The sequence below is a fragment of the Notolepis coatsorum genome, assembly GCF_963971535.1.
Source record: "Notolepis coatsorum genome assembly, chromosome: 2".
In the NCBI taxonomy this organism is placed as follows: Eukaryota; Metazoa; Chordata; class Actinopteri; order Aulopiformes; family Paralepididae; genus Notolepis; species Notolepis coatsorum.
In genome coordinates, this window is record NC_140166.1 from 213,380,593 (window position 1) to 213,660,821 (window position 280,229).

General features: G+C 44.3%; 5 protein-coding genes across 13 annotated transcripts in view; 2 read left to right on the top strand and 3 right to left on the bottom strand.

The window, feature by feature from the left end:
* Positions 1-4,413, bottom strand: part of pls1 (plastin 1 (I isoform)) — a gene marked incomplete at its 5' end in the record, with an annotated part of 36,240 nt that extends 31,827 nt beyond the window's left edge. The window contains 2 exons of the mRNA XM_084309292.1: positions 684-844; positions 4,344-4,413. Coding sequence (XP_084165418.1) covers positions 684-844; positions 4,344-4,413 — 231 coding nt within the window. The remainder of the gene's footprint in view (positions 1-683; positions 845-4,343) is intronic.
* A 63,830-nt stretch (positions 4,414-68,243) lies between these two features.
* Positions 68,244-104,706, top strand: LOC311223015 (glycogenin-1-like). Its single transcript, XM_084307705.1, has 7 exons — positions 68,244-68,339; positions 76,424-76,559; positions 83,376-83,550; positions 85,508-85,670; positions 94,253-94,379; positions 99,219-99,444; positions 104,536-104,706. Exons 1-7 carry the CDS (start codon positions 68,333-68,335, stop codon positions 104,701-104,703), a joined length of 1,002 nt encoding a protein of 333 aa, XP_084163831.1. The 5' UTR covers positions 68,244-68,332; the 3' UTR covers positions 104,704-104,706.
* A 5,552-nt stretch (positions 104,707-110,258) lies between these two features.
* LOC311223740 (U4/U6 small nuclear ribonucleoprotein Prp3-like) lies at positions 110,259-113,644 on the bottom strand (the record flags this gene model as incomplete). Its single annotated transcript, XM_084308512.1, has 2 exons — positions 110,259-112,349; positions 113,639-113,644. 2 exons carry the CDS (start codon positions 113,642-113,644, stop codon positions 110,259-110,261), a joined length of 2,097 nt encoding a protein of 698 aa, XP_084164638.1.
* Positions 113,645-114,307: 663 nt separating this feature from the next.
* hltf (helicase-like transcription factor) lies at positions 114,308-209,835 on the bottom strand. 3 transcript variants are annotated; one of them, XM_084307871.1, is made up of 25 exons: positions 209,708-209,835; positions 187,290-187,477; positions 181,349-181,515; positions 179,193-179,317; positions 178,767-178,855; positions 176,067-176,138; positions 175,116-175,307; positions 172,083-172,157; positions 171,594-171,648; positions 169,953-170,040; positions 164,726-164,808; positions 162,030-162,077; positions 159,924-160,034; positions 159,502-159,602; positions 143,449-143,607; positions 141,923-142,055; positions 140,154-140,289; positions 138,755-138,934; positions 138,436-138,551; positions 136,898-137,079; positions 129,777-129,896; positions 118,003-118,115; positions 116,839-117,019; positions 115,036-115,116; positions 114,308-114,755 (listed from the first exon to the last, which is right to left on the bottom strand). In XM_084307871.1, exons 2-25 carry the CDS (start codon positions 187,470-187,472, stop codon positions 114,609-114,611), a joined length of 2,937 nt encoding a protein of 978 aa, XP_084163997.1. In that variant the 5' UTR covers positions 187,473-187,477; positions 209,708-209,835; the 3' UTR covers positions 114,308-114,608. The 3 variants fall into 3 exon arrangements, with proteins under 3 accessions (XP_084163997.1, XP_084163996.1, XP_084163995.1); XM_084307870.1 differs by having other exon boundaries at positions 169,953-170,037; positions 179,154-179,317; XM_084307869.1 differs by having other exon boundaries at positions 179,154-179,317.
* A 9,187-nt stretch (positions 209,836-219,022) lies between these two features.
* Positions 219,023-271,611, top strand: LOC311223255 (serine/threonine-protein kinase PAK 2-like). Of its 7 annotated transcripts, none has more exons than XM_084308029.1 (15): positions 219,023-219,292; positions 247,087-247,280; positions 250,293-250,399; positions 251,463-251,610; positions 252,494-252,510; positions 254,504-254,611; positions 256,022-256,148; positions 257,637-257,700; positions 260,330-260,378; positions 262,444-262,556; positions 263,192-263,309; positions 264,064-264,163; positions 266,222-266,418; positions 267,729-267,866; positions 269,331-271,611. In XM_084308029.1, the coding sequence occupies exons 2-15, from the start codon at positions 247,103-247,105 to the stop codon at positions 269,415-269,417; spliced, it is 1,551 nt and encodes a 516-aa protein (XP_084164155.1). In that variant the 5' UTR covers positions 219,023-219,292; positions 247,087-247,102; the 3' UTR covers positions 269,418-271,611. The 7 variants fall into 7 exon arrangements, with proteins under 7 accessions (XP_084164155.1, XP_084164153.1, XP_084164158.1 ...); XM_084308027.1 differs by having other exon boundaries at positions 219,023-219,219; XM_084308032.1 differs by having other exon boundaries at positions 219,023-219,219; positions 254,513-254,611.
* The last annotated feature ends 8,618 nt before the right edge of the window (positions 271,612-280,229 follow it).

A 280,229-nucleotide genomic window follows, 5' to 3' on the forward strand; every position in this document is an offset into this window, starting at 1 on the left:
GGAACTCTGCGTCAGGTTTAAAGACGCATTAACTACGATTTCTGAGGATTTGAAACAGTACCATGTAGACTCAACCACACACACACACACACACATGGAACGGTTGAGTCTATGTGCGTTTTCTAAGAGGTTGTACGTGTACGTTTGTCTTTTTTATTTATAATTTTTTCTTTTTTAAATGCTACTGTATATGCATTTAAATGCTACTGCATATAATCCCTCTATATACTTACTTATACACCTGCAAATAGCTTAGCTTTGTATCATAGCATGTACAAATGCTGTATATACATTCTCACCACATATATATCTATCCACACCTGTATTTACCTGCACATAGTCTTTTGCATATCTGTAGATAGATACTATATCTATATCTGTACATATCCTACACTTACTAGTTACGCTGCTGGACAGTATGACTTACTACCATACTGTCTTTTACACCTGTACCACTGTACATATTATAATACAACTCAGTACATACATCTGATTAGCACTACACTCAGTAGTACTAATCTATATATTTTATACCCAGTTTAATCACCTGTACGTTGTATATTGCTATTGCACTTTACTGTTATATTTTCACTCTGGTCGGATGCCAAACTTATTTTCGTTTGGACTGTATGATGACAATACATTTGAATCTAATCTAATCTAATCTAAGTATGGAGTCTTACTGAGACAAATTCCTCGAAGCTGATCTTCTCGTCCTTGTTGGTGTCTCCAGCGATGAAGGTCTCCACGATCTCCCGCACGCGGTACCCTGGCATGCAGAAGCTGGCCTCTCGGAACAGCTCCTGGAGCTCGTAGTCGCTCACATAGCCACTGTTGTCGATGTCTAAGGACATATACGCATCCGCACAAGCATGAACGCACGCACACACACACACACACACACACACACACACACACACACACACACACACACACACACACACACACACACACACACACACACACACACACACACACACACACACACACACACACACACACACACACACACACACACACACACACACACAGAGAGAGATAGACACACACACACACATACACACACACACACACATGCATCACATTTACATCTAGTCATGGAGCTGAAACACTTTCATCCAAAGCGACTTACACGTTCTGTACAACAAGTCAGCAGGAAGGGTACAACTCTGGCAGCTAAGGGTCAGTAACATTGTTCATCAAACAGTGTTGAACTTGAGTGCTACAATCTTGAGTGCATATTAGTATAGACATACTAGCAAAGTAGGTAGTAATATAGGCAAGGTAGATCCCTTAGTAGCAGAGTGCATGCTAGTTAAAGACAGTACAAAGGTTAGCATGCATTCCTATCTAAACTTGTGAGGACTATTAACTAAATTCCAGCTGCAATATTCCTTACTTAGCCCCTTAAACCTAACCTTAACCCATCCGATTACACGGCTCACCTTAACACTTTCAATGCCAGCCACGCGTTTTGTCGTTAGTTCATGCCGACCGCTGAGTGCCCGCCAACGCTATATAGCGTTTGTTTGTCGTATTTATTTTTATTGGCGATTTGAATTCATATTTCATCAATCGAGCCTCAGGTTAGTGCTACAGAGTCTCTCTGAGCTCAATTTGGAAGATACCGCCCCCTATCGTATCTCCCTGTGTAACTGCACCCCATTACTTTAGACTGATGAAGGGGGGGGGGGGGGCAGTTTCCTCATTTTACTTTTCCGTCAAGCCAACTGAAGAATCCATTGTGATTGCCGGCCCGGAAAACGTGTGGATTATGTATTTACAGTACCCAACGCTGAATCAATAAACGCGATCGATATTTGGAATGGCGATCAGGAATTGGAATAATCTTTTTGGATAACATCTGATCTGAGGTAAGGAATTTATTTTACCAGTCTTAGGATAATCAGAGCTGTTTTCACAGATATATCAGCGTTTGCCCTATGCGTGTGTGTGTGTGTGTGCGAGATCAGGAAATGAGAGAATCGATATTTCAGCCCGCTTCTATAGCGTGCATAAGTACACATATACTATCGATAATCTAGCGTTTATTTGAAAACTATTCATAAATAGGCCGAAAAATTACAATGTTTTTGTGTATGCCAGAATATTTCAGTAAAGGGCGATTACATTACATATACATTACATTACAAGTTCTGTACGACAAGTCATCAGGAAGGGCACAACTCTATCAGCTGAGTAACAATGTTCATCAAAGTGTTGAGTGCTACACTGTAGGTTAGTTTATTAGGACAAGTAAGGTTAGTTAGGGTTAGATCTTTTTATTTATTTATTTATTTTATATATTTTTTTTTATTCAGATAATGGTTGAAGAAGTGCGTCTTTAGTCGACCGACGGCGAAAGATTTGACGGGTTTCGGCTGTCCTAACTGGGGTGGGTAGTTCATTCCACCATTGTGGGGCAAGGACTGAGAATAGGCGACTTCTCTTTGATGACCCTCCCGGAGCTTGGATAGGAGTAGGTCTGAGGCGGCCAGAAGATGCAGAGCGTAGGGGTCTTGAGGGTGTGTAGTTAGAGACCATTGACCGGAGGTAGGCGGGAGCGGTTCCCTTTGCCGCGCGGTATGCTAGGTCGAGGGCCTTGAAGCGGATTCGTGCAGCAATGGGGAGCCAGTGCAGGTCCCTAAGAAGTGGGGTGACATGGGCCGACTTCGGTAGGTTTGAGATCAGGCGGGCCGCTGCGTTCTGAATGAGTTGAAGAGGCTTAGTGGCAGTGGCCGGGAGGCCAGCGAGCAGTGCGTTGCAGTAGTCGAGGCGGGAGATGACGAGGAGTTGGGTGGCTTATTTTGTCAGGAAGGGGCGGATCCTTCTGACGTTGCTCAGGAGGAATCTGCAGGTTCTGGTTGTCGCTGCAATGTGAGCAGAGAAGTTCAACTGGTTCGAGGACAACACCAAGGTTCTTGGCGGTCGGGGATGCGGTCACAGCTGCATTCTCGACTGTGCTGGAAAGATCGGTCAGGGGGGAGGATTTGGCCGGCAGGTGGAGCAATTCTGTTTTGCTTAGGTTCAGTTTGAGGTGGTTGGTCGTCATCCAGGCGGAGATGTCGGACAGACAGGCCGAGATCCGCTCAGAGACGTGGATATCTGAGGGAGGGAAGGAGAGGAAGAGTTGAGTATCGTCGGCATAACAATGATAGGAGAAGCCATGAGACGTGATAATGTTACCCAGTGATTTAGTGTAGAGGGAGAAGAGAAGGGGTCCTAGAACCAAGCCCTGGGGGACACCCGTCCGCAGGGGGCGGGTGGCCGACAGGGTCCCTCTCCATGACACTTGGTAGGAGCGGTCATTGAGGTATGATGTCAGCCATGTCAGCGCAGAGCCAGCCACTCCCATTCCTGCGAGGGGCGCGAGGAGGATCTGGTGGTTGACTGTGTCGAAGGCTGCAGATAGATCTAGGAGAATCAGGACAGAGGAGAGGCCTTTCGCTGTTGCTAAGTGAAGTGCCTCTGTGACCGCAATGAGGTCGCATTATCACGGAATCTTTATATTTTCCTTGAAAACGAGGGCTTTTCAAAATGCTATAAAACGGAAATGAAGCGACGGGCAGATTAGACACATAGCCATAATTTAAGACAGAGATTATGCGTTCACAACTCTATCATTGAAGTGGGTGGTGGCATTTAACGGGGGCAAGGCACACCGCATGGCTGGTAATCAAAGTGTTAACCGTTACCATCATCTTAACTCTAGTTTTAACCTTAACAGATTTAGCTATTTTTTTTTATCTTTGTGGGGAGAAGTAGGAGGAAGACGCGCACACAGAACGTGTATCAGGTCAATTAAGGTGATGAAATTACGATTATTATTTTGTCTCCACTATCTGATTATTATCTGGTAACCTATCATGATCAGATTATGACAACCTGTGACACACATAGCAGGCTCCACCCCACAAGCCGACCAATAAAGAGCCTTGCATAAGAGGAGGGCTTTATGATTGGTAATAAAACTCTTAACTGAGGCACACAAAGTGTGCGTGTGTGTGTGTGCGTGTGTGTGTGTGTGTGTGTCTCTCTGTGTGTGTGTGTCTCTCTGTGTGTGTGTGTGTGTGTGTGTGTGTGTGTGTGTGTGTGTGTGTGTGTGTCTCTCTGTGTGTGTGTGTGTGTGTGTGTGTGTGTGTGTGTGTGTGTGTGTGTGTGTGTGTGTGTGTGTGTGTGTGTGTGTGTGTGTGTGTGTGTGTGTGTGTGTGTGTGTGTGTCTGTGTGTGTGTGTGTGTGTGTGTGTGTGTGTGTGTGTGTGTGTGTGTGTGTGTGTGTGTGTGTGTGTGTGTGTGTGTGTGTGTGTGTGTGTGTGTGTGTGTGTGTGTGTGTGTGTTTCATACAGACCGATCCTGCTGAATCTTTGAGCTCCTCCAGATCCTCCCGTGAAATCTGTGTGACATGGTTCTCCATATTGGCTCCTGTGACTGTCTACTGCACCTGAGACATAAACACAGACACACACACACAGACACACACAGACACACACACATGTTAACCTAGTCCACTTCTGGGGACATTGTTGTAAGGGATACAACTATTTTGTTATTCTATTTCTACATTTAGTGAAACTATTATGAACAGGTACATTGTCCTATCACAAGCGCTAGACTGTAGTTCGAGGACAAGCCTATCAGAATCCAGTATCAGTGTCACTGGGGGCGGATCTAATGTTTTGGACAAGAAAGAAAGAATGGTGAATGCAAGAAAGAAAGGTTTTGTCATGGAAACCAAAGAAGTCGAATTTTAGCTAGAGTAAACCTTGAAAGAGGAAACGGACATCAAAATGGCTAGCTTTGCCATGGTTTTGTGTTCTGTTTGTCATTTTAATGTGAGGCATTGACTTACATTAATTCCCTAGACCCTAACTCTAGCCATAACAACTACACGCCTGACCTTAACCGCTGACCTCAGCTTCTGCCCAGTGACACAGACTCATAAAGCTGCTGTGACGTCACAGGTTTCTCCTCAGAGTCCACAGTGCAACTCACACAGAGCTCATCCCTCCGTGGTCAGAGGCTCTAGACATCACCGCCCTGGCGATGTGGCTTACCTCAGCGCTTTCTACGTCTGATACCAGATGATCCATAGGTTTCCATATCTTTATTTTTTCTTTATTTTGACAAGGGATATTTGACCAGATGTAGAAACTATTGAAATATATGACGGTTGACGTTTAGTAATATATGTCATATGATTGCAATGAGTTAAGAAAGTTGAGAGAAGTTGTTTTGTTTATGTTTTTCAATGTAATTGTATAGGTGGTCAAATACACTGCATACACTGTATGGGGTGTGTGTGTGTGTGTGTGTGTATGACTCCTTTGTCCTGTTTACTTGTAATGTTATATGTTATGATGTAAGTATTATATCTGTGTGTGAACTAGTTCTTTGTCCTGTTTACTTGTAATGTTCTATGTTATGATGTAGTGTGTGTGTGTGTGTGTGTGTGTGTGTGTGTGTGTGTGTGTGTGTGTGTGTGTGTGTGTGTGTGTGTGTGTGTGTGTGTGTGTGTGTGTGTGTGTGTGTGTGTGTGTGTGTGTGTGTGACTCCGTAGCAGAGATACTCCTCCATCCACTCCTTCATCACCTCCTGTCTGGACTATGCAAAGGGCTACCCAGCAATGCCCTGAACAGGCTGCAATATGTTCAGAACTCAGCTGCTAGGGTTCTCACCCGCACCAAGCCCTGGCTGGCACCACATCACTCCCACCCTCATCCACCTCCACTGGCTTCCAGTCAAGTCCTGCATCAATTTTAAGATCCTCCTCATCGCCTACAAATCCCTTCACTCCCTTGCCCCCCGGTACCTAGCTGACCTCCTACATCCCTACATCCCGCCCCGGAGGCTGCGGTCCTCTGACTCCGGTCTCCTGTCCATCCCCACCACCAACCTGCGCATTGTCGGTCCCAGAGCCTTCTCTGTTGCCGCACCTACCCTTTGGAACTCCCTCCTTCCAAACTCCGCAATGCTACATCCCTGGACTCATTCAAATCTCAACTCAAATCTCACCTCTTCACCAATTTCTTTTAATTTTATTAAAAATGTTTAAGGTCAAGGTCAAGGTCAAGGTCAACTTTATTTCCATTGCACATTTTAAAACCAACCGAAGTTGCACCAACGTGTTTTACAATATAAAAACAGAAATACTAGTGGCTGGGTGGCGCAGCGGACATTGCGCTCGTCACCAACGCATGACCGGGTTCGACTCCGGCTGTCTGCGTTGCCTCCGGCTTGGGCCGAGTTAGCGGGTGGAAGTCGATGGGTGGTAATCTGGACGTTGTGGACACCGACTCCTACAGGTCGGTTGGGGGACGCCTGCACAGCAGAGACAGGAAAATGACGGGGGTAGTGTGAGCCTCCCACACGTTACACCTCGCCAAATGAGAGTCCACGCTGGCAGGTGAAAAGATGTGACAGGCTGCCTCCACATGTATCGGAGGGGACATGTGATGCAAGGCTTCTATCCTCCCTACAACCGGCCAGTGGGGGGCATATGCAAGTAATGTTCAAGACAGGGGAGGGGAGAATTGGCACGGCTAAATTGGGATGGGAGAAAAATAGAAAAAGAGGAGAAAAAGTGGATAAAAAAAATACAGAAATACAAAAAAATACAAAATACAGTATACACAAAGTCAAAAACTACAATACAGGGCTGGGACTTTATCGCATTAATTTAGATTAATTAACTACAGAAATAATTAAAAGTAAAAAAGATTGAGGCATTTAATCGCATGATGATTTTTCTTTATTATGTAAGAAGAAGGAGACCAGACTCATGCATGTGCTATAAGTATAAAGTATAATACATCGCAAATAACTTTTTTTCTTAGTCTGGTTTGTTCATACAGTACAGAATACTGAAAAAATAAGAGATATTGAGATCAATCAAGAGTTTTTCTTTCCAACTGTCCTGGAATGTATTTGAAAGTACTGCGTTTTACTTTTACCTCGAAACAGCTTGAGTTTACAAAAGGTCCTTTGAGCTATATATATTATTCCTAAAATTGTTGTTTTTTACACTTTGTTAAAAATTGCACTGATATGTTGGTCTGTGTAGTAGCTAATACAGGATTTTGCTGCTTAAACGTATGTATAATGTGTATTCATTGATTCACTCGTATACCAAAATCCATTTTAATTGAAAAATGTAGCTTTTCGCATCAAATATTGATATGCGATTAAAATGTGATTAATTTAGATTAATTAACTATAAAGTCTCTAATTAATTCGATTAACATTTTTTATCGAGTCCCACCACTAAAACAATCACGACACGACCAGGAATGTATAGCTTCAAGCCTCAAAAAGCCAATAAAAACAGGTGAGTCTTCAGCCACAGCAAAAGCTTGGTCGCCTTTTGTTTTTAGCCTAGACCTCGCACGCACGCACGCACACGCACACACACACACACACACACACACACACACACACACACACACACACACACACACACACACACACACACACACACACACACACGCACACGCACACGCAATAGTTTTACTATAGTCAATTTCCATATGGGGAGAAAAGACCAAAATCGAATCCAAATGCCTGACCTGACCCCATGCAAGACCTCACCTGACTCCAAACAACACCTGACCCCATGTGACACATGACCTGACCCCCATGCAACACCTGACCCCATGCAACACCTGACCTGACCCCCAAACAGCACCTGACCTCAAATGCCAATACAGCAGAGACCTCTTTCATATGCACCTGATTCTTTCACTAGAATTATACCACTAATTATATCACTAATACCACTGCTTATAGCATGAGCCAATCACTAGTACTGAAGCAGAGGTTGAGTCAGAACCAAAACTCTGAACCGAGGGGAGAGAGAGAGTGAAAGAGAAAGAGAGAGAGAGAGAGAGAGAGAGAGAGAGAGAGAGAGAGAGAGGCAGAGAGAGAGGGAGAGAGAGAGAGGCAGAGAGAGAGAGAGAGAGAGAGAGAGAGAGAGAGAAAGAGAGAGAGGCAGAGAGAAAGTCTTGGAATTTATCTATTCATTAATTAGTTTGTTTATTGATTCATTATCAATTGGTTTGTTTGTTGACTGACTGATTGATTGTCATTGCTCGTTGTTCAGTCATTTCCTATCATTACCATTGTCTGTGTTTATTGCTCACAGAGAGGAGAGTAACCTCAATGGATGATCAAACGGGATTAATGAGTACCTTCATATGAGCCTGTTTGAAGTCAGTTATTCCCGTCCTGTTCTGTCCCGCGTCCCGTCCTTGTCCCGTTCTGTCCCGCTTCCCGTCAGCGGGTTGGACTGTGAGTACAGGTGTCCCTCTGGGGCTGTGGGGGTCCTGCGTCTCACAAGGCTCTGACCGGCTCCAGGGTGGTGGTGTTGGGGAGGGCAGTGCTGGGCTGGAGAGCTGGTTATCTCTGCCGGGAGGAGTCTGTCCGGAAATGCACTGAAAGGGACCTTTGGCCCCGCTGCACCTTGGGATAGGCGTAGCTTGCAGAGTTAACATTCAACACATCTGCTGTGTCACCTGTTCTAGTGTCTAGTATCATGACGATCTCCGTCTTTGACACACATGGGTGGTTGATGTTTTAGGTTGAAAACTTTTTTTTAAATGTATTATATATATTTTTTACATCACATATGAGTAATGGAAATCATTCAGTTCTGTTTTACGGACTCTTATCTTTCCAGAAATACGTGTGGTATTGTCGTAATAAATGTTTTGTCAATATAAATAAATAAATAAATAAATAAATAAATAAATAACAAATGCATACATTTTCTCTTTTTAATTCAAAATGAAACTTTGTGAAATGTTCAGCAGTCACATCATATGCGCATTTACTAATTTGGCTGACATTTTAGAATAACTGGAACAATAATCGCATACATGCTCTGTGCATTCATATAAAACTAAATGTTCTGTGCAATATAACATAATTTTCTCGTATATTTTTTCATTATTTATTTATCTTTGACACTAAGGACTCCAAAAATTCCATGTCACGCCAACTGCCCACATACACATGTGTATTAATGTGCACGACACATGTTTGCATAATTTGTAATATATTGTAATATGTGTATATTGTTTCATGCGTATAGCCATTACGCATTCATGGTCACTGTGATGAAATATCTACCTGTCAATAGCCCTGCTAATTACTGATTATTTCCACCTGTCATGATGTCAACCTAGCCTGTTGCTAATTACTGATTGTTTCCACCTGCATGTTGTCGATCACAGCCGCTTGTTTGTTGCGACTATTCATTACACACTGACGCACGCACGCACGCACACACACACACACACACGTTTTCCAGTACAAATGACAATGTGATATGTGACATTTGTATCCTGGCATCATTATTTTGTAATACAATTGTCATGGCGCGATTTCATTCAAAATGTCTGCTGCAAGGACATTTATTTTTTATTATTATTTTATTAACAGTACCCGGAGGAAACCCACACAACCAGTGGGTTTGAACACCAACGAGATGAAGTTTAACCTTCTCTACACCCACAAGAAAGAAGCTCGACTTGAGTCTCACGCAAGGACATTGAGCGAATACTACCGGGCCGGTAAGATCCCCAGAGGCCTGAGGGTACATCTGGAATTGACCATCGGTAGAGAGAACCAAGAATTTTGCCAAAAATGGTGTGAGATACTCAACCACTGCTCAAAGGACTTGATGTTGCTCATCATCAGACACACCAAAGATGAGCTATCCGCAGTAAAATCCTCAATTGAACAGTAGCTTGAGGAGACCAAGGCCTTGCTAATCACAAAGCACTAGGGTGAAATACTGTGCTAACTGTCTTGCCATCCGTCTCTGTGCGCCGGTGCTATTTGCGGGTATATAAATTAGGTAATATGGTCGGGAAATGTGCCCCTTTCTATGCAAATGAGCCTCATTGCAAAAACACTCCAATTCACAAAGATCGCCGCTAATTGCCACGCGCAGTTAAAGTGACGCGATTTACATCTCCAAAGAATTGGTGGTAACTAAGCGCACACTGGCCAGCGTCTCTCCGGTGAGCCGTTGGGTTAGGTAATAATCACAATAAAGCGAATAGAAGCGCACACTCATATGCTCCAGAATAAACATTTAATTTAGAACGAGCTATATGGTAACTTTTGTGCACCTACCGCATAATACCTCCGCAACAATGAGTCATTCACCTTTAGGGGGTAGGTGTGCAAAAGTGACCAGTGTAGGAAGGTCCGATCGACTCTGGGTTTATCTCTACGTGTTCAGGAGTCTCAGGTGCATAAAAACGTGATCATGGTCATGTCTCTAGTACCTCCACAACCTGACGTACGAGCGAATCTATGAAGTGGAACAAGATATGGCAGGAGACTTATTTTGCGAAAACTCGTTAACCACTAATAAGCTACAAAACCAAACTGTCTATCATATCAAAACACAATCTAGGGATGTATAGGAATAAAACTAAATCACATCTAGAATTTGCCCACCCAATTGGTACCAAAAGAAGAGCTACAGTATTGATTGTCACGACTTCCAATTCGCGATCAGAGAATTGAAGCTTCTGTTTTCTGTCTTCCATTGTCCTAGGACATGCATACTGTTGCATGGGCAGTATTTATACAATTTGACCATATCAGGAGCAAATTGCACTCAGATGCTCACGAACCAAATGGAGCAATCCGGAGCAAATGGCACTCTGTGAGCCAACTGCGCTGACAGAAATCAGGAGCAAATGCACACTGTATGGGCGTGTTTGCGCTAGTATATCATTTGCGCAATATCTTCAATAAATAGGTCCTTAAGATGGAGAAAATAGCGGCGCAAATCACACGCAGTTAAGGGTGCTATTAGCAGGCGCAATCCATTCTTTGTGAATTCGATTAGATTTGGTCTCTGAGTGCATTCTGTTTATCCACACAGTATATTTAAAACATGAGGCCTGTGTTTCCTCGCATGGCCCCCCTCACTACCAGACAATGCCCTGTAACCTGAGGCACAGAGCCAACCGCATCACTTAGATTAACCTGCAACAACAACAACCACCCTGCTTCACAACAACCACCCTGTTTCACAATGACCGCTTCACAACAACCACCCTGCTTCACAACAACCACCCTGCTTCACAACAACCACCCGCTTCACAACAACCACCCTGCTTCCAATCCAATCCAATCCAATCCACTTTATTTATATAGCACATTTAAAACAACAAAGTTGACCAAAGTGCTGTACAAGTCCACAAACATAAAACATAAAACATAAAAATTTAATAAAAGCACACAATAAAACAGTACAATGTGTCACATAGAAAAGGCCAGTCTCTCAAAAACGGTTTAAAAAACAAAAGCCAGAGCAAATAAGTGTGTTTTGAGGCGTGATTTAAACACCTGCAGAGTGGGGGCCTGCCTAACATGCAGTGGCAGCTCATTCCAGAGCTTTGGGGCTGCCACTGCAAAAGCACGGTCCCCCCTAAGCTTCAGCCTGGAGTTTGGAACGGTCAAGAGGAGCTGGTCAGAGGACCTGAGGGACCTTGGAGGAACATAGGGTTCCAGCAGGTCTGAGAGGTAACCCGGTGCCAAGCCGTTCAAACATTTAAAAACAAACAGTAAAACCTTAAAATCAATCCTAAAACGCACCGGAAGCCAGTGGAGGGCAGCCAGCACAGGGGAAATGTGCTCCCGCTTTCGCGTTCCCGTCAGCAGACGGGCAGCGGCGTTTTGCACCAACTGCAAACGAGAGAGGGAAGCCTGACTGACGCCCACGTACAGGGCATTACAGTAATCAAGGCGAGAGGTCATAAAAGCATGGATAACCGTTTCAAAAACGGAACGGGATAAAAAAGGTTTGACCTTGGACAGCCTCCTAAGTTGGAAAAAGCTCCTTCCCACCACAGTATTGATCTGCTTGTCCAACTTGAGGTCACAATCCAATTTTACCCCTAGGTTGGTGACTGTTGGCTTCACAAAAAGCCCAAGAGGGCCCAAGTCACCAGGAGGAGGCACATGACCATTGCTGGGATCAAACACCATGACCTCTGTTTTACTGTCATTGAGACAAAGACAGTTTGATGCCTTAACATCGTCAACGCATGCTAATAGTGGTTTTACCGGGTTGCTAGTGTTTCTTTTTAATGGCATGTAAATCTGGCTGTCATCTGCGTAGCAGTGAAAGGAGACGCCATGCTTTCGAAGTATAGGCCCTAAGGGGAGCAAGTACAACACAAATAAAATTGGCCCGAGAATTGAGCCTTGGGGAACCCCGCAGGGGAGAGGTGCTGTGGAGGATACAGCGTCGCCCAGGCTAACACAAAAAATTCTCTCAGACAAATATGATCTAAAAAACTACAGGGCTTGGCCTTTAATGCCAACCCAGTGCTCCAAACGGGAGAGCAGAATATTGTGATCCACTGTGTCGAAGGCAGCAGTGAGATCTAAAAGTACGAGGATAAGGGAGTCACCAGAGTCAGTGGCGAGAAGGATATCATTAAAACTCTTAAAAGTGCAGTCTCTGTACTGTGCAGTGCTCTAAAACCAGATTGGAAGACCTCCAGAATGCCATGTGTGTCAAGGAAAGACATTAATTGGACAAGTACAATTTTTTCCAAAATTTTGGATAAAAACTGGAGCTTTGAGATAGGCCTGAAATTAGAGAGGACAGAGGCGTCCAGGCTAGGCTTTTTAATAAGCGGTTGCACCACAGCATGTTTAAAATGTACAGGTATATCACCTGCAAGGCTGTTGTTCATAATTGTTAGGACATTTGGTCCTATGACCCTGCTGACCTCTTTGATAAGGTGAGGGGGGAGGACGTCTAGGGGGGAGCCTGAGGGCTTCATATGGGTAATAATTTCCTCTAGCTGAGCAAGGGACACAGGCTCAAACTGGCTAAAGGTGGCAGGGCAGGTGACAGTAGTAGTAGAATGGTCACATGTAGGGGTGGACGTGCTAGCTCTAATGTTGGCAACTTTGTCAATAAAAAACTGAATAAAAAGCTCACATGTTTCACTGGAAGCTTCAAGACAAACAGGCTGGGGGACATCAAGAATATGATTAATCGTTTTAAAAAGAACACGAGGCTTGTGGCAATTGTTTAAAATGATATCAGAAAAATGCTTTGTTTTTTCAGCCTTAACAGTTTGCTGATATCTACACCAGCTGTCCCTCAGAATATCGAAAGACACCTGCAGCTTGTCCTTTTTCCACTGTTGTTCAGCCCTCCTGCACTCTCGTCTGGCTTCACGAGTGCTGTCGTTCAACCAGGGCTCAGGTTTAGGTTTGGAGCGCCTGGTTTTTAATGGAGCGACGGTATCAAGGATCTCCAGACAGGTGGAGTCAAACCTGGTTAATTCCTCTGTGTTAACACAAACGGGGCTAGCTGAGCTAGTTACAGCAGCGCTAGTAAAAGCGGACGAGAAAAGTACAGCAGTGGAAGGGTTAAACATACGGCATCGGCGGGCCGGTGCAGATGGTTTGTCAATACAGCATGGGAGAGCTACATCAAATAAAACAGGCATGTGGTCAGAGAAAAAAGCATCACAGACTTCAATATTAGAAACGGGTAGACCATATGATAGGACAAGATCAAGTGTGTGCCCGTGTTCTTGTGTGGGACCGCTGTACTGCAACACCCTGCTTCACAACAACCACCCGCTGTACTGCAACCACCCGCTTCACAACAACAACCACCCTGCTTCACAACAACCACCCTGCTTCACAACAACCACCCGCTTCACAACAACCACCCTGCTTCACAACAACCACCCTGCTTCACAACAACCACCCTGCTTCACAACAACCACCCTGCTTCACAACAACCACCCGCTTCACAACAACCACCCGCTTCACAACAACCGCTTCACAACAACCACCCTGCTTCACAACAACCACCCTGCTTCACAACAACCACCCTGCTTCACAACCACCCTGCTTCACAACAACCACCCTGCTTCACAACAACCCTGCTTCACAACAACAACCGCTTCACAACAACCACCCTGCTTCACAACAACAACCGCTTCACAACAACCACCCTGCTTCACAACAACCACCCGCTTCACAACAACCACCCGCTTCACAACAACCACCCGCTTCACAACAACCACCCTGCTTCACAACAACCACCCTGCTTCACAACAACCACCCTGCTTCACAACAACCACCCTGCTTCACAACAACCACCCTGCTTCACAACAACCACCCTGCTTCACAACAACCACCCGCTTCACAACAACCACCCGCTTCACAACAACCACCCTGCTTCACAACAACCACCCTGCTTCACAACAACCACCCTGCTTCACAACAACTGCTTCACAACAACCACCCTGCTTCACAACAACCACCCTGCTTCACAACAACCACCCTGCTTCACAACAACCACCCGCTTCACAACAACCACCCGCTTCACAACAACCACCCTGCTTCACAACAACCACCCTGCTTCACAACAACCACCCTGCTTCACAACAACCGCTTCACAACAACCACCCTGCTTCACAACGACCGCTTCACAACAACCACCAGCTTCACAACAACCACCCTGCTTCACAACAACCACCCGCTTCACAACAACCACCCTGCTTCACAACAACCACCCGCTTCACAACAACCACCCTGCTTCACAACAACCACCCTGCTTCACAACAACCACCCCGCTTCACAACAACCACCCGCTTCACAACAACCACCCGCTTCACAACAACCGCTTCACAACAACCACCCTGCTTCACAACAACCGCTTCACAACAACCACCCTGCTTCACAACAACCACCCTGCTTCACAACAACCACCCTGCTTCACAACAACCACCCTGCTTCACAACAACCACCCCGCTTCACAACAACCACCCGCTTCACAACAACCACCCGCTTCACAACAACCACCCTGCTTCACAACAACCACCCGCTTCACAACAACCACCCTGCTTCACAACAACCACCCTGCTTCACAACAACCACCCTGCTTCACAACAACCACCCTGCTTCACAACAACCACCCGCTTCACAACAACCACCCTGCTTCACAACAACCGCTTCACAACAACCACCCGCTTCACAACAACCACCCGCTTCACAACAACCACCCTGCTTCACAACAACCACCCGCTTCACAACAACCGCTTCACAACAACCGCTTCACAACAACCACCCTGTTGTACTGCAACACCCAGTCCTCACTGCTCACTCCGACAATAACCTCTAGAAGCAGCCGTTTTAACTCTGCCCTCCACTCTGTGTGGGGCGACAGTGGCTCGGGAGGTAGAGCAGTCGTCTGGCAATCCGGAGGTTTCCGGTTAGATTCCCGCTCCTCCCGGGCAGCGTGTCGATGTGTCCTTGAGCAAGACACTTAACCCCTAATTGCTCCCGATGAGCAGGTTGGCACCTTGCATGGTTTCCTCCGCCGTCGGTGTGTGAATGTGTGAGTGAATGGGTAAAAATGTGAGTAACAAATTGTAAAGCGCTTTGGATAAAAGTGCTACAGTATATAAAAAAGCAGCCATTTACCATTTACCATGTCCTCCTTATTCGCCAAACGACTGCCGCTATCAACGCCGGTCCGGATTAAATGGGAGGTTCGTGATTCTAAGAAGGCAGTCTTGTTTGATTCTGAAGCCAACTCTGAATTCTGCCGAGAATCCCTTTAACTGCACCCGTCCCAGTTATCTTGCCATGTTTTGAGTTTTTGCCATTTTGATAGCAATGCTAGTGCAAGTTAGTCACAAACAAACAAACAAACAAACAAACAAACAAACAAACAAACAAACAATATGAATGCCCTGTGAGAGGGCTTACTGTGGTTAGTTAGCTAAAGATCCTAATCCTGCATGTCCTCCCGCCACTATCTCTCTATAGGTTACATCGTATCATCGACCGTACAGTGAAGTTCCAAAGCAGTCATACAGCAAGATAGCAGAGCAGAAAGGTAAGGAGCTTACATTCACTGCCAGGCGGTCCAAAGCAGGCCAGAGGTGTTAGGAGGTCCGGTCTGATGTAGGAAGGCTTGTTGGGAGCCAGGCTTGGTCCGCTTCCTCCTGGACCCTCCTGCTTCCTGTCCTCCCCTACTTCCTGTCCACCTTCACTAACCCCTGCTCTCCTTCTCTCCTCCCCTCCTCTCTCCTTCTGCACGCTCCTTCTCTCTCTCTCTCCACACACACTCCACCCTTTTTCTCCCTCTCCTCTCGCCCCCCTTCAGAGGGTGAATTCAAAGTCTCATAATCTCCCTAAACCGACGACACAAGACCTTTTGTTTCTATAGCTCCCAAACATGTTACGGATTTCTATACAATCTGCTCTGTGAACGCACTCTCGCTTCTGTTCCCTACGGAGTGACCAGTGAACACGGCGGTCTCTGAGCGCACACAGGTCGAAGTCTCCATCTCTCCATCTCTTCTTCAGATCTATTCTTCGGTGTGACACCTGATCGGTCCAGTTTCACTCCCCGGGCATCAGGGGGGGGTTCTTCTCCGGTTACTCTCTCTCTCTCTCTCTCTCTCTCTCTCTCTCTCTCTCTCTCTCTCTCTCTCTCTTCATAATAGCTGCTCTGGGATCAGTGCTCCACTTCCGGCCCTTGCCACGGCGGCCTACTGTGTGGTTTTGCCTGAGGACCCTGAACACGGATCAGGCGTTAGGGTCACAGAGTAAAACTAGGCCAAAGACTTTCTCATAAGCCTCCTATATAATTCATTTGTGGATACGTACACATGCGCAGAAAGGTGCACACAGTGCATGCGCAAACACAGGCACGCACACACGCACGCACATGCACACGCACGCACACACATTTTGTATTTTCTTCAAAAATGTAAGAATCATTAAAGGGTTACCACCATCCAAATTAAGAATTCCAATATGTTATTTCCATGGCCTTGGAAAATGCAATCAATATTTGCAGACATGAGCTATTCTCTCCCAAAGCCAGAAACCAGAGAAGTAAGACTTGTGAAGTCATCGGGTATAAAGTGATTCAGAAGCTGAATGAGCTACTACTACTAAACTTTACTATCAGATGATTCCTTGCACTGATCCAATCTACTTAGGCCATTCGTTTTGGCATTGGACAAAAATGATTGATATAATGTTTTCTTCTTTTTGTAATTTGTATTAAAGGTGCTATAGATAATATTTGTATGTAGTACAGTAAAAGTAAAAGTAGAAATACCCAGGTAAAAGAGTACTCTGGTAAAAGTAAATGTCCTCCATCGAAAATTCTACTCACGTAAAAGTAGAGTAGTATTTGATATTAAATGTACTTAAATATCAAAAGTAAATGCATTCTACATGAAGTTTGCATTCCAGAGTGTTCAACCCTTGAACCATTGACCTCTAAAGGTTATGTTAAAGTGGTGTGTGGTCCAGTTATGTTGCTCTGATTAAACGTTATGTTAAAGTGGGGTGTGGTCCAGTTATGCTGCTCTGATTAAAGGTTATGTTAAAGTGGTGTGTGATCCAGTTATGTTTATCTGATTAAACGTTATGTTAAAGTGGTGTGTGGTCCAGTTATGATGCTCTGATTAAAGGTTATGTGAAAGTGGGGTGTGGTCCAGTTATGCTGCTCTGATTAAAGGTTATGTTAAAGTGGTGTGTGATCCAGTTATGCTGCTCTGATTAAAGATTATGTTTAAAGTGGTGTGTGGTCCAGTTATGCTGCTCTGATTAAAGATTATGTTTAAAGTGGTGTGTGGTCCAGTTATGCTGCTCTGATTATGTCCTCTTGAAGTTGGCAGGCTTCAAATTTGAAAGTGCATACAGTAATCTTCATACATGTTTGCCATGTTGTCTAAGCAACAAATAAAAAATAAAAAAGTAACTAGTAACTGATGGGTTCGGTTGGGGGACCCTTGTTTACCCATGTAAACAAGATGGAAGTTTTTCTCTGGTCTGCATCCCCTTAACAATTGTTTGTATTGAGCCATACTGTATTGTACTCATTCTGCAATCTGTTAATAAAGTTTTCAATCAATCAATCAATCAATCAATCAATTGGATACATGTAGTGGAGTAAAAAGTACAATATTTCTTGGGACACTTTTGTATGGACACAAAATAACCTTCTATTACTCTTGACCAGTAATGAAAATAATTTGAGCCATGAACAGATACAGGTGTCTGCTAACAATTTATTATTGTTTTTTTTATTTTTTTTAAGCACAACATGAAAGCCACAATTTTGTTAAATGTACAAGGAGTGCATTTCCCCCGAATCCCAGCTCCCTAGGACAGTTGGTAGGGTCGGTTGGGACACCTTGTTCTGGGCTAAAAAATATATATATAATTTAAATTGAAAGAATTGCAGTCAACATTTTAACACCATATATTTACAATGTCACTTGTGCACACATTTCTTTTGAAACATTTGTAAAATGATTTTCATGAATTATAGAATTTGGCTGTCTTCATTTCAGTGGCAACTATCAGCTCAATATGGTCACCAGAGGCTACATGTAGTCCACACGTAGGCTACTGAGTTTGTTTTATTTTGCAATATAGCCCATAACAACAACTTGAGAGTAAAATAAATGTTTAATAGTTGAACTCTGCACATTCAAAATATGTTCGAAGTGTAGGCCTATAGTCCATGCATTGTTTTTTACATGGGCTTTTAATTCAGCTTAGTGGTCCAAATCTCTTAATAGGCTAAACATAACTTAAAACAGAGATCATGGGCTGCCTATAACCTAAAGCAGGTTCATTAGAAACAGTATTAACCCTATTAAAACCCTAACCCTATGCAGCACAGGGGGTTTAGACTGGGCCTTTGTCTTGTTTTTGTCAGATCTTTTGTTGATTTGTAACTATAGACCAGGGGTCAGCAACCTTTTTGACATGGAGTGCCTGTTTGAAATATAGTTGTAACTAGTGTGCCTCAACAATATTCCATGCATCGTAATTTTTTTTCCTCATAATCAGGTCTTTTTAATGATAATTTTTACATTATTACATCATTATTGTTATTGTTATTATTAACAATATTATTATGATGGTTGTATCAACCCTAAATCTGAGTTGGGGGGGGGGGGGGGTGCAATGCAGACAAACAGCTGCATACAGTGCGACCATTTCACTCACATTTGCCCATTCATTTTTGGACACATCACACACCATTGGTGTGTGTACTGTACGACGTGCTGTCATAGCTCCACCTACAGGCCTAATGGAGAACACCAGGATGTGAATGGAGGGTGAATGTGAGGTATATCGTGTAAATAAGTTTTGATTGATCGCAAGACTACACTGTAAAAAAATATATAATAATAAGTTACCAGAACTTAAAAATATTGAGTTCAGTTACTGTGCATTAAGGTTTTCAGTTTTCAATCCATAATAAGTTAACAGAAAAATAAGTACACAACCATATTATTTCAACCTAATAAAACTATGTTTATTGTCATTGTTTTAAGAACACAAGTTGACTTGGTAATACTCACATTTTGAGTAAAAAAAATGGCTTTTAACATGTGCAATGTTCAATGAAATAGAAAGATAAATAATACAATTTGTTGATTAATCCCACTGGTCACAATGGAGACCGTAATAATGTTTTTTGTTACGTTCTGGACACCGACCTCGGTCGGTGACCACCCACATTCCTGGCATTTGTCACTGGGCTTGTCACCTGTCATTTCCCTGTCAATTAGTGCTGTCACTTAGGGGTGGTTCCTGATTGGCTGTCACAGGGGTGTGTGTGGAATGTTGGTATTTGGTCTCTATTTAACATACCTCTCTTCTGCTTGTCCATTGTCAGGTCTTCACTAATTGCGTTCGGGGATAACGCGGACGGTTCTATTGTGGACCTCCAATAAGCTCCCATTTACCTTATCTTACACTTGTGCTTTTAGCACTTGTTCTCTCTTAGAATTCACTCTGTGTTCTTACTATTAAAGTCGAACCTGTTCAAGAGTAAACACTCTCTGTCTCTGTGATTGCCTTCAACCATTGGAATTCACCTACCTGCATTCTGACAGAAGACCTGACCATCAGAATTCCATGGAGGCCATCATGGAGATGCTCCGGACGCAGGGAGCAGCCCAGACACGGATGGAGGAACATCAGCAGCTGGTCAGCGCCGAGTTAATCCGACTCAATGGGGTCGTCGGATCATCCCAAGCGGTGGCGCAGTCGGCGTTGGCCACAGCTCGACAAGCCCAAGAAGGAGTGGCTGGTGTGCAGTCGGCGGCGGGGGAAGCAACGCTCCACGCAGAGGAAAGTCGGGGGGGGTTCGGGGTCCAGGAGCGGTCCCGCGAACCACATCTGCAGGCGCCCGCTCGCTATGACGGATCACCGGATGGTTGTCGGGAATTCATCACCCAGTGTCTACTCGTTTTCCGGCTGCAACCACGATCATTTCCATCGGAGACAGCGCAGGTAGCGTATATTATCACACTGCTCACCGGCGAAGCTCTCTCCTGGGTTACGGCGGAATTAGAGGCAGGGGCGATAATCTGCGACAGTCTGGACGCCTTTACCCGGGAATTGAGAAGAGTATTCGATACTTCCCGGGTACTCTCAATCTTCGAGGCTGGTGGTCGTCTTCTCGACTGCCGGCAGGGCCTCCGCACTGTCGCAGCTTATGCTATCAAATTTCGGATCTTGGCTCGGGAGACAGCTTGGGCGGAGAACGTCTGCGTGGTTCTGTTCGTCAGGGGACTCTCAGCGCGGATGCGAGATGCTCTCTCCGCGCGTGAGATCCCCGAGCAGCTGGAAGTGCTGATCAACACCACCATCAAGATGGATAATCGGCACCGGGAGAGGGAGAAGGAGCATGTCCACAACACCCAGCCCCAGGTATGTTTTCCTTCTTCTCCTGGTGTTGATAATTCCATGCATTACACGAGTGGGCCACTGGGTGATGAATCCATGCAGCTTGGAGCGCTGTCGCTCTCGGACGACGAGAGGCAGCGCTTCATCAAAGAGCGACGCTGCTTCCGGTGCGGCCGCACCGGTCACCGCTTCGGCAGCTGTCGGGTCCAGGCTGTATCGGCTCGGCGCCAATCGGGGATGGAAGGTGCGCCGTCGGGCCTCGAGAGGGCGCCAGCAGGTGGGCTCATTCCTGCCAAAACCACGGATTCCACATTTTTTGAGGTGGCGATCAACTGTGGGGGTGACATTAGGGGAACTAAGGCTCTCATTGACTCAGGGGCGGCGGGCAATTTTATTCACGTGGGATTGGTGAAGGAGTGGGGAACCCCGGTGGAGGACTTAGGGGTTCCCTTACCAGTCTATGCCCTGGACGGTCGGCCCCTGGGCAGTGGGAACGTCACCCAGCGCACAGTTCCCTTACACATCCGGGTGGAGGGTGGGGAGTGGGAATGGGTTACTTTTTTTGTCATCTTTTCCCCCTATTCTGTCATGGTGTTGGGTCATCCCTGGTTGTCGTCATGTGTTCGTGTCATTAATTGGAGCACGGGCGAACTCTCAACGGCGGCCGACGTCAAGTCGATCGTCAGCGGGAGTTTGCCCAAACCCTTGTCTCCCCCCCCCTCTTCTCTTTTGTCTCCTCCCTCTTTCTCCAGGATGGTGGGGAGCGTGGCAGATTCTGATCTACCCTCTAATCCCGATTTAATAGGGGTGCCTGAGATCTATTGGGACCTGGCGGACGTTTTTAGCAAGACGCGTGCTAAAGCACTTCCGCCTCATAGATCATACGACTGTCCCATTAATCTTCTACCCGGTACCTCCCCGCCTCGCGGGCGAATGTTCTCTCTCTCACGCCCCGAAACCTTGGCCATGAACACCTACATAGAGGAGGCATTGCTTGCGGGGCACATACGCCCTTCCACTTCCCCTGCCGGCGCTGGCTTCTTTTTTGTTGATAAAAAGGATGGGGATCAGCGCCCATGCATTGATTATAGGGGATTGAATGACGTTTCCATCAAGAACCGATATCCTTTACCCCTCATGGACACGGCCTTTGAGTGCTTACAGGGGGCACAGGTCTTTTCTAAACTTGACTTACGTAATGCATACAACCTGGTCAGGATTAGAGAGGGAGACGAGTGGAAGACTGCATTTAACACACCCAATGGGCACTATGAGTATTTGGTCATGCCCTTTGGTTTGGCTAATGCTCCGGCAGTCTTCCAAGCCCTGGTTAACGACATGCTGCGAGACTTGATTGGGGTGTCGGTGTTTGTCTACTTAGATGATATCCTGATTTTTTCTCGCGATATGGTGCAACACCAAATGCACGTTCGGGAGGTGCTAGACCGTCTCCTCAAGCATCAACTATTCGTTAAGGCTGAGAAGTGTGTGTTTCACACGGACACTGTGTCCTTCCTGGGCTTTGTGTTGACGAAGGGCGATCTGCGCATGGATCCAGCCAAGGTGAGTGCAGTTTTGGACTGGCCACGGCCTTCGTCGCTCAAGGGGTTACAACGTTTTTTGGGCTTTGCAAATTTTTACAGGCGCTTTATTCGCAATTTTAGCGCCTTAGCCAATCCCTTAACAGCTCTCACTAAGGCCTCTCTCCCTGGCTTTGAATGGTCGCCTAGGGCTGAATCGGCCTTCTGCGATCTTAAACGTCGTTTTACATCCGCTCCTGTATTGATCCGCCATGACGCGGAGGTTCCGTTCATTGTGGAGGTGGATGCCTCTGACGTCGCGGTGGGGGGGGTGCTCTCTCAGAGATGCTTAAAGGATGGGAAAGTGCACCCGTGTGCTTTTTTTTCTCGCCGTCTGTCACCAGCCGAGCGTAATTACGACGTGGGTAATCGGGAGTTATTGGCGATCAAATTGGCACTGGAGGAGTGGAGACATTGGTTGGAGGGGGCGGCACATCCTTTCATTATTTGGACTGACCATAAGAACTTGGCTTACATCCAAGGGGCTAAACGCCTTAACGCTCGCCAGGCCAGGTGGACGTTGTTCTTCACACGATTTCGATATACCATCTCCTATAGACCCGGCTCCAAGAATATCAAACCTGACGCGTTGTCGCGCCAGTTTGATCTTCCTGGGCGGGAGGAGCAGCCCCATCCCATTATTCCACCGGCCTTGATTTTGGCACCCGTGTCTTGGGGCATAGAGAAGGTGGTAAGGTCGGCGCTAACGCGGGAGCCCGATCCTGGTGGGGGTCCTCCGGGACGGTCGTATGTTCCCAAGGTGGCGCGCTCACGCTTGCTACAGTGGGCACATGCGTCATCCCTCACCAGCCACCCAGGGGCAACCAGGACCCTGGAATTTATCCGTAGGAGGTTCTGGTGGCCGACAGTGGAGGGGGATACGCGTTCCTTTGTGGCGGCCTGTCCGGTGTGCGCACGTAGTAAGACCTCTCGACGGGCACCGGCGGGTCTCCTCCGACCACTTCCTATTCCTAAACGACCCTGGTCACACATATCTCTGGACTTTATTTCTGGTCTTCCCCTTTCGGACGGGTTCACCACCATTTTGGTGGTGGTGGATCGGTTCTCTAAGGCGGCTCACTTTGTCCCTCTCCCCAAGCTTCCTTCGGCCCGGGAGACTGCTGATTTAATTATACAGCATGTCTTTCGGGTCCACGGGCTGCCAGTAGATATCGTGTCGGACCGGGGTCCTCAGTTCGCCTCCAGGTTCTGGAAGGCGTTTGCCGCCGGCCTCGGCGCCTCTGTCAGTCTGTCGTCTGGGTTCCATCCACAGTCGAACGGGCAGACGGAGAGGGTCAACCAGGATTTGGAGGGGGTCTTGAGGTGTTACGTTGCCGGTAGTCCGGCAACGTGGAGTAGGAGGTTGGCTTGGGCTGAGTACGCGCATAATACCCTTCTCTCCTCTTCTACCGGTATGTCTCCCTTTCAGTGCCAGTATGGTTTTCAACCTCCTCTGTTTCCCGAGCAGGAGCAGGAGGCGGAGGTGCCCTCGGCCCAGGCACATGTGGCTCGCTGTCGCAGGACGTGGAAACAGGTTCGGAAGGCGCTACAGAAGGTTTCGGTTAGTACCCAACGGCAGGCTAACCGTAAGCGTCGTCCGGCTCCAGTTTACCGTCCAGGGCAGCGGGTTTGGCTTTCCACCCGGGATCTCCCTCTCCGGGTGGAATCCAAGAAGCTGGCTCCTCGCTTTATAGGACCATTTAAAGTGATTCATCGGGTTAATCCAGTGGCTTACAAGCTACGACTTCCGAGCTCTATGAGGGTTCATCCGACGTTTCATGTGTCCCTGTTGAAGCCATTCCTCTCATCGCCCTTGGCCCCGCCACTGCCTGTGGTTCCTCCGCCCCGGTTTATTGGCGGTCAACCCATTTACACGGTGCGGAGGATACTGGGTTGTAGGCGGAGGGGTAGGGGGTTTCAGTTCTTGGTGGATTGGGAGGGGTACGGGATAGAAGAGCGTTCTTGGGTGCCTCAAAGGGATATTTTAGATCCCAGCCTGATCGTTGATTTCCGGCGGCTGAATCCCGAGGCTCCTAGGTGAACGTCTGGTGCCGTTCGTCGGGGGAGGGTACTGTTACGTTCTGGACACCGACCTCGGTCGGTGACCACCCACATTCCTGGCATTTGTCACTGGGCTTGTCACCTGTCATTTCCCTGTCAATTAGTGCTGTCACTTAGGGGTGGTTCCTGATTGGCTGTCACAGGGGTGTGTGTGGAATGTTGGTATTTGGTCTCTATTTAACATACCTCTCTTCTGCTTGTCCATTGTCAGGTCTTCACTAATTGCGTTCGGGGATAACGCGGACGGTTCTATTGTGGACCTCCAATAAGCTCCCATTTACCTTATCTTACACTTGTGCTTTTAGCACTTGTTCTCTCTTAGAATTCACTCTGTGTTCTTACTATTAAAGTCGAACCTGTTCAAGAGTAAACACTTTCACTCTGTGTTCTTACTATTAAAGTCGAACCTGTTCAAGAGTAAACACTCTCTGTCTCTGTGATTGCCTTCAACCATTGGAATTCACCTACCTGCATTCTGACAGTTTTTGTTATAAGGCTCTGCAAATGTTACTGAATGATGTAGCAATGTATTTCCAGCTAAATTGAAATAATAAACAAATAAAGGGTCTCAATTAAATATGTGGTAGTAAAAAGAACCTGTGGGAGGATTTCAACAAGATAAATGCGACAACAGTGCAAAATATTTCACTATAATATTTCAAAGCAAAAAAATATATATATATATATATATATTTTTCATTTTTTTTTTTTTTTTTTTTTTTTTATGCTGCCCCCTGTGCCTATGCAAATGCCCCAGCGTGCCTATGCAGGCACGCATGCCTAGGGTTGCCTACCCCTGCTATAGACGGTTTCTTGTTTATAAACATACCGCGGTCGAGCCAATCGGCAATACTCCCTGAATCACGTGACTGAGTTGCCCCCTACCTGCGCGAGCTGCGGCGCTAAAAATAAGTAAAATGGGGCTCGATGGAGAAACCATGACAGTGACACTCCCCTGACTAAAAGTTGCTTCAAATGAAAATGGCTGGATGTCATTTAGCCAATTCAGCATGGCTGTGAATCTCTGCCATGCTACATACACCTGGGTGCTTGTCTCTGCCATGCTATATACACCTCAGTGCTTGTTTCTGCCATGCTACATACACCTGGGTGCTTGTCTCTGCCATGCTACATACACCTGGGTGCTTGTTTCTGCCATGCTACATACACCTGGGTGCTTGTCTCTGCCATGCTACATACACCTGGGTGCTTGTCTCTGCCATGCTACATACACCTGGGTGCTTGTTTCTGCCATGCTACATACACCTGGGTGCTTGTCTCTGCCATGCTACATACACCTGGGTGCTTGTCTCTGCCATGCTACATACACCTGGGTGCTTGTCTGTGCCATGCTACATACACCTGGGTGATTGTCTCTGCCATGCTGCCATGCTACATACACATGGGTGCTTGTCTCTGCCATGCTGCCATGCTACATACACCTGGGTGCTTGTCTCTGCCATGCTACATACACCTGGGTGCTTGTCTCTGCCATGCTACATACACCCGGGTGCTTGTCTCTGCCATGCTACATACACATGGGTGCTTGTCTCTGCCATGCTACATACACATGGGTGCTTGTCTCTGCCATGCTACATACACATGGGTGCTTGTCTCTGCCATGCTACATACACCTGGGTGCTTGTTTCTGCCATGCTACATACACCTGGGTGCTTGTCTCTGCCATGCTACATACACCTGGGTGCTTGTCTGTGCCATGCTACATACACCTGGGTGCTTGTCTCTGCCATGCTGCCATGCTACATACACATGGGTGCTTGTCTCTGCCATGCTGCCATGCTACATACACCTGGGTGCTTGTCTCTGCCATGCTGCCATGCTACATACACCTGGGTGCTTGTCTCTGCCATGCTACATACACCTGGGTGCTTGTCTCTGCCATGCTGCCATGCTACATACACATGGGTGCTTGTCTCTGCCATGCTACATACACCTGGGTGCTTGTCTCTGCCATGCTACATACACCTGGGTGCTTGTCTCTGCCATGCTATATACACCTGGGTGCTTGTCTCTGCCATGCTACATACACCTGGGTGCTTGTCTCTGCCATGCTACATACACCTGGGTGCTTGTCTCTGCCATGCTACATACACCCGGGTGCTTGTCTCTGCCATGCTGCCATGCTACATACACCTGGGTGCTTGTCTCTGCCATGCTACATACACCTGGGTGCTTGTCTCTGCCATGCTACATACACCTGGGTGCTTGTTTCTGCCATGCTACATACACCCAGGTGCTTGTCTCTGCCATGCTACATACACCTGGGTGCTTGTCTCTGCCATGCTACATACACCTGGGTGCTTGTCTCTGCCATGCTACATACACCCGGGTGCTTGTCTCTGCCATGCTGCCATGCTACATACACCTGGGTGCTTGTTTCTGCCATGCTATATACACCTGGGTGCTTGTCTCTGCCATGCTACATACACCTGGGTGCTTGTCTCTGCCATGCTGCCATGCTACATACACCTGGGTGCTTGTCTCTGCCATGCTGCCATGCTACATACACCTGCGGGTGCTTGTTTCTGCCATGCTATATACACCTGCGGGGCTTGTCTTTGCCATGCTACATACACCTGGGTGCTTGTCTCTGCCATGCTACATACACCTGCGGGTGCTTGTCTCTGCCATGCTACATACACCTCCTGGGTGCTTGTCTCTGCCATGATACACCTGGGTGCTTGTCTCTGCCATGCTGCCATGCTATATACACCTGGGTGCTCCTCTCTGCCATGCTACATACACCTGGGTGCTCCTCTCTGCCATGCTACATACACCCGGGTGCTTGTCTCTGCCATGCTTCATACACCTGGGTGCTTGTCTCTGCCATGCTACATACACCTGCGTGCTTGTTTCTGCCATGCTATACGAGTGGAGTGCGCCCTGACACCCCCAGGGGGGGGCCAGCCCAGCCAACGTGTAGCAAAGGGCAATGCCCTCGCACAACCAATGGGACAGGCGCTGTTTCGACAGTGCCCTACCAGTGCGAGAGCCACCGTAACAGACAAAAAGCTGATCAGTAGCCCTGAGGTCCTGAGTCCGGCTGAGGTAAAACCCCAAAGCCCGGACCGGACATGACAGGTGAAGGCTCGCCTCTAACTCACTAGCGTGAGGAGGCGGATGAAAACGCCTGAACCACAATATCCCTGGAGCGAAAAGAGCTCCGGATATTTTTTGGCACGAAGACTGGATCAGGCCTCAGAGTGGCACCGCTATCGACACGAATAGACAGGCACTCAGGCCGCACCGAGAGAGCACAGAGCTCACCCACGCGCTTAGCGGAGGTGATGGCCAGCAGGAACGCAGTCTTGAACGACAGCTGTTCCAAAGGCGCTTGCTCAAGAAGCTCAAACGGGGCCTCGGACAACCGACAGAGGACCAATTGAAGATCCCAACTCGGAGACAGAGAACATTTCACCGGCTTAAGGCGGCGAGCGCCAAGCAGGAAACGCTTCACAAGAGGGTGGGCAAACAACGTAACGCCCTCAAACCCCTCATGACAAGAGGATATAGCCGCAGCATATACCCTCACCGTCGAAGCCGACAGTCTATCAAAAATAGACTGAAGGAAGGTAAGGACAGCGTCCAGGGGGCAGGACACCGGGTCCCGGCCCCCCACCTTACACTACTCTTGGAAAATACGCCACCTACCCGCGTAAACCACAATAGTGGAGGGAGCATGCGCGTTCCGGATGGTGTCAACCACAGAAGGATCCATCCTCTCCAGACTCACCCTCTCACCAGCCAACCCATCAGCGGCTGGCCCAGCACAGGGAACTAACACAGAGACCCGTGCGCTTGAGAGAGGGCCCGCGATGACCAAGGAACAGGCCACGACGGGGCTACCAAGAGCTGGATCAGGACCGGGAACCACACAGCTGCGCCCCGGTCCGGCACAATCAGGATCAAGGTCCTGCGCTCCTCAACGTACCCGCCCCAACAACTGACCTAACAGATGTATGGGGGGAAAGAATCCCAGGCGGCCATGGCATCGGTCCCAGACCTGCCTGACTATGTCCGGACGTAATCCCCACTCGTCAGGGTGAGGACCGCCCCGCGTCATCACACCTGTACCCACATTCACCCTGCCGGGGATGTGGAGAGCCCTCAGGCTGCGCAGACGGAGAACGCCCATAGCCAGCTGCCCGCCGCCCGGTGCAGACGGGGGGAGCGTACTCCTCCCTGTCTGTCAATAAACGACGCTGACGACGTATTGTCCGTCCTGATCAAACACCGTTTGAGGACCAGAAGGACTGCCTTCAATACCAACACATTGAACGTAGCGCAGACCGGGCAGCATGGCTTGCCAGCTGCCCCCTACTGCGTTGGCCCGACGCGTCTCCAGCGAGGGAGGCGTCGGTGAAAACGTGACGTGTGACAGCCTATGGGAACCCCCCTGGTGAGGACCCCAGGCCCTCCCCAGGGGGCGAGGTCCCCCAGTACTGACACGGGAACCTTAGCCGCTTCCACTTGCCTCTCACCGGGTCTATTTCCATACTGGAAAAAAACCACCTCCGTAACCTCCTCCTGGGGTGAAGAGGAGGCCAAGAGGGACCACGGAATGAGCAGATGCCATCATACCGAGCAGGCGTATCACGGACAGCGTCGTAACCGTCCTAGGACGGAACCTCCCGAGCGTGTCGATAACACGCTCTGAGAGGGATGCCCATAGCACTCCACCCGTTGACTGGGAAGAGGAGTACTCTACTTCCAGTCTACAGCAAACCCCAGGCTGGTAGGAATTCCACCACCTGCCTGGTATGAGACCTGACGATCCACCTTGACCGCCAAGGACCAGAACGTCGTCAGGGCAGAATACACTTCGTAACCCCTGACGACGCAGAGGCTCCAGTGCGGCCTCCACGCACTTGGTGAAGATGCGGGGAGCCAGAGAAAAACCTGTAGGGTCTGTACCAAACCTGAAAACGGGTGGGGTTGTGTAAATACAAGTCCCCGCCTCAGCGTTCTCTCCATCCACTTCGACATATGGCACTGCTGAAGCCATATGTGATGATACTCCCAGAGCGCACCCGCCGCCATTCGGTGCTGGTCCGCAAGGAACTGTAGATAGGCGGCCCCGCTCCCTCCCGCTGTGCGTAGCCAACTCTGAACCCGCCAACCGTGCGGGCAGGGCGTTCCGTGGAATCGGGACAAAGGTCCCTGATACAACCCACGAGGCAATCGCACCCAAGGGGGGACCCCGACAGAAAGGGCCGGTTTGATACAGGGGAAGCTGACATCATACCAGGTGACAAAAGCTCCCCCACTGAACACCCCTCCAGAACATGCTGAGGAGTTGTTCTGCAGCTGGACATGCAAGGTGTGAGGCCCCCATGGGTTCCTACACACCGTAGCCCTGCAGTGATATTACTACCACCCAAATCACACCCACCTGCGAGACCACTGCCAATCTTTCAGGAGTGGGAGGCACCAACGTGATACCCGGCCTGGCGAAGGCGAGGTCGGGGAAGCCTCAAAAAAGGTCTCGAGTCCCCCTGCTGACAACACTTGTAGTTGACAGACGTAACACCAGGCTCAACCAAACACAGCTTATGGTGTGGGAGCCGCTTGACAGCACAACATTCCCACGGACAGACCCAGGCTCAGCCATCAACTGGGTGTCAGCCCCTGTCCCCATGAGAAGCGAAACGTGGGGCCGCATGCGCTTCAACGAAGGCTCGCAGCCCGCAGCCAAAGGAAACAAATCAGAGCCCCTTTTCCGCCGGTGTTGGGGGAGGGAGTGATCAGAGAGCGGGCTGCTCGCGGCAGGACGGCGACGGTTTCTCAGGCCGTGCTCATCCAATATGGCCGATCCCTCGGCCGCCAAGGCTGTCGGCCTTGTGATTTGATTGATTTGATTTTTATTTAGTACATACAATTTATACAATAGTATAAAAACAAGGGGTACAAGGATAACATGTGAAAGTCTGTCGACTTGTTTCCAACATGGTCCCAAGAAGAATACAATAAATCACAAAGAAAGAGTTAAGAAGATAAAATAGATACAACCAGTAGATAAAATAGACAACACAATTTTCTGAAAGAGCCTCATTACAGCATGTCATGTTCCTGTTCTTAAAGAGTGGTGGCCAAGCACCCTCTGCAACCTATTGTTGCAGATGTCGCTTCTGTCCAGACCGTAACTGTCGTCCGTGGACCTGGCCACGCAGGACAATACGAGAGCATAAATATCTGGGGGCAGATCCATTTAACATTTTATACATATGTCCCAGTTTCAGAAAGGAGACCCTCTGCTCCACAGGGAGCCATCCCACCTCATTGAAGTGACATGGCTCAATATGGGTTCGAGGTGGCAGATTTAGGACCAATCGTATGGTCTTATTTTGGCTGGTTTGTAGCCTGTGTTTACTTTCCACTGTAACACCACTATACCAGTACGTACATGCATAGTCATATTGGCTGAGGATCATGCAGTTGGCAAGCAATTTCATAGTTTCCAGTAAGAACCTCTTTTTTCTGTGCAAAAATTTCACCCTTGTGTTAACTTTTTTGATCACCTTCAGGGCCATTGTTTTCCCTGAGAGTGTTTGGTCGAGGTCTGCACCTAGGTATTTAACACAGTCTCTAGACTCGACACTGAAGCCATTACAGCTGATCTCAAGTCGGGAACATTCCTTTAATTTATGTTTTGAGCTGAATAGAATTGACTCAGTTTTTCCAAGGTGAATCGATAATCTGTTGTCAACTAACCATTTGTGGCCCTCTTGACCACATTATTGTCGCCCTATAGCCGGATTCTGTCAACAAATTACGTACTTCTATTCTTTTATATTCTATTTTATGCTGCCAATTTCTATTAAAAACACCAACTCTTCTACACCACTAGATAGAGCTGTAGGGAAGCTAAGGCCTGGAGCAAGTATTCTGTGTCTGTTCCATCCGTCCATGCAGATCAGAAACCATGGGGGTTGATACTGTAGTAGTCTAGCTAAAAATAATCTTAAATCTTTCATATTAACCCTTGTGTGGTGTTCGGGTTAATGGTTTTCTTTGTTTACTAAAAGAAAAAAAATGCATAATAATTATTCATTTATATTTGTTAAAAGATAAACATGATGTATCATGTATTCCATCCACGACCACGTCTTGATTATTACGGATTTATGTAAATCACATTTTTATCACAAAAACGGAGGGGTGGGTGGGTGGGGGACACTGTACAACTGTACAAGCAAAACTGTACATTGGAATATTGACAAAACCATACTTGGTCATTTACTGTACATTGGAGGGGGTTGGGTTAGGACATTTACAGGGGCCAGTTTCGAATTGCAGTCTCCCGTAGGTGTTCTTTGAGAGTGTTTTTTAAAGTGGGTAGTGATTCACATTCCTTTACAGCTTTGGGTAGGGCGTTCCACATTGATGTGGCATAATTGCGAAACGTGTTTAGTCCCTTGTTTGAGCCGAATCTGGGTTTAACATGATTTGTGGAGCTCCCTCTGGTGTTGTGATCGTGGTATTCACATACATTTTTTGTTTTGTGCATTTCATTTAGACATTATATTTATATAGCCTGTGTGGTCCGTGTGATTGATTGAAAACTTTATTAACAGATTGCAGAATGGGCACAATACAGTACAGCTCAATACACACAATTGTTAAGGGGATGCAGACCAGAGAAAGACTTTCGTCTTGTTTACATCAGGGTCCCCCATTTTCAATTCATCAGGACATATATGACATACATGACATACAGATAGACAGTACTGCTACATCTATACATTTATGACAACCTCGATTCTTGAATGGATCAATAAGCCGTGACATAGTCGACAAATCATATTGATTTGCAGTAGGCAGGCTTTTTATTTGATCAACAGAAAAAGAACACTTTGTTAACTGTGTAAATACATGTAGACACTACAGTAAAGTGTGGAAAAACATATCTAATCTAAAACTATACTTACAGAAACTGACCAGCAGGTGTCGCACTGAGTTTCCACTGTGCTGTATGCCTTTGGAAGATACTCTCCCAATTCTAGGGAGATGTCTCATGTCTTTATTCTCCCTAGTATACTCCAGTGTTTAGTAATGGTAAAAAACACTCCCATTATGTCATCCAAGTGAAGAGAATACATTCAAATTTGAACAATTTATTCAACATTGCACATACTTTCAATAGCAAAAACGCCATAACAATAACATGAATTTACATAAATTAACCAGATATAGCTGCAGAACATAATTGACTTTGAACTTTACGAGTTCCTCAATAGAAAGTAAAAGTAAAAAGTAAAAGTAAAAAAATGCAAATGCAAAGTAATGCAAAATAGTTGCCAGTAATTTCCTGTAGTTTAGTAATTTAGTAATTTACTGTAGTTTAGAGCAGGTAGAGAAGGCAAGGGAAATGAGGAGCATTGACAAAGTTAATATCTATAGTGTTATGGTTTGTAAACAACCCCAACAGCACGGCACAGACAGGTAGTTCAGAGTTAGCCAAAAACCAGGGCGTATTTATTTCCAAAACAGAGAAGAGCAAAAACAACAAAAAGCACAAGGGGAGAATGTCCTTGGGCAGAGTAGGCTCTGCGGCTCTGCAGCTCGGCTCAGAGCAGAGACGGTACTGTGACGTTGCGCCTCAGACTCTGCGGCTCTGCAGCTACTTGGAGATCCACTCGGGGAGGAACAGAGAGAGAGAGAATGTCAACAAACGAGCGTATGGAATACGAGGCAGTCCAGTATTATTTAGCTGAGTCCGACTCCAGTACTAACACAAACGACACATCTTTTCCATAATTCTGGAAAACAGAATTATTCATAATGGATTAACAGTTAATAAATACATAAATAATAGAATTCATAAATACATAAATGCAAAAATACTTAAATAAATACTTAAAGGGGAACTCCAACATTTTGGGAAATTAGCTTATTTAACATCTTCCCTGGAGTTAGACAAGAAGATACATACCTTTTTTGTCTCTGTGCATGCATTTTAGCTTTGGGAATAGACGCTCCGTTAGCATAGCTTAGCTTCATCACTGGAAGTGAGGCAGGACAGTAGCCTTACAGTGCCTTACAGTGTATTGCAAGGTCTGACCTTGACCAAATTTGATATGCATGACCTTGGTGGGCTCTAGGTCAACTCCTGAAAAGGGGGTCAATGTCAGACCTTGCAATCAAAAGTTAGGGGGCGCACTGAAATTATGGCAAGGGTTATTAGCCCCCTAACTTTTGATTGCAAAGTCTGACATTGACCCCCTTTTCAGGAGTTGACCTAGAGCCCACCAAGGTCATGCATATCAAGTTTGGTCAATGTCAGACCTTGCAATACACTGTAAGGCTACTGTCCTGCCTCACTTCCAGTGATGAAGCTAAGCTATGCTAACGGAGCGTCTATTCCCAAAGCTAAAATGCACGCACAGAGACAAAAAAGGTATGTATCTTCTTGTCTAACTCCAGGGAAGATGTTAAATAAGCTAATTTCCCAAAATGTTGGAGTTCCCCTTTAAACATAAATAAATAAATGGTGTTCAGACAACAATATAAAAGTCATACTGTTCAATTTTCATTTCATTTAAATTTTATCATTCCACTCCTCTCCTCTAGGTTACTGCAGCTGAGGTGACACAGGTATACCACACGGTTAAACACAACCTCAGCTACAACAGTGCTGACTGTTTGTTTTCTATGCATTTCAGGAGTTTGGGGGGCTGGCTCCCCTAAATAATTAAATAACCTAACCCTAACCCTAAAACCGAAATAAAGTAAAAAATCTTTTTTTTTACAAAATCCGCCCATTTCCGCCCAAAAACCGCCCAAACATTTTAATGTAAGGAGTAAAAAGTATGTTTTTTTTCCTCTGAAATGTAATTCAAGAGAAGAGAGGAGAGAGAGAGAGAGAGAGAGAGAGAGAGAGAGAGAGAGAGAGACAGAGAGATAAGTACAAATTCCCCCAAAACAGTACTTAAGTATTGTAACAAAGTACAATTACTCAAGTACTTTACACCCCTGTTGACCAGTTTATGAGCAGCTTACTTTCTGTCGTGAAACATTGCTGATGTACTTGCTGTGCCTGTGACGATGTAAACACCAGGGTTTTAAACAGGAAGTTTAGGGTCACCTGCCCAAATAGGTTTGAAACCCCTGGAATAAACACAATATACATCATTGACCAAAGACCTGATAAGACCCTGCATGAACATTCATAGACATCTGTGATATTCTACACCCAGATCCCCACGCTGTGGTTCACTTGCCCCATCTAGTGGTCTGGGCGCGTATCAGAAGTAAGGTTAGAAACTTAATGCCCACTTTGACAAGAATTTGTCATTAGTTGTTTTACTTTCTGTGCATTAGGGCTGAGCCCAAACGTTCGAACGTTCGAACCTTTGTTTGTTACGTTGGCATTTAAATTCTAAATCAACATTCGAATTTTTATTTTTAATAAAAATAAAAAATAAACGTTTCAATTTTCATTTAAATTTTATTCATTCTGTTTAAACCAATGGGGTTTTCTTCACAGTTGCAGATAAAGATTAGGCTACACTAATATTATAGTAAAATAACAGAATATCATGATGTCATAACAGAATGTTATAACGGAATGGCATGATGTCATAACGAAGGTTATCCTATAACCCTAGTTATATGAGTAATAGCGAGCGCTTTGCTCTATTGGAACTATCCCTTTAATCATATACTATCATGAAAACTTTCACCCACGTGTATGCCCCCATCTGCCTGACCACCCCCACATCCGCTCCTATATAAGCGGGGTTATGGCCATACTATTAGCTCCTTCCCCAGTGTGACGTACGTGGGTTGGTCATTATCATTATTACTGTATTTGGAAGACCATGTGAACATCAGATTAGTATCGTTTGTATGTGTGCGTGTGTGTGAACATGAGAGCTAATGATATCTCTTCTTCTCTTCCTGTCAGGTGCTGCCCGTCCCTATACTGAAGGGTGCTGATTGCCTAATGAGGGACAGCTGATGGCAATCACATCAAGAGGGGCGTGTGCACAAGTAGCTGACAGCACACACACGTCGGGGCGCGTCATGGTGTCATTTTTGCAGTAGTCTCATTGCTGGAAGTCACTTGCCTTATGGTGGAGTGAGGAGGCTGCCGTCTCGCCTGTCTATGGCCTAAAGCAACACTGTGTGGCACGGTGCCATTTTATCACATGGAGTGTGGGTTAAACTCCACAGCTGTGGTGTCCTAGGATGGGCCCAAGGTTGTATTGTAACTACTAAGTGTTTGTTTGTGTACCTGTATGTATTGTTTGTCCTCCCTTACCTTTTCCCCTTCTTGCCTTATGGTGGAGGTTTGAAGTCCTACCACCATAAATATATACTTTACTATTTGGAAAACGTCTTGTGTTGTGTCTTCTTTCACCTACACCTGGGACCTTGATTTTGAACATATTTACTGAGAGGGGCTGCTTTTGCTCATGTGCCGCCCTCCAGTTGTTATTATCAGACCTGCGTACATGACACCCAGTCTTTCACCGCCGAAACGGAAGACCGTGGGGTCCGTGGGGCCCCCCCTAGCGAGGGACGGGAGGGAGATCGGACCCGACTGTGCGAAGAGGGTTTAGCGCCTCAAACGCACAGGGTGAGCAGACTGTGGGACTTACCTTTGTTTAGATTGGCCCGCAACTACTCAGACGCGCATCCCACACGCCACCAGGGAACGGACGTGAGTACACTGGAATACACAAAACACGTTGTCATTTTTCGGCCTATTTATGAATCGTTTTCATTTTCAAATAAACGCTAGATTATCGATAGTATGTGTACTTATGCACGCTATAGAAGCGGGCTGAAAAATCGATTATCTTATTTCCTGATCGCACACACACAGACACACACATACACACATATGGCACACACTGATATATAGGTGAAAATAGCACTGATTATCCCAAGACTGGTAAAATAGATTCCTTACCTCAGATCAGATGTTATCCAAAAAGATTATTCCAATTCCTGATAGTCATTCCAAATATCGATCGCGTTTATTGATCCAACGCTGGGTACTGGAAACACACATTCTCCGCTGTTCTGGTGGTGGGCGATTACTTGGATCGTCTCCGGTTACTTGTCTGACAAGTAAAATGTGGAAGCAGGACTTTTTTTTTTCTCCATGCGTTTCATTCAATCCAATCCAAAGGGGTGCAGTACCATCCGGAGAGACAATAGGGGGCGGTATTTTCCCTGTTCGAGTTCAGACAGATCCCCACTGGTAACGTGAGGCTAGATTGATGAAAAATGAATGGAAATCGATAATAAAAAAAATAACGATTAAAAATGAGATCTCTCGTCGGTGGCACTCAACGGTTGACATGAACTAACGAGAAATCTCGTTTCTGGCACTCAAAGTGTTAATGCCCACTTTGACAAGAATTTGTCATTAGTTGTTTTACTTTCTGTGCATTAGGGCTGAGCCCAAACGTTCGAACGTTCGAACCTTTGTTCGTTACGTTGGCATTCAAATTCTAAATCAACATTTGAATTTTTTATTTTTAATACAAATAAAAAAATTATTAATTTTATTTTTATTTTTTATTCATTCTGTTTAAACCAATGGGGTTTTTCTTCACAGTTGCAGATAAAGATTAGGCTACACTAATATTATAGTAAAATAAACCGATGAGTTATATTCATTAGAAAGTTAATTTAATGAGGCGGTTAGGTGGTCGAGCGGAGATTGCGTTCGTCACCAGCCCCGGAGCTGTGAGCTTGGTTCGCCTGTTCGAATCCAGCTCACAGCTCCGGGGTTGTCACCAGCTTGGCTGGCCGTCTGCACTGATACAATTGGCTGTATCAGAGGGTGGGAGAAGCTGGCGGGGTGGGTCCGGGTCGTTGTAAACAGCGACTCCTACAGTTCGGTCGGGGCGCCTGCTAAGCGCGGATTGGACGTGAGGGGGATAGTGTGGTCCTCCCACACGCTACGCCCTCTCAATGAGAATCCACGCTGCCAGGTGAAAAGAAGCGGTGATTGGCTGGACGTGTGTCGGAGGAAGCACGTGGTAGCCTCCACTCTCCCAAATGATCTGACTGTGGGGGGTAAAGCGCAGCGACCAGGAAGGGACTGGGAATTGGCATACGACTAACATTGGGATGGGAGAAAATCGGAGGAAAAATGGAGGGGGAAAAAGACCAATAAAAAAATAAAAAAAAAAAATAAAGAAAGTTAATTTAATTGATTTAGTTGGGCTGGGGCTTCTCCCTGGGCTGGGTCTGGGGCTGGAAAGTTGATTTAATAAAAGAAAAAAGACAAATTTAATCAGATTAATCACTTTATTCAAATTGAGGATTTAGTTTGAGGATATAAAAAAATATATATATAAAAAATGTGAACGTCCGTTCGAAAAACCCTGGCGAAGTTTGAATCCCAAAAACAGGCTTCGGGGACAGCCTTACCATACATATTATTTATATTATTCAAATGGACCTCAAACATGTTCCGTTGTGATGTCACAGTATGATGTCATAATCAAACATTCTAGAACATTTGTGATGTCACAGTATGGTGTCATAATCAAACATTCTAGAACATTTGTGTATCTATTCAACAATTCTCTCAGATCTCATTACGCGTTTTGGAACAGGACTGAACAGAGCAACTGTTAAACAACATAGATTGAAGCCTGCATTTCTCAAACAAGATGCCTTGCCTACCGGGTAGCCGTGGAAAGGTGAGTGTCCACAACGACCTGTTCTACTTTGAATGTACTGCTATGTGGTAGGTAAGGCTGTCCCCGAAGCCTGGTTTTGGGATTCGAACTTCGTCAGGGTTTTTCGAACCGTTCGAACCTTCGTTTTTAATTAAAAAAAATAAAATAAAAAAAAATAAAAATTTAAATCTTTTTCTTTTTAAATTTTTTATTCTGTTTAAACCAATGGGGTTTTCTTCACAGTTGCAGATAAAGATTAGGCTACACTAGGGCGGCTACGTGGCGTAGTGGGCAAGACGCTCGCCACGAATGCGGAGACGCGAGCCCAGCGCTCCACATTGCTTTCAGTTTAGCTGGTTGTTCATACTAATACACATTGGCCGTATTAGGGGGTGGGAAACTGATGGGTGGGGATCGGGCGTTGTGGACAGCGACTCCTACAGGTCGGTTGGTTCGCATGCGCAGTAGAATCAGGAAGTGTCGGGGGCAGCGTGAGCCTCCCACGCGTTACTCCTCGCCACTGAGAGATCGAGCTGCGCAGGTGAAAAGATGCGACTGCTGTTACCTCAAGTACCGGAGGGGACTTGTGCTATGTATGACTTAGTCCACATTGCAGCCGGCTTGTGGGAGGCAAGAAACAGCATTCGTGACAGGGGAGGGTTGAATTGGATGATAAGAAATTGGGATGGGAGAAAATATAGAAAAATGGGAGAAAAAGTGGATAAAAAAAAAGATTAGGCTACACTAATATTATAGTAAAATAAACTGATGAGTTATATTCATTAGAAAGTTGATTTAATTGATTTAGTTGCGCTGGGGCTTCTCCCTGGGCTGGGTCTGGGGCTGGAAAGTTAATTTAATAAAAGAAAAAAGACTAATTTAATCAGATGAATCACTTTATTCAAATTGAGGATTTAGTTTGAGGATATAAAAAAATATATATATATATATATGAAAAAAATTGATTTATTTTATTTTATTTTATTAGAAACGAAGGTTCGAACGTCCGTATATATATATATATATTATATTTTGAGGTCGCACAGATACAATTTTGGTCGCATATGCGACTAATTCAGAATGTCATGATGTCATAACAGAATGTCATGATGTCATAACAGAATATCATGATGTCATAACAGAATGTTATAACGGAATGGCATGATGTCATAACGAAGGTTATCCTATAACCCTAGTTATATGAGTAACAGCGAGCGCTTTGCTCTATTGGAACTATCCCTTTAATCATATACTATCATGAAAACGTTCACCCACGTGTATGCCCCCATCTGCCTGACCACCCCCACATCCGCTCCTATATAAGCGGGGTCATGGCCATACTATCAGCTCCTTCCCCAGTCTTTCACCGCCGAAACGGAAGACCGTGGGGTCCGTGGGGCCCCCCCTAGCGAGGGACGGGAGGGAGATTGGACCCGACTGTGCGAAGAGGGTTTAGCGCCTCAAACGCACAGGGTGAGCAGACCGTGGGACTTACCTTTGTTTAGAAGGGCCCGCGACTACTCAGACGCGCATCCCACACGCCACCAGGGAACGGACGTGAGCAAAAAAAATACGTCACAGCCCCCAATATTGCGGGGTCAGGGTAAAAAAAACCAACCCTGTGGCAAGGCCGTAGCAGCGGGGCGCGGAGGAGGTCCCAGCCCCAGGCCACCCCGGGGCTAGGACACCCTGAAAAAAGGGGCCTGGTGAGGTCCATGAGGCCGTGGCATCGAGATCCCACCAGACGGTCACTGGTGACACCACCCCCCACATCGCCAGCGTATCGGACAGGGCCTAAACCAGGTGAAGGCCCTTCTCCCGTTGGCACGCCGCTCCGAAGCGCTCCCAAGGAGGCTTCCCCCCCACAATATCGTGGGGCCAGCCAGCGCGCCGGGGAGACAACCCTCCAGGCTCCAAGAAGGTTGATCCATCAATCCAGGCCGACAGGTCCCAAGAGTAGAATTCGACCTGCGCCCGGAGCACTGTGGACTAGACAGGAAGCCGGTCTACAAAAGACAGACACAGGTCCTCACACGACGAGCCTGGGAATAACAACCGCGTCAATTCTGCTCTTTATGTAAGAGGGGAAGACGGCGGTTTTCCCAGAGAGACCTCAACGTGAGTAAAAACAAGTGAAAAAGGTTCATGTAACAATTGGACTAAGACTCTGAGGAGGAGGCTCTGAAACTCTGAGGAGGCTCTCTCACTGAGAGGGAGGTTCTGAAACTCCCTGAGGAGGAGGCTCTGACCCAATATACACTACTGGTAGGGAGCAGAGTAGAAGACAAATTGCCCCTACTGCATTGCATCGCCTATCCTTTACAATGACAGCGGTCTGCAGCACAGGCCCTGTAACTCACAGACATGTCTCTTGGCCAATAAGAAAACGCGCTTGTGCTTCAATGGCCTCTCGAGCCTGGGAATAAAAACCTGCATCAATTTAGCTCTTATGTAAGAGGGGAAGACAGCGGTTTTCCCAGAGATACCACAACGTGAGTAAAACAATTGAAAAGGTTCATGTAATAATTGGACTAATACTCTCTGAGGAGGAGGCTCTGAAAACTCTGAGGAGGCTCCCTCACTGAGAGGGAGGTTCTGAAACTCAGAGGAGGCTCTGAAACTCCCTGAGGAGGAGGCTCTGACCCAATATACACTACTGGTAGGGAGCAGAGTAGAAGACAAATTGTCTCTACTGCATTGCATCACCTATCCTTTACAATGACAGCGGTCTGTAGTACAGGCCCTGTAACTCACAGACATGTCTCTTGGCCAGCAAGAAAAAGCGCCTGTGACGTTTTCAAATGGCCGGGGGAATCCTGTGTCCCACCTATCCTGATTTTGGTGTGGGAAAATCCCCCCCCCCCCCCGCCTGTGACGAGAGAGAGAACACCCTTGACAGGGAGACTGATAGGTAGAAAGGCACAACCTCTTGGCCAATCAGTTTCGTAAAGGATATAACTATATCCGGGGGGGGGGGGTTTATTTGATCCACCCCCTCACCACCTCACCCCTGATACGACGCCATAAAAAAGCAGAGCTGTGACACCAGTTGCATGGCGCGCCAGATGAAAGCACATACTTACCTGTAGGTTATCATGCACAGCCGATAACCTTGTTTGTGTAAAAAACTGGTTTTATTTCACGGCTCTGGCTTATGTCGGACCATGCACTACAGTGGTTCCAGTCCTACCTCTTAGGCAGGACTGAATATGTCTCACTGGGAGGACACAAGTCCAGGCTGCTCAATGTCACCTGTGCTGTTCCGCAGGGGTCGGTTCTTGGTCCCATCCTATTCATCACCTACATGCTCCCCCTCGGTCGTGTCATCGGCAGACATGGAATGTCCTTCCACTGTTATGCCGATGACACACAACTCTACAAAAGAACGGCCCCAAACCAAAACAAGAAGAAGGAGGAGGAGGAGGAGAAGAAGAAGGAGAAGGAGGAGGAGGAGAAGAAGAAGGAGTATGAGAAGGAAAAGGAGTACAAGAAGAAGAAGAAGAAGGAGGAGGAGGAGGAGAAGAAGAAGAAGGAGAAGAAGAAGAAGGAGAAGGAGGAGAAGGAGGAGGAGAAGGAGGAGAAGAAGAAGAAGGAGTACAAGGCGAAGAAGAAGGAGGAGGAGAAGAAGAAGAAGGAGTACGAGAAGAAGAAGAAGAAGAAGAAGGAGGAGGAGGAGGAGGAGGAGGAGGAGGAGGAGGAGGAGGAGGCCCTGCAGGAGGGCCTGTCGTTGATCCTGGAGGAGTACAAGAAGGAGTACAAGAAGAAGGAGTACGAGAAGAAGAGGAAGAAGGAGGAGGAGGAGGACCCAGAACCTCATCTTGGCATCCATCCATCCATCAGTGGTAAGATGCTACCATTAACATACATTCTAAATAACAACATCATACATTTGATTATTCTGATAGTATGATGCTACCATTATTGTTACAAAGGGTCAGATTAAACCGAATATATATATTTATTGCCTGAGATCCCATGTATAATATCTGCATATCGTTTGATATCCCTTGTATATTCTTTGTACAATATGCACGGAATATCCCTTTAGTCTAGCAGGACGGACCATGGTATTCGTCCCCCTATTGGAAGCGATCCCCTGGCGCCAGGTACCGAGTAAAGCCTTGCCCCCTCGAGCTGACTTGAAAGCTACCGCCGGGACTTGCCCAGGCATGCCCGCTTTCGCCCACGGCTACGAGACCGAGAGGCGACAGAAATGAGATAGGCACTATTTGTCCACCGTGGATATAAATATGGCGCAAGAATACAGAACCCCCCTTGCAGTTCCCTTTCAGTTCGCCTTCAGTTCAGTCTGGTTCAGTTACCAAGTAAAGCCTTACCCACTACGTAACGTGCGGTACAGCAGGGCTCGCATTGCCCCAATATAGTCTCGTGTTATCCTAAATACGTCTGTTTGTCGTATCGTTCTCTATTCATTAGTAAACCTTCATTACGAGTCAAAGACCACGTGAAGTGGGTAATTGTGTGTCTACATAGAGCACTTATTGCCCGTGCTAATAGGATAGACCAACGTCAAGTTCAACTCTGAACCACCGCGCACTACCGCGCAACACGGAGGATTTACCCCGCCAGCAGAGCCACTTTCCGGCAAGGATTATTCTTCAGTGCTTTGACTGTGGCGGCTGGAGCAGAACTGTCTGCCCCGCTGCTGCTGTGGGAACTACACATCTACCGTGAGGACCTCCACTCGAGTCCGTCTCTGCCGGAGCAGAGACCCCACGGCGTTACCTGCGTGGCGCGCACCCTGGGACCAGCAGCTGCTTTCCCCGCTGAGCCAGGGAGTAAAGACCGCTCCCCCTGCAGGTGCCTCGCTGAGGACCAGTGGACTAATTGACTTGCATAGAGCTTTGGCCCCCTCTGCTGGCTTACAACCGGTAGTACCCCTATCCCAGAAGATCCATAGATCTAATTACTTAATATCCATTATTGATTTACATGCACATTCTATTTGCCTTATAAGCGCAACTAAGTAATGTAATCTAATTCCTTTTATGTAATAAATATTCTAACCGAGTATTCTGTGTGGAAAACCGTGTTATTGTCGAGTGTTCTAATCTAATAATACTTATGTACAGTATTGGCCAGAAGTACATAGACGGTAGTGATTAATGATATCAGTACTTGATTAATACAGTCAGGGAATTGTACCCCTCAGTTACAATTGGTCCTTCGATAGCCGAGATAATAATTAGCGTAATATTAATATAATATTAATATTGGCATGGCCGATGACGAACACTCCACAAACGGTTCTCCTAAGCTAGATCGCCCGCAGCGCAGACGACAGCCACCTCCCTACCTAGAGGCATACTCTGTCAGTCCAATACCTAGCTTTAAAGGGAAGTTAAACGCGGAAAAAGTAGAAAGTAAAATTATGTCCGACCTTAACAACCAGGTTACCCCGCCAACCGAGGCCCTACTGGGTGCTAATGTAACTGACCAAGCTCACGGTGGGGACCAGGAGGGAACTGACACGACTTTACCCCCAGACAATACCGAAGAAATAGCCCCCGATCACCCCCGGGAGGAAGACAACCCTAGAGAGACGCGCACCCAGGAGACGGATCTCCTCGGTACGCAACCGGAGAATGGATCTCCAACAAGTACTGCCGGGAGCTGATCGCCCCGAACGGCGTCTTCCCCCAGCGAGGCGGACAAGATGCTGGCGCAAGCACTCATCGCCACCCTGGCAGCCTCCACCGAACGCGATCGACTTCAAGCGCAACAGACGTGCGAGCGCGAACATTATGCAGGCGAGCGAGAGCGCTTCCAGGCGCAACAAAGGAGCGAGGACGACCGAATAAGACTGGAGACCAGACGCCTCCAGACAGAAGAGAACATCGAGAGAAGCCGCGCCGACGCCGCCCATGCCAGCGCCAATGCCCAGCGCGACGTCGCCAACGCACAGCGCGACGCTGCCCAGGCCAGCGCCAATGCGCAGCGCGACGCCGCCAATTCCCAGCGCGAAGCAGCGCGCGACGCAGCCCATGCCCGGCGCGAGGCAGAGCGCGACCGGATGCAGGCGGAGCTGATGGACAAACTGGTGGCCATGGCGACACCCCCTCACTCCGCACGGAGCTCCCAGAGATCGTCCAGACACGGGTCTAGGACACATTCCCCTACCCGACGAAGCCCCCCTTCACCCCGCCTACAGGAGGATCCTGTCCACGTCTCCGAACCCCCTCCCCAGCCGGTCCATACGAGACCTAGCAACCGGGGTACAGAACCGAACCACGCCGAGAGACTGAACAGAAGACTCCAGGTCCTAGCAGAGGAAGAGGAGGAGGAAGAGGAGGGGTGTCAAGCTGACCAGCAGCAACGTGCTCTGGCCCAGGAGGCCCAGTACAGCCCCGACCCGCAGCAACGTACTCAGGACCAGGAGGTCCAGTACAGCCCAGAAGTCAGCCCCGAGGCCCTGCGCTACAAACCCCCGACTCAACTCACGGGTGAGTTTGACGCACCGTCAGCCCCGAGGAACAGCACCTGGGTACCCGACCTTCGGTACCCACCAAGTACCAGCCCAAGACGACACGCAAGAGGAGACTCGCCTAGGAGGCCTCTCCCCCAACGCTCACCGATGTATCAGTCACCCACAGCGTCATACATCGCCACGCCGTCAATTCCAGACTTCATCCATGAGAATCGAGCACAGTACACGGAGCTCCGGATGTGCTTAGAGACAATGATGGTGGATGTCGCTGATGAACGCCACAAGTATGCAATATTACTGAAGCACCTGAAAGTACCGCGAGCGCACAATATAGCGCTGGCCTACGCCTCCTCTTCGACACCATACACAGCGGCCCTTGCAGCGCTGGACCAGAGATATGGACGTATATGGGATTACGTGATAGAAGAGATAAGGCATATTGACCGCCTACCCCCAGCCACAGACAATCGAGCACTGGACGACCTGTCCATCAGAGTGCAGTCCCTGGTAGGGATGCTGGGAGCGCAGAGGGAAAAGGGTAGGCATGAACTATACGCCAACTCAAATGTAGAGAGGATCTTGGAGAAGCTACCGCCCGCCCGACAGGAGCGCTTTAGGCGGCAGAGAGACCACCGAGACCCTAATGGCCCCGAACCGAACCTCCTCGATCTAGCCGACTTCCTGGCGAGAGAAGTCAGCAGCTTACGGCTAGATACATTCGGACGGAGCACCCCTGGCTCCAGAGAAGGACCCAGGAGAATAAATGATGGAAGAAGATCGGTGACTGTCATGCACCAATCAGAGTCAGTACCGCAGCACTCCAACCACAACACCCCCTCGACGAAAGAGGACCAGTGGAAGATTGAGTGCCAGTACTGTGCGGGAGAAGATCGGCTCCATCAGTGCGAAGATTTCAAGAAGCTGACCACGGATGATGTGAGCCAGTGGGTCAAGGACCACCGCCGCTGCTTCCGCTGCGCGCGCAGCCACCTAGCAGCTGAGTGCCACCTGAAGAAAAAGTGCAGCAGGTGCGGTGGCACCCACCTGGAGGTCCTGCACGACATCAACAAGCATCACCCAGGACAACAGAGTGGGCCCGTCGCGGTCATGTACCACGCCGAGGCGGTGGCACCAGAACCAAAGTTCCACCAGACCGCTCCCTTCTGTCCCGACTGCTACGGCAGACACTGGCGGACAAGGTGTGACTCGTACCATATAGAGTCTACGTCACCACCCGAGACAGGAGTGCTCCACATTGACCAGCACAGCGAGACCCCCCGAGTGCTCCTCAAAGTGGTCAGAGTGCTCCTGAGCCACGGGGACAAAGTCATGGACACTTACGCCGTCCTTGATGACGGGTCAGAGAAGACCCTTCTGCTCGCATCCGCTGCGGCCCAGCTGGGACTGCGGGGGAGCGAGAACCAAATGACGATTCGGACAATAAGAAGAGATTTAAAGACGATAAAGGGCGAGAATGTCTCCTTCACTATCGCAGCAAGCGGGCAGCCAGAGCGACGGTACAAGATCACAAATGCTTTCACCAGCCAAGAAATAGGACTATCACAGTACACCTACCCCATCCCACAGCTGATGGATAAGTGTGCGCACCTGCGTCAACTGCCTATCCCGCTCATAGACGGCGCCACCCCGACCCTGTTGATAGGCTCCGACCATGCAGAACTCATAGTCCCGATAGACCGGGTCCATACCGGAACCCGAGGCTGTCCTGCAGCAGTCGAGACCCGCCTAGGATGGACATTACAAGGGCCCCTCGCTAAATCTCTCAACCGAACCGCAGCCACTAGCTGCTTCCACTCCAGAGCAACAGAAGAAGACACCGGCCTCTCCCCCATACAGCAGAGGCTATTGACATTAAGCGAGAGGCCCATGAGAGAACCGTGGGTACCAGAGGGAGTTCGGAACTCCACCCCCCTCAGCTGCGCTTCAGACGTAGCTGACCTCGAACCCAGCACCCCAAGCGACTCCTTGACGGGGCGGCCGGGACCGGCCCCTCCTCACACGGGGTACAGAGCGAACAAGAGAAACAGACGGAGGAGGAGAAAGCACAGCCAAGCCAAGATCAAAGCAGTCTCAGGCCCGCTTCCTCCTAAGCCCCCCTTCATCCCGTCCAGTCGTCATGACCATAGACCAGTCAACACCCCGAGTTGCGTGGCCGGCCGGCCGCGTGGGCAGGGTGACCGCTGGTACCGACGGAAAGGTCAGAGTGGCAGAAGTGCTCGGCCAAGGGCGGATCTACAACCGACCTGTGGCGAGGCTGATCGAGCCGCCAAGGCTCCCCGACTTGCCTAATGACGACCATGACCCCTGACTTTGTGAACTGACCGACCCCTCACAGACATTGAGTGGTGGACAGTGCGGTTAATCTGTCCCTGCTTAGCTAATTAGGTGGGACTAATTAGGGGGCGGCTGTTACAAAGGGTCAGATTAAACCGAATATATATATTTATTGCCTGAGATCCCATGTATAATATCTGCATATCGTTTGATATCCCTTGTATATTCTTTGTACAATATGCACGGAATATCCCTTTAGTCTAGCAGGACGGACCATGGTATTCGTCCCCCTATTGGAAGCGATCCCCTGGCGCCAGGTACCGAGTAAAGCCTTGCCCCCTCGAGCTGACTTGAAAGCTACCGCCGGGACTTGCCCAGGCATGCCCGCTTTCGCCCACGGCTACGAGACCGAGAGGCGACAGAAATGAGATAGGCACTATTTGTCCACCGTGGATATAAATATGGCGCAAGAATACAGAACCCCCCTTGCAGTTCCCTTTCAGTTCGCCTTCAGTTCAGTCTGGTTCAGTTACCAAGTAAAGCCTTACCCACTACGTAACGTGCGGTACAGCAGGGCTCGCATTGCCCCAATATAGTCTCGTGTTATCCTAAATACGTCTGTTTGTCGTATCGTTCTCTATTCATTAGTAAACCTTCATTACGAGTCAAAGACCACGTAGGGCGGCTAGGTGGTGTAGTGGGCAAGGCACTCGCCACCAGTGTGGAGACGCTAGGATTCGCGTGTTCGAATCCAGCTCTCCACATTGTTTTCAGTTTAGCTGGTCGTCCGCAGTAATACACATTGGCCGTATTACAGGGAGGGAAAACTGAAGGGTGGGGATCGAACGTTGTGAACAAGCGACTCCTACAAGTCGGTTGGTGCGCCTGCGCAGTAGAATCAGGAAGTGTCGGGGGCAGCGTGAGCCTCCCACGCGTTACTCCTCGACAGACTGAGAGATCGAGCTGCGCAGGTGAAAAGATGCGACTGCTGTTACCTCAAGTACCGGAGGGGACTTGTGCTATGTATGACTTAGTCCACATTGCAGCCGGCTTGTGGGAGGCAAGAAACAGCGTTCGTGACAGGGGAGGGTTGAAATTGGATGATACGAAATTGGGATGGGAGAAAAAATAGAAAAAATGGGAGAAAAAGTGGATCAAAAAAAAAAAACGAGTCAAAGACCACGTGAAGTGGGTAATTGTGTGTCTACATAGAGCACTTATTGCCCGTGCTAATAGGATAGACCAACGTCAAGTTCAACTCTGAACCACCGCGCACTACCGCGCAACACGGAGGATTTACCCCGCCAGCAGAGCCACTTTCCGGCAAGGATTATTCTTCAGTGCTTTGACTGTGGCGGCTGGAGCAGAACCGTCTGCCCCGCTGCTGCTGTGGGAACTACACATCTACCGTGAGGACCTCCACTCGAGTCCGTCTCTGCCGGAGCAGAGACCCCACGGCGTTACCTGCGTGGCGCGCACCCTGGGACCAGCAGCTGCTTTCCCCGCTGAGCCAGGGAGTAAAGACCGCTCCCCCTGCAGGTGCCTCGCTGAGGACCAGTGGACTAATTGACTTGCATAGAGCTTTGGCCCCCTCTGCTGGCTTACAACCGGTAGTACCCCTATCCCAGAAGATCCATAGATCTAATTACTTAATATCCATTATTGATTTACATGCACATTCTATTTGCCTTATAAGCGCAACTAAGTAATGTAATCTAATTCCTTTTATGTAATAAATATTCTAACCGAGTATTTTGTGTGGAAAACCGTGTTATTGTCGAGTGTTCTAATCTAATAATACTTATGTACAGTATTGGCCAGAAGTACATAGACGGTAGTGATTAATGATATCAGTACTTGATTAATACAGTCAGGGAATTGTACCCCTCAGTTACAATTATAATACAACCTAAATAACATCATACATGTTATGATTCTGATAGTATGATGCTACCATAATTTATAATACAACCTAAATAACATACATGTTATGATTCTGATAGTATGATGCTACCATTATAATGAGGGCTGTCAGTTTATCGCGTTAATTAGATTAATTAATTACACAGCAAATTATCGCGTTATGAAAATTAACTCAAAATTAATTTAGGTAGGTATGGGAGTTTTGAGTTATTTGCCAATGATTTCAAAGTCTCTTTGGGTGTTTGCAATTTGTGGGAAGCATGTCTCTGATGTCTTGGTATAGTGGGCAGGTTGTTAAGAAGTGTAGTCTCTATCTCTCTCCATATTGTTTCTCTCTCCATATTGTTTCTCTCTGTCTCTCTCTCTCTCTCTCTCTCTCTAAACAGAAGGTTTTGTAGATACAGTACTGAATTCTGCCATCCGGACACATGCCATTTGAAATATGATTATAGAATATAAAATATCAGGCCTAAAATGCTTATGCGATTAAAATGCGATTAATTAGATTAATTATTTACAAATCCTGTAATTAATTAGATAATTTTTTTTAATCGCCTGACAGCACTAATTATAATACAACCTAAATAACATTATACATGTTATTATTCTGATAGTATGATGCTACCATTATAATACAACCTAAATAACATCATACATTTTATTATTCTGATAATATGATTGCAGAATCCTTCCCTAAATTGATATTAATTCGTCCCCCGAAAATGTATCCCTATAAGTGGCATTTAAATGTATTTTGCATCCACAATGATGTAGATACAATATAGAAAACAATTCATTCAATAGTATTTGTCCATTATTGCATGACCTTTCTCATACATTTATTATCTTTGTCTCACTAAGAGAATGGTTTGTCATTATAGTTATAATTGAGTATGTTACTAAAATCCACTAACATCTCCTGATTCACAACGTAGCTGTAACTCCTGCCTGGAAACGATGTGTCACATGCATCTCATCGTGTTTATGATTTTCCTCTTTCTCTAGGCACCAATGACATACACACAACAGTGGTTGGACAGAAGAGAAGGAGGAGGAGGAGGAGGAATGGTCAAAGCAGGTCAAAGCAGGTCAAAGCTTTTGAGCTCCGGTATGAGGAACAGGAGTTTCTGGGGGACGGAGGCTTTGTGCAGCTCCTGGAGCAGGGGATATTTCTAGTCCTGGAGAGACCGTGCACCGACCTCTTCCATTACATCAGGAGAGAAGGGGTGCTGCCAGAGCTCCAAGCCAAGGTAGGTGGTTTGTGTTGTATGTGTATGTGTGTTTGTGTAAGTGTGTAAGTGTGTGTGTGTTTGTGTAAGTGTGTGCGTATGTGTGTTTGTGTAAGTGTGTGTGTGTGTGTGTGTGTGTGCAGGCCTGGACTGGCCATCTGGCATACCGGGCATTTGCACGGGTGAACTCTCAACGGGGAACGGCGTTGAGTCGGGCTTCGGTGAGAGTTTGCCCCCCCCCCCCCCCCTCTTCTCTTTTGTCTTCCTCTTCTCTCTCCAGGATGGTGGGGAGCGTTGCAGATGCTGTCAGCCCTACCAATCCCGATTTGATAGGTGTACCTGAGATCTATTGGGACCTGGCGGACGTTTTTAGCAAAACGCACGCTAAAGCACTACCGCCTCATAGATCATACGACTGCCCCATTAATCTTCTACCTGGTACCTCTCCGCCCCGTGGGCGTATGTTCTCCCTCTCGTGCCCTGAGACAGTGTCTATGAACACTTACATTGAGGAGGCATTGCTCGCGGGGCATATACGTCCTTCCACATCTCCTGCCGGCGCTGGGTTCTTCTTCGTTGCTAAAAAGGATGGTTCCCAGCGACTGTGCATTGATTATAGGGGGTTGAACGATGTATCCATCAAGAACCGTTACCCGTTGCCTCTCATGGACACCGCCTTTGAGTGCTTACAGGGGGCACAGGTCTTCTCTAAACTTGATTTACGTAATGCATACAATCTGGTCAGGATTAGAGAAGGAGACGAGTGGAAGACTGCATTTAACACGCCCAATGGGCATTATGAGTATTTAGTCATTCCCTTTGGCTTAGATAATGCTCCAGCAGTCTTCCAAGCCCTGGTTAACGACGTGCTGCGGGACTTAATTGGGGTGTCGGTGTTCGTTTACTTAGATGACATCCTGATTTTTTCTCGCGATATGGTGCAACACCAAGTGCACGTTTGTGAGGTACTAGACCGTCTCCTCAAGCATCAACTATTTGTTAAGGCAGAGAAGTGTGTGTTTCACACTGACACCGTTTCCTTCCTGGGCTTTGTGTTGACGAAGGGCGATCTTCGCATGGATCCAGCCAAGGTGAGTGCAGTCTTGGACTGGCCACGGCCTTCGTCGCTCAACGTTTTTTGGGCTTTGCAAATTTCTACAGGCGTTTTCTTCGCAATTTTAGCGCCTTAGCCAATCCGTTAACAGCTCTCACTAAGTCCTCTCTCCCTGGCTTTGAATGGTCGCCTAGGGCAGAGTCGGCCTTCTGCGACCTCAAACGTTGATTTACCTCCACCCCTGTACAGATCCGCCACAATGCAGAGGTTCCGTTCATTGTGGAGGTGGATGCCTCTGACATCGCGTTGGGGGGGGGGGGGGGGGGGGGGGGGTAATCTCTCAGAGGTGTTTAAAGGACGGTAAAGTGCATCCTTGCGCTTTTTTTTTCTCGCCGGCTGTCTTTGACTGAGCTTAACTACGACGTGGGTAATCGGGAGTTATTGGCAATCAAATTGGCACTAGAGGAATGGAGACATTGGTTGGAGGGGGCGGCACATCCCTTCATTGTTTGGACTGATCATAAGAACTTGGCTTACATCCAAGGGGCTAAACGCCTTAACGAGTAGGAGGTTGGCCTGGGCTGAGTATGCACATAATACCCTCCTTTCCTCTACCGGTATGTCTCCATTTCAGTGTCAATATGGTTTTCAACCTCCTCTGTTTCCCGAGCAGGAGCAGGAGGCGGAGGTGCCTTCGGCCCAGGCACATGTGGCTCGCTGTCGCCGGACGTGGAATCGGGTTCGAACGGCGCTGCAGAAGGCTTTGGTTAAAGCTCAGCAACAGGCTAACCGCAAGCGCCGTCCGGCTCCGGTTTTCCGTCCTGGGCAGCGGGTTTGGCTTTCCACCCGTGATCTCCCTCTCCGGGTGGAATCCAGGAAGCTGGCTCCTTGCTTCATAGGACCCTTTAGAGTGGTTCGTCGGGTGAACCCTGTGGCTTACAGGTTGCGGCTTCCGAGCTCGATGAGGGTTCATCCGACGTTTCATGTGTCCCTGTTGAAGCCATTCCTCTCATCGCCCTTGTCCCCGCCTCTACCCGCGGTTCCTCCACCTCGTTGATTGGTGGTCAGCCGGTCTACACGGTGCAGAGGATCCTGAGTTGTAGGCGGAGGGGTATGGGGTTTCAGTTCTTGGTGGATTGGGAGGGGTACAGGGTAGAAGAGCGTTCTTGGGTGCCTCAAAGGGATATCTTAGATCCCAGCCTGATCGATGATTTCCGGCGGCTGCATCCCGAGGCCCCTAGGTAAAGGTCTGGTGCTGTTCGTCGGGGGAGGGTACTGTAACGCTTTGGGTTCTCTGGCCCCGCCTGAGAACCACCCACCATTCTGACACCTGTCACTTGGCTTCCCTGTCACTTGTCTCCCTGTCACTTGTCACTTATTGTTTGGGTCTCCTGATTGGTTGTCACGGTGGTGCGCTTGGTATGTCTGGAATGTGGTCTTATTTAACCCCTGTCTTTCTGCTTCCAGTTGTCGGATCTTCTCATTCTCCTGCAAGGTACACGGCGGTACCGCAGACACTGGATGTTGCGGTCATTATTGTTATCATTATTATCTTCTCTCCTAGACGCCCTGCGTCAGTGTTACTACCTGTTTTTCTACAAATAAAGAGAACCACCGTTAATGAGTAAACACCCTCTATGCTTCTACTTATTGCTCCACAACTGGAACCTACCTGTCTCCGCCGTAACAGGCTGGTATACATGACTGAGAGGAGGCTGGTACATGACTGAGAGGGGGCTGGCTGGTACATGACTGAGAGGGGGCTGGTACATGACTGAGAGGGGGCTGGCTGGTACATGACTGAGAGGGGGCTGGCTGGTACATGACTGAGAGGGGGCTGGTACATGACTGAAAGGGGGCTGGTATACATGACTGAGATGGGGCTGGTACATGACTGAGAGGGGGCTGGTATACAGGACTGAGAGGGGGCTGGTACATGACTGAGAGGGGGCTGGCTGGTACATGACTGAGAGGGGGCTGGCTGGTACATGACTGAGAGGGGGCTGGTACATGACTGAGAGGGGGCTGGTATACATGACTGAGATGGGGCTGGTACATGACTGAGAGGGGGCTGGTATACAGGACTGAGAGGGGGCTGGTACATGACTGAGAGGGGGCTGGTATACAGGACTGAGAGGGGGCTGGTATACATGACAGAGGAGGCTGGTACATGACTGAGAGGGGGCTGGTATACAGGACTGAGAGGGGGCTGGTATACATGACTGAGAGGAGGCTGGTACATGACTGAGAGGGGGCTGGCTGGTACATGACTGAGAGGGGCCTGGTACATGACTGAGAGGGGGCTGGCTGGTGGTACATGACTGAGAGGGGGCTGGCTGGTACATGACTGAGAGGGGGCTGGATGGTACATGACTGAGAGGGGGCTGGTACATGACTGAGAGGGGGCTGGTACCATGTATTGTGCATCATTGTAGGTCAAACCATTAAAAAGTTAATTTCCACGGCAGCCATTTTGGATTTTGGTCTCTCACAAATTTCCCCAGCCTTTTTTAAAAATACACCCCGGCTAAATTTGTTTATTAACCCTCCTAGATGACAAATCCATTGAGAAACGAAGTGACATAGATGACCCAACTACTAGGTCCATATCGTATCATCATAATATTATTTAAAAAATCATTAGGATAAGGGTTCCCTTGATAAAGATGCATGAAAAGGCTGTATAATATACAACACCTGTAGCTCAACTGCAAAAACTGCTTTTTTGATTTGATTAGATTTGTATTTGGAAATTAAAAACATCATAAAAACAAATTATCTTGACCAATTTGTATTCCTGAGGATATCACCTAAAAGCATTCATTAAAACACTTATTTCCAAGGTGGTCCTCGATGGAAGACATAAAAACACAGCACATATACTGTAGCCTACTCAACTGCAAATGTTTGCTCAACTGCAAAAATTTGTGCCTACTTATGTATTAGCCTACAGGGAAAAACACATTCACAACAGGCAGAAAAGTTTATTTTCAGCCAAGTATGGTAATAAGGTAACTATTAGGATATATATGGTATGGATTACTTACTCTTATAACTTATTACTATCTGTGGTAGCTCTAGTCTCCACCTACACAAATTGTTTTTGTGCTGTCCATTGATCATGCACCTTCACGTGGTAGGCACATTAACTGTAGGTCAAACTCCCCAAACAAACAAGCACACCATTGATTTAATTGCCATATAAATCACATACAAAGATCTAACTATTACTCCTCTCTGAACATGAATATAAAACAAGAAGGTGATCTATTAACTGTGTAAACCTTATGCAATATTCATCATTGATATTTGAATACTTGAAATCTGTATGAACTGAGTAGTTAGTATCAAATCGCTGCTGGCGGGACAAAACCTTGTAACTCCAACTTTTCAGCAGATGAAAAAAACGAACACAGATTTGAGGGCGAATAGAGTTTACGAGGTTTAGACAGATGATTGGTTTAATGCTTTCCCATTGTGTAGACTTTGTAAAACCACACACACATGGAGGATGATCTACTGAGTTGATAAAAAAAAGTTACAAGGTTTTGTCCCGCCAGCAGCAAAATGAAATAAGATGGAACAGCTCCATGCATTCATTGAATAAACAACTATTTGCTCATTACCAGTATGGTATTGTTTAAATTGTACAGCTTTTTGCACAACTTTGTCAGGGAATTCCAACAATTCTGGAACTGAATGTACCAGTTAATTGTAATCATCTCTCTATCTTTATGTCTAGTCAAGCCAGGTTGTGGAGGAGAGAGACAGGGAGAAACAGGTTATAGACTACTTTGCCCATCCTGAGCCTGCTATGATGCAGGTGTTTTTACATCACCACCCAAAACAAGATTCAGCCAAGAGCGAGTGAGATGAGTACACTGGTCCACTTGCATGGTACACTTGTCCATGGCACTTAATACTACCCAGCATTGTAGTGGTTTGGGGGAATAGTACAGTAGGTACGCATATTTAAGGGGACCGCAAGGATGGTGTACTGTCGGGTGGTGTCCGACCGATTATGGTGGGCCGGTCTGGGCCAAAAATGCCAGGGCCGATTTTTGGTCCCAGTCCAGCCCTGGCTGTTACTCATGTGACCATGTTTCAAACACGCAAAACATAGACCTTTGCCTTTTAGAAAGTCTATCTTCTCTTTGTGTGGTTTGCTCTTGAGTTTTCTACAAACCGTAAGTGTAACTGAGGGGTACAATTCCCTGACTGTATTGATAAGTATGGTATCATTAAACCACTACCTCTTGTACTTTAACTTCTGGCCATCCAGTACATGATATAGATATGATGAACACTTTCCCACCTGATGAAACGAAGTCCACACAAATGTACAAATCGAATATTTTATATAGCAAAGGGTATATACAACGTTCACTTGATGACATTTATGATTTGAAATGCACTTGTATGGCAAATGAGTATTCGTAGGTAAATCAACATTGAATGTCCAATCTCTGGTTACGCAGGGAGCAAATATACAACCTGGTTCTTTAGGGAACTATAGCGATGGTACTTAAATGATTATAGCTGGATACACTAAGGGGGGGGGGGGGGGGGTCCCGCTGGTTGTAAGACAGTAGGAGGGGGGGTTAGAAGAGCCGCTGGCGGTATCCCATCTGGCCGACGATTTCTTGGGAGAATTCAGAGTCCTGAACACGATGCCCACAGAACCTCGGTCCGCAGATGAATACAGCTGGACCCTCTGGTGGACGGTAGCTGCCGGTCCACAGATGAAGAGACGTGAGGCGACCTCACTCGGGGTAGAGCGCCGTCTCACCTGGACTCCTCTCCGGGGGGTAGTTCCAACACTCAGCAGTGTTGGCCGTTATCCATGGAATAATCAAAGCACCCAAAGCATGTAGATAATCCAAGCCGTGGAAGGCTCGCCGTCGTCCGGGTAAAGTAATCCAATGTACAGGTCCACTCGTCCTGGCCCGGAGCTCCTCGGATGCAAGCACCACAAGTGGTCTGCCCAGCCTGGTTAAGACTCCAGATAACGTCAGGAACGATGGGGGTGCTGCTCACTTTATAACTCTAACCGAACGATGCACCATACATAATAGACTATTATTAGCTTAATAGAAATACGTCCAACTCGACGGTATAGTGCCAAACTATGACAATTCAACTATTAATCCACACGATATCTCAATGCCTATTCTGAGGCCAAGTAGGCCTTACTGCACCACACGTGCGTCGTGGGTGAGGCTTCGCGTCTGTTACTCGGTTGGAGGGTAAAGAACTAATGGACTAAAAGAAAGTTCTACTTTACTTGCGCCATATATATATGCGCTGTGAACAAATAGTACCATTCGTATTTCGCCAGACGTATTCCTACGCGGAACCGGGCTTGCCACGACATGTTGGTCGGCACGATTGAACTTGAACCTAGGGGTATGGCTGCTGGCGCCAGGTTCTCGTCCAATGGTAGAATGAAACTATTATGGGCTGTTTAGTAGACTAAAGGGATATTCAGTGCATATTGTACAAGGAATATACAGGGGATATCAAACGATATACAAATACTATTAAATATATATCCATAAATAAATATATATATTCGGTTTAATCTGATCCTTCACAACAGTAAGGGTGTGCTGCTCTCCGTTGCAATAGCCACAGGGCTTGCCGTTTGAGTCCACTGCAGCGGTTGGAGTCTTTGGTGTTGCACGTTCGTCGCTCTCCTTCATCATGCCTCTAGTCATTTCAGCCTTGGGGGAGTCAACTGCTGTAGCGTACACCTTTTGCGACTTGTGTGTCCTTGTCTTGTATACTTTTGTTCTCTGTTGACTTGGTTCTTTTGTGGCTGTAGTGTCGTCCTTTATGTTTCCGTAGAGCGGGTGTAGAGCGTATCTAACTTGCTTGTTGACGAAGTCTACGAAATCCTTGAACCTTGCCCTTTTGTTAGTTGTTTCTTGTAAGTCGCAGGCGTGTCTTCTCCAAGATTCTCTGAGTCTGTACGGTAGCTTATTAGCCAGCGCTCTTATGTTGGATGCGTTTTCCAGGTCCTCCATGTAGCTTATATCTGTCATTGTGTTGGAGCAGCCTGTGAGGTACAATGCAAATGACTGCAATGCTGCACCATCTTCAGGCTTGATTGTCTGCCACTCCAGAGCCTCTTTGATGTAGGCTTCCACTATCTTGAAGTCGTCACCGAAGAACTGTTTCAGCATTTGTTTTGCTTTGGTATAGCCTGCAGTAGGCTCCATGTGAATGCAGCTTTTGACCAGCTCATGTGGTTGTCCACTTGTGTACTGCAACAGAAACTGTAGACTCCATGTTCCATAGATCTGATGAATGTCTTGTATTCGAGAGGGTTACCAGTGAATGTTGGAATGGTGTACTCAGGAAGTAATGAAGCTTTGTGATTCTTCACGAGGTATTCTGTGACATTCGCCTGTTGAGAGAAAGTTTATTTTCAGCCAAGTATGGTAATAAGGTAACTATTAGGATATATATGGTATGGATTACTTACTCTTATAACTTATTACTATCTGTGGTAGCTCTAGTCTCCACCTACACAAATTGTTTTTGTGCTGTCCATTGATCATGCACCTTCACGTGGTAGGCACATTAACTGTAGGTCAAACTCCCCAAACAAACAAGCACACCATTGATTTAATTGCCATATAAATCACAAGTCAAGTCAAAAGTTTTATTTGTCACGGCATACAAGTATACAATGAAATGCGGGTTGTCTTGCCCGCAACGATGTGCATAATACACTACTAATATATAATAGAATCCAATAGAACGACATTGTGCAATAAAACAAGTAAACAGAGTAGGGCATATCGGTATATGTACATGATGTTAGCTACGGATGAGGCACTGGATCTTTATGTACATGCTATATTATACAATCTCAAGTTATACTATACTATTCTTTTTTTTTATTCACTTTTTTCTCCCATTTTCTATTTTTCTCCCATCCCAATTTCGTATCGGCCAATTCAACCCTCCCCTATCTCGAATGCTGTTTCATGCCTCCCACAAGCCGGCTGTAATGTGGACGTGTAAGCCATACATTGCACGAGTCCCCTCCGGTACTCGAGGTAGCAGCCGTTGCATCTTTTCACCTGCACAGTGCGATCTTTCAGCGTCAGGGGTCTGCGCTTTGGAGGGACTCCGCCCCTGTCGTTTCCTGATTCTACTGCGCAGGCGCACCAACCGACCTGTAGGAGTCGCTGTCCACAACGTCCGATCCCCACCCATCAGTTTCCCACCCCCTAATACTGCCAAATGTATTAGTACGAACGACCAGCCAAACTGAAAGCAATGTGGAGAGCTGGGCTCGAACCCAGCGTCTCCAGCATTGGAGGTGAGCGCCTTGCCCACTGCACCACCTAGCCACCCATACTATACTATTCTTAAAGTGACCTTTTCTTTTGTAAAGTGACCATAAGTGTGAGCGTGTGCAGCATGAGTGTGTGTTTGCTCATGTTAAAGTGGCTGCTAGTGTGTGAGCGTATACAGTGTGTGTGTCGTGTGTGTGCTCATGTGTGCTTGTGTGTGGAGAGTTCAGTGTTCAAGGCTCTGATGGCCTGGGGGAAGAAGCTGAGCCGAAGTCTCTCTGTCCTAGTAGTTGGTGTTCGCAGGCGTCTGCCTGACCTCAGCAGCATGAACAGGCTGTTGTTGGGGTGGTGAGGGTCTTTCATTATTCTGCAGGCTCTGGATTTGCACCTCTTGTTGTATAGAACCTGCAGGGGTGGTAGTGCAATACCCGTGGTACGCTCGGCTGAGCGCACCACTCTCTGTAGGGCTTTCTTGTCCTGTGCCATGCTGTTTCCATACCAGGCAGTGATGTTTCCAGTCAAGATGCTCTACAGCTCCGGAGTAGAAGGACTGGAGTATCTTCCCAGATACTCTGAACTTCCTTAACTGTCTCAGGTGGTAGAGGCTTTTCTCTTATCCCAATTTCGTATCATCCAATTCAACCCTCCCCTGTCTCGAACGCTGTTTCTTGCCTCCCACAAGCCGGCTGCAATGTGGACTAAGTCATACATAGCACGAGTCCCCTCCGATACTTGAGGTAACAGCAGTCGCATCTTTTCACCTGCGCGGCGCGATCTTTCAGCGTCAGGGGTCTGCGCTTTGGAGGGGCGCCGCCCCCATCGCTTCCTGATTCTACTGCGCAGGCGCACCAACCGACCTGTAGGAGTCGCTGTCCACAACGCCCGATCCCCACCCATCAGTTTCCCACCCCCTAATACTGCCAATGTGTATTAGTACGGACGACCAGCTAAACTGAAAGCAATGTGGAGCGCTGGGCTCAAACAGGCGAACCCAGCGTCTCCAGTATTCGTGGTCAGCGCCTTGCCCACTGCACCACGTAGCCGCCCGTAGGTACGCATATTTAAAAGACGGAAAGGATGGTGTACTGTCGGGTGGTGTCCGACCGATTATGGTGGGCTGGTCTGGGCCAAAAATGCCAGGGCCGATTTTTGGTCCCAGTCCAGCCCTGTGTGTGTGTCTCTCTGTTTCATCAACATTCTCTCTCTCTGTTTCATCAACATTCTCTCTCTCTCTCTCTCTCTCTCTCTCTCTCTCTCTCTCTCTCTCTCTCTCTCTCTCTCTCTCTCTCTCTCTCTCTCTCTCTCTCTCTCTCTGTTTCATCAACATTCTCTCTCTCTGTTTCATCAACATTCTCTCTCTGTTTCATCAACATTCTCTCTCTCTGTTTCATCAACATTCTCTCTCTCTGTTTCATCAACATTCTCTCTCTGTTTCATCAACATTCTCTCTCTGTTTCATCAACATTCTCTCTCTGTTTCATCAACATTCTCTCTCTGTTTCATCAACATTCTCTCTCTGTTTCATCAACATTCTCTCTGTTTCATCAACATTATCTCTCTGTTTTATCAACATTCTCTCTCTGTTTCATCAACATTCTCTCTCTCTGTTTCATCAACATTCTCTCTCTGTTTCATCAACATTCTCTCTCTGTTTCATCAACATTCTCTCTCTGTTTCATCAACATTCTCTCTCTCTGTTTCATCAACATTCTCTCTCTGTTTCATCAACATTCTCTCTCTGTTTCATCAACATTCTCTCTCTCTGTTTCATCAACATTCTCTCTCTGTTTCATCAACATTCTCTCTCTGTTTCATCAACATTCTCTCTCTGTTTCATCAACATTCTCTCTCTGTTTCATCAACATTCTCTCTCTCTGTTTCATCAACATTCTCTCTGTTTCATCAACATTCTCTCTCTCTGTTTCATCAACATTCTCTCTGTTTCATCAACATTCGCTCTCTCTCTGTTTCATCAACATTCTCTCTCTCTGTTTCATCAACATTCTCTCTCTCTGTTTCATCAACATTCTCTCTGTTTCATCAACATTCTCTCTCTCTCTCTGTTTCATCAACATTCTCTCTCTCTGTTTCATCAACATTCTCTCTGTTTCATCAACATTCTCTCTCTCTGTTTCATCAACATTCTCTCTCTGTTTCATCAACATTCTCTCTCTCTGTTTCATCAACATTCTCTCTCTGTTTCATCAACATTCTCTCTCTCTGTTTCATCAACATTCTCTCTCTGTTTCATCAACATTCGCTCTCTCTCTGTTTCATCAACATTCTCTCTCTGTTTCATCAACATTCTCTCTCTCTGTTTCATCAACATTCTCTATTTCATCAATATTCTCTCTCTCTGTTTCATCAACATTCTCTCTGTTTCATCAATATTCTCTCTCTCTCTGTTTCATCAACATTCTCTCTCTCTGTTTCATCAACATTCTCTCTGTTTCATCAATATTCTCTCTCTCTGTTTCATCAACATTCTCTCTGTTTCATCAATATTCTCTCTCTCTGTTTCATCAACATTCTCTCTCTCTGTTTCATCAACATTCTCTCTGTTTCATCAATATTCTCTCTCTCTGTTTCATCAGCATTCTCTCTCTCTCTCTCTCTCTCTCTCTCCGTTTCATCAACATTCTCTCTGTATGTTTCAGGTCTTCATGAGGCAGCTGGTTCAGGCTGTAACAGAGGTCCACTCTAGAGGAGTCCTGCACCGGGACATTACACCTGATAACATCCTGGTAGAAACCGGTTCTGACGTCCCGCGCCTCAGGCTCATAGACTTTGGCGTTGGCTGCGACCTGCATTATGGACTGTATACGGATTTAGCAGGTATTGTTCTGTTCTGTTCTGACCCTTCACTACCCAGCCCTCCATCTTGCTGCCCTGTTCTCTTCTGACCCTTCACTACCCAGCCCTTTGTCTCTCAATCTCTTTATTGCTTTATTGACATGGAAAACATACGTTTACATGTAGTACAGAAGGAATCTTTTGTGTGATTGACAGTCTTTATGGTGGTTGCATTCCATTGGATGTCCTTTTCTTGTCACAGCAGCTCACAAATCTTGCTGCTGTGTTTGCACATTGTTGTATTTCTCCCAGTAGGTATGGGAGTTTTGAGTTATTTGCCAATGATTTCAAAGTGTCTTTGGGTGTTTGCAATTTGTGGGAAGCATGTCTCTGATGTCTTGGTATAGTGGGCAGGTTGTTAAGAAGTGTAGTCTCTCTATCTCTCTCCATATTGTTTCTCTCTCCATATTGTTTCTCTCTCTGTCTCTGTCTCTCTCTCTCTTCTTCTTCTTCTTCTCTTCATATTGTTTTCTTTCTCTTTCTCTCTCCAGGACCCAGTGAGTTAATTCCTCCAGAGTGGTATCTCACTAAGGCCTACAAGGCAGTGGGGCGCACAGTGTGGCAGTTGGGGGTGGTGCTGTACTACATCCTATATGGTTGCTGCCCCTTCAAGAGCCGCAACGTCAAGAAACGCCTCTACCTTGATCCCTACATTGGTAAGGCACACACACACACACACACACACACACACACACACACACACACACACACACACACACACACACACACACACACACACACACACACACACACACACACACACACACACACACACACACACACACACACACACACACACACACACACACACGCACACACACGCACACACATTTAGAATATTTTATTTATGTCCACATAAAGACAAAGTTTAAAGGACACAAATATTAACAGTGCGCTTGTACATTGTGGGATTATTCCGATACAATCGTGCCACAGTGGCAATCAAAGTTACAGACTCACACGGATGATGAACCTGACAATCAACACACAGCTCATGGGTACAGATAGCAGCGTCTTCTCCAAATTGCCCGGCTGCCAATAATTGCTGACACTGAGCAATATTTTGCTAATTGTTTGGCTCTTCTCTTCGGAAGACCGGCCAACTGAAGGCCTCTAACACCCAACTTATGGACATGACCCAGGCTTCCAAATATGAAGACTAAAAGTTTACAGTTGTAGCCAAGCCACACACACACACACACACACACACACACACACACACACACACACACACACACACACACACACACACACACACACACACACACACACACACACACACACACACACGCACACCCACACACACACGTTCACACACACACACACACATGCGTGCTCACACCCCCACACACACACACACACGCTCACACACACACACACACACACACACACACACACACACACACACACACACACACACACACACACACACACACACACACTCACGCTCACACACACACACACACGCGCGCAAAAAGCATCCTTGTTGTTAGTAGCCTAGTCATTCATTGTGGAACATCTTTATTTTAGGCTTCCTGTTCTCAGGCTGTTGACTGGGCTGTTAACCTGCTCTTAGTGCTGCTTTCTCTGCCTACTTGCTATGTTGCCAATACTGGAATTTGTGCAAACTTTACTGGAGCACGTAAGCACTTATAGTTGCTCTAGATAAGAGCTTAACATGTAAATGCAGACATATTACAAATTTTCACCAAAATCTCTTTCTCTCTGTCTCTCTCTCTCTCGCCCTCCAGAATGCCAGCACATGTTGCAGAGATGTCTCTCTAAAGACCCTGCAGACCGACCAACCCTAGAGGAGATGTTGCTCCAGCTGTGATCCAGTGGTGATGACTCTCCCCCCCTGGCCTAGAAGACTCCCCCACCAGAGAGCCACCACCAGAGAGCCCACCACCAGAGAGCCCACCACCAGAGAGCCCACCACCAGAGAGCCCACCACCAGAGAGCCCACCACCAGAGAGCCACCACCAGAGAGCCCACCACCAGAGAGCCCACCACCAGAGAGCCCACCACCAGAGAGCCACCACCAGAGAGCCACCACCAGAGAGCCACCACCAGAGAGCCACCACCAGAGAGCCCACCACCAGAGAGCCCACCACCAGAGAGCCCACCACCAGAGAGCCCACCACCAGAGAGCCACCACCAGAGAGCCCACCACCAGAGAGCCACCACCAGAGAGCCACCACCAGAGAGCCCACCACCAGAGAGCCACCACCAGAGAGCCACCACCAGAGAGCCACCACCAGAGAGCCACCACCAGAGAGCCCACCACCAGAGAGCCCACCACCAGAGAGCCCATATTGTCTCCTTGAAAGAGGATTTCCTAATACTCTGGTTGTTTTCGTGGTTCTCAAAAAGCTGTAAAAATGAATTGGAATCCAAACAAAAGCGCTCAAGTTCTTACGTTACTATCCCACCCCGTGGCAGGACTGGTATTTCGCGTGTCTTTATTATATCAGGAGCTCTTCGTCCACACGTCCTCTTGCTTCAGTGGAAAACGACGAAGAGGTCGTCCCGCTGTAAGAGCTCCACCTTCAGCCAGCCTCTTCTTCACCTGTTGCCACCAGCCCAACGTTGCACCAGCTCCCCCTGGCGACAGTCCAGTTACACAACATTATCGTGAACACAGTAGACACATTGAATTACGGTTAGACATATTCAGGTGTCTACACATGTATTTATGTATTTTATTCATAACATTATACATATTCGTTAACGTTAGATCGTGCATGGCTTTTACATTGAAAAATGTACTTGTCACGTGGTTCCGTTCTCCATTCTTCACATCAAAAAGGAATAACGAAATAAGGAATGGCCAAAAACCAAAATCTGCCCATTATTTACTCCTTTTTTTGCATTTGATTCTGACACCAAAATACGAAAAACAGCTCTGTATTTCTGTTTTTCCCAGTTTTTTTGATTTTGGTTTCAAACGGAAATAGGAAAACACCTCGTATTTCCGTATTTTTTCGTTTTTTCGTATTTCCGTTTGAAATGAAAAACGTACACGGACCTTTCGTCTTGTTTACATCAGGGTCCCCCATTTTCAATTCATCATTATATGATGACATACAGATAGACAGTACTGCTACATCTAGATTGATTGATTGATTGAATGAAAACTTTATTAACAGATTGCAGAATGGGTACAGTACAGTACAGCTCAATACATACAATTGTTAAGGGGATGCAGACCAGAGAAAGACTTTCGTCTTGTTTACATCAGGGTCCCCCATTTTCAATTCATCATAACCCTTTAATCGCCAAAAACGCCGTAGGACGTCTTTCCCCGCCATGCTCATTCTGCCAAAGACGCTGTACCACGTCTTTGATATCAATATTTCAAAAATCTGTGATCGAAATCATATTTCTCCCCCGGAGACCTGAGATCTCCTGTTGATCCCCTCTCAACTCTCCAACGGTTCAAGAGCGCCATCTGGTGGCCGATCGGTGGATCGCCCAAACAGGAAGTGATGCGCCGGAAGTGGTGCTCGCCCATATTTCGTCCGGGCACTCGCTATCGTTAGCGGGACTCCATCTTGATACACTGGACATCGATCGGTTGCAAATAACTTGATAAACAACATGATTTGGACGTATATACTATTATACAACCTGGAAATGGATCGCATATTTCTACATCCCATAATAGAAAAATTTCTGTTCCACGCTCATCGCCCAACGCTATGAGGAAGCTACGGTAAGATTCAACGTTATTTTCTAACGTGTTCGATACTAACTGCTCTAATGATCATATCACCCACACTAGATTAATCATATAATGTTGGCCACGGAATTATAAACGACCCCCCCCCCCATCCGGTCAACATCAGATCATAAGTAGTAACTTCTAGAAGCACGTCCATTTGAAATTTTTTATCTCGCGCAGATTGCTATTAAACTGTATTTGATCATCAATATAATGCATTTGGGGCTATAAATCACGTTCTGGAGAAAGCTGCAGAAAACGATAAAAACATACTTGACTCCTATAAGACTGAACAGAATGGGTCTCAAACAAGACTCAAAATGCTCCCAATGTACAAATGGAGACGAAGGAACATTTATGCACATGTATTGGGACTGCCCACCAGTTAAAGTGGAGATGAAGCAGTGAGCAATGTGATCCTAGTTTGTTTGTTGTGTACCTTGTGTAAGACAGGGTTCTATAATCAAATGTGAAATCTATCTTATTTGTCTGAAAAATATAATATAATATCCCTGTTTTCAACATGGGCGCCGCCATTTTGTTGCTGACGTCATGGCTGACGTCATACCGTGGCTTGGGTGTATACACTCTGGTTAGCTGCCTATATTGAATGGGTCGGTCAGCAAATAAAATGTTGCCTACAAAACAACGGGACCGCGGTGGTTCTGTTTGTATTGCTCCTGGCTGTTCAAACTAATTTTACCATGTGAGAGAGAGGAAAGTTGGTTAATTTCCACAAACTACCAGTGAAAAAAACAGTGTTGTTGACATGTTGGCTCGGGCTGCCTGCACTCAGACGGCGCGACCAGCCTGTTGGACAGGGAAGGAGGATCTGCAGCGAACACTTCATTGCCTCGGATTATGTTGTTGGGGTGGGATGTTTGTCCAGAAGACCACTAATCAGCTGAAGCCGGACGCGGTTCCCTCGGTCTTCGACAGACAGACCGGCGTTAGCTCTCGGGAGCGATCGCTAGCTAGTTGGCACCAGCCGGGGCCAGGCGTTAGCTCTCGCTAGCTAGCGTTAGCAACCGGAGCGTCGCGGAGCATTCAGCCTGCTGGCTACCTAGACCCACTTCAACCAGCGTCGCGGAGCATTCAGCCTGCTGGCTACCTAGACCCACTTCAACCAGCGTCGCGGAGCATTCAGCCTGCTGGCTACCTAGACCCACTTCAACCAGCGTCGCGGAGCATTCAGCCTGCTGGCTACACAAGCTGTGTAGCCAGCAGGCTGAATGCTCCGCGACGCTCCGGTTGCTAACGCTAGCTAGCGAGAGCTAACGCCGGGCCCCGAGAGCTAACGCCGGTCTGTCTGTCGAAGACCGAGGGAACCGCGTCCGGCTTCAGCTGATTAGTGGTCTTCTGGACAAACATCCCACCCCAACAACATAATCCGAGGCAATGAAGTGTTCTCTGCAGATCCTCCTTCCCTGTCCAACAGGCTGGTCGCGCCGTCTGAGTGCAGGCAGCCCGAGCCAACATGTCAACAACACTGTTTTTTTCACTGGTAGTTTGTGGAAATTAACCAACTTTCCTCTCTCTCACATGGTAAAATTAGTTTGAACAGCCAGGAGCAATACAAACAGAACCACCGCGGTCCCGTTGTTTTGTAGGCAACATTTTATTTGCTGACTGACCCATTCAATATAGGCAGCTAACCAGAGTGTATACACCCAAGCCACGGTATGACGTCAGCAACAAAATGGCCGCGCCCATAATGCTAAATGCTTCAGAAATGTACACAACAAATCGTTTTTTCTTAGAAACTGCTTATTTTTATAACGTGACTTCTTCTGTGGCTTATCTAAATACTAATGTGATGCTATGAATATGTATTTATCGCACTGCTTCATTTCCACTTTAAGGCATTCTGGAAAGATGTGACCCAGCAATTATCAAAACTCGTATCTTGGAATATACCAGTACACCCCTCTGTATTACTATTGAATGATGTTTTTGAGTTTGCAGTAAATCCACAGCTAAAGAGATTGGTTTTATCGGGTATCACAGTAGCTAAAAAACGTATCGCATCACGCTGGTTTCAACCGGAAACAATGTGCCGGAAGGTTTGGTTTCTTACATATCTCGATGTGATTTATCAAGAAATATCTACAGCAAGAATTCTGGGACTCAACGAATCCAAAATGTCAATGTGGTTAGAAGTGGTGGAGAGAATAAAAGCTAGCTTATAATGGTGGTGTCTGGTTAGGAGTGAGGGATAATGGAGGTACTATCCAAGGAGGGGTCCGGGAGGGGGGGGTTCGAGCTGGAGCATATGTGTGTAGGGTTTTAGATAATAGGTATTAGGAGTATATCCTGTATAAGACATTGGTACAATTGGTAATTCCGTTGGATATACACTGTATACGGTAAAATATTATTATATACTTTTTTTTTGTTTTCTGTTACTGTACTTGCATGTCATTTTAGCCACCTTAATTGTTAGTTTCATTATGCATTGTGTGTTGAGTACTGACTTTTAACAATTTTGTTTTGCAATAATAAAAAAAAAAAAAAACGATAAAAACATACTTATACTTTAGACCGTATTTTAGTATGAATATGTGAATGAAAAAGTATAACGTTGCTACACCCTGAACAATAGATATAGGACGTTGAATGGGCCATAGTAATGTCAATTTAGCAATACAATTTAAAAGGTTATAGCCCTGAAAGAAGGGGAACTTCTCCATATTAAATAGGGCTGGCGGAGGATGGTAAATTATGAATTTAAGCATGGCGATAATATTATGACATACACGACATACAGATAGACAGTACTGCTACATCTATACATTTATGACATACCAGATTTGCAAATACAGTGTTTGTGATACAAAAAGAGTCCAGAAAAGAGAGTATATACATTTGATGTGGAAACTGTACATTGGAGGAGGTTGGGTATATGGGGTGGGGTTGGGTGGGACTGTACATTAGAGGTGATTGGGTGGGTGGGGTGGGGGGGGGACACTGTACAACTGTACAAGCAAAACTGTACATTGGAATATTGACAAAACCATACATCGTCATTTGCTGTACATTTATGACATACCAGATTTACAAATACAGTACTGTTTATGATACAAAAAGAGTCTAAAAAGAGAGTATATACATTTGAGGGGGAAGAAACTGTACACGAGCTCCATGGAAAGTGCAGTGACTGATTTGGAAATACGTGACAGAACTGGGGGGGGGGGGAGAGAGAGAGAGAGAGAGAGAGAGAGAGAGAGAGAGAGAGAGAGAGAGAGAGAGAGAGAGAGAGAGAGAGAGAGAGAGAGAGAGAGAGAGAGAGAGAGAACAAGGGGCGTGTCCTCTGTCATTAGTCACGTGACCCGGACTGTTCCCAGCTGCTGAGCTCCTGCCATCAGTCGCACAGCACGAGTCGAGCTCAGCCTTCCTGACCAGGCGCCCCGAACCCCGGACCCTGGACCCCGGGCGGACTCAGCTTTAATACACACCACCATGGCGGGTAAGGTGACACACCGCGCTGCCGCTTGGCCGGCGCTGACATTCAAAACATTGCATAATAATAATAATGCATTGGTGATGCTGAACAAGCCAAACCCTCTAACAGCATCATTTTTAGGACGTCATTATTATTCCCCTGCTGCGCGCTTCCTTCAATGGTCTTGTCGTCGGGAGGGACACGGGGGTGGCGCAGTGCGTGATAAGAAGTGAATGATGCGTGTGTGGCCTTGGCGACTTGTTGGAACATCGTGTGCTTGATGTTTGATGGCGAGTTGTATTGCCGTGCGGCTCTTGAGCGAGGCTATACGTGCGTGCGCCAGAGTGGCCTTTATTATGGGGACGCGCGCACTTCTAATTGCACACATGCGCGTCTCACGGCATTCCGTATTTTTCTATTTATTTTGGTCCAAATGATAGTATCTTTACGAGGGGCTGTTATTGTGAATGACCACAAAGTGGTCCTTATATAAATAATATGTAACCCCACAGACAGACGCAGTGTGCCGCTGTATATATGTAGCGCATCACAGCGTCTCTGGACCATCGCGGGAATGAACCTTACACTCGTTGGTAATAAACTTGTGATTAAATGAACACCGTAGAACACACGCCTATTTCTTGGTCAGGTTTCACGTAATAATAGCGACCGATATGACCCCTTCAGCTGTGTGAGGTGAATTGTCAAATCAGCGCGCATCTCACAGGCAGGTCTGTCTCATCATCCGAGCGGAAACGCGATCGTGTTGCAGCCATCTATCTACAGGGGCGTTAGCACAGAATTCTGGCCCCCAAACAAAGAGTCTCCGTGGGCCCCCCTTCAACCTCTTGAGCCTTGTGCATATTGTGAAAATGTTTACAAATAACGACTAGTTACTATAGATACATTGTGGTGGTTATTAGGGTAGTAGCTAATGAAGTGTAAGAAATGTGATTTTGAAATCTGGCCACATTTCAATCCTCCTTTCTGAACATACTGTAGCCTACATTTACTTAGCCCCTTTCGTGACTTTCGGTTTGCAAGCCTGGGGCTTTTGTGACCGGAGTCACTTGCTTTTACGCCCCGATTACCCAGTAAGGAAACGACCAAGCGTCATCAAGGGGCTCGCGGTGTGTCAAGAATACATCAGATCTGAATTTCAAAGATACCCAGCGTACAATATGGGTCTAACACAGCTTCACGATGGGGTCTGGAAGCTCGGAGTTGCTAATAAACAGTTTAAAACATTGTTACTCGACGAGTGGTATTTACAGACCGAACGTCCATCTCCGCCGTTGGTGTCACAGCGCATGCGCACCAGGCAGCTAATGCCGCATTCACTTTACGTGGGAAGAAGCGGAAGAACCAGAGGACATCTCGTTGCTACAACTAGGAAGCCTTCACGCTTTGACTCTATATATATCTATGGATGAAACGCCCACATCCATACTTCCGCAATTCGTGACGCGAAGTGGGAGATATCGGGTCTATAAAAGAATCCCATATGTCCTAGTAGGAATTACCACTAGGAGGCTGACGTGAATGGTTTTTCCCAGTCGGAAGCTGGTTCTTCCGCTTCTTCCCAGTAACGTGAACGCGGCATTAGCTGCCTGGTGCGCATGCGCTGTGACACCAACGGCGGAGATGGACGTTCGGTCTGTAAATACCACTCGTCGAGTAACAATGTTTTAAACTGTTTATTAGCAACTCCGAGCTTCCAGACCCCATCGTGAAGCTGTGTTAGACCCATATTGTACGCTGGGTATCTTTGAAATTCAGATCTGATGTATTCTTGACACACCGCGAGCCCCTTGATGACGCTTGGTCGTTTCCTTACTGGGTAATCGGGGCGTAAAAGCAAGTGACTCCGGTCACAAAAGCCCCAGGCTTGCAAACCGAAAGTCACGAAAGGGGCTAACATTTACTGTGATGCTTTTACTCTGGTTAAATTAGGTTTGCTCTTGGACTATGAAGTTCAAGAGAACATTATTTCTTTGCAGGTAGTGGCATAGCCTCTTAAACTGATTACAATATATATATTTCTTTTTTATAAATATTTCTTTTAAAGGTGACATGTACTATAAATGTCATTTTTCAGTCTCTAGCATTGTATTATAGTAATAGGAGTTCGTATCAATGTGTTTTAGTGTCTAAATCAGGGTTTCCGTTAGAATTTTTTTTTGCAGGTCTGAGTGTCCGGTAGATTTCAATCTACCGGACAAATGGGATAAATTCCGGTCAGTTTATTGAGCTTAAAAACAATTTTGAGTGGACTGAAGGAATGAGTCAGCGTTAATAGTTTTAAATGCAAATAATTTATTGAAACATAGAAGTGGGGTCGGTTGGGACACACACACACACACAATGGGGGACCCTGATGTAAACGAGACGAAAGTCTTTCTCTGGTCTGCATCCCCTTAACAATTGTGTGTATTGAGCCGTACTCGGGGAGCGAAATTAACTTTTTGACTCACCGGCCAGTGGCGGGTAGATGGGAAGAGTCTACCCGCCAAGCATATTTCTTACCTGCCAAAAAAATTGATTAAAAAAATATATATATATATTTTATATAAAAAAATTTTTTTAAAATAAAATATATATTATATAATCATACTTGTAGTTGTATTATCTGCGAGACATCGCCACCACGCAATAAGTCAAAATGCTTGCTATCTGCAAACAGCTCCACTGTCTGTGTGTATACTTGAGTAGCCTCCAGCTCCAGCAAGGATTCTCCGGCCCTGCAGCTAGACCCTATATTCAGCTAGACCCTACATTCAGCATGCAAGGATTCTCCGGCGATGCAGCTGGACCCTATTTTTTAACGTTACGGTTATTTTGTCAAATCACATTCAACATGCCCTCAGCTAGAATACGCATTCAATCAATGTTATAAGACATTGATATCAGGAGCTATCTGTAGCTACTGCTAGCCCGGTAGATAACGTTAAGACAATTTAGTTTACTGGGACAGATCGATCTAAGTGAGCTAGCTAACGCGAGCTAGCGAGGGAACGGAGGTGTTATGCAGCTCATGGAGGTCCGATCTAGACTAGAGCAGACTGCTACCATTCTGAGAGCTTAACGTTAGCACTAGAGCTCCGGGCGAGCTGCTACCATTCTGAGAGCTTAACGTTAGCACTAGATGCTGCAGGCGAGCTGCTACCATTCTGAGAGCTTAACGTTAGCAGTGGCACTAGAGCTGCGGGCCGCTCTGTGTTGATACGAGCAGAAGCCAATAGTATCCCGCTGCAGGGCTGGCCCGGCTGGGCGGATATGACTCGTTGCCACGTTTTTTTTCAAAATAAGAATATCATACGAACCGAATGCTGCTAACTGCCGGAGCCATCGATATTATGACTCTAGCTGCGCTTGGGCCGGAAATGAGACCCGCACAGATTTTCAAAATAAGAGTATAGTTATGAACTGCACGTCCACACGCCACACGGCGGGCAGGGCTCTCAGTGGCAAGCGCCAAAGGTAAAAACTGAGCGCCCCTGGCGGGCGGCAGGCTTTAATTTCGCCCCCTGGCCGTACTGTATTGTACCCATTCTGCAATCTGTTAAATAAAGTTTTCATTCATTCACACTGTTTCAACTCACCACCCCCGCATCATATTGTAGTCTAGTCTGTCTTCAAACTTCCACTCCTCTTGACACACACACACACCCTTTCCCCAGTCCACACTGTCTCTAATTCTCTATGGCTCTGCCTCTGATCAGGATTAGCTTGTTAGTTTATGCTAATGTAACGTTCATTTCGGGCGATGTGGGCATAAAGGAATGGCGACGATGCAAAGCGTGTTAGATGCATTTGACCCGTTGTGAGAAAAAAAAACACCACGGACTTATTTCGGATCGCAAAATAGCCGCAGTCTGCTGTGCAGCTCCGCTCCGCTCGGCTGAGAGCAGAAGGCAGAAGCACGGTCTGGGGCGGATATGACATCACTGAGTTGCTATGGGTTTTTTCAAAATAAGAGTATCATATGAACCTGACTGTTGCTAGCTGCCGGAGCCCAGATATATCATGACTGGAACTGCGCTTAGGCGGAAATGAGACCTGTGACAGGATTTTCAAAATAAGAGTATCAATATGAACCGAATGCCTATCGCACCAGTGCTACTGAATTAATCCATTCATCGCACAGACCGCTGTTGCTGTAGCACGTGCGATATATATGTCGCTCTGTACAGCCCTGCCCCCAAGGGTTAACTGTCTTTACCATGACATCAAATGATGACTTCTTCAAGTAGTCCCTTCATGATAGGAGCTCATGTCCTCAGTAACCGATGAGCGACATGACATTGCTTGACTCTTGGGCCACATTTCACAATGTTATGCTTTGCTAGGTAATGTTGATGATAACGTCACGTGACATTGTTGCTATCATGCTGATTAATTTACGATACTGATTAATTCATGTTTATACAATGCACATATAGCTATCTTCCAAGCTGTCCTGGTTGACTTGTCTGATTAGATAGCAGTTGTTTTCCCTCTGTTTGCTTTCTTCCTCTTTTAATTTAGTTTTTGGTGCCTCGGTTTCCATTTCTTGTGTTGGAGACCAAAGGGGCAGTGCCTATTAGGTGCTCCAGCATCAGCAGCTAGAGTTGTTCCGATACCGATACCAGTATCGGAAAAGCCGCCGATACTGGCTAAAATGCTGGTATCGGTATCGGCGAGTACCCTCTAATGCTGCGCTCCGATACCATATGACGTAATTTATCAACAACACTGTGGTCTGTTGAGTAAGCATTATAAAACAAACGTGTGCTTAATCGATTAAAGTGTCAATGCCATTTGTCATTTTAACAGCAGATACTTTCTTAAATGTCATCGTCCCGACAGAGCAGTGTGACGGGGAGCTCATGGGTTCGCTTGGTGGCTGGTGTTATTAGCATTGAACAGCTAACCGAAAGCTAGCTTTAACATTACCTTGGCTAAAGTTGGGGCTATTCATATAATCCAGCAATAATGGCTGCAGACCTGCAAGCAAAGTACAGCAAGTTGGCAAAGGAGTATTCCAAGTTAAATCACAATGTCACCAGTAACGTTACAGTCTTCTATGGTCTTCCCATATACCGGTAGCTCATGCTAGCTAACGGTAACGTCGTCATTGCACAATTGCACGTCGCGTACACAATTAATGACATGTTGCGGACAGCCATATCGGCGACAATGTTTAGCTTTTAGTGCCAAATGATAAGAGTCTGAGGCGGAGTCTCAAAAGAGAATGTTGAATATTTATTGTGCAAAAATCACAACAGATCCGACTGCTACTGAACGGAGCCTTGTAGACAGACTGAGTAGGGTATATCTGCAGAGCCAGTGGGTAGCGAGTGCAGCAACGTATAATGTCCGTGTGGATCATTGGAGTAGGGTATATCTGCAGTGCTGAAGCCCCATACTCATTGATTAATGATACTAATACAAATCTATACAATCACCTGTTGTTGAATAAATACCATTACTTTCTAGTTATGACTAAAAAACAGTATATATAAAACCGTATTTGTTAAAAAAAAAAAAAATTATATTTATAAAAAATTTATATAATATCGTTTTTTTTTTTTATGTATGCACTGGTATCGGATAAGTATCGGTATCGGCCGATACCCAAAGCTTAGGTATCGGAATCGGATCGGAAAGGAAAAATGGTATCGGAACATCTCTCGATTAACCGTGTTCAGAGACAAAAGTCTAGTAGGGGCAGACTAAACCATTTTGCCTCTTTTGAAAGGGGAGAAAGGGGCCTCTGGAGAGCCTCCAGAATTTCAATCTCTCAAACTCTCAATCTCTCTCTTTAGGTTAGTCATGACACTAATTACTTGGAAACTTAGAAGGCAAACAAAAACCTTCATTCCAGGATTTTCAAGGACCCAAATAAACCACCTTAGTCTGCCCCCACCACCACCACCACCTCTGCGACGCTCCTGGCCATTTATAGGCATTTGCACAGAAGTTGACGTAGTAGGTCTGGTCTACAGTTCCAGAGTACAGAGGCGTGCATCCTTGGCTATAAGTGGGGACAGCATTCAGACAGAATAAGTGAAGGGTTGTCATGGTGAATAAGTGAAGGGTTGTCATGGTGGCTGTGAAAGGAGGCTAGGAAAAGACTCCATGATGGGCCTCACTGTCCTTTGTCCTAGTAGGGGCTGGGTAGTAGGGGCTGGGTAGTAGGGGCTGGGTAGTAGGGGCTAGGTAGTAGGGGCTGGGTAGTCGGGCTGGATAGTAGGGGCTGGGTAGTAGGGCTGCATAGTAGGGGCTGGGTAGTAGGGGCTGGGTACTAGTAGGCGCTGGGTAGTAGGGCTGGATAGTAGGGGATATAGTAGTCAAAATATGATATCAGCCCCACAGGATTGAGGCAGCCGTCTGTTTTATTTAATTATATTTAATAAAAATTGTATTGTTCTATTCTGCTTTTTTTTTCTTCTTCTTTTCAATGTTTTGTTCAGTTGATGAAGAAAATAATATTTTTAATTAATAAAAATATTCCACCTGATATGGTAGAAGAATTATTTTTCCTGTGCATCTTTTAATGAGCCCTTCTGTTTTCTACTGTACAGCTTGTTTTTTTGCGTGTCATACTCAAATGTGGTGGCTAGGCTCATATATACAAGTATCAACAATACTCGCATCACAGCTGAAGCTACCGTGTAGGGGTGGAAGGTACACAGAATATTAGAAAGGTGTACCATCATGGATTGATGCAAAAGTTAAGGGTTTTGTCCGTCACAAATAATGAATACATTTCCTGTGCTTTTTGGAGCCAGGAACACTGCCTACTTAATGTACTGCCCGGTTTGTAAAGTTTAAGTTTGGGTGTGCAAGGCAGCAACTGGAATAATTTACTTTAAATGTGGTGTGCTTTTTTTTTTTTTTTTTTTTTATATATATATATAAAAGCAAGGGTTGAAAGAGGTGCTGGAAAATAAATTCCATCAGTTGAAACTTTCTACAACATTCTAAAGCCAGTGCAGTGGTATATTGATGGTGATTTAACCGTGAGTATATCATGTATACTTGCTGTTTAGAACGCTCTTGACCAATCACAATTCGTGGTCAGAACTTCCTGTTGTATACATACTACATAATATGCTTGATATATAAACTTGACTAATATGTTTCCTTTCAAATATAGACGACCCGTTTGAATCAAAGCACCATGACATTGATTATAAAAAAATACAACCTCTTAAGCTGCAAGGGCCACATGTGGGCCCCTTTGAGGACAATTTGCCCACCAGCACTTTGGCGACCTCTAGTGGCTCGGGTGTGCATATTTTGTAATACAATATATATATATCGAATTGAAGGCTTATTTGTTGCCTGTCGATAGCGACAAAATCTGTTCAGCGGTTCTCGAGTTACATGCCGGTATTTGAGGCTTGTGCAAAGTACACAGTATTGCGCAAAATACCACTCCCGACTCTTGGGGCTCTAGTTCCATCAATCATTTGGCGATCTCGAAAATCATTGTCGAGGGTTGTAGCCAATGAGTGTGGCTTTCCAATGATACCCCACGTGGGGATGTATGAATCTAAAAAAACTAAAAAACGAACGAACGAAAACAGGAAGAGAAAAACAGCCAAATGAATTGAAGTCTATGACTGAGTTTTTCTTTTGTACAGTTTACCAAAATCACTCATTTCTGAATGGATCTTTATGAAAGTTGGACATGTACTACATAAGGCTATGGGTCCGTATGGATTTGTAAGCCATACCACCTTCTGGGCACCACCTCTGGACTACTAACTACTACAGAAAAACTTGAGTAACACGTTTTTCTACAACTCAAGTTCAGACCTATGTTACTCTTATTTCATTAGCACTAAAAGTGAATTTTCTTTCTGGAATCAGAAACTTCAGAATGTCATCTTTCGAAAGAGACCATGCTCGTGCTATAAGTATAAAGTATGTTGTTTTGGTTTGCAAAAGAAGTATGCAGTCCTCAAAAACTAAAACTAAAATGGCCAATTTTGGGGGCGCAGGTTAAGAAACTTCCTCTAGGAGAGGAAGAGGAGACGAGAAGAATGAGGCGACTGCGTTCATGTGACTTAATTGTATGTCTGATGGTTGTTTATTGTTTGCGTGTCTCCTTCAAACAGACCAAGCATTCGTGACGTTGGCCACAAACGACAGCTATGCCAAAGGAGCAATGGTTCTGGGTAAATCGTTACGCAGCCACAACACAACCAAGAAGCTGGTCATCCTGATAGGACCGCTTGTTTCAGAGCAATGCAGGTAACACACACACACACACACACACAGACATATGACATGGACACGGACACGCATGGACACATGACATGGACACACATGACATGGACACACAGACACAAATGGACACATGCAGCATGTCCCAACACCTTCCTGCAACCCATGTGCAGAACACATTTTAAATACTTACTGTAATTTGAATCCGCTGTACGATGTAAAATATTACAGAAGTTAAATTATGCTTTTTAGTACATTTATGGATTTTTTTTTTAAAAGCACATTCTCACCTTCTGGCTACCTATTACAGCAGAGATGGACACTGTCTGGCTACCCATTACAGCAGAGATAGACGAGCTGTCTGGCTACCCATTACAGCAGAGATGGACACGGTCTGGCTACCCATTACAGCAGAGATGGACACTGTCTGGCTACCCATTACAGCAGAGATGGACACTGTCTGGCTACCCATTACAGCAGAGATAGACGAGCTGTCTGGCTACCCATTACAGCAGAGATAGACGAGCTGTCTGGCTACCTATTACAGCAGAGATGGACACTGTCTGGCTACCTATTACAGCAGAGATGGACGAGCTGTCTGGCTACCTATTACAGCAGAGATTGACTAGCTTAGGGCTGGGCGATATGGCAAAAATCATAACGCGATAACGATATGATAATGTTATATTTCTTGATATCGATAATTATTGAAATTGTTATAAGTATAAAAAAAGAAGAAAAAAAAACTTTATTTTAAACAACAGATGTATGTTTATTTTGCAGGTATTCTTTGTCGTTGCCGCCATCTTTAGTGTTACATCCCCTCACACTCCAGTTCTCAGGCTGCAGCTGGTTTAAAAGCGAAAGTAAACCAGCTTCTCTGCTGGCTGTGGCTCCAGGGGAGTTGAACAGTTCTGGCTCTGCTAGTTTATTTTCGATCTTTTTGCACTTTTTTGTGGACAAACCACCGCACATGTGCACCGTGACTCGTGACTGGAGTCTAGCTCTGCTAGCACACATAGCCTACTGTGTACAGACGGTTTCAAACTGTATTTTAAATTAGAAAGCAAACAAAATAAATGGACGAGAAAAATAAATCTCAATTTGGTCAGTATTGTCATTTGGACAAGCAAAGCCATTACTTTAAGTTGCAGGCAAGAAAGACAAGTCTGTCCACTGTCTCTGGTTTTAAAACTGCCCTGTTGCAGGTCACAAAAAAAAATAAAAAAAAATAAGATTTTTCGATATTTTTTTTTATTCAATATCGATTATTAAAATATATCGCGATATTTATCGTTATATCGCCCAGCCCTAGACGAGCTGTCTGGCTACCTATTACAGCAGAGATGGAGCAAAATCTTGCTAGCTATTTGGCCCTTCTCCTTGACAGGCCTACAATCCTTAGACCACTAATGAGCACCAAAGTTTATGAACATGCCTGAGGATACCAAATAGCAAAATCATTAGACTACAATTATAGTCTAGGCCAATTGTGCAGCTAAGGCTGACCCAGATAGTTTGTCCAGGAAAGCTTGTTTCAACATCCATGGTGTATGTTGTGTAGTGTGTTATGAGTCAGAGTGGCCTCCTGAGACACACAGGTCTATGACCACTGTATCAGAGACCGCTGGCTAATGATTTTAGATAAAGGATCAATAGGCAGCCACCAATTTTTGGAAACATTTAAAATGTCTTATATCAACAGTAATTGATAGTACTCCAAAAATGTAATAAAAAAATAAATATCTGCATGGGCAGGAGTTGAAACAAAATCAAACGAACGACCAAGTCAAATGATTGGAACGAGCGAGCCGTCTATCAAACCCTCTGACACATGTGCTTGTTATGCGCATACGCATAATCATCCTCTGCCAGCGCTATTTGTCTATGGAGATGTTTACCTTCTTTGCAGGGCTATAACTTTTTAAATTGTATTGCTAAATTGACATTACTATGGCCCATTCAACATCAATTATCTATCGTTCAGGATGTAGGAACGTTTTACTTTTTCATTCACACATTCATACTAAAATACCGTCTAGAGTATAAATATGTTTTTATCGTTTTCTGCAGTATTTCATAGAACGTGAGATATAGGCATAAATGCATATATTAGATGATCAAATGCAGTTTGATAGCGATCAACGTTATATTAAAAATTTCAACTGTACATGGTAGGGATGCCCCGATCGATCGGCCCCCGATCGATATCGGCCGATAATCAGTATAAATATGCGATCGGTGATCGGTGATAATGTTTTATTTTCACCGATCGTCAAACCCGATCTCATTCGCTGTCGCTGAGTTCTGTCTCAGACACCGGTGGTGCGGTGTCTGCTCTCGAGTCCAGCCCCTCCCGCACGCATGTAAACACGGGAGGACGGGGTGTCGGCGTCTCCCTGAGCTAACGTTAGCTTAGCTACAGTTACAAAATGACCCAGTCAACTATTCACTTTTAGTTTAATACATGATGAGGCATTGTCTAACCGAACGGTATCTAGCCGACCAGCTACCGATAGCTCCTGACATAAACAAACGCTCCACAAAGTCTAGTAGAGTGTATGTTAGCTGTTAGCTGTTAGCTGTTAGCTCACGTTACGTTAGCGCAAGCTAGGTCACTGTTCAAAAACGAAATGTCCCATTGAACTAAATAATTCACTGAGGCGTTGTATTAACGTTATATATCCGGCTAGCAGTAGCCACAGATAGCTCCTGATATCAATGTCTTATAACACTGATTCGATGTGTATTGGAGCTGAGGGCTTGTGAATGTGATTTAACGTTAAACCAATACTAGGGTCCAGCCTGGGTCCAGCTGCAGCGCCGGAGAATCCTTGCCGTAGCTCGAGGCTCCAGCTGCAGCTCCGGAGAATCCTGGCCGTAGCTGGAGGCTACTAGAGTACACACAGACCGTGGAGCTTGTTGCGTGGTGGCGATATCTCGCAGATAATACAAGTACAAGTCTAATTATATAATATATATATTTTATAAAAAAAAATTAAAAATTATATAAAATAAAATTTAATTTATTTTAATCAAAAACGATCGGTATCGGATCGGTATCGGCCGATATGGCTCACGACGATCGGTGATCGGTATCGGTGGCAAAAAACGTGATCGGGGCATCCCTAGTACATGGTCCTAAACGTCATGACTGGTCATCTGCGGGTGAACGGAGGAGGGGGGGGGGGGGTTGTTTATAATTCAATGACCGACGTTAAATGATTTATGTAGTATGGGTGATATATTGATCAGAGCAGTTTGTATAGAAAATGGTAAAGAAAAACGCTGAAACTCACCCCAGTCTCCTCGTAGCGATGAGAGTGGAGCAAACGGATCCCAATTATGGGATGTTGATCGATGCGATCCATTTCCGGTTTGTATATTACTAATACACGTCCAAATCATGTTGATTATTGAGTTATGGCAAAGATCCATATCGACGGTGTCTGTATTGAGCCCCGGGACGATAAGCGAGTGGCCGGACGAAAATAGGGGACGGACCGAGCTACAATGGGCACTTCCGGTTTGGCAACTCGCCGATCGGCCACCAGGTGGCAGTATTGAAGCGTTGCAGAGTTGTGATGGCTCAGACAGCATCACCCAAGACTCCGTGGGTGAAATATGACGAAAATATGAAATATTGATCTCAAAAACGCCATACGGAGTTATTGGCAGACAACGCATGGCGGAGAAACCCGCCTTAACACGTGATTGGCGGAGAATGGGTTAATGCATGAAGCACACGCAGACAGACCACACCCAGCGTAAAGCCCTCGCTTGTACTTTTTGCCACAGTATGAGACAATACTGTCGAACTATCTAACAATAATTAACTCGTTTACAAGTTGTATTTAAGTTTGCAAATAAGGGAACAGAGCAATGACATTTCAAAGCAGTCAAAAAAGCAAGATTTCGATTTTTTTCGATTTTTGTGCAAGACATTTTCGCATTTTCTGACACTTATCTCGCCGGACTAAGTCGGGTTTGATGATGCCGAGTCACATATACACTACCGTTCAAAAGTTTGGGGTCACCCAGACAATTTCGTGTTTTCCATGAACTCACACTTTTATTTATCAAATGAGTTGCAAAATTAATAGAAAATGTAGTCAAGACATTGACGAGGTTAGAAATAATGATTTTGTCCTTAAAACTTTGCTTTCGTTAAAGAATGCTCCCTTTGCAGCAATTACAGCAATGCAGACCTTTGGCATTCTAGCTGTTAATTTGTTGAAATGTCACCCCACGCTTCCTGAAGCACCTCCCACAAGTTGGATTAGCTTGAAGTGCCTTCTTGCGTACCATACGGTCAAGCTTCTCCCACAACAGTTCAATGAGATCTGGTGACTGCGCTGGTCACTCCATTACAGACAGAATACCAGCTGCCTGCTTCTTCCCTAAATAGTTCTTGCATATTTTGGAGGTGTGCTTTGGGTCAATTGGCTCCAACCAAGCACTGTCCACAGGGTATGGCATGGTGTTACAAAATTGAGAGATAGCCTTCCTTCAAAATCCCTTTTATCTTGTACTCTCACTTTACCAGCACCAAAGCAGCCCCAGACCATCACATTACCTCCACCATGCTTGACAGATGGTGTCAGGCACTCTTCCAGCATCTTTTCACTTGTTCTGCGTCTCACAAATGTTCTTCAGTGTGATCCAAACACCTCAAACTTTGATTAGTCTGTCCATAACACTTTTTTCCAATCTTCCTCTGTCCAATGTCTTGTGTTCTTTTGCCCACATTAATCTTTTCCTTTTATTGGCCAGTCTCAGATATGGCTTTTTCTTTGCCACTCTGCTTACAAGGCCAGCATCCCAGAGTTGCCTCTTCACTGTAGACGTTGACACTGGCGTTTTGCAGGTACCATTATGAAGCTGCCAGTTCAGGACCTGTGAGGCGTCTATTACTCGAATGTACTCGTCTTCTTGCTCAGTTGTGCACTGGGGCCTGCCACTTCTCTTTCTACTCTGATCAGAGCCTGTTTGTGCTGTTCTCTGAAGGGAGTAGTACACACTGTTGTAGGAAATGTTCAGTTTCTTGGCAATATCTCACATGGAATAGCCTTCATTTCTAAGAACAAGAATAGACTGTCGAGTTTCATATGAAAGTTCTCTTTTTCTGGCCATTTTGAGAGTATAATCGAACCCACAAATGGGATGCTCCAGATACTCAAGTCAAGTCAAGAGTTTTATTTGTCACGGCATACAAGTATACAATGAAATGCGTGTGGTCTTGCCCGCAACGATGTGCATTACAGTGGTACAAAATATATAGAATCCAATAAAAAAAAAAACATTGTGCAATTAACAGGTAACATGGTGTGACATCTCGGTATCTGTACATAGTTATTTACAGAGCATATAGGACATGCTAGGTAGCTTTAGTAGTGCAATACACTGTTCCTGTTGTTATACTAATTTAAAGTGGCCTTTCCTTTTGGCCATAAGTGTGCGTGTGTGCGGCATGAGTGTGTGCCCGCTCATGTTAAAGCTCATGTTAAAGTGGCTGCTAGTGTGTGAGCGTGCACAGCGTGCGTGTCGTGTGTGTGCTCATGTGTGCTTGTGTGTGGATAGTTCAGTGTTCTGTGGCACTCAATGTTCATTGTTCAAGGCTTTGATGGCCTGGGGGAAGAAGCTGAGCCTCTCTGTCCTAGTAGCTGGGGTTCGCAGGCGTCTGCCTGACCTCAGCAGTTGGAACAGGCTGTTATTGGGGTGGTGGGGGTCTTTCATTATCCTGCAGGCTCTGGATTTGCACCTCCTTGTTGTATAGAACCTGCAGGGGAGGTAGCGCAATACCCGTGGTACGCTCGGCTGAGCGCACCACTCTCTGTAGGGCCTTCTTGTGTGCCGTGCTGTTTCCATACCAGGCAGTGATGTTTCCAGTCAAGATGCTCTCTACAGCTCCTGAGTAGAAGGACTGGAGTATCTGGACTGGAGTATCTTCCCCGATACTCTGAACTTCCTTAACTGTCTCAGGTGGTAGAGGCGCTGTTTCGCCTTCTTTACTACTGTGTGTTGACCATGTCAGATCCTCTGAGATGTGGACCCCCAGGTACTTAAAGCTGCTCACCCTGTCCACTAGCCCCGTTAATCATCAGTGGTGTGTGTGTCTCCTGCTGTCCTCTCCTATAACTACTCCTATAACTAGCTCAAAGGAAGGCCAGTTTTATAGCTTCTCTAACCAGCAAACCTGTTTTCATCTGTGCTAACGTAATTGCACAAGGGTTTTCAAATCATCCATTCGCTTTCCAACGCGATTAGAAAACGCAATGTACCATTAGAACACTGGAGTGATGGTTGCTGGAAATGGGCCTCTATACACTATGTAGATATTCCATTAAAAACCAGACGTTTGCAGCTAGAATAGTAATTTACCACATTAACAATGTATAGTGTATTTCAGATTAATTTAATGTTATCGTCATTGAAAAAAAAAACAGTGCTTTTCTTTAAAAAATAAGGACATTTCGAAGTGACTCAACTTTTGAACGGTAGTGTATATATGCAACAAGATTGAAAAACAAGTTCTTCATTGTACTGTATCTTTAAAGTCTGACCAGCACCAAAAACCAGCATCTAACTTTTCCGTGACTTTTTTTCTAGGAAATAATCCTGATTACACACACACAGCATATTCAATACATTGTATATGATCTACAAACGAACTCATACACTGTTTCACTTAACAGCATGTAACTGAAAGGTCTCTGAATATCAGATTGTATGTGCAATGCGCATGTCCCCTTGCCCGTTGGTATTTTATTTATGTCGACATACTGCAAATCATTTGGTGTGTGTGTCTCTGTGTGTGTGTGTGTGTGTGTGTGCGTGTTACAGGACTGTGTTGCGTTCCATCTTCGACGAGGTATGTGTGGTGGATGTTCTGGACTCGGGTGACACAGCCCACCTGGCAATGATGAAGCGGCCAGATCTGGGAGTGACCTTCACCAAGCTGCACTGCTGGACACTCACTCACTACAGCAAGTGTGTGTTCATGGACGCAGATACAATGGTGAGAACCCCCCCCCCCCCAAAGAAACTATGATCCATACTATCTATAGTACTGGATCAATAAAGATTGCCAAAAAGAAAATAATTATAATTATAAAAATTTAAAAAAATCCCAAGAGTATAATCCACATACTGTGAGAAACCAACTACTCTGTCTGCAGTCGACATGCGCTTAAATGTGCAATCTGTAATCTACATCCGGTCACCCCCACCACTGAAAATCTTAACCATGGGATTGAGAGATTCTTTTTATTATTTTTATCAAATTAATTGTGTTGAGCTCTTGATAATAATAATACACTTTATTTGTATAGCACCTTTCATACAGAAACTGCAGCTCAAAGTGCTTCACAACAGAAAAAATGAGCACATAAAGTGCAGTCGTATAAAATCACAGTTTTTCACATTAGGATCTAACATCCCAACAGGCCACCTTGTTTATGGCAGCGCTTCTCTCCTCTCTCCCTCTCACAGACACACACACACACACACACACACACACACACACACTCATTTAGAATCTTTATTTATGTCCACATAAAGACAATGTTTAAAGGACACAAATATTATCAGTGCACTTGTACATTGTGGGTTATTCTGATACATTTGTGCCCAAATTGACAATGGCAACCAAAGGTACACACACACACATGGATGATGAACCTGACAATCAACACACAGCTCATGGATACAGATAGCAGCGTCTTCTCCAAATTGCGCGGCTGCCAATAATTGCTGACACTGAGCAATATCTTGCTAATTGTTTGGCTCTTCTCTTCGGAGGACCGGCCATCTGAAGGCCTCTAACACCCAACTTATGAACATGACCCAGGCTTCCAAATATGAAGACTAAAAGTTTATAGTTGTAGCCGAGTTGTGATATGGTATGCTCTAACAGTTGATACTTTAACATTTTGGTTGTAAATGCTTCCTCTAGACTGTAATCAAACGTGCAGCCAACTTCTAGGATGAGAACCTCTGTTATTCTCATTAACAACAACATCGGATTCGGGGGTGTTTGCTGAAATATCAGAGGACAGTGAATTGTCCCTACACAGATTGAACATATATGGCTTCACACTGGTGTGCTTATACAGCTTATATGTTGCAGGTGACCCAAGTGTGGAACTGACACTGTCTGCAATCAGATCCACGATCCTATCATGCCTACAAATGTAGAGCCCTTTGTATGCATGACATCCATTGAGTATGTGAGACATGGTTTCTGTTGTCTGTTCGTGACCATGGTGTATGCAGTGTGGACTATGACTGCCAGGGAACCAGATGGAAAGGTTGAGCTTCGATGGTAAAACCTGTAGCCTAGCTTTTAAAGTGAAAATGATGATGCTCATCAATAGCTAAAAAAATTTTAAACTGCGTGCAAGACAGTGGTCAGCGCCGTAGCAGGGAGACAGGCAAGCTTCCCTTGCAGTTTAAGCTCAGTCCAGTGTTGACGTTGGCGTTGTTGTTGTGCCGACATGAGATGGCCACGGGCATTGGTAAGTGGCCGTTCATGCCACGTTCCACAGATGTCAATGGTGGCCTTCACGGAGATGGTAGGGTCAGAGATGATCTCCTCAGAAACATTAACAGTCTGATTCCAGCCCCACCCAGTCCAGGGCCACTTTGGACCAGCCACATAGGTCATTCAGGTCTGGCCAGTCAGACCACACCCCGGATGGCGCGGTTGTCCAGCTTTCCACTTGGTTTCTTCTTGTAACCCAGCACACACACACCCACCCAGAGACGGAGCGGGTGTGTGTGCACTTTGAAAAGGTTCCTCCATCATAGCGTATCTGCCAGTGCAGGTGGGTGACTGTCAATTAAAGCGTGTTGTGAGTATAGGTGGAGCCCAGCCAAAATTGTCTTTTCGGAGCAAGGTGGTTTTTCATCTTCCTGTGACGACATATTTATTTTGCTTCTTTATTTTATTATAATATTTTCTTTTTTTTTTACAGGTCTTGGCAAACGTAGACGAACTGTTTGAGAGGGAGGAGCTATCGGCAGCGCCGGACCCCGGTTGGCCAGACTGCTTCAACTCCGGAGTGTTTGTGTTCAAACCATCCAATGAGACGCACAAGAAGCTGCTCACATTTTGCACCGAGAACGGAAGCTTTGATGGTGAGAACCTTCCTGTTCCTCCTTCTCTCCTAGTCTCTGTTAGATTACGGTCATTTTAGCTTGTTGTTGATCGTTATCCGCCTTCATCGCCGCTCCTGGCCATCTCTGCATTGTGTATTGTTTGTGGTTCATGGCGGCAATCGTTTGGTGGAATTCTCACTCCCACACGCTGACTAACACTATCTCTTCTCCCCTGTTGCATCCGGAAGTTGAGTCGTCATTTCATATCAGAAGGCTGGTTGGCCCTCTGTCTTAGCCAGGCATCTATCTCTAGTCACCGTCGTTGAATCGTAGATAAGCCTGAGCTGTCAACCATTGTTACACCTACCACGGTATAAATGCATGTGAAATGTGTGTCTAATTTAAAGGTCCCCTATTGTAAAAATGGCATTTTGCATTGTTTTCAAGCAATGTGGGGTTGTACCAACACTGACTAAATGTGAAATCTCTACCAAGTCCCGTTTCTGCAGTTCAGCTTAGACAAGAACGTCCCCCACTGAAACGAGCCATTCTGAATTTACTCTGATCTGTGACGTGTACGAATTCTGATCTGCCACCGCCCGCCCACAATCAACTGTGATTGGAGGAGTTGGCATAACCTTGAAAGTATGAGCAAAACCAAGCCGCAAGTGGAAATAATGTGGAAGCGGTTTCGACAGCAGAGTTGCCACCTTCAGCTTTTCCACTGTCGGCACTTCCTCAAAAGTGTTTGACAGTGTTCCTAATCGTCTGGACGTGGTCACTCGTCCGAACAGCTTATCAAATGACGCTTGTTGGATATTTTGTCTACTCGAGACTGGAAGCACAGAATAGGTTGAGTGTGGTGACGATCGCAAGGCAGCAAATTCAACTTTCCAACAATGTATTTGTTGCATGGCAAAAAATGCAGCCCGGAGCCGGCAGACGAGGGCAAAGTTCCCCGATCTGCACGGCACTTTGTATACAACACGCCGAACGTTAAGTGGTTAAAGTCTTACATTTTATAATCTTCTTAAAAAGGTCTTAAATGTGATGGGTCTTAAAAATGTATTTGATTTAGGAAGTTACTTCTACGTTGCGATCAGTGGCGGCTGGTAAATTATTCTAGGTGGGGCGGTGCCATATTCAATCAGTTTCAGTAACTACAGAACAGTATATATTGTTATAGAGACTAACTTTCTTTGCTGCGGTAGAACATCACGTACGAATTGGAAGAGCCGTCGCGTGTCGCGCTAACCCTTTAAGAAGCGTTGTGGTCCGGGCTTGAACTTTCCATAAATGTGTCCATATAAATCCATTTAGTTAGATCCAACACTGTCTGAATGTATCTTGTGATTATTATACATTTCCGACCACAACAACTGTAATTCTGTCGTCTTGAGTCCCTGCGACAATCATTGTTGTCGTCATCAGTCCGCACACCTCCTAACACACCAGTGACTCTGCTTGGGGCGCTAGAAAAGCGCCCTTCAGTCATCATATTTTAAGACGCTGATTGGCAAAAAAAATTTGCTAGGTCCATTTATGTTGCTCTGTGCATTTTTCAATTGGCTGCGTTGCACACTGACGCCCAGTCAGTGAGGCGGTATTTCTAGCGCCCCAGAAGAGAGAGTGAATGACAGGACGCACAAAAACGTTATTGTGCATTTTAAACACAAACATACTTAAAATGAGTTATTATTTATTTTAAAATTGTTTGTTATATTCGAAATCTACTATTATAGAAAAATCCAAAACCACTTCTTTCTTCTTCTTTCCACCAGGAGGGGGGGCGGCGCCCTAGCACCCTCTATGGACCAGCCGCCACTGGTTGCGATAGCTTCTGTGTTTGGGGGAAGCGTCCAGGCTGCAGTAAGCAGTATGATTATAGATCAGTTCCCCGCCAACAAGTCATATGGAATCACTTAGTAATTTTCTGTACATTTTTGCCAGTACGGCTGTGAAATAGCCATTACATTATATTCAAAATTGTTTTAAAAAGGTCTTAAATGTCACTTGTTGAAACCTGCCGGAACCCTGACAAGTTGACTGAGACTAGAGACGCTGCTCTCCTCTCCCCTTCCCCTCCCCTCTCCCCCTCCCCTGCCCTCGCCTACAACCCTTTAACCAGAATGAACTGCAGACCCTAAACCTAGCTGACCCTAATCTGGCCTTGACTCTTTTTCCGGCTCACCTCTGCTGTTGACACAGTGCGCTTGAGACTATCGCCTGTGTGTACTGAGTGAGTCAGTGAGTGTGTGTGTGTGTGTGTGTGTACTGAGTGAGTGACATGACTAGGAGCCTCTGTGCACATTATAGAATAGAAATCCTTTATTAATCCAGAGGGAAATTTGGCACTACAGATCGCTCACATTGAACAACAATAAACATTTAGGTAGTCAATAGGACTAAAATAAGAATATAAGAATAAAATGGAATAAAGAATAAAATACGGTCCGGGATACATTCTGGTATGTATATCCATTCTAAAATCTTAAATATAAACTATACAGCCAAAAATATACAGTAAAATGTACAGTAATAAGTGTAAAAATGTAAAGTGTCCAGGAAGATTTTGCCAGGCTGTACTGTCACCCTGTGCTCAGTGATGCAGTGAGGCACAGTGATGCGTTGTAGTCGAGTATAATGGCTGTCTGAATGAAGGACTTCCTGTGCCGTTCAGTGTTACGTTATGGTTTCGGTAGCGTGCCGTGTGTGTGAATCCGCACAATATCTTGCAAACTATAGGGCCAATCGACCTGTGCTTTGGTGCAGATGGTTACAGAGGCACACGGATGAGCGTGTGGGAATATGTTTCACATTAGGCAACGGGAAGTATTTTTGAGGAATTAATTTCCAGCATTCTCCATTGACTTCCATAGTCATTGGTGTAGTACACCTTTCTACCACCAGGGGGAAACAACAATGGCTTCAAATGCTGCCACTGAGACTACTGCAAGCATAGATATATATATATAAACACTAGATGGCTCAAGGCGGAGTCTCCAGTGTAGTTCACGGGTGGCCATCTTGCTTTGGTGGACTATTCTTTTAAGGTGAATGATCTGCACATCATCATCTTCGTTTTACGTCCTTTTTTCCCACTACAGTGAGGTTGGACGGGGCGATGACTGCACGCCACAAACACAAATACTCTTAACTCGCTGAAATCTTGACTGATTTACAAACTGTTTGGTTTATTACAAACGTTATTAACGTGGCTATGATACTTGAACTTTTATTCATATGAAAGTCCATTATAAGTATGCAGTATGATAACTACATCTCTGACGTTTTTAACAAACCAAACGGGCGATCTGCCCTGCAGCAAAATGGCCGCCTTGTGGCAACGTCTCCGTTGGCCAGCAGCGCGGGTGAGTCATCTAGTTCTAAACCTCAGTAAAGGTCAATTATTTTGCGACAATGACCTGACATGGCTAACTTACTAACAATATACCTAATTCATTTTACACCATCGACGAGACGAGATCAAATGCAGACGCAGTTCTGTTCTGTCGCTCCGCGCTGTCTTCGCCGGCAGTGTCTGATTGGCTGCACTGATGCAGTGTGCGTCAGTGGGCTTGATTGCTACAGCTGCAAACAGCGGTCATTATTGCTCGGCAGAGGTCCGTTATCGAGTAATAACGGACCTCTGACGAGCGCTATTGACCAATCACAATCGAGCATTTCGGCGAATGTTAAAACGCCATGTAATAAATATATATATCTATGACTGCAAGGGGTCAGCACAGAGACTGTGCAATACTGCAGACAGTTGGCCACTCCCTCCACCCCAGCATGCTTTGCGGTTGCAGCGAAATGTGTTCTAGTTGTTTCATAAGATGTCAAATAGCTGTTCAGTGTTGCAAATGTTATAATTGGGTGGTTTATTGTCTCTTTCTATGTTATAGTGCGTTTAAACCCAGTTAGTTATGTTTGTTTTAACCATGAGTGTTATTTGAAATAACCACCTGAGCCAGATTTGCTGACTTCTGGTTGGACAGTCGGAGTATAGTTTTGGAACACTTCCTGTTTGAAAATCTGCCTATATTTTCTCAGTAACCAAGCAGTAAACGGATTTCATCATTGAAATCTATGCAAATTGTTCATCATAACCAGCTAGTGTTTCAGTTACTAAGTTGCGTTTTGAGAAATCATAACGCGATTTGCAGACACGCTTGAGATTTTTTCTTTGAATTTGAACATTTAATTTCCACCTCTTTTTCAAGTGGGCCCCGGTCAAGAAGGCTGCATACAGAACACGTTGACATATAGAACAACCATTAAAACCAGATGGTGAGAGAGGGAGAGAAAATGTCTTCACACAAAACAGACTATATTAAAGGTCCCGTGCATTATAAATGGATTTTTTCAGTGTTTAGCATTATTTCCTAGCAATTGGGATTATATCAATGTGGTCTGTGTCGTTAATTATCATATTGACTCATCAGTCTAGTCTCGAGTTCACGAGATCTTCCCTCACTCAACTAAGCTGTTCTGATTTGACGGTATTGCTGACGTGAATATAGCACTGATTTGCAGTAACGCCCCCTCTATGGTTGTAACGCATAGTGTAACCCGACACTTCCTCAAACGGGTTTTGACTGCGAGGCAGGCAGAGAACGAGCGAGCGAGAGAGGGATAGAGAGAGAGAGAGGGACCAGTCTTCTCTCACACACACGGAGCATTTACACAGGTTGTGTGTAAATGCTCCGTGCCTCCGTGTGTCTCTCTCCCTCTCCCTCCCTCTCTCTCCCTCGCAGTCGGGAGCACTAGCATATCACTGTAATATCTTTGCACATGCTCCCACACGCACGCCCGTATTCCGATCCGTACAATAATAATCACAGAGGTATATATTGTCATTTGAAACAAGTTACCAATGCATTGTCCCGTGGGATTATGCCCCCCCGCGGCGAAATTCATTGGTATCCCCCTCAATCTCTCTATCTCTCTCTGTGCCAGTCGCAGACTGTGTGGATGACTGTCACTCAAAGTGCTTATGGGCGGAGCCAGGCCAACACAGCCTGAAATCCAAAGGGAGAAAAATTATGCTTTTGACTACTTTATTAGAAATATAAAACAATGAATTTTTTTGGTAAAAAACGTACATTCTCAGGAATAGTGTAAAGTTGCCCAAATAGTGCAAGGAATAGCAATGCACGTCCCCTTTTAAAGACATGATCACTTCATGGCAAGAAGGTATTACATTTAAATTCCAATGAGGGCATCAAAAGGCCACAAGAGATGACATAAAAACATATATGCCATACGTCCTTGGGGGGGAACTATTTATGACCCTCTATAGCATGCCTTTATGTGCTCCAATGAGCATCCGTTCTAGTTCTAGTTGACTAGTTTGGTTTCAGTTGACTAGTTTGGTTTCAGTTAAGTTTCCAGAGTGGGGTCTGTTACTTTCAGTTGAGTTTCTATTGTTTAAGAATGTTTAGTTTTATATTGGATTCAGTTTTAGTTTCCTTTTATTATAATTTGGGTGGTATTTGTCGAGACGAGATTGACGTTCAGAATAAGCTTTACAATACAAATGCATCACTTTGTGAAGGATGTCATCTGTCCAATACCTCACGCTTGCTGCGTTAACAGACTAAAACTAAAGACAATTTATGTATCTTTTATTTTTGTTTTTATAAGTACACATTAGTTTCGGTTACCTTTTTTTGTTGTTCTAATGTCTTGTTCTTTTTAAATGTTCATTCCAAAGGTTTTCCACACCTAGTTCTAGTTTTTAGCTATAATAACCTTGGACACGTCTCCATCCCATCAGGTCATTGTGTCATACAGCCTTTTGTCAACTAGCTTCCTCAGTCACACTGTGCTGTCAACACCCCTGTATACAGCTTCTATTAATACATGTCAGAAAGGCCACAGTACATGTGTGTGTGTAGTGCTGAGAGGAAGTGTATGTTTTAAACATGTGACGTCTGGGTCAGACAAAGTCAAACACATCTGAGTGAACTTACACCCGATAGGTGTACTTGGACCTATACCCGTTATAGGTGTACATACCTGTTATAGGTGTACATACCTGTTATAGGTCTACTTACACCTGTTATAGGTCTACTTATACCTGTTATAGGTGTACTTTGACATCTTATAGGTGTACTTTTACTCGTTATAGGTGTACTTTTACCCATTATCGCCTTAAGGTGTAAGGTCCCCCAATCGGGGGACCCTGCTGTTTTATCATGAATCGATCAATACAGACGTATTAATTAATGTTGTGTTTCTTTTTCAAATGTAGCCAAGAGTAAAGACCCTAACCCTATCAAAACAGCAGTCAAAGTGTATATTTTCAGCACTACGTTTGTTTACCGATGTTTTAAGAATTCTCAGAAAATAAGAATTTATCGGAATAATGTGACAGTCATTGGAAAGAGGAGCTTTTTCCCTATCCATAGATGTATGACTTGGTCATAATAAGGTTATTTATAATTCAATTAATTCAATTTTGAATGTAGAATTAAAATTGATTATAATTATTACTGTATCTACAAATCAAATTTATTTTGTAAGGCCCGACAACACACGTTAATGTCCCCATGGGCCGGACACGTCTTCTTTAAACAAGTCAAGAAGAAACATCACAATAAGTCAAGAACAAAACAAGAACACCATAAAGTCCAAATAAATGCAAAATAAATAAATGCAACACTCCCAGACATACCCCACACGAAGATGCACCGGCAAAGATGCACAAAGAAAATGCATTTATATTCTCCTTTGTTTCATCACAATTTACTCAAGCCTAGTAATGGACACAATATTTCTGACACTGGGAATACATTCCCAGAGGTCCTACAAAGAACATGCTAATTGACCTTGTAGAAGTGGAGCTAACTTTCCTTTTACTTGGGCATGTAATTTTATCTGAAAATAGGGCTACAGCTTAACGGGACCCGTTATAGGTGTAGTTGTACTTATACCCGTTATAGGTGTATTTGTACTTATACCTGTTATAGGTGTACTTATACTTGTTATAGGTGTACTTATACCGGTTATAGGTGCACTTACACCCGTTATAGGTGTAGTTTGATTAGATTTAAAATCTTTATTCCGAACATGTAAATGAATACAAACAAAATAAATAACTAAACAAAAGCAAAACATAACTCAATTTACATGTTCGAAAAGGAGTAGGAAGAAGTATACACTTATTTAATCCTACCCCTTTTCCACTACTCAAATGAGTGTACTAATTTAAAACATTTCAAAACAAATATATATATGCAAAACAAAAAAAACTAAAACTATATATGTAAAACATGAAAGAAATAAAATTAAAATGTAAACTCCTGTGAATATCAAGTCCCTTCCTCATCCCTGTACCTCGTGAACATAATTTCCTTATAAATCAGTTTGAATTGTCTCAGTTGTATAGTATAGTTGTACCTATATACCCATTATAGGTGTACTTATACCTCTTATAGGTGTAGTTGTACCTATACCCATTATAGGTGTACTTATACCTCTTATAGGTGTAGTTGTACATAACCATTATAGGTGTACTTATACCTCTTATAGGTGTAGTTGTACATAACCATTATAGGTGTACTTATACCTCTTATAGGTGTAGTTGTACCTATACCCATTATAGGTGTACTTATACCCGTTATAGGTGTACTTATACCCGTTATAGGTGTAGTTGTACCAGTTATAGGTGTAGTTGTACCTATACTCATTATAGGTGTACTTATACATGTTATAGGTGTACTTATACCCGTTATAGGTGTAGTTGTACCAGTTATAGGTGTAGTTGTACCTATACTCATTATAGGTGTACTTATACCTCTTATAGGTGTAGTTGTACATAACCATTATAGGTGTACTTATACATGTTATAGGTGTACTTATACCCGTTATAGGTGTACTTATAACTGTTATAGGTGTAGTTGTACATAACCATTATAGGTGTACTTATACATGTTATAGGTGTACTTATACCCGTTATAGGTGTACTTATAACCGTTATAGGTGTAGTTGTGCATATACTCATTGTAGGTGTACTTATACCCGTTATAGGTGTAGTTGTACTTATACCTGTACTTTTATGTTTCATGTTGCATCTGTTCAATTCTGCACTATGTATGATATGTTATTATAACTCCTCTGGGTTTGCTGTGTTAAGCCTCTCCTTGTGAAATGGCTTGATGTTGAAAGGCACGTTTCCTAATGCAGGACAATCGGAATCTTCACACATTTCGAGAATTGTCATGTGGCCTAAAATGTCTGCTGTATGCAACTTCTTAAAGAAACCAGTTGGGTTTGTGCTTACCGGATAAAGGGCCCAAATTCATGAAGCTTCCCAATCTCTAGGAGCACTGACCTGGGGTCGGTGCCCTGGAGCGCTTGTCCTTGTGACCTTAAGAATGAACAGACTGATGCTGAACTCTCTAGATAAGTGCTCCCACTTTGAGAAGCTTTGTGAATAAAGAACCCGGATTAATATTCCAGAGGCGGGTTATGTTCAACTCTCATCTTGGGCGTATCAAAAAAGGACATTACCACGATGCACCAAGGGAAGCCCTGTTCTGCACCGAGCGTGAGGTTGATTGAGGCTATTTGGAGGTTTAACCTGAAGCGTATGTGTGTTTTTATATCCACAGGTGGAGATCAGGGAGTCCTCAATAGTTTCTTTAACACCTGGGCGACGGCAGACATTTCCAAGCACCTCCCCTTCATCTACAACCTCAGCAGCATCGCCATCTATTCCTACCTACCAGCCTTTAAACAGTGCGTACACACACACACACACCACATGTTGTATCACCCTGTTTAGCCTGATTTCCTGCCGTGATGTGTTGTCGTAGCTTCCCCTGTGAGAAGGAAGTGTGTGTGTGTGTGTGTGTGATTTGTGTTTGTAGATGTTGTGATTGACGGCCAGGGTCTGTTGAAAGAGTGAGCGCGTGTCTTGGGTGTTGAATTACAAGGAGTTGCAGGGACTTTGGCTCTTTATGCAGATCACACACTGCACAGAACAAACACATGGCATAAACGCACACACACTACACACAATCCACAGAACATACACTGCACAGAACACACGCATAGCATAAACACACCCGCACTACACAGAACACACAATCCACAGAACAGACAGGCACTCACGCATACACTCCAAGGAACACACACTGCACCGAACAAACTCATAGCATGGAATACACACACAATCCACATAACGGACACGCACGCACACACACACCAAGGGACACACACTGCACAGAACATACAAACTTGATGGAACACGCACGCATACCACAGCAAATGACGCACACATTGCACAGAACAGACCATCCAAAAACAACAGATGAAAATAGAGCAACTGTTTACTGTCTAGTCTTGTTTACTCTCACTCTCCCCTCTCCCCTCCCTCTTTCAGTGTCTGTCTCTTTCTTTCCCTACCCGGTCATAGAAAACATGTCTTATCTGCACCCCTCTTACTATCTCTCTCTTAACCTCTGTTATCTTTGTTTACTAGTGGTCAACCTCTTGTTATGTTTGTTTACTAGTGGTCAACAGTTATGTTTGTTTACTAGTGGTCAACCTCTGTTTCTGTTTACTAGTGGTCAACCTCTGTTATGTTTCTGTTTACTAGTGGTCAACCTCTGTTTCTGTTTACTAGTGGTCAACCTCTATGTTTCTGTTTACTAGTAGTCGACCTCTTATGTTTGTTTACTAGTGGTCAACCTCTGTTATGTTTGTTTACTAGTGGTCAACCTCTGTTATGTTTGTTTACTAGTGGTCAACCTCTGTTATGTTTCTGTTTACTAGTGGTCAACCTCTGTTTCTGTTTACTAGTGGTCAACCTCTATGTTTCTGTTTACTAGTAGTCGACCTCTGTTATGTTTGTTTACTAGTGGTCAACCTCTGTTATGTTTGTTTACTAGTGGTCAACCTCTATGTTTCTGTTTACTAGTAGTCGACCTCTGTTATGTTTGTTTACTAGTGGTCAACCTCTGTTATGTTTGTTTACTAGTGGTCAACCTCTGTTATGTTTGTTTACTAGTGGTCAACCTCTGTTATGTTTGTTTACTAGTAGTCGACCTGTTATGTTTGTTTACTAGTGGTCAACCTCTGTTATGTTTGTTTACTAGTGGTCAACCTCTGTTATGTTTGTTTACTAGTAGTCAACCTCTGTTATGTTTGTTTACTAGTGGTCAACCTCTTATGTTTCTGTGTACTAGTGGTCAACCTCTGTTATGTTTGTTTACTAGTGGTCAACCTCTGTTATGTTTGTTTACTAGGGGTCAACCTCTTATGTTTCTGTGTACTAGTGGTCAACCTCTTATGTTTGTTTACTAGTGGTCAACCTCTGTTATGTTTGTTTACTAGTGGTCAACCTCTGTTATGTTTGTTTACTAGTGGTCAACCTCTGTTATGTTTGTTTACTAGTAGTCAACCTCTGTTATGTTTGTTTACTAGTGGTCAACCTCTTATGTTTGTTTACTAGTGGTCAACCTCTGTTATGTTTGTTTACTAGTGGTCAACCTCTTATGTTTCTGTGTACTAGTGGTCAACCTCTGTTATGTTTGTTTACTAGTGGTCAACCTCTGTTATGTTTGTTTACTAGTGGTCAACCTCTGTTATGTTTGTTTACTAGTGGTCAACCTCTGTTATGTTTGTTTACTAGTGGTCAACCTCTGTTATGTTTGTTTACTAGTGGTCAACCTCGTATGTTTCTGTGTACTAGTGGTCAACCTTGTATGTTTCTGTGTACTAGTGGTCAACCTCGTATGTTTCTGTTTACTAGTGGTCAACCTCTGTTATGTTTGTTTACTAGTGGTCAACCTCGTATGTTTCTGTGTACTAGTGGTCAACAGTTGACCTCTGTTATGTTTGTTTACTAGTGGTCAACCTCTGTTATGTTTGTTTACTAGTGGTCAACAGTTGACCTCTGTTATGTTTGTTTACTAGTGGTCAACCTCTGTTATGTTTGTTTACTAGTGGTCAACCTCTTATGTTTGTTTACTAGTGGTCAACCTCGTATGTTTCTGTTTACTAGTGGTCAACCTCTGTTATGTTTGTTTACTAGTGGTCAACCTCTGTTATGTTTGTTTACTAGTGGTCAACCTCTTATGTTTGTTTACTAGTGGTCAACCTCTGTTATGTTTGTTTACTAGTGGTCAACCTCTGTTATGTTTGTTTACTAGTGGTCAACAGTTGACCTCTGTTATGTTTGTTTACTAGTGGTCAACCTCTGTTATGTTTGTTTACTAGTGGTCAACCTCTGTTATGTTTGTTTACTAGTGGTCAACCTCTGTTATGTTTGTTTACTAGTGGTCAACCTCTGTTATGTTTGTTTACTAGTGGTCAACCTCTGTTATGTTTGTTTACTAGTGGTCAACCTCTGTTATGTTTGTTTACTAGTGGTCAACCTCTGTTATGTTTGTTTACTAGTGGTCAACCTCTGTTATGTTTGTTTACTAGTGGTCAACCTCTGTTATGTTTGTTTACTAGTGGTCAACCTCTGTTATGTTTGTTTACTAGTGGTCAACCTCTGTTATGTTTGTTTACTAGTGGTCAACCTCTGTTATGTTTGTTTACTAGTGGTCAACCTCTGTTATGTTTGTTTACTAGTGGTCAACCTCTGTTATGTTTGTTTACTAGTGGTCAACCTCTGTTATGTTTGTTTACTAGTGGTCAACCTCTGTTATGTTTGTTTACTAGTGGTCAACCTCTGTTATGTTTGTTTACTAGTGGTCAACCTCTGTTATGTTTGTTTACTAGTGGTCAACCTCTGTTATGTTTGTTTACTAGTGGTCAACCTCTGTTATGTTTGTTTACTAGTGGTCAACCTCTGTTATGTTTGTTTACTAGTGGTCAACCTCTGTTATGTTTGTTTACTAGTGGTCAACCTCTGTTATGTTTGTTTACTAGTGGTCAACCTCTGTTATGTTTGTTTACTAGTGGTCAACCTCTGTTATGTTTGTTTACTAGTGGTCAACCTCTGTTATGTTTGTTTACTAGTGGTCAACCTCTGTTATGTTTGTTTACTAGTGGTCAACCTCTGTTATGTTTGTTTACTAGTGGTCAACCTCTGTTATGTTTGTTTACTAGTGGTCAACCTCATATGTTTCTGTTTACTAGTGGTCAACCTCTGTTATGTTTGTTTACTAGTGGTCAACCTCTGTTATGTTTGTTTACTAGGGGTCAACCTCTGTTATGTTTGTTTACTAGTGGTCAACGGTTGACCTCAGTTATGTTTCTGTGTACTAGTGGTCAACCGCTGTTATGTTTGTTTACTAGTGGTCAACCTCGTATGTTTCTGTGTACTAGTGGTCAACCTCTGTTATGTTTGTTTACTAGTGGTCAACCTCTGTTATGTTTGTTTACTAGTGGTCAACGGTTGACCTCAGTTATGTTTCTGTGTACTAGTGGTCAACCTCTGTTATGTTTGTTTACTAGTGGTCAACCTCTGTTATGTTTGTTTACTAGTGGTCAACGGTTGACCTCAGTTATGTTTCTGTGTACTAGTGGTCAACCTCTGTTATGTTTGTTTACTAGTGGTCAACGGTTGACCTCAGTTATGTTTCTGTGTACTAGTGGTCAACCTCTGTTATGTTTGTTTACTAGTGGTCAACCTCTGTTATGTCTTAAGTTTTTTTTAGTTTGTGTGGTGTGTGACTAGATGTCTATTGACCTTTATCTACGTCTGTCTGCTACATACAATACATAGATCTCTCTTAACCTCTTTGTAGGTCTACTACTGTACATGCAATCTCTGTGTCAGGCATGATAACTCTCAAACTCGTTTCATACTATATTTATAGAGCAGCACGAGGCCAATAAAGTTCAGTCAGTGAGGATTCTATATTTGAGTTTCTACTGCGCAGTATCTCTCTCACACTACTCACTGCTCTGTTTGAAAAGTCACAGACAAAAGGTCAGCAGGGTTCAGCCAGGTTTCTATGTGTCATATGTATCTATGTCTGTTCTGTCACACATGAGCCCTTTGTGTGGCGTTTTTGCAGGTACTTTTCAGTGCAGGGCCACATGGCCCATTACCCCGTCATATTCTGTCTTTATGGTCTAGAAAACACTGTCCTTCTCTCTCTCACAGGAACTCATTCTATACTGTGTTTGAACAGTGAGGCCACAGTAGTTCTGCCAGGCCTCTATATTGACCTTTCTTCTGTATCTCAACATCTCACTCACTCACTCACACACGGATCTTATGCTATCTTTATGTAGATAACAAGGCATGGAGCCAGATCTCTTTTCTTTGCTTATACCACATAAACCCTTTTCATACTGTTTTACTAGTTATAGACTGATTAATCGGAATTTGATATATTTGTTTTCTTAAATAAGTTGGGAGTGCATATCTACTCTAAGAAAATGCAGACAATGCACACGTTTCTGTTTAAAACATTTATTGAAATTTTTTAAATGAGTAATATATTATTGTGCTAAATGAACATTTGTTAAAGATAAGCAATTTTGTGTTATTAGTTATTATTCAAACGCAAACAAGTGATTATCTGCATTATATCTAAATCGGGAACACTGCTTTGTACGGGAACACCGTGAGAGAGACATGTCCACAAACCCAGCTCCTGCTCTCTCCTGTAGGTACGGACACGAGGCCAAGGTGGTGCACTTCCTGGGGAAGGTGAAGCCGTGGAACTACTCGTACGACGCCCAGCGCGGGGAGGTCAAAGGTCACTCCGTGCCGGCCGACATGAATCAGCTGCACCCAGACTACCTGCTGATGTGGTGGGCGCTCTACTCCAAATGCGTCCTGCCCTCGCTACGAGAAGCCTACGGGCACACTCCCTTCGACACCGGCTGTACACAGGTGTGTGGGGAGGAGGAGGAGGAGGAGGAGGAGGAGGAGGAATTTAAATGGTGCATGTATATATTAGTTCCTCACATTTTACCTATTCACTCACACACCGATGGCGGAGGCAACCATGTAAGGTGCCAACCTGCTAATCGGGAGCAGTTAGGGGTTAAGTGTCTTTCTCAAGGACACTTCGACACGCTGCCCTGGGAGGAGCGGGAATCGAACCGGGAACCTCCCGATTACCAGATGACTGCTCTACCTCCCGAGCCACTGTCGCCCCTCATTTAAATAGGTCAGATCATTAAATTATCCATATGATGCGCACAGACTGAATGTTCCAGTCACTCGGAGGGGATGCTGGACAAACGGCCTGAGGACGTGTGAACCTGGCCTTTCTTTCCTATATTGGCGAGTGTGTGGGCTAGAGGGGCTACTCCCAAATGTGAAAAGCACTCGCGCACACACTACATAAGACGGCTACAGTTAACCAGCGGTCATAAGTCATGCTGAGTCGACCCGCATGGAATCCACGGACCACTGATTTCCGGCAAATCTGCAGAAATCGTATTTATGTTTCTAATTAGAAAGTGAAGCGGAGAATGAGGGGAAAAGTCTGCAGATTACATGGAGACCTGGTCATAAGGAGCTTCTGGTTGTGTTTGGAAGTGGATTGATATTATGACTACTAGTGTTGTCACGATACCAAAATCTTTACTTCGATACCGATACCAGCCTAAGTATCACGATACAGATTCTAAAACGATACGGCAAAAACCTAAAATATCAGGAAAAGTAATGGAACGTATTATTAGATGACGGGACATGGACAATTCTTTATACATTTCTTTTATTAATTATAATTCATATGTTGACGCTGTTGAAACGTAAATAATAAAATGATTCTGTTACAACTGCTGAGCTAGTGAAACGCTCGCACTGTCAAGTCTTTACTTTATGCACATAACGTAGCACATTTGCACATTGTGTAGCAAATGCGGTCACAAAATGGTTAGGAAAAGTTAGACGTACGTAGTACCTACTTACTGGTCACAGGAGTCTTCAATAACGTTTGGATGGTAATCCATTTTGTGAATCCATTTGTTGAAATAACATCTTTGGCTGACTGCTCCTGCTATCTAACGTTGGCAAGCTAAGCATGCATAGCACGTGTAATGTTAAGTAACTTGTGTTCCACTGGGAAAGACTATTCTAATTATGACTCTATAGACTCTTTGACAGACAACACTCGTCCCAATACATCACATCACATGGTGGCAGCCGGCTGGAACTAGCTCACTCAATACTGGATCAATTCAAGTTGGTTAGACTCCAAACGATGGAGGAATGGGGGTCCAGGTTACAAATAACCAGTTATCCTTTTAATGAAGTTGAGACTTGTTTGCTTGTCGGCATACAGGGTGGGAACGTGTGCGTGTGTAACCAGGGTGAGGGTAGGACAGGTGGTATGAGAGAGTGTGTAACCAGGGTGAGGGTAGGATAGGTGGTATGAGAGAGTGTGTAACCAGGGTGAGGGTAGGATAGGTGGTATGAGAGGGTGTGTAACCAGGGTGAGGGTAGGATAGGTGGTATGAGAGGGTGTGTAACCAGGGTGAGGGTAGGATAGGTGGTATGAGAGCGTGTGTAACCAGGGTGAGGGTAGGATAGGTGGTATGAGAGGGTGTGTAACCAGGGTGAGGGTAGGATAGGTCAGTGGTTCCCAAAGTCGGGGTCGCGACCCAAAGGTGGGCCGCGAGCAGCCACGGATGGGCCGCGAGATGATAAAAAAAAAAAAAAAAAAAATTATTTTTTTATTTTTTATTTTTTTTTGTCAGGCCACTGAACTTAGAAGCAGGCCAGGACAGTGTTTCTAGTTGTATTCTAAAATTCTATTCTATTGTATTCTAAAATGTGACTATATGGTTTTATATTAACTTAATAAATAAACAAAAACGAAAAATCTACTTATTTCAACGAACATTTCAAACTAAATAACAGATTATGCACATAAAACGCTGAAAACAACCGAAGCAACAATAGTATTTTAATGAGGCTATTATTATTATCATTATTATTTTGCAACAAGTTAGCCCTCTCATAAATAGCACATATAAATGAATAACTAACTTGAACTAACTTAATAGGATTGAAGTGATATTTGGCTTAAAAAATCGGTCGCCTGACAAAAAAAAAAAAAAAAAAACCAGACGATGTGCATTGGGCCGCGGCTCTCTGACGCCTTATTTTCTGGGCCCTGGCCTGAAAAGTTTGGGAACCCCTGGGATAGGTGGTATGAGAGTGTCGTCGGGGGCCAGTGGTTTACATGCTGACATGTTGGGAGTGACTGATCACAAGTTAACCGTTTTCATGTTGGAAAATGTTTGAATGTCCCTGATGTTGGTGCATTTCAAGTGAGCCAAGTGGGATACACTTTATATACAATGATGAATAGGATGCTTTGTAAGATATACTGTGAGCCCCCCCCCCCGTGATGTTTCTGGCTTTACCGTTGTCATGGTGACGAGAGAACCACATTCTTCCTGATCCGTGTGTTGTTTCCCAAAGCTCTTGCCAGTTGCTATAGACGCCCACACGCGCACGCCCGCCCACACACGCACGCCCGCACACACACACACACGTCGCGCGCAAACACCCTTGTCCCCCTCAGTCCCCCCCCCATAGTGTCTTGGCATTGTGAGCAGCTTGTGAGAGATGCAGAATGAAACTCTCCTAAGGGTGTAAAGTCTGTTAAGGCCCCACTAGAGGCTTAGTGACGGCTTTTACCTGGAGCGTAACCTAACCTAGTTAGTCCTCACCGAGACAAGCGGCCGAACGGAACGACAACGGTTCCATTGTCATGGTTACGGTGTGCGTGATTAGCTGGCTGGCGTGAGCCACTTGGGTATCGCAGGACATCGTTTGTAAGCGAGATCGATAATGAAATATCAATAACGTAAAATCTCTTCTGGATTACCGTGTTGCAAAATGGCGTGCGATTTAATTAACGGTCAAAGACAAAGATGCTGTGACGGAATATATTCTAGTATATGTGACGGAATATATTCTAGTATATGTGACGGAATATATTCTAGTATATGTGACGGAATATATTCTAGTAGGATATGTGACGGAATATATTCTAGTATATGTGACGAATTATATTCTAGTAGGATATGTGACGGAATATATTCTAGTATATGTGACGGATTATATTCTAGTAGGATATGTGACGGAATATATTCTAGTATATGTGACGGATTATATTCTAGTAGGATATGTGACGGAATATATTCTAGTATATGTGACGGATTATATTCTAGTAGGATATGTGACTGAATATATTCTAGTATATGTGACGGATTATATTCTAGTAGGATATGTGACTGAATATATTCCAGTATGATGCTGCGACTGTGAATAATATATTCTAGTTGTCCACCTACTGTATCCAGGTCACCTCGAACAATGTAGTTACCCTGTAACGCGTTTCTGTGGCGCACAATTTGGTAGGAATAACTAGGCTACGTTTTGAACCCGACACACGGCTGGTGCAACAGGTTGCAGAACTCAGAAAAGCACTCGTCTTCCTAACCGGTTGTTGCCACTTCATGTGCCTGCGGTCGGTGAAGCAACACGTCGTGACCATGAGGCAGTACGGCGTGTGGCGAAGTGTTCCATGTCGAGGTGATGATGATGATGATGAAAAGGGCTGGTTGTGGTTTTTAATCTGGGCCAGATTTCCACACGGAAGATGGCCAGGCTGATGATAATAGTAAAAAATTTAAATAAAATATATATATAATATTTTTTTTTTATGCAGTCAGGCCACTGAACTTAGAAGCAGGCCAGGCCAGTGTTTCTAGTTGCAGCAGCGCAATAGTTAGATAACCTAGGTGGGGAACAACCAGGAGATCACTGCAACTCACACAAGTTAGAGAACTATCTCTATCTCTCTCTCTCTCTCTCTCTCTCTCTCTCTCTCTCTCTTGCTCTCACACACACACACAGGGAGCCGCATGTGATTGGTGGAGGCGGGACCCTTACAAAAAACTGTTGTTGCTAATCATTGACACATGCTAGCCTGTAATAATCCCCCCCAGAAAAATCTACTTTGCATTTGATATATTGCAAATATATGCCATCACACACACTGGCATTTAAAGGGTTAGAATTATAAAATGAATATGTGGTGTTATGATCAGGGCTGAAGTTTAATAAAAGATTGTATTTTCAATCCGACATTACAAAAAAACAGAAAATCCATCAAAATCAGTGTTGTTTTAACAATAATTTGTGATGCCATCACAAACACTGGCATTTAAAGGGTACAAATAAAAAAATTCCTCCACCAGAATGCAGGAAATGAAGTCTTTGTAACAAAATGTCCTGGTGGGGGACCCCCAGACCCCCTGCTTAAAAAGTGGCCTGACTGGGGCTATATTTTGCACTATATTTCCTGGCCTGAATGATTTCCCCAGTCCGGCCCTGGTTAAAAGCCTCCAATGCTTATTAGTGTGTGTGCGTTTGAACGTTTGCATGTTTCAACCATACATTTCCATTTATATAAATAAAAAAAAGTATATATATATATATATATATTTTTTTTTTTACCTCTTATAATAGTGGGGGTTGCTGTTATTTGGGGGTCGCGGCCTGAAAAGTTTGGGAACCCCTGCTATATTGTACCCATTCTGCAATCTGTTAATAAAGTTGTCAATCAATCAATCAGCTTGTACAGACAGTAATATGAGGAGCAGCATGGACTGTGCCGAGGAAGCCAGGACTCCACTGATCCACGACATCATTGATGAGTAAGAAATAGGGCCAGGGTTTCAAAAATCACAACTCAAAGACACTGACCCCTGACCTCTGGTGAAATGTTTACATGTATACGTGTCACAAGGGAAGACTGCAAATAAAAACGAATTCCTACTTGCACTTTGTATCATTTTAAGGAACTTCCAAAGTTCTGAGCTCGACGAGAACCAGATAGAGAAATGGTTCCATGTAAGGCAGACCTTACTTCATTACTCTCTCTCTCTCTCTCTCTCTCTCTCTCTCTCTCTCTCTCTCTCTCTCTCTCTCGGTCTGTCTCTCTCTCTACAGGACATAGAGTGTGAAGGAGAGACGGTGGCCTCTGCCCCCCCTCCGCCCCTGGCCCTCCAGGCGTCTTCTGAGGAGAGGAAGCAGCGTTGGGAGGCCGGTCAGGCAGACTACATGGGAGTCGACTCCTTCGCACACATCGAACGCAAACTCGACTCCTTCCTGAAGTAGAGGCCCGGCGTCGGAGAGGGAGGGAGGGAGGGCGGTGGACGGAGGACGGAGAACACCAACCGTTGGCCAGAATCGACTCTGCGAGAGCAGGGTGGGGGGGGGGATTAATAACCAGCCACTCGACCAATCGGAAGAGCTCGATATGAAGGATGACTCGCCCGTTGAGTGTGAATCCCGGAACGGTCGCGGTCTTAACACCACTCTCAAAACCCTCTCTCACGTCTCTATAAAGGTGTTCTTGTACATCTGGTGCAAATCAGATCTGTCTGTGTACAATCATTGGTCCCAGCTAGTCTTCCGATGGTTCACAAACCTGATCATCAGAACCACAATGTGGGCCGAGAGCTGTTTCTGGATCATCACAGCCTCTTATCTCTCCAGTGCCCCCCCCCACACATCACAGCCTCTTATCCCTCCAGTGCCCCCCCCCCACATGACAGCCTCTTATCCCTCCAGTGTCCCCCCCCCCCCACATGACAGCCTCTTATCCCTCCAGTGTCCCCCCCCCCCACACATGACAGCCTCTTATCCCTCCAGTGTCCCCCCCCACATGACAGCCTCTTATCTCTCCAGTGCCCCCCCCCCACCTGACAGCCTCTTATCCCTCCAGTGTCCCCCCCCCCCCCCACATGACAGCCTCTTATCCCTCCAGTGTGTCCCCCCCACATGACAGCCTCTTATCCCTCCAGTGTCCCCCCCCCCACATGACAGCCTCTTATCCCTCCAGTGCCCCCCCCCCCCACATGACAGCCTCTTATCCCTCCAGTGACCCCCCCCCCCACATGACAGCCTCTTATCCCTCCAGTGTGTCCCCCCACATGACAGCCTCTTATCCCTCCAGTGTCCCCCCCCCCACATGACAGCCTCTTATCCCTCCAGTGTCGTCCCCCCCCCCCACACCTGTTTGAAGCAGCTATGCAGCTGATTGGCTCACACGCTAGTGCAGAACCTTGTGGTTATATTTTTTAAATGTTTTATCCAGTGATGATATAAATACCCTGCATCGCTGTGACCTTTTTGACCTCACTGGAGCAAATGGATAGATTACGACCTCCGCCTCTCACCAGCTCTCCATGTCCAACTGTAACCCTGCCCTGTGTGTTCTGATGTTGTTTTAAACTGGGTGCGTGGGGCCCGTCGGGGTGTTCCTGCATGGCACAGAGGATGTCGGGTCGGGACGGTGACGTATTTCACTCACATTTCAATAAATTTTTCTGTGGGATGATAACGTGTTGTGAATGTAAGTTTGTGTTAATAGTGCACCTTGAATTCTCTCCCCCCCCCCCCCCCAAACGCTGAGTTCATGGCCTGCATGTACATTTTGTTTTGTGGCTATCAAAGAAGCGCATTTGAGCCGACCCCCCCCCCCCCCCCCCCCCCCGTGAGCCACGCCGACTTGTTTCATCACTTCCTGTCTAGTGTAACCAGCTGCCTTACCGCCTTTCACTGTTTACAAAAGCTCACTTACTGTAACTGCTGCTGAGAGCACAACGGCATTAAATCAACCCTGAGAACCTCACATCTCTCTGCTGCATCTCCTTACGGCTCTAAACGCACTCCCAGGCGATGATAGGAGGGTCGGGCAGAGTGATGCTGCCTTCTTATGGTATCGGTAGACTACTAAATGCTGAGTGTGGATGAGTTGGAACGTAGTGCTGTTGGTAGATACTGCTCTGTCCCCCCTTACCTGCAGAACTGTTACCTGAACTTGTACCCCCATTAAAGCTCCAATAAAGAAAGCCGGTGTAAAACAGCTACTGACTCTGCCTGCTACCTATTTCCTGCTTCCTCAAGTTCAAGTTTCAAGTTTGTTTTTATTTGTCACATAAAAATTTACTTCAGTAAAATGCTTGGTTCTGTATGCCCCTGAGAATGTGCTTCATACAGTAAAGGAGGAATAACACTATACAAACTAAAGTACCGTACAACCAAGTACAGTGAAAGACAATGAGGTACAAGACTTTCAAGGCAAGGTGCAATGCAAATGAGGAATGAATGTATAGTGCAAATCTTTTTAATAATAGATTCATATAATGTAGTGTTAATGTGAGTGTTTGTTTAAACTGAGTGTGTGGATGTGTGTGCAATGAGTGTAGATGGATGGGTTGGTGATGTTACATAGTCATTGAGCGTCCTGATGGCCTGGGGATAGAAGCTCCTTCTGAGTCTCTCTGTACTGGCCATGAGACTCCGGTAGCGCTTGCCTGACCGCAGCAGTGCAAAGAGGCAGTTGTTTGGGTGACTTAGAGTCTTTGGTTATTCTTAGCCTTGGCCCTGCAATGCTTGGTATAGATGTCCTGGAGTGGGAAGCCCACCTCCAATTGTGTGTTCGGCTGATCGGGCCACTCTGCTGCGGTCGTGTGCGGGGCTATTCCCAAACCAGGAGGTGACGTTACCAGTCTGGATGCGCTCTATTGTGCACGAGTAGAAGTTCTTACTTCTAGGATCTTCTAACTCGTTTTGAACTTCCTTAGGCGCCTAAGGAAGTAGTCGCTGCCGTGCCTTCTTTATTACACTGGGCTAGATCCACAAAGAATGGATTGCACAGAGCAAGTTGCACCCTTACTTACAATCCATTATGAATTGAAAATGGGGGACCCTGATGTAAACGAGACGAGTCTCTCTGGTCTGCATCCCCTTAACAAGTGTGTATTGAGCCGTACTGTATTGTACCCATTCTGCAATCTGTTAATACAATTTTCAATCAATCAGCATGGTGATTGATTGAATGAAAATTGTATTAGCAGATTGCAGAATGGGTACAATACAGTACGGCTCAATACACACAATTGTTAAGGGGATGCAGACCAGAGACTTTCGTCTTGTTTACATCGGGGTCCCCCATTTTCAATTCATAATGAATTGTAAGTAAGGGTGCAACTTGCTCCGTGCAATCCATTCTTTGTGGATCTAGCCCTGTATGTGTGTGGTCCTCCATGTCAAGTCCCCGGATATGTGGACTTCCGAGTTCCTTAAAACTGTTCTCTCGACCGGTGCCCCGTCAATGCTGAGGGGGCTGTAGTCCCTATTTCCTTAAGTGCTGTGAAGGATTTGTCGACATGCATCTCCACCCCTCTTCAAACACAGGATGCATTAGTTTCTTCCTGCTGACTTATTGTACAGAACATTTAAGTTGCTTTGGATAAGAGTCGGCTAAATGTAAATTGGGGGGAAAATACATTCTAAAGTATCATGAAAATAGTATTAACATGATTAAGAATTTCCTTAATTTTTTTTAAACATCCAGAGCAAAAGCATCCCCCCCCCCCCCCCCAAAAAGACCAAAAAAGATTAATGAAGATATCAAGACTTCCCATTTCCCCACATGGCTTGCACCTGATTGGATAAACGACATACTAGTGCGACATCTAGTGGCTGAATGCTCTATAGCTACCAGTGAAGAGAATGACTGCAGTCTGTGTGGTCCAGATGGTTTATTGAGAAAAAGGACACGGAACAGAATAACAACATGGTGCCTTGTGTGTAAAGGCTGCATCGGGATTCGAATAAAGACGTTGCTGTCTGTCTTCACACAAGTCTAACCACACACAAAGGTTTAAGACTTAACAAAAACACATTCAAACTTGAAAGATCAAAACAGTTGTCTTACATCACATCTTAGTTACTAGAGCACAGATGACTGGAAGCATGTAATGAAGATATCAAGACTTCCCATTTCCCCACATGGCTTGCACCTGATTGGATAAACGACATACTAGTGCGACATCTAGTGGCTGAATGCTCTATAGCTACCAGTGAAGAGAATGACTGCAGTCTGTGTGGTCCAGATGGTTTATTGAGAAAAAGGACACGGAACAGAATAACAACATGGTGCCTTGTGTGTAAAGGCTGCATCGGGATTCGAATAAAGACGTTGCTGTCTGTCTTCACACAAGTCTAACCACACACAAAGGTTTAAGACTTAACAAAAACACATTCAAACTTGAAAGATCAAAACAGTTGTCTTACATCACATCTTAGTTACTAGAGCACAGATGACTGGAAGCATGTGATTAAATAAAATAATAAAAATATATTAACAAAATTAAATGCAGAACAAAGATCCAAACATAGGTTAGTAAATATCAGATCTTGGGACGGGCTTAATGAAATTAAGACAAATTGCATTTAAATTTCTAACCGTTGGAACAGCTCCGATACAAAGACTAGGAATGTCTGATCACTGAGTGTGTCTGACTCCCATCTAAACAGACTACAACTATAACGTATGGCGTATATCACGCCCTACTGTATACTGCACCCGTGTATACTGCATACTTTACTTACTCATAGTATATATTTAGATTAGAGTTGATTGTAACCGTATGTATTGTAATGCATAATATAACTGATAGGGCATACAGACCCTCATCTGCACCTTGATCACACTGCCTACTTGCTCATATGCTTATATTCAGAGTTAATTATATTGTTTCTACTGCCTATTTTTACTTTTCTACTGTACAATAATTGTATCGCCTGTATCATGTCTACCATTACCATGCAAGTGTGTGTTTACACGTGTTTACATGAGTACACCAGTCATCAGTTGGAAATTGTTAAAATTGGTTGAGAAATGCAGGTTTCAGTCTATGTGTTGTAGGATAGACAGTCTATCTATCCTGTCTCAAGATGCACAATGAGATCTTCTTCTTCTTCTTCTTCTTTAGAATTTCCGGCAGTGTAGACGCATCGTGGCGTATTACTGCCCTCCGCACTTCTTTTGATGATCTCTTCTTCTTCTTCTTCTTTCTTGGCGTATTTCTTCCCTCCTCAGTTCTTATACTACACTAGTGGTGTGCCATCTTTAGGCCTCTTCAACTCACACTTTCTCCTTCTTCTCTGCTCCTCTTGCCTGTCCAATACTAATACATACACTAACGCTATATCCTCTGGTACAACTCTGAAGCATGCAGAAATGTCAGCACTGCCTATAGTCAAAAATGGACACAAAGCAACTGAACTACCCTACCACCAAGATGGACGTGGGCAAACACACAAATAAACTCACTCACTCACTCACTCACTCACTCACTCACTCACTCACTCACTCACTCACTCACTCACTCACTCACTCACTCTCTCACTCACTCACACACACCCCTCACTCTCTCCCTCACACACCTCAATCGGTCACTCCTTACAAAAACATTCACACAGGTTAATATTCCCTCCATTGCTCACTACTCCCAAGTCTCTTTCTTTTTTATGACTTATACTTTATTGCATATTTTTTCTTTTTGCACACAGTACTTCAGGACAATACAATGAATGACATATTTTGCATCAGCATGGGTCAGTCCTGAAGGACAACATAGACACCTGGACCCCTAACGTCTAGGTTACACTGATACCCCCCATATGGGGGGGAAGACAGAAAAAAAAATAAAAAATAAAAATAAAGACATTAGAATAAGTAAACCTAAACAAACGAAAAATTCTACCATAACAAAAAATAAATAAAAAATAGAAAGATAAATTAGACTAAGCCGAGACTATAATGGGAAGTAGTACCAAAACAGAAAGGAAACACCAAACGAAAAAATTAATCTACATTAAAACAAGTCTCTTTCTTTAAGTCTTGCTTCCCCATATGACACCAGCCAGCTGGCACTGAGGGACAGTTGGCCGTTGGTTCTGGGGCTTCTATGAGGGGGTGGTGGGGGGCGGTCTGTGCTCTCCAGCACGCTCTGGCTCAGCGCCAGATCCCAGTAATGTTCTGTGCCGTGCCTCTTGAAGTGTTCTCGGGCCATGTTCTCTGTGGGACACTGCTTGAACTTCATCTCCCTAAAATTGCGTTCCTTAGCCGTGCCCTCCCAGACCAACCAGCACTTGTTGTTCCTCTTGGTATCGTCATCGGCATCTGGATCGTCTCTCTTAGAGTTGTGTTCCTGCCATTTGATTCTGTGCAACATCAACCTCTTGAACTTTTTCTGAGATTTGGGGCCTCCCTCCACCACCACGATGTTGACGTCTCTGTGCAGGACCACGGTGCCCGTCAGGTACAGCTGGTTGGCGTTGGCCTCCACTTTAAACTTCTTAGCAGGATTATGCAGGTTACGGATCCTGTAAACTGCAAGGTGAACACCGTGAGTCAGGTCCTCTTTTAGTTTCTTGACCTTCTTCTCCTTCCTCTGCTCAGACGTCAGCTTGCGGGCAGCGTTGGCATCCTCGTGAACTTTCTGTCTCTTGGCCATCTGTGCTCGGACGTGGCCCTCCACTTTAGTGGGGTCCTGAACAGCCTCCGTCCCCAGCACTCTCATCAAGTTGGAGATGCGCACTTTGGGTTCTGGCGGGGGCATGAGACCCAGACGGACCTTCTCCTGTAGTTCTTTCTGTCCCTCCCTGCGAGTCTGTCTCCTCAGCTTCTTCTGCTCCTTCTTGGTCAGATATACACCCAATGTCACCGGCTTATCCGTGTCCACTGGGGGGCTGATCTGGGCAGGATGCTCTACCAGGGTGGTTACTCCAAAAAACTCCATCTTTTCAAAATCTTGGGTTAGGTCTGCATTGGACGGTAGGATGTAGGAGTCCCACCACTCAATGTGGGGCACCTCCCCTTCTCCAAGCTCCTTCTTAGGGGCAATCAGGGCCAGCTTGGTGGATGCCTGGATGCCCGTCTTCTTTGCTGCCTGAGCGATCTCAGTCTGCAGCTTCTCCAGCTGGGCCTTTGTTCGAATTCTCAGAGCGATCTTCTCAAACCGCCCCTGTTCGTGGAACTTGAAGCCCTTGCGAGCACGCTGGGCAGGCGTGATGGTGACGCGTTGGTCGAAGTAGGAGGTGGACTCCAGATCCTCTCCGGGCTTCTCCTTCAGCTGTTGACGGAACTGTTCCCTCTTCACAGCGCGGATGTTCGCTTTTAGTGTGGGCATGCGATGTGTGAGTTCGATCTCATTGCCGCTAGCATCCACAGTCCTTCCCATATCATCCAGGATCAGAGGTGTTGGCTTATTCACCTCTTTGGCTTCCACCTTCGGAGGAGCAATGCCCATGGCATGTAGGTTGGCCAGTGTCACTGGATTGTGCAGCCCGGTGTTTCCCAGCGCTCCCAGTATACCGGGCTTCAGGGCCAACTGGGACTGGATACGAGCCTGCAGCTCGGCGGCCTTGCGGGCCTTCTCTATGGCGTCATTCATGAAGGTAGCAGCCTGGGAGGGGGGTATGGATGTGGCTCCACCTGCTGGCGAAGCAGAGAGGTTGGGCAGAAGCCTGGAGGCTGGAGGGGCTTCCGCCTGGGTCTGTGACATAAGGAGGGCCAATCGCGAAGCGATGGGGACGGTTGAGGCAAAGCTCAGCTGTTTCTTCCTCTCCTCTATCTGCTTGGTGGCTGCCTCCATCATCTGTTTGATCTGGATTTTGGTGAGGATGCTCTCTGTAGGTAGTGCTGGTACGACTTCAGGCTCCTCTACCTCCTCAAAGCGGGGGACACGTTTCCTCTTCACCTTCACCTCCCCTGTCGTGTCTTCTGCCTGCGGAGGCTCTCGCTTTCCACCTGCATCTGCTTCATCACCAAACACATCCTTCAGGTCTCTCTTGCGGCTCTTATCCTCCCTTCCTTTGTTGCCACGAGCACTGCGACTCTCCTCCAGGGCCTCAAAGAGGCGCTCCACAAAACCCCCAGCAGACTCATCAAGGAAGGGGCGCATCTGGTCTTAGGCGTCTTGTTTGAGGAATGCAGGCTTCAGTCTGTGTCAGTCGCGATTCTTCTTCAGAATGAGAATTGTTGAATATATATAGAACACAAATGTTCTAGAATGTTCTATTATGACATCATCTGTGACATCACAAATGTTCTAGAATGTTCTATTATGACATCATCTGTGACATCACAAATGTTCTAGAATGTTTGATTATGACATCATACTGTGACATCACAAATGTTCTAGAATGTTCTATTATGACATCATACTGTGACATCGACAGTGTCTCATGAGGTAGAGCAGTCGTCTGGCAATCCGGAGGTTCCCGGTTCGATTCCCGCTCCTCCCGGGCAGCGTGTCGATGTGTCCTTGAGCAAGCCACTTAACCCCTAATTGCTCCCGATGAGCAGGTTGGCACCTTGCATGGTTGCCTCCACCGTCGGTGTGTGAATGTGTGAGTGAATGGGTAAAATGTGAGTAACAAATTGTAAAGCGCTTTGGCGAGCTCCTTGCCCACTACGCCACGTAGCCGCCTTATATTTAGTATTTCTATAGTATAGTTTTACCTTGCCGGGTCAAGAATGACCCTAACACCACAGTCGTACCTTTTTTCTGCAGATACGTTCAAAATTTCAAAATGGTGAAACATAGTTTTGCTGTGCTTATGTGTTGTGGAGGATATCATAAAGCCTCGTTCTAATCAAATCAACTACATGGTAGTTATTACATATTATAACCATGAAACGGGTCGCTGGAGACCCTAATACCACATAAGGGTTAGGTGCTGTGAAGGATTTGTCGACATGCATCTCCACCCCTCTTCAAACACAGGATGCATTAGTTTCTTCCTGCTGACTTATTGTACAGAACATTTAAGTTGCTTTGGATAAGAGTCGGCTAAATGTAAATTGGGGGAAAAAATACATTCTAAAGTATCATGAAAATAGTATTAACATGATTTTAAGGTGTTAACATGTAATTTCCTTAATTTTTTAAACATCCAGAGCAAAAAAGATGAATGAAGATATCAAGACTTCCCATTTCCCCACATGGATTGGATAAACGACATACTAGTGTGACATCTAGTGGCTGAATGCTCTATAGCTACCAGTGAAGAGAATGACTGCAATCTGTTTGGTCCAGATGGTTTATTGAGAAAAACGACATGGAACAGAATAACAATAGAGGTTCTTCACATTTCTACTTTGTTTTTATGGCTCAAACTGCAAGCAGTGAACAGGGACGTCGAGAGAGAACTCCATACAATGTGGTAAAGCCTAATGGACTGTACTAACGGTCATGGTGCCTTGTGTGTAAAGGCTGCATCGGGATTCAAATAAAGACGTTGCTGTGTCTTCACACAAGTCTAACCACACACAAAGTTTTAAGACTTAACAAAAACACATTCAAACTTGAAAGATCAAAACAGTTGTCTTACATCACATCTTAGTTACTAGAGCACAGATGACTGGAAACATGTGATTAAATAAAATATATTAACCAAAAATGTAATGCAGAACAAAGATCCAAACAGGTTAGTAAATATCAGATCTTGGGACGGGCTTAATGAAATTAAGACAAATAACATTTAAATGTCTAACCGTTGGAACAGCTCCGATACAAACACTGGTTTATTCACATCCGACCTACAACATCTCAAATGACCTGTTTATCCACACACTTAAGTTTCTTTATTACAGTTCAGTAGCATCCCGGCCGCGTGTAGTCTTTTACCAACAAACTTGCATTTTTCCACGATCTGATTGGCCACTGACGTTTCTGGTCATGTAACATCTGCGCCAATCGTGTGACTCCTGTTTCTATCACTGGTTAAGCTTAGGCACTCTTTCGAAGTTGGTTAAGGTTAGAGTTTGTCTTAGAGCATGGCGATAGAACACCAGCCCTGATTCCAAACTCTAACCTTAACCAACTTCGAAAGAGTCGCCTAAGCTTAACCAGTGATAAACTAGGCGTTAGGTAGTTTGCAGGCTGTTAAGAGGCGGAAACAGGCGTCACGCGATTGGCGCAGATGTCACATGACCAGAAACGTCAGGTCGCGGGAAAAAATGTTGGTAAAAAAACTAGACGCATCCCGGCCTTGGAGCGGACAAATCCGTGGCCCACGAGTAAGATGCCCTAAAGCTCCATCAGGGCTGTGATGTCATCGACGCGAGACGCCCTAAAGCTCCATCAGGGCTGTGATGTCATCGACGCGAGACACCCTACAGCTCCATCAGGGCTCTGATGTCATCGACGCGAGACGCCCTACAGCTCCATCAGGGCTCTGATGTCATCTATGCGAGATGCCTTCCTGTCTCCAGGTTTCTTGGAGCCAAACGCCTTCTCCACCAGGTCCTGCTTCTCCCTCTGGATCTTCACCATGTTCTCCTCCACAGAGTCCTTCACGATGAACTGAAACACACACGGACCACATCACAGCTCATTAGGGGGTTCATCCAACTTAACTTAACCAACGCCAATATTTGGACGTCTAAATAATGACCAGTGTCATTGTTATCCCAAGTAAAATAAACCTTTGGGTTCTAGAATCACTTTATAGTCGCTGCACATGAAGCACAAACAAATACAAGAGCGAGGGAGAGAAAAAGAGGGATGTAGAGAGAGAGAGAGTCAGCTGAGGGGAAGCAACACGACAAACATTCCAGTGAAAAGGTCCTGATATGTTCCTGACCTTGGTGACGACCACGTCCCTGGTCTGCCCAAGGCGGTGGCAGCGGTCCACACACTGCTGCTCCGATGCAGGGTTCCACGCCTGGGAGGAGGGAGGACGGACCATGAACCAGTATATCAATTCACCACATTATCCATAATATTGTCTTTTTAATCTTTTACCATTTACATTTAACTGGTAGTTTGGTCATTTTTATGTTAATTGTTATTCTCACCGCATATATACCTATCTTCACCTGTCTGTACTTGCCTGCACATCGTACTTTACTATATCTATATCCGTGCATATCCTACTCTTACTAGTTACGCTGCTGGCCAGTAGTAGTCATACTGTCTCTATTTATATATTATACAACGGCATGCACATTTCTCGATTCTGATTGGCCATTCACACGTCTTTATTGGCAACAATCCACGGTCCTGGGCTCAGGACCCGCCCACAACCGAATCACATAACCCTCCCCGGCTCACTCTGGGAGAAAACAAGATCGCGGACAACAAATGGTTATGTTGAAAGCACCATAACGACTAAATATGAAGCGATTCTGTCAAGGGGAATGTGTTAGTCCTTTAAACAATGTTGGATGATGTAATTGATGGGTCTTGACTCAATCTAGAACAAAAGAAAAATCGCGGATTGATTGATAGATTAATTGATTGATTTAAATTTCTTCCTTCCTACTTTCTACTGACTGCAGCGTTCTCACCTATTGCCGACGCTGGCGTACCCACAAACACACACACACACACATACACACACACACGCACACACACACTGTGACACACACACACTCCTGTCTGCAACAGCGGGGGAGTCAGACTGAGAGAGAAGCAGCGCTGTTTTAAGTGAGCATGGTCTATTGAATTGATTGATTGGTTGATTGCTAATTTTATTACTGTACCCCTGGTTTCCAACTGGTTAAGTTTAGGCTAAAAGAAATAAATAAAAAAATAGGGCGAAGAAAACGTTTTTTTCCTATAGGGCAAAGAAAACATCTAAGAATGAAGTTCTATGGAAAGTAGGTCTGCATTCCCTTAACAATTGTGTGTATTGAGCCGTATTGTATTGTACCCATTCTGCATCTGGTAATAAAATTTTCAATCAATCATTCCAATAATACACAGTTGGATGTGTTAGTTGGTTGGATGCACTTCAAGCTGCTTCCACATGAGGCAACTTCTCTCAATCATTCCAATAATACACAGTTGGATGTGTTAGTTTGGTTGGATGCACTTCAAGCTGCTTCCACATGGAGTTGTGGGAACTACTTTTTCTGGCGGATGGTTTTTTCAATAAATCTTCGATTAATGTGTGTTTATTGTATAGAAATAAGGTTGGATGAATCTGGCAGTTGTATAAAAGCTTTACACCACGTGCAGTCGTGATTTGTGACCAATAAACCATGCCTAGGGGGGTCTAACGACCACCCCTAGGCATGGTTTATTGGTCACAAACCACTCCTGCGTGTGATGTAATGCTTAAATACAACTCTGTACACACATCTGATTAGCACCACACTCAGTAGTAAAACATTTTGTATATTTTGTACCCAGTTTAACCACCTGTATTACCGTTGCACTTTACTGCTACATTTGCACTCTGGTTGGATGCCAAACTTATTTTCGTTGTACTGTACTTGTGCTGTATGATGACAATACATTTGAATCTAATATTTAAACAGTCCTAACACACGCGGTAGCCGGGTTGCATGCAGACGTGGCTCATAGTACCTCATTTCCATTTGAAAAGACAGTCCGTGCAGCATGAACGTGAACGAGGCACACCGAGTGTCTGGTTACTTACCGGGTCCATGAGGTAGACGTGGGAGGCGGCGGTCAGGTTAAGCCCGACCCCTCCAGCCTTGAGTGACAGGAGCATGATGACGGGGCCGCCGGGGGCGGGGCTCTGGAACTCCCTGATGACCTGGGCCCGCCTCTTCTGAGTCAATCTGCCGTCCAGACGCACAAAACTGAAACCATGGTCCCTAGAGAGAGAAGTAGAAAGAGAGAGAGAGAGAGAGAGAGAGAGATAAGGAAAGGAAAGAGGAAAGAGAAGGAGAGAGATAATAGAGGAAAGGAAAGAGGAAAGAGAAGATATACCAAGAGTAATGATTACAGAGAAACGTTTTTTTTTCAAAGCTAATAATGCAAAATGCAGTAATCATAGAAACCGGTCCAATATCTTATTCAACTGGTATACATCTAGATATTATAGGGAGAGAAGAGAGGTGGTATAGGTGTTTGTGCTACCTGAGTGGGGTCTCTAGTTTGGTAGTATGTGCTACCTGAGTGGGGTCTCTAGTTTGGTGTTACCCGAGTGGGGTCTCTAGTATGGTGTGTTACCTGAGTGGGGTCTCTAGTATGGTGTGTTACCTGAGTGGGGTCTCTAGTTTGGTGTGTTACCTGAGTGGGGTCTCTAGTATGGTGTGTTACCTGAGTGGGGTCTCTAGTTTGGTGAGTTACCTGAGTGGGGTCTCTAGTTTGGTGTGTTACCTGAGTGGGGTCTCTAGTATGGTGTGTTACCTGAGTGGGGTCTCTAGTATGGTGTGTTACCTGAGTGGGGTCTCTAGTTTGGTGAGTTACCTGAGTGGGGTCTCTAGTTTGGTGAGTTACCTGAGTGGGGTCTCTAGTTTGGTGTGTTACCTGAGTGGGGTCTCTAGTTTGGTGAGTTACCTGAGTGGGGTCTCTAGTATGAGTTACCTGAGTGGGGTCTCTAGTATGGTGTGTTACCCGAGTGGGGTCTCTAGTATGGTGAGTTACCTGAGTGGGGTCTCTAGTATGGTGAGTTACCTGAGTGGGGTCTCTAGTATGGTGTGTTACCTGAGTGGGGTCTCTAGTTTGGTGAGTTACCTGAGTGGGGTCTCTAGTTTGGTGAGTTACCTGAGTGGGGTCTCTAGTATGGTGTTACCTGAGTGGGGTCTCTAGTATGGTGTGTTACCTGAGTGGGGTCTCTAGTTTGGTGTGTTACCTGAGTGGGGTCTCTAGTATGGTGAGGAAGCGTGTGAACTGAGAGACCACCAGACTCTTGATGCTGCCGTCCTCATCGCGCACCCTGAGCAGGTTGTCCATCAGAGCTTTGACCTGGACAGACACACAGATAGAAACACCAACGGACAGAAACTCAGACCTCAGCAGGGAGAATAGGGCTGGGAAAAAAAATATTGATATCAAATTAGTTTAATTTGAATCCAATCAATTTTGAACTCATTATATATATGAGTTTTATGTAAAAAAATAAAAAAGTATTATGATACTAGAGACTCTCCCACATCTGTATGGATTTGGTAACACTGTGATAACGATCGAATCCAGATAGGTGGCAGTGTCGCCTAGCTTAAGAGTACACCTGGGGCAGTTTCCAGTGGGGGATATGCACTCTGAAGAGCAAACTGACTCTGTAATCGTGATCGTGATCGTGTGTAGCGAACGATTGGATTTTATTATGAAGAGGAAAAACAAGGTGACGATCCACCCAGAATGTGCGTTTTTCACCAGACTACGTTGGAGTCACCATTTCTGGTAAATCAGAAAAATACTGAAGCCAAACCGGCCGAGGACGTAATGCTATCTGTTCACCGCACCGCAGTAGTTGCAAGAGCACTCCAGAGCCCGAGTATTTGACTGAAATGTTCAGCGATAACGACACAGACAGCGAGATTACCGAGTCAGACCCAGATGAGCCGGAATGGATGCCAAGTCGAGAAGCAGGTAAGAATACCCATCATGGTTTTGTGAATAGAACAATCACATGTATCAACATGAGGCATTAGCCCTTTGACCTGGAAATGTATAAGTGTCGAGCAACAAGCACGAACTGTGCATGCTTCACAAAAGACGCAATCTCTCTTTCTAGAAAATTAGCAGGGATTTTAGGGAAATGGCCACTCTTTAGCCTGGGATTGCACAGGAACAGATGTATGTAGAAATAACCGGTTTGTTCCCTGTTGGAGTATAAATATTCCCTCAAATGAGCCATAGCATGTCTCCATAACTAAATATAGAATATATGATGGGTCTACAAACATTGTTAAAACGATCTGAAATGCTTGCGCCAGGGAGTAGAGATGGGAAAACAGTGTTTATTGTTTTATTGTGGATCCCCATTAGTCTACACCAAGGTGAGATTACTCTTCCTGGGGTCCAAACATTTAAATTTCAAATAAAAATATAAAACCACAAACATTGAAGTACTCGCAAGAAAATATCACAACAAACAAAACAAGTGAATCAAAGCTCACTCAATATTCATAAGTCAAATATCACAATTCTCCAACCATAGAATACATATGCCAATATATGTAATAAGTCAATGACCAAAATGTATCTTGTTATTCATTCCTGAGCGCAATTTGTAACTTTTTTTTTAAAACATAAATGTGTTCCTTACCATAGTTACATTTCTCTGTATACTATTCCAATAAGCAACTGCTCTATACATTACCGTCTTAATGTATAGCGTGGCATTACAATCCCCAAATAAATCCAAAAAATAAAAGAATCAATTTATTTTTGGACTTTTTCTGTATTTTTCACCCATCCCAATTGAGTCGTTATGCCGTGTTGCACGCATTTGCCCCACTGTCGGCCTGGGGAGGGTGTAGAACTACCACTGTTACGACCCTGGCTCAGAGGGAAGCAAGGGCACACGGACACCAATGGTCTGTGTTTAAACCAAAAGACTATACGTATTATCCTATTCAGTGCAAACTAAAGATCAAAGTGGTGGAAGGGGGAGAGACACTGTTTCAACAATGTCTTCTAGCAACAGTGACCGTGCATGTGTGGGTGGGGAAGTGCCTTTGAGCCTGCCAGGCAGGTGTCCAATTAGCAGCAATCAGCCAATTAGCAGCAGTCAGCTGCAGCACAGGACACAGGATCAACATGGTACATAACATCTCCCCCACCAAAATGGTTGCCCAGGAGGCAACCACTACACATCAAACCACCAAACAGTGAGTCACTACCACAAAGCGGCAATGGGTCGGCCCCTGTCGAACACGACCATCAACCTTGTCGAATGCTCCCCATTGTGGAACATTCGACAATGCTGTTTAAAACAAAAAACAACACTGTCCCGACTCCCGGGCAAGCGAGACCTCACAAAAGGTTCCTCCACTGCGGTATATGGCTGGAGTGGGGCAGGCTCATCCTCCACTGAGGCGTAAGGCTTAGGACCCCATCGACAAACCAAGACCTTATCACATATGACATTTTATGTCACTCATTCCGTAAGGACGTAGAATAAACATTTACAATTTTTTTTAAATGGTCCATTTGCATGTTCTTGGTATCTGAATCTAGGGACATATATGGATCAGTGTCAGAAATAGTGTGTCTGTTACTAGGCTTGAGTAAATTGTAATGAACCAAAGGAGAATATCAATTATATTTAAAACAAAAACAAAAAAACTTTGACTGTGAATAACACCATGCTAACATTGACCAGACCTGAAAAATCTAAGCAAATGAATAAAGGGAAGATGATTAAACAGAAGGTTTTGTAGATACAGTACTGAATTCTGCCATATTTTTTATAATGTAAATTTCTCCACAATTTTTCATCGTATTGCAACACCGTTTTTTGCAAGACGTTCACAGAAAGGTAGAGAAATTAACTGCGTTCTGTTTTATGGCAATAACGTTCAGGTTTGTGGGAGATAATCCCCAAAAATAAGAGAAATAAAAAAGTAAATCCAGAAGTCAGATGATTGACAGGGGCTGGTGTGAGCTGGGTAGGGTAGTTTTTCGAAATTCGAAAGCCCCGAGTCTCTTCCTTCAAAAAACTACACTCACTTTTGGCTGTACCACTTCCTCCTGTCAATATGCGTCGGTTTCCGACTCAATGCCCTGAGATTTCTATAATCTTATATTTCACTAATAACAGTTAAAATAATTGGTAAACAAACGTAATGCTGAAAATATACGTTTACTGTATATCTCGGGCTACAGAGGTTAACCCTGTGAGGCCCAAATAAAAAATACATTAGCAACTTCAGAGGCCAGAGAGTGGGACATATAAAACACATTTACTATCAAATAGCATTGTGAGGCTGAACAACAGGACCAATACATGTGCTTAATTTTTTTTAAATAAACATTCTTTTTCTAAATGGCTAAAAGTGATTTTGCAACCGTGGGTCTCACAGGGTACTTTTAACCCTGTGAGGCCCAAATAAAAAAGACATTAGCAACTTCAGAGGCCAGAGGGTGAGACTTATAAACACATGAAGGGTGCCGTGACTGAAAAAAATAGTTGAGAAACGCTGGTATATGGTGTGGCTCTTTGTGGTACCACAGTAATTCTTGTGGCTCTTAGTCTCTGACTGGTTGGCCACCCCTGACATATGAGCTCCATTTCAACAGGCCTCTCCACCGACACCGACCTGTCAAAAAGAGACTGCAAACCAAAACCAATATGAGAGCTAAGCTCACTGCGCTCAACAGGACAGAACACAGAAAAACAAAAATCATAGGTCTCTGATACCACCACAGCGCCCATATCCATTCCTCCTGGCACTGGCAGTTCAGGATACTGAAAATCGTGAACATCCAGAGTAGGATGCACCACCTCAGGTACGGCCCCACCGTCCCTGGAACATGGCAATACATCAGTCACAAAAGCATCTGGAATACCATCCAAAATGGCGTCACACAAAATAACATTGTCATGATCAAAATGGTTGCCACTCATCAGACCAGGTCGTGAAGGCGGCTCCTGCTGTACAGGACACAGGTAACTAGGTTGACTAGCATACCTAGCATACCCAGTGCCTGGCAGAGAGTCAGTATGGACACGTGAATCAATATCAGAATCATCAACCGACATACTGGGATCATCCCTGCCCACAAGTGAAACATCATGAACAATAGAGCTACTGTGGGAAGGGTGGCAGCCTAAGCCAGGCCTTGTAGCCTCTTCAACTAGAACGGTGCCACATGAATCAACAACATTTCTTATAGCATCCTTCCCACATTCATGCTCCAATTCGCCACCGTACAGGCTGGGAAGACCTCGAGACACTGCGCTGCCAGATCATCTCCTGCCACATGCATATCCGGCACGCATGTCACCTTCGGTTCCACTACCGGGCCTGACACAAAGGCACAATCAAGAAAATTACTATGCAGAGGTACATCCACAGTGTGCATTCCAAAATTCTCAACAGGGTCACTGGTGAATGCTCTGTTCTGGTCCTGTTAGACCTGAACGCAGCGTTTGATATGGTCAACCACAACATCCTTTTGGACAGACTCAGGGAGTGGGTGGGCATCTCTGGGAGCGCTCTAAACTGGTTTGCCTCTTATCTAAGTGAGAGAACGTTCTCTGTGGCTGTGGGTCCTTTTAAATCTGACCCCACCCCCCTCTCATGTGGGGTACCACAGGGATCGGTGCTAGGACCACTCCTTTTTGCCATTTACATGCTTCCCCTAGGCCTCCTCATCAATAAATTCACCGGCATTAAATACCACTGCTACGCAGACGACATACAACTACTCTGCTCTTTTAAACCCGACAACCCTTAAAGACAACATACGTCCCCACCTGAGAAACCTGGGTGTTGTCTTCGACCAGGCCATGAACCTAGACAAACATGTCAAAACACTCACACGCACCTGCTTCCTTCACCTCAGAAACATTGCAAAACTACGCACCATCATATCTCACTCTGAACTAGAACTGTCCGTGCATGCTTTTATTTCCTCTAGGCTTGACTACTGCAACTCACCTTTCACCTGTCTCACCAAATCATCCACAGATAAACTACAAATGGTCCAAAATGCTGCAGCCAGGCTACTCACAAGGTCAAAAAAATCATGTCACATCACTCCCATTCTGGTATCCCTGCACTGGCTCCCGGTACACTATAGAATTCACTTCAAAGTCCTCACTTTCACTTTCAGAGCACTTCACGGTCAGGCCCCTATCTACATCACTGAACTCATCCATCCCTACACCAACACCCGCTCACTCAGATCTGCCGATCAGCACCTCCTGGTGGTCCCCAGGTCCAGGCTAAAAACAAGGGGTGATCGAGCCTTCGAGGTGACAGCACCAAGGCTCTGGAACGCTCTCCCCCTGGAACTGCGAACTGCCCCCTCTGAAAACTCTTTTAAAAAACAATTAAAAACACATTTGTTCAGACAGGCTTTTGGTCATGCATAGGCACTTTTTCTTGTCCTCACTGTTCTATAGTTTTGTTTTAATTAGTGACTCATGATTTTATCCAAATTCTTTTATTTTACTTTTTCTATCTGGTTTCACTGTTTTTAACTGCCGTTTGTTGTTGTTGTCATTTATTTCAGATTTTGTTTTTATTGTGTTTTTATATTAAGCTGTAGTGTAAAGCACCCTGTGCATTCGTGCTGTGAAGGGTGCTATATAAATAGGTCATTCATTCATTAATTTTCAATTCAACAAAGAATGTGTTACCAAGTGTAACGTCACAATTTGAGTTATCAACATCATGGCTGTCACTTCTGTCCTTTGACATTGCCCGTGTTACAGCACACACAGGGAACACTCCTGGATGTCTCTGTGCCAGCCCATCAGGGACCTCAGAAACCACAGGGATGGGAATTACAACTGGAGTAGCTAGCACTTTGCCACCAGCCAAATCATTCCCTAGAATGAAGGACACACCTTTTATGGGAATGTGAGAACATACCCCCACGACAACATTGCCTGATACTAAGGGAGAGTTGAGTGTGACCTCATGCAAAGGTGCATCCACAAAGCCTCCTCCAAAGCCTTGAACAACGGCACCGGAATGCAATGAAGACTTTTCTGAAAACGGCAAAATCCCCTCCAGAATGAGGGACTGAAAAGCTCCTGTATCTCTCCATATTGTTATAGCCTGCTTTGACTCTAGTGCATCAGTCAGGGAAACAAATCCATCCATCATAAATGTTGAGGAGCCCTCAAGCTCTTTGTTCGCACCTTTGATACTTTCCCCATCACCCTCTAACGTCGGCATAGGTGTTCTGCATACGGTTTCCACCAGAGCCACAGTTTTGACATTTCTCTGTTCAAGCACAGGGCACCCAGCAACGATATGACCAGGCTCCAGTATAAACATATAACCCCCTCTGGGAATACACTAGCAGAACCACCAGGCCTCGGAGTAGAAGTAACCTGATCAGCAGACACAGGTTTTGGGAAACGGCCCCCCTGAAAAGGACGCCTACCCCTGGACTCAACACGGTATTCCTCCACAAAGACGGACTTGTGTGTCAACACAAACTCATCAGCCAAGACAGCAGCGTCGCCTATCTTCAATACCTTACGATCGTTTAGATGAGTGGAAACGGTATCAGGAACACATCTTTTAAATTCCTCTAGTCTAGGAGAATCAACTGTCTAAGCTGCTCCTTTGACTCTGCTTTCTGAGAGGTGCACCATCTATCAAATAGGTTCTCCTTCTCTTTTCCAAATTCAACATACGCCTGTCCCTCCGACCTGCGATAGCCTCTAAAACGCTGACGATGGGCCTCTGGGACTAAGTCATAAGCTCTCAATATGGAAGCTTTAACAAGTCAGCACTTTGTTCAAGGGACAGAGCAGTATACGCCTCCTGCGCCTTACCAACGAGAACACACTGCAGCAGCAGCGTCCAGGCCGTATTAGGCCACTGCAACGTGGTTGCCACTCGTTCAAAAAGGGGAAAGTACCTATCCACATCCTTCTCCAAAAAAAGAGGCACCATCCTAATATTTTTGCCAACATCAAAAACGGAACGCGACTCCGAATGCAGAGCACCCACCTGCAAGGCAGCATGCTTAAATTCAAGCTCCTTCAGCGCACAATCGTGCTCCAACAACATTTGTTTCTCCTGTCTCTCCTCGCTCCTCTCCTCTTGTTGTAGCTGTTTTTCCTTAAACTCACGCTCTCTCTCCTCTTGTTGTAGCTGTTTTTCCTTAAACGCTAACTCCCTAAGCCTCCAATCACCTTCCGCCATACCAGAGAGTAGCAGAGACACGTCAGAAAAAAGAGGCTCCTCCACCCTCGCCACAAGCACATGCTCCTCAATGAGTATAGCCCTCAAAGTCCCCAAGGCAGTCGTTTTTAAACGCTTCTCACTGGCAGTAAGCTCCACATTGTAGTGCACAGCAAGCTTCAGAAGCTGCTCTTTGGAAAACCTCTCCAACATCTCGTCAGAAGGGTTATCAACAAAATCCTTTATGTTAGCCATCCTTACTGTACCAGCGCCACAAACTACTCACCTTAGAGTTACCAAAAGCTGCCAAAAGCACCCTAGCACACACACAATTTATCTGAAGAACCACTAAAGAACCACTGAAGAACCACTGAAGAACCACGAAGAACCATGAAGAACCACTAAAGAACCACTGAAGAACCACTGAAGAACCACGAAGAACCACTGAAGAACCACTGAAGAACCATGAAGAACCATGAAGAACCATAAAGAACCACTGAAGCACGCTGAAGCACCGCTGAAGCACCACTGAAGCACCACTGAAGCACCACTGAAGCACAGCTGAAGCACCGCTGAAGCACCCCTGAAGCACCCCTGAAGCACAGCAAATGGCACACCACACAAGAGAACCAACGCCCTTCAGTAACAAACCAGTGAGGCAAAACCCCTGTGTTACAGTAAAAAAAAAAAAATCAAACAGGTGCCCCTTATAATCTGATATGACTACTCACAGCTTCTACGTCTACACTGTAGTCAATGAAGGACTGCCAGGCCCACCACATGTCTACCCTAAAAAAAATACTTACATCAGGCCCTAACACACTACCTGTATTTTCTGGCACCCTAACCTACCTATACTGAAGCTAAAGCACTGTAGACCTAACCCTCTTCAACCACACCTGCTACCAGCCAAAGATCATATTGACCACCAACCCGTCAAGTATATGGTATGGTACAAGACAAGTAGATGGTACTAATCCCTTCTATGACTGCCCCAGGGGTAAGTGGTACACAGGAAGCTACTAACAGCCAGAAAATAATGACCCTACCTACATGTGGTGTCCACTAAACAAAAAATTTTAACAGCATATAAGTAGTCATATCAAATCACAAAGTAAAGGCATACTCACCTGTTTGAAGACCGGCTCAAGCCCCCCATCAGGTTACACAACACCTGAACACTACCCAAACTACAGCACCAAGACACACCATGCAAGAAAAAAAACTAAAAAATCCTTTTCTCTTTTTTTTCTTTTTTCTTTACCAAAGCAATTACAAATCTAGGGGCATCAGTGTTTTCCAAATTCACTCCCGGACGAGCGCCCAATTGTTACGACCCAGGCTCAGAGGGAAGCAACATAAGGGCACACAGACACCAATGGTCTGTGTTTAAACCAAAAGACTATACTATACTATCCTATTCAGTGCAAACTAAAGATCAAAGTGGTGGAAGGGGGAGAGACACTGTTTCAACAATGTCTTCTAGCAACAGTGACCGTGCATGTGTGGGTGGGGAAGTGCCTTTGAGCCTGCCAAGCAGGTGTCCAATTAGCAGCAGTCAGCTGCAGCACAGGACACAGGATCAACATGGTACATAACAACCACATGCCTCCTGGAGTCGCCAGCCGCTTCTTTTCACCTGACAGCAAGGAGTCTCACTGGGGGAACGTAACGCATGCGGAAGTTCACACTATTTCCGCCTGATCCCCTCCCTGCTGAACAGGCGCCCCGACCAACCAGTAGGAGTCACAGTTTGCAATGACCAGGACACATACCCCACCGGCTTCCCACCCGCTAACACTGACAATTGTGTTAGTAGGGATGACTGACCAAGCCAGAGGTACCGCTGACAGCTGGATTCGATCCCAGAGAAGTGGGAAGCACCAGAGACCCCACGGTAGGGATGGGTACCGAATTCGGTACTTAAAAAAAAAGGTACCTACCGAAACACGTCGGTACTACAGAGTATCGATTCACGTGAGATCCAACGGTGCCAATTGTCGGTACCTAACGTGTTGTTGTGATGACGTATTCAAAACGCGGCTACAGTCACATAACGCTCCAGCTGCAGGGAGGGGCTGAGCAGTACCCACACTTTAGTTTAAGAAGCAGCTCTTCAGCCCTGCGTTCTACAGCCTGTGATAACTCCTTTTGGGAGTCGTGCTGTTTCTATGTAAACTCCGCGAGCAACGCGTCCAATAAATGCATCTTTAACATGCTTTATATCAGGGGTCTCAAACTCAATTTACCTGGGGGCCGCTGGAGGTAGAGTCTGGGTGAGGCTGGGCCGCATCAAATATTCCACAAAAAAAGGGTTTCAAGTATTCAAAAAAAAAGTACAACTGATCCAATCTTCTCAATCTTTAGCAATAACATTTCAGAACATGAACAGTTCTTCAGAACATGAACGGTTCTTCAGGCTTCTCAGTGGTGTCAGTGGACTCATCCACAGCTATGGAAATGCACTGTGCATTTTTTTTTTTAATTATATCACAAAGCTGTTTATAAAAAAAATAGGTAAAAACCATATTATGCGTTTATCAATAAATAAATGCCCAAAATTTTTTTATAGATTGGGGGCCCCACATTTTTTAATAGATTGGGGGCCCACAAATTGATTCTTTCATGGGGCCCAGAATCTCCAGCTACGCCCCTGGCTGGGACGTAGCTGGAGCTTTTCCGTCCATTCACCTTTGAATTGCAGTCAACTTTTCTTTTACTGACCATCTTTGAAAATGCCATATTTTTCTTCTGGCTGCCTGCTGGCGAAAATAGGCTAATAGCTACATTTATCTCACAGAGATAAAACTGGGAGTGAGTTTACTGTAGATGCGCAGTGCTGTCAACTCTGCTCCGACTTGAACTCACTGAAAGAGAGAGACGACATGCAGTCCGTGTCGTGAAGACCCGCCCTACTCCCCTACTCTGCCTCTGATTCGCAGACTGTGGGTGAGGGGGAAAAACGCTGACGGGACGCGTATGTGATTGGACCAGACTCGTACACAGACAGACGGTGGCAGTGCAGGCGGACAGCGCGCAGCACTGCTCGCAGAGGAGAGAGATAGCAAGGATGCATTTGCTTCCACTTCACTTGATATCATATCACTCCGGAATCACGTTTCAACCAAGTCACTAACATAACGTTGCTGTCATGAGCCTGCGCTATGGTAGCCTACAAGTGATCAAATAAATAAAACGTCCAACTCTCGCGCAACGACTCGGCAAACAGTAGTGCACGGGCCGCATTAACACTACACTTTGATGTCCAGTAGGGGGCCGCAAATTATCATCCCGCGGGCCGCGAGTTTGAGACCCCTGCTTTATATCCTCACCATTACTATATGCCCGTCGCGGTTAAAAACCTTTTTAACTAACGTTAGCTGCTAACAAAGTTAAGCTATACGCTTCCGTTCCTCTTCCACTCGTCTCTCGTAAGCTACGTCATCCCCTGCTAAGAGTCATGGGAGATGTAGTAAGTACAACAGTCCTTCCATGTAGGCTAGAACGCTGTGAATTATGACTCAGTAGTCACGACAGTAACATCAGTCTGCTCTTGCTACTCTCCCTCTCGTGTGTCTCAAGTCAAGTTAAGTCAAGAGTTTTATTTGTCACGGCATACGAGTATACAATGAAATGCGGGTGGTCTTGCCCGCAACGATGTGCAATACAGTGGGTACAACATATAATAGAATCCAATACAAAAAAACATTGTGCAATGTCTGTGCAATGTCTGTCTTTATGCAAATCTTTATGTAGTTTTAAAGCACCTTGGCTTTGTTCTGAATGCACTTTGTTGTAGTTATCCTACAGAGAAAAGAAAATGCACTTGACTTGAATGCACATTTTGTTGTATGCAAAGAGAAAATGTTTAAATTGTACAATCTTTCAGCAGTCAGTCTGGAATTAATGTATGCATTCAAAAGTGCTGAATAAATGTTTTATGGACCCATAATAGTGATTATTAATATTATTTAAGTTAAGTTTTGCCATAATCATGTCTTTTGCCATAATTAGGTAGCTAAAAAAAAAGAAACATTATATATATTTATATTAATCATATTTGGCATTCGGCCAATTGTTTCCTATTTTCGGTATTCGGTTTCGGCCAATAATTTCCCATTCGGTGCATCCCTAATAATAATACATTATTTATTTATTAAATATTAAGTTTTGATATTTTTTTTTACAACTGGGGTAGATAGATTACATTTTTAGAGACTAAAGTACAGAAAAAAGGTACCGTTGGGTACCGGTATCGGTTCAAATGTAAAAGGTACCCATCCCTACCCCACGGTATGACATTACCACGAGTCACGATATTGTAATGTCACGATAGTGATTTAACACCTTTTTTCAACTGCAAATTATGTCTGTATTACCGGTATGTATATTTGTTAACATTTGCAATAAAATATACATCTGTTTTATCTAATAAGATAACATTCTGTTCACCTCATTCCAATGTTTATTGGAATGTAAATGGGATTGTCAAAAATACAAAATAAAATAAATATATATTTAATATATTATATACAATATAGTCATGCAAAATATGGTGATATATTGCTGTAGTATAGATCCCCCCTAATATGGTGATATATTGCTGTATAGATCCCCCCTAATAGGTAGACGGCCTTGAAGTCACTGAACATAGAAGAACAGGAATGTCACCCGAGTGAGTGAGTGTGTGTGTGTGTCAGTGAGTGTGTGTGTCAGTGAGTGTGTGTGTATGTGTGTGTGTCAGTGAGTGTGTGTGTCAGTGAGTGTGTGTGTGTGTGTGTGTGTCAGTGAGTGTGTCAGTGTGTACCTTGGAGCTGGTCCTCCAGGTCCCAGACTGTGAGACCTCCTCCTCTTCCATCTCCTGTGGGAACTCCACCAGCTGACTGGCCCTGATCTCACCTCGACAGAGAGGACAGCGCGCATGTTCCTACACACACAGACACACAGACACACACACAGGTTGTTTAGCGTTAGGGAAGAAGATGGCGGCCGTGAGGCTCGCCCCAGTGCAAGCTACGTTCCTGTGTCTAGTACTCCTGTCTTCGTTATTTGTGTGTAAAGTGTCATGTACAATCCAATACTCCCGGTGGGAGCTACTAAACCTTCGACACAATAGACATGGAGTTTTGGAGCCATCAGCGTTCCTACCCATGGAAATACTGCCTTACAACCATCTACCTGGCCACTCAACGCCACGGGTATCATCTGCCGTGACATCTGCCGGGAAACGGAGCAGGCGCTCCGGGATCCTCTCAAGATTTAGACGGCGCCCATACCGACCACCACTACCAGCCCTCCTGCTGTCTAACGTAAGATCCCTCCAACACAAAATGGATGAACTACAACTTCTATTACAATCTAGCAAAGATTATAGCGACTGCTCTGCCATCTGTCTGACTGAGACCTGGTTAGACCAAACAGTGCCCGACCAAGCGGTAACGCTTCCAGGATTCACGCTCCACCGAGCCGACTGACTAGCCAACACGTCGCTCAAATCCGTCGCACTTGCCAACTACATATCTGTTGAAAACAAACACCCCGACGCAGCAATAATTGTATTAGGCGACTTCAACCACGCCAACCTGTCCTCTGAGCTACCGAGCTATCACCAACAGGTAACCTGCCCCAGCAGAGGGAATAACACACTGGACCACTGTTATACAACAATCAAGCAGGCTTACCGTGCTTTTCCAAGAGCTCCCCTGGGCAAGTCCGACCATGCAATGCTGCTGCTCATCCCAACATATAAACAAAAACTTAAATCCATTAAACCAACGGAAAAATCTGTCAGGTAGGTCCTGGTCAACAGAGGCCACCGAAAAGCTGTGCGCTTGCCTCGCATGCACTGACTGGGACGAGTTTCGCGCAGCCGGCGACCTGCATGACTACACCGACACAGTGACGTCATACATCCACTTCTGTGAACAACTATGCATCCCATCAAAAACAGTCAAATTCTACAACAACAATAAACCCTGGTTCACCAAAGAAATCCAACAACTAAGAAAAGAGAAAAACTTTGCCTACATAACAAGAATAAAAGAACACTATGTGACTGCAAAATACAAATTAAGGGCTGCAATAAGGAAAGCAAAATCCAACTACGCCGCCAAATTAGAACAACAAATCACAACCAATGATACAAGAACCATCTGGAAAAAACTCCAGGACATTACCAACTACAAAAATAAACCCCCGCCCATACCTGACGGTGATGACCAGCTCCCGGACAAACTCAACATCTTCTACACTAGATTTGAACAGTCACCCCCCCCCCACCCCCCTGCCACCTCCCCCCTTCCACATCCAGGAAAAAGAGGTGAGGACCACCTTCAGTTCAGTTCATCTGTCTTCCATCACTGTGCTGCAGAACTGGCCCCCATCTTCACCAACATTTTTAACACCTCCCTCCATAACTGTTCAGTCCCCCAATGTCTCAAACAGTCCACCATCATCCCTGAACCAAATTCCAACAATATCTCCTGCCTTAACGACTACAGACCAATTGCCCTCACATCCGTAGTAATGAAATCATTTGAACGCATCATTCTCACCCACCTTAAAACCAGCACCACCCCCCTGAACGTCAGCAAAACAAAAGGAGATGATTGTGGACTTCAGGAGGTCGGGGGTCAAGGACTACAGCCCCCTCAGCATCGACGGGGCACCGGTTGAGAGAGTGAACAGCTTTAAGTACCTCGGAGCCTACCGGTACATATCCGAGGACTTGACATGGACCACACACATTGACAGTGTTGTGAAGAAGGCACGACAACGCCTCTACTTCCTCAGGCGCCTAAGGAAGTTCCAAGTCAGTCAGAAGATCCTTAAGAACTTCTACTCATGGGCGGCTAGGTGGTGTAGTGGGCAAGGCACTCGCCACCAGTGTGGAGACGCTAGGATTCGCGTGTTTGAATCCAGCTCTCCACATTGTTTTCAGTTTAGCTGGTCGTCCGCAGTAATACACATTGGCCGTATTACGGGGAGGGAAAACTGAAGGGTGGGGATCGAACGTTGTGAACAAGCGACTCCTACAAGTCGGTTGGTGCGCCTGCGCAGTAGAATCAGGAAGTGTCGGGGGCAGCGTGAGCCTCCCACGCGTTACTCCTCGACACTGAGAGATCGAGCTGCGCAGGTGAAAAGATGCGACTGCTGTTACCTCAAGTACCGGAGGGGACTTGTGCTATGTATGACTTAGTCCACATTGCAGCCGGCTTGTGGGAGGCAAGAAACAGCGTTCGTGACAGGGGAGGGTTGAATTGGATGATACGAAATTGGGATGGGAGAAAATATAGAAAAATGGGAGAAAAAGTGGATCAAAAAAAAAAAAAAACTTCTACTCATGTACAATAGAGAGCATCCTGACTGGCAACATCACCTCCTGGTTTGGGAATAGCACTGCACAAGACCGAAGCAGACTACAAAGAGTGACGCGTTCAGCCGAACGCACAATTGGAGGGGGGCTCCCCACCCTCCAGAACATTTACAACAAGCGGTGCAGGGGCAAGGCTAAGATAATCATTAAGGACTCCAGTCACCCGAACAACTGCCTCTTTGAACTGCTGCGGTCAGGCAAGCGATACCGGAGTCTCAAGGCGAGCACAGAAAGACTCAGAAGAAGCTTCTATCCCCAGGCCATCAGGCTGCTCAACGAACAATGAACACTACACAACAACCATCAAACGCACATAGCACACACATCCACACGCACACACTCACTTTAAACAAACACACTGTAGCACCCACTCCCCACACTTTATAGCACACACTCACTTTAAACAAACACACTGTAGCACCCACTCCCCACACTTTATATTTATTGATAAAGGATTGCACTACAACTCGTACACCTTACTGTAAATTGTACCTAAATTGTACCTCATCCCATTTCTGCTTTGCACTATATAGTATTGTATATTATTAGTACACTGCATAGTATTGTATATTATATGGTAACTCAGTTACGTCTATTCTGCATCGAACATTGTACATATGTCTATACTGAACACTGTGACCTCATTTTCTACTTCTAATTTACATGCTATACTATGTTATTTGATACTTATCTTGTCTAGCACAGTCTCTGGAGCGTAACAGTAAGAAGCATTTTGTATAAAAGTATTCTGTACTTCTGTATGACAACTATTAAAGAAACTTGAAACTCATGGACCCACATCAATTTGCCTACAGAACCAACAGGTCTGTGGAAGACACAGTCAACACAGCCACTCATCACCTGCTGCAACACCTGGAAACCCGCAACTCATATGCCCGCATTCTGGTCATGGACTTCAGTTCCGCATTCAACACAATCATCCCAGCCAAACTCATCAATAAACTACTGGACATGAACATTGACCCCTGCATCTGTCACTGGATCCATAGCTTCCTCTCCAACAGACAACAGAAGGTCAAAATAAACAACATCACATCCCACCCTCTATATCTCAGCACAGGAGCCCCCCAAGGCTGCGTCCTTTCACCCTGGCTTTTCTCCCTATACACCAACCTGCTCATATCCCTCCACAACTCCATAAAAATATACAAATATGCAGACGACACAACCCTTATAGGCCTCATCACAGACAATAATAAAACAGAATACCGTACACAAATCAACCACACAATCACCTGGTGCACAGACAATAACCTCCTCAACTCATCAAAAACCCAAGAACTCATCATCGACTTCAGACGCCAGCCAAACCCCAAAACCCCCATATCCATCTCCGGCAAACCCATAATCACCACAGACTCCTTCAAATTTCTCGGCACCCACATAAGCAATAACCTCAAATGGAAAACCAACACAGACCACATCCACAAAAAAGCCGATCAAAGACTCTTCTTCCTCCGCCAGCTCAAAAAAGACAGAGTCAGAAAACATCTCCTGCTCCGCTTCTACCAGTCTATCATTCAAAGCATCCTCACCTTCTCCATAACAGTTTGGTACAGCAGTCTGGACACTCACTCCAAAAACAAACTCCAAAGAATAATCAATAAATCCTCCAAAATAATCCGCACCCCCCTCCCATCTCTCGAATCACTCCACCGCCAAAGCACAATTAGAAGAGCTAGAAAAATTATCTCTGACCCCACTCACCCAGCACACCACATCTTCCAGCTGCTGCCCTCCGGGAGGCGCTACAGATCCCTGACCATAAAAACATCCCACTTTAAAAACAGCTTCTTCCCCACTGCCATACGGACACTGAACTCCCTGTAGCACCCCCCCCCCCCTACCTCTGTTGCTATGGACATGGACATAAACTCTCTGAACTTTGATATTGAGGTCTTGTAATTGTGTATTTATGTATTTAACTGCATGTAGTATGTACGTAATGTAAGTGATGTTATATTTTCTATGTTCTATGTTGGAACAATGCTGTAACATGCTGCACTGAAATCAAATTCCACCAGCCTGGCTGGGTGGTCATTAAAGATAATTGAATTGAATTGATGTGAGGTTTCCATGGTGAGTTAGTTGGTGGGAGGTCACATTCACAACGGCTCAACCCTCTCCTCCACCCGCTCATCATCCATCTCTAGGGCTGTCTTAAATACTTCAAAGCTTCGTTCGATGGGCATGGGATTCGAATATGAAAATAAAATTAGCTTATATATAAAAAAATATATATATAATTTTTTGTGTGTGTGCAAAATCAACTCTGCCTCTCTTTGTTAACTACAACAAGCAATGCTGTTTGTTATTTAAGATGAGGTCGGACTCGGCACTGACAGATTTGTGTTCATTGTGCTGCTTTTATAAAGCCTCAAATGACAGCTTACAATATTTCATGAAAGCAAAGTGTTTTGTTTGTCTAAGATTTAAAAAGGTTTAAACTTTACAGCACTGACAATGTTGAACAAAGTGCTGTACAAGTCCCACAACATAAAATATATATATATATTAGGGATGTCCGATATTATCGGCCTACCGATATTATCGGCCGATATCGGCATTAAAATGTGATATTGGAAAATATCGGTATCGGTTTTCAAAAAAAATAAAAATAAATATATATATTTTTTTACATTTCTATAGAAATTATGTCCGATATTATCGGCCTACCGGCATTAAAATGTGATATCGGTTGTTATCGGAAATTAAGAGTTGGACAATATCGGTATATCGTTATCGGTAAAAAAGCCAATATCGAGCATCCCTAATATATATAGAGGTTGGAGAGGGATGATGAGCGGGTTGAGGAGAGGTTAGGAGAGGGATGAGGAGAGGGATGAGGAGATGGATAGGGCTGACCTTCGAATTTTCTTTTGGAATTCGAAGCTTCAGGGCCGATTTTAATTAGAGATAAAAAATTCAAATTTTTAAATTAATTTTTATTATTATATATAAAAAAGCCAATATCGAGCATCCCTATCGAGCATCCCTAATATATATTAGAGCATCCCTATTATATTAGGGATGCTCGATATTGGCTTTTTTATATATAATAATAAAAATAAATTTAAAAATTTTAATTTTTTATCTCGAATTTAAATCGGCCCTGAAGCTTCGAATTCCAAAAGAAAATTCGAAGGTCAGCCCTATCCATCTCCTCATCCCTCTCCTCATCCCTCTACTAACCTCTCCTCAACCCGCTCATCATCCCTCTCCAACCTCTCCTCAACCCTCTCCCCCACCCTCTCCTCAACCCTCTCCCCCACCCTCTCCCTCTGTCATCTCAGTTCATATGTCAGTATTTCCATCACATAGATCTCATGGATCGTGTCCATCCATTCTTCCTCCATCAGCACCACCCGACTCATCCATTCTCCCTCCATCAGCACCACCCGACTCATCCATTCTCCCTCCATCAGCACCACCCGACTCATCCATTCTCCCTCCATCAGCACCACCCGACTCATCCATTCTCCCTCCATCAGCACCACCCGACTCATCCACTTCCCTGTGAGTCTTTTTGGTTGCCACCCTTAATATGTTAAAGGGGACCTGCATTGCTATTCCTAGCACTATTTGGGCAACTTTACACAATTCCTGTGAGTCCATTGAAGACATCTGTATGTTTTTTTTCCCAAAAAAATGCATTGTTTTATATTTCTAATCAAGTACTCAAAACCATCATTTTTCAGCCTCAGGATTTCAGGCTGTTATGGCCTGGCTCCGCCCATAAGCACTTTGAGTGACAGTCAGCCCACACAGTCTGCGACTGGTAGACAGAGAGAGATAGAGAGAGAGAGAGAGAGAGGGGGGGGGGTGGGAGAGAGGAGGAGAACCATGCTAGTGCAGTGTCACTGACACAAACCCCATGTTGGAGACGATCTAATAACAGTGTCGAAAGCTGCACTGAGGTCAAGCAGCATTAAAATAGAGCAGTCACGGTTGTCAGCGGCGAGGAGTATGTCATTTGACACTTTAAGGAGGTGCATGCAGAGGTGTCGGGTTTCACTCTGCCTCCCAGTATGAGGAAGTGGTTTCCACTCGCTGTGTAGTCTAGGTAGATTGTGGGCGGGCATTAGCTCCAACCACAGAGCCAATCGCATCACTGTCCGCTTAACCAGGGCCCCGGTGACGTCACGATATGCCTCAAATCAGGATGACCTAATTAAATCTAGCAGGAAATGGTCTGAGCTGAATCAGAGCAATCCGCCAATATGGTATTTAGACACAAAAACACATTGATACTAACTCCTATTACTATAATACAATGCTAGAGACTGAAAAATTACATTTATAATGCATGTCACCTTTAAAATATATACTTGTCATCCTTATCTGGATACAGCCGGATAGCTTTCTACTGAACGCACAGAGAGGAAATAGGTGTTTTATCTTCTCGTCTGACTCTGGAGAAGACAGTGAGCACATTTCACATAATGTTGGTGAGCTGCTCACTGAATGCATGTGTGTGACACCTGCTCTGTGCTGATGACAGTAGCTGTGAGCACAGTGTGTGAGTGAGTCACCTGCTCCGTGCTGATGACCAGAGCGATGCAAGAGCGGCAGTAGACGTGAGCACAGTGTGTGATGACAGGCAGGTGGACCGACTCCAGGCAGACGGAACACTCCTCGTCTGAACCGCTGGACAGGACCAGCCTCAGGCGCTCTACCAGACGCTCTCGCAGCTCTGCCGGCGTGGCCGCCGGGTCTGGAGAGAGAGGGAGGGGGAGGAGGGAGAGAGAGGGGGAGGGAGGAGGAAAGAGAGGAGGGACAGAGAGGAGGGAGAGAGGGAGGAGGAAGAAGAGAGAGAAAGGGAGGGGGAGGAGGGAGAGAGAGGGAGGAGGGAGGAGGGAGAGAGGATGGAGAGAGGGGGAGGGGGAGAGAGGAGGGAGAGAGAGGGAGAAGAGAGGAGGGACAGAGAGGAGGGAGGGAAAGAGGAGGGAGGAGAGAGAGAGGGAGGAGGGAGAGAGGGACAGAGAGGAGGAGGGAGGGGAGAAGGAGGAGAGAGAGGGAGGAGGAGGGAGAGAAGGAGGAGGGAGAGATGGAGAGGGAGGAAGGATGGAAAGGGAGGAGGGAGAGAGAGGAGGAGGGAGAGAAAGGAGGAAGGAGGAGGGAGGGAGGGGGAGGAAGAAGAGGGAGGAGGGAGAGAAAGGAGGAAGGAGGAGGAGGGAGAAAGGGAGAGGGGAGGGAGGGAGAGGGAGAGAGGGGGAGGGAGGAGGAAGAGGGAGAGAGGGAGGAGGGAGGAGAAGGAGGGGGGAGGTAAACTACGGCCACTTCATGATATCCCAGTTTGTGATGAGAGTCCAACTCTTCATCTTGTGTATTTGTTGGTGTATTACTACCAGGCCACGTGAGCGGATCGGCGCGGGCGAGAAGCTCACCGCTCACCTTGAATCGAGCGCTCCCCGCGCCACATCGCTCGGCAGATTTTTTTTTTTTTTGAACATGGTGTAAATGAGCTCAAACTACAACAGTCTACACCCCCTGGGCCCCTTAACAATTGTTTGTATTGAGCCGCATTGTAATGTACCCATTCTGCAATGTTAAATAACGTTTATCCATTCACTAGCTCTATTAAGCGATGATAGCTAGCCTAGCCACAATGCTATGGTCGCTGCCATTAACGTTAGCATGTAAGCTAACGACAACGACAATGGCGTCAAAACCTGCGTTTTTGACAAAGCCTGAACAGGATATCACAGGTTCACCCTTCTCATTGGTTGAAAATGGCCTTCATGTTTGTACATCGCCATCTGTTGCTTTGGCATTGTACTATAATGTATCTTACATCAGTGTTAAACCACTGTGAGCGGCCTGGAGTGAATTGGAGCGGAGGAGAACTCTCGCTCCGGACGTCGCGCCGACCCATTTTAAAACCCACTCCTCGCTCACGTCAAAACCGCTCGCTCCGCTCCCCGCGCCGCTCACGCTCCGATCCGCTCACATGCACTGATTACTACTCAGGTCTGAGGAGAACAGTGTTTTATTATGCGTTTGTTGGTGTATTAGTACTCAGGTCTGAGGAGAACAGTGTTTTATTATGAGTTTGTTGGTGTATTGGTACCCAGGTCTGAGGAGATCTTGGCCAGTAGGTCAGGGTGGCAGCAGTGCTGTCGAAGCCTCATCAGAATGACCAACACGTCAGCAAAGTTCTTCAGCACTGATCCTTCCGTTATGTATCTACACACACACACACGTGCGCGCGTGTTATTCCTCAACATCTCTGTACATATACACTAACGTGCATCAGATCATACATTATATACGATTCAAATGTTTCACAGGTTCAGTGTAGTTTTATGGACATTTAAGGATATAAAGATCATGACAATGCCTTTTCTCTTTGATAAGCCTACACACACACACACACACACACACACAACCTGCGGATGATGGTCCGTCCCTCGTAGCGCACCAGCTCGTACTCCTCTCTCTCCTGCTGGGTCAGCTCCACCTGCTCCACGCCCACGGTCTTCCCAGGCAGAGACACAACGGGGCGCCCGTTCACCATGCTGCTCTTGGTGCGCCGGAGGGTGATGCACTTCACAAGGGTCTGGAGGTTCCTGCGCACAGTCAAGGCTCTGATATCACCGAGGTTCGGTCACAGATGAGGAAGTACCATAAACACCTCCCGGAGCGCCGACTGCAACCGCGACGATATATAAACGTTTGATTCACTTCAATAGAACCCTGGTCTCTGCGCTGCCCCCTGGGGGCCCTGAAACATGCTGCGCTTGTCCCTACAGTGCCTCAGGAGGTAGAACGGTCGTCTGGTAATCGGAAGGTTCCCTGTTCGATTCCCGCTTCTTCTGGGCAGCGTGTCGAAGTGTCCTTGAGCAAGACACTTAACCCCTAACTGCTCCCTCCGCCGTCGGTGTGTGAATGTGTGAGTGAATGGGTAAGATGTGAGGAACAAATTGTAAAGCGCTTTGGATAAAAGCTGCCAAATGCACCATTTACCATTTAGCCAGTACCCCCTGTTGGATACTCATGTTATCAGCCAGTAATCACCTCGTCACCTGTGGCTCTGTGAAGTTTCTGCGTTGTGTTGATCTCTTACTCATCGTACTAGCTGATACACGATATCTTCCCCCATTGATGCATTCGTCTCAAAAGAATTAAAGACACACTGGAAACAGGATACCTCTCCTGGATGTTGACGTTTATTTCCATAAACATACTCTGTACAAGATGGAAACCGTTCTGAAAAGTCTTTGACCGCTATTGAATTCATTATTCTAATGATCTCTCTCTCTCTATCAGCCCGTGGTTATCGCAGCCTAGTGTTATCCAAAAGCCTTCCCTGTGAACCGAAGCTAGCTCGTGGCAACCGGAGGGTGGGGGCTACGCGTCAGCCTCCCTTCCCCCACCCTCTAGGTCCTGAGGTCTCTCTGTCTATGTGTCTACGCTTCGTTTCTTAGTCTGAGTCAAACCAGAAGAACTCACAGCTATTAACGTCTTTCCCCTAGCAACCGGTGGCCATCCCCGTAGCCACGCCCCTTCTCTCGTTACTAAGTGACACGATGCCATGGCAACGGCTCTTGTCAACTACTGACCCACTCTAACGCCCTTTCTATCTCTTCCCCATAGCTCTCTCTCTGACCAAATCTTCCCCACCAGCGACTATCAGTTGTTGGTGTTACCAACTCGGCTGACGACCTTGGCACCCACACACCCTGCTCTGTGGCTTTGTCCGTCTGTTCCCCTACTAATAGGTCTGTCTGTAATACTCACTGCAGCCCCCCGCCCCCCCCCCCACTACTAGGTCTGTCTGTTACTCACTTCAGGCCAGTCTTGTCGCCCTGAGTGACCGGCCTCTGGATCACTCTGTCCCACCACACCTTCAGGTCGAAGGGCTTCACTCTCAGGAAGGCCAGCAGCATCCAGAGGTCCTTCACACCGTTCTGGATGGGGGTCCCTGGAGGGACGGACAGGCACAGAAACAAATCAGGTCGTCACACAGGATACAACACATTAACCCTTTCACTACCACGCTACAGAAGGTTAACCCTTTCACTACCACGCTACAGAGGGTTAACACTTTCACTATCACGCTACAAAGGGTTAACACTTTCACTACCATGCTACAGAGGGTTAACACTTTCACTACCACGCTACAAAGGGTTAACACTTTCACCACCGCGCTACTAAGGGTTAACCCTTTCACTACCACGCTACATAGGGTTAACCCTTTCACTACCACGCTACAGAGGGTTAACACTTTCACTATCACGCTACAAAAGGTTAACCCTTTCACTACCACGCTACAAAGGGTTAACACTTTCACTACCAAGCTACAGAGGGTTAACCCTTTCACTACCACACTACAAAGGGTTAACCCTTTCACTCATATCTCTCTCTCACACACACACACAACTTTCACTCATATCTCTCTCTCTTTCCATCACATAATTATGCTCACACACATCCACATAGCCTTCACATAACACACACACACACACTGACATCCACGTAGCCTTCTGTCTACATAGCCATCTCATAGTCTGCATATCATATCTATAACTCAGAATCTGTACGTCACTGTACTTAAGTTTATACTCTCCTGTATAAATGCTTTGTTAGCTGCCATTCTTTAGAGATCTAGGCTCATCGCTGTAACCTATAGGTCTCTCCGTGTTGCAACATGTTATTCTGTCAGTAAACTCTATCCGTAATCAAAGACTATCTTGCCTCCATGAATAATCTGGTCAAATTATCCCACATCACCAACTAATAAAAATTCTAGTGGTTTAATAATAATTGGATTTAATCTGTGAAGTTGAATTTCCCTCTTGATCGTCCCTCTGCAAGTTAATCCAACCACACAGAGGAACGCTTTAACATTCCAGTGCTTATTAAAGACCAAAGCCTAAAGTGAATATTACTATGATTATGTGCTTCTCATTTTCCTGGATATAACTTATCAGCACAAAAACAAAAACATTAACGACTGATTAGTCAACTAAACCGTAGACATCTAAGAACCTAAACAACAGATTAAAATAGGAGGGCCTATTTTATTTTGAACATTATTATTTACTAATAATAAACAATTCAATTGAAGTGTGCCTTACTTTCATATAGCCATAGCCTACTTGGTAACCGCTTTATAAAAGCAATAGCTCACTTCACTCCGCTTAGCTGTGATATAATAACCATATACCATGGCCTGTCGAGAACTACGCCCCTTAGCTGTGATATAATAACCATAATCCATGGCCTGTCGAGAACTACGCCCCTTAGCTGTGATATAATAACCATATACCATGGCCTGTCGTGAACTAGGCCCCTTAGCTGTGATATAATAACCATATACCATGGCCTGTCGTGAACTACGCCCCTTAGCTGTGATATAATAACCATATGGCCTGTCGTGAACTACGCCCCTTAGCTGTGATATAATAACCATATACCATGGCCTGTCGTGAACTACGCCCCTTAGCTGTGATATAATAACCATATACCATGGCCTGTCGTGAACTACGCCCCTTAGCTGTGATATAATAACCATGGCCTGTCGTGAACTACGCCCCTTAGCTGTGTGTATATACCTGAGAGTATCCAGTGACGTTGAGACTTCAGGCCCAGCACAGCCTTGCTCATCTGGGCGTTGGGGTTCCGTATGACGTGCCCCTCATCCAGCACCACTCTGAGCCAGCTGACTCCGTGGAGGGGACTCTTTTTCTGAGAGAGAGAGACAACATTTTAAGTATCAGAATATGCAAGGTATTTGATTTGGTTGTGGGGGATTTGGTTACGTTTTTTCTTCTTCTGTTTGGACCCGTGATATAATGTGAAAAGTAAAATAAAAAAGGAACCCTGATCAAAACGTGAGGCATTCGTAAACAAAAGCTAAATATTTCTGTGCACACCCGTTAACTGACAGATTCTTAATTTGCAGAGTAAAGTTTCAACTCTGATCAAATGCATTATACATAATTAGGGACGCATAGATACTGTATGGTGGTTGATACCAGGCTAAAATAGGGTATTGATATTGGGAGAATGTCCCTCACCCTCTAAAGCCAACAGAGACAAAGGTTCGCCTGGACATAGACAGTGTTATATTTCTGCCAATTCTAAGCTTATTCTTTGAGTCAGTATCAAGTGTTATATCTTTTATGATTCAGGGGAACCTACCCTTTATTTCTGGTGCAGTGTAAAGTCATCATACATGACCTTTGTGTGAGCAATGAGCATACAATATTTGACATAAAAAAGAAAACATCTCGTTTACCAGGGAATTATAGTTTTTTTTCAACATGGAAAGTTATATTTAGGTGTTTTGAGTCACCATGTGAAATTTGGTGCAAATACAATACACCTTTTCCTCAGTGAGTGAGAGACATTTATTTGGATATTGTTCTGAGCATCTTTTAGCAGACAATGTGAAAATATATAAATGCTGGTGTTGTGCCATATTTGGATCACCCCCCCCCCCCCCCCCCCAGTTCTGAACTCAGTATCAAACCATACTAAAAGTTCTGAACCAGTTCCGTAGAATTGGTTTCAAGCTGTGAAAATGTTATCGCTGCATCCCCATACAGTATAGCTTATATGATCGACTGTCAATCGTGCGGTTGCCATCACAGCATCACACGTTGTAGCCCTACCCCGTAGTCTGCAGACAGCATGTTGTAGCCCTAAATAAAAGTTTTATCGTCTCTCGCTCTACGTTGTCAAACATGTGATGGAAGTAACTTGAGAAAAGGGTTTGCATTTTTCTATTGCAGTTTTGCACAATAAATGTTCTTAAAATACCTCTGTACTATGTGAAATATGTCCTAGTAATACAAGAGTACAGTAATAGCTGCCATACCAGTGTTTTACCCCTTCAGAAGCATTTATAGACATTTTAAGATAAATGAATATACCGTGATATATACCGTTACAGTCTACGCTTCAAATTATACCGTGATATACATTTTAGACCATACCGTCCAGCCCTAGCACGTTGTAGCCCTACCCCGTCTGCAGACGGCACATTGTAGCCCTACCCCGTCTGCAGACGGCACATTGTAGCCCTACCCCGTCAGCGGCCAGCCAGTAGTCTGCAGACAGCACATTGTAGCCCTACCCCGTCAGCGGCCAGCCAGTAGTCTGCAGACAGCACGTTGTAGGTGGTGAGCACTATGTCCTGGGAGGACAGGAACTTCTTATTCCTGTTGCGCTCTGAGCCGTAGTACAAGTACACATTCAGCTTGACGTCTGCACGGACATGCTGCTCAAACTGATCCTGCACAGAGAGAGAGAGAGAGAGGATAAACATTTCTTTTTAAACTTTACTCAGATCACACATGAATTATGATGACTACGGTAGTTAAGGTAATTATGACTACTGGTTATGGTAGTAAAGGCCCTGACACACATACACACCCATCTTCTTTCAAGAACTAAAGGCCAAAACGCTTCAGGTTTTTTCTTATCCCTTTCACTGCCACATAACAGCCGGTTAACCCTTTCACTGCCACACGACAGAAGGTTAACCCTTTACTATCACACAACCGATAGCGACCGTCGGTTGTGTGATAGTAAAGGGTTAACCTTCTGTCGTGTGGCAGTGAAAGGGTTAAAATCTCTGTTAAAAACTCCCAGGGACACAGGGTGGCTGGGTGGTGTAGAGGTCTAAGCACTCTCCTCCCACTGCAGAGAACCGGCAGCGGTACCTCTGGGCTTGGTCAGTGTTCTACGGGTGGGATATGAGTCCTGTTTTTTTGCAACAGCGACTCCTACTGGTCGGTAGGGGTGTAACGGTACACAAAAACCACGGTACGGTACGTACCTCGGTTTTGAAGTCAAGGTTCGGTACGGGTTTTCGGTACAGTGGGGGAAAGTTTGGCTTTCCATGTTGCACTCAGGGGTGATGTAGTGTGCAGTAACTAATTGTACTTGTAGGGCTGTCAACGAATATTCTATATTGAAATTAATAATCGACTTGTGGGCGGTCGTTAGTGATTAACATACCGTTGTATTCGTTCAGTACACTACACAACCGTTCGGTACGGTACGGTACACACTGAAACGGTTTGGTTCAATACGGATACGTGTACCTTTACACCCCTACTGGTCGGTCAAGTGCCTGTTCAGCAGGGAGGGGATCTGGGGGTAATAGCGTAAACCTCTGTGTGTGTTACGCTCTACCTCGCTGTCAGGTGAAAAGAAGCGGCTGGTGACTATGTGTATCGGAGGAGGCATTTTATATATATATTTTTTTTATCATTTCATTTGGGCTGTGGGGGGTGCTTAATGTAAAAGACTGACCTGAGGAAAAGGCTTCAGGGAGACCATCTGGCCGCTTGTATGCGTCTCAGCATCAATGGACCCCCTACCAGTGAATTCCCCTATAAGAGCCCTGGAGCTTTTCTTTTAAAAGCCCAGGAAAATGAAATGCTCTAAGGCAGAATGTAGCCTATGCCACTGAGACTTCTTATGGTGTAAAGTGCTGTAGTAGTGTTATGATTTGTGTATGTTAGACAGTTAGTATGTTAGTATTTATATTATCTATTAAATCATCTATATCTATGTTCAATACAAAAAGTGTTGAGGCATGTCATTCATCTTGACATTTACTTTGATTACAACTACACTGCAAAAAAAAATTATCTTATATTTGGTACAATAAGTGTAACTGAGGGGTACAATTCCCTGACTGTATTGTTAGATATGATACTTACTACCACTACCTCTTGTACTTTAGACTCTGGCCACCCAGTACTAGGTATAAATAATTATGATAAACACTCCCACCTGATGAAACGGATCCAACACAAATGTACCAAGTCGAAAGTCTGCGTTTAATAATAATACATAGCAAAAGGTATGTACAACGATCACTTAATTACATTTATGATTTGAAATAGTATGCACTTTTATGGCAAATGAGTATTCGTAGGTAGATCAATATCGAATGTCCAATCTCTGATTGCGCAGGAAGCAAATATACAACCTGGAATATTTAGGGAACAATAGCAATGATACTTGAATGATTATATAGCTGGATACACTAGGGGAAGGTTCCGACTGCTTGTAGGACAGCTGGAGGGGGGGGGGGTAGAGTCTGGCTGTATCCCGTCTGGCCGAGGGTATCCTGGGAGAGCCCACAGTCGTGCGACCCGGTGCCCAGCGATCCTCGATCCACAGATGAAAGCAGTTGGACTCTCTGTGGCCGGCGTCCTCCGGTCCACGATGGAGAGACGTGAGGCGACCTCGTCGTGTAGAGCGTCTTCTCACCTGTCGTCCTCTCCGGGGGGGGTATTTCCAACACACCGCAGTGTTGGCCTTTATCCATAGAATAATCAAAGTACTCAAAGCATAATCCAAGCCGGGGAAGGCTAGCCGTCGTCGGTAGAATAATCCAATATACAGGTCCACTCGCTCTTTGGCCTGGAGCTCCTCGGGTGCAGCTTCACGTGGGGTCAACCACCCTGGATAAGCGTCCAGCTGATGCCCGAAACGATGGGGGTGCTGATTACTATAGAACTCTTACCGCACGAGGCACTACATATGAATAGACTATTATTAGCTTAATAGAATACGTCCAACTCGACGATATAGTGCCAAATATGACTATTCAAATATTAATATACACGATGTCTCAATGCCGATACTGGGCCGAATTGGCCTTACTGCCCACACGTGGTTCGCGGGGAGGCTTTTGCGTCTGTCACTCTGTTGGAGGGTAAGGAACTGGACTAAAGGAAAGCTCTACTTTAATAGCGCAGTATATATACGCACTATGAACAAATAGTACCATTAGTGGTGCGGTAGACATATTCCTACGCGGAACTAGGACTTGTCCATACATGTTGAGCGGTACGATTGAACCTGGTCTGAGGGGTATGGCGACCTGGCACCAAGGTCTCGTCCAATGGTAGAATGGAGACTATTATGGGATGCTCAGTAGACTAGAAGGGATATTCAATGCATATTGTACAAGGAATATACAAGGGATATCAGGGGATATACAAATACAATTAAATATATATATATAAATAAATATATATATTCGGTTTAATCTGATCCTTCAGAACAGCCGCCCCCTAATTGGTCCCAACCCAATTAGTTAAGCAGAGACAGATTAACCGCACTGTCTACCACTCAAGGGTTCGCTGTAAGGGTCAGTCAACTCACAAAGTCATAGGGTCATGGTCATCATCGATTGTGTCTGGGAGTCGGGGCAGTTCTATGAGCCTCGCCACAGGACGGGTGTAAATGCGCCCCTGGACGAGTACTTCAGCTGCTCGGACCTTGCCATCGGCACCGGTGATCACTTTGCTTACGCGGCCAGCCGGCCACATAGCTCTGGGTAGTGACTGGTCAATAATCATGACGACTGTTCCTTCCGTCAAATTGTCTCTCTCTTTTACCCACTTCTGGCGGGTCTGTAGAGACGGTAGGTAGTGCAGTAGGAAACTGCTCCAAAACTTGTCGGCTAATACTTGGCTGTACCTCCACATTCGTCGGCCGTTCGCTTCTTCAGGCCAGTACATTGTCTGGGGTAACGCGGGATCTAGCCGCCCCATCAGGAGGGTGTTGGGGGTGACTGGGTCGACATCTGCTACATCACTGGAGACGTAACCGAGGGGCTTTGAGTTCAATACTCCCTCAATCTCCGTGAGGACTGTCATTAGGACTTCTTCCGCCACAGTCTGGGCCCCAAGTACTGCGTACAGGGCTGTCTTTATAGAACGTACTTCTCGTTCCCAAGTTCCACCGAAGTGGGGTGCGTTTGGGGGGTTGAATTGGAAGTCAATCTGGGCTGGAGCGAGGTGGGTCTTAAGTTCTGGGCCCATAGCTTGGAAGCTCTCCCTCAGCTCTCTTTCTCCGCCTTTGAAGTTTGTCCCGTGATCGGACAATAATGTAGACGGTTTTCCTTTCCGTGATGTGAATCTTCGGAAGGCCATAAGGAATGAGTCTGCGCTCATGGTCGGAAGGAGCTCGATATGTATCGCTCTGGTGGTCATGCATTTGAATACAATACCCCACCGCTTCTCGGTGCCTCTTCCTTTCTTTATGTGCAGCGGGCCAAAACAGTCCATGCCTGTTGAGTGGAATGGCTTGTCGCCGAGTCGGAGGCGACATGGAGGTAGGTCAGCCATCCGTGGTATGCTGGGCTGCGCGCGCCACTTTCGGCAGTCTAGACAGGTTCGCTGGAAGCGTCGCACCGCCTCTCTTCCTTGAAGTATCCAGTAACGACGTCTGATTTCCGCGAAGACTCTCTCTGCTCCTGCGTGGTGTACATCCTTGTCGTATTTCTTTATAATCAGCTCTGTGACCTTGTGTCGGCTGTTCAATACGATCGGGTACTTAATGTCATCCGGTAAATTGGGGGCTCTCCGCAGGCGACCACCCACTCTGATGAGGGTATGTGTGTCACTCTCGGGGGCCAGATGAATCAATCTGCTGTCTGATGGGACGGGCTTTCCTCCCTGTAGACAGTCTAGTTCATCGGGGAACGAGTCTCTCTGGGCTCGTTGCAGTAGAAGCAGTTCTGCTTCCTCGTAGTCAGCTGCTGACATATCAGCGGGGGACTTAATCTCTGGGTGGTGCCGCAGGAATGTCCGTTGCTGCGCACTCTCTATGGTAATGCAATCGTCTATGTTGGGGTCTGCGGAGACAACAGTGCTCAATCCACAGAACATGGGTTTCTTATTCTCAGCCTCCTCGTCACTTGCTTCCCTCGGGGTGGGCGTGGGCCAATCTCCTTCCGGGAGCTTGAGGAATGCTGGTCCGTCACTGTAGATGTTATGACAGGTTAAGTCATCTAGGGACATTCCCCGGGTGATGACGTCAGCTGGGTTGTGTTTTGTATCAACATAGCGCCAGTTTGCTTCTCCGGTTAACTCTCCGGTTAACTCTTGAATCTCAGTGACTCTGACTCCCACGAAGACTTTGTATTTGCATGAATCCGATTTGATCCAGGCGAGTACTGTCGTGGAATCTGACCACAGGATTGTTCTATGCACCGGAATGGTGAGCTCACGTTGGATGAGCGTGGCTAGATGCGCTCCTGCGAGGGCTGCGCAGAGCTCTAGACGTGGGATAGACTGTTGCTTGCGTGGGGCTATTCTCGAGCGGGCGAGGATGAATGCTGTGTAGATCTCTCCCCCCTCTTCTTGGGCCCGCAAGTAGGCTACTGATCCGTAGGCGACCTCGGAGGCGTCACTGAAGACGTGTAGATCCATTTTACATGTCTCTGGCCTCACCGTGGGTGGGAAGTAGCTTCGGCGTATATTAACGCCTGGGAGTGAGTGGAGTTCCATCTCCCACTCTCTCCAGGTGGATGCAAGTTGTGCGGGAATGGGGTCGTCCCAGCCCTGGTCCTTGTCCCACAATGCTCGTACAATCATCTTTGCCCTGGTGGTGTACGGTAGTATACATCCTAACGGGTCATATTGTCGGGCGAGTGTTCTGTACACACTCCGTCTGGTGGTCGGTATTGCCGTCGACCTTCCCTGCTCCGTGGTCAGGGGTTTGTGTCTATAGTGGAGCGAATCTGTTTTGAAGCGCCACACTAGTCCTAGTGTCATCTCTTGGGCTTCTCCTGGGATTGTGGCCATCCAGGTCTCGCTGCTCGCTGCCTTGTCCTCGGAGGAGAGGCTGCGCAGTACGTGCGGATCGCTGCTGGCCCACTGCCTGAGATCAAAGCCGCCTTTGATCAGAGAGGCGCAGAGTTTATGTAGGAGAGCCTCGGCTTCTTCCTGGGTCGAAACGCTTTGTAGACAGTTATCTACGTAGAAGCTGTTCTTCACACTGTGTCGGACCTCTTCGTCCGCTGCTGGGTCCTCTGCGACATGTCTCTGTAGTGCAAATGTAGCACAGCATGGGCTGCATGTAGTTCCGAAAGGGAGGACTTCCCATTGGTAGATGGCTGGGTGCTCATCTCCTGGCCTCTCTCTCCATAGGAACCGCAACAGGGGCTTGTCCTCCTCTACTAATCTCACCTGCAGGAACATCCCTTTGATATCCCCGCTGATAGCCACCTTGTCCTGGCGGAAGCGGAGTAGTACGCCTAGTAGGGAGGGGCCGAGTGTAGGACCGGGCAATAGCTCTTTATTCAGATTTTGGGATCCGATCTGGTAGCTGCAGTTAAACACGATGCGGTCTTTGCCGTTGTGATGAACCTTGTGGTGGGGCACGTACCACGATTCAGTCGTCTGGTCGGCCTCTTTAATGTCAATCTTTGTGACGTGTCCCGCTGTGATGAGCTTCTCAATCTCAGCGCGGTATACACTTTCTTGGGCGGGGTCCTTGGCTAAGCGCCGCTCTGTGTTTAGTAGGTACCGCTCTGTGGCGTCTTTCTTTGCGTGAAAGGTGGGCATCCCTTCCCGCCGCAGGAGTGGCTTGGCGTATCTCAACACGCCGCTGACTGGGACTCTCTTTGTTCCCGTCTCGAGGAGGTTAATGGCGTAGATGTCGTCTTTAGAGCGAATGTCTTTCTTTTCGTTCTTAAAGGGCATTTGTTCTAAGGTCCATAGCCTCTCTACATGCTGCAGGAGTGCGGTGTCTCCCTCTGTGACTCGGGAGTGGAGACAGCTAGTGGCTGTGGTTCGGTTGAGAGATTTGGCGAGTGGGCCTTGGAGAGTCCATCCTAGGCGGGTCTCGACTGCTGCAGGACAGCCTCTGGGTCCGGTATGAACCCGGTCTATCGGGACAATGAGGTCTGCATGGTCGGAGCCTATCAACAGTGTCGGGGTAGCACCGTCTATGAGTGGGATCGGTAGCTTGCGTAGATGTACATATTTCTCCATCAGCTTGGCTACGGGGTATGTGTACCGCGAGAGTCCTATTTCTTGGCTGGTGAAAGCGTCTGTAATCCTGTACCGTCGCTCGGGCTGGCCGCTTGCTGCGATAGAGAATGAGACATTCTCGCCCTTTATCGTTTTCAAATCTCTTCTTATTGTCCGAATTGTCATTTGGTTTTCGCTCCCCCGCAGCCCTAGCTGGGCCGCAGCGGACGCGAGCAGAAGGGTCTTCTCTGACCCGTCATCAAGGACGGCGTAAGTGTCCATGACTTTATTCTGGTAGCTCAATGTCACACGGACTACCTTTAAGAGCACTCTGGCTCCGCTGCTGCTGGCGGGGTCGATGTACATGACGCTTGCTTTGCTGCTTGATGGTGCGGGTGGAGGCCGCCGTCTGTTACTGTCGTGGAGTATGTCCAGATGGGCTCCATCGCACCGACTGCACCTTTTCTTTAAGCGGCATTCGGCTGCCATGTGTGATCGCGCACAGCGAAAACAGCGTCTGTTGGACTTTATCCATTGACTCGCTTCCTCCGCATTCATCTTGGGGAATGAGTCACATTGTGACAGCCAGTGTTCTTTCTCACAGTAGGGGCACACTATCTTCCACTTCTCCTTTCTTGAGGGGGTACTGTGGCTCCTACTGCTTGGCACTGACTCCGATTGGTGCATGACAGTCACCGATCTTCTTCCATCATTTAGTCTCCTGGTTCCTTCTCTGGAGCCAGGGGTGCTCCGTCCGAATGTATCTAGCCGTAAGCTGCTGACTTCTCTCGCCAGGAAGTCGGCTAGATCGAGGAGGTTCGGTTCGGGGCCATTAGGGTCTCGGTGGTCTCTCTGCCGCCTAAAGCGCTCCTGTCGGGCGGGCGGTAGCTTCTCCAAGATCCTCTCTACATTTGAGTTGGCGTATAGTTCATGCCTACCCTTTTCCCTCTGCGCTCCCAGCATCCCTACTAGGGACTGCACTCTGATGGACAGGTCGTCCAGTGCTCGATTGTCTGTTGCTGGGGGTAGGCGGTCGATGTGCCTGATCTCCTGGATCACGTAATCCCATATACGTCCATATCTCTGGTCCAACGCTACCAGCGCTGCGGTGTATGGGGTCGTGGAAGTGGCGTAGGCGAGCGCTATGTTGTGCGCGCGGGGTACCTTTAAATGCTTCAGTAGTATCGCGTATTTATGGCGTTCATCAATGACATCCACCAACATTGTCTCCAGACACATGCGGAGCTCCGTATACTGGGCCCGGTTCTCCTGGGTGAAGTCTGGTACCATAGGTGTGCCAATGTATGACGCGGATTGTTGATACATCGGCGAGCGTTGGGGGAGAGGCCTCCTAGGCGAGTCTCCTCCTGCTCCTTGGCGTGGGCTGGTACCGGCTGTGTACCATGGCCCGCTGGTCCAGGTGCTGTTCCTCGGTGCGGGTCGTGCGTCGTGCTCACCCGTGAATAGCGTCGGGGGTCTGTAGCGCAGCTCCGCGGGGGTATAGCCTGGGCTGTACTGGACCTCCTGGTCCGGTAGAGTACTGTGCTGTCGTCGGGCGTGGTTCTCCTCCTCTTCCTCTTCGTCTTCCGTTAGGTCATCCAGGGCTTGTAGTCTCTGATTTAGCCTCTCCGCAGTGTATGCTGCTCCTTCCCGGTGGCTGGGTCTCGCTTGGACCGGTTGGGGAAGGGGGTCTGCGGGGGGTATAAACCTCGTCTGTTGGTCAAGTTCAGGGTCGCTTACTCGGCTAGGGGATGCCGCCCTGGAGTGATGTCTAGACGAGTTCCTGGAGCCTCTGGTGGAGGGAGGGGGTGTTGTCCTTCTGATCAGCTGTTCTATTAGTTGCGCTTGTGCTCTGTCGCGCTCGGCTTCGCGCTTGGTGAGATCCGATTCTCTCTGGGCACCGGTGGCGGCGCGCTGGGCGTCGGCCCGGTCTCTTGCCATATTCTCTTCCATCTGAATGCGTCTTATTTCCAGGCGTATGTGCTCTTCTTCGCTCCGTTGCTGTATCTGCAATCGATCGCGTTCACCCTGGAGTCTATCGCGTTCAGTAGAGGCTTTCAGGCTGACGAGGAATGCCTGCTGTAGTGTCCTCTCTGCCTCGCTGGGAGAAGACGGTTGTATAGGGGAGCCGTCCCTTGGGGTACTCCGTGCGGAGTCTTGGAGCTCTATCTCCACGGTGCTCTCCTCATCTTCTTCCGTGCCGAGTTCTCTCTCGGTAGTGTTGTCTTCCTCCCGGGACTCGTCGGGGACTACTTCTTCGGTATTGGCGGGGTGTAAAGTCATGTCTGGTTCCCCCTGGTCCCCACCGTGAGCTGGGTCAGTTACGTTAGAACCCATAGGGGCCTCTATGGTCGGGGTAGCCTGGTCGTTAGGGTTAGACATAATTTTACTTTCTAGTTTTACCGCGTTTACTGTTGGTAGAAGACTAGGTTGTTGACTGACAGCGTAAGCCTCTAGGTACTGAGGGAGCTGTCGTTTGCGCCGCGGGCGTTGTTGGTTAGGAGGATCGTTTCGTGGAGTGTTCATCATAGGCCATTTTAATATTAATAACACTATATTAATATTACACTGATTACCCTCCGGCTCGAAGGACCAATTGTAACTGAGGGGTACAATTCCCTGACTGTATTGTTAGATATGATACTTACTACCACTACCTCTTGTACTTTAGACTCTGGCCACCCAGTACTAGGTATAAATAATTATGATAAACACTCCCACCTGATGAAACGGATCCAACACAAATGTACCAAGTCGAAAGTCTGCGTTTAATAATACATAGCAAAAGGTATGTACAACGATCACTTAATTACATTTATGATTTGAAATAGTATGCACTTTTATGGCAAATGAGTATTCGTAGGTAGATCAATATCGAATGTCCAATCTCTGATTGCGCAGGAAGCAAATATACAACCTGGAATATTTAGGGAACAATAGCAATGATACTTGAATGATTATATAGCTGGATACACTAGGGGAAGGTTCCGACTGCTTGTAGGACAGCTGGAGGGGGGGGGGTAGAGTCTGGCTGTATCCCGTCTGGCCGAGGGTATCCTGGGAGAGCCCACAGTCGTGCGACCCGGTGCCCAGCGATCCTCGATCCACAGATGAAAGCAGTTGGACTCTCTGTGGCCGGCGTCCTCCGGTCCACGATGGAGAGACGTGAGGCGACCTCGTCGTGTAGAGCGTCTTCTCACCTGTCGTCCTCTCCGGGGGGGGGTATTTCCAACACACCGCAGTGTTGGCCTTTATCCATAGAATAATCAAAGTACTCAAAGCATAATCCAAGCCGGGGAAGGCTAGCCGTCGTCGGTAGAATAATCCAATATACAGGTCCACTCGCTCTTTGGCCTGGAGCTCCTCGGGTGCAGCTTCACGTGGGGTCAACCACCCTGGATAAGCGTCCAGCTGATGCCCGAAACGATGGGGGTGCTGATTACTATAGAACTCTTACCGCACGAGGCACTACATATGAATAGACTATTATTAGCTTAATAGAATACGTCCAACTCGACGATATAGTGCCAAATATGACTATTCAAATATTAATATACATGATGTCTCAATGCCGATACTGGGCCGAATTGGCCTTACTGCCCACACGTGGTTCGCGGGGAGGCTTTTGCGTCTGTCACTCTGTTGGAGGGTAAGGAACTGGACTAAAGGAAAGCTCTACTTTAATAGCGCAGTATATATACGCACTATGAACAAATAGTACCATTAGTGGTGCGGTAGACATATTCCTACGCGGAACTAGGACTTGTCCATACATGTTGAGCGGTACGATTGAACCTGGTCTGAGGGGTATGGCGACCTGGCACCAAGGTCTCGTCCAATGGTAGAATGGAGACTATTATGGGATGCTCAGTAGACTAGAAGGGATATTCAATGCATATTGTACAAGGAATATACAAGGGATATCAGGGGATATACAAATACAATTAAATATATATATATAAATAAATATATATATTCGGTTTAATCTGATCCTTCAGAACAATAAGTCTATATTGAGTAGAATTATCTTGAATTACCGGTATCTTATCCCACTGGCAGATAATTTACTTTTTTTTTTTTCACAAGATTACGGTAACATTTTCTTAAAACAAGATTAAATTGACCAATCAAGAAAAAAAATAAGCAAAATTATCTGTGGAATAAGATTATTCAAGAGAATTCTACTCAATATTGGACTTATTGTACCAAATACAAGATATTTTCACTTGATAAGATTTCTTTTTTTTGCAGTGTACAAATATGCAGCTACTGTACCTGGGCCTCCAGAGCACTTCTAGTGTCAGCGGACACACCAAAAACATCCTAGCCAATTCACACGGACATGATGTACGTCGTGAACATGAATAATCTCGAACAATTCTAAGGTAGTTTTAAGTTATTTCTCCGGCAGCGTGCGCCAATATGGATTCCGGCAGCGTGCGCACAGCACAGCACCACTATTGAATATCTTTTCAGGGGAAACACTGAGGGCAGCATGTGGTAGTCTACACCCTCCCCAGACTGACAGTAGGGCAGCATGTGGTAGTCTACACCCTCCCTAGACCGACAGTAGGGCAGCATGTGGTAGTCTACACCCTCCCCAGACTGACAGTAGGGCAGCATGTGGTAGTCTACACCCTCCCCAGACCGACAGTAGGGCAGCATGTGATAGTCTACACCCTCCCTAGACCGACAGTAGGGCAGCATGTGGTAGTCTACACCCTCCCTAGACCGACAGTAGGGCAGCATGTGGTAGTCTACACCCTCCCTAGACCGACAGTAGGGCAGCAGGTGGTAGTCTACACCCTCCCCAGACTGACAGTAGGGTAGCAGGTGGTAGTCTACACCCTCCCCAGACTGACAGTAGGGCAGCATGTGGTAGTCTACACCCTCCCCAGACTGACAGTAGGGCAGCATGTGGTAGTCTACACCCTCCCTAGACCGACAGTAGGGCAGCATGTGGTAGTCTACACCCTCCCTAGACCGACAGTAGGGCAGCATGTGATAGTCTACACCCTGCCTAGACCGACAGTAGGGCAGCATGTGGTAGTCTACACCCTGCCCAGACTGACAGTAGGGCAGCATGTGGTAGTCTACACCCTCCCAGACCGACAGTAGGGCAGCATGTGGTAGTCTACACCCTGCCCAGACCGACAGTAGGGCAGCATGTGGTAGTCTACACCCTGCCCAGACTGACAGTAGGGCAGCAGGTGGTAGTCTACACCAGGGTTCGAATTATCACCCGAGAGCTATGGGGGCCCCCTGAATTTTATTTTTTTTACAATTTTTTTTCTGAAATTGTGGCCGTTTTCGAATTCATATGTTTTCGAATATCTCATTAGGATTAGTCTAATACTAAGTAATAATGACATCACACAACAGTCTAATCATTAGACTATTGTGTGATGTCATTATTCAGTCTCATTCCTAACCATCAATATTTGTTCATTTTCTTACTCACCTCTGATATATAATGCCATATTTACTTATTTGCATCTGATAAAATACAATTTAATTTGAAAAATTAGACCAAATTTATGAACTTGAATTAACATGTATTTGTCTCTGCACCAGAGCATGTGAGCGGAGCAGTCGAGAAATCCGCTCTTTGCTCTAGACGGCTTGTTCCGCTCCGCTAATCGCTCATGTTGATCCCGCCGCCACGCCGCTCAGCTCCGCTCACCTTCATTTACGAATCAAGCGCTCCCCGCTCCACAGCTCGCTCAGCAGAATTTTTTTTTGGAGCATGATGTAAATTAGCTTGATTTGACCAAACTACAACAGTCTACACCCCCTGGGCCCCTTAACAATTGTTTGTATTGAGCCGTATTGTAATTGTACCCATTCTGCAATGTTAAATAACGTTTATCCATTCAACTAGCTCTACTAAGCGATGGTAGCTAGCCTAGCCACAATGCTATGGGCGATGCCATTCACGTTAGCATGTAAGCTAACAACAACATAGTCAAGTTAGACCGCGCTCTCAAGTTCCGACACTGGGTGCTGTAATCCCATAAAGTTGAGTATATCAAAAAGCAGGGTAGCCGGACCAGCACTCTCAGGTTCAATGTTTTTAATGGCAGCCTGAATAGGAAACAGACATGTTTCGGACTATGTCCTTCTTCAGTGATTTTTTTTTGATCCACTTTTTCTCCCATTTTTCTATATTTTCTCCCATCCCAATTTCGTATCATCCAATTCAACCCTCCCCTGTCACGAACGCTGTTTCTTGCCTCCCACAAGCCGGCTGCAATGTGGACTAAGTCATACATAGCACAAGTCCCCTCCGGTACTTGAGGTAACAGCAGTCGCATCTTTTCACCTGCGCAGCTCGATCTCTCAGTGTCGAGGAGTAACGCGTGGGAGGCTCACGCTGCCCCTGACACTTCCTGATTCTACTGCGCAGGCGCACCAACCGACCTGTAGGAGTCGCTTGTTCACAACGTTCGATCCCCACCCTTCAGTTTTCCCTCCCCGTAATACGGCCAATGTGTATTACTGCGGACGACCAGCTAAACTGAAAACAATGTGGAGCGCTGGATTCGAACACGCGAATCCTAGCGTCTCCACACTGGTGGCGAGTGCCTTGCCCACTACACCACCTAGCCGCCCCGTCCTTCTTCAGTGATATGGCTGTTTCCTATTCAGGCTGCCATTAAAAACATTGAACCTGAGAGTGCTGGTCCGGCTACCCTGCTTTTTGATAGCTAACAACAACAACGGCGGATTAGACTTTGGTCTAGCAGGATGTGAGTGACTGTTCACCCTTCTCATTGGTTGAAAATGGCCTTCATGTTTGTACATCGCCACCTGTTGCTTTGGCATTGTACTACATGTATATTACATCAGTTTCTGAGCGGCCCGGAGCGTATTGGAGCGGAGGAGAACTCTCGCTCCGGAAGTCGCGCCGACCCATTTTAAAACCCACTCCGTCGCTCACGTCAAAAATGCCCGCTCCGCTCCCCGCGCCGCTCACATGCTCTGCTCTGCACTTATAAATCAAAAACTAACAAAATAATCGAATGGAAAATAAATATTTGTATGGCACAACAGCAGCATTTATCAGGATACAGTAAGTAACATTATCATCTGATAATAAAATGAACATAAAATAAATACTTGTATAAATCAAAATAAATAATGTTATAAACAAATGTGCACAGGTAATCAAGAACTGAATGAAAAATAAATTAGAAGTAACAGTATCGGTATGTGGATTAAAGAAATGGCTTCAAATATGTCAATGGAAAAGATGGTGTATATTGTTAGACGTAAACAAAACATTTTTGATAATGCCTGGGGACCATTTGTGTACTTCTTAAAGCATAATACGAATGTTGGGAACTTGCTTCAACAAGAACGGGATTAGGGGGAGTACTGTGGGACAACTCTTATTATTGTGTAAAAACGACAAGAAACACCCTTTACTTAATGTGTAAAACATTTTGGTTGTATTATTATTTATTTATGTTTATTTTTTATTTAAATCTGTATCCTTCCTATGTGAACCTGTTTTTGAAGTTAATTATTATTTTGTGTGGGGTGGGGTTAGGGGAGGGAGAACGGGGTGAAAATGTTTGCTGAATACTGCTCTGCTGATATACATGTTGTAATTTGCAAACTAAAACCCAATAAATATATTGTTAAAAAAAAAAAAAGTAACAGTATCTTCTTAGAACAACAAGAAGAAAAATAACTACTGCAGCATGTCACCAACATGCAGACTGGAAGAGCCGGGATTCAAACCACTGACCTCGAGTAGTGACGACTAGCTCTACCTCCTGAGCTACAGCCACCACATCATGAGCAATGCTATCACTGTGCAAGTATATTTTCTTCCTCAACTTCTTGCTCTGAGAGCTACGTCACAGTCCCATTCATCCACTGCTCTGCCAAATGGGCTCCAAATGATTTATTTAACAATGTCTTGGCGTTTTTACATGGAAGGCAGCCAATGCATCCCTCCTTGGCAAATAACCAGCTATATTTATTTTTCCAAAAGTTCCACTGACTCAACCCCAGCATTGTGGTGGTTGAGTAGCAGCACAGTCCAGGTCTAGACTCGGGTCTGGCAGTGGCAGGCCGGCGGCATCATTACTTTTACCAAACGGTTCATGCGTTTTGCGAATCTGATTGGCCACTGACGTTTCTGGTCATGTGACATGTGCGCCCAATCGTGTGACGGCAAGTTCTTTAGACGGTTAAGCTTAGGCGCTCTTTCGAAGTTGGTTAACGTTAGAGTTTGTCTTAGAGCATGGCGATAGAACGCCAGCCCTGATTCCAAACTCTAACCTTAACCAACTGCGAAAGAGTCGCCTAAGCTTAACCAGTGATAAACTAGGCGTTAGGTCGTTTGCAGGCTGTTCGATGCGGAAATGGGCTAAGACACTGCTCGTCACGCGATTGGGCGCACATATCACATGACCAGAAACGTGCGTGGCCAATCAGATTCGCAAAACGCACTAACCGTTTGGTAAAAAACTAGACGCCAACCGGCACGGTAACAATAACAGGTGCACTGCGCACAGGAGCAGCAGAGCTAACACTAGTACTAGCACTAGCAGTGTCAACTTCAGTGACAGTAGCGCTGCTAGCTGCTGCACTAACGGAGTCAGTCTTTGGCCTTTTTATAAAACCAAACCCGTCCAGCTTTGTACAGCCTTGCGGCGGGTTGAGCCTTTTTTTTGGCGGCATGTGGCGTACTGTTTAGTGTTTATGTTTTCAGTTGCAGGACACGGACTGGCAGCCTTCCGTTTACAGCAGCTGCTTGCTGCTTCTTCTTCACTAGGTTGCAGTAGCGTTAAAGTTATGGGCGACGCTCATGGGCGACGCATAGCGGCTTGGAGGTGAAATGCAGCCTATTCCACAACATTAATTACTCAGTTCTTTTAAAAACTGAAAAGAAAAATATGATCTATTAACAATTTATTTAGGTAAATACACATAAAAATACACATAAATACATAAAAAAAATTTATATATATAAATTTTTTGAGAGACCCCCACAGGGGGTCTTGACTATGGGGGCTCGTACTCTAGCTATGGGGCTGAGCCCCCATTGGCCCCCTCATAATTCGAACACTGGTCTACACCCTCCCCAGACCGACAGTAGGGCAGCATGTGGTAGTCTACACACCCTCCCCAGAACGACCGTGTGTGCAGTACGTTCTGCCTCGATGTGAAAAGCTCCACACCAGGAGGTGCCAGGAGCCTGTGTTTGTTTGTTGTCGATGCTGGTGTTGTCTGTGCTGGTGTTGCCGGCTCTAAGCCTTTCGCTCTTCTTTTGCTTGTTATATATATTTTAAACACATGGTGGCGCTGGCGTGTTGTCATAGTGACCCTGCGCCACTATACCCTTGTTTTGAGAAAGCCCTGGTCTGCATGCGTGTGTATTATCTCACCAGCCAGTTGCTGATCACAGACAGAGGGCAGACGATGAGAGTGGCTCTAGCCGACAGGTCCTCTGCACTCTCTGCGGTGAAGGCTTTCAATCCTGTGAAGCCTTCAACAATGACACACACACACACACACAATGAGTAGTAGAAAAGACTCACACACATCCAAAGTGTAATCACGGGGTGCTTGACTCAAAATAGATATGTAAAGTTGTAAAAAGAAGTCAGCACACCGTCTGCAGTGTTCCCAAGTTTAATTCAATTCAACACAACGTTTCGGCCTGTGGTCTTTTTCAAGTGTCACTTGAAAACACTGCAGACGGTGTGCCGACTTCTTTTTACAACTTTACACACGCACAATGACACATATTTCTCATATCCCATTTCAAGGAGGACGTGTCATAAGCAGAGGCGGTTGAAGAACACACGCTCAGGGGGGGTCTTCTTCTTGGCGGACGTCTTCTTCTTGGAGGTTCCAGCTGATGTCGTTCCACCGAGTGCCGTGGCAAAGTCCATGTCCTCCTGTAGCACCACGGCCCCTGAGACCAGACGAATACAAATACGATATGAAATACTGATAAACTGAAATCAAATCACCACGTTTTATAGTGAAAGATTTTATTTTCAGGATTATGGACCTTTTGTTTGCATAAATTATTATTAGTTTTATAGTGAAAGATTTTATTTTCAGGATTATGGACCTTTTGTTTGCATAAATTATTATTATTGGTGTTGTTACGTTATTATTATTCTCTCTCTCACACACACATCTTCTGTGTTGCATTTGAGTTTATAAAATGTATGCACAATTTACATAAATACAAAAGTGTCTGGGATACTGTTGCTAATGTCTTTGGTTGACACTGAGCAGTCTAGACCAGGGGTTCTAGGCATTTTAATTTGGCCCAACAAAGTTCTATTAAATAAAAATAAAAACACTATGTATGTTCCTCCTATAACAATAGCGACGGCTTGGGCGGCTAGGTGGTGCAGTGGGCAAGGCGCTCACCACCAATGCAGGAGACGCTGGGTTCGAGCCCAGCTCTCCGCATTGCTATCAGCTTGGCTGGTCGTTCATACTAATACAATTGGCAGTATTAGGGGGTGGGAAGCTGATGGGTGGGGATCGGACGTTGTGGACAGCGACTCCTACAGGTCGGTTGGTGCGCCTGCGCAGCAGAATCAGGAAGCGACGGGGGCGGCGTGTCCCTCCCACGCAGACCCCCGACGCTAAGAGATCGCGCTGTGCAGGTGAAAAGATGCGACGGCTGCTTCCTCGAGTACCGGAGGGGACACGTGATGTAAGGCTTTGTCCACATTGCAGCCGGCTTGTGGGAGGCATGGCCTAACAACGTTCGAGACAGGGGAGGGTAGAATTGGACGATACGAAATTGGGATGGGAGAAAAAGTAGATAAAAAAAAAAAAAATGCTTTTATTAGGAGATTCGTAGCGCAAAGAACTTTTATTATGAAACAGGATACAAATTAACACCTCTACCAGTGCCTCCGCCTCGCCACATAATATCAGCCGAACTTTTGAAAACTTGCATTTGAGCGGAGATGCCACTTTTCGCATTGACACGCTCCGATTTCAATCCCATGGTTCCAGCTTGATCCAAATGTTATTATTTTCTTTTTAAAAGAACATTTTGGTTGTTAGACTTGTTTTGACGTTTTCAAAAGGTGTTTGAAATGTATGCTACCGTACTTTTCGGACTATAAGCCGCGGCTTTTTTCCCCATTTTTTGACCCTGCGGCTTATATAACGGTGCGGCTTATATGTGACTCGACGTGACCAAACTCGAAAATGTAAACATCTAAATATTGCTTTTTTGACTGCATTGAAATGTTATTTATCTGTTCCCTTATTTGCTAAACTTAATACAACTTGTAAATGAGTTAATGCTTGTAATTTGTCCGATAGTATTGTGTCCCAAAGCTAATTACATATGGTAATTAAACATTAAAACACCTGCGGCTTATAGTCCAGTGCGGCTTATAGTGCGAAAAGTACGGTAATTGTTACGTTCGAAGCGGTCCTGTGTATCTAGTTTCCATTCGGTTAATAGCCTATTTTTATTTGTGATTGTTGCACTTCTCTGCCATGGACAATTACATTTTTTATTTCATGAAAATCTAGGCCTGCATTAAAGTGTTTCCAGCAGTAGGCTATAATTGCGAACATTTTATGATCCTTCATATAACAAAAAAACTAAAATGGTTATTGAATGTTACATTTGGACTTGCATTCCATGCAACTGAAATGACGAGCTGTTCAATAAACACTGTTCTTCTCATGTAGCCTATGTCTGCATTTTGAATGAGGGAGGGGTGAGGGGGTCAGGGTTGGCCCGCCAAATCATTTGAATCCTAGAAAGTGGACCGGGCAGAAAATGAATTGGGAACCCCTGGTCTAGCCAGTATTTACCATGAGGTTTACTAAAGCCTGGTAATCAACAGGCAGAGGTCATATATAGACAGTAGCAGGTCCTCTACTGGCCATATTCAAACAAAACAAATGTGTTCTCCTCTACCTTTCTTTGCCTTCGACTCTGTGGCTTTAGTCTTTTTCTTGCCTTTACCTAGAAGAGGAGATTAATATATTTAGATTGGAATCAAAACAGACAGTAAAGATAGGTAACACACAAAGTACATTAACACACATTTAGGGCCCGGCTACATTGATCCGCTGTGTCTCGTCAGTCTCCGACTGTTTTTAATTATTCTTTAATGAGGATAGTGATAATAGTGATAACAGTACAGTAGTAGTAGTGAACAGTAGTGGGTGGCAGGTACCTGTACCCGTGCAGTGTTTATTATTAAGAGACAGTCCTAACAGTGTTTATTATTAAGAGTCAGACAGTCCTAACAGTGTTTATTATTAAGAGTCACAGTCCTAAGAGTGTTTATTATTAAGAGACAGTCCTAACAGTTTTTATTATTAACCCATTCTCCGCCAATCACGTGTTAAGGCGGGTTTCTCCGCCATGCGTTGTCTGCCAATCACGGCGTAAGGCGTGTTTGAAATCAATATTTCATATTTTCGTCATGGTATTCATATTTCACCCACGGAGTCTTGGCTGATGCTGTCTGAGCCATCACAACTCTGCAACGCTTCAATACCGCCACCTGGTGGCCGATCGGCGAGTTGCCAAACCGGAAGTGCCCATTGGAGCTCGGTCCGTCCCCTATTTTCGTCCGGCCACTCATTTATCGTCCCGGGGCTCAATACAGACACCACCGATATGGATCTTTGCCATAACTCAATAATCAACATGATTTGGACGTCTATTAGTAATATACAAACCGGAAATGGATCGCATCGATCAACATCCCATAATTGGGATCTGTTTGCTCCACTCTCATCGCCCAACGCTACGAGGAGACTGGGGTGAGTTTAAGCGTTTTTCTTTATCATTTTCGATACAAACTGCTCTGATCAATATATCACCCATACTACATAAATCATTTAACGTCGGTCATTGAATTATAAACGACCCCCCCCCCCCTCCGTTCACCCGCAGATGATCAGTCATGACGTTTAGGACCATGTACAGTTGACATTTTTAATATAGCATGGATCGGTATCAAACTGCATTTGATAATCTAATATATGCATTTATGCCTATATCTCACGTTCTATGAAATACTGCAGAAAACGATAAAAACATATTTATACTCTAGACAGTATTTTAGTATGAATGTGTGAATGAAAAAGTAAAACGTTCCTACATCCTGAACGATAGATAATTGATGTTGAATGGGCCATAGTAATGTCAATTTAGCAATACAATTAAAAAAATTATAGCCCTGCAAAGAAGGTGAACATCTCCATAGACAAATAGCGCTGGCAGAGGATGGTTTAGGACAGGGCTATTCAACTGGCGGCCCGCGGGCCAGATCCGGCCCGCGGGATGATTCTGACCGGCCCGCCAAAGATTACATGATAATAAAAAAATAAAAAATAAAAAAAAAATAAAAAATTTAATATATTTTTTTTTTACTTTTTTCTTTTCATGTCAACGTTAACACGCACAATTGAGCCAAAAGTCACTCAATTAATGACAGATTTCATTGATAAATTGAGGGAAAACTTTGCAAGTCGATTTGATGAATTTGACATGTCCAGAGAATTGATGCATTTTGTGAGCAACCCATTTGCCAATGTAGCTGCTATTTCCACAAAAGGACAAGAGTTTCTTGCATCACTTCACATTGATGAAGGTCTCCTGCAACTTGAAATAATTGACATGCAAGCATCATCTGCTCTGAAGCAGGCACTTGAGAATGAATCCACCACAACATTTTGGATAAAGTGTATTCATGTCAAGACATTCCCCAAAATAAAAACGCTGGCAATATCTGTGCTAACAATGTTTGGCTCAACATACACCTGTGAATCCAGTTTCTCTCACATGAATGCCATTAAAACAAGCAACGTGCCTCCTTGACAAATGAGCATTTGCATCACTGTTTGCGGGTAGCCCTCACTTCCTATGAACCCTCTTTCTCTGCCATTGCCCAGTCAAAGAAGTGCAATCGCTCTCATTAGATGTGTGTATGTAGGCTAGGCCTGTCTGCCCCCCACCCCCCTGATGTTTGAGAGTTAAGAGTGGACAATAAGTGCTAATAAGATGCTGTGATTTGCTGTTGTTGCACAGACATGAAGCACTTTTTCATAAGCTCAGCTGCACTATAAATGTGTTTTTTTGTTCAAGTGTTGATGTTAGAATGTTCAGATGCACATCATGCACTTGTTTGTTTTTTATTTTATTTTTATATTGAAATGTTGAAGAGGAGATGTTGCAGTTGTTGCACAGTCATAAATGAAGCACTTTTTGCAGGAGATGTTGCAGATGTGGCACATAAATGAAGCACTTTTTTTGAAAAGTATACTACTTTTGCAATGTAGTTAAATAAAAGTTGTGAAAATGTGGTTGCGTGTTGTGTCAAGTGTACATATATTCATAGCACGGGGAGGCGCCGTGGCAGTCCGGCCCCTGGCCCCTTGGGTTTCTGACAATGTGGCCCCCTGAACAATTTAGTTGAATAGCCCTGGTTTAGGATGATCAAAGTGGTGGCAGAGAATGGGTTAAGAGTCAGACAGTCCTAACAGTGTTTATTATTAAGAGTCACAGTCCTAACAGTGTTTATTATTAAGAGTCACAGTCCTAACAGTGTTTATTATTAACCTCTTAAGCCCTAAGCCATATCCATCAGCTGTCCTTACCCCTCTTCGGAATATCCACCACCACCACTTCCAACACTTCCCCTGCATCCACTGAGCCCACACTAAGCTCCTGCCCCTGGGAACTGACACACACGCAAACATATTATACTGCTGTATAATATACGTACGGTCAGTGTTTAAAATATAGCAGTTTTCTTATCAGTCTTGGACTATGGTGATGTAATTTATAGGCAAGCTACAGCCTCAACCCTTAAATCCTTGGATATATCACTCTGCCCTCAGATTCATCACTAATGATAGATACATACAACACTCATCACTGTCCTTTATGAGAAGGTTGGCCCTCTCTGACAAAGAGGTGCAACAAACACGCATTTGTTCATATTCAAGGCCCTTATTGGTAAGCTACCTCCTTATTATTATTGGAATGCAATTGTGGTACCTATGGAACCCGTTCTAGTAGGGCTGTCTTAAATACTTCTAAGCTTCGTTCGATGGGCATAGAATTCGAATATGAAAATAAAATTCGATTATAAAAAATATACCGTAATTTTCTGACTATAAGCCACGCCTTTTTTCCCATTTTTCGACCCTGCAGCTTATATAGCGGTGCGGCTAATCTATGGATTTTTACAGCTAACGGCCACTAGGGGACTTCCTAAATCTATGGATTTTACAGGTTACAGTCCACCACCTTTAACTCTATGGGCTCTATGGCCGGTCAGACAGACATTATGAGAGCGAGACAGTTTGTGCAAAGGAAGTTTTCATGCACAAACCCTCATTATGGAAACCAAACATAGAAATACATATGGTGCAGCTTTTAAGTTAAAGGCAGTCTGGATTAAAGCTTCCGCCAATGGTGATTTTTAAGCGGATTACAATGCCAAAAGAAAAGATCCCGAACGGCATCTCCTTTAAAGTCAACAAGAAAGGGTGGATGATGGAAAGCGTAATGAAGGAGTGGCTGAATGAGTGCTACGTCAAGCGCCCTGGAGGATTCTTTCGCCAAAAAAAAGCTTTGCTAGTTTTGGACAGCATGAGGGCCCATATAACAGATTCTGTGAAAGCAGCAGTCAAGAGCACAAACTCAATTCCAGCTGTGATTCCTGGGGGGCACATCGAAGCATCTGCAGCCACTCGACATCAGTGTCAATCGTGCGTTCAAAGTGGCACTACGCGTTCAGTGGGAGGCGTGGATGACTAGCGGCGATAAATCATTCACCAAAACTGGTCGCATGCGAAAAGCAACTTTCGCTCAAGTTTGCGAGTGGATCCTGACAGTGTGGAGGAGTGTCAAAACATCCACGATCACCAACGGGTTCCGAAAGGCTGGACTGCTGCGTGATGAAGAGAAGGACGCCGCCACAGCTGAGGCCCTTCAGAGGCTGTTCGATTCCGACAGTGACAAAGAGGAGTTTGTTGGTTTTGAGAGCGACAACGAAGGAGATAGGAGAGTGGCTGACGAAGCCACCCTGAGCCTGTTAGTTTCCGACACTGAAGATGAGGACTTTGGTGGTTTTAGTACGCAGGAAGAAGACGAAGATGAGGATTAATGACTTGACTTTTCTGGTTACAGCCGTGTATTGCACCTTAGCCTAAAAGATGAAGACGAGGATTAATGACTTTTCTGATTACCGTATATTTTAAGCAGCCGTGTTACTGCAACTATAGGCTTACGTGCTTACTGTCGTGTTACAGGCACTTTATTTTGCACTTTAATTTTTTTAATTTAGCCATTGATATTGCCTCATCAAGCGCTGTAAGCTTTGTTTTTTGTTATGGTACTACTGTAGGCTATAATGTAGATCAGTGGTTTTCAACCTTTTTCATGCCAAGGACCCCTAAATTGATACACATTTGGCCACGGACCCCTAATTGAAAATATTTTGTGCCAGGGACCCCCAGAAGCAAAGATATCAGTTAATTTTCACTTTAAAAAATATAAATATTCAAAGATGTGCACACTTTTTCAAGGTTTTAAAAAAAATAGCAGATCTTCAAGCTCATAGCGTGGCACTAAGTGGTTAAATGATTGTGACGCTATTAACAAATTTTGCTGGGGAACCCCTAGCACTCCCTCAAGGACCACTGGTGGTCCCCGTACCACTGGTTGAAAACCACTGCCGGTACGTGCGCTGGGAGCGCACCGTTTAAGTTCGAAAGTTGAAAAGTTTGTGTGTCTGAAACGCTATGTGATACAGTACAGTTTACACAGAACAGTACATGTTCTGTAGCTACTATTGCACTAAATGGTAACACTTTAATACGTTATGCAAATATGCAACTTGTTTGTGTTTGAGCCAGCCACGAGAAATCTCATTAGTACATGCCATGCGTTGAGTGCCAAGAACGATAAATCTCGTTATTTAATCGTTATTTTTTTTATTATCGATTTCCATTCATTTTTCATCAATCTAGCCTCACGTTACCAGTGGGGATCTATCTGAGCTCGAACAGGGAAAATACCACCCCCTATCGTCTCTCCGGATGGTATTGCACCCATTGGATTGGACTGAATGAAATGGATGGGAATCCACATTTGACTTGTCAGGCATGTAACCGGAGACGATCCCATTCATTGCCGAGCCGCAGAACAGCGTGGAATATGTGTTTCCAGTACCCAGCGTTGGATCAATAAACGCAATCGATATTTGGAATGGCGATCAGGAATTGGAATAATCTTTTTGGAGAACATCTGATCTGAAGTAAGGAATCTATTTGACCAGTCTTGGGATAATCAGAGTTTTTTTCACCTATATCTCAGCGTGTCCCATATATGTGTGTGTGAGTGTGTGTGTGCTGATCAGGAAATAAGATAATCGATTTTTCAGCCCGCTTCTCTAGCGTGCATAAGTACACATAAACTATCGATAATCTAGCGTTTATTTGAAAACTATTCATAAATAGGCCGAAAAATGTTTTGTGTATTCCACCAAGAAGAGGCTGGGTAGACGACATCTGTGATTGGAGTGGAGTGAGAGGCGGAGTCACGGAGTTGGAGAGAAGAAGTGGGGACAGAATGGGTTGGAGAGTGATAGGCAACCTTCGGAACGAAGAAGCCACCTAATGATGATGACTAAAGCGCGATTCCTGCAGAATCACCTTTTTTTCTGGAAGTTTAAAAAAAAATAGCGTTTTTCAAAATGGTATAAAACGGAAATGTACTGTTTCGACCATGTTGACTGCAAACAAGTCATTGATAAGCGACAGGCGTATTAGACACATAGCCATAATTTAAGATATAGTTTATGTGTTCGCAAATGTACACATCATTCAATTTAGCTGCTGCGGCTTATATTCAGGTGCGCCTTATAGTCCTAAAATTACGATATATATATATATATATATGTGTTTTTTTTTTTTTTTTTTGCAAAATCAACTCTGCCTCTCTTTGTTAATTACAACAAGCAATGCTGTTTGTTATTTAAGATGAGGTCGGACTCGGCACTGACAGATGTGTTCATTGTGATGCTTTTATAAAGCCTCAAATGACAGCTTACAATATTTCATGAAAGCAAAGTGTTTTGTTTGTCTAAGATTTAAAAAGGTTTAAACTTTACAGCACTGACAAAGTTGAATTTTTTTTTTAAGTATATATATATATATATATATATATATATATATATATATATATATATATATATATATATATATATATATTATCTCGAAGCTCCGAATTAAAATCGAATCTCGGCCCTGAAGCTTCGAATTCCAAAAGAAATTCGAAGGTCAGCCCTACGTTCTAGTGACTGGCTGGTCCTTAACACTTTCGTGGCCACTGGGATCCGTCTAATCTCACTCTATAAGGCCAGCGTATCATAACAACCTTTCATTGTGCGTGAGGCTGTTTGTAGAGCTAAATCTATACTTTATATTATTGCTATCTGTCAATTTTTTATTTATCCTTTATTTATCCAGGAATGTCCCATTGAGATACAAGATCTCTTCTTCCAGGGAGTCCTGACCAACACGGCACACAACAAGTTTCAACATAAAACAGGGCATTAAACAAAAAACATACAATTCAAATATAAATACAGAGGGTCATTTGTGCAGTGGCAAGGAGCATTATCACATCAACAATAGCATCAGGTAAAACAGTTACCATTGTCAATTGACACTATAAACAGTCCCTTCAATATGCCTTAAAGAAATAATTTTTTCATCAATACGTTCTCATTTTATAGCGTCGTGAATATGAACTATATACTGCAATGTTCTGGGGTATTTCCTGGAAGGTGAGATACAGGACGCTAAGCTAATAACGTTAAATGGAATGGCGTTTCGGCTATACACAAGCTAGAGCTAAAACTCAAAATGCATATTATCGGTATCATGGTCCACCATGAATGCATGAAAGGGGGGGGGGGGGGCGGGGGACGTCGTTTCTGATTATTGATTACCAATAACGGCATTAGCCTCATTAGCCTCATACGCTGACCGGGTGGTTGGGTATGAGAACAAGGCCTGATCGGGCTGTAATTTACGTGAAAAAGCTCTTACCGTGGGCCGGTTGGATCCCAAACAGGATTTCCCAGTTATCGATCGCCATCTGGTAGATCGATATGTGCATTGGCTGATGCTATATTCCTTTACTGCATACTGAATTCAGCGTCCCAAAAAGTATTCCAAGCTACATGCTACAGGCATAGCTTTAGGCTAACAAAAAAATCCACCCATGATAAAAAAAAATAAAAACACGGTCTGTAACAGGGAACACTGCATTATCGAGACAGCGCCCCTACGAGGATCTGGCCGGTAATGCACTTTTCCGAATTCCCAGAGTAGGGTAAATCTGCAGTGCCACTCTGTGACATTGAGTAGGATATTACAATGGAATAAAAGCCAAAACAACCTTACCACGTATATATACGTGGTTGGCCCTCAAGCGTTGGATCTGAAACACGAATATATACGTGGTTGGCCACGAATGTGTTAAGGTCCCTCTAGTTTGCTCTGAACAGGGTACATCTGCATTTTGCTAGGATGCCCCTCTAGCTCATGGAATGAACTCCAAACAGTCCGACTCCTTAAAGTTTGAGATTCTCCCCTCTGTTGCAGAGTTTAAAACCTTGATCTCCAACCTTTGTCAATAAAGTTTCATGTGTTTTAATTGATTTGTTATCCTTACTTTTCTTTTGTTGTCTTATTGTTGATTTTATATGCCTTTTTTTGTTGCTTATTTCTCTATGTACACTTGACGTGACTGTAAATGAGGGAAACCTCAGTTGCCTTTAAGGGTTTGAAATGAAATACACCTTACCTGTTCTCGGAGAGAGAGACGGCTGGTGTCCGAGTCGTTCTGGTGTCCTCACCACCTGTCACTCCTGCTTCCAGGCTTCCTAAAGCTTCTTGTTGAGCAAATCCCATCATCGTTCCATGAGAAACGCCACTATTTCCATCATCACCTCTATTTGTCAACGTCTTCAACGTGTTCAATGAATACATTGTATGTGCTTCTAAGCAGAACACGTCCCGCGTGTTCACATGTATGAACACGCGGGACGGGGAGACACACCAAACAGGGGAGGAAACTAACTTTTTGGCTTACCAGCCAACTGGCGAGTATATGATTTTTTTTACCAGCCAAACAGATTTTTTACCAGCCATAAATAAATCGCTAATTGTGATAATTACTTCTTCTTTGTATGTCTTCGTCTAAATTGATTTTCAATCATAGTAATAATCACACCGTGTCTCTACTCTTTAAAATATTTATTACCATAAAACATTAATAAGTGTCTCTACTCTTCACAATATTAGCATAAAACATATATTAATCACACCGTCTCTACTCTTCAAAATATTAGGATATCACATATTAACATGAAAGAGGGAACTATTCTGGACTGAGTGGGGCTGAACTGGGCAGTGAAAGATGCTGGGCTGGACTGGGTTGGGCAGGGAAAGTTGGGCTGGTCTAGGTTGGACTGGGTTGGGCTGGAGTGGGCTGGGCAGTGAAAGAACCAAGCATTTCACTGTAATGTAATAGCTAAATAAAACAACTTGAACTTGACTTGTTACATTTGCACTCTGGTTGGATGCCAAACGTATTCCGTTGTACTGTACTTGTGCTGTATGATGACAATACATTGGAATCCAATCTCATGTCAACGCTAGGGGTTTAGCAGGTGTATTCTAAATGACAAGTATGACAACATCACCGTTGTGAAGGGCATTATGGGCGAGTGGTGATATGGGGCGAAACCCGGTAATAATTCGGTAATAATAAAATGTCACTCGGCTGCATTTAAGCAAAGCCGCTCAATATAGTCCACTATGTTGAACGCGCATTATGGTAGCTTGTTACATGCTACTAGCTACTAGCATGATGCTAGGTAGCTAGCCGGCTAATGCTGGTTGACTTGAGTGAGCCTCACGCCCACTTGTCATTCTCATCCGACTCGAAGGAGACACGTCACGTGCTGTTGTTCGCCCCCATGTCAGACAGACCGCACTTATATCCGAAAGCGACGACTCTACATGCAATAATTTTCATCCACTGATGTGTTTTTGTCTACGTTGTCAAGCCGGTGACAGGAGTCTGTAGGTCCGTGCGCAGTGGTCTGTCCACTTCCCCTAGATGGGCGGCATCTTCTAGAAAACAAGTGTTTATTGGAGGAGCTTAGAGCGCAACGATGATGTTCATTGGTTATGGATTATTATGAGGCGCAAATGGGAGGAATCATAAGGGGGGAGTCAGAGTTCGGCTTGTGCCAGTGAGCGAATCAGCAGATTGCAGAATGATTTTTTTGGTTTTGTTTACTCCTCGCCAGTGTGGCGAGTGCTCTTCATGAATCACTCGCCAAACATAAATAATACTCTCATTTGGCGAGTAAAAGGGCCTAATTTCCTCCCCTGACACCAAATCTAACAGATTATAACTATCTGCGATGTCGGTTACCTTCTGGTTTGGAGGGTGGCAGTGCGGGCGCTTTGGCAGGAGAAGCCTGCTCTTCCTGTAATGAAAGACATCATCACCATCATGAATAATGTCTTTTTCAAAGAGATAAATAAAGGGCCACACTGATATTCAGGTCAGTACGATACACACTGATATTCAGGTCAGTACGATACACACCGATTTCAGATCAGTATGATACACACTGATATTCAGGTCAGTATGATACACACTGATTTCAGGTCAGTACGATACACACTGATATTCAGTACAATACACACTGATATTCAGGTCAGTACAATACACTGATTTCAGGTCAGTATGATACACAGTACACTGATTTCAGGTCAGTACAATACACTGATTTCAGGTCAGTATAATACACACTGATATTCAGTACGATAAACACTGATTTCAGGTCAGTATGATACACACTGATATTCAGGTCAGTAGGATAAACACTGATTTCAGGTCAGTATGATAAACACTTACACATTTCTCCAGAGGCAGAGGCTTCCCTTGGTGGAAGTTGGTGAGGATCAGAGCGATGGCCGTCAGAGTTTTGCCCTGCAACACAGATGGCATTTAGAGTAATTGTGGTTTGATGTCTGGTCTCTGGTCAGTAGGGTCGGGTACCATTCTCGTCCAGAGAACCAATTGCTGAGTGATACAAGTGATACAAATGAGTGATACAAATAATGATACAGCGTAATATGTTATGTTAAATCACTGATAAATGAGTGATAGACCGTAATATGTTATGTTGCGTTAACCTCTTAAGCCCGGAGCTCTATTTTCTGAAGATCCGCCTAAAATACATACCTAAGTAAATGGAATATTGCTCCACTTCTACAAGGTCCATTTACATGTTCTTGGTATCTAGGGACATCTATGGATCTCAGGGAATGTATTCCCAGTGTCAGAAATATTCTCTATTCTCTGTCTATTACTAGGCTTGCTTAAATTGTGATGAAACAACGGAGAATATGAATTATAATTTTTCTTTGCATCTTTGACAGTGAATAACACCATGCTAAAAATGACCAGACATAGGAAACTGCCACTGAGCTCGTTCAGTACCTTCTTGAGATCACGTGTACAAAATATCTAAGGAAATGAATAAAGGGAAGATGATTAAACAGAAGGTTTTGTAGATACAGTACTGAATTCTCCCATCCGGACCAATGCAATTTGAAATATTATTATAGAATATAGAATATCAGGCTTATAAATTACCTTATTATAGCCAATTTTCACATCTATGGACTGTGTCAAATCTTATCTTTCAAATGACCAAGTTCAATTTGGATTTAGTATCACCAGGTGTGCATAAGGAACAGAGAATGGAATCTACTGTATGTACAGTAGGTTTTTTTATGTTGCAAGAGCTCCGCCATTTTGAAACTGATTTCAAATCGGATTGTTGCTAAATGCTCAAAATAGGGGAGACAAACGAACTGCGCTCCAATATATGCCAATAACGTTCAGTTTTGTGGTATATTATCCCGAGTAATAAGAGAATAAAATAATATTCATAACCAATTAATTTGCTTGCCGGGACCTAGAGGCCTTTGGGAAGTGTATTTTAAAACGCTCATTGAAAGCTCTGGATGTCCTCTTCAAAATGGCCTCAAAATTACTACATTTCCCAAACGGCCGGTATTTCAAAATGGCAGATCCCCGCGACACAACAACACAAAAACGAAAAGTAAAATCTCACTAATAACACTTTAACCTATTGGTAAACAAACATATTGATGAAAATATACATTACATGGTTATGTTTATTCTTGTATACGTTTGAAAAATAAAACGATAATTTTGTCAGAGCTTGATTTATGACGTGATGTCATTTGCGGTCCGGTGCCGGACCGCACGGGCGGAAGAGATTAAACCAATTATGAAATGACAATTGCGCGTAATTTGAATTCTGATTATTTTCTGGGAAGTGATACTGGGAGCTATATTGCCATCTTGGACTTTACGTTACGTTACGTTTTAAAAAGAGGAAGAGACATTTATCTCCAGTGATTTGTCTGCATGCTATTGGCTGGCAAGGTGATTTGTCTGCGTGCTATTGGCTGGCAAGGTGATTTCAGGGATTAAAGCAAAAAAAAATCTCCTGACTGACTTCTCCAACATACAGCGGTGTGCTCTTCAGAATGTACCGGGAGAAACGTTTATTTCTGACCGAATTAGTCATTCATTTGTCTGCTTTCGCCAACGGCAGCGATGTGCGATCTGCGGGGTACAGTAAACGTTTCTCCCGGTACATTCTGAAGAGCACACCGCTGTATGTTGGAGAACCAGCGGTCTTCCTCACTCGAGTGAGACTAAAGCCGTGCACTGCACAGTCTCTAACAGTGTAACAGTAAGAAGCATTTTGGATAAAAGTATTCTGTACTTCTGTATGACAACAATGTATGCCTTTCAAATGTTAAATGATTAAATGATACACAGCCAAATCTACGCTCTCGCCTATCATCCTGCTTTCGCCAACGGCAGCGATGTGAAAGGCGAAGCGAACTCCAGCAGTAGCGCGCTTGCTCTTGGGGCTGCCGCGGGGCGTGGCCGCGGCGGGTCACGTGCCTGTCGGGGCCAATCAGGCCTACCCCGGAAGTAGGAACGGTTGCGGAACAGTAACAGGCGTCAGGGGTCTGGGCTTTGGAGGGGCCCCGCCCCCGTCGCTTCCTGATTCTACTGCGCAGGCGCACCAACCGACCTGTAGGAGTCGCTGTCCACAACGCCCGATCCCCACCCATCAGTTTCCCTCCCCCTAATACTGCCAATGTGTATTAGTGCGGACGACCAGCTAAACTGAAAGCAATGTGGAGCACTGGGCTCGAACAGGGAGACGTTCCTGTTCGAGCCCAGTCTCCAGTATTCGTGGTGAGCGCCTTGCCCACTGCACCACGTAGCCGCCACTGTATTTTTTTTTTAATAGCGTTAGCGTTTTAAGGGAGCCTACTTGTAGAGCCTACTGTCCTGACTGTGACTATAGACCCTACTGTTGTGGTTGTTGTGCCAGGCAGGGAGGCTGTGTGCTGGAGAGCGTGAATGCAAGTCTTGTGAACTTACTATCTCGGAAAAGTTGCCGCATGTCAGTGTTGTTGAGTCAAGTTTACTCCTCGAGTAGAGCTAAAGCAATGGCCGACATTTCAGAAACTGAAAAAGCAAATAGTCGCTTCCCATTGGTGCTGAGCACAGCGGAGGCAGGTGAAAGTGCTGTAAACGATTGCTCGCAAATGACTGCTTGACGCCTCCGATTGGCTCAGGTTAAAATCCGTCACGACTCGGAATCAAATGACGGAATCTCCTAATCAAATGGACGGATATCCGTCTCAAGACGGAACGCTTTAATGCCTGTGATTTGTCTGCATGCTATTGGCTGGCAAGGTGATTTGTCTGCATGCTATTGGCTGGCAGGGGAGGTGCGTCAGGAGTACGAGGGAGCAGGTATGTGTGTGTGTATGTATGTGTGTGTCTCTCTCTCTCTCTCTCTCTCTCTCTCTCTCTCTCTCTCACCAGGCCCATGTCATCTGCCAGTATGCCCCCACGGACCCCACAAGGCCTCTCTTTGGACAGGAAACACGTGAGGCTGTTGTGGAAGAGCTCTCCCTTCTTTTCCCAGAAGGGCGGCAGTGCAGAGCTGTTCTCACACGAACACATCCAGGACAGGGCCTGCTTCTGGTGGAGCATGAGAGGAGTCCCCACCGCCTGGGAGACACGCGGAGGGAGGAGAGACAAACGTGCACAGAGGAGAAATGGATTACACAATAATAATATACATTATATTGTGGTGATTCACTTATCACGTACAATGGTGCAGACATTCACTGGACTTTAGGAGCGGAGTGAGGGCTCCTTTGAGACTCGGGATTCTGGGAACGGGGGTGTGTTATTGTGCGACTTACATATGTCAGCTGTCAGCTGGCTGCTGTCACTAGTACTACGAGTAACGTTAACGTCTCTGCACTCTTTTGGATGTATATGAATTTATGTTGGGAAAGTAAAGGAAAGACTGCTGTTTCATCTGCTGTTTTATCCTTTCTTGCGCTCCCACAATATAGTCATATTTTGTAATATTCAGCCACTAGATGTTGCACTGACTAGAGCAGGGGTTCCCAAAGTCGGGGTCGCCAGATGATTTTTTTTTTTTTTTTTTACCTCCTATAACAGTGGGGGTCGCGGCTCTCTGACACCGTTATTTGGGTTCGCGGCCTGAAAAGTTTGGGAACCCCTGGACTAGAGCACCGGGATGTCATTTATTCAATCAGGTGTGTTTCACGTGGGGGAAATGGGAAGTAGGGAGGGGATACATGCACGCAACATGTAGACAACAACAGAACAAACACACAGAACAAACAGACAGATAAACAAACAGACACAGACAGAAAGAACAAACAAACAGACACAGAACAAATAAACAAACAGACAGAAAGAACAGACACAGAAGAAACAGACTGACAAACATACTTCAGCAGCTTCCTTCTCTCCATCTTTACTCTCCATCAGACCTTCAAACATATTGTCAAATGCATTCTTGAGCTGAAAAAGCAGAGCACAGCATGTTAACCCTTTAATCGCCAAAAACGCTGGGCAGCGTCTTTCCCCGCCATGCTCATTCTGCCGAAGACGCTGGGCAGCGTTTTTTATATCAATATTTCAAAAATCTGTGATCGAAATCATATTTCTCCCCCGGAGACATGATATGTACTGTTGAGCCCCTCTCAACTCTCCAACGGTTCAAGAGCGCCATCTGGTGACCGATCGGCGGATCGCCCAAACAGGAAGTGATGCGGATGAAGTGGTGCTCACCCATATTTCGTCCGGGCACTCGCTATCGTTAGCGGGACTCCATCTTGACACACTGCACGTCGATCGGTTGCAAATAACTCGATAAACAACATGATTTGGACGTATATACTATTATACAACCTGGAAATGGATCGGATATTTCTACATCCCATAATAGGAATATTTCAGTTCCACGCTCATCGTCCAACGGCGCGAGGAAGATACGGTAAGATCCAGCATTATTTTTCAATGTGTTCGATACTAACTGCTCTAATGATCCCACACTAGATGGATGATATAACGTTGGCCACGGAATTATAAACGACCCCCCGCCCATCCGGTCAACATCAGATCATACTTAGTAACTCCTAGAAGCACGTCCAGTTGAAATTTTTTATCTCGCACAGATTCCTATCAAACTGTATTTCATCATCAATATAATGCATTTAGGGCTATAAATCAAGTTCTGGAGAAAGCTGCAGAAAACGATAAAAACACTTATACTTTAGACCGTATTTTAGTATGAATATGTGAATGAAAAAGTATAACGTTGCTACACCCTGAATAATAGATATAGGACGTTGAATGGGCCATAGTAATGTCAATTTAGCAATACAATTTAAAAAGTTATAGCCCTGCAAAGAAGGGGAACTTCTCCATGTTAAATAGGGCTGGCGAGGGATGGTAAATTATGAATTTAACCATGGCGATCAAAGTGTTAAGAGTAATACGTGATTCCACAAAATAATATCCAAAAATATATCCTAGCAGGTTTTTAACCAGGTTTTTCACCAAAAACAATGCAGATTTATATTGCACATAATCTCACGCACATCCAAAAAACTCTAAACACATTTGCACACTTTCATTTAGTTATTGAGAGTAAATGAGTTTGAATATGACCACCAGTGATGTCATTGGGGACATTGAATCCTTGTGTTGTGTTGTGTCCTTGTGCTCAATTAAATCATAAGGTCCCTTATAAGATAAGGTGTTGCTATATTTTCATCTGTAATTAACACAACACAAGGATTCAATGCCCATGATGACATCACTGGTGGCCACTTTAAAAGTCATTTACTTCCAGAAATCCCAGTCATGCACCTACACCTCCCCTCACGTCCTTTATGTCTCTACACCTCCTCCCCTCACGTCCTTTGTCTCTACACCTCCCCTCATGTCATTTATGTCTCTACACCTCCTCTCGTGTCCTTTGTCTCTACACCTCCTCTCATGTCCTTTATGTCTCTACACCTCCTCTCATGTCCTTTATGTCGCTACACCTCCTCTCATGTCCTTTATGTCTCTACACCTCCTCTCATGTCCTTTATGTCTCTACACCTCCCCTCATGTCCTTTATGTCTCTACACCTCCTCTCATGTCCTTTATGTCGCTACACCTCCTCTCATGTCCTTTATGTCTCTACACCTCCTCTCATGTCCTTTGTCTCTACACCTCCCCTCATGTCCTTTATGTCTCTACACCTCCCCTCACGTCCTTTATGTCTCTACACCTCCTCTCATGTCCTTTATGTCTCTACACCTCCTCCTCTCATGTCCTTTATGTCTCTACACCTCCCCTCATGTCCTTTATGTCTCTACACCTCCCCTCATGTCCTTTATGTCTCTACACCTCCCCTCATGTCCTGTATGTCTCTACACCTCCCCTCATGTCCTTTATGTCTCTACACCTCCTCATGTCCTTTATGTCTCTACACCTCCCCTCATGTCCTTTATGTCTCTACACCTCCTCCCCTCATGTCCTTTATGTCTCTACACCTCCCCTCATGTCCTTTATGTCTCTACACCTCCCCTCATGTCCTTTATGTCTCTACACCTCCCCTCACGTCCTTTATGTCTCTACACCTCCTCTCATGTCCTTTATGTCTCTACACCTCCCCTCATGTCCTTTATGTCTCTACACCTCCCCTCATGTCCTTTATGTCTCTACACCTCCTCTCATGTCCTTTATGTCTCTACACCTCCCCTCATGTCCTTTATGTCTCTACACCTCCCCTCATGTCCTTTATGTCTCTACACCTCCTCTCATGTCCTTTATGTCTCTACACCTCCCCTCATGTCCTGTATGTCTCTACACCTCCCCTCACGTCCTTTACGTCTCTACACCTCCCCTCATGTCCTGTATGTCTCTACACCTCCCCTCATGTCCTTTGCTCCACAGTTTGAGAACAACTTGGAGAACACCTTAGCACCTCCTCAGTTAAGTGAGATGTCCGTAGCCCGCTTACTCCGTACCGCGGGTACTATGCTGTAACTTGGCTTCTTCAGAGGGCGATGTGACGGGACGACCTCAACCTCACCTCGAGAAAGATGGACCAATGTGGTTTTTCATTTGAAACACTCAAGTTCAATATCTTACCTCCTCCGCCGTCAGTGGGATGACCTTGGCAGGTGGCGCTTGGGGCCCCCGGGGAAAACGATCCGTCTTCATGATCGGACCTGACCGTCCTGTAGGGGAAATCAAACCCGCACACACACATAGTGAAACCATCTGTGATGAAAACTGTGATGATATGGTCCAGAACTCGAGAACTAACTTACTCATAGTATATATTTAGATTCGAGTGTATTGTAACCTTATGTATTGTAATGCATAATATAACTGATAGGGCATACAGACCCTCATCTGCACCTTGATCACACTGCCTACTTGCTCATATTCAGAGTTAATTATATTGTTTCTACTGCCTATTTTTACTTTTCTACTGTACAATAATTTTATCGCCTGTATCATGTCTACTATTACCATGTAAGTGTGTGTTTACACGTGTTTCCAGGAGTCCACCTGTCATCAGTTTGAATCCGTGCCTATTCAGCAATTCCATCACAGTGTTCTTGTTCTCCTCCTTCCCCCAGAAGGACAGCATCACCGGCATGTTGTACTTGTTGGCCGTCCCCATGTGGACCACTCTGCAATCAACCAATCACACTCACGTTATTGCCAGGAGCACAAGGGATCGGTCTTGGTGACATTGAGCCATGGCCTGGCTTAGCGGGTGCCAATGTAGGGGGGTAATGAACTCAGTACGTTCAATACAGCATCGAACAGTATTGCAGATTCTCCTTCTCTCATTCTCTTCCCAGTCTTTTTTTTCTTTCGGTTTAACTGGTGATAAGGTATGGGTACTGCTAGCTATTAGTATAATGTTTAACTGGTGGTATGGTATGGCTACTGCCATTAGAGTCATGTTTAACTGGTGATAAGGTATGGGTACTGCTAGCTATTAGTATAATGTTTAACTGGTGGTATGGTATGGCTACTGCCATTAGAGTCATGTTTAACTGGTGATAAGGTATGGGTACTGCTAGCTATTAGTATAATGTTTAACTGGTGGTATGGTATGGCTACTGCTATTAGCGTCATGTTTAACTGGTGGTATGGTATGACTACTGCTATTAGCGTCATGTTTAACTGGTGGTATTTTTCAGAGCCCAAACCAAGCTGTGCAGTATATATATATATAATCCATAATTAGAGCTCTATAATATGAATACATTTAATGCAAAGATAATCGAAAAGCATGACCTCAAGATCGTAATTTGTATCGGAAAATCGAAATGTGTATATTGTTACACCCATAGTGTAGGAGTGCAAGGGACAGTGAAGACCTACATCATTTTATTGCCTGTATTTATGTATTCTACTTATGGCTGGGCGATATGGCAAACATTTTTATCACGATAATATTTTTCATATCACTCGATATCGATAATTATCGATATTTTTATCAGTATACATTTAAAAAAAAATATTACAATTATTATTTAAACAACAAATGTATGTTTTTTTGCAGCAATTCTTTGTCGTTGCCGCCATCTTTAGTGTTACAGCCCCTCACACTCCAGTTCTCAGGCTGCAGCTGGTTTGAAAGCTAAAGTAAACAGGCTTCTCTGCTGGCTGTGGCTCCAGGGGAGTTGAACAGTTCTGGCTCTGATAGTTTCTTTTCTATCTTTTGGCGCTTTTTTGGTGGACAAACCACCGCACACGTGCACCGTGACTCGCAACTGGAGACTAGTTCTGCTAGCACACATAGCCTACTGTGTACAGACGGTTTCAAACTGTATTTTAAATTAGAAAGCAAACTAAATAAAGAGAAAAAGAAATCTCAATTTGGTCAGTATTGTCATTTGGACAAGCAAAGCCATTACTTTAAGTTGCAGGCAAGAAAGACAAGTCTGTCCACCGTCTCTGGTTTTAAAGCTGCCCTGTTGCAGGTCACAATAATTTACATTTCTTTTTTTTCTTGACCACATTCCTATCGAGGACAAATATATTGCGATAATTATCGTAGGGCTGGGCGATCGATTTTATCGATAAAAAAAAGGTTTTTTTTCACCTTTTATTTTCACCTTTTATTTTACAAAAAGTGATGTTTGGTGAAAGTTCAATGTTGGTGATGATCAAGAGGCACCTTTTATTTTAATTTGTTTAAGTGAAGATTGGTGAATGTTAGGTTTGCACTTCAATCCCAATAGGGAAATTCATCTTGGTTTGATATTTTCTTTGTGTCAAATAAAAACAAAGGTTATTTGATTCTAGTTTAAGAGAAATCGGATTTTTTTTTTAATAAGAGATTTTATTTTTAGGCCATATCGCCCAGCCCTAAATTATCGTTATCATTTTATTGCCCAGCCATACTTCTACCATTACCCTGCCCATACCTGCCCCCCCCCCCCCCCCCTCCCAAGGGGATCAATAAAGGAATATCTTATCTTATCAATACATTTATTTAGTTGGCCAGGTTTTCAGGAGTTTATTAGTTTATTTCCTGTCAAATAATAAGCATATCTCTGCATCACAATAACATTGACTAACGTGATCTCAATTCATGATTGTACACATTTGCAGACAACTTGACCTATCTGTCGACTACAGGGACCATTGGATTAGCCTGCAAACTAAAAGCCTGTTAGTGGACAGCCCTGCGGTACTCCACTCACCCCTCTACTCTTGCCAGGTTGTTGTCCATGATGTAGGCCATGGCTGCAGCCAGCCCCCTCTTGATGTGTCCCACCTGGCTGCCGTTCACGTTGGCCACCATCACCGCGTTCTTGTCGTACGCGTTCTGGGGCTCACGCACCAGAGCCACCATCTCCCCTTGGTTCACCTGTCGGAGAAAGAAGAAAACCCTTCCTGGTTGATTTATTTACATTTATGTCTACCTTTAGCAGACAATCGCATTCAGAGCCACTTACAACAAGTGCATGAGTAGAATGACCTGGACCAATCAACAGTGCATGAGTAGAATGACCTGGACCAATCAACAGTGCATGAGTAGAATGCCCTGGACCAATCAACAGTGCATGAGTAGAATGACCTGGACCAATCAACAGTGCATGAGTAGAATGCCCTGGACCAATCAACAGTGCATGAGTAGAATGACCTGGACCAATCAACAGTGCATGAGTAGAATGACCTGGACCTACATGTAAATGGTAAATGGCTGCATTTATATTAGGGATGCACCGATATGAACATTTGCGGCCGATACAGATTGTTCAAATAACACAATCGGCCGATACCGATATTTGTGCCCTGGCAAATATATATATTTTTTTAATTCAACAACAAACAAAAAAATTCGATACAAAAAACCTGCACAATTTAATATATATATTACACTCTCACGGACCTCATTGGAACTCATTCCGAGACCCCGAGAGTGCACCTTTTGAAACCTTATTTCACACTGTGCGTTACATTATATATGGTCCGGGCAGAGAATTTGGACTCAGGCAAGTTAAACGCTTCATCCGAGCACCTTGTAACGCGTTCAGCACACTTCATGCATATTTTGTGCCATTTCATGGCAGGGACCCGATGGACATCAATACTGGAAATTGCGATCAGACAATTGGAATATTCTTTTTGGGGTACCTCCTAGTAAAGGTAAGGACTATATGACATCAATCCTACTTTGATCCAACAATGATTTCACATCGATCGCAACGATCATGTAACGACGTACTCCAAAACGTATGCCGTTGCTGACGATCAGAGCATCAGAAAATGAACATAAATACCGGTACCTATTAAATACCTTTGATTTTGAAATAGTAATGTGTCCAGGCGACGACTTTAGCAAAATTCACATAGCGCTCCATAACTCAGCTTTTCAGGAATTAGCCCGGATCACTGAAACTATACAATATTCACCACGGGATAACACGCAAACGTATACATGTATGAAAACAATTATTTTTTACATGTTGGACGAGAGATAGTGACTGTCAAATGAGCCATAGTATTGTCTCCATAGCTAGAATATAGAATATAGCTCTGCAAACATCGTGACGCATCGTGAAAATAGGCAATGGAAAGCTGGCCCATTGACTACAGGATGAGGATAATAGCTGGCGCTCAAAGTGTTAAGTCCAATTAATCTATATTGAATCAGGCAATCAGTGCCGTAATTTAATGAATGAATGAATAGTTTATTTCAAACAATAAATATAAACAATAAATAATGTAGAAAATAAAAAGATAATTTGTTGTGAAAAGAAAAAAGATTATAAAGTAAGATAAAATAATAAACAAAACAGTCTTTTGTCCGAAAGGAATAGGAAGAAGTAAGATCCAGGTCATGCCCCTTATTGCAATATACCCTTAACTTAGGGGCGACAGTGGCTCAGGAGGTAGAGCGGTTGTCTGTCCTGGTTCGATTCCCACTCCTCCCGGGCAACATGTCGAAGTGTCCTTGAGCAAGACACTTACTCCTAACTAGGGATGGGTACCAAATTCTGTACTTAAGGCTATCGACCGAAACACATCGGTACTACCGTGTATCGATTCAGGTGAGATCCAACGGTGCCAATTTTCGGTAATGCAAAAAAAAATCCAAAAACTCGGGCAGCTTGAGCTGCATTCAGCGATCTGCGTTCTGTTGGTCAGTTGACATGTTCGATATAATCTCCGAAATACGTCCAAGAGAAAATCAGGGTAACCAATGTAGGAATGCGGTAATAGCACAGACGGAGTCGCTTTCCGATGCAAAACAAACTGATTTATTACGCACTCTACTGTCGCACTAACAACGCATTCATTCCACTTGTCTCTCTTAACTCATTCACTGCCAACAACGAGTATACTCGTTATTTGATCGTTATTTCTTTTATTTGCTATTTACATTCAGTATCCATCCAGCAAGGCTGGTGTTACCATAGGGAATGAGTCTGAGATCGCAAAAGTCCAATACCGCCGCCTGGTGGTATGCGGCCGATGTTGCACTTCCTTTGAGATTGTGTATAGGGCTGTGTGTTGATGAAATGCCTCCGGCTGACTTTTCTAGTAACCTGGACCAAGGGCTTCACCCAATCGCATTGAATCGCTTTCGGGACCCCCGATTCATTATGCTGGGTGGGTTATGTCGTGGGCCAAATGGACATACGATCTACCAGATGACAATCAAATAATTGGAATATTCTTTTTGGAATCCCACCGGCCACAGGTAAGAGCAATTTAACGTCAATTTCAGCTTGATTGTGCCTTGTTTTCATAGCCATCGCCCTGATCAGCGTACGTTGTTGTACTACAATCAATTACTCGGAAACGACCCCCCCCCCCCCCTTTCATGCATTCATGATGGAACATTATACCGATCATATGCATTTGAATTTTTTATTGTAGCGTGTATAGGGACAAAATGCCTACATCGCGGGCTATTACTAGCCTCCCAGGAATGACCCTAAACCGCTTTAAAACCATACTTATATTCACCACGGTGGCACGGTGGTGTAGTGGTTAAACACTGTCGCCTCACAGCAAGAAGGTCCAGGGTTCGATTCCCGCTTGGGGACCAGGTTTCCATGATGCCAGTTACCCAGGTGGGGTATCTCCCAGGCCTTTCTGTGTGTAGTTTGCATGTTCTCCCCGTGCTCGCAAGGGTTTCCCCCCCGATAAGATAAACCCAATGGAAAAACATGCACAACAACAAGATCGCTAACGCTGTGGCGTCCTTGACGAAGACGGACAGGAGCACTTGGATTGGTCCCCTGGCGCGGCTCACGTTGCACCCGTCTGCTCCCGGCTGCCCTTGGGGGGGAAGGACGACGGGATGGGTTAATCGCAGAGACGAATCGCATACATGCATCGCATGCATGCCGATTAATGACCTCTGAGCAGGTCCTAAATTATTATTATTATTATTACCACGGTATAAAACGGGAATGTATGGATGGATTTTTTCTTTTCTTTTTAACATCTTGAACGATAGATACTCGATGTCAAATGGGCCATAGTATTGCATCCATAGCTATAATATAGAAAATATTATAGCCCTGCAAACAAGGTGACTGACTCCATTGGTTTAATGCGTGGCAGCACATAGCCATATCCCGTTCACCCTTCTCCCATTACTGCCATACTGTAATTTCCTGTGGGATACGTTGCAAAAACACACACCTGGCTTTTAGTTTTTCCCCCGTTTCGTAGAGCCAAGCCCATCTCCATTTATTTCTCAAGCTTTTATCTACCTCTGACACATCGGAGGCTGCCTTCGTTTAGTATGCACGCGTCCATGGTTATAGCATTACTAGCTAAACGGAAATCAAGTTTCCCCGCTCATACGGGCTCCGATGAGTATCAGAGGTAGATCAACGCGTGAGAAATAAGTTTGGTTTGGGTTTTGTCTGCTAAAGTAGGCCTAATGCAGGATTTGTGCACATGTGTTTTCTGACATAGCCTAATGATGTGAATGCGTTTCTGGATCTACCTGCCTGTTCATTGTCTATGTATGCTGAAGGTCGGTCAGACCAAGTTTAAAAGAATAAAAGTGATTAAATCTATACGTTTTGTCTGGTAACATTTATATGTTTCAGCCTATGATTTATGGTAAAGTCGATTCCCACGGGGTGCGTCATATAAAAAACATCTCCTGACTGAACTTTTTTTTTTCAGGCAAAGTCATACTTATTTTAACCTCCACTGTATATTTTTTATTTAATAGCGTTAGCTAAAAGGAAAAGACAACCCGTATCAGGGTCTGACAGCACTACAATTACATTTCCATATAACAGGCTGATTATTATACATTTCCGACAACGAACTATTAGCCTAACTATTAATCCTGTCTCTCGAGTCGCTGCGTCCTGCCATTATTGCTCGCCAATAATGGCGCGGCAACGGGAGAAAAGAAATGCCCTTTTTCGTCATATTTGACACCTCTGATTGGCTCAATTTAGTTTCAATCTGTATGCATCTACAAATCATATTATACCAGGTAGCCAATTGACGGAAAATCCGTCACGACTCCGAATCAAATTGACGGAAATCCGTCTCAAGACGGATCGCTTTAATGCCTGTAATTGTTATTTAAATATATAGATGTGTATTTTTATAAATAAATAATAATAACTTTATTTGTATAGCACCTTTCATACAGGGGATTGCCAATCACCTGTATGCCAATCACCGCTTCTTTTCACCTGGCAGCGCGGATTCTCATCGAGAGGGCGTAGCGTGTGGGAAGACCACACTATCCCCCTCGAGTCCTATCCGCGCTTAGCAGGCGCCCCGACCGAACTGTAAGAGTCGCTGTTTACAACGACCCGGACCCACCCCGCCAGCTTCTCCCACCCTCTAATACAGCCAATTGTATTAGTGCAGACGGCCAGCCAAGCTGGTGACAACCCCGGAGCTGTGAGCTGGATTCGAACAGGCGAATCCAGCTCACAGCTCCGGGGCTGGTGACGAACGCAATCTCCGCTCGGCCACCTAACCGCCCATTGTTTTATATTTCTAATCAAGTACTCAAAAGCCACATTTTTCTCACTTTGGATTTCAGGCTGTGTTGGCCTGGCTCCGCCCATAAGCACTTTGAGTGACAGTCATCTACACAGTCTGTGACTGGCAGACAGAGAGATAGAGAGAGACTGAGGGGGGATACTAATTAATTTCGCCACGGGGGGACATAATCCCACGGGACAATGCATTGGTAACTTGTTTCAAATGACAAAATATACCTCAGTGATTATTATTGTACGGATCTGAATACGGGCGTGCGCGTGGGAGCATGCGCAAAGATATTACAGTGATTTATAGTCAGTGCTCCCGACTCAAGGGAGAGAGAGAGGGAGAGAGGGAGAGAGAGACAGATAGAGAGAGGGAGAGAGAGGCTCATACAGAGCGATCTCTCCTCTGTCTCTCCCAGAGTCCCCCTGCATCGCGACTCGAAGCGCGCACACGCGGGCTCTCGGAGTGATCTCTCCTCTCTCTCTCTCTCCCTCCCTCTCTATCTATCTATCTCTCCCTCTGTCTCTGTCTCTCCCTCTCTCCCTCTCTGCCTCCCGTTTGAGGAAGTGTCGGGTTTCACTGTGCGCTACTACAACCATAGAGGGGCCGTTAGTTATGCAGATCAGTACCCTATTCACGTCAGGGAGCGGGTCAAATCAGAACAGCTTAGTTGAGTGAGGGAGGATCTCGTGAACTCGACTAGACTGATTTTTATTTTTTTTACAACTGTGGTAGGTAGATTACATTTTTAGAGACTAAAGTACCGAAAAAAAGGTACCGTTGGGTACCGGTATAGATTCACAGGTACCGTATCGGTTCAAATGTGAAAGGTACCCATCCCTAGTCCTAACTGCTCCCAATGAGCAGGTTGGCACCTTGCATGGTCACCTCCGCCATCGGTGTGTGAATGTGTGAGTTAATGGGTCAACAAAATTGTAAAGCGATTTGGATAAAAACTTTTTATTTTATTTACCATTTAAAAAATCTTTCCAAACAGCGTTTCATTTGCTTTCAACAGAATCATCTGCAAACAAAATCTCTTTCCATCGATCACGTTAATATATAATAATTACATTTAATAAATAAGTTATTTTACAATCAATAGGCTACTGTTCATCCAGTCTAGACCATCCTGTAGTTGTCTCCACTCACCACACCATCGTAATATTGGAGGCCCACTACGTTGCCCTTCAGCTGGCCCATCAGCACGCTGCCGTCTGCGTCTGGCTCCTCAGACAAGGCAGCCTGTATGGCCTGGGAGAGCGTCTCCGCGGCCACATCGCAGCGCTCTGTGAAGAGGTCCACATCCTCAAAGCGCCATCTGTGAGAAGGCATCGCGTCTGGATGGATACAAGCACACACCAGGTTGTTATTGAAGACCAGTAGTGTTCACTACATTAACACTTTGAGTGCCAGCAGGGGGCGCACGATTTAGCGCTTGAGTGCCAACGCTCTATTCAATGAGAGGGCGAGCATTTTTGCGAACGCTTAAACTATATCTTAAATTATGGCTATGTGTCTAATACGCCCGTCGCTTATCAATGACTTGCTTGCAGTCAACATTGTCGAAACGGATTGTTTTTTTATACCATGCGTTTTTATACCATTTTGAAAAACGCTCGTTTTTGGAAATTTCCAGAAAAAAATGGTGATTCTGCAGGAATCGCCCTTTACTGGAATACACAAAAAAAATAAATTGTAGTGTTAAATAGTTAAAGTGTTACTGTCATGACAACGCTGGCAGAAAACGGCTACTGCACGCGCGCTGCGTCATGGGAAATATGTCCTTCAAAATAAAAGTGCAGCATAAAAAAAAAAAAAAAAAATGTTTGGCCCTGCGACCCACTTTTGGGTCGCAACCCACCAGTTGAGAACCACTGATTTTAGAGCACCTTTAAAAAGAAGAAAATTATACTTTTACATTTAATGTAGTTAAAGTAGTTTAATTATCAACATTTAAGGTTTAACATCAGACACCTTGTTACTCACTATGAAAGTCTCAATACAATTGTCTCATCATGATATTGGATTATCCATCCAGACAGTACAAATCAAAGCCTCTAGGTGGCGGTATACGCGTGAGATCAGACTACAGCTCCTTCAAACCATTCACACGTCATCCAGTGCTCTCGTCAAGACGAGGCATATCTCCCACAAGACGGAACAGCAGTAAATGTCATGAGAATTTTTAATATTATATGTGCACAATTAATCAAATAATCTTTAGGAAGGGGTCCTCGGTTTACGTGGTCCTAACACTAGGCTACTTTGATACAGCTGCTTTCCTATCCCAAGATGGATATCCATAGATCCACTTTAATAACACTAATACAGGAGCTTCTATGTGTGTGTGTGTGTGTGTGTGTGTGTGTGTGTGTATTAGCTAAATATTGCTCAGTGTCAGCAATTATTGGCAGCCGGGCAATTTGGAGAAGACGCTGCTATCTGTACCCATGAGCTGTGTGTGTCGTTTGTCAGGTTCATCATCCGTGTGAGTCTGTAACTTTGATTGCCACTGTGGCACGATTGTATCGGAATAATCCCAATGTACAAGTGCACTGTTAATATTTGTGTCCTTTAAACCTCGTCTTTATGTGGACATAAATAAAATATTCTAAATGTGTGTGTGCGTGCGTGCGTGCGTGCGTGCGTGTGTGCGCGCGCATGGGGCCATTGGGTGGGGCCGGGGGACAAATACACTGGAGCAGTGGTTCTCAACTGGTCTAGCCTCGGGACCCAACATTTTCCTTAGTCATTAAGTCGCGACCCAAAATTTTTAACCACTATGATTTATGTAAAAAAAAATTGCAGTAATACGCAATCTTTCAAATTATGAAATAAACACAAAAAAGTGCAACAAAAGTGCAACTATTGCTAAAAACCCAATGAAATAAAATAATAAATAATATATGCTTCTTAGCAGATTTCTTAGCTTAACATAACAGACCTAAATTTGGGGGGACTATGGGATAACTGGGGTTGCAACAAAAGTGCAACTAGGGCTAAAAAAAAAAACCAATGAAATTTAATAATAATAATAATAATAATAATAATAATAATAATAATAATAATAATAATAATAATAATAATAAATAATTATGCTTCTTAGCAGACTTCTTAGCTTAACATAACAGACCTACAGTACGTTTGGGGGAACTAATGGGATAACTGGGGTTGCAACAAAAGTGCAACTAAGGGCTAAAAACACAATGAAATAAAATAATAATAATAATAAATAATATATCCTTCTTAGCAGACTTCTTAGCTTAACATGCAGGGAACTAATGGGATAACTGGGGATGTTGTTTGCTCCTGACAAGAGTCTCAAAGTCTGGGGTGATGGTATAGAGTAGACAAAGCAACTCTGAGGTCATGCTAAATGTCCAATCTGTTCCTCCGCTTTGTCTTCAGCTAGACCAGAGCTGAGAAGCCACTTTCACAAAGATAGGTAGTAAAAAAAAAAAAAAAAAAAAAAAAACGTTTAATTTTTTTTTTTGACACACATCCGCGACCCACTCAAAATGGCCCCGCGACCAGGGGAGGAAATTAGGCCACTTTACTGGCCAAATGCTGGTATTTTTTACGTTTGGCTGGTAAAAAAAATCAGATACCCGCCAGTTGGCTGGTAAGCCAAAAAGTTAGTTTCCTCCCCTGCTGGCGAGTATACAAAAAAATAAAACATTCTGCAATCACTGCACTGGCAAACGGTGCCCGTCTTCTGAGTGTTCGCTTTAGTTGACAGTGCCACGAGAGCACTGCACAAGACCACCCGCGGACATATAATGTTTAATAAACGTTTGCGCAGTACTGGCCAACCCGCGGACATATAATAATAAAAGTCCCGCGGTACTAGGCTAGCCATCAGGAGCACTCGCAAACGGATAACGTTAAACACAGCAGAAGATGGAAAACAGACAGACTGACCAACGGGGAACTGCATCCAACCCTAGTACAACCCTCGAGTATAAGTTACTAAGGACACATTTAAATCACAGAGGTGTAATGTTAGTCTACTGGAACTGTATACAGTGGTTAGCTTCTAGTTAGCGTTTTAGCTATAGCTGCTTGCTAGCTAACGTTAGCCCCGTGTGCTCAAAGCAGCCAGCTAGGTGTATCTGTTATGACTATAATGTTTCCAAAAAAGCACCGGACTACGACGTAAGGTTAGACATTTTATTTCATGCTCAAAAGCCCCTGGCTTGCACATCGCAGTCACGAAAGGGGCTAGCTCAACCAGTGCACTGTGCACAACAGCACACCAACCCAACTGACGTTACCACAACACTTGACGGTACTTCACAGCACTGTCGTAAGACCACCGTGCTGTCTTAAAGGCACAGTGTGCCTACCCAGATGCATACACAACATTGACACGGCTTGACATACAAAGAAGTAATTATCACAATTAGCGATTTTTTTTGTCTGGTAAAAAATCTGTTTGGCTGGTAAAAAAAATCAGATACTCGCCAGTTGGCTGGTAAGCCAAAAAGTTAGTTTCCTCCCCTGCCCGCGACCCACTTTTGGGTCGCGACCCACCAGTTGAGAAACACTGCACTGGAGGAAAGTAACCCAGCTCAGCACTGCCCAAATTATATCACTCACTATTGCCTGTTTGAAGGATATCATCCTCAAACACATATACACCTACATGCCTTGTAGAATTCCACACATAAGAAAGAAAGATACTGGGATGAATAAACAAAATAGGAAATAAAATGTAGAAATGCATGCAATACATAAATAAATATGAATCTCCATATATGAAATAGAACATTTAGATAAGGTGCTACTGAGATGTTTTGGTGAGTTCTTTGTTTTTTTGTGGAAGTAGCCCTTCTTAAAAATGCATGAACATTCACTGATAATTGGTCTGTAGTGGAGTCTACAAGGTCTACATGATGAATTGAAAATGGGGGACCCTGGTGTAAACAAGACGAAAGTCTTTCTCTGGTCTGCATCCCCTTAACAATTGTATGTATTGAGATGTACTGTACCCATTCTGCAATCTGTTAATAAACTTTTCAATCAATCAATCAATACATTGCCGGACCATGTACAGGGCTGTACGCTAAGCTTTTTCACGAGGGGCACACTTGCCCCTAAATGAGAAATTTAGGGGCAAAAAATATTTATTAGGGGCACATTTTTTAATAACAATTTTACCATTATTAAAAAAATATGTTCCTCCTGCCTCATTACTGTGGTCCTTTTATTTAACATTTAAGTGCGTTTGTTTTCAGGTTTGTATCTTTTATAATGAACCAACTGAGAAAGTGTGTAAATCACTAATAGAACAAAAACAACAAACTGTGTGTGTGTGTGTGCGCGCGCGCTTGTGTAGTGCTCCTTGAATGAGATCATCACAACACACACACACCATTGCATTAATCAGGACAAGAAACTCTGCATACATTTGTTTCACAATGAAAAGTGCTTTAGAAATAAAATGTATTATTATTATTATTGTAAATAACCCCATGAAAGGTTTATTATTTGTATGGGTAATTACCTGCTTCATATTTGTGATGTTACTGGTTTCAGTGTGTGCCTAAAGTGATCAATGTGTTGGGCCGTTTATAGAGATCTATGCCAATTAATGTTTATGTATATCTGGGACTTTTTTTTTTTATAAGAATTGAGAGGTATTTGTATATGTGACCTTTATTTTGAAGACAGTGTTGCGACGCAACCTTATTTACATTTGCGCTTTTGACAGTGAAATGTTCAGTCCAACTTAGCTCGAAGGAAAGACTAATCAAAAAGGTTTAATTGACCCATATGAGGCTCTTACGGTAGGACTTTGTTTATAGAAGTGGAATGTAATACTATGCAAAACGAGAAATAAACAGTGATTTTACCAGCAGTAAAGTTGCAAGCCACTTTCATTTCATATACGGGGAACCGACAATTATTAGTATTATCTTATTTGCATATTGTCTCATTATTAGATATAGATAGGTTGATACTTTATTGATCCCCGGTGACAATTTAAGTAGACAGTATTTCACGTCCTAATAGTGGGGTACTCACCTAATGCATGGCTGAACCTGAACGTTAGAAGTGTCCGTGTCCCCGTCAATCAATCATCACGTCAATAATCATCATCTTATCATCTCTCCACATCGGACGTGGTTGTCATAAGATGGACTGATATCCATTATCCACTCCGTTGTTCTTGCAGAGCAAAATTAGCGGCTTAAATGTATTGAAAGGAAGTGCTTCTTTGGCGATGCAACAATAGCCCATATTATTATTGAAAGGAGGCCACATTCAGTTTTGTTTCGCTAGGAATTATGGGATTTGGTGTTGGATGTATAGACTCTACGCAGACAGGGACATGGTCTTTAATCGCACGATAGACTACAAGTACCAAGTATATAGCGTGACCCAGATTCACTCCACGCAAATCTTTTTTTCACTCAGGCGATCGCAGTAAGTTCATTCATTGCAGACAGATTCTTTCATAGCACCACAACATTGTGTCGCACTGTACAGCCTTGGTTGTAGGCAAATTTTTTTTTTTTTTAATTATCCAATTTGTATGGATTAATTTAGGAGTGAAATGCGAATAAAGGGTTGAAATCACTACTCGCAACGTTGCTCCCAGATATAATTTTTCACTCGCAACGGCCAAATTAAGGGGCAATTTGCGATCATCTCGTCGCAGTGTACAGCCCTGATGTAGAATCCGGACCTTGTAGACTGACATCATTCTGTGCATAGTTTAGTCTACACAGGCCATATTTCAAATAATCAAAATCTTACTTCATTCATCTTAAACATTCTAGATTTGGGGGATTGGTAGTTCCCATGAAATCTGAAGTTGTTCAAACGACAATCGATCCACCTTGAATTAAATCACACAGCCGAGTGAAACCTTGTTGGCTGCGTCACAGTCACAAAAGGGGCCACTACTTAATTAATTAATCCAATCCACTTTATTTATAGAGCACATTTAAAAACAACAAAGTTTACCAAAGTGCTGTACAAGTCCCACAACATAATATTAAAAAAAAAATATATATATATATATATATTTTTTTTTAAGCTTCGAATTAAAATCGAAGCTCGGCCCCGAAGCTTCGATTGCCAAAAAAAGCTTCGAAGGTCATTCCTAAACTCATCCATCTACATTCATTGCACACAACATCCACATGCCCACACTTTAAACATTCACTTTAAACACTTTTCTTTTTAAACATTACAGTGATTACACCATATTTGGAACAATATATTTATTTTATTCCTAAAAGGATTTGCACTCTTCTACCTCATTTTGCATTTAGTTTTTGGCATTTTAGTTTTGTATATTTGTATATTTTGTAGTGTTTGGTCTTTATTATTTTACCTTTTTACTGTATGAAGCACAATATCAGGAGGCTCATACAGAACCAAGCATTTCACTATAATGTATGTACCTTATATTTTTATGTGACAAATAAAAAGAATGTGACAATACATTTGAATCTAATATAATTGATTTTATACTAACAAACAGACTGCTGAAATGCAGGAACAAGTTGCAGTCACAAGCTGACGACATGTCATTTGCATAAATTAGGAACAGTAGCGGTCCTAGTATGCTTCCTTGTGGAACACCACAGCTCACTGGGGGGGGGGCATAGCTGTCAACATAGGCAGGAGACAAAACGTATACATTTTTAGCCCCGCCCCTTCACCCCGGACCGCCCCATCGGCCCCGCCCCCCTCGGTCCCGCCCCCTCCCACTCGGCCCCGCCCCCTCCCAATGGAGCTGCTTCGTCGCTTGCCATCTGCTGGTCAAAACCTGTATGTACCCAGCCATACAGGAAATGCACTGTATTATTTTACAGATTACTTTTGTGTTCCTACTTTAAGTGTAAATGCTATAGAAAATACAGTAAATTACATTTTATCAAAATATTAACCATTAAATAAAGGTTGTAATCTGTAAATGTATTTGATTTTACTGTAAATGGGTACCTTTTACCTCCACCATCTGTTATCTCCCCTCCAGGTAGAATTGCATCCAGCTCACTGATAAACTATTACAGTGGACACTAGGGGTGGACGGTATAAACGGTATACGGTATAAACGGTATGAATTTGCTCTACGGTATGGATTTTGACTATACCTTGTAACCGGTAGAGCAGCTCTAAAATAGCAATGACGTCATGTAACCACAGCGCGACTATTTCACTCGCATTTGCCCCTAAAAATAGATAGAATTAGTCATAGATAATAGATATGTGCAAACTGGAAAAAGTTATTTAGGAGGCTTCGCGCAGTGGGCGTGTCAACACGCAATTGTCATTTCATAATAAACACATATCACCGCGGCGCACAGCAAGTTTCAATTTCAGTTCCTGGCATTTTTAACCAGTGGAGAAAGGTAAGAGATTTCCCTATCGTTTTTCTTATATGAATTATTCATACTATTGGGATTCGTTGGGAGCAGCACGGAGTCTCGACTCGGGATTTATTTTATTTGGAATATAATGACTGTATACAACAATTTTGTTATTGTTGTTATATGCTGGCCTGGCTGTGCAGTAAATACCATATAATGGTATGGTGTTAATGTTTACCAAAAGAGTAAGCCTACCTCAGAATTGTATAAAACGAAGTTATTATTATTATACCAGTATTGTGATTGCACTATTTTACTTTCACCACCTGTAATTGCACTGTTTACTACCGTATTTCATACAGTACTTGGTTTCAATAAATGAACCCAGTACATTTTACTGGGTTCAAACTGACACAAAATGTTGATTTATTCATTATGATCTGTTTGACAATTAGAAATATAGGCCTCTCTCTTATACATGCCTCCTCCTAATACAAGCCTGGTATCCGCTACAGTTGAAACAAATACAAGCCGGGGTTACTATTAGAGGAATTACGGTAGTCTGCCTATCAGGCAAAAAAAAATTCGAACGGAAACACTGATACCGTGATATATACCGTTACCGTCTATGCTTCAAATTATACCGTGATATACATTTTAGACCATACCGTCCACCCTTAGTGGACACCATCGACTGTCCAAGCCATTTTGAAAAGTTACATTTGATCCGACTTCAGGCGTGCAAGAGAAGGGAGTTGAGGGAGAAATACATTTAATAAAGTTTTGAGAGAAGTTTTTTGTTACTTTTACTTACTTACATTTTAACACCAGATAAACACTTTTGATACCCAAGTACATTAACACTTTGAGTGCCACGGACGCTTTGTCGTTAGTTCATGCCACCAGTTGAATGCCAGCAACACTAGCGTTTGTTTGTCGTTTTTTTTAATTATTAGCGATTTGAATTCATATTTCATCAATCGAGCCTCACGCTAGTGCTCCAAACTCTCTCTGAGCTGCATTGGGAAAATACCACCCTCTATCGTCTCTCCCTGTGTAACTGCACCACATTGGATTAGACTGGTGGGGGGGGGGGGGGGGGGGTCCAGTTTCCTCATTTTACTTATCCGGCAAGCCATCTGAAGCGACCGAAGTGATTGCCGAGCCGGAAAACAACGTGGAATACATATTTACAGTACCCAGCGCTGAATAAATAAACGTGATCGATATTTGGAATGGCGATCAGGAATTGGAATAATCTTTTTGGAGAACATCTGATATGAGGTAAGGAATCTATTTTTGGTGTGTGTGTGTGCGCGCTGATCAGGAAATGAGAATAGATTTTTCAGATCGCTTCTCTAGCGTGCATAAGTACTGTAACTGAGGGGTACAATTCCCTGACTGTATTGATAAGTATGGTATCATTAAACCACTACCGCTTTATGTACTTTAATTACTGGCCATACAGTACACGATATCTAAGTATGATGAACACTTTCCCACATATGAAATCAGGTCCACACAAAAGGTAATAGTCAAATATTTAATATATAGCAAAAGGTACATATAATAATTACTTATTACATTTATGATTTGAATTGAATGCTCTTGTAAGGCAAATGAGTACTCGTAGGCAAATCAACACTGAATGTCCAATCTCTGGTTACACAGGAAGCAAGTATACAACCTGGCTCTTAGGGGATTATAGCGATGGTCACTTAATGATTATAGCTGGATAATATACTGAAGGGGTCCCGCCGGTTGTAAGCCAGTAGGGGGGGTAGGAGAGCCGTCGGCTGTATCCCGTCTGGTCAACGATTTCTAGGGAGAGTCCAGGTACAGAACACAGTGCCCGTAGAACCTTGATCCGCAGATGAATACACTTGGGCTCTCTTGTAGACGATAGCTGTAGCTGTAGCTGTCGGTCCACAACGAAGAAGAAGCGAGGCGACCTCAGTCTGGTCTGAGCGCCGTCTCACCTTGGCTCCTCTCGGGGTAAATCCAACACTCACCGGTGTTGGCGATTATCCGCTCCACAAATCAAAGCACCAAAGCAAATAGATATTCCATGCCGTATAGGGCTCAGCAGTCGTCGGGGTAGGTAATCCAATGTGCAGGTCCACTCGTCCTTGCCTAGAACTCCTCGGATGAAAGCACCACGCGTGGTCTGCCCAACCTGGTTAAGACTCTAGATAACGCGAGGAAACGATGGGGGTGCTGCTCACTTTAGAACTCTAACCGAACGATGCACCATACATAATAGACTATTATTACTTAATAGAAATACGGTGCCAAACTCTGGCAATTCAGCTATTAATTCGCACGAGGTCTCACTGCTATTCTAAGGCCAAACAGGCCGTACTACACCGCACGCGGTATCGTGGGGTGAGGCTTCACGTCTTGTTACTTAGTTGGGTAGAAGGGTAAAGGACTAAGAGGAATTCTACATTTCTTGCGCCATATTTATATGCACAGTGGACAAGTAGTGCCGCTCTGCTTTCGGTAGCCGTATTCCTGCGCGGAGCTGAGGCTAGTAAAGGCATGTCTCGTTGGTACCTTTGAACTTGAACGCCAGGGGCTTGTCCCTGGCGCCTGGTCCTTTTGTCCAATAAGAGAATGAACTATTATGGGCTGTAGTAGAATAAAGGGATATTCAGTGTATATGTACAGTACAAGGAATATACAAGGGATATCAAACGATATACAAATACTATTAAATATATATCCATAAATAAATATATATATTCGGTTTAATCTGATCCTTCACAACAAGTACCACATACTATCGATAATCGAGCGTTTATTTGAAAATGATTCATAAATAGGCAGAAAAATGACTGTTTTTGTGTATTCCAGAATATTCCAGTAAAGGGCGATTATCACAAAATCTTTATATTTTCCTGAAACTTTCAAGAAAACAAGGGCTTTTCAAAATGCTTTAAAACGGAAATGAACCGATTAAAAAACAATCCGTTTCGACAATGTTGACTGCAAACAAGTGAATGAATGAATGAATGAATGAATGAATGAATGAAAACTTTATTTAACAGATTGCAGAATGGGTAGAATACAGTACGGCTAAATACACACAATTGTTAAGGGGATGCAGACCTGAGAAAGACGTTTGTCTTGTTTCCATCAGGGTCCCCCATTTTCAATTCATATAGACATTTATGACATACATGACATTTATGGCATAGGGACATATAGGTATTTAGTACTGATACATTTGTGACATAAACGGTATTCAAATATACAGTACTGTTACCCCTAGATCCTGACAGAGTATATACATATGATGGGGAGGGGACTGTACATTAGGAGGGGGTGGGTGGGTGGGAGAGAGATATACATACGGCGGGGAGGGAATATATACATGCGGTGGGGACAGGGAGCGAAATTAACTTTTTGACTCACCAGCCAGTGGCGGGTAGATGGGAAGAATCTACCCGCCAAGCATATTTCTTACCCGCCAACTTTTCTTTTATACACATTTTTTTTATTATTATTTTATATAGATTTTTTTTTTAATAAAATATATATATTATATAATCATACTTGTGATTGTGTTATCTGCGAGACATCGCCACCTTGCTGTCTGCAAACAGCTCCACTGTCTGTGTGTATACTCGAGTGGCCTCCAGCTCCAGCAAGGATTCTCCGGGGGTGCAGCTGGACCCTAAACGCTACATTCAGCATGCAAAAGAATTCTCCGGCGCTGCACCTGGACCCTAGTCAGCAGCCCTCACTCATGCGATGTAAACCAGGGACTCGAATACGCATGTTGTTGTTGTAGGACATTGATGTCAAGAGCTATCTGTAGCTACTGCTGGATGGCGTTGGGACAACGCCTCAGTGAACTATTTAGTTTACTGCGACATTTCGTAGTGACTAGTTACCTAGCCAACGGAGGTATTATGCACTGGACTATTGCTGGAGGATTTGTTGATGTCGGGAGCTATCCGTAGCTAGCCGGCTGGATAACGTTACACAATGCCTCGTGTATTAAACTAAGTGAATAGTTGACTGGGTAATTTTGTATTTTATTTTTTTATTATTTTTTAAACAAACATATAAACAAACATGACAACACACGATAAGATATACAAACATTAATTGTCAGGGCACATCCAATGAGATCACATTTTAGTTAGTTGTCTTATATAAGATATACCCCTAATACCTGTTATCTAAAAAAACCTACACACATATGCTCAGCTCGAACCCCCCCCTCCCGGACCCCACCTTGAGAAGTACCTCCACTATCCCTTGCACCTAACCAGACACTACCATTATAAGCTAGCTTTTATTCTCTCCACCACTTCTAACCACATTGACATTTTGGATTCATTGAGACCCAGAATTCTTGCTGTAGATATTTCATGGTAAATTACATCGAGATATGTAAGAAACCAAACTTTACGGCAAATTTTTTCCGGTTGAAACCAGCGTGATGCGATCAGCTTTTTGGCTACTGTGATACCCGATAAAACCAATCTCTTTAGCTGTGGATTCACTGCAAACTCAAAAACATCATTCAATAATAATACCGAGGGGTGTACAGGTATATTCCAAGATACGAGTTTTGATATTTGTTGGGTCACATCTTTCCAGAATGCCTTAACTGGTGAGCAGTCCCAATACATGTGCATAAATGTCCCTTCGTCCCCATTTGCACTTTGGGTGCATTTGGAATCTTGTTTAAGCCCCATTCGGCACAGTCTTATAGGAGTCAAGTATGTCCTGTGAATATAGTTAAGATTGATTTGTTGATGATCCGGGTTCCTTGATGTAAGTCGGACATTTTCCCAGGCTCCTTGCCAATCAAAGTCATTTTCCAGGTCTGGTATATCCCTCCTCCAGACAGAGTCAAGTTGGAGGGTTTCATACGAGGACGTTAGTAATTGATGATAAAATTCTGAAACAAAACCTCTTGCGTAGAAGAATTTGTGGTATCTGTGGTGTTCAATTGGTCTGTCTAATGGAACACCGTGAGACTTCAAACATAGCTCTAACTGTTTGTGAAAAAGCCATGTGGACTTGGTGAGATAAAAAAAATTGCGTATTTCTTTATCACTACAAAAACCCTGTTTGTTAAAAACATCCCCTAATGAGTGTATGCCTTGCTCTTCCCATATAGGGAATCTTATAGGTCGTTTTCCAATTAAGAGTGCATTGTTATTGAATAAGGGAGTATGATTGTGCCATTTTTGTGGGTTAGGATTTTTTTTTGTGATTCACGCCATATCCGGATCGCATGAGTAATTATGGGGCCAAATTCTCGTTCACAGTGCTTGATTGGTAGTTTAGTGTATGCTATGTCCTTCAGTCTATGTGGGGCTACTATGTTTTCTTCTATTTTTCTCCAGGATGCTAATGCTTGGGAGTCAAACCATGTTGTCAATGGACTTAATGTGTACGCCTTAAAATATAGGAAAAAATCTGGAAATGCCATGCCACCATCTGCTTTATTTCTCTGTGCGGTGGATCTTTTTATACGTGGTGGTTTGTTATTCCAAATAAATTTGTATGTGGAGGAGTGTAATCTTTTCCAGTAACCCTCTGGAGGGGGTAACGGTAGCATTGAACTGAAGAAGTTGATTTTAGGTAGTACATCCATCTTAACTATTGATATCCGTGCTTGTACTGTGTTTTTAAGTTTTGCCAATCTATCAAGGTCGTCTTTGATTTTGTTTTGGATTTTTGTGTAGTTGTGCTTCACCGTTTGTCTTATGGTAGGGAATATTTCCACTCCCAAGCATCTGAAATGTTTTACCATCGGTATCTGTCCTGGGAGGGTTGTATCTTTTTTTGCAGGGGTGTTAAGTGGAAGGAAAGCCGACTTCGGCCAATTTATCTTTAAATCCCGATAAATCACCAAAGTCCTCAATCAACTTGAGCAGATGAGGCAATGTGGTGTTGGGGTTTTGCATGAACAATATTACATCGTCCGCATATAAACAAATTTTTTGTTGTGTGCCCTTGATTACGATTGGTTCTATGGATTGGGATTGTCTTATATATTGTGCTAAAGGCTCTAATGATAGATTGAACAGTCCGGGACTAAGAGGACAACCCTGTCTGGCAGAGCGTGATACCGGAAATATTTGGGAGATGATTGTGCCTGTTGTAATCATGGCCGATGGGTCTTTGTATAATACTTTAATCATATCGATGAATCCTTTTCCTAACCCCATCCTTTCTAGCACTGCCCACAGATACGACCATTCCAGCCTGTCAAAGGCCTTCATAGCATCCAGGGACAGCATCACCTTAGGTATGGTGTCCTCCTTGTCGGCATCAAGTACGTGCAGTATACGTCTTATGTTCTCAGTGATCAGGCGGCCTCCTATGAAGCCAGTTTGGTCCGGGTGAACTAAAGACGTCATATGCTTTTGTAATCTGATGGCTAATACCTTAGAGTACAGTTTGATATCTGTTCCGAGGAGGCTTAAAGGTCTATAACTACCGCACTCGTTGGGGTCTTTGTCTTTTTTAAGGAGGACTGTTATGAGTGCAATATTGTCATTTTTATGGAAGTTCCCCTCCTTGACTGAGTATAAGATCATATTTAGTAATAAGGGGCCAATTATGTCCCAACAAGAAAGGTACATTTCTGATGGGAAACCGTCTCTTCCAGGAGCCTTACCACTTTTCATTGCGGTTATGGCCTTGAGTTCCTCTAGTGTGATCGGTGTTTCTAACTGTTTAGCGTCATCCTCTGAAAGTTTAGGGAGAATAATTTGATTAAGAAATGTGTCCATTTTGTTTTGATCGAAGGTCATTTCTGATTTATATAAGTCGGAGTAGAATACTTTGAATGTATCGTTTATTTTTACAGGATCCGTTACAAGTACTTGTTGTGCTCTAATGGTAGTTATATCTGCAAATGTTGCATTAATTCTTAATCGCATGGCTAATAGGTGGCTGGGTTTGGAACCATGGGAGTACTGCTGTTGTCTTGTGCTGCGTATTTGTATTTCCGATTGTTGTCTGTATATGGCATTGATCTCTATTTTTAGTACGTTAACTTGATTTTCTAGTCGAGTTGAGTTGTTGTATTTCAGAGAATTAAATAACGTTGAGTAAAGCGTTTCCAGCTCAGCCAGTTTTGTGCTTTGATTCTTGCGCATTTTGGAGGAAAAGCTATCCGTGAAGTCTTTGATCATTCCCTTTACCGACGTCCATATTATTCTGGGGTCTTGCACAGAGTTTGCATTCTCCCGTTGGAATACTATAAGAGCTTCTTTGAGTTGTGTAATGAATTCCTTGTTATTAAGCAGCAACGAGTTAAATCGCCATCTTGGGGCTCGGGAGGATAGTATACCAAATGTACCTTTAAGGAGTAAATAATAGAGATGTTCCGATACCATTTTTTCCTTTCCGATCCGATTCCGATACCTAAGCTTTGGGTATCGCCTGATACCGATACTTATCCGATACCAGTGCATACATTAAAAAAATAAAAAGATATTATATAAATTATACGTTTTTTTTTTAATACAGCTACTGTTTTATATATACTGTTTTTTAGTAATAACTATAAAGTAATGGTATTTATTCAACAACAGGTGATTGTATAGATTAGTATTAGTATCAGTAATTGAAAACTATCTCAATGAGTTCACCCACGGAAAGGTTGTTGGCACATTAGTTCCACACGGACATTATTCGTTGCTGCACTTGCTTCCACAAGAAGGCTCCGTTTAGTACCAGAGGCTCTGTTGTTGTGATTTTTGCACAATAAATATTCAACATTCTCTTTTGAGACTCCGCCTCAGACTCTTATCATTTGGCACTAAAAGCTAAACATTGTCGCCGATATGGCTGTCCGCAACATGTCATTAATTGTGTACGCGACATGCAATGACAACGTTACCGTGAGCTAGGTTAGCTAGCATGAGCTACCGCTATATGGAAAGACTGTAACGTTACTGCCGGTGACATTGTGATTTAACTTGGAATACTCCTTTGCCAACTTGCTGTACTTTGCTGTATTATGAATAGCCCCAACTTTAGCCAAGGTAACGTCAAAGCTAGCTTTCGGTTAGCTGTTCAATGCTAATAACACCAGCCACCAAGCGAACTCATCAGAGCTCCCCGTCAACAGCGCTGTCGGGACAATGGCATTTTAAGAAAGTATCTGCTCTGCTGTTAATGGCAATTGACACTTTAATTCACGGTCGATTAAGCACACGTTTGTTTTATAATGCTCACCCAGCGAAGTATGAGTATATAAAGTATCTACAGAGCCCAACGTCCGCAGTGTTGTTGATAAATTACGTCATATGGTATCGGAGCGCAACATTAGAGGGTACTCGCCGATACCGATACCAGCATTTTAGGCAGTATCGGCGGCATTTCCGATACTGGTATCGGTATCGGAACAACTCTAGTAAATAAGTGATCTGATAGTGCGTTGGGTATCATTTCCACTTCATAATTATCAAATAGTCTCTGTGATGCAAAGACATAATCTATTCTGGATAGTGTATTATGTCTCGCAGATCGACAAGAGTACTTTCGGGTCGTGGGATTAAGTAACCGCCATAAGTCATTTACACCTGTAATCTTTGACCAATCCTTTAATGCCTTCGATGAATTCTTTTGTTCGCTGGAAAAGGCGAGGTAAGATTTGTCCATCCTTGGGTTCCAGATGGCATTAAAATCCGCTCCTATTATAAATGAGTAATCGGGAATGTCTAACATTGCATTGGTTAATGTAGTGAAGAAATCTTCTTCGTACAAATTTGGGGCGTATACCGCTATCAACGCTATTTTCCTGTTCTTATGTTCAATCTTAGCTATAGTTATCCGACCTTCTACATCAGACCATACTCCCTTTAGTACAATATTCAACTTACGTTTAACGACTATTGCTACACCCCGATTTCTCGTACCAATAGAGGAGTGACTGATATTATGGTATATGTTGTCCGCTAATTTATCTATGTCTTTCCCTAGAATGTGCGTTTCGCTTAGCAGAGCAATGTCCACGTGTTCTTTTTTCATCAGTGTGAGCACGCTTTTGCGTTTGAGTTGGTTATTTATTCCCCCGGTGTTCCATATCATTATATTCAAACTAGCCATAGTCTATACATGTTGCATTGTAATTTTTGGTAATGCTTCTAGAGTGCGAGGCAATAATAGATATACATCCCACTAGTGAGGTCCCGTTGAGAGCCGAGCTTAAAAACATACATATATACAAATAAAAATCCCCTACCCTTCCCTCCCACGAGAGTCGTACATGAACACAACCTTTGCGTATGACTCCCTCCCTTACACCACCGGATATCCCAGAATGATCAAATTATCCTTAACATTCCTATGTATACCATAGGATCTAACACTCTAAATTCTACCATAAGTAGAATGTCGACTGTGGCTTGGCCACTTTCCCGTAAAAAATAAATAAATAAAAATTTAAATGATAAAACTAAAAATAAAGACCAAAAATAAGCTTCAATTGTCATGCCCTAATCACTTACATTTTATATGAACTTGTGTAATTTATAGTAACCCATGAATAATATGAAGGTATTGAACTGAAGAGAGAGCCACAATAAATCAGAGAGCGGATGAAAAAGAAAAAAACAAGTAAAAGGAAGAGAACATTAACTTAGATCTTAAAAGAGCATTGCTATGCTTAAACATCTAAAGTATAAATTGGAGAAGTAGTGGAATTATTTCCCATTAATAAAAAACAGGCTTCCGGTTTAGCGTTAGAATGGAGTAGGTCGCATGTGACACAGCTGCTCACCCGTTATTTTTTTTTTCGTTTTAAAAACATATTTATAAACCATTAATGCGTTTAAAACTTGACGCATATATCAACTGAGACTATCAACTAACTATATTGACCAAAATAATCGAGATGTCACCAAAGAAAGCCACAACGAGTCCAAAAACAGTCGTAGAGGTCCCGCCGCAGGAATCAGGATTCGTACAGCGGACAGCAGGAAATATAGACTTGACAGTGGCCGCTTCAAGTCCAACCCCATCAAACACCTCCGCAGATACCGAACATATCATCCGGAAAATGGAGGAAATGGGGAAGACAATAACTAGCATAATAACTCAAAAAGTAGATGATATTAAAGAATCTATTGAAGGCAAAATTGATGCGCTGAGAGCGGACGCCGACGCACAGATTAAACGCACCGAGGCTCTGGAAAAAGTAATGGAAGCCCACGAAAACAATTTCACTCGCATCTACAATGAAGTAGAGGTTAACAATGTTAACCTAACTGCTGAGATGAAGGGGAACTACAAAGAAATCAAGACGGAGCTCAGCGGAATAACGTTGGAGCTTAAGCGAATCAATGAAGAACAGAAAGCCAAAATATTCGAGATGGAATATCAAAAACGCAAGCTGAATATTCGTATTGTCGGTCTGGACGAATCAGTGAGATGTGCAAACCCTGAAGAGTTTGCCACAGAATTACAGAAAATCTTGGGAACAGAGATCCTTCCTAATGTACCAGAGGTGGAACAGTGCTTCAGATTGGGGACCCGCTCCATTGGCAATAACGCTAAGCTCAGAGTGATATTGGTTATACTGCGCCAAGTCAGAATAAAAGAAATGATTATTCGTGAAACTCGCAGGATGAAAGGCAATCTGAAATACATGGAGGTACCAATACACTGCTTTGAAGATTATTGTCGTGATGTAGTGGAACTGCGTGCCAAGTTCAAGACGGTGATGTCTCAACTATACCTGGAGAAATACAGACCCCTACTAATATACCCTGCAATACTTCGCATTGTCGATAAACAAGGAGCAAGGGTTCTCCTCAACTCGCCTGAAGATGCAGCCAAATTCTTGTCTGCACAACACGCAGAATAGTGTATAAATGGCCTTTTAATCTCAGTTATGCAAGGTCACCATATAGTACAATCTTTAATAACCGAGGATTTGGGACAGAGAGACCTACGTGCTCAGAGTTTTTTAATGCTTTCCCCGACGTGTTTATATTATTGCGGACATATTGGATTCAAGATTGGAACACTCCAGAACATACTGGAACATTCAAACAATGTAAAAATGACATATTGGAATAATCTAGAACATCGAAGCATTCTTTGATATATGGAACATTCTGGAATATCAGCAATACGTGGTCATTCACTCTACCAGAAGCCCCTCGGGGGAATAATCAACAGCTATCTAGATGCAGAACCACAGAGCCATCATAGCCGGCCGGCAGAAATATCACTCTACACAACGATCATCGCCCACCCCGGTCAGGGGAAATGCTGCGTATACGTATTTGACTGGATCATTTTGTAACGGTAGCTAACGTTATCTCACGAAGGTCCCACACTGACTAGACTAACGTCACGGTGAGGCAATAGCCTCTGTTTACATGCAGGCATTAGCAGCAGCAGCAGTGCTAACTAACGTCACGGTGACTCGGAGGCAATAGCCTCTGTTTACATGCAGGCATACAGAAACAGGTGGGGAGGGGCTAGCAGCAGTGAGCGGTGCACGCTTCATGTCGGCTGAGACAGCGAGTGAGAACTCCGCTAAAGAATTGGATCATGATTTTCGGTTTTCACATGACTATTTGATAGCCCATCACACGGCGCTCAGACGTCTCAGTGGGAGGCGCCAAACGTAAAAACTGAGCGCAAATGGCGGGTGGCGCTCTCTAGTTTCGGTCCCTGGGTGGGGAGGAGACTGTCTATTAGGAGGTGGTGGGGGTTTTGGGCATTTACGGTGGCCAGTTTCGAATTGCAGCCTCCCGTAGGTGCTCTTTAAGAGCGGTTTTGAATGTGGGTAGGGATTCACATTCCTTTACAGCTTTGGGTAGGGCGTTCCACATTGATGTGGCATAATTGCGAAACATATTTAGTCCCTTGTTTGAGCCGAATCTGGGTTTAACATGATTTGTTGAGCTTCCTCTGGTGTAGTGGTTGTGGTATTCACTGACCTGCGTAGGTGTGCGATGCACTAACGTGGTGCACCACGAGGGCGCCCCGGTGACTTAACTTTTACCGGAGTCACTTTCAAGTAAGATATCTTTACTTTTGTAGCATGGCTTTCAAGTGCCCTTAAGATCAATGAAAAACGTTTATGTAGCGAGAGGTGCAATCACTGGACTCGAAGTTCTTGCTCTTTCTGCACAAGCTGAGCGAGGCTCACTGAAATCCACCCCAGAATGCATTCTTTACCCAAAGCAGCCACGTCTACTGTAGCAGCGGTGCTGCATTAAATAAATTTCTAACGCAGAGGAGTATATAGTCGTCACCTTCTTAAAATAATGGCTTAAGTCACTTTTTGAGGAAAGTGATGTTTTTGCCGAAGTCATCTCTTCATGATACTGGCCACCTTCTGGTAAAATTCCCTACATCCTTAATTGAAAATAGCATGCTGTTCCTAGCCAGTTGTGAAATTATTAATAAATATAATATATTTGGTTGTTTATTTTGTTTCTCAAAATTTTTAAATATGACTTTAACACTTTCAGTGCCACTCACGAGATTTCTCTGGTTTTTTTATAGGTGGTTGCATGCCACTCACGAGATTTCTCGGAATTATTATTATTATTTTTTTTTTGCGATCTGAAAAATTATTGCATCACCCGAGCCTACCCGAGTATAGCCGAGGGGCGCCGGCGATCACTGTGGAAAAAAGCGCCCCCTGTCGTCTCCCAGATGACATAAGTGATTTTGGAATGGACTCAATGAAAATGAATGGGGAAAAAAATCCGGTACTCCACATTTTCCAGTTCACTGATCCAGCCGGGGTTACTAGAGTTCATTCTGGAGCCTCAGATCCCCGCGGATCATGGAGTTCTACTGTATCGCGTTGGATCCATACACGTATCGAATGGTGATCAGGAATTGGAATATACCAGTTGGATACCATCTGATGTCAGGTAAGGACTCTATGTTATCAGTGGTAGGATAATCAGAGTAAGTTTGATGAAGTTATAAGTAGGGATGTCCCGATCCGATCACGTGATCGGAATCGGCGTCGATCACGTGCTTTTCAGAGTATCGGCGATCGGGAAAAAATAATAATAAAAATCGGCAGTCAAAAAAAGAAAAATTTTATTCAACAAACATGACCATGTCCACGTCTTAAACTCATACGGAGGCCTTAGTTTTGGTTTTAAATTACATATAATATATCATCATTAATGTATTTATTGTCACACAGAGCAGAATAATTATCCACAACAAACACATTCCCCTTTAATTTTCACCGTTGCAACAAACATTCCCTTTAATTTAGACGCTACACGCGAGTCGCGACCACATCACAACAACAACACGTCGCTCCCGAAACACGGTTAATATCCACTGACTTGAGCAGCTAGACTTAATGTCAGAGGTTTGGAACTAAGCATTTTAAAATAGAAAGTCAAACAAGTTGCAATGTTTGCAAGGAGGAGATTCCGCGTGGAGGAAAAACTCATGAAGCAGCAGGCTGGAGGCGAAGTTTTCAGACTATCTTTTCAACTGGAGAATAACGTTACGTCGTCGTTTCAGACCAGAATGGACCATTACGTAAGTCGAACACTGAATGTATACTAATGTGCAAACATATATTGAAACTTTTAATATTTCTCATGAAGCAGAAGCACATTTCTCAGGGTGAATGTAATAACAAAAGCCTCCGCTCTCGCGCCCTATTATAGGCAACAGATGGGCTTGTCTCACTCTGCCAGTTTCTGACAAAAATGCGTCAAAATTGATTACTAATGTGAAAGATCGGATCGGAAACGATCGGATCGATAGATATTTAAAATCATATGATCGGGATCGGATCGGAAGCAAAAAAAGGCGATCGGGACATCCCTAGTTATAAGCTGTTTTGTGAAATGTCTTCTTTCGGTTTCACTGTAAAAGTCTGTGAGGAAATCAACGGAGCGATTATCAGTGCGCGGCCGTAATGTGCGTGCGTGCACGTATAATATTGATCATCTAGCGTTTATTTGAAAACGATTCATAAAAAGGCCGACGAATATCAACGTTGTGGAATATTCCACTAAAAGACGATTTTCATAGAATGCTCCAGAATGAGCCGTTTTTTATATCAAAACGGGGGCTTTTCTAACTGCTCTGAAACGGCAACGACGCGATAAAAAAACAATCTGCCTTCACAGCACTGACTGGAAAATAGTCTTTGATAATGCGATGGGCAGATTAGACACATAGCCATAATTTAAAACATAGATTAGGCGATATTAACGTCAACATTGGCGCCGATGGTGGCATTCAAGCGGTAAAACGGAAAACCAGGCGTGGCGCTGAAAGTGTTAAGAAGGTAACGATGTGTACCTTTTTTAATTAATTAGTATCTTACTTGTATCGTCTGTTTTCTATTTTTACTTCAATATTGTATTATTATTTGTAGTTATTTTATGTATCGTCTTGTTATATTCTCTTACTGTTTCTTATTTTGCCATTGTTACCATCTTTTAATCATAGTAAGATGATTTACTATAATTTTGTGTTTATAATTATTTTCTTTTTTACCGTTACTCGCTTCCACTGACTCGCTTATTATTAGCCAACAACCTTTGTTTAGATTAGACAGGTGTCAGCAGCTAGCATAGACCACTGCAATGTGGAGCTTGTGAGGGGGGCGCGTGCCTCATTAGCATAGAGACCACTGCAATGTGGAGCTTGTGAGGGGGGCGCGTGCCTCATTAGCATAGAGACCACTGCACTGTGGAGCTCGTGGGGGGGGGGGGCGCGTGCATCATTAGCATAGAGACCACTGCCCTGTGGAGCTCGTGAGGGGGGCGCGTGCATCATTAGCATAGACCACTGCACTGTGGAGCTCAGGAGGGGGGGGCGCGTGCATCATTAGCATAGAGACCACTGCACTGTGGAGCTCGTGAGGGGGGCGCTTGCATCATTAGCATAGAGACCACTGCACCTGTGGAGCTCGTGAGGGGGGCGCGTGCACCATGTTGATTAGACGAGCCTTGTAGCAACATTCATTCACCACGCGCTCCCGTAGCTAGAACCACTTATGTCAAGGCTCTAATCATCAACATTAATGAATTAACTAACATTAATTTCATCCCCCCTCCCCCCGTTCTCTCCCTTGGGCTCAAAATACAGGTAGTGTTGCGGTGGTCTAGCTATACCAAGTTAACGTGACACCGTTAACTAACTAGCTAATTTTGTGAAGTTTAGCTCGTTTTAAAACGGCGTTACTAAAGAGAACGTGGTGGTTCGGCAAGACACTCTACACCCAATTTGTCGACCGTACTTCACCTTATCTTGACAACAACCGACGTGCTGGTCGGACGGTAGGGGGGGACGTTGTTTTATGTTTCTGATACGCTGTCGATATCGAACGTTACTCTACCGTCGCAGTTCTGCTGCTAGTGCATCTAAGCGCCTTCTGCTCCAGTTGAATTCTAGCTGTGTGACGCTAACTCAGTCAAGCTGACGCAGGACTTCCGGTCGCGATGTTTTGCTTTCAAAGTAAAAGCCCTCGCATTGGAAACGATTGGCAAAGTAAACAATAATTTGTGGGACCTCTATTATTGACATTGAGTGTAGAAAATTAAAATTGATTTAAATTTACATTTAATTTCTAACGCAGAGGAGTATATAGCCACCTTCTTAAAATAATGTCTTAAGTCACTTTGAGGAAAGTGATGTTTTTGCCTAAGTCATCTCTTCATGATACTGGCCACCTTCTGGTAAAATTCCCTACATCCTTAATTGAAAATAGCATGCTGTTCCTAGCCAGTTGTGAAATTATTAATAAATATAATATATTTGGTTGTTTATTTTGTTTCTCAAACATTTTAAATATGACTTTAAGAAGGTAACGATGCAGTACCTTGTGTACCTTTTTAAATTAATTAGTATCTTACTTGTATTGTCTGTTTTCTATTTTTACTTCAATATTGTATTATTTGTAGTTATTTTATGTATCGTCTTATGTTATATTCTCTTACTGTTTCTTATTTTGCCATTGTTACCATATTTTAATCATAGTAAGATGATTTACTATAATTTTGTGTTTATAATTATTTTCTTTTTTACCCTTGTTTCGTTTTTTGTGTCAAGCACTTTGAGCTGCAATCTGTAAACGTATTATTATCATCATTAATAACTTACCAGGTGGTGACGTTGCCCAACAGTTCAACTAATTTACACTGGCGGTTGCCAATTAGCAGCATATGATGCACAGCCGTGCTGGCAAGTAACCGTTACTCGCTTCCACTGACTCGCTTATTATTAGTCAGCAACCGTCCACCTGCTCTCACTTTGATTAGACAGGTGTCAGCAGCTAGCATAGAGACCACTGCACTGTGGAGCTCGTGAGGGGGGGGGGCGTGCATCATTAGCATAGAGACCACTGCACTGTGGAGCTTGTGAGGGGGGCGCATGCCTCATTAGCATAGAGACCACTGCACTGTGGAGGTCGTGAGGGGGGCGCGTGCATCATTAGCATAGAGACCACTGCACCTGTGGAGCTCGTGAGGGGGGGCGCATGCATCATTAGCATAGAGACCACTGCACCTGTGGAGCTCGTGAGGGGGGCGCGTGCATCATTAGCATAGAGACCACTGCACTGTGGAGCTTGTGAGGGGGGCGCATGCATCATTAGCATAGAGACCACTGCACCTGTGGAGCTCGTGAGGGGGGGCGCGTGCAGCAATGTTGATTAGAGCCTTGTGACGTAAGTGGTTGTAGCAACATTCATTCACCACGCGCTCCCGTAGCTATAGAAGAACCACTTACGCCAGGGTTCTAATCAACATTAATTAACATTAACATTAATTTCATTCCCCCTCCCCCTGTTCTCTCCCTTGGGCTCAAAATACATGTAGTGTTGCGGTGGTCTAGCTATACCAAGTTAACGTGACACCGTTAACACATTCCCTGCCACGCAATTTGAGCATCTTATACCATTCTCTGCCAGCACTGTAAGTCTATGGAGATGTTCACCTTCTTTGCAGGGCTATAACTTTTTAAATTGTATTGCTAAATTGACATTACTATGGCCCATTCAACATCGATTATCTATCGTTCAGGATGTAGGAACGTTTTATAAGGGGGGGGGTCGTTTATAATTCCGTGATCGTCGTTAAATGCTTTATGTAGTATGGGTGATATATTGATCAGAGCAGTTTGCATGGATAATAATAAACAAATAGGCTGAAAGTAACGTCAGCGTCCTCTTACCGTTCGACGATGAGACTGGAAGGAAAAAGATCCCATTTATTTGATGCGATCGCCTAAATCCATTTCCGGTTTGTATAATCATAATACATGGCCAAATCGTATCGATTATTGCGTTATGGCAGCGATCGCTACACACGGACGTGTGTCTACAGTCCCGCAACAATATGCGAGTGGCCGGACGCATTTCGGAGACGCACCGAGATCGACTCGTCCATTTCCGGTTTGGCAACTCGCCGATCATCCACCAGGGGGCAGTATTGAAGCGTTGCAGAGTTGTGCCGGCTCACACTGCATCAGACCAGGCTCCGTGAGGGAAATATGAATAACATGGCGAAAATATTAAATATTATCTCAATAACGTCGTACGCCGTGGATTGGCAGAATTAGCATGAACTTGAAACATGTTGTACGACGTTTTTGGCGCAGGATGTGTTAACTAACTAGCTAAAGTGAAAGAGAGTTAAAGAGAACGTGGTGGTTCGGCAAAACACTAACAGATTGCAGAATGGGTACAATACAGTACGGCTCAATACAAAACAACTGCTAAGAGGATGCAGACCAGAGAAAGACTTTCGTCTTGTTTACATCAGGGTCCCCCATTTTCAATTCATCATAACATTTATGACATACACGACATACAGATATACAGTACTGTTACATCCAGACATTTATGACATACAAGATATACAAATATACAGTACTGTTTAAGAGACAGAGTTTCTAAAAGAGAATATATACATTTGAGGGGGAGGAAACTGTACATTGTAGGGGGGGGGGGGTTGGACATTTGCAGCCTCCCATAGGTGCTCTTTGAGAGCGGATTTGACGGTGGGTAGGGATTCACATTATTTTATGGCTGTGGGTAGGGCGTTCCACATTGTTGTGGCATAATTGCGAAACGTGTTTAGTCCCTTGTTTGAGCCAAATCTGGGTTGAACATGATTTGTGGAACTCCCTCTGGTGTTGTGGTCGTGGTATTCACTGACCTTTGTAAAGTATTTTGACATGTAAGAAAGAAGAGAGCTTCCTTTATCATCTGGTATATGTGTTGTAACATAAATCTTTTCTTGATCAAAATGTATCCGGCCATATGTGTATATATTGACTACAGCTCGGCATATAACACCATCGTGCCTGACAAACTGGTCCTGAAGCTGAAGGACCTAGGCCTGGACACCCCCACCTGCAACTGGATTATGGACTTTTTAACAGGCAGGCCACAGGTGGTGAGGATTGGTCTGATCCACTCGTATCCTCAACACTGGTGTGAGTCCAGGTGTACAGCCTCACACAACAGCAACAGGAGCATTATCAAGTTTGCAGACGACACTACAGTCATCAGACTGATAAACAACAATGATGAGACGGAAGTACAGAGATGAGCTAGTCCAGCTGACACGTTGGTGCAAAAGGACAACAGCCTTGCACTGAATGCCGGCAAGACTAAGAAGCTCATCGTGGACTTCATGAGACATCAGGGCAACCACTCCGCCATCAGCCAACACTATGAATTGAAAATGGGGGACCCTGATGTAAACAAGACAAACGGCTTTCTCTGGTCTGCATCCCCTTAACAATTGTGTGTATTGAGCCGTACTGTATTGTACATTCTGCAATCTGTTAAATAAAGTTTTCATTCATTCATTCATTCATTCATGGGACACCAGTGGAGGTCGTCAACTGATTTGATTTGATTAGACTTTTTTTTTTAATACAATATTCCAGAAAACATCAAAACACAAGACTTGTTTCCATTGTGGTCCTTGGTTTCAGACAGACAAGCAATACAAAACATGACCACAAATAACAATTTGACAAACTACATAGACATGTACATTTTAAGTGCAGTACAAATGTAGGCACAGACAACAATGTATCAGACAACATTTTCATGCATTTTAAAATCTAGTTTTTAACATTGCAGAGGAGCCATGATTTGACTTTTTTCTTAAAATTCTGTCGGCTACTAATGCATTTTAGCTGTGAAGGTGAGATGCTTCCAGCTGCAGCTCCGGAGACCAGCGCTTACAAGCCCCGCACATACAAGCCCGCACATAGCAACCCCTCGCTTCCATTGGCTGATTTTGGTCACGTGATTTGGGTCCCACCCAATGGCTGAAGTTCTGCAGACGCCTCTCTGATTGGTTGGGCTCCATTTCTGCAGCCCCCTCTTTGATTGGTTGAGCGAAGCCCCTCTCTGATTGGTTTAGCTCGCCATGCGGTAAAATGCGGATGTTAATGTTATCATCTCAAGAAGATACAAATAAATATACTACCAGATTCGCGTTTATAACGTTATTTCGCGTGACTTCGCGGTTTATTCATAACGTTATGCACATTTCACAACACAGCCAGCTGTCAGAAACTGTACATTGTAACGTTATATGTTTATTCACGTAACGTTATTTCACGTGACGCGTTCAACTTGTTTACACTCCCCACTTACTGAAACTGTACCATGACGCACTCCCCACTTAACCCAGTTAATGCCTTAACTAGACAGTTAACAATATAACATTTAGATTAATTAACCCAGTTAATGCCTTAACTAGACAGTTAACAATATAACATTTAGATTAACACAGTTAATGCCTAACTAGACAGTTAACAATATAACATTTAGATAGAGAGGCTGGTGGTCAAGTCAAGAGTTTTATTTGTCACAAGTTGTTTATTTGCATACACGTTTATGGGACAGTTTTCTACACCTGACTGAACGGTCTGGGGACAAATGATTAAGGTGGGGTTACAATGATATCAAGGATGAATATGAAAAAGGGGATCTGATCTGATGGTACTTGTACTTTATAATGTGTTATATATGTATGTACATGGATTTTATGTCCGGATGGTATATCTATGGAATGGTCACTGTCTCTATCACACTCTCATATGTGCATGTTTAGCCGCATACAAGTATCTAGGATACACATATTCGTATGTGTACATAATAGGTTTACACACACTCATATGCACAAGGCTAAGTTATACATGTCAGGGGCACACATACATGCACATACTCACTTATAGGAAATAGGCATACACACACCTACATATACACATAGTTGAGGTATAGGCTCTCACTGACACATATGGGGGATATACATGTACATAGGAGACACACACATACGTAGCTGAGACGCACATATATATGCACACCTGAGATATACACTCACATAGGGGGCGGAGGCACACATGGATACGAGACACACACAAGAGATAGGAGTACAGTCGCATACCTGGAAGATGCACACACACACACATGTGAGGCATGTACACATGCTTACGTACACAGCCCTCACCCAACCCACCCAACCCCACCCCACCAACCTCCTCCAATGTACAGTTTCTACGCCAAATGTATATACACTCCTTTTCTGGACACTTTTGTATCACAAACAGTACTGTATTTGCAAATCTGATATGTCATAAATGTATAGATGTAGCAGTACTGTCTATCTGTATGTCATGTATGTCATATATGTTATGATGAATTGAAAATGGGGGACCCTGATGTAAACAAGATGAAAGTCTTTCTCTGGTCTGCATCCCCTTAACAATTGTATGTATTGAGATGTACTGTACTGTACCCATTCTGCAATCTGTTAATAAACTTTTCAATCAATCAATCAATCAATTCAATCAATCAATCAATACACGTACCCACATACATATGTTGGAGACACACATGCATGCATGCTATCATGCACACCTACATGTGTCTGGGACGCTTTCTCTCACATGCAATATGGAGAAGGGTGGCATCCCGATAGAGGATGCAGCACATACCTGCTCGCAGGTAGATCGGTCTACATGCAAAGTATATATATCAGGGATGTATACGCACAATGTATAGTATAGTATTTTTCTTTTTTTCGTAAGTCTTTTTTATTTTCCATGTCAGTTGTACCCATTCTGCAATCTGTTAATAAACTTTTCAATCAATCAATCAATCAATTCAATCAATCAATCAATCAATACACGTACCCACATACATATGTTGGAGACACACATGCATGCATGCTATCATGCACACCTACATGTGTCTGGGACGCTTACCGAACACTGTGACCTCATTTTCTTCTTCTAAATTCATGCTATATTATGTTATTATGTTATTTGATACTATCTTGTCTAGCACAGTCTCTGGAGCGTAACAGTAAGAAGCATTTTGTATGAAAGTATTCTGTACTTCTGTATGACAACTATTAAAGAACTTGAACTTGAACTTGAGTTGTTAATGTATTTGTATGAGTCCTTTACATGTTTTGTATGTTCTTACAAAAAAGAAAAAGGCAAATCTTGGAAGTTGCATATGGTGATGTGGAAAGAGATGTTTTGAATATTGGAGAGATTTGTGCAAAAAATATCAAAAAAAAAAAAAAAATTAAATGCGGGTGGTCGTGCCCGCAAAGATGTGCATAATACAATAGTAATAACATATAATAGAATCCAATAGAACGACATTGTGCAATAAAACAAGTAAACAGAGTAGGGCATATCGGTATATGTACATAAGTTATTTACAGAGCATGGTAGGACATGCTAGGTCCTGTGGTAGTGCAATATTAGCTACGGATGAGGCACTGGGTCTTTATGTACATGCTATATTGGTGGTCAATGTCACTTCGGATTGCTACGACACATCTCTACTGCTTGTGACAGGCTGTGGTGCGTTCCAGACTTTACTCCTGTTGGGAAACTATAGCGATGGTCTGTGCTCACCACACTTTTCTTCGGCCTCCCCGCAGCGAGCCGTCGTCGACCCCCGAGCTTCATTTTACGACGGGCAACAGAGGTGGGTTGAGCCGCTATACTTGGCCCAGCACGGTTAGCGACTCGCCTGAGTGCGTGTGCACGTTTTGATGCATGGCTGATACCAGAGCGGCCGAAGGTGTGTAGCGCTGACAGCAGCTTGGAGGGATTCCCCTTCAGCTGATTGAAGGTCTTTATCATGGCTTTATCATCACCACCCTCTGTAGAGCCTCTTGCTCTGCCTTTGTGCAGCTGGAGAACCACACAGACTTCACACAGACTGTCTGTACAATACTGCTGTAGGCCTATAATACTTATGTAAATAAGTAAGGCAATTGAAATATATCTGCAGTACAGCTCAATACACACAATTGTTAAGGGGATGCAGACCAGAGAAAGACTTCCGTCTTGTTTACATCAGGGTCCCCCATTTTCAATTCATCATAAATGTACAGTTCCCTCCCCCTTGTATATATTTACTGTATGTCACAAATGTAACAGTACTGCATGGTCTGCATCCCCTTAACAATTGTGTGTATTGAGCTGTACTGCATTCTGCAATCTGTTAATAAAGTTTTCAATCAATCAATCAATCAATCAATCAATCAATCAATCAATCAATCAATCAATCGGTCACTGTACCCATTCTGCAATCTGTTAATAAAGTTTTCAATCAATCAATCAATCAATCAATCAATCAATCGGTCAGGTCACGTGTACCCATTCTACAATCTGTTAATAAAGTTTTCAATCAATCAATCAGGGCCTGTGGTCACGTGTACCCATTCGGCAATCTGTTAATAAAGTTTTCAATCAATCAATCAATCTGTTAATAAAGTTTTCAATCAATCAATCAATGAATCAATGAATCAATGAATCAATCAATCAATCAATCAATCAATCCCGCAGTGCAACGTGACCCAAATCATACGGCAATCTGTTAATAAAGTTTTCAATCAATCAATCAATCAATCCCGCAGTGCAACGTGACCCAAAATCACGTGACCAAAATCAGCCAATGGAAGCGAGGGGTTGCTATGTGCGGGCTTGTATGTGCGGGGCTTGTAAGCGCTGGTCTCCGGAGCTGCAGCTGGGTACTATTGGTGAAGGTAGCAAATTTCAGTTTGTTGCTTCCGGTTCCTAGGACTCCGGATCTCCGATGACCTAAGGTGGACCAACAACACGGAGGTCATGCTCAAGAAGCCCCACCAGTGCCTCTACCCCCCTGCAGTGCCTCAGGAAGTGTGGCATAAGCACGCAATGGCTTGTGAACTTCCACCGAGGCACCGTAGAGAGCGTACTGACGAGCTGTATCACCGTGTGGTATGGCAACACCACCACTCGGGATAAGAAAGCCATCCAGAGGGTCATGAGGACCGCAAAGAAAATATCATGGGGTGTTGACTGCCCCATGAGTCCAGGTGTCGTAACAAAGTCATCTCCATCATCCAGGACCACAACCACCCGGGACACCCAGCTGTTCTTCCCCCCTGCGATCCGGTCGCCGGTACCGCAGCATAATGAACAAACACAAACCGATACAAGAACAGTTGCTACCCACAGGCAGTACGCCTGATGAACAGTTAATCCACTCATTACTGGACTCAAATGCTGCTACAATGCTCAGCCACTTTACTGCGCCCTTGTGCATCAATATAATGTGCAATTATCTTTAATGTGTACTTATTTTTATTTACTTGTATTTATTTGTACTTATGTTATTGCACATACGACCGCAGAGACAGTTTATTGTATATAAATAAATAAAAAATGTATTCTGTTAATTGTTGCTTTTTATTTCTTTATTAATTAAGCTGTGGAGAAAACACAAGCTTAAGATTCCCATTGTACTTGTTGCATAGCAAATACATCTGAATCTGATATAGGCTAATGACTGGGGTGTACATAATATACAGTATATATAATGTCATGTATATATTATATTAAATACACATGTGTTATTATTTGACATATATTTACCAATCAATCAATATGCTCTTTCAACTGCTTCAGCAACCTTTCATGCAGGAAAACATTTTTAAAATCGAATTGCAGTGGGGGATCTTTATTTTGAAAATGTTAGACCATTTCTGCCCGGAAGAAGAATCCCTTACTAAAGCCGGCTTGATGTCGGTCCAATTTCTGACCAATGAGCGCAACAGAAACAACAGGGTTCCGATTCGGGGAGGGGCTACACGACGTTCCGTTTCCGCTCCTCCCGGTTCTTTCCGCATGATTTCTTTCCGTAGCATATGTGTACGAAGACGCTCTCTGATTGGCTAGCCGCGTCCAGCGAAGACCCTCTCTGATTGGTTTAGCGCCGAATGGTCTTTTCCGCATATTCAACAACAATTGATACGTTGTTCCCTAACCCTACTCCCTTAACCTTAACCTTAACCCTAACCGTAACCCTTAACCTTAACCCTAACCCACTTCGAAAACCTTAACCCTAACCCACTTCGAAAGAGGGCCAAAGCATAACCACTTTGAAGCAGAGAATGTACAAGGCGGAAGAGACCATTCGGCGCTAAACCAATCAGAGAGGGTCTTCGCTGTACGTGGCTAGCCAATCAGAGAGCGTCTTCGCAAACATAGACTACGGGGAAAAGTCACACGTTCTTTCCATGGCTCTCTCCCCCCCCGGTCCCAAGAACCAGGACACTGACCAAACTGTCATAAACGAGTTGATGGAAAAAGGAGAATATTTTCTTATTACAACGTCGGATATGTGTAAATATTATCAGCACCAAATCACGGTTTAACAACAACGGGAGGATCGGCAGAAGTGGGGCGGAGTTTTGACGGGATATTTTTTGTGAGTGCAGCTGGTGAGTTTGAGTTTTTGTTCATTCAAGAAAGTATGATGAAGGGACAGACGGAACTATGACGATGATGATGGTGGTGAGTGAGTCTGTCTATCGACGTCTCGTTGTCAACAGTGCATTTATGGCAATGATATAATAATAACGATCATCTAAATGATTGTGCCGTACTTACATTCTCATACAAACGTCAAAGTCAACTTTGTAAATGTTCTATTGTGCAACTAACTGCAAGGCATACAAAAAGTTGAAATTACGTTTCCCTCATTGCCACGGTGTATATATAAACAACAAAAGTAAAAGTGTGAGATAAAAATCTAAGAGCAAAAGTAAAAACGAAAGAAATATCATGATTGATTCTGATTGTAATATATTTCCATTATTTTCTATGACATGGATAGGCAGAGTGCAGCAAGGGAGACAGACAAAAAACTGTCAAATCCTAGAGGTCCCAGCGAGTTGTGTGTGGGTCCAGGAGGGAGAAGAGGATTTAATTTGATCTAGACCAGAGGAGTGATCTTAGTCCAGAGGCCACATTTAAATCTAATAATAACCTACATCTTTGTCATTGATTTTGATTGAATGAATGAAAACTTTATTTAACAGATTGCAGAATGGGTACAATACAGTACGGCTCAATACATACAATTGTTAAGGGGATGCAGACCTGAGAAAGACGTTTGTCTTGTTTCCATCAGGGTCCCCCATTTTCAATTCATATAGACATATATGACATACATGACATACAGATAGTCAGTACTGCTACATCTATACATTTATGACATACCAGATTTGCAAATACAGTACTGTTTGTGATACAGAAGGAGTCAAGAAAAGGGAGTATATACATTTGACGTAGAAACTGTACATTGGAGGTTGGGTGGGGGGGGTTGGGTACATTGGGATATTGACAACCATACTGGGTAATTTACATTGGAGGTGGTTGGGGGGGGGGGGGGGGGGGGGGGGGGCGGGGGGCATACTGTATAAACAAGTAACACTGTACATTGAGGGGGGGGGGGAGGGGACACTGTACATTGATTGATTGATTGATTGAACATTTTATTAACAGATTGCAGAATGGGTACAGCACAGCTCAATACACACAATTGTTAAGGGGATGCAGACCAGAGAAAGACTTTCGTCTTTTGACATTAATACGACCTGTTATAACATCCAGCATGCATGATAAGTAAGTATTTTCTGTAGGACTAAAACTTTGCTTTTTTAATGTGCACATTACAATGAGGTAGAAGTAGATGTATGTATGTCTTCTTCTTTTTTTTTATCTACTTTTTCTCCCATTTTCTATTTTTCTCCCATCCCAACTTCGTATCGTCCAATTCTACCCTCCCCTGTCTCGAACGCTGTTAGGCCATGCCTCCCACAAGCCGGCTGCAATGTGGACTAAGCCTTACATCACGTGTCCCCTCCGGTACTTGAGGAAGCAGCAGTCGCATCTTTTCACCTGCACAGCGCAATCTCTCAGCGTCGGGGGTCTGCGTTTGGAGGGCACGCCGCCCCCGTCGCTTCCTGATTCTGCTGCGCAGGCGCACCAACCGACCTGTAGGAGTCGCTGTCCACAACGTCCGATCCCCACCCATCAGCTTCCCACCCCCCTAATACTGGCAATTGTATTAGTATGAACGACCAGCCAAGCTGATAGCAATGCGGAGAGCTGGGCTCGAACCCAGCGTCTCCTGCATTGGTGGTGAGCGCCTTGCCCACTGCACCACCTAGCCGCCCACGTATGTCTTCTTCTTAATCTAGTCACTAGTCATTCACTTGAGCCCAGAGAGAATGTAAAGGCATGTACTCTCTAGACTTTCTACCTGTTCTGGGGTTCTGTGCTGTTTAGCGGTAGTGGCTTGAGAGAGGAACTGCTGATCTCATCTGTCGACCTGTTGACTCAGTGTGGTGAAGGCAGCCGTTTGAATAACAGGATAAACTGTCTGCATCTGACTGTGTGTTGCTTGACCTATAATCACTTTTGAGACGGTATACTGAGGACAGGAGGGGTGTGTGTTTGTGTGTTGGGGGTTGGGGTTGGTGTGTATGTTTGTGTGTCTGTCAGTCAATGAAAAGGGGGTGTAGGTGAGAGCTGAGTTGGTGGTGGAAGTGAGGGGGGGGCCTGCATCACTTCTTCCTCCAGGAAGTCCTGCTCAGTATTTCCTTTTATAGAAGCCGAATACAAAAGACTGCTGTTCACTTCCTGTAAACAGCTCGACGGGCCTTGTTTGCTCCCATCTGATTGGTCGGCGTGGCCCGTGTGACCCGCTGGAGCTGGGGAGTTCCAGGATGAGGAAGTGGGCTTCCCTTGGAGGCCGCTAGACATAGGGAATAGAAAGTGCTCTCGACAGAAGGGAGAGTAGCGAATGGGGAATTGAAATGAAGAAGAGTAGAAAAAGATGGAATAAACTCCTGAGGAACAAATGTTAACCGGAAAAGGTCTATGAGTTGAGAGAAATTGACAGAAAAAACAAGGACGATTCCAAATGGAAAACTTCTAAAATTCTCAGTTTAATAATGAACAATGCAGAGACGGAGAGGAGAGAATAGCAACCACGCATAACCCTGTACCTCAGCTTGGGTAGGCCAGGCCAGGCCAGGCTATAGCAACCACGCATAACCCCATACCACAGCCTGGGTAGGTCAGGCCAGGCTATATTAGCAACCACGCATAACCCTGTACCACAGCCTGGGTAGGCCAGGCCAGGCTATAGCAACCATGTATAAGACCCTGTACCTCAGCTTGGGTAGGTCAGGCCAGGCTATATTAGCAACCACACATAACCCTGTACCTCAGCTTGGGTAGGCTAGGCCAGGCTATAGCAACCATACATAACCCCGTACCTCAGCCTGGGTAGTTCATGCCAGGCTATAGCAACCACGCATAACCCCGTACCTCAGCCTGGGTAGGTCAGGCCAGGCTATATTAGCAACCACACATAACCCTGTACCACAGCCTGGGTAGGCTAGGCCAGGCTATAGCAACCACGCATAACCCCGTACCTCAGCCTGGGTAGTTCAGGCCAGGCTATAGCATTAGCAACCATGCATAACCCCAGGCTCTACATCTGCTTCCTCGTCTCAAGAACTCACTGTAGCATAGAGTCCGTCTACCTCAACTATCTCAGCTGATTGATTGAATTGATTGATTGATTGATTGATTGAAAATGTTATTAACAGATTGCAGAATGGGTACAATACAGTACAGCTCAATACACACAATTGTTAAGGGGATGCAGACCAGAGAAAGACTTTCGTCTTGTTTACATCAGGGTCCCCCATTTTCAATTCATCATAACATATATGACATACAGTCAGATAGACAGTACTGCTACATCTATACATTTATGACATACCAGATTTACAAATACAGTACTGTTTGTGATACAAAAAGAGTAAAAAAAAGAAAAAGAGAGTATACATTTGACGAAGAAACTGTACATTGGAGGAGGTGGGGTGGGGGGGAGGTGTTGGGTAGGTGGGGGGGGGCGACTGTACATTAGAGGTGGTTGGGTGGGTGGGATGGGTAGGTGGGGGGGGGGGGTAACTGTACATTGGATTATCGACGAAACCTTACTTGGTCCCAAGAAGAGGGTCTCGTGTATTACTGGGTTAGGACATTTACTGTACATTGGAGGGGGTTGGGTTAGGACATTTACATGGGCCAGTTTCGAATTGCAGTCTCCCGTAGGTGCTCCTTGAGAGTGGTTTTAAAAGTGGGTAGTGATTCACATTCCTTTACAGCTGTGGGTAGGGCGTTCCACATTGATGTGGCATAATTGCGAAACGTGTTTAGTCCCTTGTTTGAGCCGAATCTGGGTTTAACATGATTTGTGGAGCTCCCTCTGGTGTTGTGGTTGTGGTATTCACTGACCTTTGGGAAGTATTTTGACATGTACATGGGTACCTTAGTCGTGTAGTGTATCTTGTAGACCAGGCCCATTGCAAGTTGCTGTACTCTGTCTTCTACTCTAAGCCATCCTAGGTTGTCAAAGTGGGCAGGGGTGAGGTGGGTTCTAGGAGTAAGGTCAAGTAGTAGTCTGACCAGTTGTTTTGTGATGTTTGTAATTTTGTTTTTAGCGCCTTTGAGGTGCTTTGGTACCGACACATAGCCCAGGCCAAACGCGCCTCTATATCTCTCTCTGCAACCTCCAGCCCCAAGCCAAACATCTCTCTCTCTACCCCTCCAGCCCAAGCCAAACATCTCTCTCTCTACCCCCTCCAGCCCCAAGCCAAACATCTCTCTCTCTCTCTCTGCAACCTCCAGCCCTAAGTCCAACGCCCCTCTTTTCCCCCTGCTCTCGCATCACACACACACACACACACACACGCACACGCACACGCACACGCACACACACACACACATTTTCTTTAGAGACTTTCTATTTTTTCATTCATTCAGTTGCGTTGCGGTCATCACAAACTCTTGAAAGTTGGAACTATTGGCAAACGCCTATACCTGTTCACAAAATGAACTGAACTGAGTGAACGGACTGGTTTATGGGAGTTTAATCACAGGCTGGTCTGAAAATGAATTGTTTTGTGTTCTAAAATGTTTGCTTATGATTTTGACTTTAATCCAATACATGGACATTTTGACTCTGAATTGAGCATGACTCCTGAGTGTTTCTTTGTTAGCAAACTAACCTAGTATTTAACTTGGCCATTAGTCCAGGCCTACTATTAATCAAATTATTATATTATTTGTCTTATTATGTGGTACAGTCTTATGCCGGAGCTATAGGCCTAATTAATCAAATCCAAAAGGTAATTTGATCTTCATTGGCAGGGTTTGACCCTGTCTGGCGCCCAACGGTAAATGTTATAGGCACTATAAGTGGACACCGCTACAGGTGCAAGCATAGTCGTAGTACCCTTGAATGAGTGCTCCTGCCAGAGTCTTCAGGGTATTCTTGTTTACCAGAGAGGAGATCCGGTACAAGAATCTAGTTTGTTGGTTGACTTTCTTTATTACATTGGATGCCATTTTGTCACAGGAAAGATTTGCCTCTAGGATGCAGGGGAGGAAATTAGGCCACTTTACTGGCCAAATGCTAGTATTTTTTACGTTTGGCTGGTAAAAAAAATCAGATACCCGCCAGTTGGCTGGTAAGCCAAAAAGTTAGTTTCCTCCCCTGCTGGCGAGTATACAAAAAAATAAAACATTCTGCAATCACTGCACTGGCAAACAGTGCGCGTCTTCTGAGTGTTCGCTTTAGTTGACAGTGCCACGAGAGCACTGCACAAGACCACCCGCGGACATATAATGTTTAATAAACGTTTGCGCAGTACTGGCCAACCCGCGGACATATAATAATAAAAGTCCTGCGGTACTAGGCTAGCCATCAGGAGCACTCGCAAACAGATAACGTTAAACACAGCAGAAGATGGAAAACAGACAGACTGACCAACGGGGAACTGCATCCAACCCTAGTACAACCCTCGAGTATAAGTTACTAAGGACACATTTAAATCACAGAGGTGTAATGTTAGTCTACTGGAACTGTATACAGTGGTTAGCTTCTAGTTAGCGTTTTAGCTATAGCTGCTTGCTAGCTAACGTTAGCCCCGTGTGCTCAAAGCAGCCAGCTAGGTGTATCTGTTATGACTATAATGTTTCCAAAAAAGCACCGGACTACGACGTAAGGTTAGACATTTTATTTCATGCTCAAAAGCCCCTGGCTTGCACATCGCAGTCACGAAAGGGGCTAGCTCAACCAGTGCACTGTGCACAACAGCACACCAACCCAACTGACGTTACCACAACACTTGACGGTACTTCACAGCACTGTCGTAAGACCACCGTGCTGTCTTAAAGGCACAGTGTGCCTACCCAGATGCATACACAACATTGACGCGGCTTGACATACAAAGAAGTAATTATCACAATTAGCGATTTTTTTTGTCTGGTAAAAAATCTGTTTGGCTGTTAAAAAAAATCAGATACTCGCCAGTTGGCTGGTAAGCCAAAAAGTTAGTTTCCTCCCCTGAGGATGGAACCTAGGTATGTAATTTCATCTTTCCTTGTGACAATATTGTCACCCACTGTAATTGAGAAGCCATCGGCCTTGCTGAGTTTGTTATTTGAACCGAAGAGAATGGACTCTGTTTTACCCAGGTGTAATGATAGTTTGTTGTCAGCGAGCCAGGTGCAGATTTTGCCTAGTTCCGAGCTGAGGGTTTTTTCAACCTGTAACTTGTTCTTGTCAGAGACCAGCAGGGCTGAGTCGTCCGCAAACAGGAACAAGTTGCAGTCACAAGCTGACGACATGCCATTTGCATAAATTAGGAACAGTAGCGGTCCTAGTAGGCTTCCTTGTGGAACACCACAGCTCACTGGGAGGGGGGGGAATAGGGTACCGTTTACCTCCACCATCTGTTCTCTCCCCTCCAGGTAGGATTGCATCCAGCTCACTGATAGACTATCAAAACCAATTGCTTTTAGCTTGTCAATCATAATGGAGTGATTGACAGTGTCGAAGGCCTTTTGTAAGTCCAGCATGACCATGCCACAGTATTTGCCCGCGTCCACCTCTTGTTTGATGTGGTCGTTCAAATAGAGAAGACATTTGTCAGTGGAGTGGGATGTTCTGAAGCCAGATTTGAATTCGAAGATTAGATTTTTTTCCGTCAGGTACTTTTCGACCTGTTCGTATACTATATATATATATATATATATATACATTTTCCATGACTTTCAAGATGGAGGTAAGAATAGAAACAGGGCGGTAGTTGCCTGGGTCTAATTAGCTGCCCTTTTTGTGCAGGGGGGTTACTCCCGCAATTTTGAGGTCTTTGTCCCTGTGTCCCTGTTTTATGGAGAGGTTTATTATGTGTGTAATGACTGGGGTGATGGCGGCTGCTGAGTCTCTGAGGAATTTGGAGGGGATGTTGTCATGGCCAGTGGCCTTGTTAGGTTGGAGGGCGCTCAGTTTTTTTGAGTACCTCAGCTGTTGTTACCATTTCTAGTTTGAAATCGTCTTTGCGGACGCCTAGCTATCAGCCTAGTTACCGTTAGAATACACCGGAAGACAGTGAGGTCACAGACTCACAGGTCTACCAGGGGGTGGGCTTGACCTAAGAAATACACAGCTGACTATTGGCTCGTCGTACAATTGTGTCATGTGATGTGACTAATTGAGGTTCACACACTATTGTGCATCATCCACAAATGAATGCAGCCACGCAGAAGGAACTATTAATCTTGCGCTTATTAAATACAAAACTGTATTGGTGAATATTATTTAAATTGCCAGTCGCCAGAGGTCTGATTTGTAATTTTCCACCAGATAAGGTATTCCTTTATTGATCCCCTTGGGGGAAATTCAGGCATCATAGCAGCGTGGGGGAGGGCAGGTACAGGTATGGGCAGGGTAATAGTAGAAATACGTAAATACAGGCAATAAAAATGATAGTACAGTAGAAGAGTAAAAATAGGCAGTGTAAACGATATAATTAACTCTGACATTCAGCGTGCCCCCCCCCCCCCGCCCTAAAGACAACTAGGCCTAAAAGAAAATATTGGTAATGATAGAAGGCCTACAGAATAGCCACATATTTCCTCTGTGGTACGGTAATGCTAAACCACCTCTCTCTCTCCTCACCAACTAGCACTGGCTCTAGGCTTCATGCTAGCAGAACACAGTGACACTATAACCACTGGCTCTAGGCTACATGGTAGCAGAAAGAACACAGTGGCTGCAACTGTTCCTGAGGCCCCCGGCTGGTGGGGAATGTGCTGTTGGGACAGGGAATGTGCTTGAGGAGGGGCCGGGAGGAGGAGGGGCTTGATGTGTGTGTGTGGGGGGGGGGGGGGGACACGCCCAGCACCAGCAGCCCTGCAGCTATGGAATTCAGCTAAACTCCCGACGTGTCTCAGCCTGGCCGCCCAGCACCTATTACCTGGCCAAATTCAGTTACGCACGCACGCGCACACACACACACACACAGACACAGACACAGACACACACACACCCCTCATATACTTGCTTAGTTGCTTTGCTTGTACACCTGCACATAACCCTTAGCTCTGTATGATAGCATGTACTATAATGCTGTATGTATATATATATATATATATATATATATTTATTTATTTATTCTCACTGCATATATTTTTTCATTTAATTTCAAACCTTTATTTAAACTCGAAAGGTTTCCCTCATTTACAGTCGTGTTGAGTCAAGTGTGCATACAGAGTTAAGCAAAACATACAGAGTTAAGCAAAACATACAGAGTTAAGAGTAAAAAAAAAAGCAAACGGCATATGCAATCATAACAATTGGACAAGTAAGGATAAGAATTCATTAAAACACGTACAGCTTGATTGACAAAGGTTGGAGATCAAGGTTTTAAACTCTGCAACAGAGTTACCTATCCTCTGTCTGTACTTACAGTAGGCTACCTGCATACATACTGTAGAATAGAAGTACTTTATTGATCCCGAGGGAAATTCAGCACTACAGATCGCTCATAAACATTTAGGTAGTCAAATAAAATTCAGTCAGGGATATACATTCTGAGATATGTACAATATACATTCTAAAATATACAGCCAAAATATACAGTAAAATTTACAATAATAAGTATACATTTTACTGTATATTTTTGGCCCTTATATTTGAGTCCCTATTATATCTATATCTGTACATATCCTACTCTTACTAGTTACGCTGCTGGCCAGTAGTAGTCATACTGTGTCTTTATATAATACAACTCTGTACATCTGATTAGCACCACACTCAGTAGTACTAATTTGTATATTTTCTACCCAGTTTAACCACCTGTACATTGTATATTGCTATTGCACTTTACTGCTACATTTGCACTCTGGTTGGATGCCAAACCTATTTTCGTTGTACTGTACTTGTGCTGTATGATGACAATACATTTGAATCTAATCTAAATCACATGTAATTCAGGGTTATTATAATTTTGTATTTGTCGTTCGTTTTTATTTTTCATTTGTTTTTAATTTAGTTTTTCAATTCAGTTTAGTGTCAGTTAGTTTCCAGTTTTAGGTTAGCTAGTTATAATAATTTTTTTATTGTTTAAATATATTTTAGTTTCATTCATTTCAGTATTTGTTTTAGTAATTATTTAGTTTTCAAATTGGACCAAATTGACACAGACTAACCCTAAAGATTTTTAAAGACTTTATTTGAGTTGGTTTTGTAAGTACACAATACAGTTACATTTTTTTTTTTTTTACTCTAGTTTTAGTTTAGTTTTAGTTTTAAGACAGAGGGGACCTTTAACTATAATAACCTTGAGGTTGTGAACACACACACACACACACACACTCATAAGCACGCACACATAGGTACACATGTGGTCACGCCAGACCGTATGAAGATGCACATTAACGTTGGGCTGGGACCTGAATTTGACTCTCCTGGGACAAGACTGCACTTGTTGCATCCAGGACCACTTAAGAGGAATGAGCCAGCCTGCAAAGACCTGCCCTGAGAAGAGAGAGAGAGAGAGAGAGAGAGAGAGAGGGGGGCGAGGGATAAGGAAATAGTAGAAACTAGATAGAGAAACACAGTGAAAGAGAAAGACACACATATCCTGGTATTTTTGTAGAAGACTATTGCTGATCTGGTCGTCTGTGAGGCTGAGAAGAGGGAGGAGAAGGGTGAGTGAGATTTCTATCGCTTGGAGCTGAATGGTTCTCAACCCGGGACCCCCCCCCCCCAAGGGTTGCAAGATGGTTTTGGGGGGGGGGGGGGGGGGGGGGTGAAGAGGTTTCTTGTGAAAAAATGGCTATAATCTTATGAAACTAATGGATATTTGAAGTCTATGGCACTCCTACATTTTTCAATCAAGTGAAATTATCTGAAAAGTTCACCGTCTTCTTGTCTGTGTTGTCCTTGGGGGTGGGGGAGGGGGGCCGTCAGCAGGCGTCCCTCTGTTTTTTAGGGGTCACTCACAAACTAAGAAAAGATATGTCGATGGTGAGATTAGGCTGCAGTCTTGGGAGGAGTTAGGATGATAATCCTGTCGTTTTATTTCACCACATTACGTTTTTAAATGACAGTTTCTTTTTCTTTCTCACGTTTCTTTCGGTCCTGTAAAAGACGGACGTCGGCCTCGTTTCTAGACCAAAAGCGAATCAAAATAGTTGCGTTACTCGTTTTTAGAGGAGAGTGTCTCGTCTTGAGGTCGGTCTGAGGCTGCGTTCACACTGCAAGCTTTTAGTGCTCAATTCAGATTTCTTTTGTTTGGCAGTGTGAACCGGTCACTGCTCCTGAACTGGACCCGCATGCGCAAATGAACAATAACGATGATGGACGTAAACATGGAGGACACTGAAGTCACAGGTTATGGTTTAATTCATAAGCTGAATACAGTGGAGGCCAGCTAATCAAGACAAACTAGACCTGTAAAGTATCTGATTTAGGACCACATTGTGAAAGTGTCCCGAATCAGAATTGAAAAGATAACATTCCATGTGATTTGTGCTGTTCACACTGCCGTGACAAAAAAAAAAACAGATCTGAGTCACATATGAGAGAAAAAAAGATCTGGGCCACTTCTTGCCACTTCTTGCCTGCAGTGTGAACGTAGCCTAATTATAGCAGGATCATTTCCTGGGTGTGCTTTTTCACCACGGCATCAGAGGTGAGGCCTTTTTACACACACAGCACAAGTCGCACGCAGGTCGATTCCAGTAAGTAGATCGCAAACTACAGCAAAAGGAACGGTTACTCACAAGACCTTGGATAGAGTATAGGTTAGGTTGTTAGTTTATACAGAGGTCTGATTATAGGTTGTAGGTTCCATTTGATACAGTGACAGACGGCGTGGCAGGGAGTTGGGAGAGCAGACCCAGGGATTGGACTCGCCTTGTCCCCGTTTCAACACGGCCTCCTTCTGCCCCCGCAGCCAGAGGCGGAGGGTGGATATTTATTTTTTCTTCCACTGCATAAATTAGCAGGGAAGTGGCCGTGGGTCTATGTAGTAGTAGCCTGTCAAATATCAAGATGGTGTTCATACAGATCTGGGATCTGACATAATATCCTTAATGGGCTGTATTTGTGCATCAGATGAGGGGTTATTCTACACACTGCACTAGAGTTTAGTCAGTTTAGCCTAACAACAATAGGTACGGGGGGCGTCATGCTAACAGGCTGGTTGTGTGCAGAGCTTTCATATAGACCCACATGGCTTCGAGACAATGAGCAACGTTTGTTATCCAGGTTCAATCGCGCTGATGTCGGTAGGAATCAGACACAGGAAGTGAGGAGGAGACCTTTGTTTGCTTTCTGTTTCCTGTTTTGTGATGTCATCAAGAATGAAGGCTGCATCTCCATCAAACCACTTGCTCTGCGAGACGGGAAGAGTTGCTTTGTAGTTAGTCTAAGTGTGTGTGTGTGTGTGTGTGTGTGTGTGTGTGTGTGTGTGTGTGTGTGTGTGTGTGTGTGTGTGTGTGTGTGTGTGTGTGTGTGTGTGTGTGTGTGTGTGTGTGTGTGTGTGTGTGTGTGTGTGTGTGTGTGTGTGTGTGTGTGTGTGTGTGTGTGTGTGTGTGTGTGTGTGTGTGTGTGTGTGTGTGTGTGTGTGTGTGTGTGTGTGTGTGTGTGTGTGTGTGTGTGTGTGTGTGTGTGTGTGTGTGTGTGTGTGTGTGTGTGTGTGTGTGTGTGTGTGTGTAGGTGAAAAGGTGTGACAAGTTGAGCTTTCACCTTATAAGGGCAATGGCTGATAACATCCTGATTCTCTGCATTACATTGCTGATATTTCAATCGACTTAGTGAATCTGCCACATATTATACATATAGCTAAGCCACATGCATTCTTTCTCTCTCATTCAATGCAATGCTCTTGTCTCCATTACCATGTTCCAGCACGGTATGGTATGGTTGGGTTTGTGTCTCCATTAGCTATATTCAGCCTGGCTGGGGCTAGCCATGGTTTAGCATGGTATGGTATGGTTGGGTTTGTGTCTCCATTAGCTATGTTAAGCCTGGCTGGCGCTATCCATGCCCATGGTCTAGCACGGTATGGTATGGTTGGGTTTGTGTCTCCATGTTCTGCGTTTCTTGTAAACTCTCCGGTTGCTACGCAACCTTTCAGAATTCACACCACCAACTGTGGTAAACAAGCTAAACCGTGACGATACACCAGTCCCAGCTGGCTTTGGCTCAGGTCCGGCCAGGTTATGAAAGGTGACTGTCTCAGCCAGTCCAGCCAGGTTTGACCAGGTTCTAAAGACAATAGAGACACTCACTGTGTGCCAGACCGGCCACAACACGGCTAGACCCTGACTAGTGGAGACAAGGCCACAGCACGGCTAGACCCTGGCTAGTGGAGACGAGGCCACAGCACAGCTAGACCCTGACTAGTGGAGACAAGGCCACAGCACAGCTAGACCCTGACTAGTGGAGACGAGGCCACAGCAAGGCTAAACCCTGACTAGTGGAGACGAGGCCACAGCACAGCTAGACCCTGACTAGTGGAGACGAGGCCACAGCAAGGCTAAACCCTGGCTAGTGGAGACGAGGCCACAGCACGGCTAAACCCTAGCTAGTGGAGACGAGGCCACAGCATGGCTAAACCCTGGCTAGTGGGGACGAGGCCACAGCATGGCTAGACCCTGGCTAGTGGAGACGAGGCCACAGCATGACTAGACCCTGGCTAGTGGAGACAAGGCTAAGATTTTGCATAGAAAACGTGACAAACAATTATGAAGATTATGTACATTCAAATCTGAAGCCTGTCAACTTCAAGAGGACGTAATCAGAGCAGCATAACTGGACCACATACCACTTTAACTTAAGCTTTAATCAGAGCACCATAACTGGACCACATACCACTTTAACTTAACCTTTAATCAGAGCAGCATAACTGGACCACATACCACTTTAACTTAACCTTTAATCAGAGCAGCATAACTGGACCACATACCACTTTAACTTAACCTTTAACCAGAGCACCATAACTGGACCACATACCACTTTAACTTAACCTTTAATCAGAGCAGCATAACTGGACTACACACCACATGACTTTTAGAGGTCAATGGTCAACTTACCTCTTCACCGTAGCCTTTTAATACACTATGCTGCTGTTTGTACTGTAGATTGCACAATTTTACTCTGTCTATTCTATTTGACTATTTTATTACTTTTTATTACAGGTTCTAAACTGTCAGGTATTGAACTGTGTGGGTATCAAGCAGGATTTAAAAAACTGTGCGGGGGAGGACCCATGCCTGGAACTGCGCCCTGAGAGAGGGAACTGCGCCCTGAGAGGGAGGTTTGAAGGGTCAAAGTGGGTATCAAACAGGAAGGAAGACTGTCAGGTTTTAAACTGTGGATATCAAACAGGGAAGAAAGTGGGTAAAAAGTGGGTTTTTAAACTGTTAAACAGTAATTCAGAACTATTTTATTGCATTGCACTATTTTATTAGTCTAGTCTATTACTAGTCTATTCTATTTTACTCTTTTTATTATTGTCTATTTTAAAACTGCCATAGAATCAAACCATAAACAAGGTGGCCTGTTGGGATTTTGGATCCAAATGTGAAAAACGATGTGCACTTTTATGTGCTCATTTTGTCTTTTCTGCTGCTGTGAAGCACTTTGAGCTACAATTCTTCTATGAAAGGTGCTATATAAATAAAGTGTATTATTATTAATGGATCGAGGATTGAGCGCTACATTCAATATCAAATACTTCTTTACTTTTACTTAAGGTACATTTTCAATGGAGGACATTAACTTTTACCAGAGTACTATTTCATCTGGATATTTCTACTTTTACTTGAGTGAAGGAACTGTGTAGTTCTTCCACCACTGCTCACCTCATCTTTGCTTACTCACCAACATGTCTGTCTGTCTGCCTGTCTGTCTGTCTGTCTGTCTGGTTGTGTGTCTCTCTCTCTCTTCCTTCCTCATTCATGGTAAAGCAGTGAACTAGACCCGACACGTCACATCAGCCTTTCACCATCTCTTCCTGTTCGAATACTTTCTGTTCCCTTTCCTCCACAACACACACACTCCCTGGCCAGTAGACGCGGTGGCAGACATGGGTGCGCATGGCTCTTCTTTGTAAGTTTTTGTCGTTTCATCTCGTGTTTCTTGCAGGCTGTGTTGAGTTGCGTTATTTGTGGCGGTGCGTTGTACAGACAGGTGAGGGCAGGGCAGGCGTGATGCACACACACACATGTCGTCTCAAACCAGAGAACCGGCTCGCTCAACTTGAGACGTGTGTGACGGGTGTCGAAAGAATGGCAAATTAAGTCGTCGGCACTCGCAAATAAGTCTGCAATACTTTTAATGACTTTGAATTATTTTGAATGGTGCATGGCAGCGTTTCAGCTTGAGGCTTTCCTCAGTGTTTCCAGACATAATAGTGGGTGTGCCCCGTATTAAACAGTAGCCCAGGAACCTGGCAGGCATTAACACAGTCTGTGCCAAAAACGTAAAAAGTCGTTATTTGGCGCAGACGGTTGAGTGCCAAAAACTTAAAAAGGAGTTTTTGGATCGTTTGATCTTTTTACTTTGATCCCCGCTCTACAGACTTGCCCAGAGCGATCTGCATAATTTTCGACCATCCCCACACATTAGAACTGCAATGCCGATCGACTATCACCAGGTGGTGGTATCGTCCGTATCTGAACTGCGATGGCTTGGGTTGAATCACACTCGCTTTCATTTCTGCTTGGCCAGTGGCCACTCCTCCTGCCGGGACATAGATTCACATTGATCGCCTAGAAATTCCGTCGCCTAAGCGTATCTGACCATCGAAACATGTATAGGCATATACACTGGTAATTGCGATGGCGATGCGATCACTTGGAATTATTCATCATTCATTCATTCATTCATTCATTCATTCATTCATTCATTCATTATTCTTCTTGGAATACTTTCTGGCTAAGGTAAGGTACATGTATATGTCTATTTTACCGAAACGTGTTTTTCTAACGATCACAGTTCTGTGTTTCACCGGACGAAAAACATGCTCTGCAAACGCGATCATAGTTTTTAGTTAAAACGCAGTTAGTAGAAGACATGGTACAGGTCACAGAATTATAGTACAGTGGAGAAGTACAAATAAAAATAGAATAAAAAGGCAATGTAAACTCCCCGTGTGCAGATCCTCCATAGAAAATACATATAAATCGAAAGAGAAATACCAGTAAGAAAAGGTGCACCACATTCTGTTAATGCAACAACCAGATAAGTGACCAATTGATTTACACACTAACAATAAGCTCATACCTACATACTATATTGGAACCCTATCTGACCTCCAAACTTTTTATGCTTAAGGTCCCCAGAGTGTAGACTGAGCTTGGAAAGTCACACTTTTGTTTCAATGACCCGGCTTCTTGGAATGGTGTTCAACTCTCGCTGAAAATCAATACCCCACTATCCTACAGAGAAGCAACGAGTCAAACTCTGAAAGCCACGCCCTCCGGCGGGGAAACGCTTGGTGCAGTAATATGCAGCAAAATGCCGCCCTGTAGCTATAGTTAAAAACATGACATATCGGCATGTCAAAGTATTATTGTAGCACCCTGTGACTACCAGAGAAGAAGGTATCTTACAAACAACATACTGTCAATATATCCAGGTTAGAATCACCTCAGGAGGGAGGAAAAGGCTTTTGATTTGTTTTATTTGTCACGTATAAGGTACATGTACATTGTAGTGAAATGCTTGGTTCTGTATGAGCCTCCCAAGATTGTGCTTCATACAGTAAAACAAGTAAGAGTAAAGCCCAAACACTATACAAAATATACAAAACTAAGATGTACAAAATGCTAAATGAGGTAGAGGTATGAGGCAAGTTAGCTGTTAGCAAGCTAATGTTAGCTATTAACTAAGAAACCGGCAAACATAATACTGTAGGCTATAGCTTTCTGCTGTATCTTTAATGCTCACCATGACTTGCTGCACACATTGGCATAGAGGCTGTTGAGTGTCAGGATCCCACAGTGTTCACATTATTTCTGCTGATGCTTCACATCTTATTGCCTATAATCCAATACTTTTCCCACAACTTTTCTCTTCTTAACACTTTGAATGCCCATCACGAGATATCTCGGGTTATCAGCCTGCGGGTTGAATGCCCATCACGAGAATTCTCGTTTTATCTTTTTTATTAGCGATCTGAATTCATATTTCATCAACCGAGTCTACCGTTGGTAAGCCTGTCCCGCCAGGCGCTCAGATGTGAAAAAAAGCGCCCCCTATCGTCTCCCAGATGGTAATGCACCCTTTTGGATTGAACTCAATGAAAATGGATGAGAAAAAAAAACTCCGGAATTCACATTTGACTTCTCACGCATGTAACCGGAGCCGATCAGATTCATTCTGGACCATCAGCACAGCGTGTAATATGTGTTTTACAGTATACGCGGTGGATCAATAAAGGGATCGATTTTTGGAATGGCGATCAGGAATTGGAATAATCCATTTGGATACCATCTGATCTCAGGTAAGGAATCTATTTGACCAGTCTTAGGATAATCAGACCTATTTTCACAGAGATATAAGCTTTTCCCATTATGTGATATGGCTGTTTTGACTGTGCGAGTGATCAGGAAATAAGATAATCGATTTACAGCTTGCGGCACCAGCGTGCATATACGTACACATATACTATCGATAATCTAGCGTTTATTTGAAAACTATTCATAAATAGGCAGAAAAATTACAACGTTCTAGAATATTTCAGTACATCAGCGTTTATCAGGGATTCTTTTTTTCTTCTTGAAAACGAGGGCTTTTCAAAATGCTATAAAACGGAAATTAACCGATAAAAAAAAACAATCCGCTTTGACAATGTTGACTGGAAAATGAGTCATTGATAAGCGACGGGCAGATTAGACACATAATTTAAAACATAGATTAGGCGATATTAACGTTAACATTGAAGTGGATGGTGGGCATTCAAGCACTAAATGTGCGCCCTTGCTGGGCACTGAAAGTGTTAAAGGCAAATTTTTTTTCGATTCAGAAGCTTCTGAAAATGTAGTTCTGGGTTCCTCACTCTGTTGGCAGTGCATCCCACCACACAGTGCATCCCACTACACAGTATATTTGAGGTATTTTTCTGATATTTGCTAGCTGAGCTAAATGACAAGGAGGCACACAATCAATGGAGAGCTAGCTGAGCTAAAGGAGGCACGTCACACAATAGAAAGTCAATGGAGAGCGATGGAATGTTGTCCCCTCTGAGTGGGAGGGGCCTATTAGCGCTGTCTGAGTCTATAGTATATAGACTGTTTAAAAACAGGATTACAAATCTCCCTGTTTCAGTTTGATCTGATTGCTTTTGTCCTGTTTATTCAACGTCTAATTTATCTGCTGATTTTCTTTTCCTCGTCTCAATTCTTATATATATATATTTTTTTTTAGATTTTCTGTTTTTAATATGCCTGTAAATCTCAATAGCATTGTAAAATGAGGGAAACCTCAACTGCCTCCTTCAAGGATAAATAAAGGATGGAATGAATTAATGTACCCATCTGTATTCCATAAAAACCAAGACAATGGCAATTCCTGGTTTAAGCTCCCAGGATACTCTGTCTGTAGGTACTGTATCCAGTAGGCCTCTCTTTGGATACGTTTCCTCTCCCCTCCTCCTCTGACCAGCGGCTCAACAGCTGCAGTACCCATGAACCGTAGGCTACTAGCTCCATGAACCATAGGCTACAAGCTCCATGAACCGTGGGCTACAAGCTCCATGAACTGTGGGCTACAAGCTCCATGAACTGTGGGCTACAAGATCCATGAACCGCGGGCTACAAGCTCTATGAACCGTAGGCTACAAGCTCCATGAACCGTAGGCTACAAGCTCCATGAACCGTGGGTTACAAGCTCCATGAACTGTGGGCTACAAGCTCCATGAACCGTAGGCTACAAGCTCCATGAACCGTAGGCTACAAGCTCCATGAACTGTGGGCTACAAGCTCCATGAACCGTGGGTTACAAGCTCCATGAACTGTGGGCTACAAGCTCCATGAACCGTAGGCTACAAGCTCCATGAACCGTGGGCTACAAGCTCCATGAACTGTGGGCTACAAGCTCCATGAACCGTAGGCTACAAGCTCCATGAACCGTGGGCTACAAGCTCCATGAACCGTGGGCTACAGTACAAGCTCCACGGCCAGCAGCATGCAGAATGCTAGCAGAATGCATAAAAGATACTGTTTCACAGAATTTCTTTTATCGTTTGCAACATATGAATACTGGCCTAAATGTGACTTTAGTTTAGAACATTTAAAATGCATATTAGCATCACTTACTAGTGGTGTGAGAGGTAACTTTTCATTCAACTACAATCCCATTTGAAGGTGTTACGGCTCAAACTAGTGTAATTGTACCATGTTTGCTAGGGGTGTAACGGTACACAAAAACCACGGTTCGGTACATACTGTACCTCGGTTTTGAAGTCGAGGTTCGGTACGGGTTTTCGGTACAGTGAGGGAAAGTTTGGCTTTCCATGTTCCACTCAGGGGTGATGTAGTGTGCAGTAACTAATTGTACTTGTAGGGCTGTCAACGAATATTCTATATTGAAATTAATAATCGACTTGTAAAAAGATTTTTTATTTTTATTATATTAGATTGTTAAAAAAAACAGCCCCTGGTGGGCGGTCGTTAGTGGTTAACATACCGTTGTATTCGTTCGGTACGGTACACACTGAAACGGTTCGGTACGGATACATGTACCTTTACAACACCCCTAATGTTTGCTAAAAAGGTCCAACACTTCTCTCATTCTGAAAAGCTTAAAAAAAGGCAAAAAATACTGTTTCACAGAATGAAAGTGACTGCTGGCTATGAGACCTCCCGTCTTTATTTCTGATGCCACTCTTGTGCTCGTAAATCCCAATTGACCTGTCTCAAACCCCGCCCTCTTTTCTTGATCCTCCAATCACAACTGTCGCTTACCTCGGACAAACCAAGTTTGTCCGAGGTAAGCGATAGTTGTGATTGGAGGATCAAGAAAAGAGGGCGGGGTTTGAGACAGGTCCATTCTCTATTCTTTTTTTTGTCTCGCCCACATAACAAAACCCACAAGGACACAACGATAGGGAGAAGTCTTTATTCGTCATGCACATAAACACACATGTGAGATGGGCGACACACAGGAACACACACACGCACACATGTGAGATGGGCGACACACCAGGAACACTTTTCTTTATATATGCTGCCCTTAGGTTAAATTTTACGTTAGCATAATGTTTCTTTTCACTGTTATGCGGATGATGTCCAAATCTACCTTCCTTTAAAAGTAAAGTGCAAGGATTGTCTTGAGCCTCTGCTAGCTGCTCTTACCGACATTAAGACTTGGATGGACCTAAACTTCCTCAATCTTAATGACGGTAAGACGGAGGTTATTGTGTTTGGGCAAATGGGCATCTGGACTGTTTAAAAAAACTCTGCTGGTGTTTTAGGGCTCGATGCCAAAAACGCTCTTTTATCAAAAGCCTTGGTGTCACTTTTGATAGTGATTTTAAATTTGACAGACAAATTGGGTCTGTAGTTTTTTTCTGCAGAGTTTTGGATTAGCTGAAGCCTCTCTGTGGTTTTCTTAGGGAGATCTGTGAAAAGTGCATTACAGTAGTCTAACCGGCTATATATGAATGCATGAATTAGCTTCTCAGCATCGTTCTGATTAATAAATGGTCGTACTTTTGCTATATTTCTGAGATGGAAGAACGATGTTTTCGTCACTTTGCTAATATGAGAATTGAAGTTCAGTTCTGAATCTATGATAACCCCAAGACTAGTGACCTCAGATTTGATCCAAGGGGTTAGTCCCCCCAGGTTCTTTATTAATGTTTCTTTTTTAGTTTTGGAGCCGATAATTAGAATTTCAGTTTTGTTCTCGTTTAGTTTCAGGAAGTTCTTACTCATCCATTTATTTATTGCCAGTAAGCAGTCTGTACAGGCAGATGTACGAAGCCCCCAAGCTGCCCAGTCACTGCAGATGCCATCGCCTCCGAGCTCCTGAAGAACGGTCGTTACCCAGACGCAGACAAAGATGTTACCCGCCTGATAACAGGGGAGGTGTCTTCCCTCTCCAATGTGGCCAGTGCAGATTCCAACCTCTCAGGAGAGTTCACAGCAGATTAACTCGATGAGGCCATGAGTAAGCTCAAGACGGGCAAATCTCCAGGCCGTGACAACATCCACCCGGAGTTTATCACCCACCAGAGCACAACAACATCTGACTGGCTCTGTGCATTCTTCTCTGCATGCTATCAGAGGTGCAAGATCCCCAAGACCTGGCGTCGTGCTTCTGTCATTGCCCTGCCAAAGCCAAACAAACCTGCGGAAGACCCCAAGGCATATCGACCCATCTCGCTGCTCTGTGTTCCATTTAAGATATTGGAAAGAATGATCCATAGCCGCATTGAGCCAGTAATTGACCCACAGCTCCCACAGGAACAGGCCGGTTTCCGACGTGGTAGATCAACAGTGGACCAGGTAACACTACTGTCTCAAGACATCGAGGACAGCTTCCAGGCTAATGAGAAAGCTGGGGTAGTGTACCTGGACCTGACTGCCGCGTACGATACTGTCTGGCACCGTGGACTCCACCTGAAGCTGATACCTGATCGGCATATGGTGAAGTTTATCATGGAGATGTTGTCTAACCGCAGTTTTGTCCTACACACCAGCGATGGCCAGCGCAGCAGGCTCAGAAGACTGAGGAACGGTGTCCCACAGGGGTCAGTCCTTTCTCCGATGCTGTTTAATATTTACATCTACGATCTCCCAGTCACAGCATCCAGAAAGTACGGCTACGCGGACGATCTTGCCATCATGCTGAGAAGACCCACATGGAAGGCACTGGAGGACGGTCTTAACCAAGACATGGACATCCTAGTAGCCTATCTACAAAAGTGGCGCCTACAGCTCAGCACCAGCAAGACCGTTACAGCAGCATACCATCTCTGCAACAGAGACGCCAAGAGGGAACTGGAGGTATATGCTGACCACAAGCGTCTGGAGTCCCAGCAAGCCCCTAAATACCTTGGCGTGCGTCTGGATCGGACACTGTCTTTCAAACAACACCTCGAAGATGTCAGGGCAAAGACAACATCAAGGGTTGCGCTGATCCGACGCCTCGCAGGTACAACCTGGGGAGCCACTGCCAAGACCCTTCGGATATCCACCCAAGCCCTGGTCTTCTCGGCAGCGGAGTACTGTGCCCCAGTCTGGAGCAGAAGCCCACACGTTAAAAAAGTTGATGCGGCTACTAACAACGCCCTCCGGATCATCACTGGATGCCTGAAGGCTACACCCGTCTTCCTGCTGCCAGTCCTTGCAGGAATCGCACCAGCTGGCCTACGACGAGAGGCTGCCACTCTCGCCCTAGCAAGGAAGGCAGTGAAGCATGACTGGCACATCCTACACAACACCACAACAACAACAGCACCTATGAGCAGACTCAAGTCCCGCCACCCCTACAACAAGGTGGCACAAGAGATGCTCCGTTCCACCACTGAGGACCTATCCAGAAATGGATGGCTGGCGGCAGCCTGGAAGAGAGAGTGGGAGAGTGCTGGGCCAACCCGTATCCACCACTACATCTGGGATCCAGGAGATGGCGCCACAGGAGACGATCTTCCACGCCGGCAATGGGTTCTGCTGAACCGATTAAGATCTGGGGTTGGTCGCTTTAAAGCATCATTAAAGAAGTGGGGCCTGGCAGACAGCGCTGCATGTGAGTGTGGAGACCCTGAGCAGACTGTTGACCACATCCTGACCATCTGCCCCCTATACAAACCACCCTCGGAAGCCAGCCTCTTTGATGTGGGACCAGAGTTAAGGGCATGGCTACAAGATACGGAGTTGGACCTCTGACGTTACACGAAAGAAGAAGAGGCTCTAGTTTTCTTCTTTTTCGTTTTTAATGGGGCGACAGAATTTAATATAGATGACATTGCATCATTGAGATTTTCTACCATTTAATTTAGAGAGCTGTCATGATTGTGTGGTTCATGTAGTCTGATAAGATCAATGAACTTTGATTCAGCCTTGTCGTTTAGGAGCCTCTTTTTAACTATGATTTCTTTTTTTGTTTTAGTAAGGGTTATTTGAGTATCAAAAAATATACAGTGATGGTCGGAGAGAGGTAATTCAGTTATTGAGATATTTGTTATGCTTAGCCCAGTTGTTGTTATAACTAAGTCTAGTGTATTCCCAAGCCTGTGAGTTGCATTTGTTATATTCTGTATTAGGTCAAAGCTATCCAGTAGATTTTTTAGTTCTATAGTTTTGGAGTCTGTTTTCTTATTAAAATGGATGTTCAAGTCTCCATTTAGGATCACCTTATCATATCCGGTAACACATAGTGACATCAGTTCAGAGAGCTCCTGTATAAATATTGGTGTTCACTTCAGGATTGATTTTAAAATTGGGATTTTTGTGTTTAAGGCATTAAATGGTCTGGCCCCTCAGTACCTAGCAGCTGAACTTCTCCATGCTAGTTGCACCCCAGCTAGAGCACTGAGGTCATCAAACAAACTACTTTTAGATGTCCCAAGGTCTAGGCTAAAAACAAAAGGTGACCGAGCTTTTGCGGTGGCTGCCACTAAATTGTGGAACAGTCTTCCACTACAAATTAGGTCTGCACAGCTAAAGACTCACCTGTTTTCATTGGCGTTTTGAGACTTGGTAAGCTATACATCCCCGGTCGTGTCGTGATTGTTTTAATATATTGTAGCGTTTGATTTTGTGTACATACTGTATTTTGTATTTTTAGTATTTCTCTGTTTTTATATTGTAAAGCACTTTGGTGCAACTTCGGTTGGTTTTAAATGTGCTATATAAATACATTTGACCGTGACCTTCTCTCTCACTCTCTCTTTCACAGTAACATTAGCGGCTAAGTATATTGTAGGAGGAGGGGAGCTCCAGTAGCTCACCGCGTACCTCGAGCGCTATTTCGGCGCCGGGGACAACCGTGCTCGTCACGGATCTGGGGTTTAGCGAGTTCGATTCCCGGACTGCAGCCGTGCCTTTCTCAGAGTGTCTTCCCCCCATCTGTACCCCCATTCAACCTGTTTCTGTCTGTCGGTCATTCTTGACCAGAGAAAAATGCGATAAACGCAAAAAAGAGCCGGCGGGATGGCCAAAGTTTAAAAAAAAAAAAAAAAGTATATTGTAGGTGTGTTTATTTGCTCTGTGAGAGAGAGAGAATAAATGTCTGTCCCCTGCATCTGGTTTGTTGAACTACTTGTGAGCCATTTTGCGTCCACCCTCCTGTGATGGTCAGAGGATGAGGCTAGTTGGAACAAACTTGTCTCTACTGCTGCCTGGTGGACATTTGAATTCTACAGAGCGCTCCTTTCTGAGTTGTCTTTGTTGTGGGCTAGTGTGGCATGATTCTGGTGAGCTGCCACTAATAGGAAGCCTGTAGGAGAAACACTGGTTTGTTGTGCAGTTGCTGACTGGTTTGATACTACAATGATACGTATATGCTTTTGCTAATTGGTGGCTAGTGTATCTGGATGTGTAATAGTGTCTCGCTTTGTTGCTGTGGAAACGTCTCTTGTTTAACTCATTCAGGGCCGAGGCCTTTCCCCATCTTGCTCTAGCTAGGCCAGGTTTCCATTACATACTTTCACTGTGCGTCACCTTGTTTGTAGAGCTATATCTATATTCTATATTATAGATATGGATACAATACTATACTAACTATCTTCTGTCCAAGATGCAAAAAATAATAATTTTTTTATGAATACGTTCGCGCGGCATGCCGTGGTGAATGTAAGTATAATTTCGGAATGATCCGGGCTAATTCCTGGGAGGCCGGCTACAGGGCGCAATGTGAATTCTACTAAAAGCATTGGCGTTTCGTCCCTGGACACGCTACTATTTCCAAATCAAATGTATATAATAGGTATTATGTCTCATCATGAATGCATGAAAGGGGGGGGAGGGGTCATTTCTGATGCTTTGATTGCCAGTAACGGCATTCGTTATTACCACAACACACGCCGATTAGCTGGATCGGTATGAAAACATTGTTGGATCAAGCTGAAATTGACGTCAGATAGCCCTTACCTGTGGTCAGGGGTATTCCAAAAAGAATATTCCAATTGTTTGATCGCCATCTGGTCCATCTGGTCCACGACATAATCCAGCACAACATATCCATCGATTGTCCCGAAAACGATTCAATGCGATCGAGTGAAGCCCCAGGCTTCCCTGTACTAGAGAACTGGAGCGGTTTAAAAGTAACACCCGGTCTGGAACAGGATTTACTGCACTCTCGATACTGCCTACTAGCAGGATCTGGCCGGTACTGCACCCTCGGTGTCCCAGTATGCCTTTTAACGGCAACATACGTGTCCGTGACATTGAATAGAATATTAAAATCGGAAAAAAGCAAAAACGATCCAAAAACTTATATACGTTATTGGCCCTTAACACATTCGGGGCCATTGGGATTAGACGGGGCCCACTCTATACGGCCAGCATATCATAACAACCTTTCATTGTGCGTGAGGCTGTTTGTAGAGCTAAATCTATACTTTATATTATTGCTATCTGTCCATTCTCATTGTCAATTGACACTATAAACTGTCCCTTCAATATGCCTTAAATAAAAAATAAATCCATCAATACGTTCCCATTTTATAACGTCGTGAATATGAACGTTCAGGGGAGGAAACTAACTTTTTGGTTTACCAGCCAACTGGCGGGTAGATGATTTTTTTTACCAGCCAAACAGATTTTTTACCAGCCAAAAAAAATCGCGTACCGCCAGCCCTTTCTTTTCATCTAAACTGCAGAGACAAAATGGGTGATTATTAGCTTGTTAAACTGATGTTACCGTAACCACCAGTCCCCACCCCACCTACCCAACCCCCTCCAATGTACAGTTTCTTCCCCCTCAAATGTATATACTCTTTTTAGAAACTCTGTCTCTTAAACAGAGTTTCCAACGCCAGGGTCTATGTGACAGGCGTTGTACTCTTAAACAGTGCTGTATTTCTGTAGATCTGGTATGTCATAAATGTCTGGATGGAACAGTACTGTCTATCTGTAATATGTCATGTATGTCATATATGTAATGATGAATTGAAAATGGGGGACCCTGATGTAAACGAGACGAAAGTCTTTCTCTGGTCTGCATCCCCTTAACAATTGTGTGTGTGTGTCAATAGCTGTACTGTATTTATAGGAGCCAAAGCACTCATAAGTTATACCTTATTTCTATTGGCTTAGTTGCCTACACTGTTAAAGTCTACATTTCAGAATACAATGGGGCTTAGCTGTATATTTAGGTTATTGTATTATATTTAGTGAGAATTAGGGATGCCCCGATCACGTTTTCTGCCACCGATACAGATCGTCTGAGTCATATCGGCCGATACACTGCCGATACCGATCGTTTTTGGTTTTCTTATAGCAGCTGGCAGTATTATACTGTAGGTCTAACACAGGCATTCTCAAAGTCCTGTCTAAATTATCTAATCTAATCTTAGAAATTAAGTAAAGTGAATAGTACTGGGTGTTGAGCATAACAGTATCTAAGTTAATTTACTTACTTACTTACTTTACTTACCCTAAAGTATTTTCCTATGAACTGAAACTTATAAGATGTTCTCATTGTTCAGTTAGCTATGAAGCACGATAGCTAATTAGCCAACAACTGCAAAAGCTAATGATGTTATAAGACATTGATATCAGGAGCTATCTGTAGCTACTGCTAGCCAGCTAGATAACGTTAGACAATGCCTCATGTATTAAACTAAAGTGAATAGTTGACTGGGTCATTTTGTTTAAACAGTAACGTTAGCTCTGTAGCTAACGTTAGCTTACGGAACAACACTAGCCAACTACTGCGAAAACTATTGCCAAAATGATATCAGACGTTGATATCAGGAGCTATCAGTAGCTAGCCAGCTAGATAACGTTAGACAATGCCTCATGTATTAAACTAAAGTGAATAGTTGACTGTGTAGTTTTGTTTAAACAGTAACGTTAGCTAGTATCACTCGAGGTGCACTCGACTCTGCCGGAGCATTTGTTGACATGGGCTCTGGGAGGGGGAGGGGCAAGGCGTGCAGCAGCTGTGAGTGAGCAAGAGAGACAGCGAGTGAGAACTCTGCTGAGAATTTAATCATGTTTTTCGCGCGTGTCATCCGCTGCTGAAGTACGCAGGAGACTCCGCCTTGAGCCATCTAGTGTTTTATATCTATGTGACTAGCTGGCTCTGGCTCTGGCGATTGTCTTTACTCGCCAGACTGGCGAGGGCTCTTCATGAATCGCTCGCCAAACATAAAAAATACTCATTTGGCGAGTCAAATGGCCTAATTTCCTCCCCTGTGAACGTTATAGCAGAATGTTATGGGGTATTTCCTGGAACGCGAGATATAGGGTGCTAAGCTAATAACGTTAAATCGAATGGTGTTTCGGCTATAGACAAGCTAGAGTTAAAACTCAAAATGCATATTGTCGGTATCATGGTCCACCATGAATGCATGAAAGGGGGGGGGGGGGCGGGGGACGTCGTTTCTGATTATTGATTACCAATAACAGCATTAGCCTTAGTAGCCTCATTCGCTGACCGGGTGGATGGCTATAAAAGCAAGGCCCGACCAAGCTGAAATTGACGTCAAATCGCTCTTACCTGTGGCCGGTTGGACTGCAAAAAGGATTTCCCAGTCATCGATCGCCATCTGGTAGATCCATATGTCCATTGGCTGATGCTATATTCCTTTACTGCACACTGAATTCAGCGTCCCAAAAACTATTCTAGGCGATCGGCTATACGCATAGCTTTAGGCTAACAGAAAAGTCCATTCATAATAATAAAAATAAAAAACACCGGTCTGTAACAGGGAACACTGCATTATCGAGACAGCGCCCCTACGAGGATCTGGCCTGTAATGCACTTTTCCGAATTCCAAGAGTAGGGTAAATCTGCAGTGCCGCTCGGTGACATTGAGTAGGATATTACAATGGAATAAAAGCCAAAACAACCTTGCCACGTATATATACGTGGTTGGCCCTTTAAGCATGGCGCCGAAACACGTATATATACGTGGTTGGCCCCGAATGTGTTAACCGTTGGTGCCCAATAACGTATATAAACGTTGTTGGCTGTGAAAGAGTTATGGTGAGGTTGACGTATAATGTGTGTGTGTGTGCGCGCGTGTTGTAATTGCCATTGTTAAAGGTGTTATAGATATCATTTTTTGTTTCAAGTTGTTTTATTTGTCACATATAAGGTACATGTAGTGTACATTATAGTGAAATGCTTGGTTCTGTATGAGCTTCCTATGTATCGTTAAAAAGAATGTGCGGGTCCAAAATTAATGTTGTTTACATGTTGTGTGCATGTATCCCATCCTTACTTCCCATTTCCCCCACGTGGAATTACACCTGATTGGACAAATGACATACTGGTGCTCTAGTGCGACATCTAGTGGCTCACCTGATTGATTGATTGAAAACTTTATTAACAGATTGCAGAATGGGTACAATACGGTACAGCTCAATACTAACAACTGCTAAGAGGATGAAGACCAGAAAAAGACTTTCGTCTTGTTTACAATAAGGCTCCTCCATTTTCCATTCATCAAGACATTTATGACATACAAGACATACAAATATACGGTACTGTGTAAGAAAAAGAGACAATAAAAAAAATATATATATACATCCGAAGGGGGATTTTGACATTTACCGGGGCCAGTTTCTAATTGCAGCCACCTGTTATCTATTGTACCTCTAATACAGTAGAGGTCTATGTTTTGGACACTTCTAAATGGCGGCACCTCTAGACACACCACAGGTAGAATATCCAACCTCTGAATCCTATATAATGTGTGATATACTGTATGATCTGTGAATTAAATGTGTGTGTGATTCTGCAGGTGTACGTTTGTGTAGATGTGTGACAGTGGAGTGTGTGAGGACAAGCCGCCCGCCCCCCCTGTCAGGATGAGCAGCCAAGGAGGAGGAGCCAAGGACCCTCAGTCGGCCAATCACAGCTCTCGGCCGCTGCCCTCTGTACCGGAAGAGAGGAAGTCCAGGAACAAGATAATCTCCATGTTCGCCTCAGAGAAAGGTAAACACGACCAGCCGGTAGATTAGTGGTCAGAGAAGCAGGCTTGTGACCAGAAGGTTGCCGGTTTGAATCCCCCACGAAAGCGTTTGGGGAACATTGGAGAAAGGGGAAGTGAAGCCCCCCCCCCCCCCCCCCCCCCCTCGCTACATTACTACCATCGGGGTGGCCTCGAGCAAGGCACTGAACCTCTAACCGCTTCAGTGGAGGTGGTCACTGACCGACAGTAGTAGACTGTCATACTGCCGTGGTGCCCCTGAGCAAGGCACTGAACCAGCGATGTCGGACTGGGAGGCTCCTGGGTGTGAAGCAGGGTTAAGCAGAGTGGGTGCTCCGTGCACCTTCCTTGGACAAATACAGGTTAAAACAAAAGAAGCTGATAACATTTAGAGCATGAGTGTTGCAGAGCTGAGGTTTCACACTTGAGTTCAGTGAACCCACTAATAAACACACAAGTCAGATACAGGCATAAGCTCCGCCCCCTGGCGAACGTGGGTGGGTGGGTCCTACTTATTTTTGGTAATTTGGTTACCAGAGATGCAAGCGTCATCCCTGGTGCAGAGCACTTGTAAATAAAATGTAATAAAAAATACAATTAAAAAAATTAAATAAAAAAATAAAAGTCTGATTATTAATGACTGGTCTATTGAATCCATGATCTCCATAATGACTGGTCTATTGAATCCATGATCTCCATAGATTGACAACAAGAATATGTAAAATGATAGGAGGCAGTGTACGGATATATTAATTATTCCGCAGGCTTTCTCACAAAGCGTGCCTTCTGTCACTCTCAAAGCACCCCGCGTCAGGAAGCGACAGAGAACGTTCGCTCAATTACATGGAGGGTTTCACTGGAATTCTGTTGCTAGGGAACCGTTCTGACCCATGTTTATTTACTGTTATTGCAACAGGAAGTAAACTTAAGTCCATTTAGAATGTTGGGTAAAATCTGTATCTTTTGCAGCAAGGGCTAGTTTCACAGTGCTCAGTCTCCTTCCTCACGGCCAGCTCCGAGGAGGACTCGGGACTACTACTAGTCAGGAAGACTATTAATTGGGGCTTGCTCAAAAATATCCTTTCAATATGAGTAATTCAATTCAACCTTTATTTATACTTGATAAATACACTGAGTAGTTAAACTCGTTTACAGTGTCGTCGAGACGTTACGTTCACAAGTGTCATAATGCGTTAATAAATACAGAAACATCAGACAATCGGGGCGGCTGGGTGGCGCAGCGGACATTGCGCTCGTCACCAACGCAAGAGACACGGGGTTCGATTCCGGCTGTCGCCGTTGCCTCCGGCTTGGGCCGGTCGTCATACTAATTCAATTGGCAGAGTTAGCGGGTGGAAGTCGATGGGTGGTAATCTGGACGTTGTGGACAGCGACTCCTACAGGTCGGTTGGGGACGCCTGCACAGCAGAGACAGGAAAATGGCGGGGGTAGTGTGAGCCTCCCACGCGTTACTCCTCGCCACTGAGAGGCCGCGCTGGCAGGTGAAAAGATGTGACAGGCTGCCTCTTCGTGTATCGGAGGGGACACGTGATGCAAGGCTTCTATCCTCCCTACAACCGGCCAGTGGGGGGCATATGCGAGCAACGTTCAAGACAGGGGAGGGGAGAATTGGCACAGCGGGTAATTGGGGTGGGAGGAAAAAAAATTGAAAAAGAGGAGAAAAAGTGGATAAAAAAAAAAAACATCAGACAATCGGAACAAGTTAGAGCACATTTAAAAATGTAAAGAATTAAAATAATAAAAAAAAATAGGTAATGATTTTAAAACAATTACATATTGTGGTGACCTGATTGGTCATTAACACATTCAGAGCCGGCCGGATATGACCAAATTAGGGCTTTTGGCCAGCGCTTTAATCAATGGGAGGATGGGGATATTTGCGAACGCTTAAACTATATCTTAAATTATGGCTATGGGTCTAATACACCCGTCGCTTATCAATGACTTGCTTGCAGTCAACATGTACGAAATGGATTGTTTTTCCATCTGTACATTTCCGTTTTATACCGTTTTGAATACGAGTATAGTTTTGGAGATTTCTAGTAATTCCAGAGAAAGACACGATAATACCCCTTTAGTGGAATACACAAACGCGTTGTAATTTTTCGGCTGATTTATGAATAGTTTTCAAATAAACGCTAGATTATTGATAGTATAATGTGTCCTTATGCACGCTAGAGAAGCGGGCTGAAAAATCGCTTATCCGTGCATTGCTCCGCGTCAACGGCACACACACACACACGTTATGACCGCTGTGAAAAAAACATCTGATTAACCCAATACTGGTAACATAGATTCCTTACCTCACATATGATGTTCTGCAAAAAGATTAATCTAATTCCTGATCGCCATTCCAAATATTGATCACGTTTATTGATCCAACGTTATAGTCCAAAACACATAATCGACGCTGCTCCCAGCCTCCCCAGTCACTGTGGTAACACGATACTGCTTGCCCGAGAAGGGAAACCCGGACCGGAGTTTCTTTTCTGATGCACAGTCCCAGCCAATCCAATCCAATGATGTGCAATACCATCCGGGAGATGATAGGTGGCGGTATTTGCCCTTTTGCGAGCTCAGACCCATTCCCAACGATAACATCAGGTTGGATGGATGAAAATGAATGGATATCGCTAATAAAAGAAATAACGATTAAAACCCGACTATACTCGTGGTTGGCACTGAATGGGTTAAGGTTCTAAACCGACCCATAGACACTAGAGTGTCTAGTTTCAGAGTTTCCTTCAGGGTATTCCATGAGGTAGGAGCAGAGAGGCCAAAAGTAAGAAAAGAAAACTTTAATAGCTTTCAGTTTTTTTATTTAGACTAAATAGCTTTTAGTTTAGATTATTCGATTATCATAGACTGAGAAGACACTGTGACCCTACAACTATTATCATAGACTGAGAAGACACTGCGACCCTACAACTATTATCATAGACTGAGGAGTGACCGGCTTATTCATCCCTCTGCTGACCCTTGATCTTTGCCCTCAGGAGGCAAGAAGAAGGACCGTGACAAGGACAGGCCTGAGATCTCCTCCCCCTCAGACTTTGAACACACCATCCATGTTGGCTTTGATGCCGTTACCGGAGAGTTCACTGTGAGTGCATTTACGCTTGATCTGTCTGTGTGTGTGTGTTAACAGAAAGTTAACCCTTTCACTACCACAGTACAGAAGGTTAACCCTTTCACTACCACACTACAGAAGGTTAACCCTTTCACCACCACACTACAGAAGGTTTCACTATCACACTACAGAAGGTTAACCCTTTCACTACCACACTACAGAAGGTTTCACTATCACACTACAGAAGGTTAACCATTTCACTACCACACTACAGAAGGTTAACCCTTTCACTACCACACTACAGAAGGTTAACCCTTTCACTACCACACTACAGAAGGTTAACTCCTTCACTACCACACTACAGAAGGTTTCACTATCACACTACAGAAGGTTAACCCTTTCACTCCCACACTACAGAAGGTTAACCCTTTCACTACCACACCACAGAAGGTTAATGCTTTCACTACCACACTACAGAAGGTTAACGCTTTCACTCCCACACTACAGAAGGTTAACCCTTTCACTACCACACCACAGCAGGTTTCACTACCACACTACAGAAGGTTAACCCTTTCACCAGCACACTATCTGTAGTGTGGTAGTGAAAGGGTTAACCTTCTATAGTGTGGTAGTGAAAGGGTTAATACAAACAGGGGAACATTGTCAGCAGCACCACACAAAGTATCATAGTAATCAGTGTTGATGTTTAAATCTTTAAAAATAATAATTAGGGATGTTCGATATTGGCTTTTTTATCGATATACCAATATTGTCCAACTCCCCCCCCCCCCCCCCCCAAGAAAACTGAATAATTTCAGGTAATTAACATTACAGATCTCTTGTCGTGGAATTAACACATTATGCATACTTTTGACAATAAATAAAAATAAGAATTTCTTCTTACTTGCCTGGGTAAATAAAGGTTAAATAAATGTTAAAAAAATAAATAAAAAAATTATACCGATCATTTTCGATATAACATTTTAATGCCAATATCGGTAGGCCGATAATATCGGACATCCCTACTACTACTACTAATAATATATATATATATTTGAACTAATAATACAGTGTGTGTGTGTGTGTGTGTGAGCAGGGCATGCCAGAGCAGTGGGCTCGTCTCCTCCAGACGTCCAACATCAGTAAATCGGAACAGAAGCAGAACCCTCAGGCGGTCCTGGACATCCTCAAGTTCTACGACTCCACCAGCGGGAAACAGAAGTACCTCAGCTTCTCCGCCTCGGGTCAGTGTCCTGTCCTCCTCTCTGTCCTCCTCTCTGTACCCCCTCTGTCCTCCTCTCTCCTCATCTCTCTCCTATCTGTCCTCCTCTCTCCTCTCTGTCCTCTCTGTAATACAAGTGCCAAGTGAGCAACAGGATAATAATAATAACAAAAAGTATTAATACATTTCAGTTAATTTGTCCTTGTGATTTGCACGGCTATGTCCCATATTTGTTACGGGGAATGCCTCCTGAATGCAATGTTGTAACAGAAGATATCGGGCGGGTATACTGTAGGTGGGGGGGGGGGGGGGGGGGGGGATCTGATATCAGTATTGGCCTAAAAAAACATATCCTCGTATTCCTACTCTTTTTCTCTCTCACTTCTCTATAGATCAGAGACTAGGGTTGGGTACCGAACTCTACTTTTAAGGGTACCGACCAAGTTACATCGGTACTTTCGGCACCTTTACACGTTTAGTATAAAGTACAAGAGTGTAATATACTAGACAAGAGGGAACCTTTTCCACAAATATATATACATATTACTGTCCCGTCTTTAGAAATACCAGACGGGTCAGAGGAGTTTGATCTATTTATTGAGGATGGCCAGATAATGTTGTTATTTAAACATTTACAAACATAATACATGATCATGCAATTTATTTTGTTGTGTCACAACAATAAATTACTAAATGTTCTAAATAAATAACAAAAGTTTGGACTTATAAAAAAAATGTAAATAAACTTTGTTATTACAGAGAGAATTAAAAAGGTACCATTGGATACCGATACCAAATTCCAGGAACTGGTACTGAAATGTGAACGGTACCCAGCCCTATCGGAGACTAATGGAACATTCCCTCTCGGTCTTTATATTTTTTCCTCTCCTCTTTTTCTCTTGCAGATAAAGATGCACTGTCGGTGAGTTGCTCCCCCTGTTGGTTGCTTATTATAAAATGAGTCTTTGAGACAGGGCCATAATGTGCAGTGAGTCGTTTTTAAAACATTTTCAGAGGGAACAATGTTTTCAAAGCTAATTTTCTAAGGATGGTAAGTTGGAAGTTCATCCATAGTTGAAGACGGTAGTGCATGTATGTTATCTATGTATGTGTATGTTATGTATGTTTGTATGTAATGTTTGTTTTGTATGTATGTATGTATGTATGTACTGTTTGTTACAAATGTTATCTATGTGTATGTATGTATGCACTGTTTGTTACATATGTTATGTATGTACTACTGTTTGTTACATAGTTATGTATGTATGTACTGTCTGTTACATATGTTATGTATGCATGTATGTCAGAGCATGTGAGCGGCGTGGAGCGGCCGAGAAATCCGCTCTTTGCTCTGGACGGCTTAGTTCCGCTCTCATTCGCTCATGTTGGCCCCCCCCCCCCCCCCCCCCCCAAGCCGCTCTACGCTCGCTCAGCGCTCACCTTCATTTGCGCATCAAGCGCTCTAGCCCGCTCAGCAGGAATTTTTTTTTGGAGCATGGTGTAAATTAGCTTGATTTGACCAAACTACAACAGTCTGCACCCCCTGGGCCCCTTAACAATTGTTTGTATTGAGCCGTATTGTATTGTACCCATTCTGCAATCTGTTAAATAACGTTTTCATCCATTCTACTAGCTTTACTATGCTAATGTACGCTAGCCTAGCCGCAATGCTAATGTTTATACTGGCAGATCCCATTCACGTTAGCATGTAAGCTAACAACATCAGCGCTCTTTTTGTGAGACTAAACTCTCCGCTCTTGGTGGTACATTGTGTTGATGTTGGTTTCGTTTCATCAATAAATGAGGCAGAACACAGTGAATGTATCCTTTTTTTTTTATTGCACTTTGTTTGTTTCTTGCTTAAAATAAATGTTGCTAAATAGTTCACCCGAGGTGATTTAAAGATGGCGGATTTCTGTTTTGACTTAGCAGGATGTGTAGTGACGCGTTCACCCTTCTGATTGGTTGAAAATGGCCTTCATGTTTGAACTACATCGCCACCTATTGCTTTGGCATTGTACTACATGTATATTACATCAGTTTAAACCACTGTGTGATCGTGTGCACTGAGCGGCTGGGAGCGGCTCGGAGCGGAGGAGAGCTCTCGCTCCGGAGTCACTGACCCATTTTAAAGCCCACTCCGCGCTCACTTCAAAATCCACCCGCTCCGCTCCGCTCACATGCTCTGATGTATGTATGTATGTATGTACTGTCTGTTACATATGTTATGTATGTACTGTCTGTCACATATGTTATCTATGTATGTACTGTTTGTTACATATGTTATCTATGTATACTGTTGGTTACATATGCTATGTATGTATGTATGTACTGTTTATTACATATGTATGTGCTGTTTGTTACATATCGCTGCTGTCGGGACAAAACCTCATAACTCAATTTTTTTTTATTTTTTTTTTATTATATAAATCAACTCCGTAGATCATCCTCCATATGTGTGTGTGGGTTTTACAAAGTTTAAACAATGGGAAAGCATTAAACCGATCATCTGTCTAAACCTCCTAACTCTATTCACCCTCAAATCTGTGTTAGTTTTTTTCATCTGCTGAAAAGTTGGGTTTTTGGAGTTATGAGGTTTTGTCCCGACAGCAGCGATATGTTATGCATGTATGTACCGGTATGTATGTATGTACTGTTTGTTACATATGTATGTGCTGTTTGTTACATATGTTATGTACTGTTTGTTATGTATATACAGCATGTATGTACTGTTTGTTATGTATATACAGTATGTATGTACTGTTTGTTATGTATATACAGTATGCATGTATGTACTGTTTGTTATGTATATACAGTATGTATGTACTGTTTGTTATGTATCTTTACACTTTATACAGTATGTATGTACTGTTTGTTATGTATATACAGCATGTATGTTATGCTTACTATTGCAGTCATCCAAGCAGGGTGCTGGTACCTCTCCATCGGGTGGTAAGGATGATGAGGATGATGACGAAGCCCCGCCCCCCATCGTGGCTCCGCGGCCGGAGCACACCAAATCAGTGAGTCACCGTCGCGTGTTCGGTCTCCATGACAACGCTGGGCCTGAAGAAGTCTTTATTTGTAGCACATGTGCACAAGTTAATATACAATCATTTCTGTTAATAAATAATAAGTTATTGTACAATCAATAGGCTACTGTCCATCCAGTGTCTTTAGAAAAGATAAGGTATCTGCTGACTAGATCAGAACAAAGAGATCACTCTTTTATATTAATGAGTTACAACCTCCCTCCTCTCTACTGTACCCTTCAATAATCTTTCGTATTTCATTGTATGACGTTTTTACTCCGTTTAATTTCATCATCCAATCTATTCCAGAGAGTCACCACCACAAACGGAAACATGCATGCTTTTAAGAGTAGTGCGAACGCACGGCTGTTTTTAAATTAAACTTCCCTCTTAAATCGTAGCCCCCCTTTTTTTTGGATGTTTACAGGAAGTAAATGTGATGTAAATTGATACGGTTGAACGGTAGGTGTTGTTTTTACAGGATGACATGAATCACAAAACAAACATACTCAATATCCCTTTTTACAGACCAACCAGGTGCTTAATCCTCAAATCTGAGAAAAGTTCAGAGAGATTTCAATTAACCTTGTTATTGCCACACATTTTAATAATAAATAATAACACATTAACGATAAATAATAAATATACAATAAATGCAAACATAATAGAATGTGTACAATAAATTAAATCAACTGCAGAGTATGGTGGAAAGGAATTAAACTGACTAATGGAGACCAAGGTATTGAGTTTTAGAGTTTGTTGTATGGTGTCCCGCATGTCAGGAGCACAGAAGCTAAATGCAGATTTCAGTACAAACTGTAGGTGCTTTAAGTGTAAGAGCCAAGACTGTACCCTCTTCTTGGTCATAATACACACTGCACTAGAGTCCATGCAGGGTTTAATAGTTAAGAGTCATAATACACACTGCACCAGAGTCTGTGCAGGTTTTAATAGTTAAGAGTCAGACATTTCTAATAGTTCTCAAGTTCTGCCGCCGTTAGTTCTCCATGCCCCCGGTTGTGGAGCCTGATGGCTGTAACAGGCATGAAGGACTAACTGAGGCGGTTAGTGGTGTGTTTGGAGGGGGGAGACTGTGGCTGAACCTGCTCCTCGTCCAGGCTAGCTCCTCATAGAGGGGGTGGGAGGGGTTTTCCTCTAGTTTGACCAGTTCAACTCCCACCACAGAGCTTGCCTTCTTGCCTCTTCAGCAGTCCACCACCAGCTCCTTGGTCCTGGAGGGCTAATCTTGTCAAACCTGCAAAACAAGTTCAACTGTGATAGTTCAACTGATAACGTCTACTCTACAGTAGCTAAACCTTTTAGAATACACCAACCAAAGTTGTAAAGGAGAAGTATGTGTGGCGTCTGTGTCTGCGCTGATGTCACTTCCTGTGGTTTCAGGTGTACACGAGGTCGGTGATCGAGCCACTTCCAGCTCCAGAGGGAGATGCAGCCTCCAAGGCAGCCGGGAGACAGAGGAATAAGGGGTCAGGCAAGATGACGGACGAGGAAATCATGGAGAAACTCAGTATGTAAAGCTCACACAAACACAGACATGCATGCATATATATATATACACGCACACGCGCGCGCACACACACACGCACACACAGACACACCAACTCTGTAATGAAATATGGCATTTTGGGTAATTTTTAAAGCTGCAATAACTACTTTCTGACAGTATTTCTCACATTTTCAAAACATTTGATCACCACCTGCCACCAGAAGGTCTCATTGTGTCATGGTGTCTCTACTCAAGTCAACCCTGCACCACCAGCAGCAGCCAGTCTGTTGTTATGCTATCATTTCTTTTCTTTGTTGACAAAACCTGGCCTGTGCTGTAGCTCCTCCGCTCACGTCAACACTGTGCTGTCAGAACAGTGTTATGTTTGTATTTACCCTCCTTGTTTCACGACCAGGAAACACCAAAGAGACAGTTGTATGTATTGGTCCTGTCCAGCAAATCTCTTGGAGGATTGTGACTGTAAAGCAGTTTTATGTTGTTTTTTTTAAGTGTTTTTTTGCAAATAGACCACTGCACTTCCGCGTTACATTGAGCTCATGGAGGAGAGAGCGGGGGGAGAAAATTAATGAATGTGTATGAGAGCCTTGACATTAAGTGGTTGTAGCTACGGCTGTGGGGGTGCTGGAGACATGATCCAATAGACTTTTATACACCCGAGTCTCCTGAACATGGAGAGACCAACCCCAAGTCGATCGGCACTTTCTCTGCCGAGCTATAGTCGCTTTACGCAGATTGCCCACGGAGTCTAGGTTCATCAATCTGCGCATGCAGAGTTCTGGAGTAGGTGCGGAAAAGTGACTATAGCTCGGCCCGAGAAAGTGCCGATCGACTCCGTGTTCAGGAGACTCAGGCGTATAAAAGTCTATTGGATCATGTCAAGGCTCTCATCCACATTCATTAATTTTCTCCCCCCGCTCTCTGCCATGATTTCAGAATACCGGAAGTGTTGCGGTGGTCTATAAAGCGATTCTGCTTTATTTGAGAGGACAGTGAGTGACAGGCAGTCAGGGCTAGAGAGAAGGGAATTAACATGTTTTACAAATGCCATATTTTAACACCCAGGACATTGTGATTAGTTCAAGTTTTGTTTTTATTTGTCACATATAAGGTACATGTACATTACAGTGAAATGCTTGGTTCTGTATGACCCTCCTGAGATTGTGCTTCATTCAGTAAAAAGAATAAAGACCAACCACTATACAAAGTATACAATATACAAACTAAAGTACAAAATGCAAACGGTAAAAGAAATGACATGGTGAGTCACCAGGACGCCCAGGCAGCCTCATGTTTATACGTGATGAGGGCTCAACAATATATCAAATTCATATCGATATCGCAAAGACTGCTGTATGGGCATAGTGCATAGATACATACATGCACACACATGCTCACAAACGCAATCAACAACACAGGAATGTTGATGCCTATTTTATCACTCAATGCTGCTCTAATGTTCTTGTTCTCGATTGTTTGAATGATTATTAGGAACCATTGTCAGTATTGGAGACCCTAAGAAGAAGTACACTCGCTACGAGAAGATTGGCCAGGGGTAAGTATGCATGGACACACATGTGAACATTAACAACCTACTATTTTTTTTATTAAAAGGTGCTATAGATAATGGTCCTCATTCTTGTTGGTAATAAAAGTTACCAAGGAATTCCTTCGTAACTCGATTTACATACTTATTCAACATTCTCGAAACGGCTTCGTATTGTAAATTCTTTGTAGGATTTAACTAAACTAAATAAATAAGAACTAAAACGGTCGCTGCGGATATAGCTACTATATAGTGGAATATACTGTATTAATATGCCATATACTGTCTTTTTCTCTATGACATTATTTATTGTTGGTTTTATTTATTTATTACATTGCTTGCGCACATCTAAGAGCCAGTGGGCTTGATTGTATATTACTGTTGCACTTTACTGTTACATTTGCACTCTGGTTGGATGTTGTATTGTACTTGTGCTCTAAGATGACAATACATTTGAATCTAATCTAATACAATTTTGGGAGATTATATAAAAGATTATTATTATAATTTGGAGTCGCAAATTGCTTCGCTCTATGGAGCGTGCGCATGCGCGTGTGTGTACAGTATACAGTATCCCAGTATCTTCACAATATCTGCTGCATCGTTAATGAGCTATAGATTTATATGGAATTCGTTAATCTATTGCACTATACAGATCAGTCACAAATGCTTTAGCGCTACACCACAGAGCTTTTAGAAAGGTGCAAAATAAAAGTATTGCTTTCCCCCCCCCAAAATAATTATTGATCAATTAATTTATAATAAAAAAAAATTGGCGGGTCCAAAATGTATGTTGTTGTTTACATGTCATGTGCATGTATCCCCTCTCTACTTCCCATTTCCCCATGTGGAATGCACCTGATTGGATAAATGATGTGCTGGTATTCTAGTGTGACATCTAGTTGCGGAATGTTATCTATAGCACCATCTAGTGGCTGAATGTTATTTATAGCACCATCTAGTTGCTAAATGTTATCTATGCAGGGGGTTCTCAACCTTTCTGCTGCCAAGGCAAAGGAACCCCTGTGTTCAATAAAATATTCCAGGGCACCCCTACATACGATAAAGACTTTTCCGGTCCTGTCTTTTTTGCTACAATGATGACAAAAGTGCTTGCTTTCAAAATAATGTTTATTTAAGAAACCGGGAAACACATTTGTGTGTATATAGGCAGGCTATATAATGCATTAACAGGTGTTTCAGATCTAAATGGCTTAGTACTGTTGACGTTACACTGCTTGTAGTAGTAAATCAAATTGCATATTTCTTTAAATAAAATTACAGAAAATTATCACTAACGTGCTATCTGTTGCAGCTGCACACTTTTCCATAAAAATAGCATATTTGGATAAGTTTGACCATTTCTCAAAAACAGAAAATCATGTTTTTTTTTAAATACAGAAAATGATCACCAAGTTACCATTTCTCAAAAAATATAAATAAATACAGAAAATAAGCACTCGTTCACTCAGTGGACATTTCTAGCTCAATGCGAGGTCTGCTGCTGCTGGCTAATAATACGGTCAATACGTGGGGAGATCTTTGACAAGGCAACACGCATGTCATCCTCAAGGCTCAACTTGGCCCTATATTATTTTTGTTTTCAGAGCTGTCATGGATGAAAAGCCAGCTTCACACAGATATGTGGTGCTGAATGGTATCAACACCTTAACTGCTGCATCATGAGATACTTGGTACTCAGCACCACACTCTGAAACTAGCTCTCCAGGTGGTATCAGATGAGATTTCAATGAGTTCTTCCAAGAGTTTGGATGGAGATGTGTCAGGAAGCTTTGTCTCAATGTTGTCTGTAAAGTTTTTTTTATCCAGAGTAACTTGGTGATCCTTTTATTTTTTTTTATTTATCTTTTTTTCCCCTCCTTTTTCCTCCGATTTTCTCCCATCCCAATGTTAGTCGTTATGCCAATTCCCAATCCCCTTCCTGGTCGCTGCGCACTTACCCCCCACAGTCGGTCTGGGAGAGTGGAGGCTATCGCGTGCTTCCTCCGACACACGTCTAGCCAATCAACCGCTTCTTTTCACCTGGCAGCGCGGACTCTCACTGAGAGGGTGTAACGTGTGGAAGGATCACACTACCCCCCTTAGAACCTATCCGTGCTGAGCAGGCGCCCCGACCGAACTGTAGGAGTCGCTGTTTACAACGACCCGGACCCACCCCGCCAGCTTTCCCACCCTCTAATACAGCCAATTGTATTAGTGTGAACGGCCAGCCAAGCTGGTGACAACGCCGGAGCTGTGAGCTGGATTCGAACAGGCGAATCCAGCGTCTCCGGTGTTGGTGACGAACGCAATCTCCGCTACGCCACCTGACCGCCCTTGGTGATCCTTTTCTGTGTTTTATTAAATAATGATTTTCAGATTTTGAGAAATGGTCAAACTTATCCAAATATGGTATTTTCATGGAAAACAGTGCAGCTGCAACAGATAGCGCTTTAGTGATCATTTCCTGTAATTATTATTATTATTTTTTATCTCAAGGCACCCCTGGCAGCTCTCTGCGGCACCCCTGTTGAGAACCGCTGATCTATAGCACCATAGTGGCTGAATGTTATCTATTTAAGTTTGCAAAAACAGTTTTCAAGTAATTTCTCTCCGTCTCCCTGTCATCTTCTCTCAGAGCGTCCGGTACAGTGTACACTGCCATAGATGTCGCTACTGGTGCAGAGGTAAATGTGTTCGCCTAATTGTGTCCCGCCCACTTTCTCTACACTGTAGTTCTGTTTCTGCTTGTTGAACATTGTGGCGAAGATGCTGTAGCTCGTGCCACTATTCCCAAATCAGTTCTCAAATCAGACATAGAATATGAACTTTTTATAAATATTGGCTCTATAATATTAATAATAAAAAAAGTGTGTGTGTGTATATATATAATATCGGCTAATATGTTTCATGTTATTTATTATTTGATCTCACATTGTTTTAAGTTTCATGTTATTTATTTTTTACTTGCATCATCTACCCGGTAAGTTTAATTACTCGCGTTATTTTAAGTTTCATGTTATTTATTATTTATTACTCACGTCATTTATGTTTCACATTATTTATTATGTATTACTCACGTTATTTTAAGCTTCACGTTATTTCTTATTTATTATTCTCCCATCCCAATTTCGTATTATCCAATTCTTCCCTCCCCTGTCTTGAACGTTGCTAGACTATGCCTCCCACTGGTCGGTTGTAGTGAGGACAGAAGCCTTGCATCACGTGTCCCCTCCGGTACACGAGGAGGCAGCCTGTCGCATCTTTTATTTATTATTTATTACTCGTGTTATTTTAAGTTTCATGTTATTTATTATTTATTACTCACGTTATTTTAAGCTTCACGTTATTTATTATTTATTACTCACGCTATTTTAAGCTTCACGTTATTTATTATTTATTACTCACGTTATTCTAAGCTTCACGTTATTTATTACTCACGTTATTTTAACACTTTCGCGGCCACTGGGATCCGTCTAATATCACTCTATAAGGCCAGCGTCTCATAACAAGGTTTCACTGTGCGTGAGGTTGTTTGTAGAGCTAAATCTATATTTTATATTATTGCTATGTGTCCATTGTCAATTGACAGTATAAACCTTCCCTTCAATATGCCATAAAGATTATTTTTTTCATCAATTCGTTCCCATTTTATAGCGTCGTGAATATGAACTATATACCGCAATGTTCTAGGCTAATTCCTGCAAGGCTAGTTATAAGGCGCTAAGCTAATAACGTTAAATCGATTGGCGTTTCGGCCCTACACAAGTTAGAGTTAAAAATCAAAATGCATATGATCGATATCATGTTCCACCACGAATGCATGAAAGGGGGGGGGGGGGGGGGGGGTGGTAAGTCGTTTCTGATTATTGATTACCAATAACTGCATTCGTTATTGCAGCATCATACGCTGACCAGAGGCTTGGCTATGATAACAAGGCCTGATCAGGCTGTAATTGACGTGAAATCACTCTTACCTGTGGCCGGTTGGATTCCAAAAAGGATTTTCCAGTTATTGATCGCCATCTGGTAGATCGATATGTCCATTGGCTGATGCTATATTCCTTTACTGCATACTGAATTCGGCGTCGCAATAAGTAGTCCATGCAATCTGGTGACGCTATAGCTTCAGGCTAACAGAAAAAGTTGCCCAGAATGCAAAAAAATGTACATCCGGTCTGCAACAGGGAGTACTCCATTCTCGAGACAGCGCCACTACCAGGATCTGGCCGGTAATGCACTTTTCCGAATCCCAAGAGTAGGGTATATCTGCAGTCCGTGACATTGAGTAGGATATTAAAATGGAATAAAAGCAAAAACGAGTTTTGGCCCTGAATTATTTAAGCTTCACGTTATTTATTATTTATTACTCACATTATTTTAAGTTTCATGTTATTTATTATTTATGATTCACGTTATTTATTACTTATTACTCACGTTATTTTAAGCTTCACGTTATTTGCGTTATTCAAGTTATCTACGCGACAGCAAAGTTCTCTTTTACTTTAGGAACAATTTCTCTCTCTCTCTCTCTCTCTCTCTCTCTCTCTCTCTCTCTCTCTCTCTCACTCACTCACTCACTCACTCACTCACTCATACAAAGGGGATGTCATGTTAATATTATTTGGTATAAACCAAATAACTGACCAGGTGTGTGTTGCATCAGAGCAGTTTGTGGCAGCGTACTGACCAGGTGTGTGTTGCATTAGAGCCGTTTGTGGCAGCGTACTGACCAGGTGTGTCTCTGTGCAGGTGGCCATCAAACAGATCAACCTGCAGAAGCAGCCCAAGAAGGAGCTGATCATCAATGAGATCCTGGTCATGAAGGAGTTAAAGAACCCCAACATTGTCAACTTTGTAGACAGGTAACACACACGCATGCACGCACACCCACACATACATGCACGCACACATACATACACACACACATACATACACACACGTACACATACTGTACATAGACACACACACACATACATACACACACATACACACCGACACACACATACATACACACACACATACATACATACACAGTCACCCACACACACCCACACATACACATACACACACACACATACATACACACACACGCACACATACATATACACATCCATACGCGGTTTCCGGGCCTTTGCAGTGATTGCGCCGACACTGGAATAAACTCCCTCTCAAGATCAAGTCTGCCAACACCGTACAGACATTCAAGATCTTGCTTAAAACCTGGATGATCACTGAGTTACTTCTTGTGTTGTGTGTCTGAGGTGTTCTTATGTTCTCTGTCTGTCCGTCTGCCTGGTTCCGTTTTCTTTGTCCTGTCCATTTATTGGTATTCTTTTTTCCCCCGGGCTGCAGCCCGGACCGATGTAGAAATTGGCTGGGGGGCGCATTATAAATGCAAATATATCATATCATACATACACACGCACACATACATACACACACGGCACTCATGGCACCTTTGATTTGTAAATATAATGGTGTGTGTGTGTGTGTGCAGTTTCCTGGTAGGGGATGATCTGTATGTGGTGATGGAGTACCTGGCTGGCGGCTCTCTAACTGACGTAGTGACAGAGACCTGCATGGACGAAGCTCAGATCGCTGCTGTCTGCCGAGAGGTATGGAGAGACCAGGGAATGAGTGGAGGAGAGAGGGATGAGTGGAGGAGAGACCAGGGGATGAGTGGAGGAGAGACCAGGGGATGAGTGGAGGAGAGGGATGAGTGGAGGAAGGACCAGGGGAGGGATGGAGAAGATGGGGGTGAGTGGAGGAGAGACCAGGGGATGAGTGGAGGAGAGGGATGAGTGGAGGAGAGATCAGGGAATGAGTGGAGGAGAGAGGGATGAGTGGATGAGAGACCAGGGAATGAGTGGAGGAGAGACCAGGGGATGAGTGGAGGAGAGACTAGGGGATGAGTGGAGGAGAGACCAGGGGATGAGTGGAGGAGAGAGGGATGAGTGGAGGAGAGACCAGGGAATGAGTGGAGACCGGGGAATGAGTGGAGGAGACCAGTGGATGAGTGGAGGAGACCAGGGAATGAATGGAGGAGAGACCAGGGGATGAATGGAGAAGAGAGGGATATGGGTGAGTGGAGGAGAGACCAGGGGAGGGATGGAGAAGATGGGGATGAGTGGAGGAGAGACCAGGGGGTGAGTGGAGGAGAGACCAGGGGAGGGATGGAGAAGATGGGGGTGAGTGGAGGAGAGACCAGGGGATGAGTGGAGGAGAGAGGAGATTAAGTATGTTTACGGTCTGTGTTGTAACTAACTAACTAACTAACTCTCTCCCTCTGTCTCTCTCTCTCTCTCTCTCCTCTGTCTCTCTTGCTCTCTCTATCTCTCTCTCTCTCTCTCTCTCTCTCTCTCTCTCTAGTGTCTTCAAGCTCTGGAGTTTCTTCATGCCAACCAAGTCATCCACAGAGACATCAAGAGTGACAATGTGCTTCTGGGCATGGATGGATCTGTCAAACTCAGTGAGACACACATACACACATACACGTACACATAAATGTACACACATGCAATAGTCTTTCTACTATTACCCTGCCCATACCTGTACCTCCCCTCCCCCATGCTTGATGCCAGAAGGATCAATAAAGGAATATCTTATCTTACACATGCACTAGATCTATAATAATAAGAACATCTCTGGTAAACACTAGATTTATAATGATAAGAACATCTCTGGTAAAGCACTAGATTTAAAGAGGTCTGTTAGCATGACTGCATGTGGGGAACAGTCAATTGGTTAGGCGACAATCTATGACATTTTTTGTAGTCGAGGACTAATACATACATACATACATACATATATACATACATACATAGGGCTGTCTTAAATACTTCGAAGCTTCGAAGCTTTGTTCGATGGCACAAGCTTCAAACATTAAAAAAAAGTGTGTGTGTATGAGAGAGAGTGTATGGGAGAGATAGAGCAAGAGGGAGAGAGAGAGTTTAGTGTATGAGAGAGAGAGAGAGAGTTTAGTGTATGAGAGAGAGAGTTTAATGTATGAGAGAGAGAGTTTTGTGTATGAGAGAGAGAGAGAGAGTTTAGTGTATGAGAGCGATAGAGAGAGAGCAAGAGAGAGAGAGAGAGAGTTTAGTGTATGAGAGAGAGGTAGAAAACCTAGAGACACAAAGAGAGTGTGTGTGTGTGTGTGTGTGTGTGTGTGTGTGTGTGTGTGTGTGTGTGTGTGTGTGTGTGTGTGTGTGTGTGTGTGTGTGTGTGTGTGTGTGTGTGTGTGTGTGTGTGTGTGTGTGTGTGTGTGTGTGTGTGTGTGTGTGTGTGTGTGTGTGTGTGTGTGTGTGTGTGTGTGTGTGTGTGTGTGTGTGTGTGTGTGTGTGTGTGTGTGTGTGTGTGTGTGTGTGTGTGTGTGTGTGTGTGTGTGTGTGTGTGTGTGTGTGTGTGTGTGTGTGTGTGTGTGTGTGTGTGTGTGTGTGTGTGCGTGCGTGCGTGCGTGCGTGCGTGGGGCCATTGGGTGGGGCCGGGGGACAAATACACTGGAGGAAAGTAGCCCAGCTCAGCACTTCCCAAATTATATCATCACTATTGCCTGTTTGAAGGATATCATCCTCAAACACATATACACCTACATGCCTTGTAGAATTCCACACATAAGAAGGAAAGATACTGGGATGAATAAACAAAATAGGAAATAAAATGTAGAAATGCATGCAATACATAAATAAATATGAATCTCCATATATGAAATAGAACATTTAGATAAGGTGCTACTGAGATGTTTTGGTGAGTTCTTTGTTTTTTTGTGGAAGTAGCCCTTCTGTTTTGGTGAGTTCTTTGTTTTTTTGTGGAAGTAGCCCTTCTTAAAAATGCATGAACATTCACTGATAATTGGTCTGTAGTGGAGTCTACAAGGTCTACATTGCCGGACCATGTAGAATCCGGACCTTGTAGACTGACATAATCCTGTGCATAGTTTAGTCTACACAGGCCATATTTCAAATAATCAAAATCTTACTTCATTCATTTTAAACATTCTTGATTTGGGGGATTGGTAGTTCCCATGAAATCTGAAGTTGTTCAAACGACAACAGCGATCCACCTTGAATAAAATCACACAGCCGAGTGAAACCTTGTTGGCTGCGTCACAGTCACGAAAGGGGCTACTTAATTCATTAATCCAATCCACTTTATTTATAGAGCACATTTAAAAACAACAAAGTTTACCAAAGTGCTGTACAAGTCCCACAACATAAGATAAAAAAAAAATATATATATATATATATTATTAATTATTATTATTATTTTTCTTTTAAGCTTCGAATTAAAATCGAAGCTCAGCCCCAAAGCTTCGATTGCCAAAAAAAGCTTCGAAGGTCAGCCCTATAAACATACATACATAAGTCAATATTCTTTCCACAGCACATTGGTTAGTTACTAGTTACACCGCTGTTTTACAAAAAGCACTTCAACCAGTGTATCACCATTGCGGTGCTTTTATTAAATTAACCTTTCTCTCTCTCTCGCTCTCTTTTCCTCTCCTCTCCTCTCTCCCCCTCCCCCCTTTCAGCTGACTTCGGCTTCTGTGCCCAGATCACCCCGGAGCAGAGCAAACGCAGCACCATGGTGGGGACGCCATATTGGATGGCTCCGGAGGTGGTGACCAGGAAGGCCTACGGGCCCAAGGTGGACATCTGGTCCCTGGGCATCATGGCCATAGAGATGGTGGAGGGAGAGCCTCCGTACCTCAACGAAAACCCTCTCAGGGTGAGTGTGTGGAGGAGGGGGGGTTCTGCATCGATGCACAAAGTTCAGTAAAGCTTAGTCCAACAATGGCAACATACAATAAAATCAATAAATAATTAGGGATGTCCGATATTATTGGCCGATATTTGCATAAAAATGTGATATCGGAAAATATCGGTATGTTTTCAAAAAAAAATGTATAAACTTTTTTGTTTACATTTATTTAACCTTTATTTACCCAGGCAAGCAAGTAAGAACAAATTATTATTTTATTTATTGTCAAAGTATGCATAATGTTGTGTTAATTACACAACAAGAGATATGTAATGTTAATTACCTGAAATTATAATGTTTTTTTTGGGGGGGGGGGCTGCATATATCGGTATCGGTTGATATCGGTATCGGAAATTAAGAGTTGGACAATATCGGCATATCGGTATCGGTAAAATAGCCAATATCGAGCATCCCTAAATAATCCACAGCTTCTATATTGATTTAAATGCTACTGTTCAGTAGTCTGACCGGCCCAGGGGAGATGAGAGAGAAGAGGCTGAGTGCTGGATGACTGGTGTCCTTCATAGACCTGTTCGCTGTATACGTTAGACTCTGTGCGCGCGCGCATCAAGGGGGCAAACGGAACGTAATCCTGTTCAGAACAACGGGGGAAACTACAATATTATTTGCATTTGTTAGCCATGCTAGCGATCTAAACAATCAATCCATGCCAAAGCTAGATAATGTAAAAGGTGAAAGACTCACACTCACAGCCATGCTGATTTGGCTAAATGACATCCAGCCGTTTTCGCTTGAAACTACTTTTAGTCAGGGGGAGTGTCATGGTTTCTCCATAGAGCCCCGTCGTAATTTTATTTGTGCAGCAGCTCACGCAGGTAGGAGGGCAACTTAGTCACGTGACTCTTGACTTTATGTATATGCCATGCTTCTTCAGACACCTCAGAAAATAAAGTCTCTGTTGTGCCTTTTGTTTTTATGTTCAGTGACCAGGAGAGAGAGTCGGAGATCTGGATGCTTAAGAACTCATAGCTTATTTACAATTTCAACAGGAGTGTTATGTATATAAACAGCTGACTGAACAGTTATACCTGGAGTTGGTCCCTGGGGTTGGACTGTGGCTGCCCTCTGCTCCTGACTAGTTAGGACGGGCTTAAATGAAAGAGGACAGATTTCGGGTATTACTTATAATAAAAGATTTACTCGACGATAAAGATTTTCTATTCTAGAATTCTGTGATTATTTTCATAATCCATTCCCTCACTGTTGCATCACCATGCTGTGTGTGTGTGTGCCCCCCCCCCCCCCCCCCCCTCCAGGCGTTGTATCTGATCGCCACCAACGGCACCCCTGAGCTGCAGAGTCCCGAGAAGCTGTCCCCCGTCTTCAGGTCCTTCCTGTCTCGCTGTCTGGAGATGGACGTGGAGAAGCGAGGGAGCGGCAGGGAGCTACTGCAGGTAACGTGCATGTTTACAGAAACACGCCCATGTCAAAAATAAACGTCTCGTGATCAAAACAGGAACAGTTGAACTCAGGGGAATATTCACTTGACCACCTGTCGCAGTTCATACACAGGTCACCAGCTACTTCCTGGAAAATATATTTTCCCCCCATTATTTTATTTAAACTCAAAAGGCAACTGTGGTTTCCCTCATTTACGGTCACGTCGATTTGTACATGCAGAGTTAGGCAAAGAAAGGCATATAAAATCATAACAATAAGACAAAAAGTAAGGATAACAAATCAATTAAAACACGTACAACTTGATTGACAATGGTTGGAGGTCAAGGTTTTAAACTCTGCAACAGAGGGGAGAACCTCAAGCTTTAAGGACTGTGTTGGAGTTCATTCCATGAGCTAGAGGGGCATCATAGCTAAATTAAGATTTACCCTGTTCATAGCAAACTAGAACGGGTTCCATATGTTCCAACGTTCCATTCCAATAATGATGTAGTATAAGAAGGTAGCTTACCAATAATGATGTAGTATGAGGAGGTAGCTTACCAAAAATGATGTAGTATAAGAAGTTAGCTTACCAATAATGTAGTATAAGGAGGTAGCTTACCAATAATGATGTAGTATAATGAGGTAGCTTACCAATAATGATGTAGTATAATGAGGTAGCTTACCAATAATGCTGTAGTATAAGGAGGTAACTTACCAATAATGATGTAGTATAAGAAGTTAGCTTACCAATAATGATGTAGTATAAGGAGGTAGCTTACCAATAATGATGTAGTATATATAAGGAGGTAGCTTACCAATAATGATGTAGTATAAGGAGGTAGCTTACCAATAATGATGTAGTATAAGGAGGTATCTTACCAATAATGATGTAGTATAAGGAGGTAGCTTACCAATAATGATGTAGTATAAGGAGGTAGCTTACCAATAATGCTGTAGTATAAGGAGGTAGCTTACCAATAATGCTGTAGTATAAGGAGGTAGCTTACCAATAATGAAGTAGTATAAGGAGGTAGCTTACCAATAATGAAGTAGTATAAGGAGGTAGCTTACCAATAATGATGTAGTATAAGGTGGTAGCTTACCAATAATTCTGTAGTATAAGGAGGTAGTTTACCAATAATGAAGTAGTATAAGGAGGTAGCTTACCAATAATGCTGTAGTATAAGGAGGTAGTTTACCAATAATGAAGTAGTATAAGGAGGTAGCTTACCAATAATGATGTAGTATAAGGTGGTAGCTTACCAATAATGATGTAGTATAAGGAGGTAGTTTACCAATAATGATGTAGTATAAGGTGGTAGCTTACCAATAATGATGTAGTATAAGGAGGTAGTTTACCAATAATGATGTAGTATAAGGAGGTAGTTTACCAGTAAGGGCCTTAAAAATACCAGTGTTGTGCCTCTCCATCATGATGTTGACTGCAGTGCCCATCTTGTCTGTCTATCCTGCAGCACCCGTTCCTGAAGGTGGCCAAGCCCCTGTCCAGCCTCACTCCTCTCATCCTGGCAGCCAAGGAGGCCATGAGGAGTAACCGCTAAACACTAGCTCCCAGCGGCTAACGGATAACCCCAAGGACTGCTGTGCCCCCTCCTCCCCACCCCATCCCCACCCCGGTGCTCTATATTATTTTCCCCTGGTCCCTGGATGTCCGGTTACCTCAGGCCCATCCCCCGTGTTTCTCTACTGATGCTAACTCTTGCTAGCCTCGTGCCTTACTAGCCCAGTGCATTGCTAGCATCGTGCCTTACTAGCCCAGTGCATTGCTAGCATCGTGCCTTGCTAGCATCGTGCCTTACTAGCCCAGTGCATTGCTAGCATCGTGCCTTGCTTGCCCCGTGCCTTGCTAGCATCGCGCCTTGCTAGCATCGTTACTTGCTAGCATCGTGCCTTGCTAGCATCGCGCCTTGCTAGCATCGTTACTTGCTAGCATCGCGCCTTGCTAGCATCGTTACTTGCTAGCATCGTGCCTTGCTAGCATCGTTACTTGCTTAGCATCGTGCCTTGCTAGCATCGTGCCTTGCTAGCGTTGTGCCTTTCTAGCCTCGTGCCTTGCTAGCGTTGTGCCTTTCTAGCCTTGTGTATTGCTAGCCTCATGCCTTGTTAGCCTCGTGCCTTGCTAGCCTCGTGCCTTGTTAGCCTCGTGCCTTTCTAGCCTCGTGCCTTGCTAGCCTCGTGCCTTGTTAGCCTCATGCCTTGTTAGCCTTGTACCAGACAGGCAGCCTCACCGCACCAGGACACGTCTCCCCCGAGCGCTCTACGATCCCAGATGCCATCTGCTGTACCAGTCGACCATCTCTGCAGCGTCTCAAGAGCCACACACACACACTTCACTTGTTCAACCCCACACAGACTTCATTCATTCTTAGTCAAACACTCCGTATGCTACATACACACACACACATTTTGGCACACTCCTGCTGTTTATCCAATAGGAAGTTCCCGTTGCCCTGGAGTAATTCGAGCTTTAACTGAGTCGTGGCGGGAACTGCATTTCTGTTTGCTTCCATGTGCCTTGTAGATGTCATGTCCGTCTGTTGCCGTGCCTCTGACCTTTGACCTTACCGTTGTTACGAGTGCAGAACGGATGTCTTGCTGTACCGTTTGTATGACTTGTCTGTATGAATGCAAAGTGTTGGTATTGTGTTGTTGTTTTTTATACAGAACTGGAGGCAGATTTTGCATTGTTTTGTATATTGTGTACTTTTTGGTAATGTCCTGGTTTTAATCTGGAAACTTTAAAAAAAATGATGTACATCATTCTTTTATATTTGTAACTAATATGACAAAGGATCACATTGTAACTCAGTGAAACAACTTCACAATCATTTGAAATTGAACAACAAAGGTTGTCAGAGGGATGAGACAGTTGTGATTGGAGGATCAAGAAAAGAGGGCGGTTTTTGAGATGGGTCCATCCCTCTTCGTTGTGTTCCCTGAACCGTGCAGGTGTTCACTCGAGACTTCTCGGCATGGATCGATTAGCACAGTGTGAGGAGCAAGAATACAACTGAATTCTAAACCTAAAGACTCATTTCAAAATGGAAGGCCTGTCCAAACGTAAACAAAGTGGTAGCTCCCCCTCTAGATCGACTGAGCTCTCGATACAAGGACTAGCGGTAGACGACGAGATAAATTATGAGATTTAAACAGTATTTGCTGTATTTTTTTTTGTTTGCCGTAAAACATATATATTTTGAATTGTGGAATTATGAAAGTTCCAAATATCATTTTCCATCTACAGATCCATCAGAATGTATGAATTGAATCCAAATTTAAAAAACTTTGATTGGAACTTTAGGCTACCCACGAGTCTAGAAGTGCATACTTCAGGGCACAGAGGGGACAATGAGGTGTTTAGGTGACCTGTCACAGAACGGACTAGTTAGATTGCATTTTGTTCTGGAGAGTATTACCATTGTAGTTGGAATTTAGTTGATGAGTTCAAATAAAGCAGGGTTTCTTAAACTTACAGGCGGCGGGACCCAAAAAGGGTCAAGGGACTGTCTCCCCTTGGGTCCCCCCTTGATAAGAGTACCAGTATGTTGTAATGTGATTGACTGGGTCCCATAATAGTCAAGTACATAATAACATGCTAGTGAAATATGACGTGTGACTGATGAGGGTAAGATTCATTGTTTTTCTTTTGTCATTAAACCAAGAACTTCTACCGATGAATGAAATCTTTGTCAAATCACAGTCTGTAAATTATTATTAAAGATGGACTTGAACATACTCCATGTGTCTCGTTTAAGCTGCAGGAGTTTTGAGGGTTGTGGTTTTACCATGTTTGACCCACAAGAGGGCAGTGTTTCTCTGATAGCTGAGTGGAATGCCCATTTACATTAACGGTACTATACTAACGGAGTTATCAATACATAAAAAAGAAAAGCACTTTGATTACTAATGATATAATTTCAGCTTTAGATAAGAGGAAACACTGATGCTCTCTTTATATATCTGTCAAAAGCCTTTGATCATTGATTGATTGACAACTTTATTAACAGATTGCAGAATACACACAATTGTTAAGGGAATGCAGATACAGACCAGAGAAATACTTTCGTCTTGTTTACATCAGGGATGTTTACATCATCACTTGCTTTTAAAAGGGTTATTTATCCATTTTATATGGTCAAAACATTGGGCCACTTGGTAGAAGTGTTGTCATAAATCATTCAGAAAAGCGTTTAACTGGACTGGTAATCTGTGTTTTGCTGAAAAGAAAGAAACCAGGCCTGCAGAGCAACCAGAACCCCCCCACCCCCCATTGCTCTCTGTGCTGTCTGCGCGCTCGTCCTCGGAAAGGTTCAAATAAGCATGGGTTCTCTCGAATTCAAGTATCTCTGTCCAGACGGAGACATCAACAACAATGGCGCCGTACAACAGGGTAGTTGCGTTCGTTATGCAGAAGATCTTGATCAGGCTTTTACAGCCAAATGTACTGCTCCTTGTCGTGGAATATATTATCATGTCATTATAGATCTGTGTTGAGATATCATTTTATCATTGTCAGACACTGGCAGACTACGGTCCCTTTAATGTGAGGATGACTTTTGACCTAAATATTTTCCTCTGCTAGCAAAGTTGTTTAGCATTCCAGTTAAGAACATAACAAACATCACCGCCTAGCCAAGGTTGATTACCGTAACTGGGAACCATTTTTATTTACCTTCATCATCATATCTGATGTATTATGTTACGTCTGACAACTGTGTATTTAATGTACGTCTGACCAGAGCTCTTCGTCACTTTATGGCCAGACGATTATGTGTGAACATGATGTATCTGTCTGTAAACTGTCCATTCATTGTGACCATGGTGAAATAAACGTTTAGGGATTTTCTTTCCCTCGTAAGTCCTTGAATTGATATAGTTATGGACCAGCTGAACCAGATATATTCAGAGCGACAAAGTTCTATTTGCACAGTCTTTATTGCACAGAGAACACAGAGAAGACAGAACTCCGACCAGCCCTTCCACGGGGCTAAGTCTCTCCCACCAGCATCAGAATGAAGACACATGACATATTTATACCCTCATGGATGAAGCAGAGAAGGGGAGGGGTGTGTGTGTGTATGTATGTGTGTGTGTGCTTGTGTCAGAAGAAGGGGGCTAGGGGTAATGGGTTAGAGCAGTGGTTCCCAAAGTCGGGGTCGCGACCCAAAGGTGGGCCGCGAGCAGCCACGGGTGGGCCGCGAGATGATTAAAAAAAAAAAAAAAAAAAAAATTTAATTTTTTAATTTTTATTTTTTTTGTCAGGCCACTGAACTTAGAAGCAGGGCAGGACAGTGTTTCTAGTTGTATTCTAAAATGTGACTATATGGTTTTATATTAACTTAATAAATAAACAAAAACGAAAAATCTACTTATTTCAACGAACATTTCAAACTAAATAACAGATTATGCACATAAAACGCTGAAAACAACCGAAGCAACAATAGTATTTTAATGAGGCTATTATTATTATCATTATTATTTTGCAACAAGTTAGCCCTCTCATAAATAGCACATATAAATGAATAACTAACTTGAACTAACTTAATAGGATTGAAGTGATATTTGGCTTAAAAAATCGGTCGCCTGGCAAAAAAAAAAATAATAAAAGCCTGACGATGTGCATTGGGCCGCGGCTCTCTGACGCCTTATTTTCTGGGCCCTGGCCTGAAAAGTTTGGGAACCCCTGGGTTAGAGGAGGGAGGGGTGTTTAGCTGAGATCATGTCATGAGTCTTCTATGTCTCCTTTGTGCCCTACTGGCTAATGATACCTTGTTTGGTTCCCCTTATGGGTATGACTGGGGTCGAACTAGGCCCCAGGGACATGGAGGTTGTTTAGGTCAAGCGATAGAGAAGGGGAGAGATGGGGTATGGAGAGAGCGAAAGAAAGTGGATGCGCGCATGACACCATGTGAGCACCATGTGAGCTGACATCATACATGATCAGGACAAGAGCTAATTGAGAAAGTGGCTCCATTGACCAGCCTCTGTGACCAGGCACTGTGTGTGTTTGTGTGTGTGTGGGGGGGGGGGGGCAGATGTACAGAGAGCCATAGAGACGAGCATGTGAGGCACTGGACCCTACAGCCTGAGGGCCCGGAGGAGACAATCATGCTATCATCAGAGGAGAGCTTCAAATATTAATAAAATATCCTATACTATTATTAATAATGACTCAGAATGATTTGTAAACGGCTCATCGTTTTGTCCTTTAATATTTCCCATTACATCCTGTATCACCGCCGTCAACAACAGATGGACATGATGAAGCACAGCTACAACATGTTCTTCAACACACCGCAGAGAACAACCAGAAGGGCAACCAGGCGAATGTTTTGGGTGAGACCGACGGGCAGAACCAGCAGCAGTTGGTGGGATAACTTCGTGAATCGCGTTGTTGTCGTGGAGAATGAATCGAAGGAGAACTTTCGCATGTCCAGAGCCTCTGTCGTCGCGCTGAGCAGAGCTGCGTCTATATATTGAATGGCAGACAACCAACATGAGGGCAGCGATTGATCCACTTAAAAGGGTTGCGTTGACACTCCATTACCTGAGCGACGAGGGAAGGCTACGGAAAACTGCTAACACCTTCGGCGTGTCGCAACAGTCTGTGTCCGTCATTGTTCGGCAGACATGCACAGCGATCGCCACCCACCTGGGTCCAAACTACATAAAGCTGCCTTTCACGGAGCCCGAGGCTGAGGATCTAGTTGTGGGCTTCCATCGTGCTCATGGCATGCCGCAATGTTTTGGAGCAGTCGACGGCACCCACATAGAAGTCAAGCAGCCATCTAGTAGCAACTCTATGGACTACATACAGGCACGTGCACACATCGAGCCCAAGGGCTGCTTGAGCACCTGCCTTTTTGAGCCTCGTAAAAAAGTGCCTTTTTTTTCTTTCTTTTTTTGTTACGCATAGACTGCCCTTCCAACTGAAAAATGTCAGGATATAATCAAAATATTAGGTAGAAAGAGATGCCCCATATTCCATTGCAGTTTGCACGGCCTCCTCAGCGTGCCTCTCCGCGGACCTATATTTTATGCATAGCGTGGGTGCACCGCTGTGGCGCATACAGTTGAATGCTGGTATTACACTCATTGAGGGACACGAAGAAGTCAAGTCCGATGGGATTTGGGAATCTCAAATACAAATCGGGATTGGAATAAAAAATGCATTTATATTAAACAATACAGAATATACAGCACTTATTGGACTTGGGGTCTGTAGGGTAAGCACTTATTCCCTCCCCCTGAACATTTATGGAGATGTATGGGCCTTTTAAGTCAGTGATAAAAGTGTCTTTCAAGGATAAGTGAGCTCCTGCACTGATTAGTATAGTTCAATATTCAATATTTGATCACCAAAACCCCCCAAAAAGCATAAAAAGGGGGCCCCCCCCCCCCCCCGCAAATCGGGCGTTATGCGCGCTCGGTTAAAACACACACAGGTATAGTGCCCTTTTCAGCCTTTGAGCACCTGCCCCTCTAAAGTCCTGTGCACGTCCCATTCACTCTCTATGCATTTTGTGCATCTATATAAAAAAAAAAAAAAAAAAAAAAAGTGTACAGGGACAAATCAAATCTATACATCATGTATAAACACTGTATAGGCAGGCACACATATGGCAGGCACACCATATGATAATCACACATGCACACACATATATATAATCATAAATCACATAACCACATAATCACAATAATGACGGTCAGGCTAGTAGGCAAGCATATGGGGGCTGGGCAGCTGGACTGCGATGTGACTTGCTAATGGTTATGGTCACTTTAGTCAGTCAACGTTTAAAATATCATGCTTACTTAGCCTGGCCATGGTCTCCATTTATCACATGACCAATTCTGATGGGATAATAACCCTTTGCATATAGACCACCAATGAGATCGTATGTAGAATACATCTGAAATAATTCGATGAATACGATTAAATAATATCGTAACATATGTTTTAACTTGCACAACGTTACCTCTCATTTCTGTTGACCACCTGCTGGTCGGATCGGATGCAGCTCCTCTTAAGGTTTGATTGATTGATTGATTAAAAACTTTATTAGCAAATTGCAGAATGGGTACAATACAGTACAGCTCAATACACACAATTGTTAAGGGGATGCAGACCAGAGAAAGACTTTCGTCTTGTTTACATCAGGGTCCCCCACTGTACAACTGTACAAGCAAAACTGTACATTGGAATATTGACAACCATACTAGGTAATTTACTGTACATTGGAGGGGGTTGGGTTAGGACATTTACAGGGGCCAGTTTCGAATTGCAGTCTCCCGTAGGTGTTCTTTGAGAGTGGTTTTGAAAGTGGGTAGTGATTCACATTCCTTTACAGCTTTAGGTAGGGCGTTCCACATTGATGTGGCATAATTGCTAAACGTGTTTAGTCCCTTGTTTGAGCCGAATCTGGGTTTAACATGATTTGTGGAGCTCCCTCTGGTGTTGTGATCGTGGTATTCACTGACCTTTAGGAAGTATTTTGACATGTAGCCTACATGGGTACCTTGGTCGTGTAGTGTATCTTGTAGACCAGGCCCATTGCAAGTTGCTGTACTCTGTCTTCTACTCTAAGCCATCCTAGGTTGTCAAAGTGGGCAGGGGTGAGGTGGGTTCTAGGAGTAAGGTCAAGCAGTAGTCTGACCAGTTTGTTTTGAGATGTTTGTAATTTTGTTTTTAGCGCCTTTGAGGTGCTTTGGTGTGTGTGTGTCCCCTACCCAACCCCCCCCCCCCCCCCCCCCCCCCACCTCCAATGTACAGCCCCCACCCACCCACCCAACCCCACCCCACCCACCCAACCTCCTCTAATGTACAGTTTCTACGTCAAATGTATATAAACTCTTTTCTGGACACTTTTGTATCACAAACAGTACTGTATTTGCAAATCTGATATGTCATAAATGTATAGATGTAGCAGTACTATCTATCTGTATGTCATGTATGTCATATATGTTATGATGAATTGAAAATGGGGGACCCTGATGTAAACAAGACGAAAGTCTTTCTCTGGTCTGCATCCCCTTAACAATTGTATGTATTGAGCTTTATACAACGGCATGCAAATTTCTCGATTCTGATTGGCCATTCACACGTCTTTATTGGCAACAATCCACGGTCCTGGGCTCAGGACCCGCCCACAACCAAATCACATAACCCTCCCGGCTCACTCCGGGAGAAAACAGGATCGCGGACAACAAATGGTTATGTTGAAAGCACCATAACGACTAAATATGAAGCGATTCTGTCAAGGGGAATGTGTTAGTATTTTAAACAATGTTGGATGATGTAATTGATGGGTCTTGACTCAATCTAGAACAAAAGAAAAATCGCGGATTGATTGATAGATTAATTGATTGATTTAAATTTCTTCCTTCCTACTTTCTACTGACTGCAGCGTTCTCTCTCACTCCGACGCTGGCGTACCCACAAACACACACACACACATACACACACACACACACACACACACACACACATACACACACACACGCACACACATACTGTGACACACACACACACACACACACACACACACGCACACACACACACACACACACACTCCTGTCTGCAACAGCGGGGGAGTCAGACTGAGAGAGAAGCAGCGCTGTTTTAAGTGAGCATGGTCTATTGAATTGATTGATTGGTTGATTGCTAATTTTATTACTGTACCCCTGGTTTCCAACTGGTTAAGTTTAGGCTAAAAGAAATAAATAAAAAAATAGGGCGAAGAAAACGTTTTTTCCTATAGGGCAAAGAAAACGTTTTAATAAATTTTCAATCAATCATTCCAATAATACACAGTTGGATGTGTTAGTTGGTTGGATGCACTTCAAGCTGCTTCCACATGAGGCAACTTCTCTCAATCATTCCAATAATACACAGTTGGATGTGTTAGTTTGGTTGGATGCACTTCAAGCTGCTTCCACATGGAGTTGTGGGAACTACTTTTTCTGGCGGATGGTTTTTTCAATAAATCTTCAATTAATGTGTGTTTATTGTATAGAAATAAGGTTGGATGAATCTGGCAGTTGTATAAAAGCTTTACACCACGTGCAGTCGTGATTTGTGACCAATAAACCATGCCTAGGGGGTCTAACGACCCTCGGCTGCGCCTCGGGCCTAACAACCACCCCTAGGCATGGTTTATTGGTCACAAACCACTCCTGCGTGTGATGTAATGCTTAATTTTGTACTGTACTGTACCCATTCTGCAATCTGTTAATAAACTTTTCAATCAATCAATCAATCAATGAGGTGCAAGCATAGTCGTAATACCCTTGAATGAGTGCTCCTGCCAGAGTCTTCAGGGTATTCTTGTTTACCAGAGAGGAGATCCGGTACAAGAATCGAGTTCGTTGGTTGACTTTTTTTTATTACATTGGATGCCATTTTGTCACAGGAAAGATTAGCCTCTAGGATGGAACCCATGGTAGGTAATTTCATCTTTCCTTGTGACAATATTTGTCACCCACTGTAACTTAGAAGCTTAGCCGTCGGTCTTGCTGAGTTTGTTATTTGAACCGAAGAGAATGGACTCTGTTTTTCCCATGTGTAATAATGATAGTTTGTTATCAGCGAGCCATATGCAGATTTTGCCTAGTTCCGAGCTGAGGGTTTTTTCAACCTGTAACTTGTTCTTGTCAGAGACCAGCAGGGCTGAGTCGTCCGCAAACAGGAACAAGTTGCAGTCACAAGCTGACAACATGGCATTTGCATAAATTAGGAACAGTAGCGGTCCTAGTATGCTTCCTTGTGGAACACCACAGCTCACTGTGAGGGGGGGGGGGGGGGGGGTAGGGTACCGTTTATCTCCACCACCTGTTCCCTCCCCTCAAGGTAGGATTGCATCCAGCTCACTGATAGACTATCAAAACCAATTGCTTTTAGCTTGTCAATCAGAATGGAGTGATTGACAGTGTCGAAGGCCTTTTGTAGGTCCAGCATGACCATGCCGCAGTATTTGCCCGCGTCCACCTCTTGTTTGATATTGGTCGTTCAAATAGAGAAGGTGTCAGTGGAGTGGGATGTTCTGAAGCCAGATTGGAATTCGTAGATTAGATTTTTTATGGAGTTATTATACTTGTTATATATGTTAGATAAGTGTTATGTCTTTCTTTCTTATGGGTGAACTAAAACATTTCCAAGTTCACCGGGTTACGATTAGTCGAACGCACCGGATCTCCTCACTGGTAAACAAGAATACCCTGAAGACTCTAGCAGGAGCACTCATTCAAGGGTACTACGACTATGCTTGCACCTCATGGTACCAAAGCACCTCAAAGGCGCTAAAAACAAAATTACAAACATCTCAAAACAAACTGGTCAGACTACTGCTTGACCTTACTCCTAGAACCCACCTCACCCCTGCCCACTTTGACAACCTAGGATGGCTTAGAGTAGACGACAGAGTACAGCAACTTGCAATGGGCCTGGTCTACAAGATACACTACACGACCAAGGTACCCATGTACATGACAAAATACTTCCCAAAGGTCAGTGAATACCACGATCACAACACCAGAGGGAGCTCCACAAATCATGTTAAACCCAGATTCGGCTCAAACAAGGGACTAAACACGTTTCGCAATTATGCCACATCAATGTGGAACGCCCTACCCAAAGCTGTAAAGGAATGTGAATCACTACCCACTTTCAAAAACACTCTCAAAAAACACCTAAGGGAGACTGCAACTCGAAACTGGCCCCTGTTAATGTCCGAACACAACCCCCTCCAATGTACAGTAAATTACCAAGTATGGTCTTGTCAATAATCCAATGTACAGTGTTGTTTGTACAGTTGTACAGTGTCCCCCACCCACCCCTCCTACCCAACCCCCCCCCCCCCCACTCCTACCCCCCCCCACTCCTACCCAACCCCCCCCCCCCCCCCCCCCCCCCCCCACCCAACCACCCCCACCTACCCAATCCAATGTACAGTTTCTACGCCTAATGTATATACTCTTTTCTTTCTGGACTCTTTTTGTATCACAAACAGTACTGTAATTGCAAATCTGGTATGTCATAAATGTATAGATGTAGCAGTACTGTCTATCTGTATGTCATGTATGTCATATATGTTACGATGAATTGAAAATGGGGGACCCTGATGTAAACAAGACGAAAGTCTTTCTCTGGTCTGCATCCCCTTAACAATTGTATGTATTGAGCTGTACTGTACTGTATCCATTCTGCAATCTGTTAATAAAGTTTTCATTCATTCATTCATTCATTCACCGACTGAGCAGTCTGCAGATATACCCTACTCTGCGGCTCTGCAGATATACCCTACTCGAGCAGTCGGTCGCATTGATGACGCACAATATAGTCGACATTTGCTCGTGTT

Bases quoted from the DNA above. Each gene is read 5' to 3' on its own strand.
- LOC311223015 (XM_084307705.1), top strand. The intron at 76,560-83,375 runs GTAACACACACA...TGCGTGTTACAG, and splicing joins CTTGTTTCAGAGCAATGCAG to GACTGTGTTGCGTTCCATCT. The intron at 99,445-104,535 runs GTGTGTGGGGAG...CTCTCTCTACAG, and splicing joins TCGACACCGGCTGTACACAG to GACATAGAGTGTGAAGGAGA.
- hltf (XM_084307869.1), bottom strand. From the start codon at position 187,472: ATGCCTTCTCACAGATGGCGCTTTGAGGATGTGGACCTCTTCACAGAG. The intron at 164,809-169,952 runs GTAAGGTGTATT...CGTGTGTGTCAG, and splicing joins GTCTCTCTCTCCGAGAACAG to TTCCCAGGGGCAGGAGCTTA. The intron at 142,056-143,448 runs GTAGGGCTACAA...TCTCTCTCTCAG, and splicing joins ACTGGCTGGCCGCTGACGGG to AAAAAGAGTCCCCTCCACGG.
- LOC311223255 (XM_084308029.1), top strand. From the start codon at position 247,103: ATGTGTGACAGTGGAGTGTGTGAGGACAAGCCGCCCGCCCCCCCTGTC. The intron at 250,400-251,462 runs GTGAGTGCATTT...GTGTGTGAGCAG, and splicing joins CCGTTACCGGAGAGTTCACT to GGCATGCCAGAGCAGTGGGC. The intron at 257,701-260,329 runs GTAAGTATGCAT...ATCTTCTCTCAG, and splicing joins TACGAGAAGATTGGCCAGGG to AGCGTCCGGTACAGTGTACA.